This window comes from Bos indicus, chromosome 4 (assembly GCF_029378745.1).
Source record: "Bos indicus isolate NIAB-ARS_2022 breed Sahiwal x Tharparkar chromosome 4, NIAB-ARS_B.indTharparkar_mat_pri_1.0, whole genome shotgun sequence".
Classification (NCBI taxonomy): Eukaryota; Metazoa; Chordata; class Mammalia; order Artiodactyla; family Bovidae; genus Bos; species Bos indicus.
In genome coordinates this window covers 100,874,432-101,118,224 of record NC_091763.1, presented here as the reverse complement: position 1 = coordinate 101,118,224, position 243,793 = coordinate 100,874,432, and the positions used below count along the sequence as shown (strand labels likewise).

At 38.6% G+C, this 243,793-nt stretch overlaps 1 protein-coding gene and 1 non-coding gene across 2 annotated transcripts; both read right to left on the bottom strand.

Moving 5' to 3' along the window:
* Window positions 1-1,700: 1,700 nt before the first annotated feature.
* On the bottom strand, window positions 1,701-165,711 carry CHRM2 (cholinergic receptor muscarinic 2). Its single transcript, XM_019959149.2, has 3 exons — window positions 165,347-165,711; window positions 164,915-165,081; window positions 1,701-7,255 (listed from the first exon to the last, which is right to left on the bottom strand). The coding sequence occupies exon 3, from the start codon at window positions 7,207-7,209 to the stop codon at window positions 5,812-5,814; it is 1,398 nt and encodes a 465-aa protein (XP_019814708.1). The 5' UTR covers window positions 7,210-7,255; window positions 164,915-165,081; window positions 165,347-165,711; the 3' UTR covers window positions 1,701-5,811.
* TRNAC-GCA (transfer RNA cysteine (anticodon GCA)) lies at window positions 23,329-23,400 on the bottom strand. The gene has a single exon. It is a non-coding gene; the product is annotated as a tRNA-Cys (tRNA).
* Window positions 165,712-243,793: the final 78,082 nt, after the last annotated feature.

The following is a 243,793-nucleotide window of genomic DNA, read 5'->3' as shown; positions in this document are numbered from 1 at the left end:
AATACAGCCCTAGTAAAGATACTCATACCATCACAAATGTTAAGTACCCGCTCTACATACAAGAGCAGTAAGAAAAGCAAGACTTACTGTGCTGAAGATAATTAAGGATAAAGTGAATCATAACTTTTTAATATATAAATCATCCAACTATTATCCAGATTTAAATCATCCACCTCAGCAATCCATAATAATTCTTTCTGGACACAAACACAATCTATTCACTAACACCAGACTTCCCTGGCAGTTCAGGGATTAAGATTCCATGCTCCCAATGTAGAGGGCATAGGTTTGATCCTTGGTCAGGGAACTAAGATCCTGTATACTAAATAGCATGGCCAAAAAAAGTGGATGAGCTATTCAGTAACACCATCTCTTATATTATAGTACTAACTTGAAAACAATACTCATTAAAAAAAATCCTTCAAGATGACTTTCAAACCTATCCACATTATCAGTAAATGTATAGTTTAAGTATTCAGATGAGCTTCTGGGGAAATGGTGCAAGTATCCTTTTGTCTTCATGGTTTCCCATGACTTACTGTGCGTGTGTGTGTTTAAGAAGTCAAAGAATAGACATTCTAGAATGTCACTACTTAATAAATATCTATCTATATTCTACAACTTACCACATTATGCTTCTTCCATTTTTGGCTGAAAAAGACATATATGCTATAAAGTGGAAGTTTCTTCATTATGATGGCAAGATGTTTTTCTCCTCTCAGTATTTTCAACCACCTAGTCAGGAAGAGCATTTGACAATTCATCAATACAGTATTCAATTCTAATTCTAAAAAGTTAAATGAGAATGTTTCACTGGAACAATAATAAGTTAATGAGAATTGATAGAAAACATCATTTTTCTTTTTTTCTAGAAATTATTTTGGTTTACATAAGAAACAGTAATTCACAAGGGTGGACACTGTGAGACAGAAGGTAAAATTTCAGAGTGGGTAGCCATCCAATAATGCCATGAAATTCAAAGAAAACTAGAGTTCAGTGAAAAATGTATTTCTCATTTTATGCCTTGGTATATAAAGGCTAATACGAATCTTTCAAATATTCAGTGTTTATGCTTTTTATATTAAAATACAAGTGCCTCTTGAGACTTCATGTCCACTAACTATCACTTAATGTCATAAAATTTGCTAAGTATGGACTCGTGCTAATGGACCAAAGAAAACGTTCTGTGGAATGTGGGTAGGTAGTTGAGTGGGCGCCAAGGGAAGGATGAGAATTGCTATGGAGAAGATGTAGGTCACTTAGAGAGAAACCATATGTTTTGTAATTTCTTAGAGACACTTTCAACATCATACTACATCACAACTTTTTGGCATTAATGTATGGAATGCTGTATTGCCCCCAGACTGAAATGAGTGGTTTGTAACAAACAATGCTTGTGCAATTCTTTCTTGTTTTTCAAAGTGTAAAACATTTTGAAGGTCATCCTTTCCTCCCAGGATGATTATTTTTTATTTCACAAAAATCAGTTAATTTGGAGGAGAGCAAAGCTGTATGTCAATGAACTGGTTGCAATCTCCTCAGGCAATCAGACGTGAGATCAACACAGCTGTTGGAACCAAAACAGCCAGGAAGATGATAGTTAGAGGACTCTCAGGAACACAGAGGCAAAAAGCATTGTTGTCATATGGGGTGACAGCAGCACAGATTTATTAATATAGTCCTCCAAGAGATATTTAAAATAAGTGCTATGTTTTCAAAAGTTATAAAACAGTACAGTAGTAATATGGGTAGAGTTTGGTTGTTGTTTAATGTCTCCCTTCAAAAGCAAATACTACTTTCTGTTAAAATTAGGTGTATAAACTCTACCTTCGTCACTCTGAAGCCACAAACACCATATTACATGCTCAGATTTTGTGTATAATATATTTATTTGCATACAGAAATATGTATTTCTATTATACATTTTATTACTTTATTTATAGAATATGTATATTAAGCGTACAGCATATTCCAGGAAGATACATTAAATATGCACACAGTTCATGCTATAGCGTGCACCCTTTTAAGAGAAGCATATTTGAGAGGCAAGGTATTGTATATACATGCTGAAAATACACTTCGCACAATTCATCCAGCTTTGGGTGCTTCCCTAATCTATTTGCAACACCAGTGCTGTGGGTGTTGAAAGGGATACTATCAAACTGGGGGAAAGGCAACTACCAGTGAACTAGTAGGAGAAAATAAAAGTAGATTGCATTTCTAAGTATATGTTGCCATCATTTTGAACTCCCATCTCCCCCAATGTCATATCTTTAGGGTCAAAAAGCCATGAATGGACAAAGAGCCAGGAGTATGTGGAAACTCCAGCTTTAACATTCACCAAAAAGCATATCCTACATGACTTATTATATTGATGACTTTTTCCTACCACTTGGGGAGGTGGCGTTAAATTAATGATGAACTGGTAAAAAGGCAATCATTTCTTTTTTCAAGAAATGAACTGGCTTTTTCACATTCTTAAACTCTTCTTTTAAGACCACTCTGGGATATTTACATTATTGCTATGAGGAAAGAAGAAATTCTTGACAGATATTTACCTTTCCAGTGAAGACAAAGGAGATGAATCATGTTGTTTTTGAAAGAGGCTCTTAATGTTTTTGAGAGGAAAAACAGCAGCTCCGATAGAAAGTGACCATATTAATTGCAACCATTTTAATAGCCAGTTACTTCAATTAACTGGACTCCGTGCACTCCTAATTGGACATTAAAATGTTGGAAACAATGTGTTGTGTGCATGGTATGGTGATTTGTCCTGTGTTCCCAGTCTGTAAATTACAAATACACCAGATTCAACGGATAACAGTGTGTCTGGTATGTGGCTGGTGAAATTACTTTTTTCAAACAGATGAACAATTTGCATTGATGTCCTAATAGAGATACAGGATGATTTTTCCCACTTATATAAAGCAAGCTCTAGAATCCCTTAAAACAGGATTTCCCAACTTTGACTCTACTGACATTTTGTACCAAAAAAATCCTTAGTTGTGGGGTCTATCCTGTGCATTGTAAGCTGTTCAGTAACATCCCCAGAGCCTAGTCACTAGATGCCAAGAGCCCTCCCTTGAGTTGTGACAACCAAAAACGTTTCCACACATTGTTAAAAGTCCCCTGGGAGGCAAAATGGTCCCTGGCTGGGAGCCACTGAAATAAACAAATCCAGTAAATAGTTAATGCAAGCCTCTAGATACAGTCTCCACATCTTTCTAATCATCTACTATTTTCAGTATTCTTGTCACTTTTTCTGATTCCAGTTGACAAATCATCCATGATGTATCAGTCTATATTCAATTCCTTTCTTTAATTTTTGGTGATTTCTTTTTCAATAAGGTTGTGGTAGATATGGTGAAGATCAAGAACAGAAGAAAGAAAAGATGCAATGGCAACGGACAGTTAGAGGCAGTTTGATTCATGATGAGTTGGATTGTTAGAGCAGACAAAAAAAAACCCAAATCCAGAATCCTCAATCCTTGAATCCAAAGAGTTCAACCCAACTAAAGCTGAATCTCCATCATAACAGCACAAGTTAATATGTGAAATATTCAGCCAGTCAATTGTTTTGTATACAAGAAACCAAACAGCACATTTGCTTGATGTACTTTCCCCTCAATTGATGCATTTACTTGAAAAAACAAAAATAAATATGGATTTAAAATGTAAAAGTTTATATTAAGGTAGAAAAAAGATACCAGTATGAACTGACGCTGTATGTTTATAAATAGAAGATTTGGTTGGGAAGGATGACTGAAGTTATTGAAACAGAAAGTTATTTTTATAAAGGATAACTTATGTACAAAAATTATTGGCACTTTGCTTCTTACTAATTGTTCTTTTTTGTTGTTATTTGCTTTGTGCTTTTTTTTTTCAGCTCTCAAAATTGTTGAGATGCCATCAGTGAGGCAAGTCACACAAAAAAGTTCTAATTAAGGTGCTAAAGTCTAATAGTGACAAATTCATCATGCAACTCACATGGATACTACTGATCAAGATATCGTAGAGCTCATAAACCTAAAATGAAAAATATGAAATTTGAAATGGGTTTTATAAATTTAATTTCTATTGATTGGACCATCTTAGAAAATCTGATTGGAAGACTATAGGAAATACCGTAAGAAAAAATGTTGAGGGGTAAAAATAACTAAGCTTGAATCAGTATAGCTGTATATTTATTTGGGATCCCAATAAAAATGTCTGTCTTAGATGGACAAGGGTAATTGTTCCTGATATAACTTTTCTATGGTCTAGAATTTTAAAATGGTGAGAAGTGGTATAGGTACAATAAGAAACTCATACACAGGTTAATTGTTCCTGATACGATTTTTTTGTGGTCTAGAATTAAAAAAATGGTGAGAAGCAGCACAGGTGCAGCCACCTACTCTCAGGTTCTGTTGTGCTTGCTTGGCCTGTTTAGTTATCCATGACTTTTCTTCCATAAAGATTACTACTTCTATCAACAGAATTTTGAAGTTAAAAAACTTTAAGGGGAATTGACAATTTGAGGAATACAAAACGTGTGGTTTCAGTAAATGTTCTCTATTTTTTTTCCTTCTACAGGTCATAAGACAGTTACAAATCTCACTTGACTATAAATTTAATATCATCCTTTATCAAGCATTGAAGAGAAAGTCTTATTTTCTTGGGATTGACCCCAAAGTCAGTGGTATCATGTGAATAACTTAATCCTATTTAAGATTCCAGATGAATAAAGCAGCGTTTTATTTCTGCTTGCAAAGGCCAAGAGTTCATGTTTTACAAGTTAGTATGTCATACATAGGTCAGGCAGATCAGGTTGAAACAGGATGCCCTTTCAACCTTCTATTTTCTTATCTCAAAATTCACCTGGCCTCAGTAAACTTTCTCTTAAAAAAAAAAAATGAACATTGTTGAATTTGATGAAACCTCATTTTAAAAAATTGACTTTGGTTTCTCAAGCATGTTTATATATTAGGTAGGCTATTCTATTAAAATAAGGGGCTTATTTAGTATAAAACCAGATTGATGAAAATATTTCACATAAAGAATCATAAGTGAACTAAATCTTCACAGTTTTATACCCCCAAAGAATGCAAAAGACACAGTGGGCAGGGGTGAAATACGCTTTCTCCTGACTGTCTCTGCATTTAGTGAAAGTCCTGCAGATTTTGCACTTACACAGTGTAAAACATGGGAGTAAAAAATCCAATGCCATGTGACAAAAATAATGATGTAATCTAGCTAAGTTTTTGTTTGTTTGCTCTCTTTTTATGATGGGAAAGGGGAAAGATAAAAAAGATAAGCATTTATTATGTTGCAATTCTCCACATAAAATCATAACAAAAGAATAATATATGTTTAACACTCTGGAGGCCATTTCTATATCCGGTTTTGATCTTGTTTCTTCACTTCCCCATCGTATAATGGCTTAAGTCTCCAGGTTAGTTTGTAACTGTGGCCTTTCACTTGGGAACACAAAAATGAAAAAACACAGCGAGGTTATTATTCTTTTTGTGCAGAGATAAAATTATAGATTCAGAAGCCCTTCTTCAAGAGAGTACAAGAAAGCATAGGTCACTTCTTAAATCCACAATTTCAACATGTCTCCTTTATGGTCTCATTGTTCCTCATCTGACAGGGTTTCTAAGGTACAAGTTTCTCAAACTGGAGCATAGGCACCAAAGAGTGTCACTGCTGGGCTCCTCAATTGCACATTCCACGATAAGACTATAAAGTGCAATGGCAGAGATTTGAAACTAGGAGCTCTTTTATTCTTTCACGAGGCTCCCCTTGACTACCTTTCTTCTCTACAAAGATGCTTTACCTCGTAGCGCCTATGTTCTTATAATGACACATGAGAAGGTGTTTAAAGGTCTTCTTGAAGGTGGCATTACAAAGTGCATAGCAGGCAGGGTTGATAGTGCTATTGATGTAACAGAGCCAATAACCGATTGTCCACACTGTGTTGGGGATGCAGGGTGCACAAAAGGTGTTAATGAGCACCATGACATTGTATGGGGCCCAAGTGATGATGAAAGCCAACAGAATAGCCAAGATCGTCCGGGTCACCTTCTTTTCCCGGGAAGGAGGAGGCTTCTTTTTGGCAGGCTGCTTAGTCATTTTCACAATCTTGCGAGCAACGATGTTCTGTTTTTCATCTCCATTCTGACCTGAAGAACCAACTAGCTCCACAGTGGTATTAGTTGGGGTACATTGGTCACCTTTTGGGGTCTTGGTGACAATTTTGATGCATGTTTGCTTTGAGTTCTCATCTTTGGAATGGCCCACAGAAGTGGAAACTGTGTTTTCGTCCTGGGTTATTTCATCATCTCTCATATTAGAGGCAACAGCACTGACTGAGGTGGAATCATTGGAGCTCTCTTTCTCCTCCCCCTGGACACAGTTTTCAGTTACAGCATCTCTAGGAGTTTTGCCATTCTGGATTTTGTTGTGCTCCAAGCCATCATCACTCCCAGGCATGTTGTTGTTGTTTGGCTTCACTATCCTTCCTTGAACCAGACTTGGAGAAACTGGATCTTGATTGGCTACAGGCTCCTTCTTGTCCTTCTTGATCCTGCTCTTACTGGCCCGGGATATGTGCCAGTATAACACAGTCATGATGATCACAGGCAAATAGAAGGCTGCAATGGCCGTGCCAAAGGTGACAGCCGCATTGGAAAAAAACTGGATGTAGCATTCCCCATCCTCCACAGTTCTCACCCCTACGATGAACTGCCAGAAGAGAATGGCTGGAGCCCAGAGGATAAAGGAGAGGACCCAGGCAGCTGCGATCATCATACCTGCCATTTTTGTGGTCCGCTTGACGGGATAAGTGAGTGGTTTCGTGACGCAGAAGTATCTGTCGAAGCTGATGATGAGCAGATTCATTACTGAGGCATTGCTGACCACGTAGTCCAGGGCAAGCCAAAGGTCACACACCACAGGTCCCAAAGGCCAGTAGCCAATCACAGTGTAAAGGGTATACAAGTTCATGGAGAAAACACCAATGATGAGGTCAGCACAGGCCAAGCTGAACAAAAAGTAATTGTTGACGGTCTGGAGGTGGCGATTGACTTTAATGGAGACCATGACCAGGATGTTCCCAATAATGGTCACCAAACTGAGGGACCCAGCCACAAGGACAATAAAAACCACTTCAAATGTCTTATAAGGACTGGTCAGAGCCACATTGTTAGAGGAGTTTGTTGAGTTATTCATTTTGTGTTCTCTAATCAGTAGCCAAGTAGTCAAAAAACATTTAAACCTGTAGGGAAATAGAATAAAATTAACAAATACATAATATAAACACTGCTTTAAAATACATCAGTTTTCTCCGTTTTGAACCATATTTTTTACTCCAAAATCTTCCTTATTTCTCCTACGTGTTTATTGTGACTACCTACCTCAGTCCCTTGCATAAAAAGCAAAACTTTCAATGAAGGATTCAAAAGATCCTTTCAGGCTGGCAAAGTATTTGAAGTATGATAACATTTTGAATGTACTGTACTGTACTGTAAGTCACTTCAGTCATGTCCGACTCTGTGCGACCCCATAGACGGCAGCCCACTAAGCTCCCCCGTCCCTGGGATTCTCCAGGCAAGAACACTGGAGTGGGTTGCCGTTTCCTTCTCCAATGCATGAAAGTGAAAAGTGAAAGGGAAGTAGCTCAGTTGTGTCCGACTCTTAGCGACCCCATGGACTGCAGCCCACCAGGCGCCTCCGTCCATGGGATTTTCCAGGCAAGAGTACTGGAGTGGGGTACCATTGCCTTCTCCGATTTTGAATGTGTTCATATCTAAAACTGAATATCTGTCATAAGTGAATTTAACTGAGCATAAGATTGATGAATTGAACTAAATAGGCCAAAATTGTACATAAAACTTTCCAAAGCTCCAAGGGCTTTCTGGTATAGACATAAAGAATAATAAACCAATAGGAGGACAAGATTGTGGAGGAAGCATAAAACAGGCATTGAGTGTATGATTTTTATAGTCAATATTGAGTGTGTGGCTTTTTCCACCTGAGTGCTCTTTTTCATAATAATACTGATAATGATAATAATAAAGGAAAGATAATCATGATACTTTATTAGCCAACGCATTACCCCAGTGAGCATTATTTTTTCTGATCTTCATTTTACATTTGCAGTTAGTGTCCCATAGTTAGCATATTCTTTGTAGTTAGCAATATTCCATATCCTAAAAAAAGAAGTTATTTATTAAATGTATACTGATACGATTATACCAATTTTTTGAATTTTTTTCAAATCAGTGCCAAGTCTATCACCTTATTGTTCTTTCAGGCAAATCCTTGATACAGTCAGGCTAGAATTTAGATTTGTTTGGCAGAACAGGAAACTGAAGCCTGGAAAGACTGAGTAATTTATACAAGGTCACATATTAGATAGAGATAAGACTATGAACCTTAGTTTGTTCAACCATTCACTCATTCACTCTGTCCTCACATTCCTATTAAGCAACTCTGGATTAAGCACTGTGCTATACTCTGGGTATTCCTTGATGATTAAGACAAGGTCCTTGCCTCTGAGAGGCATATGCTTTGGTGGCATGATGGGTTGGTAAAGAAGCAATTATTAAACTGGAGTGCACTTTCTGTTGCCCAACCCTATTGTGTTTAATAAACACACGTTCACCATTTTCAGATAATACTACTGAAGTCTGGGGACAATTGAGGAATCTTTCATAAGGGACACAGGAAAGAAAGTTGTTTATCAAATGAGCTATGACACATTTCTGGAGACACAACATCTGAAGGAAAAAGTAGCTCATGTTGACAAAATCAACAATCAGTTGTGTGGATCAGAAAGTAAGCATTATTGAAAAATTATTTGTTGTCATTTTGAGATTCAGAAATCTCCACTCAGGTCCCACTACTTAAAAATAAATATGGATGGCACAGTGGTGTTCCCTGAAACTCATGTAGAAAATCAAGCTAAGCTAAGCACCTTCATAGTACAAATAGCATCTAAACAATTGGATTATTCTTAGAAAGCAAGTTATCTTCAAGTATTTTTTTTTAAACAGTGACTTAGGAGGAGTTTGGCCTCAATAAATAAGACCCAGAACTCAGAGGCCATAAGAAAAATATATGTAAACATCATATAAATTACTTGAAATTTTTGCATGGAAGAGTAAAAATAAAAATTGGGAAACAATATTTGTAAAAGCACATGATTACAAAGTTACCTAATCTCCTTAATATAAAAAGCTGTGAAATGAAATAAGGAAAGATGAGAAGACTAACAGTCTAAAACATTGACATACAGTTAGATCAATGATAAATTAAATGTTAATATTTAATCATATGAAAAGATATTCAACCTCACAATTTAAAAATGCAAGCATGTTGTCATTAGGAGTTGGTTTAGTCATCCCTTGACCAACCATTCTAATGCTAAGTCATCATTCTAAGTCTCCTCCAAAATCAAAGACACCCAAATCAGTCACCCAAAGACAAATTAATATAGACTAAGAAAAAATGCAAACACAAATATGGGAAACCATTTCTTCATCTGCCTTTCTTAAAATTATTGGATGTTACTGGTTGGACTATTGGGGTAATTTCCTTGGAGGGAAACATATAATATCTCTGAAAATGTAAATACATGTATTAAAATTTTAAATGGAGAAACACTTGTCTCATGAATACTACATATAGGAATTTATATTTCAGCTATAGTTATAAAAATGTGCAAGAGGGCTACTCAAGGATGTCTATTTAGAAATATTATAGCAAAAAAAATACAACTAGAAACACTAAAAGAATTCATTGACAGAGGTCTCATCATAAATTTCTTAAGGAAGACATAAGGAATTTGAATTTAATCTCTAAGTCATGGAGAAACTTTGAAAAGTTTAACAAGGAAAATAGTTTTGATGGGATGGAACTTACCGCATTTTATTCCGAAATTCTCCATATTTTGCTTTACTCGTTTCTAGTGAATCCTATTACCATCAAGTTAAAAATCTGAGCCATCTCCTGGCCTCCTGCCTCCCCCGCACCTCTTGCAGCCATGACCTGTCAATTCTACCTCTTAAGTATCTTTTGCAATTGTACCTTGTTTGCATTTTCAGTCCCATTTCCTTATATTAGGTCCTACTTACTTGAATTCTTAAAATAATTAGGTCTTTGATAAAATTTATAGTCTTTCCCCCTTGCATCTTTCCAGAAGTATCTCAGAACCCCCCTAAATATCCCACATGTGTATGTGTGTGCTAAGTCCCTTCAGTCGTGTCTGACTCTTTGCGACGTTATGGACTGTAGCCCGCTAGGCTCCTCTGTCCATGGGATTCTCCAGGCAAGAATACTGGAGTGGGTTGCCATGCCCTCCTCCAGGTGATCTTCCCAATCCAGGGATCAAACCCACATCTCTTATGTCTCCTGTGTTGGCAGGCAGGTTATTTTTACCACTAGCACTACCTTTGAAGCCCTAAATATCCCACAGTAAAGGCAATTGCATGAGAAATTATCTAAACACAACATTGTACGTAACGTCTTCATGTCATTTTCCATCCTGGTCTCCTATCTTGAAAGCATCTCCCCCGCATCCCCTTATCTTTACGGCCTCACATTTCTCACTTGTCTGTCTCCTATTCAGCCTTCAGGCATCATCAACTCTGTGAAACCCTTTTGATGGCTCTTGGACTATTAATAGTTGTGTTTTTCCCCATCTCTGCTTCCATATCATGCTTCATATCATTTTATTCTGTTGTTACTGTTATTCGCCTATTTGTCTAGAGCTATTTGAATGTCAAGTGGAAAGCTCAGTTGATTATATTCCTTAGACTTTACCCAACATCCTCATCAGTCTCTGCAAGGTCCTCATTTTAATTTTATCAATGTTTTCCTTCTTTTCATTTCTATTTCTCACATCCCATTTCTCCTTTTCTCCTTTAGAACTTGTTCAAAATTGTTCACGTTGCTTGTACTATTTCTTTGGCTAGATATGCAACTCTAGAAAATATACATTTCTCCCCTTATTATCTTAGTTTACTAAATGATACTGTGTTCTAGATGTTGTTTTGTTTCTTTTTATTTTTCACTCAATATCATGTTTTAATGTTGCTCCAGATATTTCAAATGGATTGCTCCTAATTCCATAGTAAGTAAATAATAGCATCTTTTCTTTTACATTTCTCTAATGATGGGCGTGCAGGTTGCAACCTCAAACTGCTTGAAATAGTGCTGAAATTAAAATTTTCCTATTGTGTCATGGACTTGAGTTGCAAATTTCACTATCATATAAGCCTAAGTTAGGGACCAAGGCACTGGACAAAGGAATGGGTATAAGCTTTCTTCTGACTAAGTCATATTATTCTCTTGGATAGCTGCAGGGGATCCTACTCTGACCAGGTAAGTTCCATTTCTTAATAAGCTTTAAGCAATTGTTATTATGCAGCGTCCTAATATTTGCCAATCCCAGAAAGCCAACATGTAGTTTGTTTGTTTGTTTTTCTCTTAATTTCTATTTCTCTGATTACTAGAAAGGCTGAGTACTTTGTTTCATACAGTTAGTAGCCTTTTGGGTTTCAATTTTTACAGATCCCTGTATATACCTTCGACCCTTACGGCACTGACTGATACACCATCTAATTATTTTTCTTTGTCGCTAAGAAAACAGTGAATTCTGACTTCTGAGTCTTTGTAGCTCTACTATCCAACTCACTGCCTCAAACATAACTGGTGCTCAAAGTGTTTGTTGAATTAATATAGGATCAACAACTGTTATTGTTAATTCAACCCCTGTTTACCTAATCAGTGGAATTGTTTCAATAGCACTGCTTTTGGTCATTATTCATACAGTTGTTTATTCATGTAATTTACTTGAACAAAATAATTTAACTAATCCAATCATTATTCTAATGAGTCCTTATTAGATAATATAACAGTAAGATCAGAATTCTGACTTGTTTATAAACTTGCTTTTGTCTATTCATTAGATAAATTCATGGACATTTTTGGAAATGAGTTATATGTACATTTCAAAATGTTCATTTTTTTAATACTCTGATTGAAAAGTAACAAATATTTATTGTCCCAGTATCTTTTTTGACACTTTATTCTTCACATTCATTCTAATAAAACATAGAGCAATATTTGTTTTACTTAGAATATTTTGGGTGGCTTCCTCTGGTGACTTCCTCTGGAGAATTTTATATATATATATATATATATATATATATATATATATAAATACTTAAAAATAAACTAGCTTGATCTCTTATTTTATGGAAATAAGAAACTATAAGAATGAATAAGGGATTTCTTTCTTGCCATAACTTGTGCTAATAACAATATCTATTATCATTCTAAAACTTTATAATAATGTAAAGCTGCAAGAGTCTCACTCTACCTTTTTCATATTGTTTATTTGGTAATTTGTTCTCTCCTCTGTTGTTTACCATGAGCATGCTTTACATTTTCAACTAAAAAAATATAACATTGATAAAAAAAAAATAATGCTAGGGTTCTAAACATGTTATCTCACTTAGTATTAACATATAAACATATAAAATTGCAGGACAGGTCTTATCCTCCCCTTTATCCTTAGAAGTAAACTCAGGCTATAAGAAGAGATTAGCAAATTGTCTCATTTTCAAGGCCAGTGAGTAAATGTCTGCAACTCAATTCAATGTCTTTACCCTTTGGTTGGATACTGTTTCTGTCCCATCTTGAGAACTATCCTTTATCCAATAAAGGATACTAAGACAAATTCCACTTGTGTGTCCTGGAATGCTTACCCAGGTAGAACATAGTAAATTTATACAGTGTTAGCATACTTAGTTGCTATCATATCCTCTAAACTTCCAGAGTTATTTGCTTGTTTATGACCCACTCCAGTATTCTTGCCTGGAAAATTCCATGGACAGAGGAGCCTGATGGGCTGTAGTCCATGAGGGTGCAAGAAGTTGGACATGACTAAGTGACTGCTGCTGCTGCGTCCCTTCAGTCCTGTCCAACTCTGTGTGACCTCAGAGACAGCAGCTCACCAGGCTCCCCCGTCCCTGGGATTCTCCAGGCAAGAACACTGGAGTGGGTTGCCATTTCCTTCTCCAATGCATGAAAGTGAAAAGTATCCAACTCTTAGCAACTCTATGGACTGCAGCCCACCAGGCTCCTCCGTCCATGGGATTTTCCAGGCAAGAGTACTGGAGTGGGGTGCCATTGCCTTCTGTGGACTGAGTAACTGAGCATGCACTAATGCTATATGTAAAAATGGAAAACATTTCACTCAGAAGCAAGCACAAGTATTTGAAGAACGGCATTCCTTTCTCCCCACATAATACACAAGCTAGCAAGTACTGCTTCTTTTCCATGAAAGAAAACAGCTTTCTTTTTTTGTAAAGCTCTAGGCATTTCTGTTATTTACATTTCTGTAAAAGTTTTTACCTCTGATGGGGCGTCATAAGATTTTATTAAAGCAACAGTTTTTATATCATTGATGAAATAACATTATCACAACAGACTAAACAATGAAGAAGACTTTTAAAGGGCTCCATATCTTACTATGGCAAACATATAGTAATCCATTTGCATTTTACTATGTTAGTTTATGACTAAGTTCTGAAAGTACTACAAAACTTAGGAGAAGAAAATTTCTGTCCTTAGCTGCTTCACTACTTGAGTCCTCATACGTAGCAGTGAGGAATGTAGCACGGTTTAATATTATCTTGGCAAAGCTGTGGGTGCTAATCTCTGCTCTTATTAGCTATGTGCTTTTTTTTCCTCAAACAAGAATAATAGCAACCCTATTTTTCTTCTAGACTTGTGGTAAAGGTCAAGTGAGACAATGTCTCTGAATTCTGATCTATAAATGTTAAACATTAAATAAACACTATTAATATTTACAATTGTTAAATGAGTTTAAATTAAACACATTTTTTAATAGTTAACAGAAAATTGTGTGTGTGTGTGTGTGGAATAGATTGAGAGAGAGGAGAAGTAGGTTATAGTGGTACTGGTAATACTAAATTATCATTATCAATGATATTGTTATTAGTCATATTAAATTCAGCATGATTACTCTTCACAGAAACTCCTAAGATAATTATTATTTTTATTATACATCTTTTCATAAATATTGAACTAAAGATCAAATAATTAAGAATTAAACCGACGTTCAAACCCAGAGAACCTGGCTGTAGCCTCAGCTACAAATATTCCTTGTTTGTCTGGGATTTACCTTTGGCCAGTGTGAAGGCGAAAGTGAAAGTAGCTCAGTTGTGTCCCACAGTCCATGGAGTTCTCCAGGCCAGAATACTGGAGTGGGTAGTAGCCTTTCCCTTCTCCAGGGGATCTTCCCAACCCAGGGATCAAATCCAGGTCTCCCGCACTGCAGGTGGATTCTTTACCAGCTGAGCCAAAAAGGAAGCCCAAGAATACTGGAGTGGGTAGCCTATCCCTTCCCCAGCGAATCTTGCTGACCCAGGAATCGAACTGGGGTCTCCTGCATTGCAGGCAGATTCTTTACCAACTGAGCTATGAGGCACCAGTGTGAGCCCCCAGATTTATCACTTTGACCTGCCATAACTGATCCAAGTTTAAGTTGGGTCGTTGGCTTAGACAACAGAGGATTATCATGTCCAGGCCAATACTGTGACTTTGGATAGATGTTCACAATAAGATAAACAGTTATTAAGCGAGATTCTGCACATGAAACTACATGATATTTAAGGTCTAGAGCATTTTTTAAGTGCATCATCATAAAAACATATCACCAGGTAAACTGATATATAACTACTCACAAAAGTTTTCATGCCAATTACGTAGAAGTTCTAACACTGACAATCTTTTGGAACTCTTACAGAGAAAACGCTAATTTAAATGATTTTTTAAAAATTTCTAATGTATATTTGGATATGCAGTGGAAATTTTATTAAATAAATGGGGTTTTTCCCACACTGTGCTTGTCAGGCAAGATGCCTGATATGTAATGATTACTTCCATAGATGTATCCACAATGTGATAAGCTAACAAGAAGCTTATTAATATATGAGCAACCTAAGCACTAAAATTTTCTGCACATTATTTTATTTAATTCTCACAATACTCTGAAAACAATAGTCATCTTTTCCAGCTTTACATCTGACAATGATCAGAGCTGGTAAGTACTAGGGCCAAGGTTCAAATTTTGGTATCTCCTATGGTCACATTCTTTCACTATGTCGTACCAGGAAAGTGAGGCTGATTTATTTAAAAAGCCTCCTAGAAGAATTTTAAAAGTTGGAAAAAATGGAGCCTGTGATTGACAACAAGTGGAATCCAGGTAAAGAAAATACGCAATGCATAAAAATGCATAAAAAATTTCAGAACAAGAATTCACATAAACTTGAATTTACAATTGTTTATACTTATTTAGGGCTTCCCTGGTGGCTCAGAGGTTAAAGCATCTGCCCGCAATGCGAGAGACCTGGGTTCGATCCCTGGGTCAGGAAGATCCCCTGGAGAAGGAAATGGCAACCCACTCCACTATTCTTTCCTGGAGAATCCCATGGACGGAGGAGCCTGGTGGGCTACAGGCAATGGGGTAGCAAAGAGTCAGATGTGACTGAGCGACTTCACTCACATACTTATTTAACTTTTAAAATGTAATCTTAACATATATACTTTTCATAGATTTCTAATTTCTTCTGCTATTTAAACACATTACCAAAAATGGCAAAGCTTTCTGGGTTTTCATTGTCCCTTTCTTTCAGACATTGATCTCTAAGAAGCGGCCTAATTACTGAGCAAACACGGGATAAATACATCAGCTTCAGTAGTTAGTGTGGCCTGAAATTCCCTCAAGTGAGTGTGTAATAAGGCCCATTTTAGCTTTTTAAATTGCAAGTGTGCACGTGTGCTTGCTAAGTTGGTTCAGTTGTGTCTGACTCTTTGCGATCCCATGGACTGTAGCCTACCAGGCTCCTCTGTCCATGGGATTCTTCAGGCAAGAATACTGGAGTGGGTGGCCATGCCCTCCTCCAGGGGACCTTCCCGACCCAGAAATCAAACCCCCATCTCCTGCAGCTCCTACAGTGCAGGTAGATTCTTTACTGCTGAGCCACCAGGGAAGCCCCTTAAATTGTGTACATGAGGGCTGAACACCACAATCCATCCAGAGAGAATTAAAAGTTGACTTTGACAATATTGGGCTTACCTGGTGGCTCAGCTAGTGAAGAATATGCCTGCAATGTGGGAGACCTGGGTTCAGTCTCTGAGTTGAGAAGATCCCCTGGAGAAGGGAATGGCTACCCACTCCAGTATTCTGGCCTGGAGAATTCCATGGACTGTATAGTTCATGGGATCACAAAAAGTTGGACACTATTTGAGCGACTTTCATTTCATTTGACAATATTATGCCTAGATATCTAGCTGTCAATACAAAATAACCACTATTATTAAAAGATATGAACAAATATAAGGATGATAAAATATCAGACTCTCATCAGAAACAAGACTATACCAGGAACAAGGAACTAGTAGATAGTCTAGGAGTTGTTTTTGTTTAGTAAGTCATTTCTGACTCTTATGACCCCATGGACTGTAGCCTGCCAGGCTCCCCTGACCATGGGACTTTCCAGGCTAGAATACAGGAATAAGTTGCAATTTCCTTCTCCAGGGTATCTTCTTGACCCAGGGATCAAACCTGTGTCTCCTGCATTGGCAAGTGGATTCTTTACTCTGAGCCACCCGGGATTCAAGGAGACTATTTAAACTATTTAAACTGATTATCTCTTCACTGCCTTAAGAACGAAATGCTAATATAATACCATGTTATCACCAGTTAGATTTAGAAAAGGATTTAGAAGAGGCAGAGGAACCAGAGATCAAATTGCCAACATCTGTTGGATCACTGAAAAAGCAAGAGAGTTCCAGAAAAACATCTACTTCTGCTTTATTGACTACGCTAAAGCCTTTGACTCTGTGGATCACAACAAACTGGAAAATTCTTCAAGAGATGGGAATACCAGACCACCTTACCTGCCTCCTGAGAAACCCATATGCAGGTCAAGAAGCAACAGTTAGAACTGGACACTGAACAACAGATTGGTTCCAAATCAGGAAAGGAGTACCTTAAGGCTGTATATTGTCACCCGGCTTATTCAACTTCTATTCAGAGTATATCTTGTGAAATGCCTGAAGTATATAGTATATACTCTGTTTTAGATCTTCCACACTTTCCATTAGTCCCACTAATGTTTAAAACCTTTGGGATAGCAATTTAATAGGCCTGAAATTATTTATACATCAGTGAACAATCACACTGGCTAAAGATGGTGTTAGAGAGAAAAATAATGAAAAGAGAATTGGGGAGAGACTTTTTAAGGAAGTCTTGGGAAACAAAGTCCCTTTTCTCTAAAGAAAGGTTTCAACATACAGGGTTTTGATACTGATGCAATAGATGATAAAATTTGCGGATACTGTGATGATGCTTATGAATCTTGAAAGTCTTTCAATTTTACTTACAGGAAAAGAAGAGTTTTTTCCAGAGACAGTGCAGCTCTACTAGCTGATAATACTGACATTCCATACTCTGGTACTTTTTTGGCATCAGGGAGAAGTACAGTAAATTTCCACTTCTTTCCCTTTAATCGGGTTTTCTTTCAAGTGACACATCAGCAGTCAATACACATATTGAGAGCTTTTTAGGAGCTCCTGAATCTCACTACATGAGCAGCTATACTGGGAGTCGTGGCCTTAGAGAGTGATGGCAACCCTGCTAGGAAACCAGAGCTTTCTCTGTTTCTTTCTTGATTCTAAAACATCTTACTGAATTTCTGTTATGAACAGATCTTCATTTGCCTTCAAGGGCTGTGGAGGATCGCAGTGAAGGAGTAATGAGTGATGAAACAAAAAAATAGAACACATTCTTATCCACAAAGAGTTCATAATCTAGAGGACACACAAAATGCTGATGAAATATCCAGTTATGTAAAACAACCCTGGATTAAAACAATGACAAGTGTCAGGGCTAAGAATCCATGTAGTAAATTACAGAAGGCTTCCTGGAAACCTTTCCTAATATTTTGATTTCCCTTTTACTTCTCTTTTTTCTTTTCCTTCACCATTTGCTTTGCGTGACTTTTTTTTTTTTTTTACTGTGTTCTCAAGATTGTACATAATATTTCTCAGGAAAGTACAATGTACTTTGGTGGACATCTACCCCAGTGCATTAGGCCTGACCACCTGCAGGTTCAGAAAGAGAAAATAAAACTTAGCCAGTGGCTCACCTACACTGAGCTTTTAATTATATCTGAAAAGATGTGTTGAAAGTATTCTGAAAGCAATGTGTAGAGTTTTTCTCATTTAGAAAATTGCAGCACAGTATTGCCGACTTTACCGGATATGCATTACGTAAAACATTTTTAAAAAGAAAGTCTCACTTAAAACATTGCATTTATCAAGCCTTAAGGTTTATGCACTTCACTGAATGCAAGTTGAACTTTCATTTGAAAAAAGGAAAAAAAAATGTAAAAGCAAATGGTAAATAAGCATGAAAGTAGCTGAAACAGCAATTTGATCCCCACATTAGTACAAATACAAAAGAATTCATGAGTTTTTTCAGTGTGAAAATCTTAAAGAATTTCTAAGTCCTTATTACAATGTAAACATGTTTGCAGTTTTGGCTGCCTGTCAAAAATAATACTATTCTTAGTGATGCTGGAACAAACTTCCATTCCCTGTTTGCCAAGCTATCTCCTGTCTTCTTCAAAACACATTCTAAACAGCACTTACTCTAGAAAAATGTCATGACTAAGAGGGAAAGAGAGCTAACAATGATTTAACTAGTAGTCTTGTCCTTGTTTCTACGTCTATGCCTCCTTTTAGTTATCTTTTTTTTTTTTTTTTTAACACAACACACCTCCTGCCAAAAGGAAAAAGCAGTCTAGATAATTATAAACAAAGCACAATTTGGAATATATCATCCTGTTGACTTTTTAAAATGAAATTCCATCTGAATAAGTACTCCAGCCCCCATCCTTTTCTGTACCAGGAATTTGACTGAACTTCAACATTGATGATCAACATCATTCGGTAAATACGGCAGACAAAATAGTGTGTTCTAAACCAAACTTTAGCGAAAGTGGAGAAAGCCCTCTCTCTAAAGGTTGTTATGTCTTCACAAGGACAAGAAGTAAAAGGAAAAATGGAAGCAATTCTTGAAGAGCTACTGAAAGTTGTATATGATTAGGCAGCTGTATTTGAATTGATGCCTGTGTCTTTCTTACCATCTTGAGAAGCTGGAAATTTGTGTAGTCGGCTTTCTGTATTTTGTTTTGTCTTTTCCTAGTCGGCAGGCTGCTGGTTTAATAACTCTAAATTAGTTAATTCATTGCTTGAATTAAACATGCGAATCAGATTTTCAGAGGGATTGAGGCTTGTTATGACTCTGATAGAAGATTCTAGATTGAAAGCTGTTGTCCTAGAGAAGCTGAGCAATTTCAAACAATACATCCCTTCAGAGACTCTTTTCAATGGTGCACGTGCCTTCTGTTGAAAGCTGAGACTGAGCACAGCACAGGGCAACGTGGAACTTTGGACAGAACTCAAGGACAGCTTTGAAGAGAGAAATGACAATCAGTTTAGGCTCAGAGAAGTTAAAAAGTAAGTTAATAGTTTCCTCTGAAGAACAAACTGGAATTGTTAAGATAAATGGGATTAGAAAGGATTAGGAGGTACAGGAAGAAGTGAAATTTCTTCTGACTATAAATAAAATGCAAATTTAGATAAGACACGTATAAAAGGTAAGTGGAGAAAAGGACACTTGGTTGTATTTAGGAATCTAGTATTTATTTTAAGCATATCTCTGCTTAAGGTTGCACTGCTTATGGAAAGAAAAAAAAAAGTTAATGCATGCATTGCTCTTTTCATAAAAATGCACATATGAAAAGTAAAGGTAAGTGGATTATATTTTACAGACAAAATTTTCTTGGCTATAACCTCCGAAGACAAAAGCACCCACAGTGTAAGCTTAACTGACACCATCATTCCTCTGGTACTAAAACCTAGAACAGATAGAGTCCAAGAGAACAAAGGACTCCAAAAAGTTGACTCTTGAGTTTTCTAACTTTTCAATGACAGAAATGACACAGGCCTCATATACTGATGATTCACACCAGATTCAATAAAGCTGTAAAAATAAAGTAGTAACGAAGTATACAGAGTAATGGGCAGCAACTATTTTTATTGTTTCCAATCGAAATATAAAATGATTGTTTCCTCAGAGTCTGATTGCAGACTATTTCTAGAACGGATCAAAATGACCACAGTATTATCCCACTAAAATGTGAAAAATGAGAGCATGAAGCAGATTAAAGTCTTTACTAAATGATCTAATGCCAATTGAGATGAGGAAACATAAAAAGCTACATCAACTCGGCAAGGATTTTTTGTATCCAAAGCACTAATTTAGAGTTAAAATAAAGCAAATTGGCCAGAGAGAATGAAGAACTTTATGTGGTAAATCAGGACAGTCAATTCTCCTACCTGATTAAAATGAAACCACTTTGTTCGTGATAACTACAGGCTAAATCATGACATAATTTACTATATGCGATACATGTGTCACATAGGTCATCACATGCGGTCTTAACTCTCTATTCCCCCAATCCCACCCCCTTTCTTCTCCCAACACCATAAGTTCAAGCCCAACTATATATTTAAATTCCCTAACTCCCAATTCTTCAAGATAGGCTTCAACACTATGTGAACTGAGAACTTTTAAATGTTCAAGCTGGATTTAGAAAAGGCAGAGGAACCAGAAATCAAATTGCCAACATCTGTTGGATCATAGAAAAAGCAAGATAATTTCAGAAAAACATCTACCTCCACTTCATTGATTACGCTAAAGCCTTTGACTTTGTGGATCACAACAAACCGTGGAAAATTCTTAAAGAGATGGGAATACCAGACCACCTTAACTGCCTTCTGAGAAACCTGAATGCAGGTCAAGAGGTAACAGTTAGAACCGGACATGGAACAACCAACTGGTTCCAAACTGGGAAAGGAGTATGCCAAGACTGTATATTGTCACCCTGCTTATTTAGCTTCTATGCAGAGTACATCATGTAAAATTCCAGGCTGGATGAAGCATAAGCTAGAATAAAGATTCCCAGGGAAAATATCAATAACCTCAGATATGCAGATGACACCACCCTTATGGCAGAAAGCAAAGAGCCTGTTGATGAAAGTGAATGAAGAGAGTGAAAAGTTGGCTTAAAACTCAACATTCAAAAAATGAAGATCACAGCATCTGGTTCCAACCCTTCATGGCAAATAGATGGGTTAACAATGGAAAAAGTGAGAGACTTTATTTTCTTGGGCTCAAAATCACTGTAGATGGTGACCTCAGCCTTGAAATTAAGATACTTGCTCCTTGGAAGAAAAGCTATGACAAACCTAGACAGCATATTAAAAAGCACAGACATTACTTTGCCGACAAATGTCCATATAGTCAAAGCTATGGTTTTTGCAGTAGTCATGCATGGCTGTGAGAGTTGGACCATATATAAAGCTGAATGCCAAAGAATTGATGCTTTTAAACTGTGGTGTTGGAGAAGACTCTTGAGAGTCCCTTGGATAGAAAAGAGATCAAACTAGTCAATCCTAAAGGAAATCAATCCTGAATATTCATTGGAAGGACTGATGCTAAAGCTGAAGCTCCAATACTTTGGCCAAAAATGTTGCAAAGAACTGACTCATTGAAAAAGACCCTGATGCTGGGAAAGACAGAAGGCAGGAGAAGGGGATGATGGAGGATGAGATGGTATCACTGACTTGATGGACATGAATTTGATCAAGCTCTGGGAGTTGGTGATGGACAGGGAAGCGTGGCGTGCTGCAGTCCATGAGGTCGCAAAGAGTCAGACTGAGTGACTGAACTGAACTCCTCACCTTCAGACTCCCCAAACACTGAAAAATCAAAAGTCTCGTTCAGAGGGAGCTAGAATTACAGGGCCTAACCATTTCTTTTCCCCAAGAAGCAATTTCCATATTGACCAAACCCAGTATGAAGGCTGTGACAAAAAATAACACCTGTTTTCTCAAACTATACCATCTTGGCTAATCATTACCCTCAACACAATTTATACGCCTTTATCCCTACTATGTTAGTGGAAAAAGTAGTTAACTTTGAGCGGTATATGTTATAGTGGTATTTACATACAATGCCTGGACCTAAATAATGCATGAGAAGGGAAGATTGTCAAATAAACTGCAAATGGATTGAGACTCATGCATAAATCTGCTAGGCAGGATGCTCTGTCCTTCAAGCACAATTGTACCATCAGCAAAGCTGTTTTAGTTTGTGCCATCTGCTAAGGTAGGATTACACATAGTTGGACCTTTAAGAGAACATGTTAGAAGAGGGTTCGGTAGGTAATTAACTCATTTCTGAAACATTGTAAAATCAGTGGAAACAGGAAGCTATGAGAAGCTGCCCTCGATTCCTTCATTTAACCAAGTATGTGCCAGTTGTCAGTGCCTTCACTGAAGAAGAATGGATATTGATCCCTTGAAGAACAAGTGAAAGAATGTCTCTGCTCTGAAAATGCTAATCGTCTGAGGAAATTTTCTCATAAGTGTCACTTCCTCTTGAGGGAGAGAGCAGCAAAGACCCTCCGGGCCTAGATATCCCTCGAGGAGATGTGCTGGCGGAGGGCTGGCCTCCTTGCTCCGTCAGGGTGGGTCTAGCTTTTCTCTTTGTACCTTTTATACTCAGATAACCATGATGGGCTTCTGGATGCAGGAGATAAACTTGAGGCTGAAAACTGTGTCTGCTAGTTTCTAGCTGTCTGAACTTAAATGTGTAGAGCAACATGGTCATATGCTTTGTGAATATGTATAAAATGAATCTGTGACTTACATTTACCACATTCTCTAAATGCTGTTTGAAAAAAAACCAAACTATTTTTAAAATTTAACTCAGCAGTTCTGCTAATTGAATGAGAATACTTTCTAACAACAAAACAGAGTATTCATTCTGCCAAATGCTAGTTTTCTTGAGTTTTTCTAGGCCTTTTATTGTTTATCCATGCTATTTCTTGTGAGTTCTTATGTGTTTATTCACTCTGTCCCTCATCCATCTTTTCTTCAGTGAGTATCCCAAGTAAGAGATAGCACAGGTTGTCTGAGGGATGATCACGAGGGGCCAATTCCTTAATCTCCAGTGTCATGCTATTCGTCTCCCATGACTGGCCAGAAATAAAGTGAAGTTGCTCAGTCGTGTCCAACTCTTTGCGACCCCTTGGACTGTAGCCTACCAGTCTCCTCTGTCCATAGAATTTTCCAGGCAAGAGTACTGGAGTGGGTTGCCATTTCCTTCTCCAGGGGATCTTCCCAACCCAGGAATTGAACCCGGGTCTCCTGCATTGCAGGCAGACGCTTTACCACCTGAGCCACCAGGGACTGGCCAGAAATAAGAATCTTTATTTATGTTATGGTTACTTTATACAAAGCATTTATTTAGAAATACTATTCCACAGACAGCAGACACAGCCTCATCATCTTAAAATCCAGAGGTCACGAATAGGTTAGAGCTGACCTCCAATAGCAAGATGAGGGGTTAGGACCCATTGCACGGACAGTCTTTGGGGAATGAGACGGCTCAACCCAACCTGCCAAGGAGGACCTCTCCAGTGTGCCATGGTGTACTTCCCACCCTTACTCTGGGTATGACGTCTATGCGTCTCTCAGTCCCCCTCCACTCTGGTTCATGCTTGGCTATCGGAATGGAAACATTTTGTCCGAGTGTTCCAAGGAAAGACTCATTTGTAGGCAGCCTCTCAGAGTCTGCTCTGCATAATAAAACATCCTCAGTTCTGTGTCTGCATTTAGGAATGTAACTTGTGAGCAGCCTGCCTCTGGCTCTTCCCTTGTTTGGTTCTTTCAAAGCCCACTATAAAGCTGAAAGGTGATCGCTTGACTCAATTTGCTACGTGTTGTGTTTTCTTTTTCGTATTGTTATTAAAATAACAAATGACGGTGCACAAAGCAGAACGTCACACTGGCATGGGCCTGTCTAAGGGAAAAGGGAGGGAAGATAAAGTGTCTAAACTACAGAAACACTCAAAAGAGGAATGTTGGGGGACAGGGACTGTGAGATGGAATGGGGTGAATTGTCAATATTTTTGGCACAATGCCTAGTACACCCTCAGATTTCCAAACTGTTTTAAAATAAAGATTGGGAGCCACTTGAATAAAGTTTAATTTCTGTTTAAATATAATTCCAAGTTTGATAACCAAGTTTTCAAGAGCTGACTATAGTTAGCTTCATTTTTCTTACTATAAACTACACTCTTACTCAACTGAAAACAAACCTTTAAATGGCTACTTGAAAAGACTCAGTGGATTTACAGAACCCAAATAAAATTCTCACATGTTGAGGTTAAATACAAAAAATAAGAATCGTGTTCAAGAAAATGGTAATAAAATGGAAGTTGAATATAAAAGCCAGAAAATGAGAAATCATTAAATGTAGTATTGTACATGGTCAGGGTTTGGATAGATAAGAGCAACAAAATAGACAGACTCCTATTTTGTATCTCAATGGTAAAGCAAAGGGAAAAAAGGAAAGATGATTTCAAAGAAAGATTAGGGAAGTCTTCAAAAATATTTTGTTTAGATGCTTAAAAAAAGGATGACAAGTTGAAAAGAAGAAAATCCTAGTGATTGTGGGTCTAAACAATTAAGAACAATGAATTCCATTGGTGAAGCAAGAGCTTGCTGCTACTGCTGCCGCTAAGTTGCTTCAGTCGTGTCCGACTCTGTGCGACCCCATAGACGGCAGCCCACCAGGCTCCCCTGTCCCTGGGATTCTCCAGGCAAGAACACTGGAGTGGGTTGCCATTTCCTTCTCCAATGCAGGAAAGTGAAAAGTGAAAGGGAAGTCGCTTAGTCGTGTCCGACTCTTCGCGAACCCATGGACTGCAGTCTACCAGGCTCCTCCGTCCATGGGATTTTCCAGGCAAGAGTTCTCCAGCAAGAGCTTAAAAAGCAGAAAAGAATGGTATATGGGCTATATGAGAGAACAACCCCAGACTTAGTATTGCGAAAAGGAGAGAAGAGTTAAGGATCAGAGTAGATTCCATTAGTTTTGTGGATGTCGGGGAACTGGGTGTTTGGGAAACTTTCAAAAAGCTATCTATGGAGTATGGGAAAGGTGGGGTATGGCAGAGGACCCGAGGAGTATGGAGACTGATAAGTGGAGACTCCATAACAGTGAAGACACTTATGTTAGATATTGTAATAAACTATTGATAATGTTGATCAAGCTGGTATCATGAAATGTCATTGACCAGGATGTATAACTGGATTTCAATTTCAAGTTGATTTTTCTCATTGCCTCTGTCTCTGGCTTCAGCCTTGGCTGAGCCTATCCTTCCCATCATAATTTGAATACCTTCCCTTTGACAATCCAAAATTCCAATCTGGGCACATAAGCCCATTCTAAAGTTTTACTAAGCTTCTAAATTCTACAACAGTAAGTTTTCTCAATGCTTATGTAGTGAAAATACCCTCTCAGCAGATCCAAATCAAGAATTAAATAACACAAAGGAATTTAAACCAAGCATACTAGCCAAGGATCCTCAACATTCATCTGCTGCTGCTGCTGCTGCTATGTCGCTTTAGTCGTGTTCGACTCTGTGCGACCCCATAGACGGCAGCCCACCAGGCTTCCCATCCCTGGGATTCTCCAGGCAAGAACACTGGAGTGGGTTGCCATTTCCTTTTCCAATGCATGAAAGTGAAAAGTGAAAGTGAAGTCGCTCAGTCATGTCCGACTCTAGTGACCCCATGGACTGCAGCCTACCAGGCTCCTCCGTCTATGGGATTTTCTAGGCAAGAGTACTGGAGTGGGGTGCCAACAACATTCATCTACAGGCATAAATAAAATCCTCCCTGGTGGCTCAGTGGTAAAGAATCCATTTGCAATGCAGGAGATATGTATTTGTTCCCTGGGTCAGGAAGATTCCCTGGAGAAGGAAATGGCAACCCATTCAAGTATTCTTGCCTGGGAAATCCCATGGACAGAGAAGCCTGGTGGGCTACAGTCCATGGGGTCACAAAAGAGTCAGACATGGTTTAGCTACTAAACAATGAAAATAATAATTAAAAGCTTAAAGTTAGCTTTGATTAGGTTGGGAGCAAAGGTGAAATGAGAATTACTTTCATAGTTTGCAAAATTGCCAACAGTACAATAGGTCTGTTGGAACTGTTGCTTAACTTCTTTCTGTTATTTAGAAAGTATATTCGTGAACTTTCTAAGCTCACATGAATTGCATAGCTTCAGCCTGCAATGTGGGAGACCTAGGTTTGATCCCTGGATTGGGCGGATCCCCTGGAGAAGGGAAAGGCTACCCACTCCAGTATTCTGGCCTGGAGAATTCCATGGACTATAGGGGTCGCAAAGAGTCAGACATGACTGAGTGACTTTCATTTTCACTTTCTTTCCTCTACTTATCCATATGAGGACAATTTTCATGAAATCACAACCTCTCTCAAATAATCACCATTTATTACTGAATTCTACAAATTTGTTATAAGTAAATTTGCTAATAATTGTTTCTTGTTCACTAACATGAACCAGAAAATGATCTTAAGTTGCCAGATAGTATCAGTGTACCTATTAGAAAGGCAGTCTGTGCTATGTGTTCTGTTTACATATCCTGTTGTGTAGAGCAAATGGCATCAGATATGAATATCAGAGCAAAAATGTGCCATGTGTTATGTATGACTGTGTGTGTGCTCACTTGCTTCAGTCGTGTCTGATTCTTTGCAACCCTATGGACTGTAGCCCACCAGGCTCCTCTGTCCATGGGATTCTCTGGGCAAGAATACTGGAGTGGGTTCCCATGTATCCTGTGTCTCCTGCATTGCAGGTGGAGTCTTTACCTCGGAGCCACCTGTAAGCCCACAATTTACTATTAATGTATTTTTGAAGAATAATAAACAGTAAATGACTTTATTAATAATGACTCAAATGTTTTCCATTTTATGCTATATGATGAAAAATATATACATGACAAAGAAAAGAAGGATATAAGTACAAAATAGTGTGAATTGTACAGTTTAATGACCGAATTAAACAAACCTAACATGTGGCATAAGCCTTGGCTCAAAATTATCAATTTATCTGAATAAGGGTTCCTCTAATTTTAAGATTTGATACTGTCTGATATAGGCAGCTGAATGACTCAGGAAACTCCCTTGCAGCCCTTACTTTCACCCCAAAACCCCCGTTTTACTTCCTTTTAGCTGGCTCTCTGCTGGTCCTATTGTATTCTCCTGAGTCACGGTGTGTGTGTTTTCTTATTTTAATTTAGGAACTTGGGGGATACTATCTGGGAGGGGTTTCTATTTTGAATCTGCTTCATCTCAAAAGAAAAATTTTCAGTTACGGATGATGACATCTATTTCAGGAATTCAAGCCAATCAACTGTAGACACATAACCACTCCACTCAAGCCATTTCACATATTGATCTCTTTGTTTTTAAACAGCAGTGTTGGTCTACACTCATGACAAGAGCAGGGGTCTGGGATGTTAAATTATCTGCAGGCTCCTTCAGGAGATAGTACTTGCCTCCCTGGATTTGATTTTTGTCCTCTGTGCAGTGAGAATGTTCAACTCCAATGTCTCTTTCAGCTTAAATGCATTGTAGGACTCTAACTTTATGTTAATTTTCTTAGGATCCATATGGTGATGACTGGGAGGTCAGAAAGGATCATCAGTGGCTTTGGCCTTAGATCTATATTTTCCTTACTATTGTACTGCATGTAACTACAGGGAGAAAACTGCTCTGTCTTGAGTTTATCATATTTTGGTTTTGCTGTGCTTACTGAAGAGGCCTCTGCTCTGTGTCAGCTGGTTTTGTCACTGTCGCCATGCCTTCCACCCCCAACATCCTGGTGCATCTCAGCTTCCCTCTGTGACTTTTCATCCATGCAAGCCTGCAAATTAGATTCAAATTGCTATCTGTATCTTCATTTCACTCACAATATTGAAAAAGTACAAGCATGAACTAATTCTCTCAATCTAGCTCCATATTTACCTACCAACTCATTAAAAAAAAATAGTGGCTTTAGCACTAGAGCAAGAGATCATGAATTAGGGAAGGAAAGTAATTTACTTGGCAAGTTTATTTGTGTATTCTCTCCAATGTCAGAGCAAAGGTTTGTCCTTGGGATAAGGGTATTTTCTCACAGTCTGGTCTCTCTAGCTGTCTGATTCCTCAATTAACTGACACCTCTGTGCTGGTGATTTCATCCTGGACTTACTTAGTGGACAGACTAGAAATGATCATTCAGTGACTTACATGCTGGTTTGATAGTATCATTATAATTATTGTCTAAATATCCCAGCAACAAAGGAGGGAAGTGAGAGGAAGGCTCTTGGAAAGGGTGTGTTTGAGATATGTAGCACTTTGCAGAGAGTAAGCAAGGGTATATTGGAGAAATCAAAACAAAAGTACAAAATCAGACAAGAATCAATTGGCTCTTGTATTGTGTTTTGTATTATATACAGCAGAATTCAGTGCCAAGGATTTCTGCATCATCTCAACTAATGGTGCTGTTTTCTTTTTTACTTTATAAATACATGAGATTTATTTAATATATATTTTCCTTTGCTTACAGACTTCCTTCTGCCCTTGGATATTAAAAAAGTAAAAGTTATTGTGCATTTTCTTTCTTATTTTAAAATTACCACAGTAGAAATGTAATGCAAAAGAAAAAAAGATTCTGAATTATTCATACATGACAAATAAGAGCTATTATCTTCCTTACTTGACCATTCAACAATAATTTTCTTTTACCTAAATTCGAGAGATAAAATAGTGAATAGTGTTGACTTGTTTCTTGTTACCAAAGACCTTACACAATGGTGCCTGTGAAGTTTTATTTCTATTGAAATTGTGTTGTATATCTTCCTATATGCACACACATGAGCATGCAATGAATATATTCACCTATGCACACATTTAATTTTAAAAGTTCCAGATCACATGGTAGAGATCAGTTCAGTATCTCAGTGGGGCAAGGTAGGGAACTGGAAGAGTGAGAAAAGTATGTTCCTGGCTGGTGGGCCTTGGGGGAAAGAGAGGAGAACTTCCACTGTCCAGTCCCAGTTGAGGTTGAAGTGTGGTCACAATATTGTTAGGTGTTCAGAACTGTAAAGATACACTGGAAATCTGGATTCCTATGTGTGTTCTCCTAATTTACAAATCTTGGCTCAGTGTTATAAAATACTGAGAAGCAAGCAAAACAAGTCTGTTGTGTGGACAGATTTGACCTCTAGGCTCCTACTTTATAACCTTTGACATTGACTCGCTGATAAAATTTTCAAATAAAGATAATAATGGACTTTAGGCAACTTTTAATGCATCATTCTAGTGGGTACATAATATTTAGTTTTGTGATGATATCATGATTTAATTGAATAATCTTTTATTTGTGACATTTAGGTCCTTTTCAATTTTACACTCTAGTATACAATGGTGAAATGAGGTTTCATGTACATTTTTTTTCTTTTATAGATTGCTAATTGCTTTCTTAGGATAAACTCTTAAAACTTGGATCATTGGTCAAAATGATCTACACTTGCTGTTTTTGATAGTAAGATCCCACCAGCAATTGATGATTATGTTACTTTCCTACAGCTGTTTATAAAAATAAGAATTATCATTAAAATAACTTTGCAAACCAGGTAATAAAATATCCTATCAGTTTGAAGTTTTAGCTATGGACTATATGGAATATATACATGGCCTATACTTGAGAATAAGATATGAAGATATGTAATCTTGATATTTTCCCCAAAGAGTTAAACAAATCACTCTAGGAACATTTATTAAACAACTTACACTTTCTCTGCAAATTTGAAAAGTTAGTTCTGCAATCTACTAAATATTTCCAAAATTCAGATTTCTGGGCTTTCCATTCTATCCCATTATTTTATCCAGTTTATCTTTGTATCAATAATGTTAATTTTCCTATTTTAATTTTATATTTAGACACTCTAATTATAAGTAAATTCATTTATTAGTGAACTGTTTTAAATTATTTACTATATTTTCATGCTTTTAAATATAAACCTCAGAGTATTTTGTGAAATTTTCCTTATGGAATTGTTAGTGTGCTATTATAAATTAATTCGGAAAAAAATTAATGACTGTCTAGTAGTAAGTCTTTCCATCCAGTAATGTTTTCCTATTCATTTAAGTTTTGCTTTTGTACTTCTACAATGTCTTGCAGTTTTCTTCATATGTATCTGACACAAGTCATATTTATATATATCTTATTAAGAATGAACTTATTCTTAGTTGCACAATGAATATAATCTTGTCACCATATTTCTAACTGTGATATAATTCATATAGACTATGAGGGATATGTTAATGCAATTATTTTGTACTTGGCCATTTCTATATAATATAGATAGGATATATGCATATGGCAAAGCTATTGTTTTGCATCTGGCCACTTTCCACATACAGATAATTGATATTAAAAATCATGCTTATATATTTATTAAAGCTCATATTATTCCACAGCCTTCTCACCTTTGAATGAGGATTATTGAAATATCTTGTTGGCTAATCTCTTGCCTCCAAGTTTATTCTGCATAGAACTGAAGGTTTTCCAAAATAATGAATACAGTACATAAATCTGCACAGATCCTCTTTCCAATGAAACCAACTATTTCACCCTCTAATTAGCTGAGATTAAAGTTAAATTGCTTCTGTGTTAGGAGCAGAAAGTGACTGTTGTCTAATGACATCAGTTCAGTTCAGTCGCTCAGTCGTGTCCGACTCTTTGTAGACATAAATACATTTATATTAAATAAGGTATTGATATGACTTATTTAGTGTGGCCCACCAGCAAGTTTGTAATAGTATATTTTAAGCTAAAGATATGATAGTGATTAAATTGCAATGCAATAGTACCTTTAAATAACTTTCATATGGAATAACCACCAAATGTCAATAAATGTAGACACATTACTGACTCTTCTGAATTACCACTGATGTCTGAGCTCTGACACTTTTGACTATAAAAGTGACAGGATTATTTTTGTTTTAGAATGTCCCCTCATTTTCCCCGAGGTCTGTCAGATCGTGATGGGGAGGTCAGGGAAGGGGCTTGCGCCCAGCGGCAGGTACACTCAGAGAGGCAGAAAGAGCATCTGGAACAGCAAGGTCCTGATTTCACCTTTCATTACTGAGTCCTCTGCATTTACATGACACCACCACAATCACAGAAATAAACAGCCTTTAAACAAAAGAGTGGAAACATGATCACAACAGTTTTTTAGCATTATGTTTATGAGCTAACTGATTGAATTTTTTGCTTTTCAGTGGGTGACTGTGACTTTTATGTGGACTGATTTTGTGAGCTCTTTCTTCTTCTGGGAAAAAAAAACACACAACTATAGAAAGTATTTGGGGGTCTGTATTTCTCCTCATCTTACTTATGTCCTCTGCTTTTGGTTTCTATTTTCTTGATCACAGAACTTTGGAGTAAGAATTTGATGGCTAATGTATGTGAAAGTTTTTCTTTATTAGTGAAATATGGTCTAAATCTCACACTTACCCCATCTCCAAAATCACTGTAGATGGTGATTGCAGCCATGAAATTAAAAGATGCTTACTCCTTGGAAGGAAAGTTATGACCAACCTAGACAGCATATTAAAAAGCAGAGACATTACTTTGTCAACAAAGATCCATCTAGTCAAGGCTATGGTTTTTCCAGTGGTCATGTATGGATGTGAGAGTTGGACTGTGAAGAAAGCTGAGCACCGGAGAATTGATGCTTTTGAACTGTGGTGTTGGAGAAGACTCTTGAGAGTCCCTTGGACTGCAAGGAGATCCAACCAGTCCATCCTAACGGAGATCAGTCCTGGGTGTTCATTGGAAGGACTGATGCTGAAGCTGAAACTTGAATACTTTGGCCACCTGATGTGAAGAGCTGACTCATTTGAAAAGACCCTGATGCTGGGAAAGATTGAGGGCAGGAGGAGAAGGGATGACGGAGGATGAGATGGGTGGGTGGCATCACTGACTCAATGGACATGGGTTTGGGTGGACTTCGGGAGTTGGAGATGGACAGGGAAGCTTGGCGTGCTGTGGTTCATGGGGTCGCAAAGAGTCAGACACCACTGAGCGACTGAACTGAACTGATCCCATCTCCATGCTCTTCTTGGGCTTCCCTCATAGCTCAGTTGGTAAAGAATCTTCCTGCAATGCCAGAGACCTGGGTTCAATTCCTGGGTCAGGAAGATCCCCTGGAGAAGGAAATCCACTCCAGTATTCTTGCCTGGAGAATCCCATGGACAGAGGAGCCTGGTGGGCTACACAGTCCATGGGGTCGCAAGAGTCGGACACGACTTAGTGATTAAACCACCAACCACCACCACCACCATGCTCTTCTTAGCCTGGGCTTATTTGGGTGATAAGTGGGAAGTCACTGGGCTAGAACTGGTTGCTTTCCCATCAGTTGCCATCCTTAACCCTTCACACACCTGTAAAGGGGCTGTGGCTTAACCTTCGAGGAAGTGTGTACATGTGCACAGCCTTCTGTCTCTCCACATTCCCCAGGGAGCTAGTACTGAGAAGAGCTGACATGTTTTTGGAATATCTAAAACAGGCCCGATGTCAAGGGTAATACTATTATTATCTTTTTAGATTTAAGAAAACTAAAGAACATACTGGAGAAGGAAATGGCAAAGGTAAGTAAATTTTCCAATGCCTGCTAGTAGTACAGCTGACTTGAAACTAAGGGGCTCTAGTACGAAAAACTTTTTGCTTCTGATCAAGTAAACTTCCTACTTGTCAAAGCAGAAACATGCTTTATTTCTCTTTTTCTCTCTCTTTGTGTGTGTGTGTCTTTGTGAGAAGACGGTTATAACTCATCTTTAAACACCACTCAGTGAACTGGAATCATTATAAGTTCATCAGTATCAAATCTATAATGATTAATTTTATGTGTCAATTTGACTAGGCCATAGTATGTTATTTCACCAAATACAAATTTTTGGAGCTGCTGCTCTAAAACTATTTTGTAGATGTGATTAACATCTACAGTCAGTTGAGCTGAAGTAAAGGAGACTGTCCTCTATGATGTGACAGGCTTCATCCAATCAGTTGAAGTCTTAAGAGCAATAACAGGGTTGGAAAAGAAGAAATTCTGCCTCAGAACTGCAGTATCAACTCCTGTCTGAGTTTTTAACCCTCTGGCCTGCTCTACAGATTTCAGACCTTCTGGTCCCTATTAACTGTACCTCCAGTTCTTTAAAACCAATCTATATAGGTAGATAGATAGACATAGTACATCTTTGTTATTCTTGGTATCTAAAGTCTATAAAATCCACTTGACTACTAACCCTTGCTCCTAGGGGAAATATAGGGTTAGGTTTCTGCAAACCTCTGGTCACAACATTTTGTCACTTAATACATAATCTTGCTTTGTGTGTGTATGTGTTACTGTTTAAAGACAGCTTGCATTGTATGCCGCATGCATGCTAAGTCGCTTCAGTTGTGTCTGACTCTTTGTCACCCTATGGACTGTAGCCCACCAGGTTCCTCCTTCCTTGGGATTCTCCAGGCAAGAATACTGGAGTGGGTTGCCATGCCCTCCTCCAGGGGATCTTCCCAATCCAGGGATCGAACCGGGGTCTGTTGCATCTCCTGCATTGGCAGGCAGGTTCTTTACCACTAGTGCCACCTGGGAAATATCTAAAGACATCTTAGTCAACAAATATTGCTGATTCATTAACTATAAACTCACAGCCGACAGCACTAGAATTTATGTCTGAACGATGCTTATCTAACATATGTATTTTCCCCATAAGGTACATCACAGCTTTCTGGTGTCTAGGAATATTAGACAGCACTGCAGCACTATGCTTGAGGATCATTTTAAGCAGGAAGATAACCAAAAAACACAAAAATGAGACACTAAATGAACCAAGAAAAGGATACAAGAAGGCACAGTATCAATTTCTTTGACTTCAGCTGAGAACATATGTGTCAAGTGACTCAGATTTTCACTGCTCTGTGTGTGTCTGGAAATCACCATGAAATCACCAAGTGTTGAATTGAGGTTACAAAGAAATTTTAGCAAGTAGGTGCATTCACAAATACAGAATCCATTCATACTGCTACTGCTAAGTCACTTCAGTTGTGTCCGACTCTGTGCGACCCCATAGATGGCAGCCCACCAGGCTCCCCCATCCCTGGGATTCTCCAGGCAAGAACACTGGAGTGGATCGCCATTTCCTTCTCCAATGCATGAAAGCAAAAAGTGAAAGTGAAGTCGCTCAGTCGTGTCCGACCATCAGCGATCCCAAGGACTGCAGCCTACCAGGCTCCTCCATCCATGGGGTTCTCCAGGTAAGAGTACTGGACTGGGGTGACAAGCATAGCCACCTCAATCTGAGTTTTAGAGGTCACAGCTAGGCGTGGAGAACCACTGAAAGAGCCATGTGGCTTTCACTATCCAAGGCTGCCATGAGGTTGAATTGAGGTCTATTTCAGGTGAACAGGTGAACACTTTCTTGGAGGGTTTCCCAGAACCCTGCCCGGTGGCCCCACACGCCTCAGCTGTGGTCTGGAAAGGGTAACCCAGAGCCGTAGCGCTGAGCTGCTACAGTCCTGTCTGACTCTTTGTGACCCCAGGGGCTGAAGTCCACTAGGCTTCTCTGTCCATGGAGTTTTCCAGGCAAGAATACTGGAGTGTTGCCATTTCCTCCTCCAAGGGATCTTCCCCATTCTGGGATCGAACCAGTATCTCTTGCATCTCCTGCTTTGGCAGACACGTTCCCCATCACAGTCCTGGAATCCATTCATAATGAATATCAACTATATGTGCACGTGTGTGTGTGTATTCTCTTGGCTCTGCTTCTTTGGAAAACCTTGACTGACACAATGATGACACCAAAACAACCACAAATAAAGTGAAATATTTAATAATTATGAATAACAACATAGAAAATGAAACTAAAGCCTTGTGAAAAATATTAATATTATGCCCCATTTAACAGCAGAACTTATTAGAACTTATCTGATAATTTGCAAATGTACATCTGAATCAAGGAAACAAAAAAGAAAGATGTGGGAGACCCGGGTTTGATCCCTGAGTCGAGAAGATCCCCTGGAGAAGGAAATGGCAATCCACTCCAGTATTCTTGCCTGGAGAATCCCATGGAGGGAGGAGCCTGGTGGGCTACAGTCCATGGGGTCGCAAAGAGTCAGACACGACTGAGCGACTTCACTTATTATATTTCAACCATTGTATGGGGAAAACATCTCAAATTATTTGTTAGGTGCAAATTCAAAACCTCAGTTGTTAGGCTGCCTTTAATCATTGAGTATACTGAATCCACTTACACTAGCTTGTGCCTACGGACACTATATGTACTGATAAACTGAGCTGCATTGCTTCTTTCATTCCTCTTAGTTCTGTTGTTAGATAGTATCATCACATGTGAAATAAGCATTTACTGACTGGAAGGGTTTTTGGGGTTTTTTTTTGGTGCTTTATATGTGTGTTTGCAATATTATTATATATAAATTACAACTTAAACATATGCATATTGTTATATGTTTGTGATCTACATCTTTTGTAACCAACAATAGAATTTTGAAAATGATATTTCCTCAGCGTCAGTCTCACCCTCTTTATTCCCTCCTCTTTATGAACATGAAAGTCTCTGTTGCATGTTTCTCTGGCTTCCTCTTACCTCACAATTTTCTTTTCTTTGGTACTGAAATGAAGTTTATCTCTTTAGTAGTTAACAGATAAAGGTCAAGAGCCTATGCACTAATCAGAATGGAGGTTTGTTTGTTGATATCAAGACAAATATCCAAATTCAGAAAATTGTGATATATTAAGCAATGTGCTTAAAACAGTGTATGGACTCTCTTTCTGATAAGTAGAATCAGCTTGATTTGGAATAGCAGACACATCTTAATGAATAGGTTGTCTCTGGCGTGTGCTTAGTCACTTTAGGCTGCAGTTAATAAAATATCCTAACATGGCAACCTAGATTAATTGTTATTTTAAAAATCATAATAGTATCTGATGTTCAATTTGACCTGACATATCTATCTTTCCAAGAATTATTGTGACTTAATGCAGCTTAAAGTTGTGTCTATAAAATGTGTTCATTTTAGCAACTGACGTTTGCTTTCATGATGAAGTGTATTCACCAAGTTCCCCTCACATAGCATCATTCAAAATTGATTATGCATATACTTCTATCAGGCATACATGTAGAAGAGTTTTCATCAGACAAAAAGAAAACCAGGAGAAGGCTATTAATTTGCATAAATATTCCCTCCAGACCTCTAGATGGTAGCTATAGAAAGCTAACCCAAGCCTGGCAATGTTCTGAAATGGAATAATTATGGAACCCAACTCAACAATTTGCTATAAGAACTAAATATGACCATGATAATGTGTTAGGGAGCAGACTGAGAATATTTAGAGTGACAAGAAATTACAGTACATAGGTTCAGCAGTGAGGAAGTGCAAAATTGAGTCTGGGAAGGGTGAAAGGAGGTGGCCAAGAGTCAGAAAGAAATTAAATTATGGAACACTCTGGTGTCCTAAGGAAACTCAGACTTTATATTGTAGACGATAGAGATCTGGCAACAGATTCTAAGCAATGAATAAATTTACATTTTAACTAGATCTATGAGACCATCCTGAGGGGGTGGATTCGAAGACACAAGATCCCTAGTAGGGAGGACAGTACCTAGGTCACAGCAACAATCCATGATAAAGAATAGAGATAGGGCAGAAATGATGGGAAAGGAAAAGAGATGTTAGGTTTTAAAGTGTGTGACAATGCAGAGGACAAAGGAGAAGGAGTCAAAGATAATACACGCATTTCTATCATTAGTGTGAACTTGAATTAGCAGAGGGACTTAATCTCCTTACAAAAGGCTAATGAGACTACTGTGGAGATCACTGATGTGAATCTTTAGCAGTGAGCTTGCAGGACAAGGTAGATTTTATTCTCATTATATAAAATGCTTCTCAATTAAGCATCTGGCTTTGCATAGGTTTACATTTACCACATATCACACTGAGATAGAAAAAGTCCTTAGATCCTAATGACCTAAGTTGGAATTCTACTTCAGTCATTAATCATTGTGTGACCTTGAATAAGTGAAGTAACTACCTTAACCTTCATGTCTTTAAATATTAAATAAAGAAGATCCATTAAATGTGAGGAGATATATGAAGGCAAGATGCAAAAAGAAAAAAACATATAAGTAAATACTGAGTCCTTCACAGATCTTCCAGTAACATGCATAGAATAAATATGCAAAATACGGAGTCAGTGCAGCACTGTGATCAAGAGAAATGATTCCTAAAAGCAGGCTAATGACGACTAGGTCCTGGCTCTATCATTTCTTAATCATGTGACTTTCAAAGCTGCAGAGCATCTCCATGTATTAAAAGTCCTCTTTTATAAAATGGGGAAAATGCTATCCAGCTAATTGGTGTGACAGAAAGACTATGGGAAATGATAAATATAAAGCATTGTGAATATTTGTTAAAATGCACAAAATAAGTGTTATGTATTATTATGAATGTGGAGATTTCTGTCTTTATATAATATACATGTATGTGTATATATATATAAAATATACATTTACATATGTAGACATTTATTTGGCTGTCCCATAGGAAATTGCTAATATTAAATCATTTTGAAAGACAAAAATGGCAATGGCTTGTAGTTTAATCACATATATATGATAATATTAAATCATATTTTTGTATATATTTATATATTTAATTACTTTATTTCTTTTCTTGCTCATCTTCTCAGGCAAGCAATGGCTTCAGGACAGAGTTGAATTAACTGACCTCTAAATTATGGTTGCTTACTCTGTTACCACAGTTAGAAAAGCAGTAAAAAGCAGTAAAGAATGCAGGCTGAGGCAGACTGTATCCCTGGATTCTAACTCAGACATATATAACTTGATCAAGTTACCTAAGCTCTCTAAGCCTCTGTTACCTCCTCTACAAAATGAATAAATTATAATATTGCCATAAGTATTAACTGACCTAATTATGTAGAATGTATAGCATAGAAGCCAATAGAGTGAGCAAAGATGTTAGCTATTACTACACAAATTATTAATTCTTCACTGCAATTCCATTTCAACAGATGACTACATTAATTGTTTCTGTCATGCAACTTATTTCTTCCCATGCCCCAGGGGTTCCTTTCATGACCTCACTTCCTCCTCTTCTCTCTTCTTCCCTTTAACTTCCTTTCCTTTTCAATGAGAAACCACTGTGATTACTACATCTGAATTTCTCTGGATATATCTGTCTATAAAACAAACTTTCCTAGACGAAAATGCATTGATTTTTAATATAGATTTTAATTTTTAGGGGGATGAGATGTCTGTGAATTTAAGTATGATATCCATACACATATTTCATCTTACACTAGAAGGGAAAAATACTAATACAAAACCAATCTATATGCCTTTGTTCCCTACCTACTGCTAAGTCGCTTCATTCGTGTCCGACTCTGTGTGACCCCATAGACGGCAGCCCACCAGGCTCCCCCGTCCCTGGGATTCTCCAGGCAAGAACACTGGAGTGGGTTGCCATTTCCTTCTCCAATGCATGAAAGTGAAAAGTGAAAGTGAAGTCGCTCAGTCGTGTCCGACTCTTCGCGACCCCATGGACTGCAGCCTACCAGGCTCCTCCATCCATGGGATTTTCCAGGCAAGAGTACTGGAGTGGGGTGCCATTGCCTTCTCCGGTTCCCTACCTAACTGCTTGTAAAAAATGTAATAAAATAAAAATGTTGGAACTCATGGGATCAGTAAAGCAAGTTACACACAGTCCCTGAAAGAAAGGACATAACTGAAGACTGAATGTGTTTAAGAGAATATTTAAGTGTCCCCCTAGAGGACAATTTGGTTATGACTTCAGTTCAGTTGAGCTGCCCAGTTGTGTCCAACTCTTTGTATCCCCATGGACTGCAACACACCAGGCTACCCTGTCCATCACCAACTCCCAGAGCTTGTTCAAACTCATGTCCATCGAGTAGATGATGCCATACAGTTATCTCATCTCATCCTCTGTCATCCATTTCTCCTCCTGCCTTCAATTTTTCCCACCATCGGGGTCTTTCTAATGAGTTAGTTCTTGGCATCAGGTGGCCAAAGTATTGGAGATTCAGCTTTAGCATCAGTCCTTCCAATGAATAATCAGGATTGATTGGTTATGACTGGAGGGATGCAAATTTTGAGGTTGGTCTCCTGGAAATAGTCATTGGCACCCGTAACTGATTCACCCTTACCTGGGTACAGTTTATACACTTGCCCTACCTCAGCCCATTGGCACAGTTGTGGTCTCTGTGCAGAGCAGGGGCAAATGTACATACTTGAGAGGCCTTGAGGTCGTACTGCTAGGACCATGCTAAGTATATTCTGGGTATGCAATAAATGGTGTTCAGTTAATCTAATAACTAAAAGAAAACCTGGGTGTAGCTCTGAGAGAATTTTTCTCCAGACCCATCTTCTGACCTCTAATTCTGCATGGCAAGTCTCTGGTTTCAGAAAGTCCAAATGCAGGACACAATGAGTAAGCTATGAGACAGCCTCCATCTGGGGAAGAAAGAAGCAGAATCCTAGAGAGGATGGAGCTGAGGGTGAGTCTGAAGCAAAAGAGGGAACCCTCTGAGTGGTTGTCTGCAGCAAAAGAAAGACCTTCTGAAGGTGGGATGCTGCTGTTCTAACAATCCCCCTGTGCTACTCTGGAGGGGGGCCACTGAGAAAGGGGGGATGTGAGCCTGGACTTCAGGGAGAGGAGGAAAGGAGAAAGGAGACAATTAAAAAGAAAGAATACCTGAAGGCAGCAAGAAACTGTGTCAAGGACATTGGAGATATACTTACTCAAATAGAACAGCAAACCATTTTTGTTTGGTTTGTTCTGGTTTTACCTCCTTTGCTTTGGTTTAACTCAATACAAGGTATGGGATATTTTGCATAGGTTTACAGATAGAATTTAAGTTAATAAATGAAAGAATAAATACTAATAAAAAATTAAATCCAATATAGGATGTTTGCATCTCATAACAATCAGAGTGATTTTGAACAACATAAAACTGCCACTTTGCTACAATTGGAAAAGGTCCCTTTAGATAAAGGAGGCTCAGATAAGGTGTATATTATGCAGGTGGTGCTGACTGAACCTGATCAAGAATCTCTGGAGCTGCCCCAGAGATTGAGGAAAGCATTATTTGGCATTTTATTAGATGTAAGTCTTTGGACAGTCACATAAATTTTTAACAAGATAAACACTGTCAAAAAATTACGATGGGGCAAATCATGGAAGAGAAAATATAGCTGATTTAAACTGGCCCAATACATCTTAACAGATGAACCAGAGACATGAGAAGGAAGGAAGTCCATGTCTGGCAGACAGTTGCACGGTTTACAATGAATCGAACTAACCTATTTTCAGGACCTTGCAGAACCAGTATATATACTCTGCTCTTGTTGCATAAGAGCTTGTAGCTTAGGTTCTATTGATAGATACTAGGATAGAGTCCATATGCACATTGCTTAGATGTTTTTGGAGAATGAATGACACAGTAGGAAAGTATTAATATAAATAAAAAATGGATTACTTGGAGAAATAGAGTAGAATACTTTATACTTACGCCTTTAAAAAAAAAAAAACTGCCTAGATAAGGATGTGTTTTGGTTTGGTACTGCCACAGACATTGTTGGTTCCACTTAAGAAATACTTATGGAGTGGGTTCAGAGGCTGCTGAGAAGGATAATTACTCCATTTCCACCACAGCCTAAATTAGTCATAAATCATCTGATTGTATCTGTTTTTAGAATGGTGGAAGGATGGGCCACTTGATGTGGTTATTGAAGATTCTTTATATCAAAGAGATGAAATATGAGGCACAATCCATACTCAAGATCCCTTACCCTCTAATCCTCTGTGCTATGGAAAAGGTATTAGATTTTGTTTGCCTCACTCATTGGTTAAAAAAAAATTACCTCATTGGGAAGCTGGTCTTTGCCAAATGAATAAGGAAAATATTGATGTAATCTTATATGTTCTTCATCCAAAATGGTTAGTAGAGTAATTGCTGCTGCTGCTGCTAAGCTGCTTCAGTTGAGTCCGACTCTGTGCGACCCCATAGACGGCAGCCCACCAGGCTCCCCTGTCCCTGGGATTCTCCAGGCAAGAACACTGGAGTGGGTTGACATTTCCTTCTCCAACGCATGAAAGTGAAAAGTGAAAGTGAAGTCGCTCAGTCGTGTCCGACCCTTAGTGACCTCATGGACTACAGCCTACCAGGCTCCTCCGTCTATGGGATTTTCGAGGCAAGAGTACTGGAGTGGGTTGCTATTGCCTTCTCTGTAGAGTAATTGAGTCCCATATAAAGCAGCACATTTACTTTGATATAGGGACTTCTAGTGAAATACTACATAAGGAACTTATAGAAATGCTCACATTAAAATATGTCCTAAACACAAGATAAACAAGTTAGGCTACACTGGAACAATCTCTAAGTTGTTGATTTAGTTTCTCTTAGAGACATTCTTGGAGAAGGCAATGGCATCCCACTCCAGTACTCTTGCCTGGAAAACCCCACGGACGGAGGAGCCTGGTAGGCTGCAGTCCATGAGGTCGCTAAAGGTCGGACATGACTGAGCGACTTCACTTTCACTTTTCACTTTCATGTATTGGAGAAGGAAATGGCAACCCACTCCAGTGTTCTTGCCTGGAGAATCCCAGGGACGGGGAAAGCCTGATGGGCTGCCTTCTCTGGGGTCGCACAGAGTTGGACACGACTGAAGCGACTTAGCAGCAGCAGCAGCAGAGACATTCTCGGGAGACAGAAATGTAACTTCACTGGTTTCTTAAAGATCATGACTCAGGATATTGAAGATATTAGAGGTGGCTTTCAAACTGAGTTCTAGCAATCTCTAAAATCCTAGTATCTGGTCAAAAATAATGTGGTTGAAATGCACATGTTTACCTTCAGATTTCATCTCAATATTGTGAGTTGAAAATTTGGAATCAGGGTCTCCAATACCTTCCATGATGCTAGACCAGCATTTACAAAGTATGGAGCACTAGTTTCAGGAGCTGTTAACAGATATTCTTTAGAATGACCGTTTATTTCATCATAAAATAAGTTTAGGAAAAGTTGCAGCCTCAATTCTTTTGGTGAGTCACTGTTTACACTGCTTTATTAAAAATGTTGCAGTCAAGAAAACATTAACTTAGCTTATTTCAATATTTCTCAAAATTATTTAACCAGAGAACAAACATTCTTATAAGATATATATAATTTATATAAATATATATACATATACACACAGACACATGAATATATGTTTATGGGCTTTCCCAGTTAACACTAGTGGTAAAGAACGTGCCTGCCAATGAAAGAGACATAAAGAGACAGATAATTCAATCCCTGGGTTGGGAAGATCCCCTGGAGGAGGGCATGGCAACCCACTCCAGTATTCTTGCCTGGAGAACCCCTTGGACAGAGAAGCCTGGTGGGCTACAGTCCATAGCATTGCAAAGAGCTGGACATGACTGAAGCAATGGGGCAAGCAAGCACATATATGTATATACATATACCTACACACATACTGTATATACACATACATATTCCATGGTGGTGGTGGTTTAGTCACTAACTCGTGTCTGACTCTTGTGATCCCATGGACTGTAGCCCACCAGGCTCCTCTGTCCATGGGATTGTCCAGGCAAGAATGCTGGAGTGGGTTGCCATTTCCTTCTCCAAGGGATCTTCCCAACCCAGGAATTGAACCCATATTCCATAGAACACAGTTTAGGAGTACTATGCCAAATGAATCAATAAACTGATGGGACATCTGAATTGAAATAGCTGAAATTTCCTTGATATTCCAATAAATATTTTATCTCTTTGCATTTCTTTATACTGTTCCTTCTCCTTACAATGACTGTCTATCAACAGTAATCCACCCACTCCCCTGCCCTGTCCATATGTTGCATGAGACCTTTCAAGTTCCAGCTTAAAAATAATTTCTTGTGGAAAGCTTTTCCTAATACCTCAAGGCTACATGGGGTGCCCCTTCTCATATCTTTCCTAATACTGTGAACTAGCTCTGGATTAGTATTTACAACTGTTTTTACTTCTTTTATTTGAAGGAATTGGCTATAGCTTGTTCTTTATCATAAACTTGGTGCCTCTCATAAGACCCTGTATGTGGGAAATGATGAACAAACATTTGATAAATAGATGAGTGGGGGAAAAATCAGGGAGGCATTTCTTCAGACAGGTTTTGCTAATCAGGAAGAGATGTAATAAGATTTTAAGGAGAGAGGTTCAGGGAATCAGAGGAAACCACAGCTTCCCTTTAACATTAGAAACCTGTCCCAGAGGAATGGGTACCACACAACCAGTAAAATGATGGAATCAGTTCTAGGAGATGTTAAACTCTTAGTCGTGTGGACAAGAAAGCCCTTGGGAAGATTTATTCCGAAGTTGCTTACCAATCTGCTTTAGAAGGAAGCCATGTGGAGAGCTTCTTTTGGATTCCAAAGCAAACAGATGTTCTGTCTCCTACAATGATGCTGAGCTACTTATGTTTCTTTCCTTAAGAGCCAATAGTAGCACACATAGTACAATAGGAATTTTATGCATTTTCATGGAAAAGCAACTACACTATTTACATAGTCAATAGACTGAATCAGTTCCAGAAACAAAACTCTGTGAAAGGAATTCAGAAAATGACTGTTCTTGAGGGAGATAAACTATTGCTGGTGGACACAGAGAATTAGAGGCATATTCTAGGGACCAAGTTGATTCGGGCCTGGGTGAGAGCAATCTCTGCAACAGGAAACAAGTCTCCTTCTTTCAATAAGCTTAAATTTGAATATTGCGCTCTGAACAAAAGTAAAGCCAATGGCTCGTGGAGGGACCTCCTCTATAGTCACTAATGTTAAGTACCTCAAAATTTCAGACAATAGACTTGTCAGCTTTTCTTTTCCTTTTATTATATTTTACAAATAATAAACTTTATGCAGAGGTTAAGAGGCCAGCTTGTGCCCAATTCACACACCTGCTCTCCCATACATTGTCTGTGTTACTTGTGCAAATCCTCTGGTCACTTTCTCAGTCTACAAATCTGGAAAGTAGGGATGATAACACTATCACCTACATTATTAGGCTTGAGCAAGATTAAATTAGTTATTAGGTGTCTGGCATTTATAATAGTAAGCCCCCACTAAGTGTTATCTATTATAAATTTCACTTGTACTTATAATGCTAATGTTTATCATTTGTAAAGTGTTAATGTCACTCACCCTCTTTCTTATTCAAAATCTTCTAAGATATTTCCAAATCTAAACTCCTAACTTTGAAAATATTCTATCTTATATGCTGCTGCTGCTGCTAAGTCGCTTCAGTCGTGTCTGACTCTGTGCGGCCCCATAGATGGCAGCCCATCAGGCTCCCTCGTCCCTGGGATTCTCCAGGCAAGAACAATGGAGTGGGTTGCCATTTCCTTCTCCAATGCATGAAAGTGAAAAGTGAAAGTGAAGTCGCTCAGTCGTGTCCAACTCTTAGCGACCCCATGGACTGTAGCCCACCAGGCTCCTCCATCCATGGGATTTTCCAGGCCAGAGTACTGGAGTGGGGTGCTATTGCCTTCTCCATCTATCTTATATAGTACTTTATAAATCCCATTATTCCTTGCCATTCAGTCTAAAGCTCGGCCTGGAAGTTTCCTAAATATACTTCAGACATGCTTAGGCTTAGCCTAACCTTCAGGTTTTGTACATATGCCTCTTTTTTAAATAATATAATCCTTTTTTCTCTCTGACTGCTTAATATCTATCCATTCTTCAGGATCTAGTTCCAATGGAACTTCACTGGAAAGATTATTCTCTCATCTCTATAAACATGATACTTTATCTTCCAAACCAAATAAAACAACATTGTGTCACACACAGGTACTAATGTATCTTTCACATAGACATATCTCAATACACTCACCTTGAAAATATCAGTATAAACAAGAGCACCGTTACCATAGAGAGTATTGAAATTTCCTGATCTACCTACAGTGTGAGTGGAGAAGGTATTAAATTGCCCTACTCTATATTTTTGTTTTTTTCCGTCAGTTGGCTCTTGTATTAAGAGCATTAATCATATTTTTTTCCAAACACTGCAACAACTTGCAAAAATGAGGCCAATAGGAAGAGATTAAATAAAGAAAAACATTATAGCATTTATAATAAAGCAGCAAATATTTGTTCCTTGATATTATAGATTTTGAAGGTAGTAAAAGAGAACATTTCAATATTTGAGAATGCCAATGTGATTACTTTATTGTTGAATTTTATCTTCTTTTATTGGGGACATTATAGGTTAGTTTTTTTCAAGATAATCCCCAAACTGGGGCTTCCCAGATGGCATAGGAATCTTCCTGCAATGCAGGAGACATGAATATGATCCCTGGGTCAGGAAGATCTCTTGAAGGTGGAAATGACAACCTACTCCAGTATGCTTGCCTGAAAAATCCCATGGACAGAGGAGGCTGGCAGGTTACAGTCTAAAGGACAACAAAGAGTCGCACACTGCTGAGTGACTAAACACAGCTCCTTTCTCTTTCCTTTCCTCCTGTCCTATTCTACTGGGATCTGTGATAGAGAAGGTATCAGTTCAGTTCAGTCACTCAGTCGTATCTGACTCTTTGTGACCCCATGAGCTGCAGCACTCCAGGCCTCCCTGTCCATCACCAACTCCCAGAGTTCACTCAAACTCACATCCATCAAGTTGGTGATGCCATCCAGCCATCTCATCCTCTGTCGTCCCCTTCTCCTCCTGCCCCCAATCCCTCCTGGCATCTGAGTCTTTTCCAATGAGTCAACTCTTTGCATGAGGTGACCAAAGTACTGGAGTTTCAGCTTTAGCATCATTCCTTCCAAACTGTACAAAAAAGATTTTCATGACCAAGACAATTATGATGGTGTGATCACTCACAGCCAGACATCCTGGAATGTGAAGTCAACCAGGCCTTAGAAAGCATCACTATGAACAAAGCTAGTGGAGGTGATGGAATTCCAGTTGAGCTATTTCAAATCCTGGAAGATGATGCTGTGAAAGTGCTGCACTCAAAATGCCAGCAAATTTGGAAAACTCAGCAGTGGTCACAGGACTGGAAAGGTCAATTTTCATTCCAATCCCAAAGAAAGGCAATGCCAAAGAATGCTCAAACTACCGCACAGTTGCACTCATCTCACACGCTAGTAAAGTAATGCTCAAAATTCTCCAAGCCAGGCTTCAGCAATATGTGAACTGTGAACTTCCAGATGTTCAAGTTGGTTTTGTTAGGGGAAACCGCCCACCCTGGCCAGGTAACCATTTGCATGAGTTGTTTTATGACAGGAGATCCTGATAAGGAATACGGAACTAATAAGCCACCACCAACAGGAAGAGCTCGGGAAAGGTCTAAAGGAGACACCACATGTCCGTCCACTTCCCAGAATCCCTCTTGCTAGCATCCACCTTGGCTGAGTGATGCGTGCGCCACCAGGAAAGACTCTGAATTAGAAGGATTGGTCAAAGACCACCCGGAAACTAATCCCATCACCATAAAACCCAACATTGCAAGCCACGCAGCAGAGCAGTTCTCCTGGGCTCCCTTACCCTACTGCTCTCCACCCGGGTGCCCTTTCCCAATAAAGTCTCTTGCTTTGTCAGCACATGTGTCTCCTCAGACAATTCATTTCCAAGTGTTAGACAAGAGCCCAGTTTCAGGCCCTGGAAGGGGTCCTCCTTCCTGCAACAGTTTTAGAAAAGGCAGAGGAACCAGAGATCAAGTTGCTAACATCCACTGTATCATCGAAAAAGAGAAGGTATATATTTCTCTAATTAGAAATATAATTTTGTTTGGGAAAGGGCAGTGCACGATGTCTACACCCATTTACCCTACGTTTTCAGGGTAAGGAGAGTGAGGAGAATTTCTTCTGTGGGAGTCAAGTGACTCTCCGAAACATAAGCAGGAAAAAAGAAAGTGTGTCCTAAGTCACTTAGTCAAATTACTTTTCCAAGAGTGTTATGTGTACCACTTCTCATATCATCTTACATCCTGACACATTCTGCGAGGAGTCTTCTTCAATTATTACTCACTCCTATAAGCTTTAAAGTACTTATTTTTGAAACCGCATAGTTTAGCAACTAATTATACACTGTCTTACATTGTTCAGTCTGTGAACAAGCCAGAAATCTGGAAATCATCCTTAAATTTTCCTACATTTAAGTTTTTCAACTCCTTAACATTCTATCTGCTTTATATTCTGTGCATTCGTCACCACTTTTGTATGGTTACCGTCATTGTATTCATAGTCTCACCAGATCTCACCCTCAAAGGCCACCCAACTGATCTCTTGCTTTCAGGCTTACTCATTCAAATATATCCTCGACTCGGACCTCTCAAAGATCTTCCTAACTTACAAACCTAACTGTGCCAATCTGCTGTTGAAAAGTACTCGACAGAGAATGAAATCCCAACGTAGAATGGCCTACAAGGCTATTCAGGCAACCGTGCAATGGCTTCTGCCTGACTGCCAAGCCTTGTCTCAAGCCAGCACTGTATTCTCCCACACCACACTCTTACCTGAGTAATATACAATGGCGACATTAAGTTAACTACAGTGATTGCTATAAGGCAGATGTACTCAAGCCAGTGTGTTTTCATGCATTCTGTTTCTTCTAGTTGAATGCCTCACTGGTTAAATTTTCCTTCCAAGTCTTAGCTAAAGCATTCTCCCCTCAAATAAAGCCTTTTTTCACCACTCCAATAAAACTTAGATTTTTCTCCCTTATGATTTCCAGTACAATTTATGTATTTTCATTCTAACAAATTTCTTGCTGTGCAATGATGTTTGCAATTCTATGTACTCAGGGCTTGGGGTTAAGCACAGAATCTCCTCTTCTTAGCACAGTGTCTAGGGCCTAGAAGGTATTCAATATATGCATGCGTGCTGCTAAGTTACTTCAGTTGTGTCCGACTCTTTGCAACCCTATGGACTGTCATCCACCAGGCTCCTCTGTACATTGGCTTCTCCAGGCAAAAATACTGGAGTGGGTTGCATGCCTTCCTCCAAGGGATCTTCCCAACCCAGGGATTGGACCCATATTTCCTGCAGCTCCTGCACTGCAGGCGGACTCTTTCCCACTGAGCCACCAGGGAAGCCCATTCAATGTATGTTTATAGAATAAATGAATATCATATCTCTAGACTTAAAATATATTGACCTAAAATAAGGATCAAGATAATCTTCTCAGTGACAAAGTCAGCATTGTGTGTTTAGGAGAAGCTTAGATTGATTTACTCAAATGACATAAACACAAGCCACTCTCCAATTTTATTTCTTACATTTATCATGAAACACCCATAAAAATTAACAAAAACAGGAGACTGAAGCAGATGACATAAAAAATGTTTTCAAGGAAGGTAATTCAACTATTTTACTTTTTTGAGAATCAAATAGCATATTGATTATAAATTATTTGCTGACACGTTAGACTATTAGACTATTGTTATATATTTTTTCCTCTATTATTCTATAATGTGATCAAATCATCCCAAGAATTAATTGGCTCTTTAGAAACAAAGGGCTTCCATGATAGCTCAATTGGTAAAGAATCCGCCTGCAATGCAGGAGATCCTGGTTCAATTCCTGGGTTGGGAAGATCCACTGGAGAAGGGATAGGCTACCCACTCCAGTGTTCCTGAGCTTCCCTGGTAGCTCAGCTGGTAAAGAATCCACCTGCAATGTGGGAGACCTGGGTTCAATCCCTGGGTTGGGAAGATCCCCTGGAGAAGGGATAGGCTGTATTCTGGCCTGGAGAATTTCATGGACTGTATAGTCCATGGGGTCGCAAAGAGTGGGACACAACTGAGTGACTTTCACTTTAGAAAGCAAGACAGACCAACAAATAGAGCATCATGAGCATCATCATCACAACCATTATTAATACTGCCAACACCACCATCTTACTTAAATCATCACTGTTACCACCATCATTAACACCACTATCACCATCACTGTTACCACCACCACTGTCACCATCATAACCACCACCATCGTTACCCACTACCATGACAACCACTGCTATACCTTCATCAGCAATAACATATATATGACATATAACATATATATATTGTCACAATATATATTAAATTCCAATCTAATTCATTCAAAGCTGAGTTCCATTTCGCAAAACTATCAGCCATAACTTTTTTTTTTCTTTTTTCTTTCTCAAGAAATTAAATCTGAGAAAATGCTAGGGGGAATGGAATCACTGGCCTGGAAAAGCAGAGTTCTTGGCAAGCGGCAGGCCATCATGTCACTGACAGAAGGAGAGAGAATAAATAATGGAAGCGCCACAGGCTATTGTTTCTGGAAACCAGATATATAAAGTATTAGATGCTGTTATCCTCCAGGTTGGACAAAACAAGGCAGAGATTCAAAGAAGGAGGACAGATGAGACAGGCTTAAAATGAACACAGATACCAGAAACATCCCCCAAGGCAGAAGGTAGAAGAGGCATTTAAGAAATAAATAAGGATTTTACTCTCACATAAAAAAATAAATCTTTTGGTTTTCTTTTAACTGTAAGTGGATTTATGTGCGTTTGAAAGGTGGCCTTTATTGAACTTTAGGAGAAGAGCCAGGGTAAAAAAGAGTCATGCAGACATCCCCCAAACAACTGCAGTTCTATCCCTCTAAGGCTTACTATGAGTAGTGTCCAAATATCAGATCAATCAGGTACAAGACAGTCGAAGCGTTTTGCCCTTTTTAGAATCATGTAAACAAAGCCGCAGTTTTCAAATAGTTAAACATGCAGTTCAGAGTTTTTAATTACGCTTTCCTCGCTTTAGAGATAAACACCAAAAATACAGATAGTAGAGGATTCAAAAACAAAAAAAATAAAAAGGATCTTGTAGCTTGTAAGGAACACAAGATTCATTTAGTTTGTTTTTAATGTAGAACTTCAGCAAACTCATAAAGAAAGCAATCACCAATTTCTTTTTCTTCTTTTCAAAGTACATCTATCCTCTTTCTTGTCATAGGTTTTCTTCCCGGTTCTTTTTATAACTATAGTTTTCTGTCATGTTTTCCCCAAACTTCTTCAGTGTATCTGTAACCTGTCAATCTACACTTATGGAAGTAGTGTGGTCTAAACAATGGGATGTAGTTAACAGAGTGTGGGAAGGGCAGAGTGAATCTGAGTCCCAAGCTATGCTGGCTTCTCTCTGTGTGAAAGTGTTAGTTGCTCAGTTGTGTCTGACTCTTGGTGACCTCATGAACTGTAGTGCGCCAGGCTCCTCTGTCCATGGAATTCTCTGCAGTGGGTTTTCATACCCTCCTCCAGGGGATATTCCAGAACAAGGGATTGAACCCGGGTCTCCTGCGTTGCAAGCAGATTCTTTACCACTGAGCCACCACGGAAGCTTACGGTCAAACATTTTAGCTTCTGTGGACTTCTGGTCCATCATCAAGAAAATGAACAATTTGATGTAAATGATCTCTGAGATTTGGTCTTAATTCTAATTTCTGGTTTTTAGGCTGGGAAATTTCAGCAATTGTCTTGAGAATTCTTTTAGTCAACATTCAATCTATTTTTTCAGTGCTCATAATTGCCAGACACTGAACTAAATGTAATATTAATCTGGAAAATGGAGAAGAAGAATTAATTTATTTTGCCTAATTTTTCCACTATTTTCCTCAGATGTTTTGAAATTTGAGGAAATAAAAAAGAACATTTATTCACCTTCTCTGTTCACAATGAGGAAAAAAAATGGTGATCTTAGGCTTATGTCACCAGCAAAATCTCTGAAAGTCACCAGTGAGGCAGTGAGTGAAACAGTCTGTGTCAACCCATAAAGAAAAAAGTGAAGAGAGAAATACTTTTGTTTTTCCTCCAATATATTGGCAAGGGCATTTTTGGAGGGGTAAAATGTTTTGACAATCAGATGCCATGGTGGAGAATTATATTTAACCTGCTAGCAAAATATAGGTTTGTCATTAAATGCTGCTGGATGAATGAGGAACTTGAAGGCAAATCAAGCTGAAAATTACTTTCTGGAACCTAGGTATTCAGTGCAAGGAAGTCTATGACATGGTCTCTGCACTAAGGTAGAACTACAATGTAGTTTGGAAGAATTATGTGTTCCCTGCCCTGTGTAGTCATGTGCAAGTTAAGTAAAATACAGAATTGAAACAGTTTATAAGAATAATAGAAGAAATATACTAAGCTAAAGATGGGTAGGTTTGAAGAAAAGTGGAGGGATATAATTTGTAAGGGAGTCATGAAAGCAGAAAGCGTCATGAAGAAAGCATGAATAAACAGATTTAGTTGAAGAAGATGAAGTATGTAAAGAATTATAAGGAAATAAAGATAGAAATACAGTTTGGAACCAAACCATAAACACACTGTTATGGACTAAAGGTTTGTGTGTCTCCCATGATTTATACATTGAAGTCCTGGCCCCAGAGAGGTGGAATTTGGGATGGGACCTTTGGGAGTAATAAGGGTTAGATGAGGTCTTTAGGGAGAGACCTGCATGATGGGATTAGTACTCTTAGAGAAGAGATGGCAGACATTCCTCCACCTCTCTACCATGTGAGGACACAGTGAGAAATCTTCAACCTGAATGGGCCAACACCTTGATTGTGGACTTCCCAGCCTCCAGAATTCTGAGAAAAAACTTACATTGTTTAAGCTACCCAGTCAATGGCTGTCTGAGGAGACCTTACAAATAGCTGTGAAAAGAAGAGAAGCAAAAAGCAAAGGAGAAAAGGAAAGATATACTCATTTGAATGCAGAGTTCCAAAGAATAGCAAGGAGAGATAAGAAAACCTTCCTCAGTGATCAGTGCAAAGAAATAGAGGAAAAATAATAGAATGAGAAAGACTAGAGATCTCTTCAAGAAAATCAGAGATACCAAGGGAACATTTCATGCAAAGATGGGCATAATAAAGGACAGAAATGGTATGGACCTAACAGAAGCAGAAGAGATTAAGAAGAGGTGGCAAGAATACACAGAAGAACTGTACAAAAAGATCTTCACGACACAGATAATCACAATGGTATAATCACTCACCTAAAGCCAGACATCTGGAATGCAAAGTCAAGTGGGCCTTAGGAAGCATCACTATGAACAAAGCTTGTTGGAATGAAGCTTTGTTGGAATTCCAGTTGAGCTATTTCAAACCCTAAAAGATGATGCTGTGAAAGTGCTGCACTCAATAAGCCAACAAATTTGGAAAACTCAGCAGTGGCCGCAGGACTGGAAAAGATCAGTTTTCATTCCAATCCCAAAGAAAGGCAATGCCAAAGAATGTTCAAGCTATCACACAATTGCACTCATCTCACACGCCTGCAAAGTAAGTAATGATCAAACTTCTCCAAGCCAGGCATCACAGTACATGAACCATGAACTTCCAGATGTTCAAGCTGGATTTACAAAAGGCAGAGGAACAAGAGATCAAATTGCCAACATCCGTTGGATCATCAAAAAAGCAAGAGAGTTCCAGCAAAACATCTACTTCTGCTTTATTGACTATGTTAAAGCCTTTGACTGTGTGGATCACAATAAACTGTGGAAAATTCTGAAAGAGATGGGAATACCAGACCACCTGACCTGCCTCTTGAGAAACCTGTATGCAGGTCAGGAAGCAACAGTTAGAACTGGACATGGAACAACAGACTGGTTCCAAATTAGGAAAGGAGTACATTAAAGCTGTATGTTGTCACCCTGCTTATTTAACTTATATGCAGAGTACATCATGCAAAATGCCTGGCTAGATGAAGCACAAGCTGGAATCAAGACTGCCAGGAGAAATACCAAGAACCTCATATATACAGATGACAGCACCCTTATGGCAGAAAGTGAAGAAGAAGTAAAGAGCCTCTTGATGAAAGTGAAAGAGGAGAGTGAAAAAGTTTGCTTAAAGCTTAATATTCAGAAAACGAAGATCATGGCATCCAGTCCCATCACTTCATGGCAAACAGATGGGGAAACAATGGACACGGTGAGAGACTTTATTATTTGGTGCTTTAAAATCACTGCAGATGGTGACTGCAGCCATGAAATTAAAACATGCTTGTTCTTTGGAATAAAAGAACTTTGACCCACCTAGAGAGCATATTAAAAGCAGAGACATTACTTTGCCAACAAAAGTCTATCTAGTCAAAGCTACCGTTTTTCCAGTTGTTATTTATGGATGTGAGTGTTGGACTATAAAGAAAGCTGAGTGCTGAAGAATTGATGTTTTTGAACTGTGTTGTTGGAGAAGACTCTTGAGAGTCCATTGGACTGCAAGGAGATCCAACCAATCCATCCTAAAGGAAATCAGTGCTGAATATTCATTGGAAGGACTGATGCTGAAGCTGAAACTCCAATACTTTGGCCACCTGATGTGAAGAACTGACTCATTTGAAAAGACCCTGATGCTGGGAAAGATCGAAGGCAGCAGGAGACAAGGAATACAGAGGATGAGATGGTTGGATGGTATCACCATTGATGGACATGAGTTTGAGCAAGCTCCGGGAGTTGGTGATGGACAGGGAAGCCTGGTGTGTGGTAGTCCATGGGGTTGCAAAGAGCTGGACACAACTGTGCGACTGAACTGAACTGTCATCAGTGCACTGACAAAATTCTAATAGGGAAAACCTGGCAACAGTCTCACTGGGTAAGTTAGGCTTTATGGTCTTTTCAAGAAATAATTAGTCTTCTCTGGATAAAACATTTGAATCACTTTTGAGCTGTAGTTTATCCTCTTGCTATATTCTAGCCCAAACACAGATGCTGAAAAATATTGTCAACTGGCTATTTATAATGAAAATGTACAAGATATATGACATTCTTCAGTTTTATCCTTTCAAAAACTTAAGTTTTTATTTACACAGTGTTATGAATTCAAGATTGTTCCCTGTCATCACCAGATCCTAATTTTCAATCTGTGCCTAAGCCATCAACCTAAACATACAGTTTGCTCATAACTGAGGTCAAGTTCACCAGTATGTAGGTTCTTCAATTATTCTTTTTCTGCATTGTGAAATATCAAGTCAACATTTCATCCTTCCTGTGTTGTGACACTTCTTTCATCCTACAGCAATTTTAAGAACTTTTGACACTGATTTCACAAGTACATCAATATATTGTTTTTAATATCTAAATTTAGTTTCTACTCAAAATACAATTAAAAGTGGTTACCGTGTCCTGGAATGTTTATGGTCTATGCAAAAAAAGCAAGTCACAGATCAGTTGTGTATACTGTTATTTGTGTAAAAAGGGTAATTTTTACACAAATTCAAGAACCTGCGAAGAATTATGCACAGAATTCATTCCATTCATTGGCTTTCTGGGAGGAAACTTATAGGACTAGAATCTGGAGGCCAAGAGCAGGAAAAATTGTATGTGACTATATGTATCATGTCGATTTCTATCATGTGCATCTATTTTTCAGTCAACAAAACTTTAAAAATTGAAAAAACATCTAGTAACTCCCGAGTTGGATTTTAAGAACCAATACGACTTAAAAATAGGAACTGTCATAACATTGCTAATGTTTAACTTCACTGTATAGAAACATTACAACTAACTTTATATGACACGTGAATGTGTATGCATACTTGCGTGCTCAGTCGTGTCCAACTCTGCAACCCAATGGACTGTAGCCCACCAGGCTCATCTGTTCATGGAATTCTCCTGGCAAGAATACTAGACTGGGTTGCTATTCCTTTCTTCAGGGATAGAACCTAGGTCTCCTGCATTGCAGGCAGATTCTTTACCACCTGAACTACCAGGGAAGCACATTATCAGACACAATCATTACATATACATTGCTTTTTATTTCATTATATAAAGACATTACAACTCACATCTACCACAACCATCATTTCATCAAAATAAAAACAAAAATATGTGAAATCTGCAAAAAAAAAAATAAGGAAAATATCAGAATAAAGAGTGTCTTTTAAATTAGAGCTTTATTAAAAATTCATCTAAATTGTTTTTATTATTAATATTATTATGTTTTACTTTGCAGAAGACAAACACTTAGGAGTCAGTGATTCAAACCACCAAGACTCTTTTATGCTAACTTTTCCTTTTTTGGCATCGATTATTATTCCTCCCTTTCAAGTTTACAGTATATTCTCCTTCAGAGAAAAATGTAGAAGCAGAGCAATACTTTGTGTTCCATTTCCCTTTAGCAGTCTGTTAAAATTATACTGTATTCCACAAAGCAGGGGACCCAGGTTTTTCCTATAGCTCTTTCTCTAAATAAAATTTTGTGGTTATTTTTGCCATGTACTTTAGTCTTTCTCTCTCTCTTTTATTTTTAATAACATGTCTTAGATTTTTATGTATTTTACCTCTAAATACTATTCCCACATTCCGACATGTCATTTCTTTGTATTTATTTTTGTCTATATGCTTCACATCCCAATTTATATATGTACTCCTTTAATACATGAACTGATCATAATATTGGCTTCTGTAGCTGACCACTGTGAGCCTGGTTTATGGAACTGTGATATATACTCACACAAAATCTCAGTTTAAATTAATTTTGTGTTTAGAGGAGCTTCTTTTTTTTCTTTATCGTGATGTTTTAATTATATGTATTCTTCTCATTTTATTTCCTGGGCCCTTCTATTTATTTTTGAGCTATTTTTTTTTTCTTTCAGACTATATGGTTTCTGCTGCTAAGTCACTTCAGTCATGTCCGACTCTGTGTAACCCTGTAGACGGCAGCCCTCCAGGCTCCACCATCCCTGGAATTCTCTAGGCAAGAATACTGGAGTGGGTTGCCATTTCCTTCTCCAATGCATGAAAGTGAAAAGTGAAAGTGAAGTCGCTCAGTCATGTCCGACTCTTTGAGACCCCATGGACCGCAGCCCACCAGGCTCCTCCGTCCATGGGATTCTCCAGGCAAGAGTCCTGGAGTGGCGTGCCATTGCCTTCTCTGTCAGACTATATGGTATCTGGACATAAAAATTTTACTAATGCCTCCCCCTCTCTTTTGAAGTCTCCTTTGCAAAATATAATTCCTATTATGTATAATAAAATGGCTGAGTCACCCGGAGAAGAGAATGGCTATCCACTCCAGTATTCTTGCCTGAGATATCCACAGACAGAGGAACCTGGTGGGCTACAGTCCATGGGGTTGCAAATAGTCAGACATGATGGGAGTGACTAACTAACTAATTATAATAAAATAGCATGGCCATTCTTTCTGACAATTTCTTTTTGTTTTATTTCATCCATCAATTTGCTTTTGTCAATGAGAAGTAAATCCATAGTATCAATTCCATTTATTACTTCAATTTTGAGGTATGGAATTGACAGTGAAACATGACATTCCCTTTTAGATTGTTTCTATTTACAAAAAATTGACTCCTAACTAATATATAGATTTGAATTCCCTCACCCTTAATATATGTTGCTTCTGTATTTGGATACCTAAGAATGCATTTTGACAAGGCAGTCCGTATAAATCATCCTTAACACCATTGCTTCTGTTTCTCTATTCATTACAATGTTTCTCTGTATTAATTTATATATTTCTATCCTTTAATGTGGGCTTCCCTGGTAACTCAGTGGTGATGAATCTGCCTGCCAATGAAGGAGATGTGGGTTTGATCTCCTGAATTGGGAAGATCCCCTGGAGAAGGAAATGGCGACCTTCAGTACTCTTGTCTGGGGAATCCCATGGACAGAGGATTCAAACATGACTTAGCGACTGAAAGAACAGCAATAATTTGTTTCTAATTTTCTTTAAAATATAAATTATATATAGATATATTTATCCATTTCTTAGACATGCAATTAACTGATATTTATAAATTATTTGAAAATTATAGTCTCATGAAAATATGATACTGTCAGAGTTTACTTTTGTTCACTAGATATACCTGGGGAAGAATTACTTGGTTTGCTGTGTTAAAATGTGTGGCCCAGCAGCAGACAGCCAAAGTTTCAAAATAAGAATATCTCACAAATGAAATCTATTTCAATGACCAAATGTCATACGGACTCAACCAAACAGTCCAGGATTCAAATGGGAAGTGCAATGAAAGGACATAAGTACCACCGCAAGAAGAAGCTCTTTATGTTTACAACATTTGGAACCAATCAGAAATCTTTGATAAACTTCTGCTATAGCAAGAGTCTATCCAAGTCTAGACAGATAGGTAGATAGGCTGTTCTCAATTCCAGAAGCACATTAGAACGATTTAGAGAAGTTTTAAAATTAATGCTCTTGGCCAGTTTCCACCCAAGTGGTTTTGATTTAATCGTTCGAGCATGGGATCCCAGGCATTAGTACTAGGTAATCCTAGTGTGAAATCAAGGCTAAGATCCCTGGTAAGCAAAACCATGCCTCTAGGTGGGAACAGATGAGATGAACCACAGCTGACATATCTGAAGGAGATTATTGGGGAAGTATGTCTTAGACAAAGAAAAATCAACATCATACATTAATTTCAGCATATTTTTCCCTCTATATTCATCCTTAAAAACAAGATTTCTTAGATTCTGGGACATGCAGTAAATTAACTTCCTCTTGAGCTTCCATGAACACCTTTTTCTAGAGAAGCATCTATCACCCCCACTGCAAGGTAACTAATGTTTTCCCAGAATCACAAATTTTTCCAGGATAGGGCCTATGTGTTCTTTAATTCTATTTCTTCATTGCTCATCACCATGCATGGTGCTTATGAAATGAATGATTGTTTAATAAATGTATTAGTTAATGGAAAATATAAAGAGAAGGGCAAGCATTCTGGCACTGGCGTCGCCGTTATTTTGGCTACCCTCATTTCATCTTTGATTTCTTTTCTTTTGGTCTAAACCTTCTGAACTCTTCCCTTCTGTTTCTTTTTGTTTTGCTGTTCTTGAACTCTTGGACAATATTTTTACTCAAAAGTAGTTTTCTTCCCTCTGATATACACTTTTGCTCCCTACTCCCACTCTCCCAGGTAATATCACAAATTCAGTTCTACTAAGTTTGGCTAGCATTCATTCTCTGTAAATACTAAGTTAGTAACAAATACTAACAAAGGTCCGTCTAGTCAAAGCTATGGTTTTTCCAGTAGTCATGTATGGATGTGAGTGTTGGACAATAAAGAAAGCTGAGCGCCGAAGAATTGATGCTTTTGAACTGTGGTGTTGAAGGAGACCCTTGAGAGTCCCTTGGACTGCAAGGAGATCAAAGTGACAGTGAAAATGAAGTCACTCAGTCGTGTCCGTCTCTTAGCGACCTCATGGACTGCAGCCTACCAGGCTCCTCTGTCCATGGGATTTTCCAGGCAAGAGTACTGGAGTGGGGTGCCATTGCCTTCTCTGAAGGAGATCAAATCAGTCCATCCTAAAGTAGATCAGTGCTGAATATTCATTGGAAGGACTGATGCTGAAGCTGAAACTCCAATATTTTGGTCACCTGATGTGAAGAACTGACTTATTTGAAAAGACCCTGATGCTGGGAAAGAGTGAAGGTGGGAGGAGAAGGGGACAACAGAGGATGAGATGATTGGATGGCATCATCGACTCGATGGACACGAGTTTGAGTAAGCTCCAGGAGTTGGTGATGGACAGGGAAGCCTGGCGTGCTGCAGTCCACAGGGTCGCAGAGTCAGACGTGACTGAGCAACTGAACTGAACTGAACATAAGTTATAAGTTAACTCTGGTGGTTCAGATGGTAAAGAATCCGCCTGCAATGTGGGAGACCTGGGTTCGATCCCTGGGTTGAGAAGATCCCCTGAAGGAGGGCACAGCAACCCATTCCAGTATTCTTGTCTAGAGAATCCCCATGGACAGAGGAGCAAAGAGTTGGACATGACTGAGTGACTAAGCACATACACATATAAGTTAAACATCTAAGTTAATTATAATTTAATCATAACTATATAAGGAACTCTGCATGGGCTTCCCTGGCAGCTCAGGTGGTAAAGAATCTGCCTGCAATGTGGAAGAGCTAAGGAAGATCCCCTGGAGAAGGGAACGGCTACCCACTCCAGTCTTCTGGCCTGGAGAATTCCATGGACTGTATAGTCCATGGACTCACAAAAAATTGGAAGTGACTGAGCCAATTTCACTTCACAAGGTACTCTGCATAAATGTATATTTTCATTAGGCCTCTACTGACTCTTGAAACAGAGATGCTGTTGTTTAGTCCTAACACAATGCCATTCTCTAGTATGCGAAGCGTATCTTCTAAGTGTGTACTTTTTTTTTCCCCCAAACTGATTCCAAGTAAATGAAATTCCTACTCTTTTCAAAAATTTTATTTGTCCATTAAGTTTGAATTGAAAGGATGTTTTCACATTTAAATATGAGAAGTCTAACAGATGGTCTGTTAACAGCGACCGGGGAAAGGCTTTCTGTTCTTATTTAGAGTTTACCTAATTTTTCCCTCCCCTCCCCTCTCTACCACCACTCTCCCTGCTACCACACATTCAGTTAACAATAACATCATTACTCTAGAGTTTTAAACATTTGTCAATATGCTCCTCAGTGTAGTCCATCCGAGGACCTCCAGCTGTTTCATTACCTTTTACAGATAGTGGGAAAAGTGGCTTAGTAGCTGGAACCTGAACCCTTTCTGGGACTGGCACTGATGCCTGGTGCTCAGTGGTAACCGAGTCTTCGTGCCTGTCTTCCGCTCACCCCCTTCCTCTTTTCTCCACATACAAATCCCTAGCTCTTCTCCTGTGAGCTCCTTTCCCCTTCTTTCTCTTCATATTCCTCTGCTTCTTCCTTCCTCTCAGCTTTCCATTTCTGGACCCCTTTCCCTACTCCTTTCCTCTAACAAAATTTATCTAGATACCTCTTTCAGTTAAAAAGAAAAATTTGAGAATTTACTCATCAATAGATTCACATAATTTTTAAATAAATGAGTAAAGGTAAATTTAATCCTGTCTTAATATTTACATTAAAATATACTCCAAAGTATAAATTTTAAAGAATGAGGAAAAACTAAAAGAAGTGATATTTTAAAATCTTACTTTTTAATTTGTTATTTGAATGGGAACTTTCATTAAAAAGGTAGAATTAGAAATATTTTCAGTGTGAGCAATTTGGTTGAAGACGTATCATCGTAAAATTATCTTGGGGTAAATTTTAGAATACAGCAATTTAAAGGTTTAAAGTGTTTTACTTCTATACTTATGAGTCTGGTTTATTGAGTCTAACACAGTGAGCTATAAACATGAAATTGTAAATATTTTATTAAGCATGGGCTCAACCATGCTTGGTGAAAATCACTCTTTAAGGTTATTTGAAGGATATCCCAGCTGTTTTTGGTAACTACAATTTAGTCCATTCTACTTTAAGATATCCTCTGTCAGCAGGGACTAATTCTCTGGTTCCTGAGTGAGTTGGGTTGGCTCCTGATCTGTTTGACTCCTCCCCCTACTTGAGCACTTCGGAATGAGTGAGTACGGTGTTTTGGCCCTAGGACATTGTTTCCTCTGTGTCCAGGACCTCGTTCCTCCGGTGGTGTTTGAATCATGAAGAGGGAAGAGAGAAGGAGGAGCTCCTCTCGCAGTTTTTTACACCGACACTAGGTAGAGGCAGCCCTAGGTCCTAGCTCATTCTGGGCTTCTGAAAACTTCTGTCAACATGGCAGTCTCCACAAGGATGACGGAAGCAGTTTTCTAGGTCAGTGAGCAGCCTTATTCCAGCCCTTTCTATCTCCTAACACCCAGTCACAGAGAAGCAGTTTTGTCCATCTTCAGCCACTGGCAATAGCTCACTCCTTCAATCCCCTCTCAGGTTGGAGCACAGTTTCTTGGTCACCTGGTTCTGGGACAGCCAATGAGTTCCTGCCTTCTTCTGCTATCTGTTCTCCTTTTCCTGGAGCCTCAGGAACCAATGGGGGTAGCATCTGTACATATGAGGCTCCCAGAAATTGGGGTGGGATAGTCAGCCACCCTTATTTTATCTTCAGTGTATGCTCGCCCTTTATCACGCACTTCAAAAATCTCTAGAACAGAAAGATGTGGGAGAGCTGCTTTCTGTCCAAGCACATCTTCCACATTCTGGGGACACTGTGAAGCTTCTCTAACAGCTCTCTCACCAGCATCCACTCTCCACTCTGATGGAGCTCAGTATGGGCCTGTTGGGTTGGCAATCTCAGAACTGGACATCAGTATCCATATGTCTCAGGCATCCTTATCTTAATAGACAAATTCCTTGTTACTCTCTCACCTGAGTCACTTATCTTGGGCAAAAGAGCACAGCTCCCTTTAAAAGGTATACACTGTGATATATTTTAATGTAAAAATTAGTTCAGTTTTAGATACACTATTTATTTATGTTATGCAAATTTACTTATGGATAAATTCTTAGCTTCTTATTGAAGTGAAAAGATGCTTAAAGTGATTTAGTCACTAAGTCATAACCAACTCTTGCAACCTCATGGACTATAGTCCACCAGGCTCCTCTGTCCATGGGATTTTCCAGGCAAGAGTACTGGAGTGGGTGCCATTTCCTTCTCCAGGGGATCTTCCCAACCCAGGGATCAAATTCAGGTCTCCTAAACTGGCAGGAGGATTCTTTAACGCTGAGCCACCAGGGATTCCCTAAAGATGCCTATAGAGAATGGCATTAGAGTTAAGAAGCAAGGAAAGGAGTGTGGGAAAGGATGGTGAGAGGAAGGTAGAAGGAAGAGAATATGAAGAGAAGGAAAAGGAAAGAAGCAGGGAGGAGAGGAAGAACCAGTCAGCATACATGGGGGAAAAGGAAAGCAGAGGAGAGAGATGAAAGGAAAATAGGTGAGGAGGTTGACTCAGATCACTGTTGTTCACCTGACGTCAGAGGCGATTCAGGGTCTCCAGGGCACAAACGAAAAAAGTCTCTCAGCCTCTTTTTCCAGACATTTTCAAAGGCACGGGAATGAATGGTGAGCCTCAGACAGACCATAGTTAGAGGCATACAGTCAAACTCTTAAAACTCTGGAATAACAATTTACTGTAAAATTAAGAGGTGTTAAGGACAGAGCTGGTGTCCCATTTCTTTCCAATTTCCATTGTAGGGCTGCTTCATGTAAATACTTATGTCTCTTCCAAACCCTTGCACTTCCTTACCCTTCTAATCTCAGCAGATGACCTTGTTCCTCCTTCTTTCAGTAAAATATCAGAAGTGAATTAAAGAAAACATCCACATGTTCTCATTATGCCATTGACACAGTTACTAGCACCAAGGCCACGTACCCTGCCCAGTCTGCTGCCACCAGGCGTGAAGTTTCTGCACTCCAGCTAGGGACATCTGCCTGGTTCAATAGGCTTCGTCTTCTCACCTACTCCAAGATGTCTCTCCACTGTCTCTGTGCTTCCCTCTCACTGGGCTATTCTCAAGTCAAGTCAAGTGCTAGTGCTCAGCCGTGTCTGACTCTGTGCCCCCATGGACTGTAGCCTGCCTGGCTCCTCTGTCCATGGGATTTTCCCATTGAGAATACTGGAGTGGGTTGCCATTTCCTACTCCAGGGGATCTTTCCAACCCAAGGATCAAACTCACATCTTCTGCACTGCAGACAGATTCTTTACCACTAAGCCACCAGGGAAGCCCTTCCATCCTCATACAAATGTGTCCTTAATTAATGATAACCAAATTTGTGTTAGAAAATTAGTAGAATTATTTAAAATGATAGCAGTGTAAACAGGTCCAAAATTGTCTCCAAATTGTACAGACTGCATAACATCAAGCAACCACAGTGAGTGACTGCTACTTTTCCAAATCAAGTGATCAAATTGCAAAGATTTAGTTGTTAAACTAGTTCGGTTCATAAAGTATCAAAAATTAATTTGATTTTCTTAGTGAATTTATAATTTTTTCCCGAATTGATACAATGTTACAAGATGTGGCTTCAATAAAATCCTTGTATTTTATTGTGAAGCAGTAAAGATATTAAAATTTCTTATGCAGTAACCAAAGTTACTGAGAGGTCATAATATTTTAAAATTGGTTTCAGAATTCTACAAAACATCTCATATTCAGTAAAGAAAACTTTTCAACTGACTGAGAAGTGGCTGGATGTTAGAGGTTTAATGCAATATAGAGACACACAGCCCTGGTATATGCCTGGTTTCTCAGATGTACATACCTTCCCATATATATTTGTCACTTGTCATAGGTCATAACTCTCTTCTGGTGTCACTGAACATTAGTCCAAAAGACAATCTGATATTTTTATAATATTAAGGATACTATAATATAATGTTTCTCTGACTTGAGTGTTTATCATTTTGTTTAATAATTTTGGCTCATTTGTAGGAGCAAATGAACTCAACTGGACCAGTAGTAAGTCAACAACCTTGAAATCAGAACCCATTGAATACTTTGTCAGTAATGAAACTACCTGGTTCCTTATTTAACAGAGATATTTTAGAGAAAACAACACGAAGACAGCTTTTGTATTGATAGAAGCGGGCTGCCTCCAAAAGATGTGCTCAACAAGGCACAGAAGAAACGGCCATTCAGAGAGCTGGCTTCCTGCCCCAGGTGAGTTCCTCCATTATTTTGCTGCCTACCCAGAACAAATTGAAGTGGAGTTCTGGCACTTGGTCTACAGGGCTAGCCAAGATGGTTGACAACCCAGGCCAAAATACCTACTTTTTCCACCAGGCACTCCGGAGGAGAACTGGAGGTGGAAGAGTCTCCCCAGTTTTCTTGAGCAGTGGGTCCCGGGCTAACCTCACATTACCATTACATCACCTTCAACCAGCACGTGGCCAGTGTTTGCTGAGGGGCTCAGTGGGAAGAGGGGTCATCATCCTACTGCTTGCACGTATCCTGTGGTACAAGGGGTATAATAACAATAAAAATAAAAGCAAAAAACAAACAACTTGCTATGGTCCCATTCCTTGTCTCTGTTCCCTGTCTATATTGATTTGCTACTTTAGTTTACATTAAACAGCCCTCTTAGCAACTGAATATATAGCCACAGGCAAAGGGACTGGAGTTGAGGCTCCTGTGTCAGCAGTCCTCATTAATTTAATAACAAAGGATAATATGATCTAACGACAGAAAAGAAGTATACTAGTAATTTTCAAACCCTGTGGGCAGAGGGGGAGTGGGAATGTGGGTAGAGGCTTCCTGCCATTTTGCAGCTAATAAGCTCCACTTATATCTTTTTTATATATATTGGTATTCTGTAATGGAGAATTTTGAAGCCAGATATATTTCCAATCTGGGCTTCCTGTTACTATCTATACCCATTAATCTTAGGTCAGAGTCAAGCAGCTTTTCTAGATGACTAAGAGTTGGCATTTCCCCTTAAACAGTACATTTATATTAAGGATCATCTGAAAACAGTTCAAACTGAAAAGAAATAGTACATAAGAAAGAACACATAAAAACCAAGGAAGAATTAAAACAAAAAGCCACTGACTAACAATCCTTTCTCTTTTTTTCTCTCATAGAGGCCATATGCTACATTCTATGCCATTCCAGAATCTTGAAATAGACTTTATCCTTTCACAAGATCACCCTCCTTGTTCAAAACCCTTAAAATTCTACCCTCTATGATGACAATTATAGTATCTCTTCTTTTCCCACCAAAAATCTACATCAGGGTGACTGAGAATCTAGATATTTTTCCTTTTATTTCTAACACCAAGAATGGTACAGGATGAGAAAAGACATTCAGTAAGTATCAGTTGATGCATTATCCCCACTTACTCAAGTAAAATAAATTATATGACAAAGAAATTAAAATTAAGTCATTATATATGCAGACAACAAGTATAGTGTTCATATGGTGATTTACAACACGTGGCAAAGATAATGTATGTTGAATATGCCACCTTGAAATTCAAGCATCAAGAGAACAAGTCCTCATTAAGTCCTCATTGTTATAAACTTAGTTTTATGACAGTATTTTTAAAAAAGAACTACCCTGGGGAATTCCCTGAAGTCCAATGGTTAGGGCTTTGCACTTTCACTGCTGAGGGTGTGGGTTCAATTCCCAGTTGCAGAACTGAGATCCCCCAAACTATGCAGTGCGGCCAAAAGTAAGTAAATAAGAACAGGCACCAAAGGGCATAAAGAACTCCTCACACTTTAGTGTGTGAGAGTAGTTAATCCAAAATTATGCAAAACCAACTGCTCAAACCACTACTTTCTAGGACTCCAACAGATTGACAGGACTAAATGTGTCTCTTTAAGAAAAGAATATGAAAAGAAAAAGGCCAAAGCATCCCTCGTGGGAATCAAACGGTGAACTAAGTTATGCTCCATCATGGTTGTGGATATACAGCTCATGGTTGGCATCTGATGAATAATATGCTGATAATGCATAGAGTAGAATGCATCTCATTCTATTTTGATATTGAAATTGAGACTTTGCCATTGTGGAAATAATAAACAGTTAAGCAGGGGAGACTGAGGGGGGAATATTCCAAAGAAGTAAACATGTACCAACTTGAAACATCAAAGGAATAGTTACTACAACTGCCATTTCCACTCACATTATTATTAATATTTGGATCAGCAACATAATTTATAAGAACTGAATTAATGCATTGATATGAATGGAGTATAAAATATCTTAGCTAGTAAAGGACAGTCAGGATACATTTTAGAATTTGATCATGAGAAATAGACAGGAAAGGTGAAAGCTTTGCTCAAAAAATGAGTTACCTGGTATTAAAGGAAAACACAAATGTTTAAAACTCTTTTATTGCTAAATGAAAATTGGGACTACTGGAGCAATAAGGGAAATTGTGGAAAATGGTTTATCCTGCAGTTCCTTTACCTGTGAAAATAATTAACATCCAGCTAAATGAAAATTATCATACAGATCAAGACCTGCTCCTTTTAAATTAATGTGCCGTAAAGAGGAGAAAACAATTGAAGCAGCCAGTGAGAAATGCTATTAGTGAAAAGGGAATCTAACTAAAGCATTTCTTTCTGTAACACATAAAACATGTCAAGGAATTTATAATAAAGCTTATTATTCAGATCCAAATATGTCATGACTTGTTTATATATCAGAATTAAAAATTTTCGCTTATGTTTTTGCCCATTAAAGTATCACTCTATTTTCATGGCTATATATTTTTGAATGGAGGCAATACTCAATGGATAAAGAGAAAGGAAGAGGATAATATGATAAGAACACCAAGGGAAAACCCCTCTAGGGTATCTATGAGAACTTGCCAAGGTTTTCTTGGCCATTTTCCTTTCTTGTTCTGCAAACCATGCCCAACTTCAGCTAGCAATCTATACTTTTATCCTAGAACTTCTATTCTAAGCCTCAGGCTCATATATTCTACCACCTACACCAAAGAGCCTAAAGAAACCAAGAAAGCAAAGTCCAATAAAAGGAGGGCTCATTAATATCTTTAGGCCTGAAGAGGGAAGAGAGTGGAGATTCCTGAAATTAGGCTGAAACTCCATAGTGAGGGCTGCCTGACAGCTACTTCAGTCTTCAGTAGAGGGATATATTAATAGCAATCTACACTGACCTAGCATAAGGAGAGATAAGGTAATAAATATCATTAATCTAACTATCCTCTTGCTGTATGACCTTCTGGTGCCTTCCATTTGTTGAACTCAATTGGCAGCTAAAGAGCAAGAGGACTCGTGCAATGAAGTCTTATATGGGTCAGCTTCCTGGGACATGAAGCATGATGAAAGAGTAGAGAATGAAATACGCCCAGCATAGCTACCTTTCAAAAAGTTTTTCATGTTTTTCCTATATTCTACTCTTCCTGTGTTGCTTGTAGTTCCATGAACTCATTGTCCCCAGGGGAGAAATAATCAGAAAGGGGACTCAGAGAATCCACTGAATGTGAAGAGGAAAACACAAGAGGGTTAGCCAAAAGAAATCAAATAAACAAAGTAAACATATGTAAACATAGACAATAAGATGTAAGTCCCTGGGACGTTGTGGAATGACAAGTAATATGGAGGAAGAAGCTGGCAGAATTGTGGAATGATTTACCTCTTTTTTTTTTTTCCCTCTATATTTTTTTTTCTTTCTTTTTTTTTAAATTTTATTTTATTTTTAAACTTTACAATATTGTATTAGTTTTGCCAAATATCAAAATGGATCCGCCACAGGTTGCCCATCTTTTAGAATCAAAAGAGGGGATTCACCCTCTTTTGATTCTAAAAGATGGGCAACAAGTAAAAGAAAGAATGGTGAAAATTTGAGATTCCACACAAAGCTGAACATGTGTACCTGGTTTACTTGCTCAAGCAGTCACTAACTTTGAATAATGACATTTTGGGGGGAAATATACATATGCGTGTGCAATAAAGTAAAGAACAGGAGAGACAAATTGGTTGACCTTGGATCATGTCTGCTTCGATTTTGATAGCTTATATAGATGTCACTCAGTCTGTTAATACAAAGGAAGAACCCAAAGTTTTGACTGGTGTAAATAGCTGAGCTCTGAAGGCTCTATCATGTTTAAAAATCAATTTCTCCACCAAGATTCATTCTTCATTACATATTTAACTAGTTCAGCTTTGGCCCAAGCTCCCCTCTCATCATCATAGTCAGAGGATGGAGGTAAAATGGATAGGAAAACAGCAGAATGCAGGTGCCTCTTTGAGGCATTAACCAGCTTCTTGGATAAGTCCACTGCAGGCTGCGGTGTTGATGGACCCACACTGAGGGGGATGGAAGGGTACAACCCTGAGCCCGCAGGCACCACCTTACTGATACTGCCATGCTTTTCCCTGGCTGCGCTGTCTGCATGAAAAAATAATGACTACTTTTTTCAGGGCACACACCTGCTCTAGCATAGAATTAAAAATGATGGTTCCCATGTCTGTTTCCGCCACTGCCTATGAGCTCTCTGAAGGCAGGAATCACATCTATCCTCTATATTTTCACTACCTGTCAGGTGAGTGCACATACCGGGTACTCAATAAACATTTGTCAAATTAATTAACATGCACATGGCATAATTAAATGTCCCATTTTATGTGATTTTTTTTATGGGTCCTAAGGATAGGTAAAATAAGTTAAACCACTCTTATAACCAAGATCTTTGTGATCTTGGAGAATCAGAGAAAACAAGTGCACCAGAAAAGCTATTTCTATACTTGATTGAATTTGGTAACTTGAAATAGAGGATGATGACCCCAAAAGGCATTTGAAACATCTATTTGTCAGTACCAGGAAGTCAGTGGTGTTGATACTGACAACTAACCTAGGGGAATGTGGAACACCTAGATATTCAGTCACTGAATATTTATTTAAAAGAAGAAAAGAAGAAAGTCCACAAGGCTGTCGGAAGATGTCTGAGAGGGAGTCTCCTAGAGTATAAATTCTACTCATAATGAGTAGAGGATACTAGTTGAGAAGTCAGAAGATGAGAGTTTAAGGATTTAAGAACTTAAGCAGGCTGAATAATGCCCCTGCTCTTCAATTCCTCTTCTGTAAAACAGCACAGTTGGATTATAAGATCTTCAATAATAGCTTAATTAATTCTATAAATCAATAGAGTGAATATGGTAATAACAGTAGAAAGAAGGTAGAAAGAAAACAAATGAGGTAAGAGAGAAATTAATTTAAAATATTGCTTTGAAAGGAATGTTTTGCATTCTGTAATGATAGAACATAGTGTAATTACCAATATTATATTTTATACCATCCTATTAGAAAAAAGAACTATTTGTCCTGTACCAAATATTGGAAAGAGACACTGGATGTCTTCAAAGGACTTTTCTCTTCTCACATCCCCATAAACTCATCCATCGACTTATGCTCTTATGACAAGCAGCCCACTTGCCACGGCATTCACCTTACAGAACACAGTGGGACTGACTAATGGACCACATTCTGCTCCTACCAACCCTGAAGATCTGTGGTTTCAATGCAATATTGAAGGGTTAGAAAGCTAGATCCTGTGCATCTGATGGGGGACCCATCTGAGTTGCTTCATAAACATTATTTTCTCCTCAATCTGACAGCCACTGAAGAATAAGGAGAGAGAAAAGAGGAAGAAAGCAAGACAGGGTGACCGAATCTAGAAAACTGACAGTAGGTAAAGAGAAAGAATGCATAAGACCACAGGATACCTCTCAGTAGAAACATACGATTTTCCTCTAGTTGAACTCTAGTTCAAGGAAAATGATTCAGTGCTTAAAATGATGAATAACAGTGGTGGGAAGGAGAGAGGGAATGAATGGATCAATGAATGAGTGAATTCACTGTAATATTGCCCTTGTGCAGTATTCTTCCTTTCTCACATTATTATTTGAGGAAATTATTAGGAAATGACAGAAAATCACTTCCCCCGGTCTTCTCACATGCCAATCTCCTACTCCCTCTTTTCTCATATGCAATCAAAGAGGGATGAACGACAAATTATCAAGTGCATTATAAATACCATGAAACAAAGAAGAAGGAAGCTGCAGTGATAAAACCTAACTCTGATCAGCCAGCCAGACTCTCTAGCAAGTCACATTTTATTATTTTCTGCTCCAATTGTCATTCCTCTAATGCCTATCATATATCTTATACAAGGTTTCAAATCTTATCTACAATGACCCCCATCTTTCCCCAGACTGGGAGTTCTGTGCTAGTGGTAGCTTTACAACAAACTCCATGTATCATCAACATTGACAGGGTTCTCTTGTAATTGATGTATGTGTCTGGCACATTTTGTTACATTTCTGTTGGAGAAATAAAGCTGAAGTAACAAAAGCCATCCTAGCTGGATATCCCACACAATCCTGTGCAAACAGCCTCACCCAGGTGGTCCCTGTCTGACGAGGAGGAATCTCAGTGGAAAAGAGGCCATGACATAATACAAAAGTACTGGATTAGTTCAGTCCTAGCTTAGGCTCTTCTACCAATTTGTTGCGTGGTTTTGTATACCTTACATCCTTCTTCTTGATGCAAACTCGGCATTTCTAGAGTGGGAGTGTCTAAATAGAAAAGGGCAATAACCACAATAGAAAAATGAATAAGAAGTATTGACAGACATTTCACAGAATAGGAAACATTCATGATCAATAGACTAAGCAATGCTCAGCCTCATCAGTAATCAAAGAAATGCAAGTGAAAATCACCATGAGATACCATCTTACTCCCAGTAGGCATAGGCAAGAACAAAGAAGTATTACATTACCAAGTACCAGGGCTTCCCTGCTGCCTCAGATGGTAAAGAATCTGCCTGCAATGTGGGGGACCTGGGTTCAATCCCTGGGTTGGGAAGATACCCTGGAAAGAGGGCACGGCAAACCACTCCAGTATTCTTGTCTGAAGAATCCCCATGGACGGAGGAGCCTGGTAGGCTACAGTCCATGGGGTCACAAAGAGTCGGATATGACTGAGTGACTTTCACACTAAGTGGTGAAAAGAACATGAATGAACACAATCCCTTCTACATTGTTGGAGAAAGTTTCTCTTCTAGAAAACAATTCAGTCTTATCTTAAATATTTCTACTTTCTGCATCTAGCCATTTCTCTTAGGATAGTGTTATAGAAACAAGATTACATTTAAAGTCTGAATGAGTAATTGATTGACCTGTATTTTTACTTGTATATTTACCTGGATTTAAAGGTACAAAAAAGAGACTCATGAATGAAGGGAGTGATATGTGTGTGTGTGTGTGTATAAAGTTTTATTTCAGACTGTTTCTACAAACATCTAAATTGTTTATTTAAAAAGTCAGTGATAGTGAAGTTGACATTATTGCTGTATTTTGAGATAAAGAATCAGACTCAGAAATTAATTGACTCATTAGAGAACGTGTGTATCCAGAGATAGACATCAGCTCTAAATTGGTACAAGAGAATGAAAGTTCAGACAAGCCTGGCTTTGGGTTTTGGATTAAGTCCTTGCTGACAATAGTAATTGTAGAAGAAATATTTCACCTCTTTGAGTTTCTATGTCTTCATCTCTTAAAAAAAAGGTGCTAACTATGCCTACATTCTGAAGTTTTTATGAAGAGTAAATGAGATAATTTATCTATAGTGTAATAAATATTCCTTTCTGATCTCTCTACCTTCTGTAACACAGGCTACTTTGCAACGAGTCACAGACAGCAAGTGCCATCTTGCTGCACCCAGCGCCTCTGTGTGACTGAGCACAGACACATCTTTAAATCATTGTTTCAGTGACTACTGCTATCCTGTCACTTGTTCTTGATGTCCTTCATCACTGTCCCAGATCCTAGCCCCTCAAGTTACTGCCTCCTTTCATTCCATCTTGGTTGCCTCCATGGCTGCCCTGCCTTCCCTTCCTGCTCTGAACCTCTGTGGATTGACTGTGGACTGATGTGAATTTACTTCCCGTCCCCAAGGATGCCTCCTCCCTAGATTATCCATTGGAAACTACTCATTTTCCCACTCTCTGGGTACTACAGGGCTTGTGGAAGGAGAACCTTCTCACTTCATTTTATTGTTCAAACCTACTTTGTCTCTACACCAAATAAAAACAAGACATTCTTGACTGTAGAAACAGTCTGAAATAAATATATAAAACTTTACACACACACACACTTTCTCTGCCTTCTCTGCCACTTAGTCAAATCCATGCTCACCCAATCACTTTTTCAGGAGACGTTGGCTCTTTCATGATGTTATTCTGCATCTCTGGTTGCACTAACAGCTTGGGTGACTTAAATGTCTATACCCTTAACCCACGGAATGTCGTAGACTAACATTTCCTTGACATCTTCAACTCTGTCCTCACTTCCACTCCATTTTAGTGATCCATTTCCATTGGCAAAAGTTTGACTTTGTTATAGAATTATCCCATCTCTGAAATCTCAAGTATTTTTACTCTCTGGCTACAACTTAGTATCCTTGCCCACTACTTTTTGTACTTCCCATATAATAATACTATCTTCTTAACTGTAGAAAGACCTCCTATTAGGCCCTATACTTTTCTTCCAGTTAATAATTTTAATCCTAACCTCATCTTATTTCCAACCTAGACAACATTCCATTGTCCATTGTTTCACCGGTTGCTGTGCCTGCATCGACTGCTCCTTGTTTTTCTATAGAATCCTTCTTGTGAACTGTGTTATTCCAGCTGCTCCAGTGGCAGTTAACTATTGCCTTCTGCTGCAAAAACTCAACCAGCCCTGAGGACTGGAACCATGCTTAGGACAAGATCTCAATCTCACCAGTGTCCTCTCTAGTCATCTCTCCACCCAAACTCCCTCAACAACTGTTTCAAATCTCCACTCCTCTTCACGAGTTTTCCCAGCTCACTATTGTCTCTTGTCTCCTACAGTATCCGGAGCTGCAGCTATCAAGAGAGAAAGCACTAATCGTCTACCTTGCCACATGCTGACTTCTCTCTAGTTGTTTCCAATCTTTTCTCTTGTCTCTCTGGAGGGCAATCTCCCTTAGCTGCATTTAACCCCACTGCCAGATCCCATCAACTCCAGCCTCCTTAAGGTCCTTAATCTCTCTGTCTCTTGATCTTTAAATTATAAACGATGATAATATTATTGGGGGAAATCATTTTCATGAAAGAAGAAGAGTTTCTTAGCAGCAATCCCAGACAGGAAGAATCCTATCAGGCTCAGAGGTACATGACAAGAGTGCAGAAGCCTCCTGGGCAGATGGCCAAACCAGCAAGGATGAAACAGCTGTAATACATTTCCATGGAGAAGACTGTGTTGTTACTTTAGTTGATAAAAGTTCATAATAATCACTTTACTGCATGTCTACACTGACCTTTGTGATTATCAAAGTAGATAAAAAAGCCAAATACCTCAATTACTCTATTGTTTATTCCTCAACTTCACGATCTCTTTGTAATATTATTTCTATCCTTCTAATACTCTCTTCATCCCTAGATATTAAGAAAATGGAAAAAATTAAGGAAAAGAGGTAAATTTCCCCCTAGATTTAATATCTGTCTTTCAATTTATTTCTTCCTTAGCCACCTCTATATCTGAAAAAAAAATCAATCTAAACTGTTGTTATAGTTGATAATTTCATGGTGCTTCAAGTGCTTGGTGGCCCTTATACATAAGATTGGTCAAACCCTTCCTCGATCTCTGAGACCATGATGGTTTGATCCAGTCTATCACCGAGGATGAGAAACTATGAGGATGAGAAATTGTTTAATTTGGTTGACACAAAATGGAGAATTTCATTGAGGCAGAAATTTCAATAGAATGAATCCAGTGGGTAAACTTCTTGCTATTCTGGGCATATGGTCCACCTAGGAAAGTAACTGTAATAATTTACTGATCGCCATTCTCTGTGTCTGTACCTGAGAATCTGGAAGCTAACAGGCTGAACCAGAGGTGTCTTACGGAGTCAAGAAGTGGTCTTTAAAGTCTTGTTTCTTAGAGGAAAATGCTTCTTCCAGAAATATTCCCATACTTTTCTGACTTCAATTTGGATAGAGATAATTATGTGAGCACCCCAAAATTGTGATATCTCTCCTGATTCAAGTGCTTTGTAACTATATTTACAAATGAGTGGAGGGAGGTGCCTGCTAGGCTGCAGTCCATGGGGTCGCTAAGAGTCCGACACAACTGAGCGACTTCACTTTCACTTTTCACTTTCATGCACTGGAGAAGGAAATGGCAACCCACTCCAGTGTTCTTGCCTGGAGAATCCCAGGGATGGGGGAGCCTGGTGGGCTGCCATCTATGGGGTCACACAGAGTCGGACATGACTGAAGTGACTTAGCAGCAGCAGCAGCAGCATCATTCTACTTGAGGTAAGTTTGAACATATTATAGCATGGAAAATAGAGGTACCAAGCTAAAATGTACAATTCATACTGGGAATTTATAAATACAAAACAAAACAAAATAAAAATCTCATTTTTTCCCACTGTGCTTTTAGTCACAAAAGAAAATCCAAGAACAGTAATACAGTTTATTGTCACATAAATAAACATATGCTGAAAATAAAATTATTATTTTTTTCTGAAATATAGCAACTAAAACCATTAAAAACATTTTAGTTATAAACCTTTTGCAGGAAGAGCCATTTTACACATCCCTATATCTCCTAATACTCTGCACAATGTTCTGTAGGCACTCCACAAATGCTGTGCAAATTTATACATAAATGACTTAATATAATGTGATTAATTCATATTATGGATTCTGATGTTGTTTCCAATATCAAAGTCCCTGAAGATCACCTGATTATATTATCCAAATAGTCTACATTCATATAATACTTCTAATTTTCAGAATGTTTTCACAGGCAGTATGTAATTGATTCACAGAATAACCCTTGAAATAGGTTATTATTTCCAGCTGCTGACCGAGGTAACTGATTCTGAGAGTTGAATGACTTGCATGATGTAGATTTAGCTAAGAGCCAAGCTGGGACAAGAATCTCTCCCTCGAAGTTCCCATGCTGGTTCTCTTTCCATTCTAAAATGCTGCTTTTTTTGTTCCATATAATACAATCTATACAAGATGGGAATCATTGAGATGACTCTTGGAGGTCATTTGGATCAACATGTTATGGAAAAATAACCACATACCATCATGCCATGGTGCTTGAATTCTTTGATATTATATCTATCTGAATTTGAGTCTTGCATTACTAGAAATGTAATCTTGAACAATTATTTAACCCTTTTGATCTTTGCCTTTTTTTCTTCACTAACAAGTGAATAATAATACCTACCTTATCAAGTTATGAAGAATTAGCTGAGATACTATATGAAATGCTTGGCAGTTAGCCATCATATAGTAAGTGCCCAATAAATGATTCCCGAGATGTAATAGTAAATATAAGATCGAGATGAGAAAGTCTTCAGGAAGATTTTCCAAGCTATACATGACACTGATGTCAAATCAAGGTTTGATTTTTCTTTTCTACTATCGTTTCTCTTGTTTCTAGTTGGCCTCTTTCTCACCAAGCCCTCCATAATCACTCATACACCATTTCTGGCACTTTCCACCCTATGCATCTTTATCTTAGAGGTTTTCACTTTGCTTTTCTGCACCTGTGTATCCAGGCCTATAGGTAACTCCCAGGAGCCTGGCAGATGAGGCTGCTTCTCTCCTGGTTTTTTTTTCATTCTGTGCTGTCAGAGGCACTTGTTTCCAGGCACAAAACCAATTTGAAGTCATGTTAATCTATTACTGTGGCTGTGGCTGTGGCTGTGGCTGGCAAGTGTATATTCCCATATATGAGAGTACTTCTACCTGCCTCAGAGCTGTGCAGGATTTTCAGTTTGGTTCTGTCCTTATGTTTGAGTATGTGTGCAGACATCCCCTTTTGTATATATAGGAAAGTGGTGTCTATTAGCCCGTGTGTTTCTTTGTACTTATAGGTATGCACATTATTCTCCTTTTATGATGCTTAGTTTGAATTACTTTGTATTTCTCACAAGTGGGCTGATAGACCATCTTAATCTCTGTTCTATTCTCCTGCTGAGCGTCTATAATAACACCTGACACTACATTATATAAAACATGATTCTACCTTCAAAAGCTTTTTGGCTTTTGTTTCTGTTTTGTGTGTGTGTGTGTGTGTTTGCAAGAACCTCTTTTTATCTTCGTCTTCACTTTCACTTTTTACTTTCATGCATTGGAGAAGGAAATGGCAACCCACTCCAAGTGCTCTTGCCTGGAGAATCCCAGGGAAGGGGGAGCCTGGCGGGCTGCCCTCTCTGGATTCACACACAGTCGGACACGACTAAAGTGATCTAGCAGCAGCAGCAGCAAAGTACTCTTGCCTGGAAAATCCCATGGACGGAGGAGCCTGGTAGGCTGCAGTCCATGGGGTCGTGAAGAGTCAGATACGACTGAGAGACTTCACTTTCACTTTTTGCTTTCATGCATTGGAGAAGGAAATGGCAACCCACTCCAGTGTTCTTGCCTGGAGAATCCCAGGGACGGCGGAGCCTGGTGGGCTGCCGTCTATGGGGTCGCACAGAGCCGGACACGACTGAAGTGACTTAGCAGCAGCAGCAGCAAATTGTTCCCAGATTATACCAAGTTAAGGAATCACCAATTCAGGGACAGGTTTTTGGTCAATGCGATATTAGCTTGGCATCTGTTACCAGCCTAATAGGAACAGTACTCATCAGAGATGCATAAATTAGCATAATTAGAGAATTATGCAAAGGCACTATATATATATATATATATATATATATATATATATATATGGGACTATTCCAGTGACAGAAAGTTATATTCCTAACATGCTTTTTGCTTCCAGTTTTGAGGAGCAAATAGCAATTGTAAACTAAATTGTTTCCACCAAAAACTAAAGAAACAAATGAGGAAGAAAACAGTTTCAGGAATAGTTAAAGGCATAGATAGAATAAAAGAAGCACAAAAGAAGAGATAACATGTCTAACAAGTGGTAGATTTATTCTGCACAGCATTACAGACAACCTCAGTAAGGGCTGGATGTCGCCGGGAGACAGAAGACAGTTCAAAATAAGGAAGATCCCTGATGTCAGGTGTGCTTGTGTAATGGAATGGGCTGCATTGCAAAACAGGGCCACTCCCTCCACTTCAAGTGTCCACAGAAAGGCTAAACGCTGTCTGTTACAGGAACTGAGGACAGAGCTCCTATGTGAGCTGAGACTGGTGACCTCTAAGTTCCCTTCCAAACCTCAGAGGCCGTGATTAAAATGGAAATGTGAATACTCTGCATCTCCTAGTATGGAATGAAGACTCTGACAGTAAGAGGTTAGACAATGATGTGAAGGACAAAGAGTAAAAAAGGAGAAGAAAAGAGTCAAATAAAAAAAATTATCTGGTGCATTGTCTGTGGCCGCCCTAGTGAATGCCTGCGAACCAGCAAAGCATGAGAAAAATCAAAGAGAATAAAAAGATTTGGGAAAATCTAAATTATTTCTCTGCATTCCTCTTCACCATAGAGGATGACAAGCAAAGGCTTGCCCTGGGGTTATTCTTCCCCGACAGTGAAGGTGAGCCTCTGTCAAGGAGTGATGTGTTAAATGAAAGGGTAAAGGGACAAGAACTAAAAATGTCAGACATCACAGAGAAAGGAGGTGAGTTCTGAGAGAATGAGAGAGCAGCACTTTGGGCTTCCCAGAAAAAAAAAAAAATGTGTTTTATCTTTCAAAATAGGAACCTTGAAAACTGAGTCCTGCAGGGGGGCCCTGTCTGTCTTTTGGGTGTTAGTAATAGGACTGATGCTGATCCTCCAGGGCAGTGGCCAGGAGAACTTCCTAAGGGATGGAGAAGCATGAGTTTCTGGAAGCTGCCAGGACACGAAAGCCTGCTTTTCCCATTGCACAAAGAAGTGTAGAAACTACTGGCTGTGGTTTGCTCGGATGGGGAAAATTTCCAGCTGCATCAGAAGTTGGGAACCATTAGTGAAATGACACTCGATCCAAATGAGTGAAATACAGCAGACCTTATATATTGTATTTTTAATGTCTTTTTTTTTTTTTAATAGTTGCTCAGTCACGTCTGACTCTTTGCGACCCCATGGACTATACAGTCCATGGAATTCTCCAGGCCAGAATACTGTAGTGGGAAGTCTTTCCCTTCTCCAGGGGATCTTCCCAACTCAGGGATTGAACCCAGGTCTCCTGCATTGCAGGCAGATTCTTTACCAGCTGAGCCACAGGGGAAGCCAAAGAATACTGGAGTGGGTAGCCTCTCCCTTCTCTAGGGGATCTTCCCAACCCAGGAATCAAACCAGGGTCTCCTGCACTGCAGGCGGATTCTTTACCAGCTGAGCCGCCAGGGAAGCCCAGTGTCTTTGTCCCACTAGGTTGATGTGTGAAGAACCACACTGGGTGTTTGAAAGACTGCTACTCAGCATAATCGGCCTCCTTATACCACCACATCCTCCAGAGGCTTTGCTCAGCCTCTGAAGGCTGAACAAGTATTTTTCAATTCATTTTCTCGATAAAACTACAAGTATCAAAAAGTAAGATAAACTGGTCTCCCAGGAAATGGAGGCTCAGAGAGGTGTACTTATTAGCCCAAAGTCACACAGCTAGAAATGGACTAAGCCAAGTTGTTAAGCCTGGATTATTTGACTCTAGAACCTGCAGGAATGTATTTTGGTAACTACGCAGAAGCACTGACTGCTCCTAGGATCCCTGCTCATCCTTACACTGGGTTCATCCTCACACCAGGCTTGTACACTGTGCCATGTTATCCTCTCACAGACTTTAACATGCCATTTCACTTGACTTTGCCTAGAGTTACATTATAGGTTTTCAGCAAACCAGTCAAACAAAACTAGAGGAAGACACTAATGCCAGGTTGTAAGAAGACAAACATTTTCAAGCCATGAAAAAACACAGATTCTTTACTGACTGAGCCACCAGGGGAGCCTAAAAAAAACAAGTAGGAAACTTAAATGCCCATTATTCAGTGAAAGAAGCTAATCTGAAAAGACTATATGCTATATGATTCCAACCATATGACATTCCAGAAAAGGCAAAACTATGGAGCCAATAAAAGATCAGTGGTTTCCAGGGGTGGGAGTAGAGGGATGGATAGTCAGGAAGGGTCCAGAGGATATTGTGAGCAGTGAAAATGTAAGATACTATAATGATACACTCATGTCATTATTTTCTTGCTCAGGCCTATAAAATATACAAGTGTGAACCCTAGTATTCTAATACAAACTATGGACTTTCAGTGATTATGATGAATCACTGTGGGTACATCAACTGTAATTAATGTAACACTCCTGAAAGCGATGTGGACAATACAAGAAACTACACATGTGAGCAGGTAGGGAACATACTGTGAACCCAAAACTGCTATAAAAAATAAAGTTTTACAATTGGCTGTGGGGAGGGGATGGAGGATGAAGAAAAACCTCTCAGATGTGTGGAAGAAATGTATGTGGAAAACCTCCCATACTGTCCAGGACAAGGTGGTTTGCTTTGAATGTCCTTTTTGAAATCATAGTACAGAGACCTGGATATTCGTATGTATCTGTTTAGAGCTTAACTTTCCTCACTGATGATGAAGGGACAAAATGACATTATGCCTGAGGCCTCTTTTGGTCCTACAAGCTAATGATTCTAGATATTGGTTGCAACCAGGTCATAAAATCTTTTGAATGCTAATTTAAGGTATCTGGACTTTATCCTGCCTACCATGCAGGAAGCACAGAAGGGTTTTCGTTTGGAGGCTGATATAACAGTGGTAGTATTTTTGGAAGATTAATCTCATAACACGATGCAGGATGAATTGTACTAAGAAAAGCTTGGTGGTATGAAGTTCAGATAAGAGGTTAATGCAGTAAACCCAGGCCTGAGCAGATAAGGAGGCATACTAGAGCCCAGCCCTGGAATCCTTATGTAGGACTATATTATTAACTGGGCAGGGTCAAACCCCTGTTCTACTTGACAGCCCTTCAAATGTTAGGGGACGACATGCTTCTACTTAGTCCCTGATGGTCCAGGTTAAACTTCCTCAGTCGTGTTAGCTGATCCTCAAATGAACATTCCTTCATGGGTAAAGATATTTCAGTCAAGCAAAAATTAATCACATGTCAGTTGTGTTATATAATCTTTCTAACTCAGTTTTTGAATATGCACTACAAAAATAATAGTATTTAATTCCGAGTGTTTTTGAAAAAATTAAATAAGAATGTTTTAGCTCAGACTGAAAGTTTAATAAATGTTCAGTAAATACTATCTCCTACTTTCCCCTCTGGAAATATTCCAGATTGTGAGTGTCTCTCTTAGCTCCTGATTCAAAATTAACAGGGATAATCATAATGATTAACTGACTTTGTGCCAAGCTGTACTTTGAGCATGTGGGCTATTAAATCTCATAAAAGCCCTCTAAGCCATGCATTCCTCTAAGCCATTAACTCCATCTTATAATTGGTGAAACTAAGACACAAGACAAGTAACTTTCCCAAAGTCACACAACTAGAAAACAGTCACAATGCCAGGGTTTAGCCAGGCTGTCTGGTTCCAGAGTCTATGTCCCTAACCACTATGGAAGGCTCCTTCTCCAGGAGGAGTCTGCCAAAGGGAGTGGTACTGTTAACTGTTCCTATTCAGGCATAACCTCAGACTGTATTCAAAGCTTTACAGCATCTGAATCATGCCATCGATATATTGATTTTGCCATTAAATAAAGTGACTCTTTCATAAAAAAAAAACAACTGTTCTATCTTCTATTTGGTTTATTTTTCAAATGTGTAATAGTGCACTTATTCTCTTAAATATCATCTAATCAGTTTTGGTTCATTAAACCTACTGCTACTGCTAAGTCACTTCAGTCATGTCCGACTCTGTGTGACCCCATAGACGGCAGCCTACCAGGCTCCCCCATCCCTGGGATTCTCCAGGCAAGAACACTGGAGTGGGTTGCCGTTTCCTTCTCCGTTGCGTGAAAGTGAAAAGTGAAAGTGAAGTTGCTCAGTCGTGTCCGACTCTTAGCGACCCCATGGACTGCAGCCCACCAGGCTCTCCACCCATGGGATTCTCCAGGCAAGAGTACTGGAATGGGGCTCATTAAACCTACTACTGATGCTTAGATTTCTGATTCTAAATCTTAAAACTATTCTGTTCAGCTTTTATTCTCCACATTTTTTCTGGACTTTATCTGAGCTACGAATAAATGCATTTTGGTACAGAACAAACCACAACTAGTGATCCTGCTCTTAAAACTGGAATAATTTAAACATTAAGCTTCTTCACAAGTGTTCTTCTTTAAAAACTTCTGAAGCCATTAGCCAAAGGCCCAATAACACAGTTATCCTGAGGGACAAACAACCTTCCCAGCAACAGAATTTTCCAGGATAGTGTGTAGAGATGTTAAAAGTACTCAGATCCTGACAAGAACCAGAAGCAAGGGCCAGGACACCTAACTCCATCCCACCCAGCTGGCCAAAATCTCCCGATTCCAGAAATGCCTTCCACTCTCACAGAGTGAAATCCAGTGATCCACTTACACCTATAGCCTGGCCCATGACAATGTTGATGCTTCTATACTCACCATCACGAAGCCGTTGGGCTCGATTCTTCTTTATTTCTGGGACAAACTCTCAACTAGAGAACAACCATAGGAGATTTCCTCCCCCTGAACTAGATACAAGAAATGTCATCATGGACAATGTGTATGGTAATGAAAGAAAATGGGATCTATCCCCCTTCCAAAGCAATACACAACAGTCATGTTTGACGTCAAGTGTGACTTCAGGACCTGAAATGCTGTCTTTTCAACCTCATGTCATGTATTTATGTCAATCAAAAGAAAAATTTTCAAGCTTCTCTATTTGGATAAGTGCATATGGCTCATTTTCTCATCAGCTTACTTGAAAACCTAATTATACTGAACCAGATGTTGTATTTAACACCAATGGATGTGGCAAGCAGTTGGTTTTTGACAGTGACACAAATGTCAATTCAAACTGCTTAGACTCTACCCAGGGAGCTGGAATTCAATGCAATCACAATCATTGCCTCATCTCTTATTTTTATCTTGTTAAATAAAAGAAGAGTGACCAAGTGGTGAATGTACTGTAATAAAGTGAATCTACTTTATTGAATAGACCATAACAAAATCACTAATATCCAAAAAAAAAAAAAAAAAAAAAACTGAAAAAGGAAATAGCTGCAGTACCTTCTGAAATTAATTCTTACATTCAATTTGGCTTCTTGCTCATAAATAGAATTAAAGTGAGGAAAGAAATTTTTTAAAAAGCCAAAATTCTCCCTAACACTAAAGTTATTATCCTGTCTTGAGCTTATATATTTGAGTCAATGAGGATGGAAACTTCATTTATGTAGCCATTTAAAACTGTAAGTATCCTCTGTATAAATCACTGAATAAATCAGAAAGAAATTACAAAAGTCTACCTATTTTCATTCTAGTCAAAACCTCTGTCTTTGGGCCAAGAGACAATAAGAAAAGCATAAGTATATTAGTATTCAGAATGTAATGAAGTGCAATGTACTAGTTTAAATCACTGGCTTGTAAGAAACTCTATTCATGTTGACTGGCTTGATAGAAATAGTTTGATCTTGGAACTTGAAGGCATGTATGACCTTGATCTGTTTGAAATAGAGCAGATTATAGGAGAGCATAACACAAAGTCTCCAGCTATATCTAGATACCTCGATTTAGAGCCTTTTCAGCTTAGAAAGCAAGTAGAGACATAAAGAGATAATATGGAAGAAAATGCCAAATGTACTATTAGAACCACTATAAAAATGTTACAGATATTTGAAAATTATAACTGGTTTGGTCTCTGACTGCAAGGTAATACAAAATAATTATCAAAAAATTAGAAAATGCAGAGAAGCAAATCAAAATGATAATTGTACTTAAGGCCTGTATTACTTCATTCTTCATTTTTATGTGTACACAAAATTCAGACACACATATATACACATACATGAGGTTCTTAAAGCATTTAGCTATGATTGATTTGTCTCTGTGTTGACTGATTTATGAATTTTAAATTATGTTATTCATTTAAAGGCAATTTGTATATTAACATTCAACAAAATGATTAGTAAGTACATATTAATCACTTATTATAATCAATAAAATTACAATGCATTGTGACATTTGTAGTTTCCATCTTTGTTCCTAATTATGGGAAATTTAGAAGCTAAGTGACATTTAAAATATTCCCTTTTCTCTAGTTATCTCCATTTCCGTATGTACATATCTTAATCTAAAATATGTCATAGGCAAAGACACCATTCATATCATCAGCAATAATAAACTACTTACTTGATATTAGGGGAGTACATGGCCTTGGAAAGGGATGCTTTACATATGCTGATGTATTAAGCAGTCACTTGTTTCATGGGCTAGACAGATGATGGAAAATCTTCACCCTATCCAACCCTATCCAAACATGGATTTAAATCTTGAAAACAAGTTGTTTTTCTTTTTCTGTTGAGTTACAAATAAGAGGAGAGTGGAAATGCTGGCTTAAAATTCAATATTAAAAAAAAAGAACAAAAACTAAGATCATGGCATCTGGCCCCATCACTTCATGACAAATAGAAAGGGGAAAGGTGGATATAGTGACAGATTTCCTCTTCTTGGGCTCTAAAATCACTGCAGATGGTGACTGCATCCATGAAATTAGAAGATGATCGATTCTTGAAAGGAAAGCTATGATAAACCTAAACAGTGTATTGAAAAGAAAACACATCACTTTGCCAACAAAGATTTGTATAGCCAAGGCTATGGTCTTTCCAGTATTCATGTATAGATGTGTGTTGAACCATAAAAGAAGGCAGAGTGCCGAAGAATTGATGCTTTTCAATTGTGGTGCTGGAGAAGACTCTTGAGAGTACCTTGGACTGCAAGGAGATCAAACAAGTCAGTTGTAGAGGAGATAAACCCTGAATATTCATTGGAAGGACTGATGCTAAAGCTGAAACTGCAATACTTGGGCCACCTTATATGAAGAACTGACTCCTTAGAAAAGACCCTGATGCTGGGAAGGATTGAAGGCAGAAAGAGAAGAGGGTGACAGAGGATGAGATGGTTGGACGGCATCACTGATTCAATGGACATGAACTTGGGCAAACTCTGGGAGATGGTGATGGAAAGGGGAGGCCTGACATGCTGCAGTCCATGGGATCGCAGAGTCAGACACAACTTGGCAATTGAACAACAACAACAAATAAGCCAGTATGAAGATGCAACATGCATTACCCCCATCCTCCTAGTAGAAGAGGGATGCTAAAGCAGAGACAGTTGTAGGGTAAATACTTTTAAATGAAATGTCACTGAGGGTTAATGAGTGAGGCTCTGAGTTAGATCCACTCTTCTTTCTCCAGAAAGACAAAGCTTTCAGACTGATGCTTAGGTAAAGAGGGAATGAGCTGTTCCCTGACCTAATCCAGCTAAATCCATCATATTCTCTGAGGATATGAACACTTTCATGGATAGCTGAGCCAATCTTAGAACAACAGTGCTTCTTTTTGATAAAAATAACAATAGATATGAGCTTGAAGATGGTTCCCTGCCTTCGATTTGATTTAACCTGATAAAAAGTAAAACATAATTGCAGAGTGTCATCACCTAAGTAAACAGTGCACTCTGGAACAGCACCCAAAGCACTTCAGACTCAATGGGAGCAGCTGCTCTCTGAAAGGACAATTCAGAGTCTAATATGAAGTCAATGTGTAAAGCTCAGCCCCTGTAGTTGAGTTTCTTCTTCATGTTTGTTTAAACCTCAACATTAAGGTTTCAGTTGCATGATACTACCTACTATCTTAATCAAATCCCATTTGATTTCAAGTTATCCAATCTACTGTTTTATATCAGGGCTACTATGCAGTCATTCAGTTGAGTACCTCATTTAACCCCTCATTCTGTAATTGATGCTATACATTATATGTAAGAGAACAGTTTTCCATATATATATACATATATATAGGTCTGATTCTCAGGTCTCTATTTTATTCTTTGGGCCAATTTGCTTATCCTTGCATAGAGGTATAAGGCCTTAATCAATATAGAATCATGTCTTAATATTTGATAGAACAAAAATCTTCAGTTCCCTTGATTCTCTATTTCTTTATGGAAAATTTAGAATTTGCTTATAAAGTTCCATAAAAATTCCTATTGGAGATTTTAATTAGAATTTCACTGAATCTAAAACACAATTAAGGGAGAAGTGATATCTTTAATAAAATTCTGTCTCTAATAGTGAATATAAATCTATCTCTATTTATTTAGATCATTAATACTTCTTACAGTTTTAGTGATTTTCCTGTTTAAGCCTTGTAATTATTTTTATATTTATTTCAAGATTACTTATAATTTCTGATACTATAGAAAATAATGTCCTTTGTGCAATTATATTTTCTGATTATTTGTGACTAAGGCATGGAAAAGCAATTTCATTTTTGCATATTAATCTTTTGCTCATCCACCTTACTATAAACTAGTCTATATTTCTAATAATTTACATGGATATTGATGCGAAGAGCTGACTCATTTAAAAAGACCCTGATGCTGGGAAAGATTGAGGGCAGGAGGAAAAGGGGATGACAGAGGATGAGATGGTTGGATGGGTTTGGGTGGACTCCAGGAGTTGGTGATGGACAGGGAGGCCTGGCGTGCTGCAGTTCATGGGGTCGCAAAGAGTCAGAAACGACTAAGCGACTGAACTGAACTGAACATGGATATTGTCTTGGTTTTCTACATAAGAAAGTCTAATTTTGTGTAATAATGACAATTTTAATTACTCCTTTCCAAACTTTATTCTTCTAATTTCTGTTTTCTTGTTCAATGTGCTGCTTACAACCTCCATACATTGTCAAAACTACTGTGATATTAATGGATATATGTTTTCATTCCTGATATTTAAAAATACTTCTATTATTAAGAATATCATTTCTGAAATAGGATGGCACCATTGACTCCTATCTGTTTTACTAGACTGCAGGTTCTTCAAAGAGAAGTGCTACTTCTGTGTGTTCCTATTACACTGCATAGCATGGGGCAGGGGTAAGTTTATAGGATCAGGCATGACCTCTAGGCCAGTAATGTCCAGTGGCAATGAAGATGTCTCCAGCCTGGATCATGTCACCAATGTCTAGTGGTGCTCCAGTGTGGACAGAACTGTGGCTGTTCAGTTCTTCCTATTGATAGATTTGAGGAAGTAATAGAAGGCCAAAAGATCTGACCTTATTTTTTATCAACATAATTTTTTTCAAAAGTTTAATCATTTTTATTTCCTTGAGAAATAAATGTAGGAATAATATAGGATAAAGAATTGTAATATAAAGAATGCTTGCTTAGCATTAACTAAGCATCTTTTTCATTTTAGGTATTGTACTAAGTGCTGGGGATGTGATGAATCATAAAGCAAGTCTTAGGCATAAGGAATTTACTATTCACTTAGGATCAGTTTCTCAGACTTGATTGCATATGAAAATCACTTGGAGAACTTCTGGGATATGTTGATTCCCAGTGTGTATCCCATACCAATGAAATCAGAAGCTCAAAAGTGTGAGACCAAGGAGTAATTATTTTTAGCTTCTCTGTGATTCGAACATTCAAGCAAGGATGAGAACCAATGAATTAAGGAGTCTGGCATATAAACCTAAGACATCTCCCAACTCTAGACTATACATTTTATCATCATGCCAGCAGGATGATAGAGATAAGAAATAAATACTTGCATCTTGAGGAAATAGTAGGAGTGGATTTCTGTGTCTTATCTAAGACACTCTTGCCTACCCCAAGGTCACAAAAATGTACTCTCTTTTCGTTTTTTTATTGTCTTGGCTACTTTAGTTTTCTAGTACATTTTGAAAATGAAAAGAACAAATTTTTCAAATGTGCTTCATTTTCTAATATTGTTATGGCTATTCAAAACCCTCTTGAAATTCCACAGGAATTTAAAAATTACCTTATCAACTTCTGCCAAAAGAAGTTTTAATAAAAAGACATTTGGAATTTTGAAAGAGATTATTTTGAAGCAGTAGGTCAATTAGGAGAGTTTTGCTATCTTAACGATATCAAGTCTTCTGATCCATGACCATGGGCTATCTTCCCAATTACTAAGGTCTTCATTTATTTCAACTATGTTTTATAGTTTTCACAGTACAAATTTTGCCCTTTGGTTAAATTTCTGAGAGATTTGATAGTTTTGATCTTATTGTGAATGGATTATTTTAATTTTATCTCAGATTTTTCGTTTCTTGTGTACAGAAATACAATACTTGATATGTATTGACTGTGTGTCCTGCAACCTTGCTTAACTCATTTATTAGATATAATAGTTTTTCTTAGGATTTCCTATGTATAGATCATGTCATCTCTAAACAGATAGTTCTACTTCTTCTTTTACATCTGGATATCTTTTTTGTTTTCCTTGTCAGAACTTCTCATATGATATTGAATAGAAGGGGAAACCTTGTGCCGTTGCTGATCTTAGGGAGAAAACATTCAGTTTTTCACCATTAAGTCTACACATGGTTTTCCATAGATAAAAACATGAGGTGTTTTTATCAGGTTGAGGGCATTCCCTTGTATTCTTTCTTTGTTAAGCGTTTATCGTGAAGGGATGTTGGACTTAGTCAAATGCTTTTTCTGTGTTTTCTGGGATGATCATGTGTGTTTTGTGTATTTCATTGGTTTTACAAGGTGTACTATCAATACACATTATCAAGCTGATTTTTTAGATGTTAAACAGGTCTTGCTAATTTGAAACAAATCTCATTCAGTCATGATGTGTGATCATTTTTATGTTGTTAGATTCAGTTGCTAGTATACTATGGATAATTCTTACATCTATATTCATAATAGATATTAGTCCATAGTTTTCTTGTGATGTCCCTGTCTGGTTTTGGTATCAGGATAATACTGATCTCATAGAAAAGGTTGGACAGTATTCTTTCTACTTCTGTTTTTCTCAAAGTTGGCACAGAATTGGTGTTAATTGTCCTTCCTTTTAAACATTGGTAGAATTCACCAGTGAGACCATCTGGGCCTGGTTTTCTCTGTGGGGAGTTTTAAATCTACTAATTCAATCTCTTTACTTCTATTTCTTTTAGAGTCATTTTCATTAGTTTGTATTTCTAGGATTTTGTCCTTTTTACCTATGTTAACTATTACAACTTGTTAACATACAATTGTTCAGTGTATTCTTTTATAGTCTTTTTTACTTCTCTAATATCAAAATGTAAACTTTAAAGTAGCCTATCATTTTTATGGTTATTATTATTACTATTATTTTACTGAATGAAACCTACATAGAACATCAACATATACAATTGATAAGGAGGGAGCTCCCCTAAAATTTCAGCAGCTTGATCCCCTTGTCCTCTGTGGGAGCTTCTGAGGCAACTCTGAAAGAACCTGATGATACCACAGAAAACAATTTGAAAGTTTTGCATGTAGGCTAAGCATTATGTTTTTTGTTCGCTTCTGATCAATTTACTGAATTTTTGGTGTATCCAGGATGCTCTTGTTTAGGGATCTGAATGTCTGGACTTGAAACATATTTTTCAGTCACTTCTCTGGAAGTGAAAATTGAAGCAAGACATTTAAGTAGTTAAGCCAAAAAAAAAAAAAAATCAGTCTTCAAAGGATCAGGTTAAGGAAGTAAGACAGGTCTGCAAAGTAAAAGGGGAAAAAAACAGGAGTATCCAGGAGTGTACAACATTATAGGGAAGTAGGAAGTAATTTCAAAAAGATCTTTGGATTTAGTATCTTAGTAGAACATGGTGCTTTGAATGATCTACAATCAACGGTCACCAATCGTAATTATCTGTCCCTTTAGGATATACCTCACTCAGCCTCCTCTCTGATGGTACCCAAAGGCACCATCATAACTCCAGGAGATTCATGCCATTTCTATTTGCTGCCTTAAGCTGCTCCCGCAGCTTTGATGCTCAGAGCTTGCCACTTCAGGAATCAAAATCTTTATCACCTAACTGCTATACTTAGTGCATTATCTCTCCCTGGGTTTCAGCTGTTCCTGCTGTGCATTTGCTGGAACAAAAATTCCTTTCTGTCTTTGTGCCCAAAGTAGTTCAACTGAATTGAAAGCTAAAGTATTGTCACTTCCCAACATACTTAAATTCTCTTATCAGAAAAGACACATTTTTGAATTTCCTATTTGTTATTTATACCAACTTCCAAAAGGGTTCTGAAGATGTTTATAAACATTAACTGTGTACATATCTAAGCCATTGAAACCAAGAAAAAATTAAAATAACTTATGTAATGAAAATAAAGACATAATTGTACCAGAAAATTTAGGATAAGACAGTTCTTAGGATAAGACAATTCTAAGACTGAATATTCTGTTAAATCTCAAGCCTTCTACAGATAAAATAAAGTCAAAATATTGAATAAAGGCCTTTCTGGACACTATTTTTTTTAACTGTGTAACCAATAATAATTTTAGTTGAAGAACTCATATATTAGCCAAAAAAGAAAAAAACCTCCTAGAAAAGTGTTTCTCAAATTTAGTATGTGAACAAACCAGCCGAGATCCTATTAAAATGCAGATTATGATTCAGAAGTTCTGGGGCCTAAGCCTCTGAATTTCTAACTAGATCCTAGCCAAAGGTAAAACACAGTAAAATCCTTTTGGAAATTTTACTGGAAATTACAGTCCTAAAGTTAAAGGTGATATAAAGAACCCAACTAGCAAGTAATCTAGAATTTTAATTACTGAATTAATAATGCCTCTTCTCACTTAAAATGCATTTCAGACTCTTAACATACATTTAATATATAATTTTCAAGTATGGCTAGTGCAAAAATGAATAGGAAATAGGAATACTACATAAAAATTCAAATCAGCTCAAACAGATTGCAGCTCCACCTATCAGCCAGAGTAGTAGACAAGGAGGAAAGGTGCAGTGACTTGGGAACCAGACTAATCCCAAGAATCTTCCAGATTGATCAAATAAAGTTCTTTGATTAGCCGCAACACTCAGCTCTGTCACTGAATGTTGGGAGTCACTATTTATTTGCTGAATAAAATGACAATTAAATAGTGACTCCTACCAAATAAACTAACGCAAAATATGAAACATATAGTTCAGAAAACCTATAAACCAGAATGTCTACAGTTATATTCCTTTAAATCTATGGTATACAAGCAGAAATAGCTTTTAAGAAATTAAGATTTGGCTAGATTATCACTCCCACAGGTGCCCACTTGCTATCACAAACCTTTGTTTCTCTGTTCTGTTTCTCATATGTAGCATATACTGAGCTTTCTCCTAAAATACAATTTGACAATCTCTGTCATTTAATGGAACATTCAGTCCATTTACATTTAATGCAATGACTAAGAGATTTGCTATTAATTTTCCCATGTAATATGATTATTATTTAATCCTCTTTGTGGTTTCTTCTTTATCCTCTTTCTTTTCACTACTTACTTAATGAGTATTTCATTATTCTATATTTGTCTTTGTTAACTTGGAGGTTCATTACCTCTATCTCATCAGTAATCTTTTTTTAAGATGTATTCACCTATTTATTTTTTTGCTGTGGTGGGTCTTTGTCGCTGCACATGGGCTTTCTCTAGTTTCTGTTGGAGGAGCTACTCTCTAATTGCAGGGCACAGTCTTCTCATTGTGGTGGCTTCTCTTACTGTGGATACACAGGCTCTAGGCATGCGAGCTTCAGCAGTAGTGGCTCGAGGGCTCTAGAGCATGGGCTCAGTGGTTCTGGCACACTGGCTTAGTTGCTCTGCATCATGTGGGATCTTCCCAGACCAGAGACTGAACTGGTGTCCTCTGCATTGCAAGATGGATTCTTAACCACCGGACCACCAGGGGAGCCCCAGTAATCTTTTTATCTCAATAAACAGACACATATATTTCTACTATTTGAAAGCAAAATACTAAATAGTCCACTCCTCTTCAACTTACTCTGTTCCTCAGTTCCACAATTATTTACCTTCTCCATGGATACCTTTCTTTCATTTATGAGTCAGGGATTCCTTGTTCAATTATCTCCCATCCACTTGGAAGCTCTGGTGTGAGAGATATTAAGTCTCAAAATGGCAAAAAGGAGAGAGGAAATAAAAGAGTGGTCAAAAGTGGGACTCCCTCCTCTTCCCAGGGCCTGAATTTCCTGAAGGAACCTGGAACCTGATAGAGGTGAGACCCCTCGAGCCTGGCAGAGGTGAGGAGGTGGCTGTTCATATGTCTTTATTTCTTCCAGCTCTTTGTGCTAGCAGTGAAAACATGGGTGGGATAAGGTAGGACAAATAGATTCCTTCTCAGGTAAACAGCTGTGTCAAAAATTAAGAGGCAAAATATACATTTCCTCAGGCGCTATTCAGAAAAACTATTGCGTCTCTGGAAGCACAGAGAGAGTTCCTATGGTTTTAATTTGGTTAAATAAGAAGTTTCGAGCCTTAGTATTCTTGTCCACAGTGCCTGCACCAATTTACATCCCCACCAATAGATGCACAGGTGTTTTCTTTCCTCCACACCCTCACCAATACTTGTTATACGCTCTTGTCTTGCTGATAGTAACCATTTTAAAAGGTATGAAGTGATATCTCAGTGTGATTTATTTTCATCTCAATAAAGCTCAAAAAATTGGCAAGTTGGGCTTAATTCAATTAGCAAATTTGAAGCTGTTTCCACAAAACAAGTTGGTAGTGGAAAAATGGTAAAATTACTAAAGACTTTATATCTCTATTGGAGAAGGAAATGGCAGCCAACTCCAGTATTCTTGCCTGGAGAATTCCATGGACAGAGGAGCCTGGTGGGTAATGGTCCACGGGGTCGCAAAGACTTGGAAGCGACTGAGCAACAGCAGTATACCTCTAGTTGATCCTGGAAAACGCTACATTGCGATATAATAAACATAGTTTTGGTCTTTTTCTGGCCCTCAGAACAAGAATCCTAAAAACCTTGGAATTTTCTAAGTGATATAGGTGATAGAAGCATCTTTTGTCCTTAAGAGGCCAGCCTTGGTGGGTCCCTAGATATCTTCAGGCTGGGGGTTGGTACCAGAAAGATCAGTGAGTAGAAGCTCCACCCCTTAAATTCTAGAGGAAAGAGAGGGACCAGAAATTGAGTTAGTGTTTGATCATGCCTATGTGATGAAACCACCATTAACAACTCTAAAAGGCAGAGTAAAAGAAGCTTCTGGGTTGATGAGTACATGCTAGGAAGGTAGCATACTTCAACTCTATAGGAACAGAAGCTTCTGTGCTTGGGATTCTTCTGTACCTCCTCCTGTGTGCCTCTTCATCTGGCTGTTCATTTGCATTCTTTATTATATACCTTATAATAAGCCAGTAATGGTAGGTAAACCTCTCTCTCAGTTCTGTGTAGTTATAGCAAATTATTGAACCTGTGGAAAGGGTCATGGGAACTCTGATTTACAGCCAGCTCAGAAGTACAGAAGATCAGGGACTTGAGACTGGCTTCTTAAGGAAAGGAAGTCTTGTGACACTAAGCCTTTAACCTGTGGAGTCTGCACTAACTCTGGGTAGTTAGTATCAGATTTGACTTGACTTGTAGGGCACTCATTTGGTATCTGGAGAGCTGGAGAATTGGTTGGTGTGGCAATTTAACATTTAGTGTTACAAGTGTTAGGAGTAAAATCAGTTCATGAAAAAGAAAAAGATATGCTTCACCTCACCCTGTATAGCAGGTAAACAACAGAATCTAAGAGGAAAAGGAGTTCCTTTCCTTGTGGTCCCGGATCAGACATAGCTAAGAACCAACATAAATGTTTACAGTGCTTTACTCCCTTGAGAAATACATCCGCATACATCTGTATTTCATCCTCATAGCAGCCCTTTGAGATAGGTGCTATTTTTATTTCCATCCTCATCTCAAGTTACATAATCTTATTCTCAGAGGTTAATGCTTTACCCCTGAAAAAGAAGTCAAAAAGAAGAGTGAAAAAGTTGGCTTAAAGCTCAACATTCAGAAAACTAAGATCATGGCATCCAGTCCCATCACTTCATGGCAGATAGATGGGGAAACAGTGGCTGACTTTATTTTTCTGGGCTCCAAAATCACTGCAGATGGTGACTGCAGCCATGAAATTAAAAGACGCTTACTCCTTGGAAGGAAAGTTATGACCAACCTAGACAGCATATTAAAAAGCAGAGACATTACTTTACCAACAAAGGTCCGTCTAGTCAAGGCTATGGTTTTTCCAGTGGTCATGTATGGATGTGAGAGTTGGACTATAAAGAAAGCTGAGCGTTGAAGAATTGGTGCTTTTGAACTGTGGTGTTGGAGAAGATTCTTGAGAGTCCCTTGGACTGCAAGGAGATCCAACCAGTCCATCCTAAAGGAGGTCAGTCCTGGGTGTTCATTGGAAGGACTGATGCTAAAGCTGAAACTCCAATACTTCGGCCACCTGATGTGAAGAGCTGACTCATTGGAAAAGACCCTGATGCTGGGAAAGATTGAGGATAGGAGGAGAAGGGGACGACAGAGGATGAGATGGTGGATGGCATCATTGACTCGATGGACATGGGTTTGTGTGAACTCTGGGAGTTGGTGATGGACAGGGAGGCCTGGCGTGCTGCGGTTCATGGGGTCGCAGAGTCGGACACGACTGAGCGACTGAACTGAAATGAAGTGGTTTAGCTGGCATTCAAACTAAATATCTGATTCAAAGTCATGGGCTCTTTCCAATGTATAACACTGTCAACAATATTATAGCTGTAGCTCCTTTGCTATACAGTCTTGAAATCATGAGTGAATTTTTCTCTGAAGAATATTTACTAAATAATCTCATTTAGAAAGAAATAGCAGCTGGAATAGCTGCACTGCTAACTCAGTCAATCAGTTTCATTATTTGCAATGAATACAAGTAAAGTGGGTGAATATTAGGAACATTGTTTTCTCTGATGTTTTGAAGAATTATGAAGCATGTGACCACGCTCCAGGATCAACATAGTATGGGATGTGCAAGTCGCCCTCAACATTCAGAAAATAATCCCTACCAACTATTGAATATCTACTGCTTTCCAGTCTCTAAGCTAGATACTTTACATATTTTCTTTACTTTAAAATCCAGCAAAGATATTACTCTCCTCAACCTACTCTTTGGAACCATAAAGCTTAGAGTAAATAGACTGCCCAAGACCACACAGCCAGCAAACTGGGATTTGACCCCAGGTTTATTAACAATTATAGCAACTGAGGGGCTTCCCTGGTGGCTCAGATGGTAAAAATGAAGCTGCCTGCAATGCAGGAGACCCTGGTTCAATCCCAGGGTTAGGAAGATGCCCTGGAGAAGACAGTGGCTACCCCCTCCAGAAGGCTTTCCTAGAGAATTCCATGCACAGAGGGGCCTGGCAGGCTACATAGTCCACAGGGTTGCAAGAGTTGGACAGGACTGAGCAACTAACACACACACACACACACACACACACACACAGAGCAACTGAGAGGAACTTTTCTTTCTCCTCCTCCTTTTTCTTCCTTGGCTAAGGTTTTCTTGTTCTTACACATTTGTTTCTCCCTTTCCTGATCTGTTCTGTGGTATAAGGTTCTGCCTACCGACATGATAGAACAGGAAAGTTTTGTTTTTGGGAAAAGATCTGCAACACAAAACATAAACTCTGATTTCTACTTAGATGAATAGAAATTCTTTGTACCACAGACACTGTAGCATATCAGAAAAATATCACAACATTTATAATTCTGCTTTTGGAGTCTATATCATGAGCCTGACTTCTAGGATTAACCACCTTAAAGTAAGTTCCTGTGACATTGTGAACTTCTTTGTACAGAATTTAAGAATTTCCACTCTAATTCTTGTATTTAAATGTCCTACCAGTGATGAGAATGACAACGAGGGTGTCCTGAGTCCTCTGAGAAACACAGCTCTACTGCTCCTGTTTCCATGCTGACTTCAAACAGCTTGTCATTTCAGTGAAAACATTATTTTGGAAATGCTGTCTATAGCCGAGGCAGTACAGGGTTACTTATTCTATAATTTGTATATTCTGATATAACTATTTCCTATAGGCCGTAATGCTCCTTTGAGGACTCTTTAAGAGTATAGTTTCCTCAATAATATTTATCTTCATTTTTTAAGCTGTATTATCAACAAATAGTGATGATGATCACTTTTGGTGCTAAAAAACCTTAGCGTTTAAAACACTGTAACATCCCCGCCCTCCCCGCCACCCGCCCACAACACGCACCAACACACATGAAGAAACTGAGGTTTGGAGAAGTTCAGCGACTTGTCCAAGGTCCTACAGTCACATAGCACATCTGAGATCGTAACCCGGCTGTTTTGGCTCCTGGTCCGAAGCACTTTCTGGTACACCACTTATTCCTCTGTCTGAGTTACAGGTAAAATAGAAACAATAAGAATAAAAATAGCAACTAATTATGTGCTTACAGTGTATGTAGTCATTATTTAAGAGCTTTACACGATGCAGTTATTTAATCCTCACTACCAACACCATAAAATGGGTTGTGCAGTATTTGTCCCAATTATTATTCTCATTTTGCTCATGAAGTAGTTGATAAACTTCCTCAAGATTGATTGAAATTATATTCCTGAAAAGAGCCAAAATTTGAACTCACACTTTCTAACATCAGAAACTGCTCTCCTGTTACACTACTAGCATATTCAAAGGTATGAACCAATTAGTGACTTTAAGGCAAACAGAAAATGTGTATTGTTGTCATTTGGATGGTAGAGACTGCAGCGGCAATGGGATCCACTGAATTTGCTAGCTTAGGAGGCATGGCGTGGTTTTCTAAGTTTATCCCTGGGTATAAATAGAATTTCATCAATTATGTCTCCATACATCTGACAGCTGCAGCAGGAACACCATCAGGAGGGATGGCAAAAGCTATAACCGCCTTGTTCCTGGATGCTCTCAGCAGAGTACAGACCAAAGTCTGCAGAGGAATGGAGGCAGATACAACAGATTCCTGGGACTTAATTCTTCTCCACAAATAGCTAAGCTTTTTCATACCATCCATTCCCATCACCTCCTTTGGAAGGTTTCATGCTAAAACTTGCATAAGCAATTTGAACCCCACGGTCTCAGTTAAGAGACATGGGATAATGGGGCTCTTTCTTTAACTTATTTACCTTAACAGCTAGTAAGAAAAACTCAAATGTGCAAAGTCCAATGTTTGACAGCTATAAAGCCAGGTTTATGTGATTGAATAGGGGCTTCCCTGATGGCTCAGATAGTAAAGAATCTGCTTGCAATGCAGGAGACCCAGGTTCAATCCTTGGGTAGGGAACATCCCCTAGAGAGAGGAACAGCTACCCACTCCAGTATTCTGGCCTGGAGAATCTCATGAACAGAGGAGCCTGGTGGGTTACATGGGTCACAAAGAGTCTGACATGACTGAATGACTGATACTTACTTATGTGATGGGATAGAAAGCATGAATTCTCACATTGGGACAGATACTGCACAGCAACCCATGCCAGATACTGGCACCAAAGTATATATGACTTTACCTGTCCATGAACAGAGGTCCACTCCTGCCTGACACTTCAGTTCAGTTCAGTTCAGTTCAGTCGCTCAGTCGTGTCCGACTCTTTGTGACCCCATGAATCACAGTGCACCAGGCCTTCTTGTCCATCACCAACTCCTGGAGTTTACCCAAACACATGTCCATCGAGTCAGTGATATCATCCAGCTATCTCATCCTCTGTCATCCCCTTCTCCTCTTGCCCTCAATCCCTCCCAGCATCAGGGTTCTTTTCCAATGAGTCAACTCTTCACATGAGGTGGCCAAAGTATTGGAGTTTCAGCTTCAGCATCAGTCCTTTCAATGAACATCCAGGACTGATCTCCTTTAGGATGGAATGGTTGGATCTCCTTGCAGTCCAAGGGACTCTCAAGAGTCTTCTCCAACACCACAGTTCAAAAGCCTAACACTTAGTAGTGCTCAAAAATACACATGAATAAATTACACTTGAATTGTAAATAGTGGGTAGAACAACCAGATCAAAGCCCAGAATCAGAATTTTAAAACGGCAGACAATTTCCTCCCAAAAGGCAAATAGAAAGTGTAGCCATATCTGGCAGCAAGCAGCAGTATGGAGGAAGTCAGAAAAGGTTTTCAGTCACGATAAGGAAATATTCAATGTTGGGCACGTAATCAAGAGAGGAAAAAGATGCAATGAGCCAAAGACAAGGACACCTGCGAGTGAAGCAAGAGCTGCCTTATCTTTTTTTCTAAAAAGCCTTGTATATTTTTGCAGCTACAGGAAAGGCCAATGACTTGCTTCCTAACATCCAGTCAATGGAGGAATCCTATCATACTGAGAATCATAAAAGGCTACATCTCAAAACACCCCTATTTCCTATCATGGATCTACTAAAAATAAACCTTTTTTTGAAGCTGTTTATGCTTTCAGATTATTCCACTTTGGGGGAAAAATAAGAATCATCAATTAATGTACTCACTAGGAAGTTAAATCTTCTTTTACTTATCACTTAATTGTTCTGTGACCTTGAGCATTATTACAAAACTATACCAAATCTTAAATTCCTCTAAGTAACATGGAGCTAATAACAAATGAGGAGTTAGACATAATTTATAAATAGCACATAGTTCAGCTAAGATAAAGACCTGAATTTTTATTTGAGCAGAAACCCAATATGATGCAGCTATGAAAAGGCCTACATAAACACAGACTTTATGAATAAAAGTATGGAGTTCAGATCATGAGGAATAGTAGTCTTACTGCAGTCTTTATTCCTTAGGACACTTCTGGAGAGTTATGTTGCATACAGCCTGTCACATTTTAAGATGAACATTAACAAATACCTGTGTATTGGTTACCTGAAAGAAGGGATCATGTCTTAAGTATCTTTCTATCCTTTATACTTTCACACACAATACTTTATATTTAACAAAAGCTTGATCAATGATAGCCAAAAGGATGAGCGAGCAAGTGATCATGAAACCATGATAGCGTAGGTACAATTACAGAAGCTTGTTTTAGAGAAGAATAATTGAACTTTTAATACTTTTCCTCAAATACTCTGTTACTCCAGAAAGCAGAATCATAAAAGATAGATGGAATCTACGGAAAACAAAATCGGCTTTCTGCAAAATGGAGCTTCATAACAGTTAGAGTTGTTTGGAGTGTGACATGGGCAGAAATGAAACTGCACTGGAAGTGTCCAGCACAGTGAACCAAGCTGGAGCTGGCTGAAGGGATTTCCACATCACGCGGGGAGTCTGCTGCTACAACGGATGGGTGAATTCCATCGGTTAGTCTATGATGGTATGATAACTGATCCCAACATGTAAAAGTAATTGCCAACCTAGAGCCTCTTGCTAGAGTACCACCGGGGCACAATTCCAAAAGATCTTAGAAATATATGTGTACACACCGTACACCAACACAGTTTTCCCTTAGGATCACTGTATTCAGGTTAACAGATGGAAAATTATTTGTAACCTACCTATTTGTAGGAGATGAGAATACAAAAAAAAAAAAAAAATGCAATTCCTTTTATTTTGTTTCGTAAATGATGAAAGCCTTTTTTAATTAAAAAAAATTAAAGAGTTGCTTGCAACACTAGTGAAAATATCACTAGGATACATGGTATATGTACATGCTCATTGAGATACTGGCACATAGGTCATACCATGTAGCTTTGGGGTTCCTTAATGCAATGCAAGTCTCTTTGTGTTGAATCTGTATTCAAGAGTGGCTTTCTAAGAAGTCACTAAGCTCTCAGAGCCTAAGTTTGGCTGAAAGAGGGTAAACAACAGATTAGATTGAAACAACTCATCAGTTGCTTGACCGACAAGGTATTTTCACCCCTGACTCATGCAATCATTTTGTGCAGACACAGCAAGGAACACATGCTTGAGACAGGTTGAAGGGCTTACAGTCTATGTCACAACCACAGTGATCACAATAACTCAAACTATGTCTTTGAAATTTCACACCTTTACTGATCGTAGTAGAAAGAAAATGGTAACCTTCTTAAGTGTTCTTTTAATCATTTATGACCTCTGTTTTTGTTAGAAGCATTAGTTACTTTCCCTGCAGTGGCCATATATGTGGGTAGATCTCTGAAAGGAAACATCTTACATAAAATCTGGCATCATCTTTGCAACAATGACCTTAAAACCCTCTGCTCTAATAAATTTACAAAATGCTATTGTGATTATAATTTATTTAAAGGTTAATATTTTCCAGACATTTAATATATGACATTTCATTTAATCACTTAATCATACATTACTCATTCTATGCATATCATATTATAATCTCCATTCAACAAATATATAAGTTGAGGCTCAGAGGATTTGGCAAGTGTTTGAGAGTTACTGTTTCTCATCCTTTTGTAAAGTGTATTTTTTCTAAAATGTCAAACAAACAAACAATCCCCAAATGGCCTTCTGTCAAGCTATATACCACAACATAAAACACAAGCAAAGAAGAAACAGCAATTCAACATAAAGGGTCTGTCTTTGGTAATGAGAATGGGGCGACAGTAAAACTCTAATTGCCGAAGAGGGAGGGAGTCAACTTTGCATCCCAGAGGAATGACGCCAAAACCAACAATTGAAAGATGAATTGCTGACATCCAAACCTGTCAGAGGGAATAACAGGAAGTAGGCAGGATACAGAGAAAGGCCAGATCATGATGGCTGTAGAGTTCATCAAGGGCAGGAATGTGAAAGAACTGTAGATGGAGAGTGTCAGCAGATGGAGAGAGGGTGGAAAGACCTAAACTGGAATAAATCATCATGGAGAAGATCCCACAGGATGCTGAGTGTTACACAAAGGAGTTTTGACATTTTGCTAAGAGGTATAAGAAGAATATCTTTAAATCAGTGGACAGATTTGCATTGTCAAGTAGTCACACTAGTTAGTATGTGAAGAAGAGCAAGACCAGAGAGGTAGCTTAGTTTTTTGTTTTTTGTTTTTTAATATGTCTATAATAATCTAGAGGAAATATGATGTGGCACTGAACTAAGGTAGTGGCCTTGCCACATGCAGACATACTTGAGACAATTGTTTGTGAGGTAGAAATCAGGATATCTTTCTGATGAGACATGCTGCAGGAAAGAAAGCTGACATCAAAGTTGTTGCCCAAGCAGAAGAGGTTTAGAAGAGTATAGAACAAGTAGCACTGGTCTGGAAACAAGACCCTTGAGGATCTCCAAGGGCCTGGTGGAGGCTGGAGACCATGGGTTCTAGTGGCCCCAAACTTCATGGAGGGGATATTTCCAAAACAGAACGTGGAGGGTGGAATATAGCATTGGAGAAGGCAGACTTGCTTTTACTAGAAAAAGGAATTTTCTGAATGGGTGACGAGGAGGCAGTGGGGAAAGTTATTTGAAGTAATAATAAAGTATTGAAGGGATGGGTTGTGGAATTTAAACCACCTGAAGAGAGAAGGGAGCTGACAATACGGTTAAGTTAGATGGGCAACACTGTTGACGGTCTTTACAATATTGAGGAGTGCTGGTAACTGGAATAAGAGCTCTAGGGATGAGAAGTTGTAGAAAGTGAGTTGAATGCTTGAATTCAGAATTTAAAGAAGTCATGGGCCAGTTTCAGATGATGACAGTCTTCTGGGTAACTGTACGGGTGAAGGCAAAGTTCATTAGAGACGGTGAGGAGCAGGGACGGATAGACTGTTCTGGATGGACATGAAAGTCACCCAGTATGTCAGGAAGATGAGGTGGAGGTAAAGACTGTGAGCCAGGTGTGAAAGCATCCTTAAAGGAGACAGGATGCCCCAGGGTTGGAGTTAAGATGTTAGTTAAGATCAGGAGGTTTTCAGGGAAGGAGCTGTGTGGAAGGAAATTTGTTCATGGCAAAAAAGAGCAGTGTGGAGGAGATGGTGGAAAGTATTGGCAGAAGTGGGCAGACAAGATGTTTGTGTGTGGGAAGAGGAAGCAGCAAGTGCCATGAGTTTGAAGGCACAAGCAAAGCTGGGTCAGGAAGGGGGTATTCCAGCTTTCCAGCTTGGGCTTTGAGAAGCAATGACAGTGATCTACAGTGTGGTGGATTTAAGGGGACTGTAATTTTTTTTCCCCAAATGATTAATATGCAAATACAATTTGTGCATGCTCAGGGTTTAGGATATGATGGGAGTGTGATCTAGTCCATTTGAGGGCAGCAGGTTCTGGAGAGCAGTGTGTACCCCAGAAATGTTCTAAGCTGAAGTTCTGAAATGCTATGGAGTGCTTCACAGATGTGGTCAGTATGGATTTACAATATGGAGAGGATGAGCTCCACTTACCATAGTGATTATGAATGCGCTATATCCTCAAGTTCTACAAATGGATGTGAAATCTCATTTAAGTCCAAAGTCTTTGCCACCTGCAAGCACTGGTGGTCAACCATTTAATCACCTTGTTTTCTCCCCCAATTTATTTTCCTAATAACTACAAAAGGAAGAAGGGGCTTTGCAGGTGGTGCCAGTGCTAAAGAAACTGCCTGTCAATGCAGGACATGTTAAGAGATGTAGCTTCAATCCCTGGGTTGGGAAGACACCCTGAAGGAAGGCATGGCAACCGACTCCAGTATTCTTGCCTGGAGAATCCCATGGACAGAGGAGCCTGGTGGGCTATAATCCATAGAGTCGCACAGAGTTGGACTCCACAGCTGAACCGGCTTAGCATGCACTCACATAAAAGGAAGAAACTGAGGCACAGATTTCAATATCTTACATAAGGGCACACAATTACTTAGCTTAAAGTATGTATTGATGGCAGCAAGAACTGACAATTCAGTTAAGTTCAGTAATGTTTGACTCTTTGTGACCCCATGGACTGCAGCACACCAGGTTTCCCTGTCCCTCACCAATTCCCAGAGTCTACTCAGACTCATGTCCATTGAGTCAGTGATGCCATCCTACCAACTCATTCCCTTTAATCCCCTTCTCCTCCTGTTCTCAATCCTTCCCACCATCAGGGTCTTTTCAAATGAGTCAGTTCTTCACATCAGGTGGCCAAAGTATTGGAGTTTCAGCTTCAGCATCAGTCCTTCCAATGAATATTCAGGACGGATTTCCTTTAGGATGGACTGGTTGGATCTCTTTGCTGTTCAAGGGACTCTCAAGAGTCTTCTCCAACACCAAAGTTCAAAAGCATTATGAATGTACTCATGATGTACTCTGCATATAAGTTAAATAAGCAAGGTGACAATATACAGCCTTATGTACTCCTTTCCCGACTTGGAACCACTCTGTTGTTCCATGTCCAGTTCTAACTGTTGCTTCCTGACCTGAATACATATTTCTCAAGAGGGAGGTCAGGTCTTCTGGTATTCCCATTTCTTGAAGAATTTTCCACAGTTTGTTGTGATCTACACAGTCTAAGGCTTTGGCATAGTCAATAAAGCAGAAATAGATGTTCTTCTGGAACTCTCTTGCTTTTTTAATGATCCAGCAGATGTTGGCAATTTGATCTCTGGTTCCTCTGCCTTTTCTAAATTCAGCTTGAAGATCTAGAAGTCCACAGTTCATGTACTGCTGAAGCCTGGCTTGGAGAATTTTGAGCATTACTTTACTAGTGTGTGAGATGAGTGCAATTGTGCAGTAGTTTGAGCATTCTTTGGCATTGTCTTCCTTTGGGATTGGAATGAAAACTGATCTTTTCCAGTCCTGTGGCCACTGCTGAGTTTTCCAAATTTGCTGGCATATTGAGTGCAGCACTTTCACTGCCTCATCCTTTAGGATTTGAAATAGCTCAACTGGAATTCCATCACCTCCACTAGCTTTGTTCGTAGTGATGCTTTCTAAGGCCCACTTGACTTCACATTCCAGGATGCCTGGCTCTCGGTAAGTGATAATACCATCGTGATTATTTCAGTCATGAAGCTCTTTTTTGTGTAGTTCTTCTGTGTATTCTTGCCACCTCTTCTTAATATCTTCTGCTTCTGTTAGATTCATACCATTTCTGACCTTTATCGAGCCCATCTTTGCATGAAATGTTCCCTTGGTATCTCTAATTTTCTTGACAAGATCTCTAGTCTTTCCCATTCTATTGTTTTCCTCTGTTTCTTTGCACTGATCACTGAGGAAGGCTTTCTTATCTCTCTTGCTATTCTTTGGAACTCTGCATTGAAATGGGTATATCTTTCCTTTTCTTCTTTGCCTTTCACTTCTCTTCTTTTCTCAGCTATTTGTAAGGCCTCCTCAGACAGCCATTTTGCTTTTTTGCATTTCTTTCTCTTGGGGATGGTCTTGATCCCTGTCTCCTGTACAATGTCATGAACCTCGTCCATAGTTCTTCAGGCACTCTGACTATCAGACTAATCCCTTGAATCTATTTGTCACTTCTACTGTATAATCATAAGGGATTTGATTTAGGTCATATCTGAATGGTCTAGTGGTTTTCCCTAGTTTCTTCAATTTATGTCTGAATTTGACAATAATGAGTTCATGATCTGAGCCACAGTCAGCTCCCGATCTTGTTTTTGCTGACTGTATAGAGCTTCTCCATCTTTGGCTGCAAGTAATATAATCAATCTGATTTCGTCATTGACCATCTGGTGATGTCCATAAGTAAGAGTCTTCTCTTGTGTTGTTGGAAGAGGGTGTTTGCTATCACCAAACTGGAGCGGCCACTGCACATCCCTGGAGCGACTGTGAGGAGATACCCCATTTCCAGGGGCAAAGGAGAAGCCCCAGCAAGACAGTAGGAAGGGCAAATTCATGTTTAGAATCAAACCCCATTCCCGCCAGAGATGCTCAGAGGGCTCAAACAAACCTTGTGCACACCAGGACCCAGAGACCCCACAGATACTGAGACAGAACTCTGTTTTAGCATCTCCTCTGGAGGTACGGGTCAGCAGTGGACTGCCACAGGGCCAGGGGCTCTGGGTGCAGCAGACTTGGGTATGGCATAAGCCCTCTTGGACGAGGTCATCATTAACCCCACTATAGAGCTGCCAGAACTTACACAGGACTGGGAAGTAGACTCTTGGAGGGCATAAACAGAACCTTGTGTGCACCAGAACCCAGGAGAAAGGAGCAGGGACCCCACAAGAGACTGACCCAGACTTGCTGGGGGGTGTCCAGGAGTCTCCAGTGGAGGCGTGTGTTGGTGGTGGCCTGCTGCAGGGTTGGGGGCACTGAGTGCAGCAGTGCGTTCATGGGACCTTCTGAAGGAGGTCACTGTTATCTTCATTACCTCCACCATAGCTTGGCCTCAGGTAAATAACAGGGAGGGGGCACAGCTCCACCCATCAACAGAAAACTGAATTAATGATTTACTGAGCATGGCCATGCCCATCAGAACAAGACCCAGTTGCCCCCTCAGTCAGTCTCTCCATCAGGAAGCTTCCATAAGCCTCTTATCCTTCTCCATCAGAGGGAAGACAGACTGAAAACCACAATCACAGAAAACTAACCAATCTGATCACATGGACCACAGCCTTGTCTAACTCAATGAAACTGTGAGCCATGCTGTGTAGGGCCACCCAAGACAGACAGGCCATGGTGGAGAGTTCTGACAAAATGTGGTCCACTGGAGAAAGGAATGGCAAACCATTTCAGTATTCTTGCCTTGAGAACCCCATCAACAGTATGAAAAGGCAAAAAGATAGGATACTGAAAGATGAACTCCCCAGGTCTCTAGGTGCCCAATATGCTACTGGAGATGATCAGTGGAGAAATAACTCCAGAAAGAATGAAGAGACGGAGCCAAAGCAAAAACAACACCCAGTTGCGGATGTGACTGGTAATGAAAGTAAAGTCCGATACTGTAAAGAGCAACATTGTATAGGAACCTGGAATGTTAGGTCCATGAATCAAGGCAAATTTTAAGTGGTCAAACAGGAGATGGCAAGAGTGAATGTCGACATTTTAGGAATCAGCTAACTAAAATGGACTGGAATGGATGAATTTAACTCAGATGACCATTGTATCTACTACTGTGGGCAAGAATCCCTTATAAGAAATGGAGTAGCCATCGTAGTCAACAAAAGAATCTGAAATGTAGTTCTTGGATACAATGTCAAAAATGACAGAACCATCTCTGTTCATTTCCAAGGCAAACCATTCAGTATCACAGTAATCCAAGTCTATGCCCTGACCAGTGATGCTGAAGAAGCTTAAGTTGAATGGTTCTATGAAGACCTACAAGACCTTTTAGAACTAACACCCCAAAAAGATGTCCTTTTCATTATAGGGGACTGGAATGCAAAAGTAGGAAGTCAAGAAACACCTGGAGTAACAGGTAAATTTGGCCTTAGAGTACAGAATGAAGCAGGGCAAAGACTAATAGTTTTGCCAAGAGAAAACACTGGTCATAGCAAACACCCTCTTCCAAGAACTGACAAAGGCTTGATAAAATGGGAAAAGATGTAAAAAATCAAAAAAATCAGTCACAAAATACACAACTCTCAGAATAGTTGGGGTTATTTACTTAGGGGCAAAGTGCCCCACATCTCTGAATCCCCTGGATGCTTCACTGCATTGATTTTACTGATCCTATAAGCATATATAAGTATTAGGAAACCCAGCTATTGAGGAAGTGAGGAATACAAAAAAGACAAGTAAGTCACCAGGAGTCTAATATCCAGACAAATAAGTAACTCAAAGATTGATGACTTCCATGACTGAAGTATAAATAGGACACCATATGGATGAAAGGGCTAAAGTAATGAGTGGAAGAAGACAAAGGGTCAGGATAAGTTTAGTACATGAGATGAAACAAAACAGGATCATGAAAGTTGAGTAATCACCAGCTAGAAACAGAGAGGGCTTTCTGGAAAAGTGTCAATGGCAACTCTTTGGTTCATTGAGGGAACTGTGTATTGTTGCACAGGGTTACAGAAATTAAGGGTGAGGAGAGAGAGAACAAACCCAAGTGGCAAGAAGAGACAGAGTGTCTTGAATCTATAATAATCCTGTCTCAAAATTTGAAATCTAAAGGCATATACTCCCATTGTTTGGAAATTCAGTTACAGAAACATCTGTCTAGCCCAGTAATGCTGGACAAATGACTGTTGTCATATGGTGCTTTGAACTGAGGACAGGCAAACTTAAGTGTTAATGACATTTCCTAGGGGTCTTCAAAGTTGTCCATTCAGCATAATAGAGAGGAAATGGCCAACTGTTTTATGCCACATCGCACTTTAGAAATAGCTGGCGGCACAAAAATTATGAATGTTCATTACGTGGGGAAAGTATTTGGACCATTAGTAATAGCTATTTCTCCAGATGCACCCAGATTTCCAGTTCGTAAGAAGCCATTCAGCATGATTTTCTCATATTCATATATAATTATGCAATGACATCAGGTGACCTCAGTGTGTGGCTCTCCCTAAGAGGAACCACCACCAATGAAACACTATCCATCACAGGAACAGCAGCGGCAATGAAGGGGGCTGTGAGTATTGCTAAGATACCTTTCCCATGGTATCAGCTCTAAGTAGTGAGTTTCCCCCTGACAGGAATGAAGCACGGGGTCATGAAGTTCCCACAGAAAGGTAAATCACTGGACTGCTGGAAATTTATTGCACCAGCCTTGAGAATCAACCCTCTCATTGACAATGCCAAAACTTAGTTCAGGGACTTCCCTGGAGGTCCAGTGGTTAAGAATTGCTGCCTTCCATTGCAGGGGCCACGGGTTCAATCTCTGGTTGCGGATCTTAGTTTCCTTGGATGCTGTGTGGCACAGTCAAAAAATAAATTTAAGCATCTTTAATCAAAACTCACTTCAGGGGAAGATATTCATCACATGATTATAAACCCAACTTTATAAGCATGAAAATTTAAAGACAACAACAGTGAGATTGATGACTGTGGGGGTATAAATTCTAAAAGGTAGTATATACATTTTGGAATTTCAGTAAAATCTTAAAATTTAATAACAACATTTTATTGCTTTTTATTATTAAAAAGAATGAAACAAAACATAGTCGGTAGCAGTTTTTAGGTCAAAATTGTATCAAATATCTATATGTTATACAGAGAGCATAATGCATGAGCTGAAGTAGTAAATTTCAACTTTCTGTCTCTCCTGAGGTGTTAGTAATTATCATTTAATTCATTTGCTCATAAAGCCTTCCAAGACACTGAAGGACATAAAGCTTTAAGGTGAACAGTGCCCAGCTTCAGTGGTTTATAATTAGACTGGAAAGACAAGGCGTTTTATTCCCCAAGCACATGTTGGGTCTTTCTGTTTCCTGTTTCCTTCAATCACTTTCCCCATTCCTCAAAGCTTTTTCTGATACTTTCTCATTATAAATCACAGGTATTCTTAAACAAAGACTTCATATGCTGTATGTCCACTTCTAGTGAATTTTCAAGTTGACTGCCTCTGCTCTGTTCTGTGTTATCCACTAGGTACATATTTAGGACTCCAGGAGAAGAAACCAAAATGTCCATATCCAACATGACTCCACTTGCCTCTTTTCGGTTGGATCTCACCTACTCCCTAAGACTAATAACCCTGATCTTATTGGCTGATTTAGTTATTATGAGCGGAGTGAGTGAGTGAAAGTCACTCAGTCATGTCTCACTCTTTGTGACCCCATGGACTATACAGTCCATGGAATTCTCCAGGCCAGAACACTGGAGTAGGTAGCCTTTCCCTTCTCCAGGGGATCTTCTCAACCCAGGGATCAAACCCAGGTCTCCCACATTGAAGGCTGATTCTTTATCAGCTGAGCCACAAGGGAAGCCCAAGAATACTGGAGTAGGTAACCTATCTCTTCTCCAGTGGATCTTTCCAACCCAGGAATTGAACTGGGGTTTCCTGCATTGCAGGCAGATTCTTTATCAACTGAGCTATCAGGGAAGCCCCATTATGAGAGAAGACAGGTTCTAAATGGGAAAATGAGATGGAAAAAAATGTTTTAACCCCATATTGCAGCTTTTCCTAGGCTCTCCCTGTATTTTCTAGGAAGATAGTAACGCTGATTCACAATTACTATTTATGATTAAGATTTTACATTGGCTCTGGTGAAAGCTATCAGCAATTTACTGCCCAAGCTTCTTTACCTCACTGTCCTTGTGAAGAGCTTCCCAAGTAGCACTAGTGGTAAAGAACCTGCCTGCCAATGCAGAAGATGTAAGAGACATGGGTTCGATCTCTGGGTTGGGAAGATCCCCTGGAGGAGGGCATGGCAATCCACTCCAATGTGCTTGCCTGGAGAATTCCATAGACAGAGGAGCTTGGCAGGTATAGTCCACAGGGTCACACAGAGTCAGACGTGACTGAAGCAACTTAGCATGCACGTACGCTCCTTGTGAAAGGTAGTAAATTGTGCGAAAAAAAGCTCTGAGGATTTGATAATGCAGAGTAGAACCAGAGAGGGCATAATCAACTAATCTCCAAAGATCCTTTATGGCTCTGAGCCTGTGAACAGCCAGAAGCCAGTCTCTCCTTTCAATGGGGCTGCTGCTGCTGCTAAGTCACTTCAGTCATGTCTGACTCTGTGCGACCCCATAGACAGCAGCCCACCAGGCTCCCCCGTCCCTGGGATTCTCAAGGCAAGAACACTGGAGTGAGTTGCCATTTCCTTCTCCAATGCATGAAAGTAAAAAGTGAAAGTGAAATCGCTCAGTTGTGTCCAACTCCTAGTGACCCCATGGACTGCAGCCTACCAGGCTCCTCCATCCATGGGATTTTCCAGGCAAGAGTACTGGAGTGGGGTGCCATTAGGTTGGTGCAAAAGTAAGTGCAGTTTTGCACTGTTGAATTTTGCTGTTTGATATTAAAATACATTCTTAAATGTGGTTATGTTAAACATCATTTTAAGGCACATTTCTCATTTTATGTTTTTTTTGCTATTGACTTATTATTTGTTGTTTATTTTATATTTATTTTAAACTAGGGAAACGATGTTAGACAAAAAGCAAATATGAGCAATTTTCTTATTGAAGTTCCAAATGGATCATAAAGCAGTGGAGACAACTGGCCCAGGAACTGCGAATGAAGGTACAGTGCAGTGATAGTTCAAGAAGTTTTGCAAAGGAAATGAGAGCCTTGAAGAAGAGGAGTGCAGTGGCTGGCTGTTAAAAGTTGACAGTGACCAACTGAGAGGATCATCAAAGCTGATCCTCTTACAACTTCATGAGAAGTTGCCCAAGAACTCAACATTGACCATTCTATGGTCATTTGGCATTTAAAGCTAATTGGAAAAGTGAAAGAGCTCAGTAAATGGGTGCCTCATGAGCTGACTAAATAAAAAATCATCATTTTGAAGTGCCATCTCTTATTCTATGCAACAACAATGAACCATTTCTCGATCAGATTGTGACATGCGACGAAAAGTGGATTTTATACAACAACTAGCAACAAACAGCTCAGTGGTTGGACTGAGAAGAAGCTCCGAAGTATTTCCCAAAGCTAAACTTGCACCAAAAACAGGTGGTCTGCTGCTGGTCTGTTCCACCACAGCTTTCTGAATCCTGGTGAAAACATTATATCTGAGAAGTATGCTCAGCAAATTGTTGAGATGCATCAAAAACTGCAATGCCTACAGCTGGCATTGGTCAACAGAAAGGGCCCAATTCTTCTCCACAACAACACCTGACCACACAACCAAAACTTCAAAAGTTGAATGAATTGGGCTATGCAGATTTGCCTCATCTGCTGTGTTCACCTGACCTCTTGCCAACTGACTACCACTTCTTCAAGCATCTCGACAACTTATTGCAGGGAAAATGCTTCCACAACCATCAGGAGGCAGAAAATGCTTTCCAAGAGTCTGTCAAATCCCGAAGCATGCAATTTTATACTACAGGAATAAACAAACTTGTTTCTCATTGGCACAAATGTGTTGATTGTAATGGTTCCTATTTTGATTAGTAAAGATGTGTGTGAGCCTAGTTATAATGATTCAAAATTCACGGTCTGAAACTTCACTTATGTTTGCACCAACTTAATATGTTCTCACATTATTATGAAGCTATAAGAAGCAAAGAATTGCATAAAGTTTATTATTCACATATTATTTTTCCTTACCAGGTCACAGGATAAGAAAGGAAATTAGTAACATGGTGACTGATGCTGAATAGAGAAAAGATTTGAACACTCAAGGCAGGAAAAGAGGAGAAAAGGGATGCAAGAAAAGAGGGAGACAAGCAGGTGGTAAGTAGACAAACACATAAAATGTACACAAGAAAGCAAAGAAAACTGAGAAAAAGTTAAAAATAGTGAGTGTGATAGAGTTGTATGTAGAAGTTATCAAGTATTCTTTTAAAATTCATAATATACTTCTTTCTGAAAAGGCCTTGGTGAGGTTTATAATAAATTAAAGGCGTTATTATAGAACCATCAATACAAGGGTCAAAAGAATAGGACTCATAAAAACAGAGGTAGAAGTGATACCCAGGAAATCTGTGATAGAGAAAATTTCTAAAATGGAAATCTCTCAAATTGAGCTTTATGAGAGCTAGAGAAACTACGCACATGTATGCACACAGTTACTGCCGTGGAGGGGGACAATACAATGAAATGCCAATTTTCCTTAATCCTCAGCTGCAATAGGAATCCAGATTATATGTCTTTATATAAAGATCCTTACATAATGTAATAAATATAATACAGTAAATGGTATCGTCAGTGGTTGTTTACAAAAACACAGATACATTATATGCTGTAATGTTACAAGTGAGGAAAATCTTTAAAAAAGTGAACATCTAAGGAAAAAGCAGATAAATAATAAGAGGGGAAAAGTGAGGAAAAGATAAACATTAAAGTGGGATGTATAGAGAGAGGATAAATAGAAAAATAAAAGAAAATATTATGAGAACTCAAAATGTTACAATACTTACTTACAGAAAAGAACAGAAAGGAAATAACGATAAATCAAATCTTTAGATAATACTCTTTAAATATTTGAAAAGAAGCTTTTTCTTCAATGAAGTCCAGGAGAGATCCATTATAGAGTGAATGAATGCTTCTCTATAAAGAACTGTAGAATGTCTAAAATGAGGATTAGAAAACAGATGAAGAAACATAAGCAAAAGTCTAACAAAATGTGTTCTTATTTTTGTTTATTATTCTAAGCTAAAATTTCATTTCAGAGTGATGCAGCTGTTTCTCCAACTGCAGTGCTAAAGAAGGCAAATCAGATTTAATTTATGTGTTTACTCCCAATAATAATAATTCTGATATGAAAACTAAGACAGCAATTATAGAGATGGTCTAAGAGGAAAATCAGAACAACATTCCTCCTAATTAGAGGCACCTATTGCAGATGAAATAGTGAAAATAATATAGCAATGTTTCCTTAAATAAGGCCTGTACCTCATTGATTACATCATCCACTACCCTATTTTTTTAAAGGGTAAATCATTACTCAATTAATTCAACAACTATGCAAAAGAACCTACAACAGGCCAGGTTTGGAGGATGGACAGAACTCATACAAAGATGAATATGACATAGTCATTAGACTATAGCTAATTATTCCTTGCTTCTAAGTAAACAGATGTGGTTTCCCAATACATGCTTCAGATTATCTCATGGGACTGAAAAATAAAGGGTATTTCTTCTTTCCAAAATATCTCCTGATTTGGAAATCATAATTGTGCTTGTTGCATTTCCTATTGTTTGGTGTCGTGCTGTACTGAATTCACTGAGGCTAGTCATTGGCAGTGTGGACAAGAATTCTGTCACAAAGAATAATAGTAGGCATTTCTCTGAGCTCTCATTTCCCTGAGCTCCTGAGAATTTTGTATAATTTTCTCTCTCAGTTTATCAATTGTGACCAGCATTTGGAACTTGTTGACATATGTGGATCTAAAGAAGAAATTCCAGTTAAAAGTTATGAGATCCCCAATCTCCCTATTAAAAACAAACAAACAAATATATTCCAGTCTTTCAAAAGTCTTTGAGTTTCTTAAAAATATACATATGTGACACCGAATGCAATCAATATGCCCAAATTACTGATCACTTCAATTTAAAACCTATCATTCAATTCAGGGAAGGTAAATTAGTCATGTCAAAGATTCATTATAGTCTCAGTACTTGAAAATTGAACAGACTTTTCTCAGTGAATTATTCAGTAAATTAATCTTATGGTGTGCATGCATAGCCTTAATTAATTAATCCCATTGAACCTAAGATTCATAATGCATGGATGTACTTTGTGACTTTAAGCAAGTAATGTAACTTTACGAAGCCATTTCTCCTTGTATTCTCCTTTCCCTAAACTATAAAAAGGAGCCTTGCAATAGCAAACATCTCTTTTCCCAAATATGACTCTTTTCTCTCCAAGTGTATTTTAGAGGAATGATGTGAGCATAGTAGTAGAAGTCTGTAAGTTAATTAATGATCTTGCTAACACAAAAGATCTGTAAGTCATGCCAGGGATTTTGCATGGATGTTTTGGTGGATGTATCAACCAATCCCTCCCTCTAGTCCACTAAGATATCACATAGGAGCCTAATTCTTTCTGTTCTGAAAAGAAATCGATGGTTCTCTAAAAAGACCTAAAAGTACCCGTGGACTTAATTTTCCATTCACTCAGCCGAGTCTACTTCATTACAATAACAAACATTTAACTGTAACTTACAGCTTACCCAAAACCTGTTATTTGCATTATCTCTTCTGTTACCTTTCTGTATAGGAGATAAGGTAAGTTTTAGTATTCCTATTTTACAAATAAGGAAACTGAGGCTCAAAATCCCACTGCTTATTAAAGCCGTCTAACACATTATCAAGGGAATGCTTGAATCAGCAAACCCCGTGTTCCTGCTCCTGTATAATTCTGCCTCTTCTTTCTGTATGTTACTGGGGTTTATCTGATTCCTTTCATGAGCTGCTCCAGGTGCAGGTCATGATGCTCCTACATGATTCTACTTTCAGACGTGGAAGAAGTGAAGTCATTTCCAGGTGGGGACACAATGTAAAAGCCTTCTAGCACCCTTCAAAGAACCCTGCTCTGCCTTTCTGAAACAAGCAGACTGACAGTGTTTATTCTTTTACTAACCACTATAATATGCAGTAACAAATGAAAGCTGTAATTGTTTTTCTCCCGAATATAACCTTTTCTTCAGTGCTGTTTTATGAATCCTTTGCAATCAGCTGGAAGGTAGATGAGTCTGAGGTTGCCACTTCAGCGATTGCATAATCAGTCGAGAAAAATTGCATGAACCAGGAATGAGACTAACAATTGGTACAATAATGAAATGAAATAAAAGGAAGCAGAGGTAAGCAATTGAAAGAGTATTTTTGGAATCCCGATGCAAGGTAAGAGATTGAGTTAGGCATAAGAGGAAAGAAGTTCAAGTCATGTTTCACTTGTTTGTGTGATCTTCTGCCACAGTGTCACCACGTTTCATTCAACACATCAAAATGGCACTGAAGGAAAGACCAGGTAATGAATGATCAGTAGGGCCTTGTTCTCGGTTCATTGCGCTACCAATCCAGATAGAAGTAGTTTCTGTATTTTGACATGAGTTTTGGGAAATAAGCCAAAAGTAGGTAGTATACTATATTGGAAAAAGAAAGGCATTTGCAGTCCGATTCCCAGATCTGCTATCCACATGTTTTGTCATTTCTCTTCAGCTTCATTATCTTTAAAAAGTAACACCTACTTCACAGCACTGTTTTGAAAATGAAATGTCACTAAAGTGAAAGCACTTAAATACACACATGGAAATAGTAGTTGGTTATCAAGTCTTCAGCAAAGTTACAGTATTAGGTCTCCAGTCTTGGAGGGTAGAGACAGCTCAGCTGTATTTGCTGTGGGCATAGGCTGAGAAGGAATATCTCTTCAAAAATAGATAAATGTGTTCCAGAGACCTCCTCCAGAAACTGAGAGATGACTTCAGCAAGATTTCCAGATTTATTTACTTATTTTTTTGCTTCAGAAAAGAATTCCTTTAAACAAGTTCTTTTTGCATAAATAGAAAACTGATATTCTGCCACCTTGAATAATAAATGGGCTAATCCATAATTTATTTTTATTCTGAATCTTTCAATCAGAAATATGCCAGCCACACAGAAGGTTCTCAAAAACATTTATCATGTAAATTAATAGAATAGTTTTTTTAATATTATGAAAGTACTGGGATAGATATTGAATACTCATTAAGTTAGATATTTTATAAGTAGTTAAATGTGTTAAAATACATAAATTACACATTTATTTATTATAAATTAATATACAAAATCAATTTTCCACTTTCATTCCATGTTTTTTCTCTTTTATTTCTACCTAATAGTAATGAGCTAAATAAAAGCTTTGCTCCCTGTTGGTGAGAAAGAGGAGACCTGCATGTACTTAGCAGTTGTTCCCACCAATGTAGAGCGACAGTACTGCTAAGTGTGATGAAGAGACAGCCCTGAAAGGACAGGAAGAGGGTGTGGGGCTGAGTTCTTTCAGGATAGGGAGCAGGATTTATTTTCTTTTTATCTCTCAAAGCAACTTTTTTTTCCTTACTGTGGTATACATGGGTCAGTGAAGGGGCATTTCCTTGAGCACATTTAGAAAATAACAAATGAAAACTATAAATATAATTTCACTTATCTTTTGCGCTCAACTGAGTACTCTACATTGCAAGTGACTAAGATTAAAAACAGATCTACTCTCATTTATTAAAGAAGGAAACCATTCACAGATTTTCATCCTTTGATTATTGCCCATAAAATATTTGTAAAACATGTCAAAAATTCAGTGGTCCCCAACCTTTTTGGCACCAGGGGCCTATTCCATGGAAGACGATTTTCCATGGGCTGGGGTGGGGGGGATGGTTTCAGGATGATTCACACACATCACATTCATTGTGCACTTGATTTCTGGTCTAACGCTGCCGCTGATCTGACAGGCAGTCCTGGTCCCCATCCTGAGGGCCGGGGCCCCTGAAAAATTGACAGAAGCACAACAGGGAGTCTAAGCTACTTGTGGTATGTGCTCCATGAGTATTTGTCGAGCTGAATATATTTAGAAGGAGGAAATAAGTCAAATAATAACTAGTTTATTCTTTGATAGCATCCAATATTAAAGAAGAAAATATTTAAAACATAAAAAAACACCACTATGTTACTAAGGGAGAATGGGGTCAGAAATATTTAATTGTCTTTTCTGATATTAAAAAAGTGTTTTCCTATAAAGAGCCTTTCACACAAAGGAATAAAAATTAAAGTCTATGCTTTAATCACATTTTTATTGCAAAGACAAAGAAATTATTCTAAATAAAAAGGGAAATCACCACTAGCCCATTATTATTATTTTATTTTTTGAAAGCACTGTCTATGGAGATAGATATATACTATTAGAATGAAATGGGAGAATTTTATGGGTAACCATTTGAAAATTCAGGGGGAGCTATCGAAAAAGCAGATGCCTGTGTCCACAGAATATCTAAAAAGCTGCCTTAAGACTTTTTCTAATCTATGTTGACTAGGATACCATAATCGGTATAGAGGAGAAAAAGAAAAAACAAGTTAAATTCACCTGAATCATAAGACTGCATATTTTTATGTAGTAAATATTACCTATGCATTTTTGTTGTTGATTTTCCTGTTATACTTAATAAACTATCAATCTAAGATATTATATAAGATATATTATTAGGTTTTATATGTTCAAGTATGATGTTAGTTATGTGAAGTGACAAAACATTAATATTTAATTCATACCACTGTGAAAATCCAACATTTCATTTGTTGAGTAAAAACAATTCACTTCCCAAATGAATAATTTAGCATCATTGTGCAGTAAGGTGGTTGATTCTGTTACTTAGTCTTAAACTAAGGCTATTTAGATGGGAGTGATCAAAATAGCTGATGTTTTCTCTGAAAGTGACAGAAATCTTGAAATGTCAGCTTCACTATTCAGGAATAGAATTTGTATACTTCAACAACTAAATTATTAAGAAAATCTAAATTAAAAACACATCAATCTAATTGACAACTGAGTGACTATAATTTGAATGATTTCATTTGTCATTTTCTGTCTCATTCACACACACACACACACACACACACACACACGCCCCACTTAACTTTAATTAACCACACCAAAACCTAAGTCAGTCAGAAGTTAGAAACAACTCATTACTACAAAACACCAGTAGCACAGAAAAACAGAAACAATAATAAAGAGCCAGGTACAGGTTTTCAAGGATGGCAACACGCTGTTGAATGGTGAGAGGAAAGACTGAAGGCAGACAGGTTTAGCTGTGAATAAGTACCCACACGCCTCCAATCATGTTTCTTTCTATGTCCTCCTTTAGTAAACACAAAAGACTTTATTCTGGGAATCTGTGATGAAAAGGAATTTGCCATCTTCACATCTTACAGAGTTGACGGGTGTCGTAAACTAAGCCAATAAAGCATTTGATGCTTTCATATAAGGACCTTAAAGTTCTGAAAGATGATTAAAATCCTGTCTTATTTTGATATAATCACTTGGCTTCAATTCAAACTCTCAAGAAATAAGGAAGCAATAGGTCATGTGGACCTAGAATGTTACTGAAAGAAAGAATATGTTATATATATGTTTATTATGCTAGTCAAAATCATAACTGATTAATATTTACTGAGCATTTATTGAGCTATGACACTATATGCAGAACTGGGCAATACTTTAAATATGAAGAACAAATGAATAGAAGGGGAGCTCTTTGCTTGAATTGCCTTGATATTTGGAATGCAAGGTTCCATTTGTTTTTTCCTACTTACTTGCTCCCCTAGCCCAAGTCCCAACTCAACTCCTCAACTTGGCATATGTCATTACTCACCCAGCTATTCTTGGAGTATGTGTGATTTTTATTTTGAAGGTAAAATTTACTCATCCAATAACACTTCTTTCACCTGTTGTTAGTTATACTCTGCAAATGATCTAGAACATGACGATTTCAGTATCTTAAATTTAGCCTTTCCCTAACAAAAATGGTTGTTTATCCATGCATATTTGTATAGATTTGTGTCATTTACATGAGAAATAGGTATAAATGTGCATGTGAATTAAAGAAGAAAGCGTATCTAAAGGTACACACTCAGGTAGGTTTGTGTATAAAACTTTTGGTAGACATGCTTCAAGAATGTGAATTTCAAGAATGTGTTTATTCTGCATGCCTGTGTATATGTTTATATATGTGCTGGGCAGGCATATATACACATGGAGAAGATCTTGAGATGCAATTTAGCATACTTATCAACCTGAACTCTGTAGCTAAATCTTTTGCATTCCAATCTCAGGACCAATACTTATACGCTGTGTAACCCTGAGTTATTGATTTGAATTCTCTTTGCCTTATTTTATCATCTACAAAGTGGGCATAAAATTTTACCTACTTCCTGGAGTTGTAATGAGGATTAAATAAAGTATCTTTTAAAAGTCTAAGCCCTGACCCATAGTAATCAGTAAATATTATTGTCTTTTATTCTGTCTTCTTCCAAAAAGGACACATGCTCTGATTAATATAAATGTGCTTCCCATGTATGTCTCAGAGAACAACACTGTCTATGCCTTGTGTGTATTTATTATTTCCTCCTTTTCCTCACCCTCATAAAATGTCAACACCTTCCTCATCATTAGAATAAATAGTAGTAAGAATGGCTGGAAGCAATTATCGAGCCCAGAGTAATCACTGAGTCAATGAAATGAAAGTACAGTTAGGATCACATATGCCCCTGGCTGATAAGCATGTGCTGTCTGCTAAGTTGCTTCAGTCATGTCCCACACTGTGCAATCCTATGGACTGTAGCTTGCCAGGCTCCTCCGTCCATGGGATTCTCCAGGAAGAATACTGGAGTGGGTTGCCATGCCCTTCTCCAGGGGATTTCCCTGAATCAGGGATCAAACCCATGTTTCTTACGTCTCCTGCATTGGCAGGTGGGTTCTTTACTAGCACCACAGCCAGATTCCAGCTGATAAGCATAGTAAATGTATTAGCACAATCAGCACTTACAAAAATAAAGTGGAAAATCTAGGCAAAGACTTGTCAACTCTTTAAGAAAACAAACCTGCTGCTGCTGCTAAGACACTTCGGTCGTGTCTGACTCCGTGCGACCCCATAGACGGCAGCCCACCAGGCTCCACCATCCCTGGGATTCTCCAGGCAAGAGCACTGGAGTGGGTTGCCATTTTCTTCTCCAATGCATGAAAGTGAAAAGTGAAAGTGAAGTCGCTCAGTCGTGTCTGACTCTTGGCAACTCCATGGCTGCAGTCTACCAGGCTCCTCCATCCATGGGATTTTCCAGGCAAGAGTACTGGAGTGGGGTGCCATTGCCTTCTCCGATACTTTTAAACTTTCTTGCTGTTCAATGCCAGTATAAGTTGTTCTAGCATTTCAAATCTGTGCATATTAAGGCATTCTCACCTATATATTAGAGGTACAGGCTTATCTTTTATCCTCCAAGTCTTCTCTCATATCTATTTCGCCTCTTCCTTTCACTGACATATGCAGATTTTTGGATAGTAAAAATAGATTTCCTGCTTGTGCTTTGCAGGATATACATCAACCAAGCAACTTAGATTTGCAGATAAACATTGATCCTGTCAAAAATTCCACTTTGAAAATCAGGATCAGTTTTGTTCTTTTGGAAAAATAATGATCATTCAAAATTTAATCACTACACATAAGCATATTGTTATGATCAAAGTGATGAAATAAAAATTCTTCAATAACTATTAATTAGTCAGAATGGTCAATTCTACCTAATGTATCAGGGTATAGGGTTTCACCTCTGTTATCCAACTGCTTCAGTTTTCCAATTTACAGGTCTGTAAAATCTTTACCACCAGTTGTTTAAAAAAAAAAAGCCAACAATTTATAAAGGCTATCATAATGCAATCTGAAATTTATTTATAAATAAACACAATTTCTTATGCTCTATGCTCCTTTGCCTTTAATCCAAAACTGCTAAAGCACTGAAGAAGTATTGTATCATATTTAAGAATAGGCACCATGTAACTGTACATTTCATCTCCTAGATGTTTGATCATGAGCAGATTACTAAAGGCTCAATTATCTTGTCCCCTAAAAAAAGGATGATGATTAAAACTGTAATCTTACACAGTTGTTCTGAGAATTAAATGAGATAATGAACTTAGAGTTTCAGGCATATATTGAGTCCTCAAGCATTTAGTAGTTGTTATTTTTCCTATTTTCTATGTCTAAGCTGCTCTTTTCCTATTTCCCAAGTAGAAACTGATATTCATGTTCAAAGGTAAACACAAGTTATTCCTTTGTAAATTCTCTGTGACATCTCCAAGGAAGTCAAGCAGATTTTTCCTTGTGGAGAAATACAGAAGCATCACTAAGGAAAGGCAGAATGTTACCAGCAGAAGAAACAAGAAAAACTGGATAAGGGAGGGATTCTGTCTTGCCTAGTGAACTCTCTTTGGTCTTTCCTGAATCCCTGATAGCACCTTCATAGTCTGAGGAGATGAAACTTTTAAAATGGAAAGCTAGAGGTTTACAAAACTTTTAAAAAAAATGTAGGATTGAGATATTTTTGTTGGAAATTTTGGCTTGTCTCTTCTCTTATTCTTTTCCTGGTAGTGCCTATTTCATAGGTACTTTTGGATGAAACAGAGTATAGAACACAAGCATGTGACAAGATTGGCTTGGAGACTCAAGAAAGAGGTCAAACAGGGCACTTTGAATTTCATTTTTAAAATATACTCCTTTGTCATATAATCCAGCAATTCACTGCTTGGCTTATATCCAGAGAAAACTCTAATTCCAAAAGATACATGCTCCCCAATGTTCATAGCAGCACTATTTACAATAGCCAAGACATGGAAGGAACTTAAATGTCCATCAACAGTTGAAAATATAAAGAAGATGTAGTACATATACAATGAAATGCTGCTGCTGCTGCTGCTAAGTCACTTCAGTCGTGTCCGACTCTGTGTGACCCCATAGACGGTAGCCCACCGGGCTCCCCTGTCCCTGGGATTCTCCAGGCAAGAACACTGGAGTGGGTTGCCATTTCCTTCTCAAATGCATGAAAGTGAAAAATGAAAGTGAAGTCACTCAGTCATGTCCAACTCTCAGCGACCCCATGGACTGCAGCCTACCAGGCTCCTACACCCATGGGATTTTCCAGGCAAGAGTACTGGAGTGGGATGCCATTGCCTTCTCCAAATGAAATGCTACTCAGCCACAAAAAAGAATGAAGTAATGCCATTTGCAGCAACATGGGTGAAAATAGAGATTATCATATTAAGTCAAACAGTGAAAGACAAATTTATGATATAATTTATATGTGGAATTTAAAAAAATGATTCAAATGAACTTATTTACAAAGTAGAAACAGACTCAAGGACATAGAAAACAAACTTATAGTTACTAAAAGAAAAAGTAGGTGGGGAGGGATAAATTAGGAGCTTGGGATTAGCAGAAATATACTACTATATATAAAATAGATAAACAACAAGGTCCTATTGTATATCACAGAACGATATTCAACATTCTGTAATAAATCATAATGGAAAACAGTCCAAAAAAGGTACTCTTTTCTGGATACAAAAGAAATAAGAGATCTACAGTGAAAAGTAGGAATATAAATATAACTAGAATATGCTAGAACATCACTGATTTTGTGTTTCTTAATAATTTGAATATCAAACAAATGAAGACCTTAGAAGATTTCGCACAAACACCCTCTAGTCAAGTGATAGTGATAGGTTCCCCAGATCTATGAAGACACAGCATTCTAGTTCTTTCCCAGAGAAGTGAACCAGCTTTTGGTCCTGGCTTCACATTATGGACTGGTTAAGAAGCACTTTCAATCTTGAAGAATAGAAAGCTTTGGATTTCAGATTTCTGTACTCATCTAAGATATCCATGTGTGAAAGCAACAGAAAATATACACATAGAGATGCACAGCCTCAAGAAATAGTAAGTTCATTAATACAAACTAAGTATTTAACATTTTTCAAGATGTTGAACAAAGAATTCAGAAATAGAGAGATCCTGCTATACAAGGACAAATAATCAAAGAAACCAGTGAAACAAGGAGTAGCAAAGTAGTGGTTAAACAGTACAAGGCAAATGATGGAAAATACTAGATAAGAGAAAACACGAATAGATGTATATGCATAAATAATAAAAATACCAAATTTTAATAGCAATAATTCTGTTCTAAATCTTCACATTATATCATGAAAGATATGAAAATAAGAGTGAAATAAATCTGTTAATTCAAAATGTATTACATTAACTTTTAGCTTTTGTAATTATCATAAATATAATAATAAGATATAGTTTTTCAAAGTAAAACTAAGAACAAATTAAAATTTGAAAACAGATACATATTCTCCAAATCACTATGTTGAGTGAGAGAAAGAGAGAGTTCAGAAAACCAAAGACACAGAAGAAATGAAACACACAGGTAGTATAAAATGAAAGCAGAAAAAAATGAGAGAAGAGAAAATATGAAAGAATTAAACTACCAATTTAAAAGTAAATACTAAAGGATCAAAAAATAAATAAAATCTAATTATATGCCACTTAAAAAACTGACCTGGACAAAATGGTACACAGAATTCAAAGATAAATTATGACAAGTGTGTCTCAGACAAAGTAGAAAAAAAGGGTGGCAATATTAGTTTCATATAAATTAAAATTATAGGCAAAAATGTTTTAAATAGAAGAGAAAATAATAATAATTATGAATAAAGTTCAAAATATGTAAAAATAAAACAAAATCTATTGGAATATAATCTAAATAAAGTAGGTATTAGAAATGCAAACACAAATGTAGATCAGGTAAAAATTTCTAAGCAAAAACAAAAGAAAATGAAAATATGATGAATGTGGAGAATATAAAACATGTGAGTATGTGTGTGTGTAACTGGCCCTCGTCTATAAAGAATACAATCTTCTTTTCAATTATTAAAATAATTAAAAACTGAAAAACCAAGAAAAATTTCAGAAAATAGATATTATAAGGTCACATTTCTGACCAAAATTCATTAAAATTAGAAATGTGAAAAAAACAAAGAAATGTGTAAGAAAGTTTTAATTAAGAACAACAAAAGCAAAAATACTCAACACTTTAGATATTAAAAATTAAAGTGATTATTGAGTTAAAACAAAAAATAAAGTACAGTTTTCAACACATACTACTATCTGTGTTGAACATTTGATTTTGCTGTCATTGTACTATACACTTACAAATGTATCATCTTACTTAATCTTGCTAAGCCCTATAATGTATTTTCACTATTCCTTTCACAATATGTGCATAAATAAAACCTAAGCCTGTCTCCTTCCAGGATTATGTTCCTATTAACTAGACTATATTTTAAACTTTTAGATGAGAACAAAGCAATTATTAGAGACAAATCCATAAATTATAAATGATCTCTATACTAAATTAGAAGGATATTTTAAAAGAAAGAACCTAAGTGTTCAAAGTCAGAAAGTTATAAAAAGAAAGGAAATAAAAATCCTCATGGAATTAGAACTAAATAAATAAATCATAAAATAAAAATCAATAGAATTAAGAAAATTAAAGTTCACAAATCTCTAGAAAACTATAACAAAAAAGCTGAGAAAAATATAACTAAAATTATGAAAAGAAAATGAAAACTCCTAACAGATTTTAGAGCTGCAAAGTTTAACAGAATCATATGTACAATTATTTGATAAAAATTATATGTATTTTCATTAAATATATATTCAATAGTGAATCCATAATTTATCAAAATTAATGAAATAAGATATATAAAATTTAAATAGGCAAATATCTTTGAAAATGTTATAATTAAACTTCAAATTTTTGTAAAAAATAATCTGAATTTTTTACTAAAAGTTTACAAGAGGGCCAGTTGAACATATGAAGAATTCATAATCTTCATGCTCCACTAATTAATTTCAATAATCAGTGTGACTTTAATATAAAATGAGCCAAATATAACTAAAAAAGGGTTTTCAAAACTTTATCAATCTCATTTTTTAAAGTAAATGCATAAATCTTTAGTAAAAGAGTAGCAAGTGTAATTCAACAGTACATTAAAAGAGCAACATATCATGACAAAGCCACTGAATTTAGAAGTGCATTAATATTTGGAAAACTAAAATTTGATACATCATATAGTAGTCCCAATAAAAGTATATTTATATATGTATAATAATAATACCAATGCATATCATATAAACAAAACATTTGATAAAGCTAATTCCTTAATCTTTAATATATTGTTTAAATCAAACCCCAATATCATGTCACTGGTAAAAGACTAATCGAATTCTTATTAAAATAAGACAAGCATGAATATTTCAATATGGATTTTGTGTTGTAACAATAGCATAGATATACTGGAAGTTTTATAACATTAATATAAAATATCTTCCCAATTCAAAATAAAAAGAAGATATATACTTATTGCAAAGCAAGGAACACTTTTCATTATTTATGAATGACATATTTAAATACCAATTAAGCTCAATAAATGCAAATTTTAGAAAAAATGCATTATATCCCAGTTATTTTTAACTAGCTTTTATAAAAATTGTATCTTTTATGCTTATTTCCATCTTAGTAGAGTACATTCTGACACCATAGCTTTGTAATATCCACAAAAGTAACATTTTTTTTATGCAGAGATGGGAGACTTGTTCCCATTTGTGGAAAGGGGAAGAGTAAGATTTCTTTTCAAAGAAGATATGCATGTACATTATGGAAGACACCAATTTAATTCCTGAGAAGATGGGTTTAGAAGTGTCCGCTGCTTGTGAACAGCTCAACAGCATGGAGTCCTCCAGGTTGGTGTATCTCTAAACGTGACCCACCTGGAGATCCATGGTGTCGAACAATGAACTTTCCAAACCAGCAAGTCTCCAAAGAGTGAGGGGAGCTCCTCTTCACCTCCGTTGGTTGCAGAACACAGAACTACACCTACACTAGCCCAGTTTAGTTTCTGTCCTTTGCCTTATATATATCAGAATTTGCTCCATCCATTTCCCATTTCTGGCCCCATTTTAAAGCTCCTGGCCATGATGTATATCTTCCAGACTCCATATTAATCCTGGGCATGGACATTTGCCTTTAATCAATAAAAATAAATAAGGAAATGTACCTACCTTATCAAAAGGTCTGGAGAATACAAAATAGTAGTTTCCATGCAACAAATATATTACAGTGTATTTGGTGGCAAAATATATACATGCATCTTGCCATGTGTTTCTGACTGCAGTTGTCATCTACATTCAGCACATAATATGGTGGAGAAGGGATGTCCAGTTAATAGTCATGTCTAAAGTCTGACATAGGGTTGGACCTGCAACTGGCTTTTAAGAACCTGTTAGTTTATGATGTGTAATTTCACACTCAGTGTTGTCCTACATTCCCCTCAATCTGAGATGTTCCATTATCCTGTAATTTGCTTCTGGTGCACCTGGAGCTGCATTTCACTGGAGCCTTGATGGTTTTCTTTTCTGCCTTGCTTCTGTGCGCCTCAGCTCCTCAAAGATGGGCATACCAGATGCTCCAGAGCCCTTCTCCAAACATAGCCACAAGCATCTTCTGCAAACACAGCCACTCTCCCTAGGCTGGACTGGGAATCCCTAGGTTGGAAAGATCCCCTGGAGAAGGGAATAGCTACCCACTCCAGTATTCTTACCTGGAAAATTCCATGGACAGAGGAGCCTGGAAGGCTATAGTCCATGGGGTCACTAAGAGTCGGACATGACTGAGCAACTAATACTTTCACTTTTACTTTTCACTAGGCTGGAGTAAGGTGTAGGAAAAGAAAGTGCCTGCATGTGTGACATGAGTTCATTAGACCAGGGAAGGATTGTGTTTAAATACATGTATGCCATCTGCTTCCAATAATTAGAAGTATTTAATTGAGGTTATGTCCTTGATATTTCAATTAGGGAGTTAAAAAGTAAAACACTCATATCCTTTGAAGATACTATAGGTTAACCTCTAACTACTTATGAAGTTGTACATAAATCCAAACTCTTCTGAAATTTATCAGCATTATTAATTCTGAAAATGATTCTAACTACTGGCAATTGACTGCAAAACAGATGGATTGAAAGATAGATGGACAGATAGATAGCTGAGGTTAAAAGACACTGTGTGGATCACAACAAACTGTGGAAAATTCTTCAGGAGATGGGAATACCAGACCACCTGACCTGCCTCCTGAGAAATCTGTATGCAGGTCAAGAAGCAAGAGTTAGAACTGGACATGGAACAACAGACTGGTTCCAAATTAGGAAAGGAGGACATCAAGGCTGTATATTGTCACCCTGCTTATTTAATTTATATGCAGAGTACATCATGCGAAATGCTGGGATGAATGAAGCACAAGCTGGAATCAAGATTGCTGGGAAAAATATCAATAACCTCGGATGTGCAGATGGAACCACCATTATGGCAGAAAGCAAAGAGGAACTAAAGAGCCTCTTCATGAAAGTGAAAAAGTGGAGAGTGGAAAAAGCTGGCTTAAAACTTAACATTCAATAAACGAAGATCATGGCATACAGTCCCATCACTTCATGGCACATAGATGCGGAAACAATGGAAACAGTGACAGATTTCATTTTCTTGGGCTCCAAAATGACTGTAGATGGTCACTGCAGCCATGAAATTAAAAGATGCTTGCTCCTTGGAAGAAAAGCTATGACCAACCTAGACAGCATATTAAAAAGCAGAGGCATTACTTTACTGACAAAGGTCTGCATAGTCAAAGCTATGTTTTTTTCAGTAGTCACATAGGGATGTTAGAGTTGGACCATAAAGAAAGCTGAGCACTGAAGAATTGATGCTTTTGAACTGTGGTGTTGGAGATTCTTGAGAGTCCCTTGAACTGCAAAGACATCAAACCAGTCATTTCTAAAAGAAATCAATCCTGAAAATTCATTGGAAGGACTGATGCTGAAGCTCCAATATTTTGGCCACCTGAGTTGAAGAACTGACTCATTAGAAAAGACCCTGATGCTGGGAAAGATTGAAGGCAGGAGAAGGGGACGACAGAGGATGAAATAGTTGGATGGCAGCACTGACTCGATCGACATGAGTTTGAGTAAGCCCGGGAGTTGGTGATGGAAAGGGGTACCTGGCATGCTGTAGTCCATGGTGTCACAAAGAGTCGGACATGACTGAGCGACTGAACTGAATTGTAAAGAAAGATCACAGTATGAATGTCAGTAGTAAATTATTTTCATATTTTGATCTAAGAGTAGGCTTTGATGATATAGAGCTTGTTGAAAGCCATGAAAAGAGTCATCATCTGGTAAGGGGAAGCTGCTGTATTATAGACAGTTCTTCATTTATCTAATCAAGTTTAACTAAGAATATCATTTCATTATAGGATGAGAGAATGATCTAACCTATTGACAATTCTTCTTATCTAGGTATGTAATGGCTTAATAAAATCAGACATATATACACACTCTTGTGTCATAAAGCCTCCAGTTAAAATAAATAAATTTATATTAAAATAAATAAATAAATAAATACAGGCTGCAGGATAATATTGTGGAAAAAAAAAAAAAACCCTGAATTTCAGTCTCATCTCAGGACTCTAACAATTTGTAACCAGCAACCTCTTAGCAAGCCACTTAATCTTGATTCCATGCTCTCCGTGGAATTTGGAAATTTGAACATGACTTTTTGTGAGATGTGAATAAGATAATATGTGTGCAAGTTCTTTGTAAGTTGTAAAGCTTGCACATTTAAGAAATATTTAATACTGGTATTTACTAACTGCAGCTGATCAGGAAGGTAAATATTACAGGCTCCTGTGAACAGTTGCTGGTCTGTGTGAGTCACTCTACCACCATTTAGCCTGCCGCTGCTGCTAAGTCACTTCAGTCGTGTCTGACTCTGTGCGACCCCAGAGACGGCAGCCCACCAGGCTCCCCCGTCCCTGGGATTCTCCAGGCAAGAACACTGGAGTGGGTTGCCATTTCCTTCTCCAATGCATGAAAGCGAAAAGTGAAAGTAAAGTCGCTCAGTCGTGTCCAACCCTCAGTGACCCCATGGACCGCAGCCTTCCAGGCTCCTCCATCCATGGGACTCTCCAGGCAAGAGTGCTGGAGTGGGGTGCCATTGCCTTCTCCACCATTTAGCGTAGTGCCTAAGAAATACTACATAAATATCTGTTGGATGAAGAAATACATGTGGTTTTCTTCCCTTTTGATCGTATTTAGTATGTCTGTTTCAAATCTATCTAGATGGCAAAACCACAGTAACACAAAACTTGCCTCTCAAGTGCCCGTGTGTCTGAATTGCCTAAATCTATTTCCATCTTAACTACAGGTGCAAACCCACTGTACCTTTCTACTTTTCCAAATACCAGGGGTTACCACTCTGTGTCCTTAATTTTGTGTGACTCACAGGTGTTTGGATCCTGAAAGGATGTTTTCCTCTCCCAGTGCAGTGGTCTCCATATAGGGGTGCCTACACTTCAGGAGTTGTACAAAGTAATCCACTGGCTTGCAGGAAGAAGCCAGTGAGATAATTTTTATCTCAGCCTTTTAAAAACCTGTGCATGTATACAATAATACACAGGGGCTTCCCTGGTGGCTCAGGTGGTAAAGAATCTGCCTGCAATGCAGGAGACCCAGGTTTGATCCCTTGGTTGGGAAGATACCCTGGAGAAGGGAATGACAACCCACTCCAGTATTCTTGCCTGGAGAACCCCATGGACAGAGGAGCCTGGCCGGCTACAGTCCGTGGAGTCACAAAGAGTTGGACATGACGAAGCAACTAACACACACATGCAGACATACATAAGCAAATGATAGCCCATCTTTATCTATAATTCATAAATAAAAAGTCATCATGTCTTTCAGTTTCCTCCTGCTGACTTCCATATACCTGTATCTGCTTCTCTGTGTCCAACAGCTCTTTCAGGTGCCTAGGATGTCTGTTTTACTCAACCCTTGTGCTAAGCTGAAAATGCCCCAGGAATTCATCCCTTCTAGGTACAAGTAATGGAGAAGGCAGTGGCACCCCACTCCAGTACTCTTGCCTGGAAAATCCCATGGATGGAGGAGCCTGGTAGGCTACAGTCCATGGGGTCGCTGAGGGTCGGACACGACTGAGCAACTTCACTTTCACTTTTCACTTTCATGCATTGGAGAAGGAAATGGCAACCCATTCCAGTGTTCTTGCCTGGAGAATCCCAGGCACAGGGGAGCCTGGTGGGCTGCCGTCTATGGGGTTGCACAGAGTTGGACACGACTGAAGCAACTTAGCAGCAGCAGCAGCAGGTACAAGTAAGTAAGTAAGCAAAGTTGCTCAGTTGTGTCCAACTCTTTGTGACCCCATGGACTGTAGCCTACCAGGCTTCTCCATCCTTGGGATTCTCCAGGCAAGAATACTGGAGTGGGTTACCATTTCCTTCTCCAGTGGATCTTCCTGACCCAGGGATTGAACCCGGGTCTCCCACATTGGAGGCAGACACTTTAACTTCTGAGCCACCAGATTATTTCAGCCATTGGTTTATAAATATATCAGTTCCCTCAATCCTCAGGCAAGATAAGTATAAGGCTAGTGTAGGCACCATTTCATATAATTTTCCATGTGTTCAAGCTCCAGTCACCCTCTGGGGTGCCCAATACAATGGAAAACTTTTTGTTGGTTGCCTCTCCTTCTGACTGGTGATAGAAGCAAGGTCCGATGCTGTAAAGAGCAATATTGCATAAGAACCTGGAATGTCAGGTCCATGAATCAAGGCAAACTGGAAGTGGTCAAACAAGAGATGGCAAGAGTGAATGTCGACATTTTAGGAATCAGCGAACTGAAATGGACTGGAATGGGTGAATTTAACTCAGATGACCATTATATCTACTACTGTGGGCAGGAATCCCTCAGAAGAAATGGAGTGGCCATCATGGTCAACAAAAGAGTCCGAAATGCAGTACTTGGATGCAATCTCAGAAACGACAGAATGATCTCTGTTCATTTCCAAGGCAAACCATTCAATATCATGGCAATCCAAGTCTATGCCCCAACCAGTAATGCTGAAGAAGCTGAAGTTGAATGGTTCTATGAAGACCTACAAGACCTTTTAGAACTAACACCCAAAAAAGATGTCCTTTTCATTATAGGGGACTGGAATGCAAAAGCAGGAAGTCAAGAAACACCTGGAGTAACAGGCAAATTAGGCCTTGGAATATGGAATGAAGCAGGGCAAAGACTGATAGAGTTTTGCCAAGAAAATGCACTGGTCATAGCGAACACCCTCTTCCAACAACACAAGAGAAGACTCTATACATGGACATCACCAGATGGTCAACACCAAAATCAGGTTGATTATATTCTTTGCAGCCAAAGATGGAGAAGCTCTATACAGTCAGCAAAAACAAGACCAGGAGCTGACTGTGGCTCAGACCATGAACTCCTTATTGCCAAATTCAGACTGAAATTGAAGAAAGTAGGGAAAACCACTAGACCATTCAGGTATGACCTAAATCAAATCCCTTATGATTATACAGTGGAAGTGAGAAATACATTTAAGGGCCTAGATCTGATAGATAGAGTGCCTGATGAACTATGGAATGAGGTTCATGACATTGTACAGGAGACAGGGATCAAGACCATTCCCATAGAAAAGAAATGCAAAAAAGCAAAATGGCTGTCTGGGGAGGCCTTACAAATAGCTGTGAAAAGAAGAGAAGCAAAAAGCAAAGGAGAAAAGGAAAGATATAAACATCTGAATGCAGAGTTCCAAAGAATAGCAAGAAGAGATAAGAAAGCCTTCTTCAGCGATCAATGCAAAGAAATAGAGGAAAACAACAGAATGGGAAAGACTAGGGATCTCTTCAAGAAAATCAGAGATACCAAAGGAACATTTCATGCAAAGATGAGCTCGATAAAGGACAGAAATGGTATGGACCTAACAGAAGCAGAAGATATTAAGAAGAGATGGCAAGAATACACAGAAGAACTGGACAAAAAAGATCTTCACGACCCAGATAATCATGATGGTGTGATCACTGACTTAGAGCCAGACATCCTAGAATGTGAAGTCAAGTGGACCTTAGAAAGCATCACTACGAACAAAGCTAGTGGAGGTGATGGAATTCCAGTTGAGCTATTCCAAATCCTGAAAGATGATACTGTGAAAGTGCTGCATTCAATATGCCAGCAAATTTGGAAAACTCAGCAGTGGCCACAGGACTGGAAAAGGTCAGTTTTCATTCCAATCCCAAAGAAAGGCAATGCCAAAGAATGCTCAAACTATCACACAATTGTACTCATCTCACATGCTAGTAAAGTAATGCTCAACATTCTCCAAGCCAGGCTTCAGCAATATGTGAACCGTGAACTTCCTGATGTTCAAGCTGGTTTTATTTTTTATTTTTAAAATTTTATTTTTAAACTTTACAAATTGTATTAGTTTTGCCAAATATCACAATGAATCCGCCACAGGTATACATGTGTTCCCCATCCTGAACCCTCCTCCCTCCTCCCTCCCCATACCATCCCTCTGGGTTGTCCCAGTGCACTAGCCCCAAGCATCCAGTTAAAGAAAAGGCAAAGGAACCAGAGAACAAATTGCCAACATCTGCTGGATCATCGAAAAAGCAAGAGAGTTTCAGAAAAGCATCTATTTCTGCTTTATTGACTATGCCAAAGCCTTTGACTGTGTGGATCACAATGAACTGTGGAAAATTCTGAAAGAGATGGGAATACCAGACCACCTGACCTGCCTCTTGAGAAATCTGTATGCAGGTCAGGAAGCAACAGTTAGAACTGGACATGGAACAACAGACTGGTTCCAAATAGGAAAAGGAGTTCATCAAGGCTGTATGTTGTCACCCTGTTTATTTAACTTATATGCAGAGTACATCATGAGAAACGCTGGACTGGAAGAAATACAAGCTGGAATCCAGATTGCCGGGAGAAGTATCAATAACCTCAGATATGCAGATGACACCACCCTTATGGCAGAAAGTGAAGAGGAACTCAAAAGCCTCTTGATGAAAGTGAAAGTGGAGAGTGAAAAAGTTGGCTTTAAGCTCAACATTCAGAAAATGAAGATCATGGCATCCGGTCCCACCACTTCATGGGAAATAGATGGGGAAACAGTGGAAACAGTGTCAGACTTTATTTTTCTGGACTCCAAAATCACTGCAGATGGTGACTTCAGCCATGAAATTAAAAGACGCTTACTCCTTGGAAGGAAAGTTATGACCAACCTGGATAGCATATTCAAAAGCAGAGACATTACTTTGCCAACAAAGGTCCGTCTAGTCAAGGCTATGGTTTTTCCAGTGGTCATGTATGGATGTGAGAGTTGGACTGTGAAGAAGGCTGAGCGCCAAAGAATTGATGCTTTTGAACTGTGGTGTTAGAGAAGACTCTTGAGAGTCCTTGGACTGCAAGGAGATCCAACCAGTCCATTCTGAAGGAGATCAGCCCTGGGATTTCTTTGGAAAGAATGATGCTGAAGCTGAAACTCCAGTACTTTGTCCACCTCATGCAAAGAGCTGACTCATTGGAAAAGACTCTGATGCTGGGAGGGATTGGGGGCAGGAGGAGAAGGGGACGATAGAGGATGAGATGGCTGGATGGCATCACTGACTCAATGGACGTGAGTCTGGGTGAACTCCGGGAGTTGGTGATGGACAGGGAGGCCTGGCGTGCTGCAATTCATGGGGTCACAAAGAGTTGGACATGACTGAGTGACTGATCTGATCTGATCTCATCTCATCTCCTTCCCTGTTTCACGTTCCCTCTTCCCTCCATAGCTCCTTGCACTTACTTCACAATCAAAAGTAGGGTTTTGTTTCTGGGAGAACTCAAATGAAATCATGGATCATTAGGTTTCTGTATTTGTTTTTATTTATTTAAACAGCTTTTAAACCTCCTGGAAAACAAAAGGAAAAATAATGACAATAATGAAAACTAACCACTCCTGTTTAAAGGTTATTCTTCTTGATCAAATATTTTTAAGTACTTATCTTCCCTCAGGAGTTTGCTAGATATTTGCATGAAAATATTCTTTAGTAAGCTATGAATTGCACCCATATCTACTGTTTCTCACCTAATCCATAATACTCTCTTTGCATCTTTCCTTCCAAATTTTAACTCTGGAGATTTTGAAGTTCTCAAAAACAGCTCTTTGAGTTCAAGGAATTGTAAAACAAGAGTGGATTACTACATTTTATATTTTACAATGCACATAAGCACATTGGAGAGGAGTTTGCAGAATTTAATATTCTGCAAATACTGTGGTGTTGGAGAAGACTCTTGAGAGTCCCTTGGAATCCAAGGAGATCCAACCAGTCAATCCTAAAGGAAATCAGTCCTGAATATTCATTGGAAGGACTGATGCTGAAACTAAAATTCTAATACTTTGGCCACCTGATGCGAAGAACTGACTTATTGGAAAAGACCCTGGATGCTAGGAAAAGATCGAAGGTGGGAGAAGGGGATGACAGAGGATGAGATTGTTGGATGGCATCATCGACTCAATGGACATGAGTCTGAGTAAGCTCTGGGAGTTGGTGATGGACAGGGAAGCCTGGCATGCTTCAGTCCATGGGGTTGTAAAGTGTTGGACACGAATGAGCGACTGAACTGAACTGAACTGACATACATTCGCTGCTTTGTTTCTAAAGGGAGTAGTGGAATATTTCACAAGCTTCTTATATTAATGCTGCCTTAATTTCTTAATTTGATTGAGGGACATGTATTCTGGCTTTCAGTGACATGAATTAGACGCTTAAATGTCACATTTCTTAACCAACAGATACTCAAGATGTGACATATCTTAGAAAAAGTGCTGATATTGTTTATCTTATTGGGTACTAGATGGAGGTCAGGCAGGTTAATAACTAATTAACTCACTACCAAAACCCACTGTGTTTAAAATCAGTAGCTTAGGTTCTTCTTGGGGTTAAGCCAATTGTTGGCATAAAAATGTTAATGAGTAGTCATTTGTGGTCTATGCTGTAACAAAATGTTCTCTCAGATGCCCAGTTGTGGGGTCATTTCAGTTTGCCAAATGATGAAATTTCAATACAGAAGCAGCTTTTCTTTTTAAATAATGAATAAGAGCAACATGTGCATAAGAACTCCCTAAAATAAAATTGTTCATTTTTGAGAGCAATAGTCTATGCTTACTAGCCTAATGTTAAAATTACACAGATTATAAAATTTGAGAAATTACTAGAAATATATTCAAGATATTGAAATTCAGAATTGCATACTATTCCCTGGTGGTAAGCTTCCTGAGAATAAAAACTGTGGTATTTTGAAATAGCGCAACAAACTCACCATGAACCGTAAATCAGCCAACTCCACTTTAGCACATAAGGCATGCTCAACATATAAATTATCACTTCATTATTAATTTCTTAGATTTTTCTATTCTTCTGTAAATATTTTATTTCTGTTTTCATATTAGCAAATAGATTTGAAGTTCTTTGAAATATTTCACTACTTTGTCCTTCTTTATAATTATGGACACTCAGTCGTGTCCAACTCTTTGCGACCTCATGGACTATACAGTCCGTGGAATTCTCTAGGCCAGAGTACTGGAGTGGGTAGCTGTTCCCTTCCCCAGGGGACCTTCCCAACCCAAGGATCAAACCCAGGTCTCTGGCATTGCAGGCAGGTTCTTTACCAGCTGAGCCACCAGAGAAGCCCTTATAATTAATAGTATTAGCCTTCTTTAACAAATAAAAACAATGCTCATTTTAGCCTTTTAATTTACCACTCTGTATAGACATGTCACAGCATCAATTTCTCTACCTTTGGGTCTACTTCACTCAATAAATATTGAATAAATCCTTAACCTTCTTTTGATTTATATCAAATCATATATATTATGTCAAAATATGTTTCTTTCTCTAACCTTGAGAGTGAATTAGTCACTGGAACAGTCTCATCCTTTCTCTAACTGGATCACAGGAAAGCCTCTATATAATCTATTAATCTCTAATAATTAACACACAACTGAATACTGAATAATAGTCTTATAGATTTAACAATGTGAAAGAATTAGCTGCATGAATGATAAAATCAATGTACCAGAGACTTGGTTATTGGTGTGATCTAACAGGGCTTCCCTGGTAGCTCAGTTGGTAAAGAATCGGCCTGCAGTTTGATTCCTGGGTTGGGAAGATCTGCTGGAGAAGGGAACAGCTACCCACTCCAGTAGTCTGGCCTGGAGAATTCCATGGATTGTATGGTCCGTGGGGTCGCAAAGAGTTGGATACAAGTGAGCGACTTTCACTTCACTTATGACCTAACAATCTCTTATACTAGTTGTGTTTAATGTTTGTCATTGGAGATAGCTTGTCATCAAGTTAAGATAGTTTTCTAGATTTAACACTGAACTGAAAACATTTAACTGATAAATTTTTGTTTTTATTTCAACAAGCATATGATGCTAACATGAGCTTACCAGACAAGTATTCCAAAAAGCATTAGTTTGGACTATGAGAAATACATTATCTTTGAAAAAATATTTCATAATCTTCTATATTAATTCAATGTTAATTCATTCTGTTCTTCTATTAAATTCATTTTCAAGTCTTCAGGTGAAGTATCTAATGACCAGAAATAAGATCATATAGAATTTTCAAATAGCCTTTGCAATGTGGCCATTGCTGACATCAGTAGCATCCAGAAGTATTTAAGAGAGGAATGTATATCCTAGCATAAGCCACATTTTGTGATACCATTACAGAAATGGGCACAAAAATTAGGATGTTGATTTTAGAGATGACATTTAGAATTTTATTTTCTTTTGGTCAGCATTCTTATTAGAAAAGAAAACAGAAAAAAACACATTGAGGGGAGATAAAAATGAAGGATAAAAGTGGGGAGATAGTGATTACGTTTACACAAAAGTAAAAATGAAGACAGGCAGATATACAAATATGAGCTCTTTCCTGTGAAATGCCACAAAAGCCATGTCTGTTTCACTTTTTATGACAAATGTTAATGTTCGCTATAAATTGCTGTAACAGTTGTGTGGCCTCGATCCTTTATACTCTGAGTTACACCTAGATATCAAAGTCAAACAAAGAAAACAAAAAGACAGAAACGAATAAAAGATAAACTTCTTTCAATTAAGAAAAATGACCTAAAAATAGCTTTCCAGTTCAGGAGCTCATTTATTATAAATCTGCTTCTGTTCATCACTACTTGGCAAGTTTACTTCCTAAAGAGATATAGGGTGAGAATTTTTGATTGGGAACAAACGTAAGCTAAAAATAAACTGTATATATGAGTACATATACATAATAGCAGTTTGCTATGAATATGCCAGTAAATCCTAAGCATGTACCTTTGGTTTTCAGATCTCTCTACTACGGCTTGTATATCCAATAGCTTATCCTAACACTCCTGTATGTATTGCTTTCCATAAACTAAAAAATCATTCTTCTTACTAAAACTGGCCCCATTTCTATCAGTCTCATTGCCTACCTTACATAACTGCTCTTCAGGCTTTATTATTATTATTATTTTTGTCCAATCTACCACTACCACCACCACCACTTACCCAATCACCCAGGCCAACCTACCCTTTCTCTTTAGCATTTTTCCAATCCATCACCTCTTTGTATTGATTTAATTTGGGTATCATCACCCTTTTTAACTTTGGTTACTTATCTGTCCTCCAAATTTTCAATCTTTCTTCTGTTTAAATCACTTTGCATACTTCAACCACAGTCATTTTTCTTAAATATCAAGCATTTCTCTTCCTTGATTAACCATCTAATAATGCCTCGCTTCCCTGAACTCAGCCTTGGTAAGGGAATAGTAAAGGCTCTTGGCGGTGGGTCATTGCCAATCTTTGTAGCCACATTTTCACCTCTCACTCTCCATCCCTCTTTAGTCTAGTTGTTCTGGACTACTTTACTAAATACATCAGCTTCTATCCTCTGGTAATTCTTCAGCTTCATTTGAGGTTCCACAACCCTAAAGATGTTCTTGTGTACTTTTCCTTTTCAGCTAGAAACACTATGGATACACAGATACGAGTGTACACATGAACACACACACACACAAGGCAGAATTACAAACTCTAAAAGCACTGGAGCCTTATCTCTCTGGGTTATGTGCGCTTACACCTGAGTGAATAATATTCCAGCCTGGAGAGTCATTCTCCCACTCTATTGACTAGAAAAATAATCCCTCCTAGCGAGAAAATTAATGTTGCTTTAGATACATTGGAAGATTTCATTACGATGCTAGACAAGATTAGGGAATTCAGAGAAGTCATGAGACTTGAGAAAAGCAACACTTGCTTTAGCCTCTCATAACCACTGAGAAATCATGTCCCGTGTCTCAGAGAATTGTGGGACAGGGCTTTTCTTTATAACAGAAAACTGAAACTGATTTTCTGATGAATATTATCTCAGATCTTCCAAGGTCACCTAGTTCAGCCCTCTTGCTTTCAAATGAAAAGACTGAAGCCCAGATGAATGTGACCCTCTCTCTCAACAGTTACACTATTACTGTTGATTTTTTTTCTTTTAGAAGGATTTAGAGGTAATTTTCCCACTGCTCATACATTTTCATTTCCCTCCTGCATTCTCTGTGAAGAAACAGAAAGATGAGTCTTTATTATACTGTTGAAGCCCTAGACTATATGAAAAATGGAACAAGTAACAGAAATTTTGTATTCAAGACAGTCTACCCAAGAAGTCCCTCCAGGACAGGTGTATCAAATTAACTGATCTCACTGATGGTCTAAGGCCTCATGATTTGCATGGTCAGAAGCAGAGTTTTATATTCCTAAGACAACTAGAACCCAATCCATGTTTTATATGACAGAAACTATGTTTTTCTTCCCATTAAATTCTTTATTTGAACATCAAATATACTGAATAAATTGTTTATAGGTGCTTGAATATCTCAATGGATTCTTTCCTTTTTAAAGGTGTGAATGAGGTTTACAAGTGTTTGCATTAAACACAGCAAAGATGTGACAGATAGGATCACTGCAGTAATCATATACATTAATGAAAGGGAATATTAATCCATCAAACACAATTTGGCATTTGAGTCCTTTGTCATAAAAAAGGAAAAAATGGTTTACCGAAGGAATGCCATTTTGGGGGCCGGGGCAGACTGTGGAGGGTATTGTAGTAGGGAAGTTTAGACTGGGTGACTCCTGCTATTGCAACGGAGAGAGATAGAGGGGAATCAGCAAATTAAGACAAAAACTCCAATTGTTTACTAAGAGAGTTATTAATTTTAATTTCAGAGAATACATACTAAGAAATGCAAACTGAATCATAGAAACAGTATAGCTAGAAGAGCAGAAACATCAGAAAATGTTCATAGAACTTACCTATCAATGCTGCATTTTACATATAACTCTTGACTAATGGAGAGATGGGAATGGAATGAGGGACAAGAGGCTATAGTTCCAAGTGTATACCAGGAAGAAAAACTGGGGGACTGGATTGCTAAAAAATGAAAGCTGTCAGATTGTATTTTATTTTAAGAGGGTTCTGCAAAGTTGTTAGGGCTTAGATTCTTGTTATACATATTCGTAAGTATGTATTACAGGACACATACAAACTATACAAACTGGAAAAATGAGATCTATCCTAAGCACACAGCTTTATATTTCTACTCACAGGCACATTGTGAAGATCAAATGAGAGCAACATTGTGAAAATATTTGGTATAATTTTATAACGTTGTGAAAATATTGTTCCCAGGAATATTTGAATCCATAATAGTAAAATATTCTTCCCTAATTTTCTTGGCTTAGCCTAGAAAAAATATACCAATCTAGGATGAGAAGAGATACTTAGATATTCCAAAGCACTGTGAGTTATGGAATACTGACTCAGGAGAAAAAGCATTTAAAATAAGCTAAAGTGTAAATGTAAAGCCCATTCAACAGCCTTCAGTTTGTTAGCTTCGTTCTGTCCCAGCAACAATGACCATCGAGCCCTAGTGAAAAAATACTTGTCCTTTATGAAGAATTCTTGGGGGTTGGTTGAAGGTCACAGCTAAGTGTTGCACGACTATGGAATATATAATAGTTTACGCATGGTTTATAATCTAAAGACACTAAGAACATTTTTCCAGTTGAAAAATAAAGGCATACACACTGTACAAATTAAAATAGAATTCCAAAAATACATAAAGTGAAAGTCCACTATGTTTTTTTCTGAGAGATAACAACATTATATTTTCTGTATACCCTTTGGGGTTGTTATAAATCTATTAAGATGATCATGATGCTATCATTAAATCCTATATAAAGAGTAAACAGGGTATTCTGAGATCAGATACTTTTGTTTTTATCATTAAAAAATAATTTGTAATCTCCTATGGTTTTGTATTCCAATTTTTTGTACTCCAGTTTTCATTCCAATCCCAAAGAAAGGCAATGCCAAAGAATGCTCAAACTACTACACAGTTGCAATCATCTCACACGCTAGTAAAGTAACGCTCAAAATTCTCCAAGCCAGGCTTCAGCAATACGTGAACCGTGAACTTCCAGATGTTCAAGCTGGTTTTAGAAAAGGCAGAGGAACAAGAGATCAAATTGCCAACATCCACTGGATCATTGAAAAAGCAAGAGAGTTCCAGAAAAACATCTATTTCTGCTTTATTGACTATGCCAAAGCCTTTGACTGTGTGGATCACAATCAACTGTGGAAAATTCTTCAAGAGATGGGAATACCAGACCACCTGACCTGCCTCTTGAGAAATCTGTATGCAGGTCAGGAAGCAACAGTTAGAACTGGACATGGAACAACAGACTGGTTCCAAATAGGAAAAGGAGTACGTCAAGGCTGTATATTATCACCCTGCTTATTTAACTTCTATGCAGAATACATTATGAGAAATACTGGGCTGGAAGAAGCACAAGCTGGAATCAAGATTGTGGGGAGAAATATCAATAACCTCACATATGCAGATGACACCACCCTTATGGCAGAAAGTGAAGAGGAACTCAAAAGCCTCTTGATGAAAGTGAAAGAGGAGAGTGAAAAAGTTGGCTTAAAGCTCAACATTCAGAAAACGAAGATCATGGCATCTGGTCCCATCACTTCATGGCAAATAGATGGGGAAACAGTGGAAACAGTGTCAGACTTTAATTTTTGGGGCTCCAAAATCACTGTAGATGGTGATTGCAGCCATGAAATAAAAAGATGCTTACTGCTTGGAAGGAAAGTTATGACCAACCTAGACAGCATGTTGAAAAGCAGAGACATTACTTTGCCAACAAAGGTCCATCTAGTCAAGGCTATGGTTTTTCCAGTGGTCATGTGTGGATGTGAAAGTTGGGTTGTGAAGACAGCTGAGCGCTGAAGAATTGATGCTTTTGAACTGTGGTGTTGGAGAAGACTCTTGAGAGTCCGTTGGACTGCAGGGAGATCCAACCAGTCCATCCTAAAGGAGATCAGTCCTGGATGTTCATTGGAAGGAGTGATACTAAAGCTGAAACTCCAGTACTTTGGCCACCTCATGCGAAGAGTTGACTCATTGGAAAAGACCCTGATGCTGGGAGGGATTGGGGGCAGGAAGAAAAGGGGACAACAGAGGATGAGATGGCTGGATGGCATCACTGACTTGATGGACATGAGTTTGAGTAAACTGCGGGGGTTGGTGATGGACAAGGAGGCCTGGTGTGCTGCGATTCATGGGGTTGCAAAGAGTCGGACACGACTGAGTGACTGAACTGAACTGAACTGAATGGTTTTGTATAAAGATTTACAAGAAGGAATGTCACCCCCAAGCTGAGCATAGTTCAATGATGATCGAGCCAAGAGGGCTTTTTCATGGGGAAAACTATAGCTTTAGGCTAAGAAAAAAGATAGAATAAATTAATTAAGACTCAAGAACAGGGAGCATACAGCCAGAAAAAAAGAATAACATTCAACTAGAAATAGAATAGAAGTGAAGACTAAAATAGGACTATCTATGGAGAAGAGTGCTCCAGATCAGTCATCAATTACAATCACTTCATTGTACTACCAAGAGTTCTTTCCTCCCTATCTACCATCTTCCTTCATTTTAGGAAGGAGGGAGCTTCCAGGTCAACACAACTCCTCAGCCCATTCCCTATTTCCCTTAGGGAAAAATGTAGTCTATCTGCATGAGCAGAGTTTGGAAATTAAGCTGAGGTGGTCCTATTGGCAAGTAAAAGGCTTCTTTGAAATGCCCATGCTTCCGTCTATGAAAAACTGCAGGACAGGAGAGATGCACCCACCTGGCTTCAAGGTTGGATGTATAAACTACAACCTTCAGTGGTTTCAAGGAGGAACAATGTCTAGAAGCTAAAACCATATCAGGGAGCAACCCAGGAAGAAGGAAGTTAGCCCTGGTAACCTTGTCCTAACTGGTAAGTCCATGGCCCTAAGTGGTGCCCCAATGGCAGAAAGAAAGAGAGAACTGCACCATTATTTTGACTCAATGCCATTATTATAATCAATCAACAGTATTGTTTTAATTAAGATAATTGATTGTTTCAGAAGCCCTGGGGCATAATGGAATTTTGCTTCCTCCCTTCTCAGAAAAGTCTTTGGGGCAATTCTTTGCAACACCTCTCCTCAGTCTAAAAGGATCAGCGCTAGAAAGATGACAGGGTTAAGGAAAATGTGGGTGCGACTGTCAGTAAAGTGGAGGAGGATAGAGGGCAGACTATAAGATGGTGGTGAGCAGACCTTTCCCAGAAGTCTGATGATAATTTTCAAGGAGGTTAATGGAATGGCATCTTTAAGAAGAGAGAAGAGCAAACGATGGACTTTTATTTGTTTCATAGGATGGAAGATAGAAGAGATAGAAATCCTTAATCTAATTTCAATATTTAAAAAAAAAAAACTTCAGTAAAAATTCCTTATTATTTTTCCTTCCTTGGCATCACTCTTAGATATCTTCAAATACATACAACTTTCCTCCATCTTGGTCCTTAAGCCTTAGCAGATTTATATGCAGATGGACTCATTGATACTGATTTGTCTGTTTTCTTATTTGTTTTTAAGTGTAGGCCTTAATTCTCCATTCTGCCCATGCCATGAATCTTCCCCCTGCCCTTGATCTTTCCCTACTGGTTTGCACATTCTTAATATTCAGGGACCATTAAGCATAAGAATGCAGCTAGAGTCTTACAACACCAATATCATATCACTGAAGAGCTAGACGATAATTTTCCTTTATTTGGCACAGAAAGTAAATCTTGTTCTTCCAATCTTCTTAAAGTATATTCTCAATTTATGTATCAAAGCAAGAAATATAACTGACATTAGATAAATTTAATGAAGCACAATGTACCAACTGTCAGTAATTTAAGAAAACAGTAATTTAAAATTCTTTAAATATAAATTATCATCAGAATTACCCAATGCAATTGATATCTGGCAAAAAACATCACAATATTGTAAAGTAATTATCCTCCAATTAAAATAAATTAATTTAAAAAATATGTGGCACATTAAAGGCAGTGTTTTGTCATTAGAATATTATTACATTGTATTAATTGGCATCTTCCATTAATTATAAGTGTCACAGCCCAATCTGAGTTTGGTGAGTCTGAATCTGAACCTTTATTTTTGATATCGGGGTGTAACTGATTAACAATATCGTGATAGATTCAGGTGCATACAGAAGAGACTCAGCCATACACATACATGTATCCATTCTCCCCCAAAACTCACCTCCCATCTAGGTTAACATTGAGCAGCGTTCCATACACTAGGTCCTTCTTGGTTATCCATTTTAAATACAGCAGTGTGTACATGCTCATCCCAAACTCCTTACTATCCCTTCTCCCTGGCAACCATAAGTTCCTTCCCTAAGTCTGTCTCTTTTTTAACTTACATCATGTGTCTTAAAGAAACACACATCAGAGTAAGAACTGCTGTTACTCACCCAACTGTAGGCTCCCACCTAAGCCTCGGGCTGAGGTTCTAAGGACCTTTCCAACAACTCTCAGCAACTGTGTGTTGTTGAGCCCAGCAAGCTTTTCTCCATGAAGAATTCCTTCCTCAGAAAAACCTGGATGAACAAGTTTCCCCCTGAACCTATACGATTCTGGGATGTCCAAAGATACAGGAATGAAAAGATGACATAACTAGCAATCATAAAAAAAAAACAACAGAAATTACAATAAATTCTCCCAAAGGAATAAGCAATAAAAAAGAATTATCCAATATATGTGCCTTTCGCCTCATCTTTCAAAGTCAAGCTTGGCATTTATCTAACAAACATTAATATCTACTATATAGCAGATAATGTTTTAGGCCCTGATGATTCAGTGGCAAACTAGAGAGTTCTTGCTCCTGCCTTCTAGTAAGATATTAAAGACATAAAAGTTACATAAACAACTGCATCAAATTCTAGGAAGAAAATAGACCGAGTACTAAGACTGCTTATAAATCAAGCCATTACTTTAGACTGACTCACAGGCAAAGGCTTTCTAAGGAGTAGCAATCAGACTGAACATGAGAAGATGCTTCCCATGCTTAAGTGAGAGTCCTACATGAAGAAAACAGTAAATGGTGTATACTCTACACAGCAACTTTCAAGCTGAAATGGGCATATCATGTTCAAGAAACTGAAAGACAAACCAGTGTGGCCAATATCTCATGGCGAAGTTCTAGATCATCCACTGAAAATTGTAATAGGAAGTATAAAGAGGGGAGGGAGGGCAGAAAAAAAATGAGGCATCACAGACATTCCCTCATGCGGATGATAAGTCTTAATATTATCAATAATAAGTCATGTTGATAGCAGATACCCTTGGTCTTTTGTGATCTTGTTACTCAGTTTAGTGCGTAGGCTACCAGCCTTGGCATTACCTGGGAGCTTGCTTGACAGATGGAATCTGAAACTTACTTACTGAAGCATAACCTGCATTGTAACAAGTTCCCTCAGGTGATTTATAATTATACCAAAGTTTGAGAAATACTGCTCTATAACATAGGTGACCAACATAGATGACTCAGACATAACTGGTGGGATTAGAGGTGGCCTTAGAGCTAGGATGGGCTTCCCAGATGGTCTAGTGGTAAAGAATCCACTTTTACACGACTTAGTGACTGAACAACAATGTAAAATCTTAACAACAGGGAAAACTGGGTGGAGGGGGGTATATGAGAACTCTGTGTACAATTTTTTGTAACTTTTCTATTAGCTCTGAAACTATACTAAATTTTTAGAAGTTTATTTTAAAAACAACGAGTACTGAGTCTCTAGATTTATCTAGTTTGTTGATGGTAGTGCCATTTCCTGAAGTAAAAAAGACAAGGAGACAAGTGGATAAATGCAGGAGGAAGGTTGCTAAAATACCTCCTAAAATACCTAAAAAGGTAGCAACATTTTATTTTGGAGATGTTAGTGAAACATCCAAAGAGAGATGCTGGCAGGTGAGAATGGATATATAGATGATACCTAAAAAGGAAACGAGAAAGGAGAATAGTGGTTGCCAGGAGCTTGTTGAAGGTATACAAAAATGGGTACAGAGTTTCAGTCCAGGATGGCAAAAAATCTCTAGAGATGGATAATGGTAATGATTGTATAACAATGAGAATATACTTTATGCCACTGAACTGTACACTTTAAAATGGTTAAAATGGTAAGTCTTATAATGTATACTTTGTCACAATTAAAAAAATAAAATTACTCTGGGTGGCAGGAATATAAGGACTTATTTCATTATCCCTTTCTACATTACAAATTTAATAAAGAACACCAAACTACACACTAAAAGTGCTTTAAAAAAGGATGAATTTTGAGAGGAAAATCTATTCTAGGTAGAAAGTCATCTTTTTCTATCTGTCCTTTCAAGAATCTCCTTTCTTTAAACATTATTGCCCCTTTAGGACAATTGCCCCTTTAAACATTATTGCCCCTTCTAAGGATGATAGTGTTACCTAGAGACAAAGATACTGGTTTGCATTTGAATCCTAGCTTCAGCTCCTACTGGCACGATGGCCTTGTTTATGTTATTCAACCTTTCTAAACCTCTATTTCCTTATCTGTAAAATGGAGATAAAATTTACCTGAAGTTTGGTGGAGACCGAGTGTGTGTGTGTATATATATGTATATACATATATATACAGGGTTAAATTCCTGGGCCAGGAAAGATGCCCTGGAGGAGGCAGTGTCAACCCTCTCCAGTATTCTTGCCTGGGAAATTTCATGGACAGAGGAACCTGGGAGACTACAGTCCAGCGGGGGTCTCAAAAGAGTCCAAAACAACTTAGCAACTAAACAACTACAGCAATGATATACACACACACAGCAATTGGATCTTAAGATGTACTCAACAAAAGACAGCTTTAACGCAGACAGCATATTTGAAGAGAGACATCTGTTGTAGTCTACTTCGAGTGGACACAGCCAGAGTGGCAAACCCTGCACTCTCTTCAGGCTGGAAAGATTACTCACTAGAGGAGAACCCATGGTTTCTGGCTATCAGAATGAAGGCAAGTCCTCTGAGGCTTCTCCCTAGAACAACCCTGATAAACAGACTGTTTCTATTCATGATCTTTCTGCCTCTGAGTCACAAGTTCTCACTACCGCAGAACATGGCAATTTTCTACTGAGTACTGACATCCTTTTGGGATTCTGCAAAAAAAAAAAAAAATTATTGAATTTGAAAGGAAGCCAATGATCATAAAAAATACTCAGTTCAGAACCTATATTTTTTCTCAGAATATATGATCAATATCATTGGTTATTCTTAGCTATGCTGTCACAGCAGTACACCGCCTTGTACTAGAGGCAGTGACATAAAAGGCCATTGAGCTGATATCATGGTTCTGATTACATGTGACCACACCTTTCCTTAGATTACAATTCATTTACTTCCTTCCCAATCTATCTTAGCAGGATACAAGGCAGCACTTCCAGAAATTTTACTTAAGTGCAAACCAGACACTTCATAACTCTCCTCAAGGTTAGAAATATATTATTTTAGTTTGGAGGGAATTTCTTTAAAAATTTGGCAACTTTAACCTATGACTTGCAGTTTAAAAAAAAAAAAAAAGACCTACAGAACAATTAATTGTGAGGTCCATGCTGAACTTTGGTGGAAAACAATGTGGAACAGCTGAGTATGCATAAGGTATGCTAGGGCAGAGAGAATTCTTTATATTCTTTCCATATTCTTCACTGGCTAATCCTAGTCAATTGAGAAGATATCCAAGGTCTCACGTCTGCCTTATGTTTGTGAGATATCTCTGGGTCCAAAAGGAGTGAGTCAGTCTAAAAATACAAGACACATAATTTAAAAATATGTTCAACATAAAAAAAAAAAAGCATCCTGGAAACAGTACTATACAGATAAACTAAATAAATACAGTTGGAGATAACAATAATAATTTTAGTATACTTCAGTTGTATAGCATTTTAAGTGGTCATAAAAGGCTTCCAAATGTATTTATTTTGATTCTTGAATAACATTATGAAGTCAGAAGTATAGGTATTAGTAATATCCATTACAGAAATGAAGAAGCTGCAGAATTGGATGATGTCCTGAGAGTCACATTTTGGAAAAAAAGATAAATTGTACTTGAGTTGGAAAAACTGCTTTATTTCCTGATTCCGCCATTACTTAAAGTTGAGATTGAGAAAACTCTTAAATACTCATATTCCTCACCTGGAAATCAATGATAACACTACCTCACAGAATCAGGTGGCTCAGTGGTAATCTGTCTACCAATCCAGGAGATTCAGATTTGAAAGATCCCCTGGAGGAGGAAATGGCAACCCACTCCAGTATTCTTGCTGGGAAAATCCCATGGACGGAGGAGCCCAGAGGGCTACAATACATGGGGTCACAAAGATAGGACATGACTGATTGACTGAGCACATAGCATACACACAGGATTATAAATGTAACAATAGAAGCAAAAATAAAAATGTGAAGTCAATACATGTTAAACAGGCATGTAATGCTTATTCTCTTCCTTAGCTCTAGAAGAGCTAGACATGCTCCAAAGTCATCATCTCTGCATGAAAAGAAAGGGTCCCCCTGTGCACTCAAAGTTACCTGCAAAGGGCTAGCACTCGACGATGGCTGGGCGTTCAATCTCACACCATCAGCTAGTCTCCTCGGAATACATCCAGCCACTAGCACTGAATATTGTAACAATATTCAAGATCAATACTTCTGAAGGAAATGAGGACAGACAAATTGGGCCATGAGACAAAAAAAGTTCTTTTTTGAATAGGTCATCACTTTAAATTGGAATAATCACACTAACATTTCTTTGAAGCTCCCAAGTCACTTTATTAACAGGAATAACTATTCTTATGATTTTCCCATTGGAGGAAATAAAACAGATCCTAGCCCCAAGTTAAACTAAGGAAAACTGTGAGGCAAGCGGCTCATCAACAAACAGTCTGACCAGGAAATGCTAATCCCTCATTTCTCAAAATTCATTCCCTAGTAGAGAAGGCTTTTGCCCTGAGGATTGAGGGCTGATGACTGGTGTGATTTGAAAAATGTTATTCTTACTCATCTATGTAATTTCTTTCTGAAAACCTGCTAAAATATTTCTCACTAAATTCCCATAGCTTCCAACACCAGAGGTCTACTGTTTGCTTTAGGCTGAAGCAAGGATTAAACCAGGAAGGTTCTCAGAGATTCTCACATCTCTCCTTTCCCCAGTATATGAATGTATACATTTATCAGACATCATGGGAAGGGGGTTTAAATACAGCAAGGCAAAGCAACACACCCAGCAGAGCCAGGGTAAGGAAGAAGAGTAAGTGCTCAGTCTTCTCTGATTCTTTTGTGATCCCACGGACTGTAGCCCTGCCAGGCTCCTTTGTCCACAGGATTTTCCAGGCAAGAATGCTGGAGTGGGTTGTCATTCCCCACTCCAGGGATCTTCCTGACCCAGGATTTGAACCCAAGTCTACTGCATCTCCTGCACTGGCAGGGGGATTTCTTACCACTAGCACCACCTGGGAAACCCAAGGAAGAAAGGGAGCTACAACTGTTCATCTTCTTAATCTGTCCCTGAGGTAACTGTAGTATATCCGGAGAGTGCTCCTTAGGACTCCCAGGGGGAACCTTATGTTCCCCCCAGAGGATTCAAAAATCCTATAGGTATCTTTACCTCAAATTCCCTTTCCATAGACTCTCCAGCTAAGGTTGTCTCTGTGAATCAAAAAAGGCCATCCAAGTGCCTCTCAGGACACAGAACTTTTCTCTACATCTATGTCTTCTAATGTATCATAGAGACAGTCATAATGAGATGTTTCCGGGTAAAATTTAAAAGCTATATTCCAAAGTATCTCACAAAGAGGAGCTTCACAGAGATCAAGCATCAGACACTTCCTCATCTTCCCTGAGTGGACACTTGGTTTCCTCAGGAAGGAGACAGAATTCTTCCTGTGAGGCAGGGTTAGAGGGGTTCTGAATTCTGTAACAAATTCTCTGTTTTTTGAAGGTGAGGTAATTCAAGAGAAAAGGATGGACCCATCATTCTTAATTTATGTTTCTATAGGATTTATCACATAATCCATCTAGAGGATTTACCACAACCAAGTTCCCAATTGACTTTTGTACACTCAAGGGCATTTCTGGCAATGGTGTAGTGGGTTTTCTGTGAGGAAGGATGGAAAACACACCCCGAAGACAGCTGGGCTTTCTGAACTCTCATCCAAGCTGTATCACCCTAGACAAATCATCTGAGATTGCTAATTTTGAAGTTTCTCACTTTGTAATTATCCCCCTTTTAGGGTTTTAAGGAAATGAATGAGGTGATGGATTTAATTCATTGTAAATTGAAAAGTGTTTTTTAAACAGTATTATTTTAGATTATCATTAAATAACCCACAAATATGACTTCAAGAGAGTAGGAGTCAAGCACAAAGATGAAGTGATGGAATGAGTTCTGAAAGACAAGCTCAGAGATCTGATCCACTGGGTGTATATACATGGGATAATGGAATACAGAATTTATCAGTTAGAACCACCACAACAAATCGAGTTCCCTTAACGCAAACTACATGATGTTAGGTTCTTAGGCTTCAGCCATTTTGCCTTTTCCAACTAAGTGGAAGTATAGTAGTTACACTTTGAGAAGCAATATAAGTGTCTGTGAAGCTTCTTCTAAAAGAAGGGACTTTTTTGTAAAGTGCCAGACACTAAGTATTAGAGACATGGGAAGTCACATTTGGTTTCTGTTGCTCATGTTTCTGCTTTTTTAAACAACTCTTTAACAATTCAAAAATCATTCTTGGCTAGAGGCCATACAGAAAAAGATAGAGGCTGTACTTGGCACCAAACCCAGGCTCTAAAACAATGCAATGACGAGCTTTGGGAACTCTAAAGCAACACGCAAATAAAAGGGATCATTTGCTCAAATCCACACTATTTTTTTTCTGACCTCCCAATGCGTACTTCACTTATTTTGATACTTTTTTTTATTCTGTTGTGATAGTCATTGCTTGATAAGCTAGAGTATAGTTATTCTCTTCATACCTTACATACACATATTTAGAATCATTTTATATAAATGTATATATTCAAAATACTTTATAAACAATCACTGCTCAATTACAATGTTTGTTGTTGAAGCCATCTAGTCTATGACATATATTTGTTCCAGGAGTCCGAGCTGACAAAGACATGCCCCATCAATCCAGAAAAAACCTCTTACTTTTTAAACGCCCTGTTAACCCAAACTTCAGTTGAGTTAGTCCCACCCTTCTCCTCTATTGTTGCAGGAGTCTTAACACCTCTATCATAGCACCTATATATCATGTGTTCTTCACCACATCTCCAAGGAAAATTTGTCAGGGCTAGGATTATGGTTATTCATCTTTGCATCCTAGATGGCCAACAGAGTACCTGGTTGTACCTAATTTTACAGTAATGTTGAAGAACAAATGAATAAGCAAGTATTACCACTGTATCAGGGGCTTCCCAGGTGGCGCAGTGGTAAAAGAATCTGCCTGCCAATATAGGGGATGCAAGAGACATGCGTTCGATCACTGCGTTGGGAAGATCCCCTGGAGGAGGAAATGGCAACCCACTCCAGTATTCTTGAGAGGAGCCTGGTGAGCTACAGTCCACTGGTTGCCAAACATTGGACATGACTAAGTACACAGTGCTCACCACTGTGTCAGTATCTGTCCCTTACACAGCACTTACACGCACTTTCCATATAATAACTGATAATATGGGAGGAAGATAGAAAAGTAAGCTCTAAATACAGAATGAAAGTGATACTGACATGAGTAACAGATTTTTTCCTCAGTTTGAAATATGAATAATGTTCCCTTTATATGAATACATACATATGTACATATACATACACACACACACACACACGGGCTTCCCTGGTGGCTCAGACCATAAAGAATCCACCTGCAGTGTGGAAGACCTGGGTTCAATCCCTGGTTTGGGAAGATCCTCTGGTGGAGGGCATGACAATCCACTGCAGTATTCTTGCCTGGAGAATCCCCATGGACAGAGGAACCTGGTGGGCTACAATTCCTGGGGTCACAAAGAGTCGGACACAACTGAGTGACCAAGCATATATATCTCCTTGGATTTGGGATTTTTTTTCCTGAGAAGGATGGAGTCAAAGGGAATTCCTAGTCATGTTCATCTGTTTCAGCAAGCTGTATTCCAGCCCTCTCTGAAATCTACAGGGGTTCCACAGACAAAGGTAGAAAGCAGTGGAGTCCAATCTGATTCTCCCTTTCCTCCATCATTAAAGAGGTGCAATCTGCCAAAGAAGGATTGCCATCCCTATCTAAATCTTTTTCTTTGAATCTATATGAAGACGAATGAAACATTTTCTAAAATTGGAGGCAAATTAGCTTTCGGTCTCCTCAAATACAATTTCTCTGAGAACAAAGTCTCATCCGTCTTCTGATGTGATTAATCTTACTAGTACCAACTACTTGGGAGTTCACACTGGAGAAACATATTGATAAAACACAAAACGACTTCCTGAGGTTTTTGTTAAGACGTTCCATTTAATTTAAGGTCATCATTTATGTGGAATTCTCTGCTAGTGAGGCAAGATAAGCAGCTTTATTTCTTGGCAAAAACACTCTTTTGATTTTTGCCACTCAGTAACCCATAAAGAGAACACAGTATTTACAAACAAGGCTCTGACATGTTCTCCTGTAACTTTCTTGTGCTTTCACAGTTTCAAATGCCTCTTAAAATAGCTCTGCAAGTGCCCTCCCAACATTCCCCAGGAGCACATCACGTTCCGGTGTAAGTGACAGTGGTCTGAGAGAGCATTCTGTCACCTCGTTGTGAATTTCTCTGGACCATGAAATACCCAGTGTCCCAGACAACACCAATTTTCAACTTATCGCCCACTGCTTCTCCTCTCCATTTTACTCTGATATAAAACGAAGCAAAAAGACAACCAAAAAAATGGGCATTTCATTTTGAAAATATTTGTGGCCAAGTTGATTACATTTATGGTTATCAAGACTTCAGGATGAAGTAATCTGCTATTTGGAAGAAAAGTACATGGACAGAATTAGGAGAGATGACATCAAACTACAGCTTTCCAATTTGTCTCTTTTTTTACGCTAAAGATGGACAATTTTTGCCAATTTGGAAGTAGATATAACAACAAAGTTTCCTAATGACCTCATGAAGTGGAGAAACAGAATAAAGAGGTAGATTTTGGTGTCATTTTGGAGAACGAAATGGCAACCCACTCCAGTATTCTTGCCTGGAGAATCCCACGGACAGAGGAGGCTGGCAGGCTTCAGCCCATGAGGTCACAAGAGTTGGACACAACTTGGTGACTAAACCACCACCATTGGTGACGTTTATAAAAGGCTTCATCCATCATATTTCTCTCTGCTTTTAGCATTTGTCATATATCTCCACGGAAAAAAACATTGCAGAACTTGTTTTCAATTATCTTTTATTATGTCAAGTTAAAAGATTGAGTTGATATCTTTTGATGAGCATCAACATTATTAAAAAAAAAATACTGGTCCAAATAGATAACTGAAAGGATTAATGAAAACTCTATTTATATGCTGTTCCAGTAGCAAAAATGAATAGATGAAATTTCCAAAGCTTCTGGAAAGCAGAATAGTTGATTCTTGCAAGATTGTAGTATCTCACTGAATCAGGGTTGATTCGCAGCAAGAACCCAGAAGAACGACAAAATGATCAATCTGTATTATGAAAGGTTGACCCCCATGTCATAACCTGTTGTTAAAGTTTTGATTTTCACTCTTACTTAAACCTCAGCATTTCCAACAAAATGTTACCACTAAATCATGAGAAAGTGTTAGTCACGGAGTCATGTCCAACTCTTTGTGACCCCATGGACTGTAGCCTGCCAGGATCCTCAGTCCGTGGAATTCTCTAGGCAAGAATACTGGAGTGGGTAGCCCTTCCCTTCTCCAGGAGATCTTCCCTACCCAAAACACCCATGTCTCCTGCATTGCAGGCAGACTCTTTACATCTGAGCCACCAGGGAAGCTCCACTTTGAAAACATCAGGGAAACAGAAGAGGGGAGATGGAAAAAAGATTCAGAAGTCCCACAGAACTAAAAAAGACTAGCAAGGGGGTTGTATAGCTCAAGATTTTTTTTTTAGAAAGAAACTCAAGAATTAAGAATAATCATATAGAGCATTTCATAGGGGTAGACATGATGGGGTAATGCAACTGAAAATGCACGGGTATCAAGACGTTCAGGCCCCAGTCCTGGCTCTGTCACCTTAAATCATCGTCACCGACAGGGCAACTCACTTCCATTTCTTGCTCACTTTCCTTAACTGTAAAATAAGTGCATGAGACTATATAATTTTGAACACTTCACTAAAGACTTGACTCTGTGAAGTCAAAGGAATTAAAGACAAACTGGCAACAATACAATGGTATCCAAAATGCAAATTCTTAACCACTATTTTATACTGCCTGACAGTGGACTATATCTTTTGTGAGATACTGGAACCTCAAGTTAGAGAAAAAGGTTAAAACCTTTTCTTTCTAAGCTCTCTAGTCAATAGTGAAGGCCAGTGGAAGTTTCTGGCTGCCGAAGAGCACAGCTCCACTATAACTAACAAGGCTGCAGAGTGCTATTATGACAGAATGCTAAGCCTGAGTAAAGAAGGGGGTGAAATTGGGCATGTGAGTATAGTATCTCCACTTCCCCAGGAATATTTCTGCGGGATGATAGACAGGGGTCAGGTAGGAGGGATAGCTAGGGATAGCAAAGCAATGTGATTTGCATAAAGTAAGTGCTAAGTAAATATTTGTTGAATTAATGAATAAAAGAACAAATAAATTCTTATTCCAATTCTATGCATAAGACTAAGACTACATAGTATGGCAAGGTATGCAGAATGTTACTCCATTTCATGATGTAAATCATTCTCCATCTTTTTAGATAATTCTCCATATTATCTTGTAGATGGAATGAAATAGAGTCCATTGTTTTTGATGTATTGAAAGTCCATCCTAGTATGAAAAAAAAAGTGGTATATTTAAATCCTATGTGATCTGTGCTAACTAAAATTTGTTTCAACATACCCTACATATAATAACAATCAAAATGAGTTACTTTAAAAGTTCATGTGATGGTTATTAATTACATTCAGCTTAAACAAAGTAATAATAATACCATATACCTACAAAGGTACCCCACAGAAAATTTTGCTCAAGCTTAGACGAAGTGTTGGTTTCAAAAGTGGGAAAACTTATCAGAAGAAAAGGGTTATTTTGAAAGGAAAATTTTACCTAGAAAGAGAATTTCTTTGAGCTATTTCAGAAAATGGTGACTTCTTGTTATGAAACCAATAGAAGAAGATTAGGGTAGTAAGAAATTTTGAATGTTCAGCAGAGGCAACAGAGGAAAAGATGGTTGGATAGCATCATTGACTCAATGATGTTTGAGCAAACTCCAGGAGATAGTGAAGGACAGGGAAGCCTAGTGTGCTACAGTCCATGGGGTTGCAAAGAGTTGGACACGACTTAGTGACTGAACAACAGAAAGCAGACTAAGGGCATAAAATCATCATTAAAAATATTTATAAATATAAAAATATTTATAAGATGCTGAGCAAAACTTTAAAAACCACAAAATGCAAATCTTCCCTTTATGGAGCGTGTCTCTTCTTATGAAACCAGAGAATATCAATGACAACTTCATTCACTGTGTAAAGGACTTGAATAGAAGGTACATGTTTAAGCCAAAGAGTGAGCCCAAGCAGAGATACTAAAAGTCAAATTTTAAAAGCCTCTTAGGATTTGTCTTACTTTTCAAATAAATTAAGAATACTCTGTCTGCTACTGATAAAACAAGTTAAGTTTATGCTCCATTTAAAGGTCAGTAAAAGTATCTTAGGTAAGTTCTCAGGTTTTATTCTTAGCTTCATTATAAGTGATCTGCTGAGACTTGGAAGATCTTGGAAAAGAGAAACAGAAAAAAAAAAAAAGATTTGCAATGTCCATTCTTGATCTTCTCATAATTACAGACTCCAAGGAGCTGAAGAGTTGCCCACACTGGATAAACACACTAAGTCTTTCAGCAAAGAGGCAAAATATTTTTGTTGTCTGATTTACTATATACATATATATAGATAGATATAGATATATAACTATCTATATAAATAGTGAGATTCCAATATATACAGTGAAAAATATAATAATGAGAAATAAAAATAGTTAAATAAAAACCACAAGATGGCAAGTATTGAATGAGCCATCAAGCTAAGAAAAAACATGAAGGAAACATAAATGCATATTACTAAGTTTAAGAAGCCAATCTGAAGAGTCTACATACTATATGATTCCAGCTGTATAACATTCTGGAAAATGCAAAACACTGGAGACAGTAAAAGGATCAGTGGCTGTGCCCGGTTAGGAGGGAAAGAGGTGTACATAAGGGGGAGCACAGAGGATTTTGTGGGGCAATGAAATTACCCTTTATGATACTACATTGGTGGATACATGTTATTACCTTTACATTTGTCAAAACTCTTGGAAAATACAACACCAAGAGTGAACCCTACTGTAAACTAGGAACTGTGAGTTCATCCATTGTAACCAGGGCCCCTCTCTAGTGGCTGATGTCGACTGTGGAAGAAGCCGTCCCTGTATGCGGGCAGGAAGCATACGAGAATTCATTGTACTTTCTAGTCAGTTCTGCTGTGAACCTAAAACTTCTTTGAAACACACACACACACACACACACAAAGACGAGCAGCAAGGAAGTTATCTTTCAGTAATTATACAGAGTAATGAAAAATCATTTTGAATTTTAGATAACTGATCTATTGATATCATTTCATATTCAATTTATTGGGAAATTAAAATAAGAGCACATGGAGTTTGGGAGAAAAAATTTTTTAAAGTAGTCAAATATTTCCAGCAACTGGGATGAATAACCAACTCTAATTTAATTAAAAGAAGCAAATGCAGAAAATGACCTTTAGAAACTCTGGCCAGTATATGGCACAGTGATTTCAATGATCTGCTGTTCCTAAGTATTAGGGAAATCAGCTAACAGTCACCATCGAATATTTCTAAAAGTGCATCTCACACCATAAGGTGCCAAAATATAAGAACTGGAGCAATACCTAATAAAGGAGAAGACAGCAGGGCTGCCAGTTAGAGCCTACACTCTAGATTCAATATCTTCTAAAATCACGGGACTGAATCAGAGGGGGAAATGTCACAAACTTTTGTGTACTGAAAAAGCTGCCGAGAGGCAGGAGCAATTAAGCAGCTGAGGGTTGAGAAACCAAAGAATGATCCAAGAGAAGTGGATCATGGGAATTCGCATTGCGATACAGAAGCTAAAATAAGCCGGTGAACATCAAAGGGGAGACATTTGACAACATCCTTCTCCCTTGAAAATGACTCCTGAGATTCGATCTGAACACTTAAATGATAGAAACGATGTCATTTTATTTTGTTTGAATATGGAAACGCTGGAAAATAAATATGACCTCCTTTCTATATCACTTCTCGAAAATAAAAGTAATGTGAATTTTTAGTAAATTCCTACAGAGATAGAAGCCAAGGAATCTTCTTTTAAATGAGAGAGGTTTAAAGAGGAATGCTAAGGATGTGAATTTCTTGAAGAATGTGTTATGTAACTAACTGCAAGGGAGAATAATTATCACTTTAATTAATGAGGGCCTTGCTGTTGCTCCCTTGTGAAAGATACTCCTTGATTAAAAGTGTCAGTATGTAAAAATATTGACTGATATTGAAATGTAAGAGTGTGAAATTTCAATTAATTGTAAAAAAAATTAGCTGGTATTATCATTTACCAATAGACACTAATGATTCCTGGAGACTTAGGACACACAAACAAATAGTTAAGAGTTGACAGTGGGCATGTAAACAGGAATAGAATTAATCCACTGATGCTTTATCCCTCAGAATAATTAGCTGCTTTGGCCTTTTACATATGCAACGTGGAGGTTAATGTTAAGTCATAGCAATTGTCTTGCAAAGAAAAGGAATAGGTAGCACAATAGGAAACAGAAGATCAAATAATATTTTAACAACACATAGTGTTTTCATAGTCAACAAAAGTGTTCCTATATATATTTGTATATGTTTTATAAATACTCACAGAGTCATGTTTTATGCCTTGGCAATTCCATACCTAGAAGCTATATTAAGACTCTTGTCCCCTCTGTACCTAGAGAGAGCTCCCAGGGGGCTAAGAAGGATAAAGCATCTTCAAACATGAAGCCTACTATCAGACTAAACCAGGAGGTGAGTGGCCAAGGTAGATTCTAAATATATCTAAGACTGATTCCTCAAGTATAAACTGTGTTTTCATGTTTCCATATTCTTAAGTCAGTGTGATGTGCCCCTTTTTCTTCCCTCTTTTTCCTTGACTTTATCAGAATTAGATGGCAAATAATACAATTGGATATTCTTTTAAAGAAACTCCTTATGGTAGTAAAACAAAATAAACAAACAAACAAAAATTTAATACTCATCTTTGATTTTAGATGTGAGACTGATGCCCAAAGCAATGAACTTACTCTTAAGTCTTAACAAGTTATTTTGTGTCCACTGGCAAGAATTTCTGCACTTACTTAGAAAGAAAAAACAACCCTCTATCACATCGGATTGGTGCAAGCTATAGGAATAGTATACATAAAGAAAATGGCACAGGGTCTAAACTGTGGTAGACACTCAAGAAAGAGTGGCTATGATTTCACTGTTTTTATTGTCTTTATTCAGAAAACGAAGATCATGGCATCTGGTCCCATCACTTCATGGGAAATAGATGGGGAAGCAGTGGAAACAGTGTCAGACTTTATTTTTCTGGGCTCCAAAATCACTGCAGATGGTGACTGCAGCCATGAAATTAAAAGATGCTTACTCCTTGGAAGGAAAGTTATGACCAATCTAGATAGCATATTCAAAAGCAGAGACATTTCTTTGCCAACAAAGGTTCGTCTAGTCAAGGCTATGGTTTTTCCTGTGGTCATGTATGGATGTGAGAGTTGGACTGTGAAGAAGGCTGAGCGCCAAAGAATTGATGCTTTTGAACTGTGGTGTTGGAGAAGACTCTTGAGAGTCCCTTGGACTGCAAGGAGATCCAACCAGTCCATTCTGAAGGAGATCAGCCCTGGGATTTCTTTGGAAGGAATGATGCTAAAGCTGAAACTCCAGTACTTTGGCTACCTCATTCAAAGAGTTGACACATTGGAAAAGACTCATGCTGGGAGGGATTGGGGGCAAGAGGAGAAGGGGACGACAGAGGATGAGATGGCTGGATGGCATCACTGACTCGATGGACATGAGTCTGAGTGAACTCCGGGAGTTGGTGATGGACGGGGAGGCCTGGCGTGCTTCGATTCATGGGGTTGCAAAGAGTCAGACACGACTGAGCGACTGATCTGATCTGATTTGATCTGATTGTCTTTATTGTTGTCACAGAAGAGTATCTCATTCAAAATTCTGAAATTTTCCCTAACACGGAAACATTCAGTCATGAAAAATATCCAGTCATGCTCACTTTAAATTAAATGCAAAAGTGTGACCCCTTGCTTGGCACCCATCAGCCAGAGACAACAGAAGCTAAACCTACATCGTCCACTGTTCTCCCTGCCTTCAGTACTCCCATGACACAATACAAAAGGAGAGAAAAGTCTGTAATATTTAAGCTTACATGTGAAGACAAAACGGCCCACACCACTGATAAAATCTGGTAGCAAAGTAATTTTGAGGATGAAGCAAGAAAACAGCAGGCAGATTTGGGAAGCACTTTGCCTTTGGGGCTGCTCTTTATTTTCTTCCTAAAATGAAACCAAATGTCCTGATGCTCTCCAAAGAAAACAATTAAATAGAGTTTCCCTATCATTTCCTATTTTTATTCTGGCTATATGGTAGCAGAGCAGAGTATTAGAAAATCTTCATCATGTTCAACAATATGAAATTGTATGAAATTTATGTTCTTCCTTTGACAATCAAATTATTCCATGCTTAGCTTTTATAGAGAGTAGGAAAAATTAGCCTTTAGGTAATTCTTTAGCTTCCCATCGCATTCCTTCTAAAGAGTTCCTTAGTAGTTAATTAAATAATCAAGAAATTATAGGCTTTTCTTCCTATATTATTTCATCTTGTTTACTGACTTGGCATAGTTGATGAAGTAGGGGAAGGCGATTCTTTGCTTTATTAAAGTGGAAGACAGCTTCAGGACTGAGGGTGAGCAATAACATCAAGAAAAACCACCATAACATTCCTTTCCTGGAGGAGGTTTTATATCAGTCTGCTACTGGGGTTCAATACAGTGCACCAACATTTTGTAACAGTAACAGTGAAATGTATCCCCATTAACATTTGTGACAATTTCTCCACTCTCCTCCACTAGAACTCCTCCATTAGAGCTCCAAGAGAGGAAGGGGAAGAGGGCCAGGTGCTTGGTCTGCTAGATTAGTAACAGAAATCTAGACAGAACCCCAGACAGGAGAGTGCACAGAGCAGCTCTGGAACCATGAAGACATCTTCCCAAGGAAGTATCAGAGAGAATGAGTAATTTTGGACAGAGAAAATGGAAAGACATCAAGTGCTTATTTCTTCAATAACCAGGACTGATTTAACTCTGTGGACATAAGGTATACATAAGGACTATACTCCATCTGACAAATAAGTGTCAGAGTCATATGACATAGAAGAGAATCATCTTTATCTTTGGATATTCTCCTGAGTTGTTACTCATCACATGTAACTGAAAGATCGAATAGTCTCTGACCACAAACAAGCTCTCAGTCTCAGTGGCTCATACAAGGAAGACTCTTGATGATATTGGTAGCAGCATTTGGGTTGGTTATCCAATCTTTGTACTTCTCCATTGCCCTTTAGATGCCAGTTCTTCCATCTGATCTTATTTTAAAATGTAGTCCTGTGTTTACCCACCTCAGTATCACATGAGGTGCTAAACACACAGATTCTTGGGTCTGGCCCCAAATCTGCTGACCCAGAATCTCTTCAAGAAGAATAGGGTATTTCAAGGACTCAACCAGTGAATGAAACTCTTTGAAAAACTTCTTAGAAGACAGAGGTGATTTGATTCAAATAATTCAGAATCTGGTTGATGATGAATGTGGACTGCTGAAAAAGATCCATTTCTTCCATGAGATAAACATTCAAGGGGATCTAGGAGCCTCAACTTCAGAAACAAGAAGTCCTGCTCTACTGAACCCTGTAAATCCAGATGACTTCAAAATAATGCTCTGCTACCACACAGTTTGCTATTTATTTTCACTGATCTTAAAAACATAGATCTTCAGTTTTGTTTTTGCTGCACATTAGCCATGGGTTGGAAATTTGACTCTAAACTAGTTATTTGACCTATGGAGATGCCTATAATTTCCTTGATACAATAAAATGGAATGGGGGACTATGCATATTAATAGAGTTACCTATTATCTACTCAAAACATTGGGGAAGAATAAAGCTCTGTAAAGCTCTGATTCTAACACAGTTGAAATGTATATCACTGTCATGTATGCAAATATGGCCTCTGTTCTTAATACAGACATTATCAGCATCTCTAACAAATTCTGGTTAGTGCCCCATTACCAGTACCAGGTAAAAATCATTCAACTTGCCTAGAACTCTTGCAGACTAACCATTCTGTAAACAGTTCATTTGAATATCCAAGAAAACAATTCTGCCAACCCCATACAGCAATGTACCTGATTGTGAGAAATTAAATGAAATTATAGGATGCTAAATATTCGGCAAAATATCTGCCACACCATAGCTTTTCTTACCTATTATTATTAGTTCGGGAAATGACTAGTTTAAGTATTATATTTATTACTGCTTATTAGTTTTATACTAATATTAAATTAAATGAAAAGAAGGAGGAAAAAGAGAAGAATGAAGAGAAAACAGATTTGACCAATATTTACTTTGCATTTACTCTATGTCAGTCATTACACTAAGCTATTTATATATATGTATTATTTCCTTGTGTAGAAGGGGAATGGAGAAGTGGCTAACAGAGCTTGGAATAAAGGCTTTGGTCATCTATGGAAGATCTCATGTGGATTTGATTTTTAGTTTATCCTAGACAGTTGAGACAGTGAAGAATTTTTAACAAGAGAATAACATGTTCAGATTTGCATTTTAGAAAGGTTATTCCAGCAATGCGAGGCATAGATTGTACTAGAGAAAGACTGAAGGTGGGAGACCATAGAAACACAAGGCTCTGGTGACAGTTCAAGTAAGAGACGCTGAGGATCTAAAAAAGATGTGTGGATGGAGAAGAGAGGATGAAGTCCAGACAAATCTAAGAGATGTTTGATTTGATGACTCAGATGGTGACAGTGGAACTGGAGTGAGGAAGAAAGAAGATACTTCTAGCATGTCAACCTTACTTCTAATGTGTCATGTGATTTGTAAATAATAATAATATGCATATTATATATTCACACAATAATAAAGAGCAAAACTTTCAAGTTTCTCCAATAACAAAACAACAAATTACACATGCAAATATTATTTTATCATCATCATCATCATCAACACTATTATATATCCTATCCAGCAAAAACAATGTTCCCATTCTAAAGACAGAACACTTCCATTTTGAAATTTTAAAGACTTAAACATACGAAACAATCCATTAGCTTAGATATCTCATCCAGAGATATCTCAATATCTCCCATAACAAAACTCTCTTTGTAAATCCCACAGAAAAATTTTCACAATAATGTTAAACACATAAGGATCATAAATATCCATTTCCCATAACTTTCTAGAACTCTACACAGCAAACAGTACTTAATATGTTCAGGCAATGAATGTTTTCTACTAATATTTTTACTTAGAAACATACTAATTAATAAGTCTTTCTTGCTTTTGTCCACCTCAAATTATTGAAACAAAAATTCTCTCAATTTTAAAAAATGTTTCTTGCCCAATCCATAGTAGTGTGCTTCCTGTTACCGGACACCAGAGGGCGTCATTCAGTGAAAGCTTGGATTGGGGAGAGGGGGGCGAAAAACAAAGAAGGAAATCCATTGCTAATGAAAGAGACTGATTTTTTAGTGTGTACCCTTATCTACCATGAAACATTACCATGGTAACAGCACCAGTTAAGATGACTGTATATTTAGGTCACAGTATAAAAGAAGGAGCTTGAACATGTGTGCAGAAAAAGGGAAATGAAATAAAGACAAGAATATATCAAGTGTAGAAGGAGGCAAACCAGTCAGAACAAGCCTCACACACTTTGCTAATCGTATGTTCACAAAGTCACACTATGCTTTTCAAAGCAAAGGTGGATGATCAGTTTTAACTAAAATCAAAACCTGCCATTCAAACTCAGAACTTCAAGCACAAACCATCTTAATATAAAGAAAGAGGAACTCATGTGGAGAGACAACTAGAGGAAAGTGGGAATGTGTATACTCTGAGGCAGTTCTTGGTTAACTGCATCACAATGGAAAACCTCTTTACTCACTTCAACACTTAAGGTGAGTTGAATTGGGTACTATCAAAAACTCTTTCATCCTCCTGCACCAGACAAAAGGAAATCTTGGTGTTGCTACAGGTGAAAATAGCATCTGCCAAAATACCAGGTAATTTCTGTGCCCTTACTTTCCTCTGCCAGAGGCAATCACTGGGTCAAGCAGGTTATGCCAACAGAAGAATCTAGTTGGCAATGAATCTTTCTTGCTTAGGCTTTAGGGAATACAACCAGAATACACAGTTTAACTGAAGGAGTGGGGAGAACACTGTTGGACTCTAAACACCAGAGTTGTGATTTCCTCAAACATAGGGGAACACGTACGCTGTATCTCCACAGAGCAAAGCCTGGATTCCAACACGAGTCCAAAGACTAGAGTCCAACAGCCCTTGTTTGAATCCAGGGACTGCGACTTACTAGCTGTGTGATCTTGGGTCATTACCTGACCCCTCTGAAAGCCAGTTTCCTCATTTGTAAAATGGGGACACTAACATCTAATTCATAGGATTGTGGCTGTGATACAATAAGAAACTGGCTCATCAATTCACTCATTCAACAAATAGTTAATAAACTCCTAGAAGACAGACAATCTTTTAAACGCTGGGGATAAAGCCCTGACAGAAAGATGATATCATACATGTGAAGTGCTTGGGACAGTTTCAGAGACTTAGAACACACTATATGAAAATGCATTTCCAAGGGAAAATGACCTGCTTCCTTTGTTCCACACAAAACACACACTACCGTCCCCATGATCGCCATGTGGCCCTGCTGAGCTTTGGGGTGTGCGGTCAGTACCCTTGCTCTGATACCTTTTAAGGAAAGCAGTCCCCACATCTGCTGAGTGAACCGAAGGTAGACAAAATGGGAACAGGAGACAGGGAATAAACCAGGGGGTCACCAGGGGAATACAGATGGTTTTGATATAGAGAAGTCCACTGAGGAACACAACACAGGCTCACATTGTAAAATGCCAACTCAACTCCAATACAAAGTTAAAAGAAGAAAACCAGGCCCCTCAAGGAGACTGTGTGACAAAGTGTTTCTGTCAGTCTCTTGATCCTACTGAGTAAACTAAAGAAAGATTAAGATAAGAGTAAGAGTGGGTTTGAGTGGTCATATTTAGGCAGTTGCTAATGGGCATTCTCTCACAGGCATGCCCCAAGGACTGACATCAGTGATGGAGATTATTATGGGGCTCGTAATGGCATGCTCACAGATTCTTGTCCTCATTTTTTCCTTCCCATTCTCTCTTCAATTCCTTTATTAGAATAAGTGGCCTCCTCTTCTTCCTCTTTTACACTGGCTTCACCTTTGTTCACTGCTGTGGGTTAGAGTGACGTGTCTCCTCTTGGTCCTTCTCCAGGAAAGCGGGTTCCCTGCCCTCCCTCCCTTCTCTGTGGTCTGCTGTTTTCCCCAAAACTCTGAGACTTCGCTTCCCTCCTCCTGTGCTCAGAGGGTTGGCTACTCTGAAATTAGAAATGTAAAACTGCCACTGAAGTACATAGAAGTTCAGATAACCCCAGATGTTAGGGGTTATCTGGGCAAAGAAGGGGATAGGATCGTGTTTGGAGCAATGTGGGTTTTTAAATGTGAAGATGTCCCCCCATATTGACAGGCTGTGGGGGCTCATTCCAAAGAGACTTTTACCTACATTTGACTGCTGGCTTTCCTACATTTGGCTTCCCAGGTGGCTCAGTGGTAAAGAATCCACCTGCCAATGCAGGAGACTCAGGAGACATGGGTTCGATCCCTGGGTTGGAAAAATTCCCTGGAGTAGGAAATGGCAATCCATCCAGTATTCTTGCCAGGAAATCCCATGAACAGAGGAGCCTGGCAGGCAACAGTATGTGTGGTCACAAAGAGTCGGACACGACTGAGTGACTGAGCACACAGCACAGTCTCCTACACTTATCTCTGAAGTCAGCTGAGTTACAAACACATTCTGTGGGTTCTTTTAAACTTAAACTAGGATAGGGATATTCAAATTGACCTATTTTCTCCCTACAATCCCCCCAGACAACCTCAAACACACTTATATAAACAAACACACTTTTCTTTTACAGGAAGACCAAGCATTTTCAGGAAGCCCACCCTGAATTTTGGGATCCAAGGACTTTACCCCACTCCTGCCCCATCTCATTCACAGAGTTTTAAAATAGTCAGCTGAGTTGGTTGGTACTTCCATGCCTTTTTAGGGTCAAGTTTTACTTTTCAGCTTTAATTGGCATAATTGTTTAGCCTAATAAAGCATGTAGAGTCAATAGAAGTTGCTTATAGTACTGCCACAGCTAGACATTTACTAATAATAGTCATAATAAAAATTCATCTGATAATAGCATTACTTCTTGAATCCTTAGCCGTCAAATCCTGCAAAGCTGCTACATTGTTGGCACAAAATTCTTCCATCCATTTGCCAAGAGTCTCAAAAAGTCCACTTTCTGAATTGTAGCCTAATATAGTTCTTAGTGTGATCTACGGATTTAATTCTATGATTATCCCCTTGTGGTTACCACCCCAAAGACCCCACATACACACACCTAATTGCAGTTTCTTAACTGTGTCATCATCCTTATTATTTGCTTATCAATGAAAGTGTACTCTCTCTATATATCCTTCTATATATTTTCAGTATAATGCATATATTATATTTGATTGCCAACAAAATACAGTAGGAGGATCCTGTGGCCCAAGGTTGGGTGAATAGCTGCAGTGTACGAGGTGCCACATTTCAGAGCCCTCTCAAGGCAGGTAAACCGGAAAGGTCTGGAGCAAAGTGAGCTGCTGGTCCACCCCGGGACCTGGCTCTCTGAACTTCCCCAGAGAGAGGTTGCTTTCCTAAGGGTGGGCTCTCCTCTACGCAGGCGCTGAGGGGGCCAGAGCCTCAGGGTCCCCTCAGAGCAGCTGCAGCCGAGCTACAGTGCTGGGGGCCTCTGCCCTCAGAGTCTCCCCCTACACCACCCTCAACCCAAATTCAAGTTTTCCCCAGGCCTTTCCCATTGCCCCACTGTTTCTCTCTGGAATCTGGGCCGGCTCAGCCCTCCTCGGAGCCAAGGCCACCGCTGCCGTGACTGTGATCCTGGTCAAGGAGGTGGTCCTTGCCGCAGGCGCTTGGGGTTGTGGAATTGGGGGGCGGGGGCTGCGTGCGGGAGCGCGGGCGGGTGTGCGGTACAGCAGGGAGATGCGTGTTGTGTCGCTTGCTGCGTGTACTAGGGGATGGGCAAACTACACGAACCCACTGCCACCCAGCGCTAAGAAGAGCAAGAAAGGCAACACAAACCAGAAAAAGGCAAGATGAAAGGGAAATAGAAAGTCAGTGCGGGGGATTCCGGAGCTTGAGGACTTGAAGGCTCCGTGCTCTTGCTGCGCTCCCCGCGATTGGGCGGGCCGACTTGGAGCCCTAGGTGGCCTCCGTCACAGGCGGGCCGTGGCCGTGAACCGACTAAGGACACAGGAGGGCGGCTCGGGTGAGATGTCGGTCGACAGCTCTGCTTGACTTAGGCATTTACCTCCGTTTCTCCTCTCTCCTCACTCCCCTCCATCCCGAGGGACTCCCCAGAGATATTTCCTTACAGGCAACCCTGGTCTCAAGGCGTGGGTCTGGCGAGCCCAGTGGACCCTCTTTTTCACGATTTTGTGGCTTAGAGCAGCCTGGAGGAACGCGACAAGCAGGGGGCTAGAGAAGGTTGGGGACGCTGTCGGGAGGTTGAGGCAGTGGGTGTGCGCTGCTTTCTGAGTCAGTGATTCCGGGGAATCTCGAGTCTTGACCTCTTCAGAGCTCTCCCAGGCAAGCAGCGTCCGGCCCCGCCGGGGACGCCCCAGGGGCGCGGGGCAGAGCGCACAGGTGGAATTGCTGCGCGATCTCCCCTGCGCGGGCTTGGACCGTCCGTACCTCGCAGGTTCCGAGAGCTACAAGTTATCTGTGATCGCCCGAGTCCGCAGGTGCGGACGGCAAAGGGATATTGTGGGTGCAGTCGTTCCCAATCTACAACCCCGAAGCCCGCCGGGGTGGCTCAGAGCTCATTGTGAGGTGGCTGTCGGCGCAGCCCTGGCACGGTCCGGGACCCCGCGGGCTTGGGGCTGAGACCCTGTCCTCTAGCCGAGGCGGACGGCCGACCTCATGTTCGGGCCGAAATGGGACGAGGTTGCAGAAGGCTTCCGCCTGCTCCGTCCTGGGACCCTCTCCCCATTCGTGTCCCCCCCGCCCTTGGCCACGCTCCTAGGACCACAGCGCGAAGCCTCCCTCCGGCCACCTGGCGCTGGCGCTCACAGAGCGGAACCCGCGGATCGTGCGGAGCCGGGGAGCCAGGCCTCCACCCTAAACGCCTGGGAGACGTGGCCAGACCCCAGGCTGGAAGAAACGTGAGGGGCAGGAGAGGGCGAAGCTCCCCGGTCTTGCGGACACCGCAAGGAAGGGGGAGTTGGTGACAGTGGAGGGGGTGGCGGGCTGGAAGAGGGCGCGACGCGCCGGCCGGCTCGGGCCCCCAGGCTGCCATAGCCACATTCCTCCGGACTCGGTGACCCGCGGAATGGCATCCCTTCCCGCGCTCTGCCTCTTCTGCTCCTGCTTTCCAGACCCGCCATCGCTGCCCTCAGTTCTCCAAGCCCCAGAAATCAAAGTTTCCGTTTGAGGATCTGGACTTGTGGAAGAATTTGCCAATTTCCTCACCCCAGTCCCCTCCGCGCCCGTTCCGGAGAATCGGGAGGTGCCAGGGTCCCTGGCGCTGGCCAGCGGAGGGCTGAGCAGCTGGCTGTCCTTACCTGCCGCCGGATTAGCTCCAGTTGCCTCCCCGGGCTGCAGTATCCCTGGCGTGGGCTGGCTGGCAGGAGCGTGGAGCCCTTCACAGGTTCGGGGCTGACCCGCCGCGGAGCTAGCCGCGCGCGGCTCAGAGTCCAAGGCCGGGCGCCGGCTTGCTCTCTCCCTTGATCTTGCAAACGAAAAGGAGAAGATTAGTTGGTGCCGCGACACTCTGAGGGGTGGGGCGGGGGGAGGCGGGGAGAGAGCGGACCCAAAGGCTCGGGCAAGAGCCGCGGGGCTCGGGCGCGCGCTAGCAGAGTCGCGCACCCCACACGCGTCCCAGGCACTTTACGAGTCTGGAGGCCCTTGGCGGTGTAGACTGGAGTTAAAGTGACACTGCCCCCGCCCGCCACACCAAAACACCAAAGGCGAAGAAGCAAAAAGGACTTTCAAACCTGGCTTTCACGAAGAAGAGGGGTCTGGAGAGCAAGACAGAACGGAGACCTGGCTGGACTGACGAGCTGGGCGGGATTCATTTCTTCACCAAAGTGATTGGGGAAGTAGTTATTAGTGTAGGGGCAACTAATTACTAATTAGTTCGGTGCCTCTGGCGATCTCCGAGTGGAATCTGCAGTTTCAAGGCTCTGGCCAACCCGCAGGCTGGCGTGTGTGCGTTCGTGTGTGTATGCGTGTCCGTGTGTGTCACGCGCACTCGCTGGAGCGGGTCTCTGCGTCCGGGCACCTTTGGTATAAAAAGAGAGTGTGTGTGTATTCGTCAGTGTGTGTTCGATTAGCTGCGATGGGCAGACAATTTCTGGAGAAAACATTTACAATTTTCTTTCAATATGACGGGATTAGTTGCTGTTGAAGGCGCTCCTCCAATGAAATCTTCTCTGCTCTCTGATTTGGCGGTTCTTCTGAGCAAATATGACAGCCTTTTCTCCAGGCTCCTTTCTGCTCCTTTCCACGTCCATCCCCAGAGCCAAGCTCTCCATCTGCAATTTCTACATCAGAACGTTCACAGTTACCACCATTGCCCAGTCCCATTCCTGCAAGTATGATTGCTATAAAAGTGACATGACATATTGGGAAGAACTCGGTGTTGCTTTCTGATTGCCGAAGACGCTTAAGCCCAGTTTTTCCAGGTGGGAAAATATTAGAATAAATCCTCTATGCTTTGTAAACATATAATCGTGCTGAACTATTCACAGATTGTTTATTTCTTTGGGACACTGGCAAATGTATAAGAGGAAGAGGTAACTGTTTTCTTTCTTCTTTTACACTGGGGTGAATGCCCATGTTTTCTTTGACTAATAGGCATTAGATTACAAAGTATTTATGATCCTTTATGAAATTTGGGATCTCCATGAAAAAAAATTAGTATATAATTTTTTTTCTGTTAAAACAATCTTAGCTTTTTATTTTTTAATTTTAATGAGAAATCCATTCCAAGAAGAATATTATTTTTAGGCTGTAGTCCCAATTGATAAAGATAAAATGATACAAAACAATATGATTCTAAAGTATAGTTGAGGACAAGACTTGCTTTTGTGAAAGTATGTGTATATAAGCATAGCATCAGTGTATGATATGCTATAAGGCTGCATTTTCTTTCATCTACCTTTGGCAATCAAATGAAAACAGCTTGAAACCTTAATTGATGTATCCAATTAAGTTCAGTTCAAATCTTGATGCCTAGGCCTTTGCTAGTTGTCAAAGGGAATACAGAATAGCAATAGTCACTGCCCCTGTCTTTTATAAGCTCCCCATTTTATTAGCTTCCCTGGTGGCTCAGTGGTAAAGAATTTGCTTGCAATACAGGAGCCACAGGAGATGCGGGTTCGATTCCTGTGTTGGGAAGATCCCCTGAGGAGGAAATGGCAACCCCCTCCAGGATTCTTGCCTGGAGAATCTCTTGGACAGAAGAGCCTGGTAGGTTACAGTCCATGGTGTCGCAAAGAGTTGGACAGGACTAAAGCGACTTAGTACACATGCGAGCATCTTATTGGCAGGGAAAGACATTCAGATGACACTCCAGATGAATAAATATGCAGCAATATAAATTCACCAATAAATAAAAATTGTGTGTATAAAAAGGTCTACCCTTTCTGTTAACTCATAGCCATCACCAGATAGGATATGGCACAAACTATTGTGGTTGATATAAGTCATCCTGAAATAATGCACTACATACTGCATGTGGCTTTACCTTCAGCCTCCGTACCCTCACCTCCCATCATCACTGGGAGAGTATAAGATACTTATTAGAAAATCAAGACAGTTCTGTCCAGTCTTGACCTCAGCCTCCCCTAGCATTTGACCCATTACATCACACATCTGATTTTGTCATTTCTTCAGGGTATCTTTTGAAAATGAATTCAGATTTTCCTTTCTCTCTTCATTATTTCTGACTATTAAGCTTCCATAAGCTCAGGGAGTTGGCTTGGATGTTTAAAACAAAACAAAACCACATACACATCCCAAAGCAGAGAAGTAAAAGGGAAAGAATCCCTAGCCAGCAAAAGAGAAGAAAACCCAGTGATCTGTTGTTAATTCTGTTCTTTCAAATCATTAATGCCTTCTAACAAATGGGGTTTTGTTGTTATTTAGTCACTAAGTCGTGACTCTTGTGGCCCTATGGACTGCAGCCCACCAGGCTCCTCTGTCCATGGGATTTCACAGGCAAAGAGTACTGGAATAGGTTGCTATTTTCTTCTCCAGGGGATCTTCCCAACAAAGGATTGAACCCGCGTCTTCTGCAATGGCAGGCAGATTCTTTACTGCTGAGCCACCAGGGAAGCCCACAATTAGGGCTACACATTCCAAACAGAGCAATAAAGCAAAAAGCCAATGAAATCTAATGACTATTTTCTTAGACTTGAATAAAAGAGAGTCCATGAATCACTGAACAGTCATGTTTAATAGAAGTCCTGATAGTTATGGCCTTTCGGAGAACAGCTGCAAATGGAAACAGCATTTTTATCAAACAATCAACAAAAATGTCCATTTTTTTCCTTTTAGGTCATAACTGAAAACACTTTTTAAAAAACATATACTTGTATCTATGCCAGTTATTGTGTGTTTCTGAAGAATTATTTAACCCTTATGTGCCTCATTTTCTCAATCTGTAAAAGGGATATAGTAATAGTAAATTCCCATTTTTAGAAGGAATAATGAGTTTTTATATAGAATAATGAGTGCATTCAGGTAATATTTTCAGAAGAAGGTCTCACATACAGCAAATTAGCTATAAGACTGTCAGTAAGGATTTAAAAACAGATTCTTGGGTCATTCCTCTGACCTACTAAATCAAAATATCTAGGAGTGAGTCTTGTGATTGGAAACTGTACTGCTCTTCAATTTCATGCAACAAGCATGTTAAACATAATCCATCAAAACACGGATCAGAAGAAATACCATTTTCCCCTTTCTAGTTTCTCTTTCTATACAAGAAAATATTAAGTATACTCAGAGCATTTTATTTTTATTTCATAAGCCAGTTCACTTTCTGAGATAAAAGAGTATGGCCCCCTCCCAGGAATACAGCTTTTACATTTATTAGTAACCCACAGTGTGGGACACTTTCAAAAGTGCTTTCTACAGACTTTATGGAACACATATCTATGGGTTTCCCTTATCTACATGCCTATTTTCCACCTCAAAGAACACTAAGAAATTAGCAATTTCCACTTGTGAGGCCAACCTTATTACCTGTGACCTCAAAAACTTACTTTCAGGCATGTGCTCAAAAGAGATGACTTGGAATATTTGACAAAGCTCCTTTTTGAATATGACTGTAAATAAGATTACCACCAACATGAGGAAAAGGGGGATGAAGAATCTCATGCCTGGGAATGTGGTGCATATTTTTTTTGTGCTGTGCTGATCTCAGTGTGGCAATAATTAGGCTTCAGTAATTAGATGCACAAATCAGCACTCTGTCATCATAAGTACATTAAGAGGGTGACGAGTTCAGCTCAAGTGGTTTCCCACCAGGTATAGTGGCCATAACATTTTCTTGATTCTCTGCTTTCAAAGAACCAAGAAAAGGAAGGTGAGATCTTTGACTATATGGGGAAAATGAGCGGAGAGCAAGGAGACCTTGCCATGTCTTCATCTCCCACTCACACAAACTGTTCAGGATTCGAACTAGGAAAGTACAGCATTTATCAGCAGGAGGTTTGGGAAAGGCAGGCTGATTTTTCTGATGTTTGCCAAAGAAACCTATCTTTTCCTCGACCTCAGTTTGAAATATAACAATTCTGGGTTAAAAGTGAACCTCCACTAGTGACAGTCATCGCTAAAATGGGTGTTACAATTGCCCTCACTGTTTTGAAATCTTAATAACAGTCCGATAATAGACACACTATTCTTCTTAGAGTTACTTGTTATTTGTAGTTATTGTCCTTACAAATCTTAGAGAGTAATTTTAAATGCTCCTATTCTTTATCTAGAAAAAGATGATCTCTTTCCTAGAAAATCCTAAGCTTTTCTTTTTCGGTCCCTGCAGTAGGAGTTTCCATATACAAACGAGACTGATTCTGAGTGACGATGCTTGGTGACAGTTTAACAAACAATGCTTTGCTCTTTTTCCCTTCTTCTTTTTCTTGAAGTTTGGTGTCACAGCTGTTTTAAACTCTTCCTTTCCTAGCAGTGTTGGTGTTATCCAAAGCCTGAAAACGTTTACTGCTGCTAATTCTAAAATATTTAAAACACAGAGCTCATTTCAAACAGGGTATATGAACAAGGGGGACAAAATGAAACACCACCTTGCAAGATGTTAAGCGGTTGCAATGGCAATAAATCAGTATTAAGAATGCAGGAGGAAAAGGCCACATGGGACATGTGTTTCCTAGAGAAGCATTAGTGTCTGGGCATTCCTCCTTCCAAGATGTAGTGCCCACTTCCTCTTTGGAGGTAAACCTCTAAGATAGAGAACTGAAACATTTCAACTACATCAACCTCATGGGAGACTGTGACAAATAGCTTAAATTTCCCCTTTTCACAGCCTGAGTGAGATGCCATAATCTCAGATGGAGATAAGATTCTAGCAAGTTCAAAGTGAAAGTCTTATCAGATTCTTCTCTGTGTGGGGAGTCCTGAGTTATTTGAATCAATGACTGCATGGTAGAGAGTAGGTTGTGTGTATGTGAAAGTCACTCAGTCATGTCCAACTCTTTGCAACCCCATGGTCCATACAGTCCATGGAATTCTCTAGGGCAGAATACTGGAGTGGGTAGCCTTTCCCTTCTCCAGGGGATCTTCCCAATCCAGGGATTGAACCCAGGTCTCCCACATTAGAGGCAGATTCTTGACCAGCTGAGCCACAAGGGAAGTCCAAAGAGTAGGCTAGGAATTCTCAAAATCTTTCTAGTCTGTAGGGAAACTTAATTTCTTAAAATTTAGAATCAACCAATCACATCACTGTGGACAGTGACTGCAGCCACAAAATTAAAAGATAATTACTACTTGGAAGAAAAGCTATGGCAAACCTAGACAGTATATTAAATAGCAGAGACAAAGGTCCGTATTGTCAAAGCTATGATTTTTCCAATAGTAATGTACCAATGTAGGAGTTGGATCATAAAGAAGGCTGAGCGCCAAAGAACTAATACTTTCGAATTGTGGGGCTGGAGAAGACTCTTGAGAATACCTTGAAGAACAAGGAGATCAAACCATTCAATCCTAAAGGAAATCAGCCCTGAATATTCATTGGAAGGACTGATGCTGAAACTCCAATACTTTGGCCACCTGATCTGAAGAGCCAACTCACTGGAAAAAACCCTGGAGCTGGGAAAGATTCAGGGCAAGAAGAGAAGGAGGTGACAGAGGAGAAGGGGGTGACAGAGGATGAGATGGTTGGATGGCATCATGGACTCAACGGACATGAGTCTGAGCAAACTCTGGGAGATGGTGAAGGATGGGAAGCCTGGTGTGCTGAGGTCCATAGGGTCACAAGGAGTCAGACACAACTCTGTGACTGAACAACAACAAAAATCACATACTCATGGGAATTCACATAATTCCTCAGGTTACATAGTCACTTGGTTCTTAAGCTAAATAAAATGGTCCTTCGAGGGACAGGTGGAATTGAAAACCTTTCAAAGATATCCTGGGAGGCAGCATCACAGAGGACAGCATCTTCACTAAATCTGACTTACTCTCTATTTCTTGAGAGTGACTGAGATAGTTGTGATGCATAAAGTTGCCTTCTACCAAGCAAGACTCAGCTGAATGTATCTGATATCCCCCGATACGGACTTTTCACTTTAAAAACAAGCCTTCTCCTACTAGTGCTCCCAAAGAAGAGTTCCCTAAAGCATTCCCTGATTTACTGTGCCTAATAAGACAGACCCTGAACACCTCCTTTCTTCTTCATTTACTCAGCAAGGTGACTGGTTTCCAGTTTAAGGGCCTCATTTAGAAAATCTCATGAGCTGTATTCTATACATCCCTGCAAAAAGGAATGAGGCAAGCCTTCAGATGAAGTCAATGTATATGCTACATTCCTACAAAGCTTTTATTGACAAACATTTTCTTAGAAAGCAAGCTCATTTTAAAAGGATGCCCAATAAGCATGCACTGGTAATCACTGAACATTTGCAATAACAACCACTCAAAACCTACCCATAAATCTCCACAGCTGACACCGTGTGCTCTCCTGTTATTGATGCCAGGATATGGAGCAGACAGATTCCCTTGCATAACTGTAATCCCATGGAAATGTTTCTTGAGCAAGTCTCCTGTAAACAAGCTGCCATTGCTTTCCTTCCTTCTACAGCATTGTGAATCGCAGGAGACACTTCTGAGAGTCGAGTGTTTCTCAGAAGCCTATCATAAACTAAACATGAAGTATTGAAACTGGCTCAACAGAATTAGTATATCATGCAATATTCTCTTAAATATTAGGGCAACAGAAATAAATAAGATTCCTGCCCTTCTGAAAGCTAACGCATTTGGAAAGAACAACAGAAACAGAAATACTGCTCTTAGACACTTGTGATAAAACTTTTGATGCCATAATCCATGGGGGATTTGGGAAAGGGCCTGACACTTTCCTTTCAGAGAGCTGATTCCAGAGGTGGACTTTACATAAGGTATACTCTATCTGGGATTGGGGAGCTATGACAAGATAGATCTTGGGAGAGATGATGGATGATAGAACAATATTTAATATACTTAAAGCTATTGTTAAAACCGAAGATGTATATTAATGACCATTATTAATAAACAGAATTTTTGTTCAGTCGCTCAGTGGTGTCTGATTCTTTGTGACCCCGTGGACTCTAGCCCACCAGGCTCCTCTGTCCATGGGATTTTCCAGGCAAGAATACTGGAGTGGGGTGCCATTTATATTCCACCCCAAAATATGCCTCTTTGATTATTTTGAGCTGGTTATTTTTGAGAAAAGGCAGACATGGGAGAAGTTCTGAAAACGGAGTAGAAGTCACTCTTTTGTAAGAGACCTTTTTACATTTGTAAGGGAAATCTCCATTTGGAAGGGTATCTCCCTTTCCAAGAGAAGGATGACTAAAGCTCTAGAAATGTCTCATCTAAGGTGAAAGACAGGAGAAAAACGTACTCCATCATGTCTAGCTCTTTGCAACCCATAAACTGTAGCCTACTAGGCTCCTTAGTCCACGGGATTTCCTAGGCAAGAATACTGGAGTGGGTTCCCGTTTCCTTCTAAAGGGGATCTTCCTGACCCAGGAATCAAACCCAGGTCTCCTGTATTGCAGGCAGTCTCCTGCCCTGCAAGCAGATTCTTTACCAACTGATCCACCAGGGAAGCCCATCAAAGGTGAAATGAAAGCTTAAATTGGAATAACAACTTTATCATTATTTACTGTGCTTTTTTTTTGGTAACCTCCCACAACTGGCCTCTTCTCTCACCACACACAACACCTGCTTTTGCCTTTACCTGGAGATGTTATTTAAGATGATAGCTTAGGCCAGTTCAGAGAGTTTCCCAGTTTTCCTGGGTCTCTCTTCTGTGTATTGAATGTACCAGTGGCTCAGCGGTAAAGAATTCGCCTGCAGTGCAAGGAGACACAGGAGACCTGGGTTCGATCCCTGGATCAGGAAGATGTCTTGGAGAAGTAAATGGCAGCCCACTCCAGTATTCATGCCTGAAAAATCCCATGGACAGAGGAGCTTGGTGGGCCACAGTCCACAGGGTCACAAAGAATCAGACATGACTGAGTGACTGAACACACACACAACACATACACGGTATTAAAATTTTGTTATTCTCATATTAATCTTTTATTTTAAGGGGATCTCAGCTGAGAACCTAGAAGGACAGAGGGGAAATTATTTTTCCTTCCAATACCACATACCAAAACTTGGGCTTGTGCTTTTGTAGTATCCAGGGTAGACAAAGGTAGTGAAAATGAAAGTGAAGTCGCTCAGTCGTGTCCGACTCTTTGCAACCCGTGGACTGTAGCCCACCAAGCTCCTCTGTCCATGGGATTCTCCAGGCAAGAATACTGGAGTGGGTTGCTAATATCTAATTTGCACAGAGAAAGACAGGGGCACCCCTACATACTCTTTGTTCAGGGCACTATGCTCTAGGGTGGAAGTTCATTGAATCTTTCATGGCCCTAATTCTGTCTTGTTCTGTGTTTTGGAAGTCATAAGGTGACTGTGAAGTTACTTAGCAGTGAGTGTCTCTGGCACACGGACATTTGTATAATTTCTTGAGAAGAAAACTCTTGGGCACAGCTGTTAAGCTTATTCTAATTATATAATGGCATTGGGGATGAGGGTAATGTTACTAAGAGCTGGAATGCAGTCCTTGTTTATGGAATAAACTTAAAGCAATGGAAATCTTTTTGAGTCATAGTTTATACTTTCAGTTTGCAGAATAATACTAGGCTTAGCCCTGGGAATGTTCTCTTCAGTTTCTGTATGTCTTGCCCTAGCGTTGGTGCAGAGTAATGAGGGAGAGAATTAAAATGAGGCACAAAGATAAATTTTCAAGGTGAAAGTTGGGAGTATGCCACCCAGTATCTAAGAAGAGTGGGGCTTCCCTGGTGGCTCAGTGGTAAAGCATCCACCTGACAATGCAGGAGACACAGGTTTGATCTCTGGGTTGGGAAGATCCCCTGGAGAAGAAAATGGCAACCCGCTCCAGTATTCTTGCCTGGAAATCCCATGGACTGAGGAACCTGGCGGTGTACAGTCCATGTGGTCACAAAAGAGTTGGACACAACTTAGCGACTAAACAACAATCTAAGAAGAGCAATGGTGTGTAGAAAATTTTTTTCATCATCTCAGAAGTAGGGGTTACCTGAACAATACTAGGAAAATGAAGAAGATGAAAAATTGCTAAATTATAAACAGTAGACTTGCTTTTAAGGCCAAAACATGGGAAAGATGGGATCCAAAACTCTCCACAGAACAAAGCAGGGATCAGGTTTAAACTTCACTACTTATTAGATGTGACCTGGGACAAAATGCTTAAATCCTTTACACTTATGAAAGAAAGTCAAAGTGGAGCTGATAACATGAAGAGAACTCTCTAAAAAGGAGCCAGAAGCCCACTGCAGAAGTGTGACTCGTGCATGTCTCAACCCGGATAGAACCTGACCTTTTGACTGCTTACTGTCTTAGCAGGCATCTAGAACGTCTGCCAGAAACTCAAGATATTTATCAGACCCTTCCCCTAAAATAACTCATGATGGTCGATCTACCTATCAGACCCTTCCCCTAAAATAACTCATGATGGTCTATCTACTTATCAGACCCTTCCCCTAAAATAACTCATGATGGTCTATCTACTTATCAGACCCTTCCCCTAAAATAACTCATGATGGTCTATCTACTTATCAGACCCTTCCCCTAAAATAACTCATGATGGTCTATCCACTTATCAGACCCTTCCCCTAAAATAACTCATGATGGTCTATCCACTTATCAGACCCTTCCCCTAAAATAACTCATGATGGTCTATCCACTTATCAGACCCTTCCCCTAAAATAACTCATGATGGTCTATCTACTTATCAGACCCTTCCCCTAAAATAACTCATGATGGTCTATCTACTTATCAGACCCTTCCCCTAAAATAACTCATGATGGTCTATCTACTTATCAAACCCTTCCCCTAATAGAACTCAGGACAGCCTATTCGTCAAAGACAAGTATTTGCTATCCTGCATCATAGTCAATCCCAGCTCCCACCAGACAACTTATGAACCTAATGGTGTTTGTCTTAATAAGCCCCTGACACATTTCTTCTCTGGTTTTACCCAAATCTGTGTTTCCTGAATTGCAGTTTTTAAGACTCAAATAAAGCTCTTTGTCCCTTGTAATCTCAATAGTGATTATTATTCGACATACCTCAGTTCTCTCACATGTAAGTAACGTGCAGAATCTGTCCCAGAGTCGTCATGTTGATTAAATGAAATTGTATTTGTGGAAAGTATTTTGTAAAATGTGAACTATTATTGACTATGGTGGTGCTTGTGGTAAAGAATCTGCCTGTCAATGCAGGAGATGTAAGAGGTGTGGGTTCAATTCCTAGGTTGGGATGAGACTCTCACGGACAGAGGAGCCTGGCGGGCTACAGTCCATAGGGTCACAAGGAGCGGGAAATGACTGAAGGGACTGAGCACATACATGTAATTAAACTGTGATGTGAATGACTGCTTTCTTTTATCCTTGCCCATTCTAAGTTATCCCAGGCAGGTGTTTCCTTCTTAATTAAAAATAATGTCTACTTAGGAGAATATTACCTATTATGTGGCTGGGGGACAGGGAAGGTTTGGGGCAGGGTGTTATTCACTCATGTTATATGAGGAAAGAATCCATGTGTAATCTTACTAGAAAGGTGAAACCATCACTGGTTTCTCCTTTCCTTAACTTATTGATATTACTGATATCACTTATCAACTCCTGGTATGGAATGTCAAATCAAGGAACCCCTGTCCTTATATATATCCTAATGAAGAAATGAAATTTCTGCTCCAAAACAAAGCTGCCTGTCCACCCTCTGTCAAACACAGAACCTCCCACAGTTGCTTTGCTCTAGCTTCTAAAACCATGAGTAGTCATATCTGTTGGCTATAGGAACTAGTTTCCAATTCTTTGGACCATAAGTACCTTCTGACAGCCATAAGAGTGTAAACTAACTCTTTATGGGGCTTCCCTGGTGGCTCAGCAGTAGAGAATCTGCCAGACATTGCAGGAGACGTGCGTTTGATTTCTGGGTTGGGAAGATCCCCTGGAGAAGGAAATGGAAACTCTCTCCAGTAATCTTGCCTGGAAAATCCCATGGGTAGAGGAGTCTGGTGGGCTACAGTCCATAGTGTCGCAAAACATTCAGCCACAATCTAGCGACTAAACAACAACTCCTTTTAAATCTAAGGTTTCATTCAAGGGCTTTTTTTCTGACCACCTAAATTCACAAATGTTCTCTTATATCTCTTATATCTTTTTGCCTTGAACATTTTCTCAGTTGCTACCCTGTTTTTATGCATCCTACTGATTGGCTTGGGATTCACTAGATAATTTTAACCCCTACTTTCTACTTCCCAGAGATTCTGTATAAGTTTAGATTTGAACTCTTTGTTCTTAAAAAAAAAAAAAAAAAAAAAACTAGTGTGAACCATGTTTCTGCTGTCTCTTTTAAACCTAACAACATCTATTACAAGTCAGGATGTATTCCCTGCAGCTGGGCTGTAGGCATGGTAAATCTTCCCCCAATCACCAAGTCAGTTTTCTTTAAGTATATTCAATCTCAAATTTATTTTGAAGTGGTTAATTGTTTAGAACTTGAACACCTAAAAGGAACATTTCTCAGTATACTATTATATGATTTTATATGAGTATGATGATAATTCTCATGGAAAAATTTTAAAACTTGTATTAAAATATGAGTTATCTTTGGCACTGGCTTATTACCTTTAGCCAGAACATTAATAGGCTGATAACATAAATACATTATTTCTATATCATTAAAAACAATCCCAATACATTAGACATTTTTTTACTATGACTGCTTAGTCACAACGACTTATTCTGCAATGTTAGAATTGGCAGAGTTTCTTATTTTATTTTCTCTCCTTTCCAGAACTTCTAATTGTTTTAACTGTTTCTAATCTGGAGACATTCCTGGTCAAGTTAAGTTGTAAACTAAGAAAAAATCATTGAATTAACAAAGTAATTAAGACAGAAAAATAGGAATAAATTATAAAAATGATGGCAGTAGATGGGAAGAGATTAGGGTGGGAGAGGGAATGTGGGAAAACATTGTGAGAAAGGCACTTATCAAGTGAAATTGAAACCCAGCTCCTATAAATCTGAGTTCCTTGCCAAATTAACGGTTAAGTCTTTACCTGAAACTTTACTGCCTTTCTTGTCCTGCTCCTGTTACCCATGGGATTGAGGCATATCAGACAAAAGGGGGAATTGAAACTAAGCAGGACCCTGCATGGCCATCACAAGTACAAACGCTTTCCTGTCCCTCATTTCTTGTTTGTAGAAAAAAAGGCTTTAGTCTCCTAGGCCTTCACTAAATCCCAAAGAGCAGACTCAAGCAGTTACCAGTTAGGGAAGTGAGAGAACACAGAAACAAAGGAAAAAGAGAAGAGCAAGAAAGGTAATGAGAGTCTAAACAACAGTTCCAGAATAAAACAGTCCTCGTCCCTCCTCCAGGGACACACACAATCTCAAATACATCTAACACATGTATCTTAAGTTGTTCTGCAGAAAATGAGACCCTCACCCAAGTGGCGATGTATACATGCTGACCCGCACAGTAGATCCCACACTGGGTGGAACCAGAAGGTTGATGATTCAGTTCAGTTCAGTTCACTAGCTCAGTCCTTTCCGACTCTTCGAGAACCTATGAATCGCAGCACGCCAGGCCTCCCTGTCCATCATCAACTCCCGGAGTTCACTCAGACTCACATCCATCGAGTCAGTGATGCCATCCAGCCATCTCATCCTCTGTCGTCCCCTTCTCCTCCTGCCCCCAATCCCTCCCAGCATCAGAGTCTTTTCCAATGAGTCAACTCTTCACATGAGGTGGCCAAAGTACTGGAGTTTCAGCTTCAGCATCAGTCCTTCCAAGGAACACCCAGGGCTGATCTCCTTTAGAATGGACTGGTTGGATCTCCTGTAGTCCAAGGGACTCTCAAGAGTCTTCTCCAACACCACAGTTCAAATGCATCAATTCTTCGGCACTCAGCTTTCTTCACAGTCCAACTCTCACATCCATACATGACCACTGGAAAAACCATAGCCTTGACTGCTGCTGCTACTGCTAAGTCGCTTCATTAGTGTACGACTCTGTGCGACCCCATAGATGTCAGCCCACCAGGCTCCTCTGTCCATGGGATTTTCCAGGCAAGAGTACTGGAGTGGGGTGCCATTGCCTTCTAAGAGCCTTGACTAGATGGACCTTTGTTGGCAAAGTAATGTCTCTGCTTTTGAATATGCTATCTAGGTTGGTCATAACTTTCCTTTCAAGGAGTAAGCGTCTTTTAATTTAATGGCTGCAGTCACCATCTGCAGTGATTTTGGAGCCCAGAAAAATAAAGTCTGACACTATTTCTACTGTTTCCCCATCTATTTCCCATGAAGTGGTGGGACCAGATGCCGTGATCTTCATTTTCTGAATGTTGAGCTTTAAGCCAACTTTTTCACTCTCCACTTCCACTTTCATCAAGAGGTTTTGAGTTCCTCTTCACTTTCTGCCATAAGGGTGGTGTCATTTGCATATCTGAGGTTACTGATATTTCTCCTGGCAATCTTGATTCCAGTTTGTGCTTCTTCCAGCCCAGCATTTCTCATGATGTACTCTGCATATAAGTTAAATAAGCAGGGTGTCAATATACAGCCTTGACGTACTCCTTTTCCTATTTGGAACCAGTCTGTTGTTCCATGTCCAGTACTAACTGTTGCTTCCTGACCTGCATATAGGTTTCTCAAGAGGCAGGTCAGGTGGTCTGGTATTCCCATCTCTTTCAGAATTTTCCACAGTTTATTGTGATCCACACAGTCAAAGGCTTTGGCATAGTCAATAAAGCAGAAATAGAAGTTTTTCTGGAACTCTCTTGCTTTTTCCATGGTTCAGTGGATGTTGGAAATTTGATCTCTTGTTCCTCTGCCTTTTCTAAAACCAGCTTGCACATCTGGAAGTTCACAGTTCATGTACTGCTAGAGCCTGGCTTGGAGAATTTTGAGCATTACTTTACTAGCATGTGAGATGAGTGCAATTGTGCGGTAGTTTGAGCATTCTTTGGCATTGCCTTCCTTTGGGAGTGGAATGAAAAATGACCTTTTCCAGTCCTGTGGCCACTGCTGAGTTTTCCAAATTTGCTGGCATATTGAGTGCAGCACTTTTACAGCATGATCTTTTAGGATTTGGAATAGCTCAACTGGAATTCCATCACCTCCAGTAGCTTTGTTCATATTATGCTTTCTAAGGCCCACTTGACTTCACATTCCAGGATGTCTGGCTCTAGGTGAGTGATCATACCATTGTGAGTATCTTGGCCATGAAGATCTTTTTTGTACAGTTCTTCTGTGTATTCTTGCCACCTCTTCTTAATATCTTCTGCTTCTGTTAGGTCCATACCATTTCTATCCTTTATCAAGTCCATCTTTGCATGGTATGTTCCCTTGGTATCTCTAATTTTTTTGAAGAGATCTCCAGTCTTTCCCATCATGTTATTTTGCTCTATTTCTTTGCATTTATCGCTGAGGAAGGCTTTCTTATCTCTTCTTGCTATTCTTTGGAACTCTGCATTTAGGTGCTTATATCTCCTTTTCTCCTTTGCTTTTCGCTTCTCTTCTTTTCACAGCTATTTGTAAGTCCTCCACAGACAGCCATTTTGCTTTTTTGCATTTCTTTTCCATGGGGACGGTCTTGATCCCTGTCTCCTGTACAATGTCACTAATCTCAGTCCATAGTTCATCAGGCACTCTATGAGATCTAGTCCCTTAAATGTATTTCTCACTTCCACTGTATAATCATAAGGGATTTGATTTAGGTCATACCTGAATGGTCTAGTGGTTTTCCCTACTTTCTTCAATTTAAATCTGAATTTGGCAATAAGGAGCTCATGATCTGAGCCACAGTCAGCTCCTGGTCTTGTTTTTGCTGACTGTATAGAGCTTCTCCATCTTTGGCTGCAAAGAATATAATCAATCTGATTTTGGTGTTGATCATCTGGTGATGTCCATATGCAGAGTCTTCTCTTGTGTTGTTGGAAGAGGGTGTTTGCTATGACCAGTGCATTCTCCTTGCAAAATTCTATTAGCCTTTGCCCTGCTTCATTCCGTATTCCAAGGCCTAATTTGCCTGTTACTCCAGGTGTTTCTTGACTTCCTACTTTTGCATTCCAGTCCCCTATAATGAAAAGGACATCTTTTTGGCGTGTTGGTTCTAAAAGATTAAGATTAAGATTCCTAAAACATCACCCTGTCACCTCACCATCAGCCAATCAGAAGAAAGTTCATGAGCTGCAACCCTCACCCTGAATGTCGTCTTTGAAAATCCTTCCCTGAAAGCCACTGGGGAGCTTCACCCTGAATGTCGTCTTTGAAAATCCTTCCCTGAAAGGTCTTTTGAGCATGAGCAGCCCATTCTCCTTGCTTGGCAACCTGAAATTAACACTGTAATTTCCTTTACCACAACCCAGTGTCAGTACACTGGCTTTGCTGTTGGCAAGTGAGCAGAACCGAATGCAGTTTGGTAACAAAATTAGATGTCCTACTGGAGTCATTATTCATGATCTAAAAAAGACAACTAGAAAGAACTCCTGGTGTCTAACACCAAGTGCATCCGTGGGAAGATGGAAAACTAAAACAAGCACCGAAAAGGCAATGCACCATTGTTTGTTTTGTGCTCCTTTGTTAAACTGCTAGAAACTACAGCATGGCTCTTATACTAAGGTGAAAGTTCTCAGCTCCTCCAGTTCAGTTCAGTCACTCAGTTGTGTCCAACTCTTTGCCACCCCATTGACTGCAGCATGCCAGGCTTCCCTATCCATCACCAGCTCCCAGAACTCCCAGACTCATTTCCATCGAGTCAGTGATGCCATCCAGCCATCTCATCCTCTGTCGTCCCCTTCTCCTGCCTTCAATCTTTCCCAGCATCAGGGTCTTTTCCAGTGAGTCAGTTCTTTGCATCAGGTGGCCAAAGTATTCAAGTTTCAGCTTCAGCATCAGTCCTTCCAATGAATATCAGGACTGATTTCCTTTAAAATGAACTGGTGGGATTTCCTGGCAGTCCAAGGGACTCTCAAGAGTCTTCTCCAACACCACAGTTCAAAAGCATCAATTCTTCAGTGCTCAGCTTTCTTTATAGTCCAACTCTCACATCCATACATGACTACTGGAAAAACCATAGCTTTGACCAGATGGACCTCCAATGTATCTTAAAATCCATTCCATTGAACTCTAATGGTAAACAAGTAGCAGAAATAAAAATAGTCTTGCAAAAGCTTCTATTTCTTTTTGCTTGCTTCCTCCCTTCTGTGGTGACAGTTTTCTCTGTAAACTGCTTTAAAAACTTGGTGGCACAGACAAAGAGAACTTACTCCAAAGAGCCTAGAGGTGTGTTGACAGGGTGGAGGAGAAACTTGGAATATATAGCAATCAAATTGCTAAAGGGTCACAGTATAGTACCCCAAACCAGCTTGCCATTCTGTTTCTCAAAATAGATCCGTTGTGAACCAGAAAAATTAATCTAAATGTTTTATTAAAGATATAAATAGCATCTTCTCTGCCAGTTTTACAAAGCACAGCAGTACTAGGAAGACAGCATTTTAAGCATTTCCATGTGTGTATAAACACGCAGAGCATTTATTTGGCTTTCATTTAGCCCTGAAGAATAAAAGTGACTGTATAGTATAGATAATACTTCATAACACAATTCCAAAGAACATGAATTTGTAGATGTATGGGTGGCTATTTTGGAGTAAGTCTAGAGTCTCCATTCACCCTCTCCTAAGTCTGCTCCCATGATTGGAAATGCTTACATTTTTCTTTAATAGTGACCATCTTGATTCACTTAAAAATAACTTGTTAAGCACTTATTTATGTGCACACTTTTGTGTCATAAGATCAACAAATGGCAAGCTTCAGATTCTCATATAAAGAATGTTCCTTGTACACAATAGTGCCTTATTACAATGGGATGAATTTGGTGAAAATGCACAGGGCCACATCTGGGAGCACCAATCAGCTTCTCATAACTAGGTCCTTTGGGCACTGGAAAGCCTCATGCATCATGCACATAAAGGAATGATCATGTGGCCAACATCAAAGGATTAACACATCCTACATTGCTGAATTGTAAATTTTTAATTTTAGGCTTCATAAATTTAAAAACAAATGTTAACTACGTGATAGATTTGTTCTGGAAAGTATTTCAATATAACCCGGCTTCCAACTGTAATGCAAAAGTGATGGCTTAGTAAAAAGTGCCCTGAATCCTAATCCCAACTCTTTCAAATTATATGGCCTTGGATAAGTAATTTATATCATTCATTTTTTACTGTCTTCTTCTGCAAAATGGCAGCATGTTCATCCTAAGTAATTCCAGATTATTTTTTAAATAGTTTAGCACCTCAAGATTTATTATATTTTGAGAAACCAGTTATTTATAATACTCCTTTGGCTAATTTTAAGATGATTTTTATAATCTTCAGTGTTTTAATATGTACTAAGTTTATTAGGCAGAATAATGCCTCCCCTTCCAAAGATGTCCACATCCTAATCTCTGAAACGTCTGACTATGTTACCATAAATGGCAAAACAAAGAGAGAATTCAGATGGTGAAAGGAATTAAAGCTGCTAATAAAGTTGACCTTAAGGGGAGAATATCCTGAATTGTTCTGTTTGGTCCAGCGCTGTACAAGCCTTCTTAAAAGTAGGTAACCAAGACAGAAGATGCAGTATCTGAATAATGTGATATGAAAAGAGTTTCACTGGCCATTACTAACTTTGAAGATGGAAAGAACCATGAGCCAAGGGATGCAGACAGACTGTAGAAGCTGGAAAATTAAAACAAACAAACAACAAGTACAGCAAAAAAAGAAAAGAAAAAGGATTGTCTCCTAGAGTCTCCAACAGGAATGAAGCCCTGCTGACATGTTGATTTTAGCCCAGTGAGAGCTGTATTGAACTTCTGAACCACTGAATTATGAGATAGTAAACTTACATTGTTTGTTTTAAGCCACAAATTTTATGATATTTTGATACAGCATCCATAGGGGAACTATGTACCAAGTTTCCACTTGTGTGGAAAGTGATAAAAGTATTGTATGCTTAACATCAATTTCAGGTGTCCAAAATTTCAGGTGAATTCTTATGTTAGTGGTAATTTATCTGTGCCAACTATTGTGCCCCAAAGTCTCAGCCAAATATACTGGCTACAATAACTCTCCCATAGTAGGAGTGAGGTGGGGGCTGCAAAAGCTTTGAAGAAGCATTTTATTGCTGCTTAATGTTCAGCACTTAGGACAGTTCAGCCATATTTACCAGTTTTGAATCAGTACCTTGGAGAGAGAACAGGATGCATTCTTTCATAATAGATTATTGAGATAGACCCAAATGATTATTCTGTGGTGCCAGCCTCTCATCATCAAATGCCCACACCTGAGTTTTAGCAAAGCCAACTGGAGCCAAAATATCAGATTTTCTCTGATCCAATGCAGCATACCACATGAAGCTTCTGTGAACTTTCTCAGTCTGAATTTCCTTCCTATGTCTCCCCATGGGCTAATGTCAATATCTGATTTGAACAGCATAGTCCTTGTTGATAATCCATCTTCACAGTCCAGAAATCCTCTTGCCTTAGAATAAAGGTAAACTGAGCTCACTGCTAGATGGCTTGGATAGAAGATGATATGGGTTAAAAAAATCCAGTGTGTATCATTCATTCACTCATTCACTTATTTAATAAACAGCATTTATTTATTGTCTATCATAAGCTACATATGGTTTTATGTGCTAGAGATAAATTAGGATGACTAAGACAAAATTTTGCTTTCATGGGTAACTTGTAGTAAGAATAAGCAATAAACAGATAACTAGATAAAATATCATTATAAAATGCAGAAGCAAGTAAAGAGACTAGTCTAGATTAGATAGTATGCTGTTTGTCAAATATTTATTGTTCTTCCTCCACATAGGAACAAGTCCAGACTTCAGTGGTTGGGGAATGGGGACTTATGATTCAGTTCAGTTCAGTTCATGTCCAACTCTTTGTGACCCTATGGACTGCAGCACACCAGGCTTCCCTGTCCATCACCAACTCCCGGAGCCTACTCAAACTCACGTCCATCGAGTCAGTGATGCCATCCAACCATCTCATCCTCTGTCATCCCCTTCTCCTATCGTCTTCAATCTTTCCCGGCATCAGGGTCTTTTCCAGTGAGTCAGTTCTTTGCATCAGGTGGCCAAAGTATTGGAGCTTCAGCTTCAGCATCAGTCCTTCCAATGAATATTCAGGACTGATTTCCTTTAGGATTGACTGGTTGGATCTCCTTGCAGTCCAAGGGACTCTCAAGAGTTTTCTCCAACACTGTAGTTCAAAAGCATCAATTCTTCAGCACTCAGTTTTCTTTATAGTCCAACTCTCACATCCATACAGGGCTATTGGAAAAACCATAGCTTTGATTAGATGGAAGTTGGCTGTCTAGTTATAAGATCTGAGTGGAACTGATGCAATGGAACTGAGCATTTAATTATCAACATGAGAACCACCAGGGCTCTCCTTCTCTCTAGTATAGCAACTGCAATTTTCAAGATGGCAGAAGCTTCATAGTCTGGGTCCTTGAATGATTTCCACTAACTACTGTGGATATATATAGTGGGCTGTAAAATAAAACTTTGTTTTTTTATGCCACAAATATTTGTCTTTCCCTTCACAATATAATCTGACATTCAGACAGAGGAAATAGCCAGTGTAAAAGGCTTTGCGATAGGCACAAGCCAGGCTAAAGAAAGTGCTGCACAACTCTGAACCAAGTTTGGACATGGGTCATAAATTTGGACAGTGCCAGCTTTTTTTCCCCTCATGCATAATAAGTTTTATTTCTTCATATGCTAGTATTTATTTTCAAAAAGTGGTAGATATTTAAACCAATATCTTTAAGTCTTAGAAATCCAACATAGAAATATATCTTAGAACCTAACGTCTCTCTTATCTATACAATTATGTTAATCAGGTACAGTGACTACTTTTGCCACTGTCTTTATATCCTAGCCTAATTTCTTCTCATTATTTTCTTCGTAACCTTGGGGCAATGCTTAGGAACTCATGTAAGCTCTGAGTCACTGCAATGCTATAATTTTTAATTTTTAATGTTTATTTATATATAAATATTTATTAAAAAACTACAATATGCCAGATATTGGGCAAACCACTTGGGATAAAATAGTATAAAAAATAGAAAATTCAGTGTAGTGAAGAGACAAATATTAAGCACATAATCACACAAATACATGAAAAATAACAACTATGATAAATGCAATGGATAAAGATCTTATTGTTCTGAGAGTACATAATAAGGGGATCTGAATCTGCCAGGAAGGTCAGAGATTTGCCTGAGAAAGTGAAGACTGGGCTTACTTACATCTCATAGATAAGGAAAAATTAGTCAGTTGAAGAGTGGATGAAAATATTTGCTAAGAAAAGGGAACTTCAGCCCAAACCTTTTGTGGTGAGAGAGCTTGCAGGTAGAAAAAAAACTAAAAAAAAAGATTCAGAATGGGTAAAATAAAGAGATTTGTGGAATGCCTTTCCTGAGAGCAGACAGGTAGGGCAAGCATGGAGGAAGAAAACCTTGCATGTAGTGTTAGGGAACATGGCTTTTACAATAAAAGTAGTGGGAAGCCACTGGAGGATTAAAGTGAGTAAGAAGAAAATTGATCAAAATTTGACATTATTTAAAAAATAATTCAGGTCACAGTGATAAAAATGGATGAGAAGAAAGAATGAGCAAATGTGGATGGGTAAATATGGCAGTGGCCTAAGACCAATGAACAGATGGTGATAACGTTGCTTGGGGCACTGTGATGGGAATAGAGAAAAGTGATGAGTTTCAAAGTGTCTTGATGAGGTAAATTTTATGAGATTTGGTAAAGAGTGAATATGACGGAGGAAGAGGGAGTTTTGAGGATGATACTTTGCAATCTAAATGATGATGTCCTTGACTAAAACTGGAAGCACAGGAAGAGAACAAAGCTCTGAGGAGGTTTCATGTTGACATATGGAATTTCACAAACTTTACAGACAAACAGGATGATAAAGAGACAGTTGAAAATACAGATTCAGAACTCAAATAAAAGTCTAAGCTAGATATATAACTTTGTGAGTCATTTGCTCCTAGGTGGTAATTGAAGCCAAAGCAAGCTGAGATGCCTAGGGAAAGATCTTAGAAAGAGGAGGAGAAAGGGTGGGAAGCAAGGGCCATTAATGGAACATTACCAGAGCAAGTAGAGAAGAAGCAGAAGGGGCAGGATTGAAACCAGAGCTGGATCAGGACAAATACCAGGAAATCTGGATTCTATCCACCATGGTCTAGGATGAAGGTTTTAGAAGGTTCGTGTTGCAGCACGTAAGTTCTTAGTAAGTTAATTTACTTAACAAATTCATGATTTAGATGATCTGAATTCAAGAATGAAGGACAGTTCCCTTTTCCAAAGTTTGCTATTGTTTTTTTCCCACATGTTGTCCCAAAGTTGAGCTTTTATATACCACAGACTAACTTATATGCAGAGTACCTCATGAGAAATGCTGGGCTGGAAGAAGCACAAGCTGGAATCAAGATTGCCGGGAGAAATATCAATAACCTCAGATATGCAGATAACACCACCCTTACGGCAGAAAGTGACGAGGAACTAAAAAGCCTCTTGATGAAAGTGAAAGAGGAGAGTGAAAAAGTTGGCTTAAAGCTCAACATTCAGAAAACGAAGATCATGGCATCTGGTGTCATCACTTCATAGGAAATAGATGGGGAAACAGTGGAAACAGTGTCAGACTTTATTTTGGGGGGCTCCAAAATCAGTGCAGATGGTGATTGCAGCCATGAAATTAAAAGAGGCTTACTCCTTGGAAGGAAAGTTATGACCAACCTAGACAGCATATTAAAAAACAGAGACATTACTTTGCCAACAAAGGTCCATCTAGTCAAGGTTATGGTTTTTCCAGTGGTCATGTATGGATGTAAGAGTTGGACTATAAAGAAAGCTGAGTTCTGAAGAATTAATGCTTTTGAACTGTGGTGTTGGAGAAGACTCTTGAGAGTCCCTTGGACTGCGAGGAGATCCAACCAGTCCCTCCTAAAGGAGAAGAGTCCTGGGTGTTCATTGGAAGGACTGATACTGAAGCTGAAACTCCAATATTTTGGCCACATCATGTAAAGGGTTGACTCATTGGAAAAGTCAGTCCCTCCCCTGGGGATTGGGGGCAGGAGGAGAAGGGGAAGACAGAGGATGAGATGGTTGGATGGCATCACCGACTCGATGGACATGTGTTTGGGTAAACTCCGGGAGTTGGTGATGGACAGGGAGGCCTGGTGTGCTGCGATTCATGGGGTTGCAAAGAGTCGGACACGACTGAGCGACTGAACTGAACTGAACTGAACCCATTCTAAGAACATGACCACTGTCATACAGTGCACTCAGGGACATGCAGGTGATTAACATACCTATGGGAAGAGAAGACCATGTAGCCTTATGTTTTAGGACTGAAATAAAGCAATAACTCACTTAGACAGAAGACAGACTCCCATCAGATGTAGTACTTAGAACATATCTACATGTTCCAAGCAAACAAACAGATATCTCCTTTGCTTTAAAGATAGACATTTAAAAAAAGACCACAATACATATTTGTAGGGGAATTTCTCAGACACTTACAGAGCTTTAATAGACTCTGCTATCTGATATCTTAACTAATAGAAGGTTAATTGCATCCAGTTATAAAAATTAAAGAATGGGCATATAGACACTAAAAAGAACGAATGACTAGAAACCAGGCAAAAGTGAAAAAAAAAAAAAAGGAAAATCAAGAGAACTTTCCAAGATCTCAAGAAATAGAGCTCTTTGGGGCTATAGTAAGAACACACAACCTTTCTTACCACAATTGCCTGTACAACCTTTGCTGTATTATATATTGGCTAAATACTTTTACATCATCCTGGTGATCTTGAGGTTGAATTATGTCAAATCTATTCCTTAGAAGGACAGAAAAATTCATACACATTGAAGATTAATTTCTATAAAGAAAAACAAATAATGACACTTGGAGTAAGCTTTAGTCATTTTGAAAATAAATCTATTTTGATGTGTCATTTTGAAAATAATGGAGTAAATTTTAGTCATTTTTAAAATAAATCTTTTCAAAATAAGAAATAAATAAGTCATTTTGAAAATCTATTTTGACGTAAGCTATAAATACATATGCATGTTCTAATCAATGCATTAGCTAATAGCATATTAGTACTTTCTGCTTTTAGACTGCTAGTGAGTTTGCTAGGACCACCATAACAAAATAATACAAATCGTGGCTTAAGAAATGAAGTAATATTGTGTCAAAATTCTGGTGGACAGAAATCTGAAGTCAAGGTGTTGGCAGGGTTATTTTGTTCTGAGAGTTTCAAGAAAAGGATCTGTTCCAGGATTCTTTCTTTGGCTTGTAAAACATTGTCTTCATGTTCAATGGCATTCTCCAAATTTGGTAATTCTGTCTTCAAATTTAGGGCCCAAAAGCCTTTAACTTGTAAAAACTCTGTTTCCAAAAAAGGTAACATTCTGAGGTACTGGGGTAAGGATTTCAACATATGAATTTTGGAAGGACACAATATAATCTATTGCGCTGATAACAAAGCAAAATGAATAAATTATGAGACCAGTGCTCTAACCCCTGAGCAACAGAGCCCCAGTTGAATAAATAAATTAAAACAATATATTTTCCATCACTGTTAATGTTGTTAAAAGGCATGCTTTTCAATGTTTATTTTAGTAGTGCTGATGGGTTACTTTAAATTCACTTGTTTTACCAGTTTCATGATCAAAAGAAGTATTTAATAATTAATGATTAACCACTGTGCTTCCATAATACTTATCACAGTCACCCTAGTGCTCTATTCTTCCATAAACATCTTTTTCTAATCCTATAGGGTCACAAAGAGTCAGGGACAACTGAAGCAACTTAGCACGCATGCATGCACGATTTTCTGGTAATCTTCTTGGGGATGTGGGCCCTGTATTATCTATGTATACCTCCTGGATGTGGCATTGTGCTTGATACATGATATCATTGTACATGATAAGTTATTAGTAAAGCATTTTTTGAGGTGAACTGAATTGAAATGTTAGTTGAGATAAGTTTTCTAAGTGCCTATGGAACTGTTTGAGGCTAATTGATGCACACGAAAGACTGCCTTAGTCTCACTTACCAGGGTCTAATTTAACAAGGTAATAAAAAATTAACATATAGTGGTTTATTTAGACCAATTCTATTTTGTTTCTTGGACATTCATTGGCTCTGCACTTCAGGAGTGATTTTAATGATCTAGGATGATCTGGTCTCATGTCTAAAACAATGAACCCAAAGATTTGGTGGCCCAACTGTCCTCAAGAGTCAATCCAGTAGCATCTAGTACCTGGCAAATGAGTTTGGCACATTTAAAATTAATCATACTTGACATAATTTTCTCAAAAGCTAATGAAATGAGAGGAAAAAGTGTGAATGCATATGAATTGTATATAGTTTCTACATTATTCAGTAATTTACATATCGATCCTGATGTCATTTTAAGGTGATACAGGTCTCAGCTCTAACATCACCTTTTTCAAAGACTTTCCTGATCACACAATTTAAAGATACCTCTCCATCTCATTCATTTTCTACCACTTTATCCTTTAGAAATTTTCTTTTTCGTGCTGACCACTGTTGAATATAATCTTTTGCGTTTTTGTTTACCGCCTTCTGATCCATGCTCCCCAACTCTCTACTTGAATATAAACTCCACAATAGCAGATACCTAGCCATTCTTACTCACTGATATCTTGTTCATTAACCCTGGCTATAGTAGAAACTCAATTAATATTTGGTGACTAAGAATACACAGAACTGTACAAAAAGATCTTCATGACCCAGACAATCATGATGGTGTGATCACTCACCTAGAGCCAGACATCCTGGAATGCGAAGTCAAGTGGGCCTTAGAAAGCATTACTATGAACAAAGCTAGTGGAGGTGATGGAATTCCAGCTGAGCTATTTCAAATCCTGAAAGATGATGCTATGAAAGTGCTGCACTCAATATGCCAGCAAATTCGGAAAACTCAGCAGTGGCCACAGGACTGGAAAAAGTCCGTTTTCATTCCAATCCCAAAGAAAGACAATGCCAAAGAATGCTCAAACTACCGCACAATTGCACTCATCTCACATGCTAGTAAAGTGATGCTTAAAATTCTCCAAGCTAGGCTTCAGCAATATGTGAACCGTGAACTTTCAGATGTTCAAGCTGGTTTTAGAAAAGGCAGAGGAACCTGAGATCAAATTGCTAACATCTGCTGGATCATGGAAAAAGCAAGAGAGTTCCAGAAAAACTTCTATTTCTGCTTTATTGACTATGCCAAAGCCTTTGACTGTGTGCATCACAATAAACTGCGGAAAGTTCTGAAAGAGATGGGAATACCAGACCACCTGACCTGCCTCTTGAGAAACCTGTACGCAGGTCAGGAAACAACAGTTAGAACTGGACATGGAACAACAGACTGGTTCCAAATAGGAAAAGGAGTACATCAAGGCTGTATATTGTCACCCTGCTTATTTAACTTATATGCAGAGTACATCATGAGAAACGCTGGGCTGGAAGAAGCACAAGCTGGAATCAAGATTGCTAGGAGAAATATCAATAACCTCAGATATGCAGATGACACCACCCTTATGGCAGAAAGTGAAGAGGAACTAAAAAGCCTCTTGATGAAAGTGAAAGAGGAGAGTGAAAAAGTTGGCTTAAAGCTCAACATTCAGAAAACGAAGATCATGGCATCTGGTCCCATCATTTCATGGCAAATAGATGGGGCAACAGTGGCTTACTTTATTTTTCTGGGCTCCAAAATCACTGCAGATGGTGACTGCAGCCATGAAATTAAAAGACGCTTGCTCCTTGGAAGGAAAGTTATGGACCAACCTAGAGAGCATATTAAAAAACAGAGACATTACTTTGCCAACAAAGGTCCGTCTAGTCAAGGCTATAGTTTTTCCAGTGGTCATATATGGATGTGAGAGTTGGACTATAAAGAAAGCTGAGCATTGAAGAATTGATGCTTTTGAACTGCGGTGTTGGAGAAGGCTCTTGAGAGTCCCTTGGACTGCAAGGAGATCCAACCAGTCCATTCTAAAGGAGATCAGTCCTGGGTGTTCATTGGAAGGACTGATGTTGAAGCTGAAACTCTAATACTTTGGCCACCTGATGCGAAGAGCTGACTCATTGGAAAAGACCCTGATTCTGGGAAAGATTGAGGGCAGGAGGAGAAGGGGACAACAGAGAATAAGATGGTTGGATGGCATCACCGACTCAATGGACATGGGTTTGGGTGGACTCCAGGAGTTGGTGACCAATAGGAAAGCCTGGTGTGCTTCGGTTCATGGGGTCGCAAAGAGTCGGACACAACTGAGTGACTGAACTGAACTGATGACTCTATATGATTCCCCATGCCCCTAAACCAACTCTCTGACCTCACGTCTTACGAATCTCCCCACTATTCATGCCACTTAAAGCCCTAATAGTTTCCTTGCTCTTCTTCAAATATATCAACTACCATGTCCTACCTCAGAGCTTCAAGCTTCTTAGGATTCTGAGGTCCAACAAACCTCAGAGGGCTGTTGTTGTTCAGTCAGTATGTTGTGTCTGACTCTTTGCAACCCCATGGACTTTAGCATGCCAGGTTCCCCTGTCCTTCATTATTTCCCAGAGTTTGCTCAAATTCATGTCCATAGAGTCGGTGAGGCTATCTAACCATCTCATCCTCTGTCACCCCTTCTCTTGCTTTCAGTCTTTCCCAGCATCAGGGTCTTTTTCAATGAGTTGACTCTTCCCAACAGGTAGCCAAAGTATTTCAGCTTCAGTTTCAGCATTAGTCCTTCCAATGAATATTCAGGATTGATTTCCTTTAGAATTGAGAGGTTTGAACTCCAGAAACACCATTTAAAAGCATCCATTCTTTGGACTCAGTCTTCTTTATGGTCCAACTCTTCATCTATACATGACTACTGGAAAAACTATAGCTTTGACTAAGAAAGAACATTTGTCTGCAAAATGATGTCTCTGCTTTTTAATACCCTGTCTAGGTTTATCATAAGTTTCCTTCCAAGGAGCAAGCATCTTTTAATTTCATGGCTGCAGTCACTATCCATAGTGATTTTGGAGCCCAAGAAAATCCAATCTGTCACTTCTTCCACATTTTCCTCTTCTATTTGTCATGAAGTGATGGGACCGGATGTGATCTTAGTTTTTTAATGCTGAATTTTAAGCCAGCTTTTCATTTTACTCTTTTATTCTCAAAAATAGGCTCTTTACTTCCTTTTCACTTTCTGCCATTAGAGTGGTATCATCTGCATATCTGAGGATATAGGTCATGCATATCCTCAGGTATGCATCAGCCGACTCATTAGAAAAGATTCTGACACTGGGAAAGATTGAAGGCAGAAGGAGAAGAGGGTGACAGAGAATGAGATGGGTGGATGGCATTACCAATTCAATGGAAATGAACTTGGGAAAACTCCAGAAGATGGTGAGGGACAGGGAGGCCTGGTGTGCTGCAATCCATGGGATCACAGAGTTGGACATGACTTGGTGACTTAACAATAAACAGCAAGTACATGGTCAGTGCCAACACCATCCTGACTCTAGAAACGCCTCTGGGTTTTTCTGAGTCCCTTGTTGCAACTAAGTCTCAGTTTAGTCTTTCTCTCCACCCAAACTTGCTAAACTAACTTCCACATGTGTTGATCCCTAATATACTTCCTGTACCCAATCTCCATTTTAGAGTCTGTGCTCCTTGGATTTACATGAAGTGCAAGTTCCATGAGAACAGGAACTTTGTCTGTCACTCACTCTTATTTCCTGCTGCATCCCTCAGTGTCTAGAGCATGGCCTGAAAGGAGCTTGATTAATATCTATTGAACAAATAAATGAATGGGAAGACAGTCATCTCTTCTCCCAGAGAAGAATTTATGAACATGGATGAATTCTGTTTTTTTTCACTGTAAGGAGTTACAGAGGAACTATCAGGAAGGTTATTCAATGCCTTTGAAGTAAGAATGCTGCCAAACTATGAACAACCCCTACAGATAATCTATCTCGCATGCCACAATTCCAGTTTTTAGTGTTTTCACAGAAACAACCAGAGTTACTCAAGTGTGATTTCAGCTCATTTTGACCTTCCTACAAATTACATGAAGAAGGCATATGAGCAATTATCTTTATTTTCTAAATGATAAAACTGAAGATAAAAAAGATTAAATTCACTCATCTTAAGACCACTTGCTAGCACATACCAGAACACCCAAACTCAGGTCTTCTGAATATTTTTGACATGTTCTTTTTCATTCTTGTGCTAACAATAAGCCCACCTATTAATGACTGTGTTAATTTCATGTAACTACAAGCACATACAGATTTCTGACTTGCCCAACTTTTACCTAAAACTTAATGTCCTTTTTTAAGTGACCAGGCATCCTTCTTTAAGACTCACAAATTACACTGTAGAGTTGAAACAAGTAGAAAATTAAATAAAAATATGCTATTGCTTTTAAGATTCATTTGTGAAGTTCTTAACACACACTGTAGGAAATAGAAATCATTATGCCATTGATCTTCAGAAGTCTTCTAAGAGCCAACAATTAGTCCTGTTACTATAGAAATGTCAATATGGCTTGTCAATATAACTTTCTTTGTGTAAGTCTAAATTTAAACAGAAGATATACACGACATATTCATTATGCTACAAACATATTTTATATTCATATAGAGATCTATCTTTATGCAGCCATGTATAAATATACAAAACATAAATTTAACCAAGACATATATAATAATTCTGGATAAACAGTCTTTAAGTTACATTCAGTATTTTTGACTTCATTAAGGGTCACTTGAATCTTATGGCAGATCAAACTGAGAACATCTAATGATATTAAAACACCAAAGCTGTTTTAGAGAAACATCTTTCAGAGGAATGAATAATACAATGGTGGGCAGCCATGAAAATGCACTGCTCAGACCTTCTGCGCTGCTTGTGAGCACAGGTGACTGGTGACCCGAGCTGCTGTCCTGGGTCCACAGAAGTCATGCTTCCCATGCACTGCTCTGATGAATGGCTGAGTCTGGCAGAGGTGCCAGGGCGAGCCAAAGCTAGTGACATGTAGGACTACTGCTTTGACTCAAGGACTCCATACTGACCTGGATGAACCATTCTTGGAATCGTGCAACTGTCCAAGATTCTTTCACCCTAACCCTCCTTCCTTGCTTCTTAACGTCCCAAAATATTAGAGGTGTGAAAGGGAACGTGTTAGTCACTCAGTCATGTCCAACTCTTCGTGATCCCATGGACTATAGCCTGACAGGTTCCTCTGTCCATCGAACTTTCCAGGCAAGAATACTGGAGTGGGTAGCCATTCCCTTCGCCAGTGGATCTTCCCGAACCAGGGATCAAATCTGGGTCTCCTGCATTGCGGGCTGATTCATTACCACCTGAGCCACCAGGGAAGCCCATTAGATGTATATTGCTGCCTAAAGGATCTCCGTGCCTTGCCGGCTTCTTCCTCCAATAAATAAATCTCCTGGATGCAATCTAAACCCATGTAGGCATCTGTTTCTCAGCAGATCCACAGTAATGCAAATTATAACTGTATATCAGCAGAATGCTCCACTTCTACCTCTCCATTTCCTATACTCAAACACAAGACTCAACATACCTTTCAAAATAACCAGCATTTTGACTATCCCTCATTAAGTATCAAGAAACATTCAGAAATCACTCCAGTATTATATTTCAACCATCATACAGACCACATCCATCCTCATCATGTGCAAAAAGATTTTTCCTAATGTGACAATTTTTCATGGTTAATTTTTGGTATGGTTATAATAGGAAAAATAACTGTGGTTGATATTTCTAGAAATTGTTGCATGATATAGGTCCACCTGGGAAAAAGCAATATAATAATTTCTTTTTAGCCTTGGAGGAAAAAAAATTATATTCAGTTCTAAATAAAGGAAGAAAGACTTGGGAAAATGTTGAGACCACGCTCATCATGATAGTCCGTAAGAATGCCATGGCCAGCAGGCAGCTTGTCCCTGCTGGGCATGCTGGATGGAGAAACATATCTTCTGAGTGACAAGCTTCACCTTCAGTGATGGACACATGCAACAGCTTTATTCCCTGATATATAGATAGTAACATCATAAACCTTATAATGTGATTATAAATGATTTTTTCTTCTGAAAACTATTTACATTTACTCAGATGTTCTATGTAAGAGTGTATGAGAGAGTACTTTTTAGTAATAATTGAAGCTTGGAACATATTTTTATCAGAGTAAATACACTGAGAGCGATATGGGCATTTACTCTAATGCCAGCAGCCTTTGGATAAATTACCATAGGACCTCTGAGTTAAAGTTCCTTCATGCAAAACAATGTTGTAATTCCTAGCGTCTTTCCTTCAAAGAGTTGTGTATATTCAGCTGAGCTAAAGTATTTACAAGGGCTGTATTAATTTTTAAAATGTCCAAAAATAAAAAATATTTTTCTCTTTACAAAAGAAATCTATGTCACAAATTTGACAAAATTTCAGTAAAGAATCTGCCTGAAGTGCAGGAGACCTGGGTTCAGTCCCTGGGTCGGGAAGATCCCCTGGAGAAGGAAATGGCAACACAATCCAGTACTTTTGCCTGGGAAATGCCATGGACAAGAGGCTGGTGGGCTATAGTCCACGGGGGTCACAAAAGTCGGTCATGAGTTGGTGACTAAACCACCACCAACCCTTCCAGTACTTCACTTGTTAAAAGAAAAATTGAGTTTAAATATAGGGGAAGGGAGAAGCTCCTCATCACCTTTCTTGCGTGTTGTTCATGTATGTTGTAGTTTTCTAATCTTAATGCAAGAATTCTTAATGCAATTAAGAATTCTTAATTCTTTGCATTAGATCATCCCATTTTCATTTTCAGGCCAGAAAAAAGTTTTTTTTAGATATACCCTTTTAGTTTATAAATAAATGACAAGGCTCTAATAGATATCACCTAGAGCTTAAATGTGAATGCTCCCCCTTTTTCCCAGAACAGGATCCCATAGTGACATTAACATTTCCATTTCAATATATTTTATTCCACAAACTGAAATATCAGCAACAAAATTATATCTTCCAACCCCCTAGCCTCTGTTATCTACCCCACCTTTGATGGCTGACAAGACCTCCAAATAATCTTTCCCCTACTTCTAGCCCTATTCCTTCATATCACTGCCAAATTACAGTTCCTAAAGCATCTGTTTGGCAGGGGAAGTCTCCTACTCAGAAATCATCAGTGATTTCCCATCAGATAAAGCTCATCTTCTTTAGCCTGACATTCAAAGCTATCTACCTTCTGAGTCATACTTGCCATTTCAGCAATATTTGCCATTATACACCTCTATGAATCTTTTTCTGTGGGGGGGGAAAAGGATTTACTCACCAGTTTCCGAGCTAAGGTTGTACCATTCCACCTTCGTATTCCTTCACCAGAAATGTCATTCCTCCTCAAATATTACTTAATTATTATACTGAAAGGGTCTTGGGAAATACTGACTGAAGTCCTTTGTTTTAAACTGAGATACAGAAAGATTGCTGCTGCTGCTGCTGAGTCGCTTCAGTCGTGTCCGACTCTGTGCGACCCATAGACGGAAACCCACCAGGTGCCCCCGTCCCTGGGATTCTCCAGGCAAGATCACTGGAGTGGGTTGCCATTTCCTTCTCCAATGCATGAAAGTGAAAAGTGAAAGTGAAGTCGCTCAGTCGTGTTCGACTCTTCGCGATCCCATGGACTGCAGCCTTTCAGGCTCCTCCGTCCATGGGATTTTCCAGGCAAGAGTACTGGCGTGGGTTGCCATTGCCTTCTCCGACACAAAGATTAAGCAGACATAATTCCTTTAATGGGTGAAAGTCGCACATTCTAGACCCACTGCTTAGAAATGTGATGTATATGTTATTTTCACTGTGCTGGACAACTTGCAGTGAGTTGGCAACTAAAATGAGGCTAATACCCAGATCCTAAGGACTGCAGTATCCCATGCAGTATTCTCTGAGACCTAACTTAAATGTGACCCCTGTCATAAATCCTTCATGACTAAGCCAGTTGGGAATTCACTCCAGCTTTTCTGAATCCCTATATCACTTTTATTGTCTCTATAATTCACTTGAATAATAACTATGTAGATTGTGATGTCTCCTAAATTTTCCTATTGATTTTTAAATTACAAGAGCACTACCTACTTGCTGTAATAAGTTGAAATTGCAAGGAGATGTATAAATTTAAAAAAAAATGGAAAGATCATTAGCTTCTCAATAAGCTCCCCACCAAAGTAACAACTGCCAGAATTTATTTTTGTTTAGACTTATTTTTCTATCTATCTACTAACGTATGTGATTAGTGTACCCAGAAAAAGAACGAGTCTATGCTTCACAGAGCTCATATTCAAGCTTTCCTGTGCATACTCTCTCTCTTTTGTTATCTCCCTCAGTGCACACACGTGCATGTGTGTTCACACACACAGGCTCATGTACACATATTTTAATATGATCATAATATATATAATTTTTTGATTGTTTCCAATGTTTTGCTATAATAAGCAATTTGATGATGACTATTTCTGCTCTTTTGTAGAACACTTATATAACACTGTAGGAGAGATTTATCAGAAAGTGGTCGTGTCAAATGTATAGACACTTAAAATGTAGATAACACTCTACAAGTTCCCCTCCAAAACTCATCAACAATTCATATAAGGATTTATTTTTCCTCATACTCAACTAGATGGCTCTAGTTTTTGACAAAAAAATTCTAACACGTTATTATAATATATATTGTGTACATATATTGCATTTGTTTATCTTTTTAGCTGTTTTTAACTCATGCTTCTTTGTCTGTACATTTTCCTACCTTTTTATCATTTTCAACATTTTTTCCATCCTTTGAGCATTCTTTTGCATATTTCCCTATGAATTAGCTTTGTTAGTTGTTTCTTCCCTTATTTAAAGCTGAAGTGAAAACTTACAGTGGAAATTTTCTTTTCACTTTTGTTTGTTCAGGAATTTTTAACAAAGAACTTGCACAGAGTAGGTGTTCATTACGTACGTATAGCCCGGCTTTTTATGGCATATTGTCTAGCTGTTAATTTTGAGAGCTAAATTGAACAGAAATGAGATAACTGAGGACAGGTACATTTGATTTATGGGGTTTAGAGGATTGGCTGCAACCGTGACAAATTATTTAATTTAGCATGGTGTCCATAGAGCCAGGGTGCAGAGCCAGTTGACTGGATACTAAATTTGTATACACAATGGGCTGTAGAAGGAGGTCAGCTTTAAAAAGTTCACGGTATTATGGATATTCCTTTTTTTCACTGACCTATGGAGGCACTGCCACTTAGGAAACAATAACCTTCTTCATTACTTATTCCGCTGCCTACATCCCTCTTTACATGCACACTTCAAGGCTCCTTCCTATTTTGTTTTCTCACATTTGAAATTGATATGTTTTTAGTAGAAAACATGAACTACACTTCACATCAATTTGGGAGAGCTAAAGGCATATGCCCAATCCACTTCCTCTCTCTTAATCATCCAGGTGAATGAAAAATAATAATAAAATGAATATGCATTGTGGGTGGGACAAGAAGGAAAAACATAACTTGTATCCTTCTTCTGTGAAGCTTGCATCTATCTCAAGAAGGGACTTAGTCTCCAGGTGCCAGCTGCCTCTGCAGCACAGGGCAAACCTACTTTATATAGTTTAAGAAAGTAGCTAACCATTAGCTACCCAAGGGAAAAAAATCCATGAAATCGAACTCAAGTGTCTGTCAAACTGCATATTCTATCTGTTCTGTCACTGAACTCTTTTCCTTTCAATGAAAAGTATAGGAAGAACTTGGAGACATTTCCATCATTTCTTAACATCCAGAGCTTTCTCTAACACTGTCAGGAAGAGTTCCTGAGTCGGTTGCTGTTTCTCAATGTCCCCAGATAGTACAGATGCACATCACTGCTCTTCTTCCCCATCATTTCCTTTGTGTCCCTACTCCCACGTGACTAATTCCTCCCATTTTATAATACGAGCCACTACCCAATTACTACACTCCACTCATTACTTTGCCCTGCTGTCCCTTTCCTGTCAAAGAGTCCAACAACCCAAGGATAGAAATCAGTAGTTGTGTGCGTGATTCTACACGCTTTATTTATTTCTCAAGAATATTGGGGGAAAGCTCACAGCCTTTCAGCTCACTGGAAGAGGGAACACAGTTCTGCTTCTGCAGTTTAAACTTGCTCCTTCCTTTGTGTTACAATCTCTCACTCTTCTTTTGTGATGTTTTTACCACCCACTTGAAATAATAGCATCTCATTTTAACCCTGCACTACTATTATACTTTCTTCTGTGTTTCACTACAGCGCACCCTTTGGTTCAATTATCTGAATATTTCCCTCTGCTATACTTCCCCTTTTCTCCTTTTCTCAGTGTTTTTTTTTTTTTTTTTTTTTTTTAAGAATTATACATTCTTACCTCTCTTCCCAAAGTCCCTTTAGGCAACAGCCCTTGATATTTCTTATGCTGGTTTGTTACATAAAGGTTTCTAAAAGAGTTGTTAGAGAGCCAGTGAGCTCTGTGATTTATGACTATTGCTCAAGCAGTGGCATAACTGGAAGAACTGAACAAAACACAAAAATCTCAAGGGAAACAAAAGCTAATGTAAAATGCCATAAACCTCTAGTTTCAAAGGCTCTTTACAATAATTTAGTCAAGCCTCAGTATTTTATATAAGGATACTGCAGCTCAAAGATGATAAGAAATTTACCTAAGGTCACACAACTAACGGGTAGCGAATTGAGAAAAAGGTAACTACACCCAAGTCTCCTGCTTACCACTCAGGATTCTTTCTCTATTTCTTTCATTACAATCACTTCACCCTTTTTCAAGGTCCAGAATCAAACACAAGCAATGTGAACCCTCTCTCATTAATCTGGGGGTGCACAGATCTCTGGCACACATCAAGGGAGCTATTTTCCACAGAAGGGATGTCGGTCTGACAGCAGCTCAGGAGCTCGCAGTTGCATTGTTTTAAGAGCAAACTGCCTCTCTGTTCTGCCTTCTAAATTATAGGGGAGGAAGAATCCAAGCTCCTAATAGTTTTAAATAGACTGCATAGAATGGCATGCTAACGTTGAATAACTGTGCCATCCAGGAGAGCCTCATCATCATTCTGGCAGACAAGAACTTGAGGCCAGAGCCAGAAGGGAGCTGATGGCTCTCAGGGTCCTTACCCAACTCTAAGCCAGAGAAGGTAACAGAGTTTCAAATCACCTTCCTTTAATATCATTAGTGTTTTATACCTGGAAAAAGGAGAAGACACTCCCTACTCTGGGCAGTTCATGAGAGTTGCGTGCAAGCATTTTCATTGGATTTGCAAAGCTGCTGTCTCCAGATTTGTTTAAAGATTGCAAGACAATGGGAAGGGAAGTAGGTGAAGAGGGTGCCTCCTCAACTATGAATAACATCCATTTCAGGAATGTTGGCCCATACTCATGGATGCTTACTTCCATGAGGGCACCCTTCCTTGGATGTAAAGTGGACCCTACTTATTTTAAGCTACCTGATATCATTCTATGATTGGTGCCATGCTTTTTGTTTTCCCTCTGTGTGTTTGTGGGCTTAGTAAGGAAGACTTCTGAGGGAGGGAAGTTGTTGTTTAGTCACTAAGTCATGTTCGACAGGATGGGAGCATTTTTAACTGTAGACTCTAGACATTCTTTTTATATAAACAAACCAAGTAAGGAACATTTGTAAAAGTGGCATATGTTTTTATTTGCTTGACACACAGGATTCTCTCTCATCAGGGGGAAAAAAAATCTCAAAAATTATATTGCTTTAGTTTAGACTTGCCAGATGAAATACAGAACATCTAGTTAAATTTGGATTTAAGATGAACAATAAATAAATTTTTAGTATCAATTGTCCCCAAAGTTTCATGGGGTCCTAAGTCCATTTTTAACCATTTTAAAAAACTGAAGTACAGTTAGTCTATAATACTGTGTTAGTTTCTAGTGTACAGCAAAGTGATTCCTATATCTTTTTTTGGATTCTTTTCCATTATACATTGTGACAAGTTGTTAAATATAGTTTCCTGTGCTATACAGTAGGATCTGATTGTATATCTGTTTTATATATGGTACTTTGTATTTGCTGATCCAAACACAATTTGTCCCTCCCTTACCCTTTCTCATTTGGTAACCATAAGTTTGAATTCTATGACTGTGAATCTCTGTCTTGTAAAAAGTTCATTTGTATCATTTTTTAAATTATTTTTTATTGAAGGATAATTGCTTTACAGAATTTTGCTGTTTTCTGCCAAACCTCAACATGAATTAGCCATAGGTATACGTATATCCCCTTCCTTTTGAAGCTCCGTCCCATCTCTCTCCCCATCCCACCCCTCTAGGTTGATACAGAGCCCATTTGTATCATTTTTTTTAGATTCCACATATAACTAACATCATACGATATTTGTCTTTGTCAAGTTTAGTTCACTTAATATGATCATTTCTAGGTCCATCCATGTTGGTATAAATGGCATTATTTCATTCTTTTTATGGCCGAGTAATATTTTATTATGTATATATGTACATACCATATCTTTTTATCCATTCATCTATGGATAGACATTTAGGCTGCTTCTATGTCTTGACTGTTGTAAATAGTATGCTATGAATACTAGAGTGCAAGTATCTTTTGGAATTAGAGTTTTCTCTGGATAAATGTCCAGGAGTGGGATTGCAGAATCATATGTAACTCTATATTTAGTTTCTAAGGAACTTTCAGACTGCACCAATTTACCTTTCCACAAACATTGTGGGAGGGTTCCTTTTTCTCCACACACTCAGCATTTATTATTTGTAGACTTCTTGATGATGGGCATTCTGTTTGGTGAGCGGTAACTCACTGTAGTTATGACCAACCTAGACAGCATATTAAAAAGCAGAGACATCACTTTGCCAACAAAGGTCTGTCTAGTCAAGGCTATGGTTTTTCCAGTGGTCATGTATGGATGTGAGAGTTGGACTATAAAGAAAGCTGAGCACCAAAGAATTGATGCTTTTGAACTGCGGTGCTGGAGAAGACTCTTGAGAGTTCCTTGGACTGCAAGAAGATCCAACCAGTTCATTTTAAAGGAGACGAGTCCTGGGTATTCATTAGAAGGACTGATGCTGAGGCTGAAACTCCAATACTTTGGCCACCTCATGTGAAGAGTAGAAAAGATCTTGGAAAAGACCTTGATGCTGGGAGGGATCGGGGCAGGAGGATGACAGAGGATGAGATGGCTGGATGGCATCACTGACTCGATGCACATGAGTTTGGGTGAACTCCGGGAGTTGGTGATGGACAGGGAGGCCTGGTATGCTGCGATTCATGGGGTCACAAAGAGTCGGACACGACTGAGAGACTGAACTGAACTGAATAATTATTGATGTTGAGCATCTTTTCATGTGCCTATTGGCCATCTGTATGTCTTCTTTGGAGAAATGTCTATTTAGATACTCTGTCTTTTTTTTTCTTTTCTTTTTTCTTGCTTGGGTTGTTTCTTTGATATTAAGCTGTATGAGCTGCTTGTGTATTCTGGAAATTACTCTATTGTTGGTTCCATCATTTGCAAATGTTTTCTCCCATTCTGTAAGTTGTCTTTTCATTTTGTTTATGGTTTTCTTTTCTGTGCAAAAGCTTTTAAGTTCAATTAGGTCCCATTTGTTTATTTTTGTTTTTATTTCCATTACTCCAGGAGACAAATTTAAAAAGATGTTCCTGTAATTTATGTCAAAGAGAGTGTTCTGCCTATGTTATTCTCTAGGAATTTTATGATATCTGGTCTTACATTTTATAGTATCTGGTCTTATATTTACATTTGAGTTTACTTTTGTGTATAGTGTTAGAGAATGTTCTAATTTCATTCTTTCACATGTAGTTCTCAGTTTTCTCCATTGTATAGTCTTCCCGCCCTTGTTGCAGTTGAATTGACCATAAGTATGTGGGTTTATTTCTGCGATTTCTATCCTATTCTTTTGATCCATATGTCCAGTTTTGCGCCAGTACCATACTGTTTTGATTTCTGCAGCACTGTAGTATAATCTGAAGTCAGGGAGCCTGATTCCTCCAGCTCTGTTTCTCTTTCTCACGATTGCTTTGGCTATTTAGAGTCTTTTGTGTTTTCATACAAATTTTAAAAATTGCTTTTTTAGTTATGTGAAAAGTGACATTGATAATTTCATAGGGATTGCTTTGAATCTGTAGATTGCTTTGGGTACAATGGTTATTTTAACAATATTGATTCTTCTAATTCAACAACTTGGTATATCTTTCCATCTGTTTGTGTCTTTCAATTTTTTGCACCAGTATATTATAGTTTTCACAGTACAGGCCTTTTGCCTTCATAGGTAGGTTTATTCCAGGCTATCTTATTTTATTTATTTATTTTTTTGATGTGAGGGTAAATGGGATTGTTTCCTTAATTTCTCTTTATGACATATTATTCTCAGTTTATGATCTGTAATGCAACAGATTTATATATGTTAATTTTGTATTTAGCAACTTTATCAAATTCATTGATGAGCTCTAGTAGTCTTTAGGATTTTCTATGTATAACATCTTGTCATCTGCAAACAAACAGTGGCAATTTTGCTTCTTTTTCCAATTTGGATTCCTTGTATTTCTTTTTTTTCTCTGATTTCTGTGGCTGGGATTTCTAGAACTATGTTGAATAAAAGTGGTGAGAATGGGCATCCTTGTCTTATTTCTGATCTCAGAGGAAAGGCTTTCAGGTTTTACCACTAAGTATGATGCTAGCTGTGCATTTGTCATATACTGCCTTTATTATGTTGTAGTATATTTCCTCTCATAAGTACATTTTAAAAGTCTTCACTGTTTATCTGAAATTCTAATTTAACTGAATATTCTTGTATTTTTATTATAATTCTGATAACCCTCATTTAGATATCAGAATTGAACTAATTGGGATTATTCTGCCTCTGGAATTTTGAGAAGTTGTAAGAAGCATGGAGCTGTTGATTCAAACTGACATGATCGATTCCATGGGAGGATTAAGTTGGTGTAATTCATGTAAGTTGCAAGTACAGTTTTTGGCAAATAAATGCTCAGTAAGTAGCAATGGCTTTTCCTCCACCTTCTCTTCATTCTTCAAAAATATTTATCAAAATATTAATTGCAATATAAAGAATTATGGAATATCCAACAATGGAATCCTCCTCAGCATTATGAAGAAATAAACTCTGATATACATTACAGCATTATTGAATCTCCCAAATATAATTTTGAGCAAAAATAGCTAGATAAATGAGAAAACATTATATATTTATGGCATTATGATATCTAAGTGGGTCATTTTGGATGTATCACTGCTATACAACAAAAATATTTTCAGTAATAATCAAAAAAATTAAATGAAAGATAACAATTGAGGAAAAAACAAGGCAAACAGCAAAAATAAATGAACTATAAACTATTAGTAAAATAATTATTAAAAATAAATAAATAAAAGAATACCATATATATATCTGATTTTAGTTTTATAGAATATTCCTTATATGTTTTCATAATTGTATGTGAAAATGTCTGAAAAATTATACCAAAATAGTGACTGTGATTATGCTTTTTTGGTGACATGGTTGGGTGTTTTCTCTTTGTTTAATATACTTAATTTCAAGAAAGTATAATAATTAAAATAAATAATTCTCAGAAAGAAATTTGGTTTAGTTCTGCATACGCTTTTTTTTTTTTAACTTGAGTATATATTTTTATTTTCAGTAATGTGTGTTAAAACTACTTTTCAAAAAAGAGAACACTATCTTCCCTATTCACCTGTTTGAAATCAGAATTCACTTATAACTGGTAAACTCCAATACTTTTATAATGGCCTCATGGTGGTGCATGTGACCATACTCCTATTGATGATGCCTGGTGTGTTTTACTGAGTGAGAGACAGGGGTCTGGAGTATAGGATAAAGGAGATAAAATATAGAGAGAAAGAAGAAAAAATTCCATTTGGTTAAGATTTTGAATATCTCTTCAATAAACAGCACAAACATTATGGTGAAATAATCACATAAAATGAGATTAATATGCATGTCAAGCTAAAATACATTATCCTTTTCCAAATATTTAAATATTAGCGATTAATTTCCATCCAGAATTGAGTAGCTTGTATCTCTTTACTTAGAGTTAAAAATTTTCTATACTGTCTTGAAGGCTCCAGTAGGAATGGCTATTTTCAGACAAATAACACAGGTCATGTTGACTTTTGGTCCTTGATCTTTCAAGGACAATGACCATCAACCATTGATGGGACATGGTAATACTCCAATAGAGTACTTTAAAAATGTAACTATTTAGGCAGAATGCCAGTCCTATTGATTCAAAAACTCTGTGAGTGAATCTCTCAAATTTTATTTTTTAAAATTCTACAGTTTATGTTGATGAATAGCCAGGGTTAAAGCATTACTACTCTAAGCATAGAGATCTACATTGTAAAAGAAGGAAAACCAAAAGATGGCATTATGTTTTCTTCTCATAATTCTACAATGTAGCACTGGGTTCCTGGTAATTTTCTTTTATTGGAATAAGCTAGAAGAAGGTTAATTATCCTCATGATGTCTTTGTATCAGCAAAATAACATGCTGTTCTATAAGCTTTAGGGATCATACACTTTATTTTTCTCTTCATGTGTAGATATGGTGATTTGAAAGGAAAAATTTTTTTCAAATACTGAATCAACATTGAATTCTCATAGAAAAATGCTATTTGCTCCATTTGTTTCTTGTTCTTTTATTCTTCTTATTTTCTGGCAGTTATTGAGCTACTTATATATTCATAAGAATCAATTTAATTCATTATTGGGTTATTATTTATACCACTCTATAAATTTCACAGTTGCTTTAAAGTTTACAATATGCATATTTAATTAATCACAACCTACCTTCAAATATTATTATATGGTTTTACATGTAACATACAAATCTTAGAAATGACAGTAGATTGTTACTTCCTGTTTTTGCATGATAATTTTCACCAGTGTTATTTCTTCATACTTATCAATTCAAATACATTGCTATTACTTACACAGGTGACCATACATTACCTTTTAGAGCAACTAAAACTGTAAAATATTGCATTTTTTACTTTTATATTTATGCTAGCCATTTCTAGGAATTTTTATATCTTTGTGCAAACCTAAGATATTAATCTTGTATCATATTTGGTCTTCCTGAAAACCATTTTAAAAAATCATCTTGTAGTATAGGTGTGCAATAATGAATTCTCTATTTTTAACTAAAAATGTTCATTTCTATTTTATTTATTAAAGATATTTCACTATTAATATGTGTGTGGAGTTGATAGCATTTTACTTTTAGCACATTAAATATGGTGATAACTTTTCTTTGGTTTTGCAAAATTTCTGATAATATGTCTGCTGCAAATCTGCCAGTTTTTCCTGTATACATCGTATGTACTTCTGTCCTCTGTCCTCAAGGTATTTTCTTTATCTTTGATTTTGAGCTGTAGATGATAAATAACACACATATGACATATGTGTCTTTCAATTCCCTTGATGTTCATCACATTGGAATTCTCAAAATTTCTTGTATCTGTAGTTTGATGTATTTTGCTATTTTTAGAAATTCTCAACCATTATCTCTTAAAATATGCATTGCTTCATTTTTATTAGGGTATGTATTACATTTATGTTAAGCCATTTGACATTGTTTCAGAATTTAGGATGTTCTGTTTTTATTTTTTCCCTCATTTGTTTTTCTTTGTGTTTTAGTTTGGGCAATTAATGTTGAAAAAATCTTCAACTTCACTGACGCTTCCCTTAAGTGTTTTGACTCTACTGCTGGGTATGTAAAAGTGATTTTTCATCTCTGTTACTGTGGTTTTTCATTTCTACATTTTCTTTTTATTTTCTTATGGTTTTCATCTCCCTGTTGAAATGTCACATTTCAATTTCGTCCTCTTGAGACTTGACTGTATTAGTCATGCTGCTAAGTGGCTTCAGTCATGTCCAACTCTGTGTGACACCATAGACGGCAGCCCGCCAGGCTCCCTCGTCCCTGGGATTCTCCAGGCAAGAACACTGGAGTGGGGTGCCATTTCCTTCTCCAATGCATGAAAGTGAAAGTGAAAGTGAAGTTGCTCAGTTGTGTCCGACTCTCAGCGACCCCATGGACCGCAGCCTACCAGGCTCCTCCATCCATGGGACCTTCCAGGAGAGAGCACTGGAGTCGGGTGCCCATGCCTTCTCCAATATTAGTCATAGTTGTTTTCAAATGCTTGTCTGAAATTTCAAAATCTTGATCATTTCTGAGTCTGATTGTGTTGACTGCTTTGTCTCTTGGTGGTGGAGATGGTTTGGTTGCTAAGTTGTGTGCAACTCTTGTGACCTAATGGACTGTAGCCTGCCAGGCTTCTCTATCCATGGGATTCTCCTGGCAAGAACCCTGAAATGGGTTGCCATTTCATTCTCCAGCTTTGTCTCTTGATTATAGGTTTTCAATCTGCAATTTTTTGATGTCTCACAACCTTTGATTAATCAGTTTGTAGGATAGTAGAATTGAGATAAATAGTGTCTATGCCTGAAGTGCACATACTTCGTCTACTGCTAGACCTTCAGACTGGAGAGTTGAGTTAGTCTTAAAATATGCAGAACTGTTTGGGGGTTTTGTGGTTGTTATATTTTCAGACAATCATTGGCTTCAAATTTCTTTGGTGTCATCTAGTGCTTAATGTGGAAATTGATGTGAAATTGGATTTTTCTCAGGTTTCATTGGATAGAAGACTACTCTAGTTACATCCAACATATTCTGAGATGTGGGCTTTCCTGATAGCTCAGTTGGTAAAGAATCCACCTGCAATGCAGGACACCCTGGTTCAACTCCTGGGTTGGGAAGATTCCCTGGAGAAGGGCTAGGCTACCCACACCAGTATTCTTGGACTTCCCTTGTGACTCAGCTGGTAAAGAATCTGCCTGCAATATGGGAGACCTGGGTTCGATCCCTGGGTTGGGAAGATCCTGTGGAGAAGGGAAAGGCTATCCAATCTACTATTCTGGCCTGGAGAATTCCATGGACTGTATAGTCCATGGGGTAAAAAAGAGTTGGATACTACTGAGTGACTTTCACTTTCATCCTAAGATGTTAGGTTGTTGCTTTTATTGCATTGATAATCTTTTTAATTTATGAAACTTTTAATTTTTTCTTTTACTTACTCAGTTCAGTTCAGTCGCTCAGTCGTGTCCGACTCTTTGCGACCCCATGAATCACAGCACGCCAGGCCTCCCTGTCCATCACCAACTCCCAGAGTTCACCCAGACTCACGTCCATCGAGTCAGTGATGCCATCCAGCCATCTCATCCTCTGTCATCCCCTTCTCCTCCTGCCCCCAATCCCTCCCAGCATCAGAGTCTTTTCCAATGAGTCAACTCTTCGCATGAGGTGGCCAAAGTACTGGAGTTTCAGCTTTAGCATCATGCCTTCCAAAGAAATCCCAGGGCTGATCTCCTTCAGAATGGACTGGTTGGATCTCCTTGCAGTCCAAGGTACTCTCAAGAGTCTTCTCCAACACCACAGTTCAAAAGCATCAATTCTTCAGTGCTCAGCCTTCTTCACAGTCCAACTCTCACATCCATACATGACCACAGGAAAAACCATAGCCTTGACTAGATGGACCTCTATTGGCAAAGTAATGTCGCTGCTTTTGATATGCTATCTAGGTTGGTCATAACTTTCCTTCCAAGGAGTAAGCGTCTTTTAATTTCATGGCTGAAGTCACCATCTGCAGTGATTTTGGAGCCCCCCCAAAAATAAAGTCTGACACTGTTTCCACTGTTTCCCCATCTATTTCCCATGAAGTGATGGGACCAGATGCCATGATCTTCATTTTCTGAATGTTGAGCTTTAAGCCAACTTTTTCACTCTCCACTTTCACTTTCATCAAGAGGCTTTTTAGTTCCTCTTCACTTTTGTTGTTTAGCTTCTAAATATTTGTGATATTCCAGATAGCTATCTGTTATTAACTTGTAATTTAATCATATTGTGGTTAGACAACACACCTGGTATGATTTCAGTCAATTCATATTTATTTAGCTTTGTCTGTGGCCAAGATCAATTTAGTAAGTTTTCCCTGTGTACTTGTAAATAAAATGATGTAATGTTGTACAGCATATTAAAAAGCAGAGACATTACTTTGCCAACAAAGGTCCATTTAGTCAAAGCTATGGTTTTTCCAGTAGTCATGTATGGACATGAGAGTTGGACTATAAAGAAAACTGAGTGCTGAAGAATTGGTACTTTTGAACTGTGGTGTTGGAGAAGACTCTTGAGAGTCCCTTGGACTGCAAGGAGATCCAACCAGTCCATCCTAAAGGAAATCAGTCCTGGGTGTTCATTGGAAGGACTGATGCTAAAGCTGAAACTCCAATACTTTGGCAAACTGATGTGAAGAAATGACTCACTGGAAAAGACCTTGATGCTGGAAAAGATTGAATGCAGAAGAAGGAGGAAACAGAGGATGAGATGGTTGAATGGCATCACTGACTGGATGGACATGAATTTGAGTTGGTGATGGACAGGGAAGCCTGGCGTGCTGCAATCCATGGGGTTGCAAAGAGTCAGACACGACTAAGCAACTAAATTGACTGAATGTTGTACAAGTCTCCATCAGGTCGATTTTCTTGAACATTTGTAATTGTCTTGTCTTTATCTCTACTAATTGTTTCCTTTTTTTAAATTTTATTTTATTTTTAAACTTTACATAATTGTATTAGTTTTGCCAAATATCAAAATGAATCCGCCACAGGTATACATGTGTTCCCCATCCTGAACCCTCCTCCCTCCTCCCTCCCCATACCATCCCTCTAGGTCGTCCCAGTGCACTAGCCCCAAGCATCCAGTATCGTGCATCGAACCTGGACTGGCATCTCGTTTCATACATGATATTTTACATGTTTCAATGCCATTCTCCCAAATCTTCCCACTCTCTCCCTCTCCCACAGAGTCCATAAGACTGTTCTATACATCAGTGTCTCTTTTGCTGTCTCATACACAGGGTTATTGTTATCCTTTATTCATCAACTTTTTAGAACTGTTGAAATCTCCAAATATAATTATAGATATATCTATTTCTCCTTTCAGATCTATACATTTTGCTTCATATGTTTCAAAGGTTTGTATTAGGTGCATAAACATTTGATTGTTATATCCTACTCATAAATAGATGGTTCTGTTATTACAAAATTATATCCTTTATAACTGGTAATGTTCCCTGTTCTGAACTGGACTTTGGAATTAACAAAACTGGATCATTTTATTTTTAATAATATTTTAAAGTATTTTAAACTTCTATTTTATTCACAAAAGTGAAAAGTTAATCATTTAGTCATGTCTGACTTTTTGTGATCCCATGGACTGGGGCCTGCCAGGCCCCTCTGTCCATGGGATTCTCCAGGCAAGAATACTAGAGTGGGTCAGGACTTCCTTCTCCAGTCCCAACCAAGGGACTGACCCCTAACCTCCTGCATTACAGACAGATGCTTTATCATCTGAGCCACCATATACTTACAAATTTAAAATACTATTTACACTTATATCTAAATGGACTTTTTGTAGATTATGGTGAAATCTAGCTTGTTTATTCAGTCTAAAACTCTTTGCCTTTTGATTACTGAGTATATACAATGTTAATGATTTATTTTCAAGGTTAAATTCTAGCAACATGACAACTGCTTTTTATTTTTCTAGCTGTTTCTCATTTCCTCTTCCTCACTTTCTTTTTAATTGATTATACTTTATTAATTAATTCATTTCATGTCTTTATTGGAGATGCGTGTGTGTGTGTGTATATGCATGTATGCATGCTAAGACTCTTCAGCCGTGTCTGACTCTGTGCAACCCCATGGACAGCAGCCCACCAGACTCCTCTGTCCATGGAATTCTCTAGGCAAGAGTACTGGAGTGGGTTGCCATTTCCTTCTCTTTTATATATATATAAAAATATATATATATATATATATATATATATATATATATATATTCTCCAGTATTCTTGCCTGGAGAATCCCATGGACAGAGGAGCCTGGTGGGCTACAGTCCATAGACTTGCAAAGAGTAAGACACGACTGAAGTGACTGAACATGCATATGTACACTTGTTATACTTTCTCAGTGGATTTTTTTAAGGTATACAGTATACTTTTCTAATGTGTATCAGTTCAGATATAGTGCAAGGATTCTACAATATGGTATATTTCTATTGTTCTTCCATCTATCATTGTACAATTGTCATATTTTTTAATAAAAATTTTCATTTTGAGATAACTGTAGATTTATATGCCATTTAAGAAATATTACAGATAGGTCCTGTGCAACACTACTTGGCTTCCCCAAAAGGAAGTATCTAACAAAACTGTGATACAATATCCCAACCAGGACATTGGCTTTGATACAGTTAAGACACAGAACTGGTCATCAACTCAAGGATACCTCGTTACCATTTACAGCTACACCCACTTCTTTCCACTTTAAAATATTAGAAAGTAAAATCTAGAAATATATAAAAAAGCTAATATGCCACAAACAAGCGGAGTTCATCTCAGCAATATAATGTTGGTTCAACATTTCTGGTTTTAAACAGCAAGGAATTACTCAAAAATCAACACCAGTGCATGTCAAAAGTCGTAGGAACCACACTGAAAGAACTCCCCAAATCTACAAGCTAGAATAGTTTAAACAACAAAATAAGCAATTATAGTATTGGCTTATAATCCTCTCAAACAATATAAATATCCATGAGTCCACACTGATATAAGCAAATGAACGGATAAGTAAATGAATGGAGAATGGTCAATCTTTATTATAGGAGAATTCCAAATGTTAAACAGAAGGAATGAGAGAAGTAAAACTTCTCTTCAGTAATAATTGCTCCAGGCATGTTCCACCAAGTCATGTTAAAATGTATAAATGAAACTTCAAGAAGCAACAGGATATTTGCACAAATTCAGAGTATTTCTCCCCAAAACACATTATTGCTATGATGGTTCTAACAGATTTCCCCAAATTATTTGATATCCCTGCCTCCAAGAGGTAGAGATTCATACACCTCCCTTTGGTTGGACATAAGGACTCACTTTTAATAAATAGAGTATCAGTTCAGTTCAGTTCAGTCACTCAGTTGTGTCTGACTCTTTGTGACCCCATGGACTGCAGCATGCCAGGCTTCCCTGTCCATCACCAACTCCTAGAGCTTGCTCAAACTCATGTCCATAGAGTTGGTGATGCCATTCAACCATCTCATCCTCTGTCGTCCCCTTTTCCTGCCTTCAGTCTTTCCCAGCATCAGGGACTTCTCCAATGAGTCAGTTTTTTTGCATCAGGTGGCCAAAGTATTGGAGTTTCAGTTTCAGCATCAGTCCTTCAAATGAACACTCAGGACTGATCTCCTTTCAGATGGACTGGTTGGATCTCCTTGCAGTCCAAGGGACTATCAAGAGTCTTTTTCAACACCACAGTTCAAAAGCATCAATTCTTTGGCACTCAGTTTTCTGTATAGTCCAACTCTCACATCCATACATGACTACTGGAAAAACCATACAGTATAAAAAAGGGGAAAAAAATAAAACCCAGTAACTTTAAAAAGAAGAAATCTCATAGATCTATATGAGATCTATGAGATTATCATTACTAAGTTCTGATACTTAGTATCAAACTATCAGTACTAAGGTCTAATGCTAACATGTACCTCTTGATATGTGATAATGATCAGGACATTATCCTTCTGTAGTGGGTTTCTCCCAAATCCATAATCTCATTCCAATTATAAGGAAACAACAGAAAAAACTAACAGAGGGAACACTCCACAAGATACTTACAGAATACTTTCTTAAAGTGTCAAGATCATGAAAGAAAAGGAAAAGCTAAGCAACTCACAGATTGGAGGATATTGAGAATACATGATGAGTAAAAGCAACATGGTGGAGGAATCAACCTACCTGATTTCAGACTATACTACAAAGCTACAGTCATCAAGACATTATGGTACTGGCAAAAAAACCAAAAGTATAGACCAATAGGGCTGGACAGAAAGCCTGGAGATAAACCCATGCACAAATGGGCACCTTATCTTTGACAAAGAAGGAAAGAATATATGATGGGAAAAAAGATAGTCTCTTTAATAAGTAGTGCTAGGAACAACTGGACACTTACATGTAAAAGAATGAAATTAAAACACTTCCTAACATCATATACAAAGATAAACTCAAAATGGAGTGGGTAGACGTTCCATTCTCCAGGGGATCTTCCCAGCCCCACATTGCATCCGGATTCTTTACCAGCTGAGCTACAAGGGAAGGATAAAAGCTACAAAAACAAAATTCCTTATCATTTGTTTACATGGCAAAAATATGTACAGACATATTTGACATAAATCACAGCAATATATTTTTGAATCCATCTCTGGGAGTAATGGAAATAAAAACAAAATTAACAAATAAGACCTAATTAAATTTAAAAGCTTTTGCCACAACAAAGAAAGCCATAAACAAAATGAAAAGACAACTTACAGAACTGGAGAAAATATTTGCAAATAATGTGACTGACAAGAGATTAATTTCTGGAATATAAAAATGACACATACCACTTAATATCAAACAATCAAGCAAATTAAAGAGGCAGAATATCTAAATCAGTTCAGTTCAGTTGCTCAGTCGTGTCTGACTATTTGCGACCCCATGAATCGCAGCATGCCAGGCCTCCCTGTCCATCACCAACTCACAGAGTTCAATCAAACTCATGTCCATCGAGTCGGTGATGCCATCCAGTCATCTCATCCTCTGTCATCCCCTTCTCCTCCTGCCTCCAATCCCTCCCAGCATCAGAGTCTTTTCCAATGAGTCAACTCTTTGCATGAGGTGGCCAAAGTATTGGAGTTTCAGCTTCATCATCAGTCCTTCCAATGAACACCCAGGACTGATTTCCTTTAGAATGGACTGGTACAATCTCCTTGCAGTCCAAGGAACTCTGAAGAGTCTTCTCCAACACCACAGTTCAAAGGCATCAATTCTTCAGTGCTCAGCTTTCTTCACAGTCCAACTCTCACATCCATACACGCCCACTGGAAGAACCATAGCCTTGACTAGACGGACCTTTGTTGGCAAAGTAATGTCTCTGCTTTTCAATATGCTATCTAGGTTGGTCATAACTTTCCTTCCAAGGAGTAAGCGTCTTTTAATTTCATGGCTGCAATCACCATCTGCACTGATTTTGGAGCCCCCCAAAATAGTCTGACACTGTTTCCACTGTTTTCCCATCTATTTGCCATGAAGTGATGGGACCAGATGCCATGATCTTTGTTTTCTGAATGCTGAGCTTTAAGCCAACTTTTTCACTCTCCTCTTTCACTTTCATCCAGAGGCTTTTTAGTTCCTCTTCACTTTCTGCCATAAGGGTGGTGTCATCTGCATATTTGAGGTTATTGCTATTTCTCCCAGCAATCTTGATTCCAGCTTGTGCTTCTTCCAACCCAGCATTTCTTATGATGTACAGATAGAGTGCCTGATGAACTATGGACAGAGGTTCGTGACATTGTACAGGGGACAGGGATCAAGACCTTCCCATAGAAAAAAAAATGCAAAAAAGAAAAATGGCTGTCTGGGGAGGCTTTACAAAGAGTTGTGAAAAGAAGAGAAGTGAAAAGTAAAGGAGAAAAGGAAAGATATAAACATCTGAATGCAGAGTTCCAAAGAATAGCAAGGAGAGATAAGAAAGCCTTCCTCAACGATCAATGCAAAGAAATAGAGGAAAACAGCAAAATGGGAAAGACTAGAGATCTCTTCAAGAAAATTAGAGATACCAAGTAACATTTTATGCAAAGATGGGCTCGATAAAGGACAGAAATGGTATGGACCTTACAGAAGCAGAAGATATTAAGAAGAGGTGGCAAGAATACACAGAACTGTACAAAAAAGATCTTCACGATCACGATAATCACTATGGTGTGATCACTCACCTAGAGCCAGACATCCTGGAATATGAAGTCAAGTGGGCCTTAGAAAGCATCACTACGAACAAAGCTAGTGGAGGTGATGGAATTCCAGTTGAGCTATTTCAAATCCTGAAAGATAATGCTGTGAAAGTGCTGCACTCAATATGCCAGCAAATTTGGAAAACTCAGCAGTGGTCACAGGACTGGAAAGGGTCCATTTTCATTCCAATCCCAAAGAAAGGCAATGCCAAAGAATGCTCAAACTACTGCACAATTGCACTTATCTCATATGCTAGTAAAGTAATGCTCAAAATTCTCCAAGCCAGGCTTCAGCAATACGTGAACCATGAACTTCCAGATGTTCAAGCTGGTTTTAGAAAAGGCAGAGGAACCAGAGATCAAATTGCCAACATCCGCTGGATCATGGAAAAAAGCAAGAGAGTTCCAGAAAAACATCTATTTCTGCTTTATTGACTATGCCAAAGCCTTTGACTGTGTGGATCACAATAAACTGTGGAAAATTCTGAAAGAGATGGGAACACCAGACCACCTGACCTGCCTCTTGAGAAACCTATATGCACGTCAGGAAGCAACAGTTAGAACTGGACATGGAACAACAGACTGGTTCCAAATAGGAAAAGGAGTATGTCAAGGCTGTATATTGTCACCCTGCTTATTTACCTTATATGCAGACTCTAAACAGACATTTCTATTTAGACATACAGATGGCCAACAGGCACATGAAAAGATTGTTAATATCACTAATTATTAGAGAAATGTAAGTCAAAACTACAATGAGGTATCACCCCACACCAGTCAGAATGCCCATCATCAAAAAGAAGTTTACAAATAATAAATGCTGAAAATGGTGTAGAGAAAAGAAACCCTCATACACTGTTGGTAGGAATGTAAATTAGTATAGCCACTATGGAGAACAGTATGGAGGTTCCTTAAAAAGCTAAGAATAGAATTACCATATGATCCTGGAATCCTACTCCTGTGAAAAAATCTGGAGAAAACTCTAATTTCAAAAGATATTTGCACCCAACTGTTCATAGCAGCATTATTTACAATAGCTAAGACATGAAAGCAACCTGGATGTTCACTGATAGATGAATGGATAAAGAAGATGTGGTATACACGTACATATATAGGCACACACACACACACACCCATACCCCTACACACACACACACACACACACACACACACACACACACACACACTGGAATATTACTCAGTCACAGAAAAGAATGAATAGTGCCTTCTGCAGCAACCTTGATGCACCTAGAGATTATCATATTAGGTGAAGTAAGCCAGACAGAAAAAGAGAAATATATGTAGAATCTTAAAAATTAAGAAACACATTAATATATTTACAAAACAGAAACAGACTCAAAGACATAGATAACTCATCCAGTGCTTAGCAGAGGCTCTGGCACATGGTAGGCATTCAATAAATAGTTGAATAAATGATTTAGTCTTTCTATACCTGAAGTATTCAAAGTTGTTTTACTACTTTCCCACAAAAAAGGGAGGGAGTACCTTCCTTTCTATCAAGCAAGTTGGCAGGCAAAACATCTAGTTATAAATACTGTAAAAAGAAAAAATTTAAATGGGGGAGCTTTCAGGTACTCTGAGATTCTTCATTATAGGAAGCAGAAATGTGTCAGCTCCCTTATGTTTCTTTCTGCCCAACCCCCCAGCCCAGCAAAATTTCAAGCAACTCCACTATCGGTGTTAAGTATTGTGGCTGCTTCAAGGGCTCCCTTCCACTCAATGGATAGAGAATAAGGGGATTCAGACATGCCTGCAATGCAATCTAAGCAAGCCATTGTGTCCTCCTTTTCTTCCTTCTTCTTCCTCGATGTTTTGGTTGTTGATGTTGTTGCCCTTGTTAATTGAAGCAAGTTAAAATCCATTTTGCAATTTGCTGTTTATCAGGCAAATGATTCTTTTAGGCAATTCCCAGTGGGATTGAGTCTACATTTACATTTTGAGACAGTCCAGTTCAGTAACAGCAGATGGAACATCATAGTTAAAATTTTAAAAAGAGAGACAATGAAATCATTCTGGAAAGATAACAAGGCATCCATTGCACAAGCAAGAAAAAAAGTACTAGAAATATTGCTGTTTAAAACTAAAAGCTGTACCCAGGGAATTGGGAGAGGCAGGGATGTGAAGAGAGGGAATGTTAAATCTCTCTTGGTCTGGATTTGTAAGTCTGCTTGTCACGGAGCCAGCTTATTGAGAATGGGACTCTTCTATGTGGATTTAATTTCTCGTAGTATCTAAAGTTCTTTTCTAGGGGTTGAGAAAGGAGTAAGTGGGACACAATTCCTTCTGGCTCTAAGAACACATTGTTTATACCTCATTATACATATATTAAGAGTATTTACTATTTGACTATTTGTGGGATTATTACTGGACATCAGTTGCTCTAAACAGAGAACTTAATAACTGGCTCTTTATTAAAAATATGTCAGGTATTAAGGAGTTGATAGGAAAAATTTCAGATGACAAATGTTTCTCTGATTTGTAAGGCTCAGGCCATTTCTTGTATGACTAATTTTGACTTATTTTATAAGTCTTTTTATAGATTATGAAGAGCCTATGATCAGGGATTTTATAATCTTTTCATAATTGCATGAAGATATTTTTCAACAATAAAGACATATTTATACATGCATACTGTATCAGTGTTTAGAAACAACACTCACCTATAATCACACCATTCAGAGATGATTCCTGTTCCCCCAGCATGTTTTTAAGTTATGATCACAGACAACAATTTCAACACTGTTTTTATTAATTCATTTACTATATACTAAGTATTTTCTCATATCATGAATGAGTCTTTCTAAATCAAATATGATTGGATGTACAGTATTATATCAGCTGAATGTACAATTTTCAAAGAAGACTTCTAAGAGGTTTTTAAGCACAGGCTAATTGCCAAAGAAGGGCAATGTCAAAGAATGTTCAAACTACTACACAATTGTGCTCTTTCATAAGGTAGCAAGGTAAGGCTCAAAATCCTTTAAGTTAGGCTTCAATAGTAATGTGAACCAACAACTTCCAGATGTACAAGCCGGATTTAGAAAAGGCAGATGAACCAGAGATCAAATTGTCAACATTTGCTAGGTCATAGAAAAAGTAAGAGGATTCCAGAAAAACATTTACTTCTGCTTCATTGGCTATACTAAAACCTTTGACTGTGTGGATCACAACAAACTGTGGGAAATTCTTAAAGAGATGGGAATGACAGGCCCCCTTACCTGCCTGTGGGGAAACCTGTATGCAAGTCAAGAAGCAGTATGTTAGAGCAAGACATGGGACAACACACTGGTTCAAAATTGGGAAAGGGGTATGTCAAAGCTATACATTGTCACCCTGCTTATTTAACTTATATGCAGTGTACATCGTGAGTAATGCCAGGCTGGATGAAGCACAAGCTGGAATCCAAGACTGCCAGGAGAAATATCAATAACCTCAGATATACAGATGACACCACCCTTTTGGCAGAAAGCGAAGAGGAACTAAAGAGACTCTTGATGAAGGTGAAAAAGGAGAGTGAAAAAGCTGATTACAGCTCACCAAAAAAAAAAAAAAAAAAACTAAGATCATGGCATCTGGTCCCATAACTTCGTGGCAAATAGATTGGGAAACAATGGAAACAGTGACAGACTTTATCTTCCTGGGCTCCAAAATTACTGTGCATGGTGACTGCAGCCATGAAATTAAAAGACACCTGCTCCTTGGAAGAAAAGCTATGATGAACCCAGACAGAGTGTTAAAAGCAGAGATACCACTTCACTGACAAAGGTCCATATAGTCAAAGCTATCGTTTTTCCAGTAGTCATGTATGGATGTGAGAATTGGAACATAAAGAAGGCTGAGCACCAAAGAATTGATGCTTCGAACTGTGGTTCTGGAGTAGACTCTTGCGAGTCCCTTGGGCAGCAAGGAGATCAAACCAGTGAATCCAAAAGGAAATCCACCCTGAATATTCATTGGAAGGATTGATGCTGAAGCTCTAATACTTTGGCCACCTGATGCAAAGAGCTGACTCACTGGAAAAGACCCTGATGCTGGGAAAGATTGAGAGCAGGAGGAGAAGTGGGCAACAGAGAATGAGATGGTTGGATGTCTCAATGGACATGAGTTTGAGCAAACTCCAGGAGATTGTGAAGGACAAGGAAGCCTGGTGTGCTGCTGTTCATGGAGTTGCAAAGACTCAGACATGACTCAGGGACTGAACAACAACAATACCTGTGCTGAGTGGGAACTGAGTGAGGTCACCTAACAAAATTCCAGTTTCTCTCTCCTATTACCTGCCAAACTCAAGACTTGAATATATTGTTACTGATGCAGTTAGATAAACTGGCAAAAATATTTACAGGCAAGAGTTAATCTTAATAAAGATCCTGTCATTTCAGTTGGAGCTTACCAATAATTTCCCTTAGAGATAGGTGAAGAGGGCTTTTTCCACTTTGGATATGATTTTATGAGTACTGTCAAATGACTATTCACCTTCAAATTGCTCCAACATTCTCCTACAATTTTGTTTGAAGTTCCCAGTGTTCAGATGGGTGTTTTGGATGAGACACTGACGTTCCATGAAGTCCTCAGTTAGAAAAGTAAGGAGCACAGAGTAAGTCCTTGAAGGAATAGGGAGTCTCAGGAATGATGCACTTTAGTGGGGGTGGAAAGTGGAATAGAGGATATAGAGGTACAGTTCATAATGGAGTCCTGGATCACAGAGCACTAGTCAACAAGAGCGGGTCAGGAAAGTGGGGATCACTGAGTAGCCTTGAAAACTTAACATAGGAGACATGTAGAAACGGAAGGAGTAGGTTTGCAATACAGAGAGGAAGATGTAGGTGGGAGGACATGAGCAGAGCAGCTGCCTGAAGTTTGTTGGATGTGGGAAACCATAGGAGTTATGAGGCATTCAAGTTTAATAAAGTCAAGGTCAGGATATTTATTTATTTATTTATGGCTCTTTGGTTTTGTTGCGTGTTTGTGTAAATTAACACAAGTTTATGTTTTAAGTTTATTTGATGGAAGAGAAAATACTGAATAAGAGTAGATTTTAAAAACCCAGCTATCTCAGGACGCTTCCAGCATAATCATTCATTGTGCTTCACCTTCTGTGTGTGACAGTGACATGTTCTTGCAAAGCAATAGGATCTTGCATAAATTATTTTCCCCTTATAAAGAATTTTTACTCTACAGAGAAGAGATGCTATTTATAAAAATATAATTTGCCAAAACTACCTAACACATCTCCACATCAAAATCTAGACGAATTAACATGGTATTTAGGAAAAAAAAAAAAAAGAACAACACTGCTTCCTTGAGCATAGGTTTAAAAAACATATAAGTTGGATATTAATTAGTAAGGCTGAACTGTTGCAAGAGCACCAATTAACTTTAATAAGTTGAGAAACATCTACAGTGTATTTCTATCTTTAATGATAAATACACTTTGTTAGATCTACATAAGGAAACACATAGTTTATTAGAATCAATTTCAGTTCATGCACTCCTACAAAATCTTATCAAGATGGTAATTTCTATCTAATTTGATGAGGCAAAGAACCATAAAGCTGCTATGCCTCCTACCCCTTTGCCCTGAACTTCAAATTAAGGACAGGGTTTGAGAAGCACTTTTTCAGTACTCATGTCCATGCTTTGATGGAAAGATATTTGACAGTTAATTCTCTGTAGGGAGGAAAAGAGGGAACCCTGATTTGTAGCGTTTGCTGATGTCTACAGTGTAAATGTTCCCATCCTGGCCAAATTCAAGCTACCAATGGGACAAAACTGGCTCCTCAAGTTCCCGAGAATCTAACAATTGTCTCTTGAGTTGTGAAGACCTGGCTCCAGCATACATCTGTTTTGTTTGTTTGTTTGTTTGTTTTTTGTTGTTGTTCTTAACACAGCTCAGATAGAAATACATTCATATCCCATTAGCAAATAGTCAGAAAAATTAATCTAGTTTCCCTCCTTCCTCTTCTCTTGCAGGGGTCAGAAACAAACCTCCAGGTGAAAAGGGAGAAGCACCAGGAGCCAAGTAGCTGGGCTCCTTTGCTCTCTGTTCATTTACACTTATGTATTTTATGAACCATGGACCATGGATCATGGATCACCCTGGTTGAGGAGGTCAAGAGAAAAGCCAGAAGCATTTAAGAAAGAAGTAGCTGACCCTTCCTCTAAGGATATAGAAAGATTGAATGAAGATTAGCTCTGAGTGGCATCCCAGTTTTGAGAGCTTACAGCAGCAGTTCTCAACTCTAAATGCAAATTAGAATCAGCTAGGAAGCTTTTATAAAGGCCTAAGACTAATTTCAATCACCAGAGATTCTCCTTTAATTGGTCTAGGGTGGATGCCTGGGTACTAGCATATTTTAAAGGCTCCGCAGTTTTGAGAACCACTGGTTTTTACATTGCTTGTAGTTATATTTCTAGGTAGATGATAATGAGCAGAAACAGATCTAAGGACAGGCAATGGGTAATGTGTGAAGAGGTAGAGATGTATATTTATGTTTTTAAAAGATAGTTGCATTATTATACTGAAACACCTATAATATTGAATAGAGTCATTTGTCAAATTGATGTAAACAGAACCAGGCTAACATATTTCACTTTTGTTGAGAGGTGTCTTTGAGTTTACTGCTTTCCCTAGAATACTTCCTAAAATCTCTGACTTGGAACTCCATAGGTGCTACATTGTTAAGTCTTCAGTTGAACTTCTAAATAGCAGGAAAAAATACAGGTTTTTTCTGTCTAGATTCTATAATGGCCCCAAAGTCATAAAGAAAACAATAAAGGCCAGTTAATTATACAACTCAAAAACCAATTCATTAGACCACATATGCAGGACTGTAAAAATGATGCACAATAGTTTTGTTATACTCATTACTTCTAGGCTAGGAGACGAGAGGAGTCATGTTCTTAGAGAGGGCTTTTTAGGGGTCAAATTTTGAGCAGGTTGAGGTATTTCCTTCATATCTTCTGGAGAGAGGGGAAGGGGTATTTTGTTTTCACTTCGAATCAGTCAAGTAGTATTTAAATAGGGTCACTTAGAGAACTAAAATCACTGTAGATGGTGACTGCAGCCATGAAATTAAAAGACTTACTCCTTGGAAGGAAAGTTATGACCAACCTAGACAGCATATTAAAAAGCTGAGACATTACTTTGTCAACAAAGGTCCATCTAGTCAAGGCTACGGTTTTTCCAGTAGTCATGTATGGATGTGAGAGTTGGACTATAAAGAAAGCTGAGTGCCGAAGAATTGATGCTCTTGAGCTGTGGTATTAGAGAAGACCCTTGAGAGTCCCTTGGACTGCAAGGCGATCCAACCAGTCCATCCTAAAGGAAATCAGTCCTGGGTGTTCATTGGAAGGACTGATGTTGAAGCTGAAACTCCAATATTTTGGCCACCTGATGCAAAGAGCTGACTCATTTGAAAAGACCCTGATGTTGGGAAAGATTGAGGGCAGGAGGAGAAGGGGACAACAGAGGATGAGATGGTTGGATGGTATCACCGACTCAATGGACATGAGTTTGGGTGGACTCCGGGAGCTGGTGATGGACAGGGAGGCCTGGCGTGCTACAGTTCATGGGGCTGCAAAGAGTCAGACACGACTGAGCAACTGAACTGAACTGAACTCAGAGAACTTGAGATGTCCCTTGCAGTTTGAGGGAACACCAGGGATAGTTGTTTGTCTCGTAGCTCAGAAATTTAAAGGCAAAAGTTGTGGCTGGAGCTGATGGGAGAGAGAAAGAGAAGTTTCCATGGAAATCAGCTCAGCTTCCACTAGAAGCTAGGCAAGACCCAACTTTGGTTTGGATAATGAGGGCCACGAAGGAGGAAGTAGTCTGTGGGCCATTTGAAAGGGACCAAGAGAGCTTCCTTCCAGAGAGAGGCTGCCTCATTAAAAAGAAGCTGAAGAGGTACTCTTGGATATAGAAGTAGAGAGCACTACCTTCAGTGGCTCATCATTGTCTGGCTAGAGCCATTGGCCGTTTGGAGAGAGGCACAACCAGATATTTGCAAGGGAAATTCTCTGGGGTGTTATAAAGTCCCATGCATGAAAGTCAGCTTTAAACCCTTCTAAACCCAGAGAACACCAACACCAGACTGTAGTTCAACATGCTAAGTTAAATCTTTTCTGCCCACATTTTATTCAACACTCCCTCACATATACCTCCAGTCAGGGATCAGCAAGAACACTCTTCGAGCGGGGAAGCAAGGAGGGTAGCATAAAAGCAAATGACAAGCAATAGGAAAACTCTATTTCTTCACTGAATGCTGCCTAACTTGAAGTAACATCACATGTGACAGTGGGGGTGGGTGGGGACAAATACTTAATGTGTAGAGCAGTATTGAACTGAGCATTTTAATTATGAAAATGGAGACCTTCCTAGTAATTAATGGGACTAGAAGCCTTTTTTTAATATCCAAGAAAGTGAAAGTTATTAGATATGCCCAAGAACAGTGAAAACAAAAAACTGAGTCCAAATATAGGATTTAAAAGAACAAATGACAGGAAATAGTAAAGTTATATTTTGCAACACCCTATGGAAGCTTAGTCTTTCAATATACTAACTGTTCTATTCCACCGAAACACAGTGATTCCAGGAGACTGAAGTCTAAAAGCTCGTTAGAATATAATCCTTAACATAGTAACTATAATTTCCCCCAAAGTAATATAATCAAGATGAACATTAACAAAGGCCACTTGCACTTCAAGGTGTAGTGGAAAGAGAATTATAGGAAGAAAACCAAGGTTCTAGTCTGCACTGTGCCATTTTTAAAGTATGCATGTAGGGGAAAGTGATGTAACTTCTCTTAACCCACACCGGCTCTGAAACTGGAAATAATGATAGCTGATCTTCCTGCCTCCCGGAGTTGTGGGGAGAATGATGGAAGGAAATGTTTCAAAACCCAGCAAATTTCTATAAATGTATAATGTTTCTGTGACTATAGCAAGACTCACAATGTAATAAACAATTTAGAAGCCATGTACTTTTTTAGACGACTCCCATTGCCTTTTCATATCACAGGAATAAAATCTTTTCTTCACAGGATAATATTTTCTTTGTTGGTTCTACTCAAACATTAGTTCTCTGTCTTTTGATATAGTTGATATACTTGATATAGTTCCCTTGAGAGGTAGAAATCAGAAATAAATCTTGGAGAATATACACGTCTACATTTTAAACTAAAATTAAAGCACAAAAAAGGACGGAAATGGTATGGACCTAAAGAAGCAGAAGATATTAAATAAAGGTGGTGAGAATATACAGATGGTGGTGGTTTAGTTGCTAAATCATCTCCAACTCTTGCGACCCCATATTCAGTGGAGCCTGACAGGCTACAGTTCATGGGATTCTCCAGAGGAACTATACAAAAAAGGTTTTCATGATTTGGATAACCATGATCATGCGATCACTCACCTAGAGCCAGACATCCAGGAGTGTGAAGTCAAGTGGGCCTCAGAAAACATTATTACAAACAAAGTTAGTGGAGGTGATGGAATTCCAGCTAAACTATTTCAAATCCTATAAGATGGTGCTGTTAAAGTGCTGCACTCAATATGCCAGCAAATATAGAAATCTCACCAGTGGCCACAGGACTGGAAAAGGTCAGTTTTTGTTCCAATCCCAAAGAAAGGCAATGCCAAAAATGTTCAAATTACCACACAATTGCACTCATTTCCCATGCTAGCAAAGTAATGCTCAAAATTCTCCAAACTAGGCTTCAACAGTAAGTGAACTGAGAACTTCCAGATGTTCAAGATGATTTAGAAAAAGCAGAGGAACCAGAGATCAAATTGGGAACACAGAAAAAGCATGAGAATTCCAGAAAAACATCTACTTCTGCTTCATTGACTACATCAAAGCCTTTGTGTGGATCACAACAAACTGTGGAAAATTCTTAAAGAGATGGTAATATCAGACCACCTGACTTGCTTCTTGCGAAGTCTGTATGCATGCCAAGAAGCAACAGTTAGAACTGGACATGGAACAATGAACTGCTTCCAAGTTGGGAAAGGAGTATGTCAAGGCTGTTTATTGTCACCCTGCTTATTTAACTTGTATGCAGAGTATATCATGAGAAAAGCCAGGCTTGATAAAGTACAAGCTGGAATTTAAGATTGCCAAGAGAAATATCAATAACCTCAGATATGCAGATGACACCACCATTTTGGCAGAAAGTGAAGAGGAACTAAACAGCCTCTTGATAAAGGTAAAAGAGGAGAGTGAAAAAACTGGCTTAACATTCAAAAAACGAATATCATGGGATCTGGTCCCATCACTTCATGGCAAATAGATGGGGAAACAATGGAAATAGTGACAGACTTTACTTTCTTGGGCTCCAAAATCTCTGCAGATGGGGACTCCAGCCATAACGTTAAAAGATGCTTGTTCTGGAAGAAAAGCTATGACCAACCTAGACAGTGTATTAAAAAGCAGAGACAAATATTACTTAGCCAACAAAGGTCTATGTAGTCAAAGCTATGGTTTTTCCAGTAGTCATGTATGGATGTGAGAGTTGGGCCATAAAGATGGATGAGCACTAAATAATTGATGCTTTTGAGCTGTGGTGTTGGAGAAGACTCTTGAGAGTCCCTTGGACTACAAAGAGATCAAACCAGTCAATCCTAAAGGAAATCAATCCTGAATATTCTTTGGAAGGACTGATGCTGAAGCTGAAACTCCAATACTTTGGCCACCCGATGTGAAGAGCCAAGTGATTATAAGAGACCCTGATGCTGGGAAAGATTGAGGGCAGGAGTAGAAGGGGATGACAGAGGATGAGATGGTTGGATGGAATCACCAACTCGATGGACATGAGTTTGAGCAAGCTCCAGGAGTTGGTGATGGACATGGAAGCCTGGCTTGCTGCAGTCACAAAGAGAGACCCTGGGGTCACAAAGAGTTGGACATGACCAAGAGACTGAACAACAACAATTTAAAACTAACATAGATTTTTGATTAAAAATGTGATTGTAGGAAACTTAGAAATATATAAAAGAGTATAAAACAATTTAAAAAATCTCCCATAATCTCAACATTCAGAGAACAGTTACTGTCAGAATCCCACCATGATGCCAGCTCTAGGAAGGCAAGTGTTTGATTCTCACTGCTGTCTTCCTGTGCTTGGGGGTGTGTCAGGCCCTCTGTAAGCACTCAATATGTATTTGAATAAACATGTGTTAATATTCTGCTATATTTCATTTTAGTTAATCTTCAATGTCTGCATAGATACATCAGCCAAAAGTGACAATTACAAGATTGGGATAGTGCAGTACTGCACCAGTTAGGCTCTTGGGTTTCAAAGAGAACAGAGTAACTTCAGGTAATGTAACATTGCTCACATACTTGGGAATAGTAATATAATTTGTCCTTATAGAGACAGGCATACAAATTAAGAAAGTCATCTAGATGCCAGATGAGGTCTGCCTATCAGGTTGCAGTAGCAAAGTTTTGGCTTCATGATCTAGTGCTCTATCACTGCTGTGATGTGGGTGATTTCCATATCAAGTCTGTCTTCCAGATGTTTTGTCTGGTTTACTTTTTGAGTAACATACCTACTAAAAACTGCTCAACTCTCTGTTTAAATTCTGTTTAAATTCCCTAACAGAGAAAAATCCAACTGTTCTGAATGGTCCCTATTATCCTTGAGTGACCGTAAAGTGTACTCAAGTACTTCCTGAGCCACTGGCTAGCACAGAACTTGGCAAGGTTAAAAGGTCAATATGGTTTTAACTGGAGAAGGCAATGGCATCCCACTCCAGTACTCTTGCCTGGAAAATCCCATGGACAGAGGAGCCTGGTAGGCTGCTGTCTATGGGGTCGCATAGAGTCGGACATGACTGAGCGACTTCACTTTCACTCTTCACTTTTCATGCATTGGAGAAGGATATGGCATTCCATATCCAGTGTTCTTGGCATTCCCATTCCAGTGTTCTTACCTGGAGAATCCCAGGGAAGGCGGAGCCTGGTGGGCTGCCGTCTATGGGGGTCGCACAGAGTTGGACACGAATGAAGCGTCTTAGCAGCAGCAGCAGCATGGTCTTAACTATTGTATCCAGGTCATCATGGGGACTTAGGTGGGGAAAAAAAAAAAAAAAAAAACAACCCTCTAAATAGACATGTCAGACATTCTGAGACCAGTCCAGATACAGACATTTTGCTGTATGTTGTTTCATAACCTACTTTCTTCTTTGGTATATTCTTATCTCATTTAATTCATAATGTCATAAGCTTGACTAAATAGCTGAATAGTGCCTCATAATAGGCACATATCAGATTTTTAAAAACTATCTTCTTATCACTCAATATTTAGATTGTTTCATATTCCCAATTATTATGAATAATGTTGAAATGCAGAATTATGTTTGATAATCTTTTTCACATCTTTGATTATCACTCAGGATTAAGGCTCTTTGTGGCCATGACAGTTTTTCAGATGTTCCTTACTTTTGATTACCCTGACAGCTTTGAGGAATATCTTATTTTTAGGGCACAGATGACATTCCTGGGATGGTTATAGCCAAATCTAAACATTTTCTTATTATTGGTCACTTGAATTGCTTCCATTTTTCACTATTACAATTTTAATTCTGTTTAAAAATTGTTTCATTGTCTTCCTGAATTTATTTTTGTAGAGGATAAACCTAAAGTCACCCTTCTCATTCTTTCTATTAGTAATCTGCTACATTTCTTATTCATTTTCCTACCTTGGAGTGTCTGGATAGACATATAACCCTTTCTCCCTCATTTATTAAAAAATGAATAAAAGTTGTATCATCCAGAATTGAATTCTTCTTTCTTTGTAAGTAACCTGCTATTTTTAATTTTTGTTTTATTTTATTTTTTAGTCTTTAAGTTTCTGTAATTGCTTACTGGAGCATACTTTAATAGAAAACATTACTATATTTTATTTTCAATGATTTTAATTGACTTGAGTTTTTTTCAGATCTGAATTTTTGGGGGGGGGGGTTACTGCTCCATTTCCATTTGTTATTTTCTCATCTTTAGAAAGTCAAACTATCAGTAATTTATATCCAAAATGAAAGAGATATGTCAACTGTTCTTTTATATGTATATATTTTAAATATTTTAATATAATGGCTGACATGCAGGAAAAAAAAAAAAAAGCTATAGATAACATACATGGAGGGCTTCCCTGGTGGCTCAGTGCCAAATAAACCACCTGCCAATGCAAGAGATGCAGGTTCAACCCCTGGGTTGTGAAGATGCCCTGGAGAAAAAAATGGCAACCCACTCCAGTATTCTTGCCTTGGAAATCCCATGGCAGAGGAGCCTGGAGGGCTATAGTCCATGGAGTCACAAAAGAGTTGGGCATGATTTAGTGACTAAACAAAAACATAAATGTAAGTTATAAAGCATAATATGAAATGCTAACAATCCTATCAGACTCCACAATCAAAGCATCATGAACATGGCAACACCAGTGTCTGACACTGCACCCTCCTCCTTATTCCATTCCACACTTTTCTCCAAGGAGGTGAAAGAGGAAGTTCAGCTCAGTTCAGTCACTCAGTCATATCCAACTCTTTGCAACTCCATGGACTGTAGCACACCAGGCTTCCATGTCCATCACCAACTCCCAGAGCTTGCTCAAACTCATGTCCATCAAGTCGGTGATGCCTTCCAACCACCTTATCCTCTGTATTCCTTGTCTCTTCCTGCCTTCAATCTTTCCCAGCATCAGGGTCTTTTCCAATGAATCCCTTCTTCGCATCAGGTGGCCAAAGTATTGGAGTTTCAGCTTCAGCATCAGTCCTTCCAATGAATATTCAGCACTCATTTCCTTCAGAATTGACTGGTTTGATCTCTTTGTAGTCCAAGGGACTCTCAGGAGTCTTCTTCAACACCACAGTTCAAAAGCATCCAGTCTTTGGTGCTCAGCTTTCTTTATGGTTCAACTCTCACATCCATACATGATTACTGGAAAAGCCATAGCTTTGACTAGACAGACTTTTGTTGGCAACGTAGTGTCTCTGCTTTTTAATACACTGTCTAGGTTGGTCATATCTTTTCTTCCAAAGAGCAAGTGTCTTTTAATTTCATGGCTGCAGTTACCATCTGCAATCATTTTGGAGCCCAGGAAAATAAAGTCTCTCACTGTTTCCATTGTTTCCCCATTTATTTGCCATGAAGTGATGGGACCAGATGCCATGATTTTAGTTTTTTGAATGTTGAGTTTTAAGCCAGCTTTTCACTCTCCTCTTTCACTTTCATCAAGAGCCTCCTTCATCACTTTCATCAAGAGCTGTGGCATAGGTAATGTGAATATTCATGTTGATAAAGCAATATCAAATTGTTTTTAATCTGCTTAACACATTTATACTCCCACTCTCAGTTTATAAAAATCCAAGCTGATCCATGACTATTTTGACATTTTTAGAAGTTGTCATTTTTGTCAATTTAATTGGTTTAAGACTCATGGTTCTCTTAATTTACATATCTCTGATACTAATTTTGCTCGTTTCCATATCATTTATGTATCCTCATCAGTAAAAAGTCTATTCATGTTTTAGCCCATTTTTCTGTTGGAGTGATTTCTTATTGATATGTAGAAGTTTCTTAAGAGAACTTGATAACTTGGCAAACTCATTTTTGTTTCACTTAAAATGTTCTTATTTTCCCATTGTTTTGAAAGGTTGTTTTTCTAGGTATGCATTTGTACTTGACAGTCTCTTTATTAAAATACTGTGAGTCTAATTCACTGTCATCTGGCTTCACTGTTGCTTTTGAGTCCACTATCTGCGTAACTGGCATTCTTTCATTTCTCTTTGCCTGCTTTTATACCTTCTTTTTGCTTTTATTTTTCTTTGTTTTATCATGATATATAGAAGGTTTTCTTTTAATCCTCTTAGGGGTCTGTGTGTGTGTGATGTTCCAAATATCACTGGGGTTCTAGATTTCACAATTATATTTCATTTTGTGAAGTTTTTTTTTTAAAGAGTGCTGTTTGTTTCTTTTATTTCTTTAAATATTTTATATATCACTAGTCTATAATTTATAACTGACAATTACAGCATCTGTTTTTTATTGTTTTTGCTGATTCTTACTTAATATGTTCTATCTCTTTGAGTGGTTTATGTCTTTGATAAGATATTTTTGTTTGATTCTTACCTGTGGGACCCTTGTGGGTCTAAATTCAGGATGCCTCTTCAGGGAAAATTTGCTTCTGCTTCTGTCAGGAGACAGTGTCTACTACGTGGGAAGTCTGGGCTCAGTACAGGCCATCGGTTCAAACTTACGCCTTTCAGCTGCCTCAAAGCTTGGTATCCCCACGGTGATACTGCTACAGACAATGTCCTTGGACTTTCTGTTGCTTACCAAAACTATCCTATTACTCTTTGGAGGGCTGCGTAGAATTGTGAACCTAGAAATAAGTGTTTCAAATGTGTCCTATTCAAAATCTAATTCCATTTTTAGGGGGAGTAGGAAGAGGTTCTCAGAGCATCTACTGTCTATCAGTCATAATACCAAAACTTATTAATACTATGTTTCATCTCCTCCGTTTCCTCTGCATTTCCTTAAGGAATATCTCAAGTTCATCTTGCTCATCACTAATTTTATGTAGTGCCTCTCTGACTTTATTTGTACTCATACATATTTTATTTCTGCCCTTTATTTAAAAAATTTTATGACAAGCTACTGTGACATTTTCATCAACTTTTTATTTATATCTGCCCCTCATAACTTTTTCTCATTTAAAACTGTAGTCTTATCAATTCTTTGTTCATTTCTCATATCTTAGAGGTCATATTCTCTTAAATTTTATTGAGAACACAAGAACTGGTTCGGTCTAAATTAGATGTCTGTATTTGGAAATACTGCCTCAGAAGTATGTTAAACCTACGTACTATTTTCCGCTAATGCTGCAGATATTATTAGTTATCCCTCTATCATTTATCCCTGAAATAAAAGCTACCTTTTAGCAAAGCATAATACTCATGAAGAGCGAGATAAAGATGAAGATAAAGCTTTTTCTTCTCAACTGTTATCACTGTACCTTAATTGTTGTTAGAATCCTCTTGCCAGATATTAAACTAGAGAACTAGTATATAAATATACTGACTAGTCAAATTTTACTGGAGTACAAAGTGTTCTGAAACAGAGAAATCTTGGACCTGGCATGTATTAGTCAGAATTCTCCAGAGGAATAGAACCAATAGGATATATATAGATACATAAGAGAAGAATTATTATGGGAATTGGCACACACAATTATAGAGACTATGAAGATCCACTATTGGCTGATATGCCATCTGCAGGCTGGAGAGACAGGAAAGCTAATGGTATATTTTGGTACGAATCTAAAGACCTGAGAACCAGGTGAGCCTATGGTGTAACATGAAATCCAGGGCCTGAAGCCTGAGAATGAGGAGAGGGATGGCACTGGTGTAAGTTCTAGAGTCCGGAGGCCTGGAAGCCAGGAGTTTCAGTATCTATGAGCAGTAGAGGATGGATGTCGCAGCTCTAGAAAAGACTGTAAGACAGAAGTAATTCACCCTTCCTTTGCCATTTATCCTATGTGAATGATGCCCACTCACACTGGTGAAGGCATGGCTCCTTTACTCAGACTACTGATTCAAATGCCAGTTTCTTCTGGAAAATATTCTAACAGACACATCCAGAAATAGTTTTAGCAGCTATCTGGGCATCTCTTAGTTGACACATACAATTAACCATCACAAAGTGTATTTGTTTTTAATATAAAGGAAAGAATTTTTCTTGTGAATGATCTAAAGTTTTTTTTTGTTGTTTTTCTTCTTTCTAGAAATTGTTGTTTTAGACAATGCCCCCTTCCAAAGGGGCATTTCTTACTCAGTTTCTCCAGTCCTAATCCTTTTGTGTCCCATTTGCTGCTAATTCAATATCTTAATGCTCTGCAACACTTGCCCACTTCAACACTTCTTTGTGTTCTGATACTGGAAATTCTCTATTGGAATGGGTACGGGAAGAGAGAATGATGGGAAGATAGAAGGTGAGGAATAAAATTAACTCAGTAAGTAAATAAGTCCATGGAGTCACAGAGAGTCAGATATGACTGAGCATCTAACACACATACAAGGATACAAGGCAGAAGAGGGACCACTGCCTGGATTTCTGGCTGGTATCCATTCTGGGGCTTCTAATCTAGATAGAAGAGTACACTGTGGGAAACAGCATCCCCCTGCAGTACTTTAAACCAGTCAGGAGATTTTCCTTTGAGCAGCATTGCTGTCAATATAAACTGCAGATTACTGGTTTCTTATTGCACTTTATGGATCTTAAATTACTATTAATTCTTTTCAGATTCTCCTGGTAACTTGCACCGCTTTACATACCCACCAGTAATGCACATGGATTACATTTTTCCATATAATTGCCAATACTTGTTATCTTTTTTAAAATTATAACCATCCTGGTAGATGTGAAATGATACACTGTTATGAAGCAAAGCATATTTGATTTGAATTTCTTTAATGACTAATCATGTCGAGCAGATTTTCACATAGGTGTGCGCCATTATTATATCTTCTCCATAGGGATGCATATTTAAGTTCTTGATCCTGCCCCACTTTTTTTGGCTGCACTGCACAACTTTTTGCATTACAGATCAGACCTGGGCTCTCTAAAGTAAACGCACAGGGTCCTAACCACTGGACTGCCAGGGAATTCCTTTGACCCATTTCTACCTTGAGGTGTTTGTCTTTTGCTGTTGAATTGTGAGAGTTCTTGAATATTAAACCCTCATCAAATATGTTGCTTGCAAATACTGTCTCATTCTGTAGGCTGTCTTTTCACTTTGTTAATAATATCCTTTGATGCATAAAAGTTTGTAGTATTGGTGAAGCCCAATTTACCTACATTGTTGTTGCTGTTGTTTGTGCTTTCGCTGTCAAATCTAAGGATCTATTGCCAAATTTAAGGTCATGAGAATATCCTCATGCTTTTTTCTAAGAGGTTTATGATTTTAGCTCTTATATTTACATTTCTGAACCATTTTGAGTTACTTTTTGTATATTTTGTGAGGCCGAGGTACACCAATTCTTTGCATGTGGAAATTTATCCTAGTACCATTTGTTGAAGAAACTATTCTTTTCCTTCATTAAAAGGACTTGGCACCCTTGTCTGAAATCGATTAGCCACAAATGTATGGGTGTATGTCTGGACTCTCAATTTTACTCCACAGTTCTATTTCTATCTTTATGCCATTACCACATTCTTTTGATTATTGTAGTTCTGTGGTAACTTTTGAAAGTGGAAAGTATTACTATTCCAACTGTGTTCTTTTTTCAAGATTGTTTTGGCCATTCAGAGTACCATGCAACTCCATATGAATCTGAGGATCAGTTTTTCTATTTCTGTGGAAGAGGCTGCTGGGAATTTGACCAGAATTAAATTGACTCTGTAGATCACTTTGGGCAATATTCAGTTCAGTTCAGTTCAGTCGCTCAGTCGTGCCCGACTCTCTGCGACCCCATGAATCGCAGCAACGCCAGGCCTCCCTGTCCATCACCAACTCCCGGAGTTCACCCAGACTCATGTCCATTGAGTCGGTGATGCCATCCAGCCATCTCATCCTCTGTCATCCCCTTCTCCTCTTGCCCCCAATCCCTCCCAGCATCAGAGTCTTTTCCAATGAGTCAACTCTTCGCATGAGGTGGCCAAACTACTGGAGTTTCAGCTTTAGCATCATTCCTTCCTAAGAAATATTGGGCAATATTGCCACCTTAATAATATTAAGACTTTCAGTCCATACAAGTGGAATGTCTTTCCTATGTTTGTCTTCTTTAATTTTTTATAGACATGTTTTGTAGCTGTCAGTGTTCAAATATTTCACTAATTTGAATAAATAGGTTTCTAGGTATTTTATTCTTCATATACTATTGTAAATAGAATTGCTTTAATTTTTTTTCAGGTTGTAATTTCTTGGTAATATAATAGGCTTGTTTGTGTTAATACTGTACCCTGAAATTTTGGTAAATGTGTTTATTATCTTGAGTAGCTTTCCTATGGATTCCTTAGAGTTTTCTATGTACAGGCATACCTCAGAAATATTGCAGATTCAGTTCCAGATGACCACAATAAAATGATTATTACAATAAAGCAAGTCACATGTACTCTTTTTGAATTCTCAGTAAGTAAAAACTTATGTATTATACTATCCTGTAGTCTATTAAGTGTGCAATAGCATTATGTCTAAAACACCAATGTGCATTACTTAATTTAAAAATACTTTATTGCTAAAAAATACTAATCATCATCTGAGCCTTCAGTGAGACATGATCTTATCTAGTGATGATCTTGCCTCGATGCTGATGGTTGCTGACTAATCAGAGTGGTGGTTCCTGAAAGCTGGAGTGACTATGTCTAATCCTTAAAATAAGACGTAGATTGACTCTACATTTCGCAAGTGATTTCTCTGTAGCATCAATGCTGTTTAGTAGCATTTTACTCACAGTAGATCTTTCAAAGTTAAAGTCAATCTTAAACCCTGCAGCTGCTTTTTGACTAAGTTTATATAATATTCTAAATCATTTGTTGTTATTTTAGCAATCTTAACAGTATCTTCACCAGGAATAGATTCCATCTCAAGAAACCACTTTTTTTTTTTTTTTTTGGCTCATCCATAAAAAGCAACTCCTCTACTGAAGTCCTGAACTCTTCTAAGTCATCGATAAAGGTTGGAATCTTGTTTACGTTCATATTGTCATGAATCACAAGTGTCCTTAATGGCATCTAGAATGGTGATTCCTTTCCAGGTTTACAGTTTCCCCAGATCCATTAGAGGGATGGCAGGTAGGTGGCGCAGTGGTAAAGAATCTACCTGCCAATGCAGGGGACGCAAGTCCCACCTCTGGGTGAGGAAGATCCCCTGAAGTAGGAAATGGCAACCCACTCCAGGATTCTTGCCTGGAAAAATTCATAGACAGAGGAGCCTGGTGGGCTACAGTCCATGGGGTTGCACAGAATCAGACACAATTGCGCACACATGTGACAGAAATAATTAGAGGAATAAATATCTATGGCAATTAAAGCTTGACAAAATGCATTTCTTACACAATACGACTTGAAAATCAAAAGTGCTCCTCAGTCCATGGCCTAGAGAGTGAATTTTGTGTCTGTAAACATGTACATCTCCATCAGAGCTCTTGGGTGACAAGGTGCATTGTCAATGAGCAGTAATATATTAAAGGAATTTTTTTTCTGAACAACAGTTCCCAACAGTAGGTTTAAAATATTCAATAAACCATGTTGTAAACATGTTTAAGAGTATTTTGTTTAATTTCTACAGATGGTGGCTGGGACTGAGGTCACCTGAGGCATTATTCCCTCTTATATTTTACACTTGAGCTGGGAAATGCAAAAGCTAGAACAGCAATTGAGAATTTCTGTCTCTTTGTAACCTCTCCAAGTGGTCTCTCTAGCATAGCAACTTCAGGAAAGTCAGACTTCTTTGGGGCTTCTGAGATCTAAGGATGTATATAACAAGAAAGAATGAGGAAGAAACTATATCCCTTTGATGTCATAGATTCAGAAGTCATATAGCATCACTCTTTCCCTCTAAGTGTCAGAGCAGTCACAAGCTCTGATCAAATTCAAGGGTAAGAACATAGTCTTTATCAGTGTCCCACGTAAGAAGAGCTAGTAATATGAGAGATATTTTTGTGGTCATCTACTTAGTTAAATGCAATATGAGACTGTGATAATAGTAACATCATTCTGAACTCCAAATTCTTTTAGTGTATGTAATAAAGAGTTTTTGATATGTAAAATAATAAACTTTTGGCATAGAACAATACAACCAATCATTTCTGGAGCATTATTAATCTTTTTTGTGTCTATCTCAAATCATGTGGAGAAGGCAATGGCACCCCACTCCAGTACTCTTGCCTGGAAAATCCCATGGATGGAGGAGCCTAGTAGGCTGCAGTCCATGGGGTCGCTAAGAGTCGGACACGACTGAGCGACTTCACTTTCACTTTTCCCTTTCATGCATTGGAGAAGGAAATGGCAACCCACTCCAGTGTTCTTGCCTGGAGAATCCCAGGGATGGTGGAGCCTGGTGGGCTGCCGTCTGTGGGGTCGCACAGAGTCAGACACGACTGAAGTGACTTAGCAGCAAATCATGTATTTAAATAAATTATATTTGTCTATGCTACATTCTTCGAAGGAAAGTTATGACCAACCTAGATAGCATATTAAAAAGCAGAGACATTATTTTGCCAACAAAGGTCCATCTAGTCAAGGCTATGATTTTTCCAGTGGTCATGAATGGATGTGAGAGTTGGACTGTGAAGAAAGCTGAGCACCGAAGAACTGATGCTTTTGAACTGTGGTGTTGGAGAAGACTCTTGAGGGTCCCTTGGACTGCAAGGAGATCCAACCAGTCCATCCTAAAGGAGATCAGTCCTGGGTGTTCATTGGAAGGACTGATGCTGAAGCTGAAACTCCAGTACTTTGGCCACCTCATGCAAAGAGTTGACTCATTGGAAAAGACTCTGATGCTGGGAGGGATTGGGGGCAAGAGGAGAAGGGGATGACAGAGGATGAGATGGCTGGATGGCATCACTGACTCAATGGACATGAGTTTGGGTAAACTCTGGGAGTTGGTGGTGGACAGGGAGGCCTGGCGTGCTGTGATTCATGGGGTCGCAAAGAGTTGGACACAACTGAGTGACTGAACTGAACTGAACTGATGCCACATTCAGTAGTATACAAAGTAATTTCAGTGTTATTGTGCAAATAAAAATAAAGTGACTACTTTTATAGTCTTCAGTTACCCTATTACTTTCTTCAAGTAGTTCCTCTGGACATAGATGTAGCTACACAAAGATATGGAGAAGGAAATGGCAACCCACTCCAGTGTTCTTGCCTGGAGAATCCCATGGATGGAGGAGCCTAGTGGTCTGCAGTCCATGGGGTCGAGAAGAGTCGGATACAACTGAGCGACTTCACTTTCACTTTTCCCTTTCATGCATTGGAGAAGGAAATGGCAACCCACTCCAGTGTTCTTGCCTGGAGAATCCCAGGGAAGGGGGAGCCTGGTGGGCTGCTGTCTATGGGGTCGCACAGAGTCGGACACGACTGAAGTGACTTAGCAGCAGCACACAAAAATAAACAGAATTAAGAATGGAGATACAGAAATTCAAATGTATAGTTAGGTTTACTTATGTATGAATTTATAATTTACCTGGTCCTAACTAATTCCAGCCTTCCTTTCTTCAGACAAAGTTTACTGGTTGTAGCTATAACTATTGAGGAATAAACATATGAAAGGAGAACATGGAAACACAAAAACGTCAAATAAAACAAACGGTCATGTAACTCATATATGGATGCATACTTTGCCTCATTCCATGTTATGGACCTGAGTTTTCAAAAAGATATATAAATGAAAAGATATCAATATTGAGCATTCACAGATTTACATCCTCATTTATTCCGTTTGAAACCAATAACAAAAAACAAAGCACAAAATGCTTTTATCATTATTTGTTGGTTTCTGAACTTGTGCAAAGTGGTATAGGAGGTAGTACCAGCTGGATGGATTTACACTGGGAATGGCATGGTAACTCTCTGTAGAAGAAAGGACCATAAGGCAAGAGAGAAGTGATGAGGAGTACAAAAATCCTTGTGTGCTGGATTTTAAAGTGGAGGATGGTTAACTGATGGATGAAACAATTCACAACTGAGTTCTACTGAGGGGAACTTTGGTGAGACAGATGGGTGAAAAGAAGAGTTAAGAAATGTTACACTGTGAGGGAATGGTACTCTAAAGAGGACTTTCTTTGAACTCCAATTAGAATTTAAATAACTGTTCAACCTTTGTCTATTAGATTGTCTTTCCTTTTGAATAGGATACCATGTTAAAACAGATCAGTAGATTAAAGAAACAATTTCTTTATTGTCTGATCAGTCTGGATTTTGAAGAAAGAGAAGCAATAACTCATGCTGCTGCTAAGTCGCTTCAGTCGTGTCTGACTCTGTGCGACCCCATACACAGCAGCCCAACAGGCTCCCCCGTCCCTGGGAATCTCCAGGCAAGGATACTGGAGTGGGTTGCCATTTCCTTCTCCAATGCATGAAAGTGAAAACTGAAAGTGAAGTCGCTCAGTCGTGTCCGACTCCTAGCGACCCCATGGACTACAGACTACCAGCGTCCTCCATCCATAGGATTTTCCAGGCAAGAGTACTAGAGTGGGGTGCCATTGCCTACTCATAGAAGACACTGAAAAGAGCACTTAGCTGGGAATGATGAGATAGGAGTTCTCATCTGGGTTCAGGCAGAACAAAGGTTCTTTCTGCCTTTAACTTGTTAAGATTCTGTCTTATTTTAATTATAAAACAAAACCACCACAATATTGTAAAGAAATTAGCCTCCAATAAAAATAGATAAATTAATTAAAAAAAGAAAGATATATAAAACGTATCTATTTTGCCTTATGCACTTATCACTTCCAAACACAAATTGCTTATAAATAAATATGCAAGATTAATTATAAATACATTTCTCCAGTTGGCAATCAATCATAAAATCTTCATTTTTCAAAGGAGTTCAGAATATACAGATATATACATGTATTATATATAATATATATACATGTATTATATATATACATATATATATACATACATTACAAATTATATACATGTATTATATATATAATAAGACATATATAATGCCTATAAGTATTGGTCTTTGAATACAGGAAGTTTCAGGGAACTCAAGTTGACTTACAAAAGACTGTCTTTTCACCATGTCCATGTCTATAAGTGAATCCATTTCTCAGGCAAATTATCTGGCTCTCTTTAGCAATTCATCTTCACTTAACTGATCAGGAAAACTGAACATGGGTAGTTATTGTAGTTATCTGAGGGACCAATTCAACTGAATTTTAATTTGGTGTGTTTTAGGTCAATAGGCACAGTTTAAGATGTCTGGGAGATTCACAGGGCAATTGTCCAAAGAGTTTGTAAGTTATTATAGTCTTATTTGTTATGAATTATTTCTCATGAAAGAAAATCTATTTGGAGCTAATTTTTTTTTCAGTAATTGATTTACTGTGCCTTTTAAACAGCTTTAAAATAATACTTGGGTCTACAGTTGTTGCTAGCCTTTAGAAGCACAATGTGGCAAAACTCTCAATGAGGTAAGAATCAAATAACTGGGTTGTAGTCCTGCCTAAACTAACTTCAGAAAAATTTCACTATTACTCACAGTCTGGTTTCCTCATCAGGAAAATGAGAAGATTAAACAAGAGGCCTGCTACATTTCTTTACACCTACAGTATTCGATTACCATGCCCTCTTTTAATATGCTTGTTTTAAAAGATATAAGTTGGCTCTGGAGGTAAAATTGATGCCAAAGTTGTGCTTACTGTCTACCTGCTCCATTCTTATTCTCCCTGAACTTCCCAAATGAATCAGAAAACAACACCATAGTTGTCATATCAGGGCCCAGCCCACAGATCCAGCCTGTTTTTCACTATATAATATGCACAAGTAGCTCTTTGGAAACTAAGTGCAATATTTATTGCTGATCTTAAAAGAGAGGTAATGCCAAAGAATGCTCAAACTACCTCATAATTTCACTCACTTCACACGCTAGAAAAGTAATGCTCAAAATTCTCCAAGCCAGGTTTCAGCAGTGTGTGAACCACGAACTTTCAGATGTTCAAGCTGGATTTAGAAAAGGCAGAGGAGCCAGAGATCAAAGTGACAACATCCATGGATCATTGAAAAAGCAAGACAGTTCCAAAAACACGTCTATTGCTGCTTTATTGAATATGCCAAGCCTTTGACTGTCTGGATCACAATAAACTGTGGAAAATTCTGAAGGAGATGGGAATACCAGACCACCTGACATGCCTCTAGAGAAATCTATATGCAGGTCAGGAAGCAACAGTTAAAACTGGACATGGAACAACAGACTGGTTCCAAATAGGAAAAGGAGTATGTCAAGGCTGTAGATTGTCACCCTGCTTATTTAACTTATATGCAGAGTACATCATGAGAAACGCTGGACTGGAGGAAGCACAAGCTGGAATCAAGACTGCTGGGAGAAATATCAATGACCTCAGATAGGTAGATGACACCACCCTTATGGCAGAAAGCAAAGAAGAACTAAAGAGCCTCTTGATGAAAGTGAAAGAGGAGAGTGAAAAAGTTGCCTTAAAGTTCAACATTCAGAAAACTAAGATCATGGCATCCAGTCCCATCCCTTCATGGCGAATAGATGGAGAAACAGTGGAAACAGTGGCTGAGTTTATTTTTTTGGGCCCCAAAATCACTGCAGATGGTGATTGTAGCCATGACATTAAAAGACACTCGCTCCTTAGAAGAAAAGTTATGACCAACCTAGACAGCATATTAAAAAGCCGAGACATTACTTTGCCAACAAAGTTCTGCTTAGTCAAAGGTATGGTTTTTCCCATAGTCATGTATGGATGTGAGAGTTGGACTACAAAGAAAGCTGAGCACCAAAGAATTGATGCTTTTGAACTGTGATGTTGGAGAAGACTCTTGAGAGTCCCTTGGACTGCAAGGAGATATAACCAGTCCATCCTAAAGGAAATCAGTCCGAATATTCATTGGAAGGACTGGTGTTGAAGCTGAAATCCCAATACTTTGGCCACCTGATGTGAAGAACTGACCCATTGGAAAAGACTCTGATGCTGGGAAAGATTGAAGGCAGGAAGAGAAGGGGATGACAGAGGATGAGATGGTTGATTGGTATCCCCAACTCAATGGACATGAGTTTGAGTCAACTCCGGGAGTTGGTGATGGACAAGGAGGCCTGGTGTGCTGCAGTCCATGGAGGTGCAGAGTTAGACATGACTGAGCGACCAAACTGAACTGATTAAAAAGAGTAGGAAACTGATTCAAAAAGAATACATTTGAATCAGCTCTAATGAGGTGGATGAAACTGGAGCCTATTATACAGAGTGAAGTAAGCCAGAAAGAAAAACACCAATACAGTATACTAATGCATATATATGGAATTTAGAAAGATGGTAACGACAACCCTGTATGCGAGACAGCAAAAGAGACACAGATGTCTAGAACAGTCTTTTGGACTTTGTGGGAGAGGGAGGGGGGATGATTTGGGAGAATGGCGTTAAAACATGTATAATACCATATAAGAAACGAATCGCCAGTCCAGGTTCGATGCAAGATACAGGAAGCTTGGGGCGGGTGCACTGGGATGACCCAGAGGTATGGGGAGGGAGGAGGGAGGGGGGTTCAGGATGGGGAACACATGTATACCCGTGGCAGATGCATGTTGATGTATGGCAAAACCAATACAATATTGTAAAGTAAAATAATAATAATTAAAAAAAAGAGAGGAAAAATATCTAGATCAAAGTATAGAAGATCTGCACAGACAATAAGAGAAAAAATCATAGAATATGGAATCTATTTTTCAAAATACAAGTCTACAAAAAAGCCTTCATTTTTACATTTAAAAGAATCATATGTGCATTCTGGCCATTTTTTTTCCTTTCTTTTACTTAAACTATAGATATATTTTCTCTTATATTGGGTATAAGTTTACTTTGGTTCTCCCTGGAAACCTGTGTACCTAGTAAGAACAATAAAAATGAATTAAAATGTATACATTTAAGTATATGGTAAGTACTACAGGCTTCCCTGGTGGTTCAGTACTAAAGAATCTGCTTGCCAATGCAGGGGCCGTGGGGTTTGATCCCAGGTCAGAAAGATTCCCCTGGAGAAGGAAATGGAAACCACTCCAGTATTCTTGCCTGGGAAATTCCATGGACAGAGGAGCCTGGCAGGCTATAGTCCATGGGGTTGCAAAAGGGTTGGGCATGACTTCATGCCTAAACAACAGCAACAAAAATAAGTAATATACTATTATGAAAAAAAACATCAATGTTGCATGTGGAGCATGAACTGATATATTAGACATATGCAATTAACATCAGTGTGTTCTCAAATAACTATTCTGTTTGTTGTTGGAAAAAGTGGATGAATGATTTTGAATGTTAATACCAAGATCTACACATCTCTTATTACTAATAATATCTACCCCTTATTACTGCCCTTACACTACCCTTACCGTAGTACCCTTACTACCCTTACCCCTTATTACTATCCCTTATTACTACCTTGTCCCAACAGTTTATTCCCACCTGACCTGATCCATTAGCAGTGCTATTTAATTGAGTTTAGGTAGAGGACATGTTTTTCCTCCAAAAAATATTCAATAGCAGATAAAGCCAAGGAGTATGAACTCTTAACTTACATTAAACAAAGAAGCGTCTCAACCAGCATTTCTACATTGGTCCATTACATAGGAACTTCATTTCTTTAGTTTTTAAGAAAATAGTTTTACTCCACCTTTATGTTTCCTCCATCGTTTTTTCAAACACACACAGAATTAGAAGTAATTTCACAAAGAAGGAGGAGAAACCCATTGATGGCTGATGCGGTCAGAAATGTATTTACATCAAACAGACATTCAGAAGTTACACAACCAGAACATTTATGTTGCTAAGATTCCATGGTTTAGTTAAGCAATATCAGCCTCCTGTTACTATGGTCTATTAACTCTAAGGAATTACATAAAGTACCAACTACGCTACTAGCTCTTAAGTCCAGAAATCAGTATGCAAATAACAAGTGCACATTATCATTGGTGACCAATCACATCACTGCTTTTAAAATATGTTGGTGATTGGTCACTGTGCATCTGTTTTCGGCTCACACACAGACAACAAAGCACTTAGTGGTGCTGTGTCCTTGTCTCTCAGTTGTGTTGGGAGACACACCTCCTCTGAGTTGTTGAGAGACACACTCCTCCAAGTTGTTGTCTCCCTGTCTCCCAGATATTATACAAAAATGGCCGAAGACAAAAGTGCAGCAAAGTGAAAGGGGATGTTGTTAGACACAGACCTTCAATTTAGCATAAATGGAGTCATAGAAGAAACAGCAGATCATGAGAACATTGACACTGCAGCCCTCTGAGAGCCTCTAGACATGCATCCAAAGGAACTTAGTGAAGGTCAACTTTTAATCATGAAAGAGGAATATGGTTGTGCCAAAAAGTACGCAGATGTCTCAGAGAAAGCGGCACCTGCAAAAAACCTCCCGTTAAAGATTCTGTCACAAATTTCATAATATTGAAAGGATAAAATGTTAGAAGTTGATCCAAAATTAAAATGGAATATGACAATTTACTTAGGCATTGAAAGGTACTTGCTCTATAACGTAAGTTACATGACGAGAAGAAAAAGGCAAGCACTGCTCGAATTAAGGGCATTCAAATTAACCTTTGTAAGAATTAATTCTCAAGATTTCTAATATCTTAAATCATAGTGTACTAAATAAATACATGTCTAGTGTAATATTTAGATATATAATTAATGAATATTTTATTATTTATTTAAATTTATAAAAGTTAAAATTTAAATTTTTATAGTTATAACTGCAATACATAACAAATTTTCATTTAAAATTTAATTAAAAATCTAAAATTTTATAAAGTTATAGGCAACAAACACATTT

What these genes read in the sequence shown, in the direction of transcription:
- CHRM2 (XM_019959149.2), bottom strand. Translation starts at nt 7,209, where the DNA reads ATGAATAACTCAACAAACTCCTCTAACAATGTGGCTCTGACCAGTCCT.